Source organism: Caenorhabditis elegans, chromosome II (genome assembly GCF_000002985.6).
Source record: "Caenorhabditis elegans chromosome II".
NCBI lineage: Eukaryota > Metazoa > Nematoda > Chromadorea > Rhabditida > Rhabditidae > Caenorhabditis > Caenorhabditis elegans.
In genome coordinates, this window is record NC_003280.10 from 3,944,672 (window position 1) to 4,153,175 (window position 208,504).

The 208,504-nt window shown below is 37.4% G+C and overlaps 25 protein-coding genes, 16 non-coding genes and 2 pseudogenes across 67 annotated transcripts; 27 read left to right on the forward strand and 16 right to left on the reverse strand.

Annotated features, from left to right (window-relative positions):
* Positions 1-5,705: 5,705 nt before the first annotated feature.
* On the forward strand, positions 5,706-27,469 carry sea-2 (Signal element on autosome protein 2; the record flags this gene model as incomplete). 19 transcript variants are annotated; one of them, NM_001377774.1, is made up of 14 exons in its annotated part: positions 5,706-5,725; positions 6,588-6,662; positions 17,018-17,189; positions 17,531-17,673; positions 17,733-18,182; positions 19,515-20,609; positions 20,782-20,883; positions 20,981-21,415; positions 21,715-24,546; positions 24,630-24,751; positions 25,358-25,449; positions 25,866-26,068; positions 26,230-26,318; positions 26,838-27,466. In NM_001377774.1, the coding sequence occupies 11 exons, from the start codon at positions 5,706-5,708 to the stop codon at positions 25,387-25,389; spliced, it is 5,478 nt and encodes a 1,825-aa protein (NP_001364835.1). The 19 variants fall into 19 exon arrangements, with proteins under 19 accessions (NP_001364835.1, NP_001364836.1, NP_001364838.1 ...); NM_001377772.3 differs by having other exon boundaries at positions 24,630-24,792; positions 26,838-27,375; NM_001377773.3 differs by lacking the exon at positions 20,981-21,415 and having other exon boundaries at positions 24,630-24,792; positions 26,838-27,379.
* K10G6.10 lies at positions 12,532-12,701 on the forward strand. The gene has a single exon (NR_101676.1). It is a non-coding gene; the product is annotated as a small nucleolar RNA K10G6.10 (small nucleolar RNA).
* On the forward strand, positions 25,947-26,052 carry K10G6.11. The gene has a single exon (NR_101677.1). It is a non-coding gene; the product is annotated as a small nucleolar RNA K10G6.11 (small nucleolar RNA).
* A 121-nt stretch (positions 27,470-27,590) lies between the features above and the next one.
* Positions 27,591-28,088, forward strand: K10G6.9 (uncharacterized protein). The gene is made up of 2 exons (NM_001267156.2): positions 27,591-27,715; positions 27,982-28,088. The coding sequence occupies exons 1-2, from the start codon at positions 27,597-27,599 to the stop codon at positions 28,046-28,048; spliced, it is 186 nt and encodes a 61-aa protein (NP_001254085.1). The 5' UTR covers positions 27,591-27,596; the 3' UTR covers positions 28,049-28,088.
* Positions 28,071-30,394, reverse strand: cank-26 (Cilia- and flagella-associated protein 157). Its single transcript, NM_062301.4, has 9 exons — positions 30,241-30,394; positions 29,902-30,108; positions 29,787-29,846; positions 29,523-29,740; positions 29,269-29,457; positions 28,990-29,219; positions 28,484-28,700; positions 28,364-28,433; positions 28,071-28,289 (listed from the first exon to the last, which is right to left on the reverse strand). Exons 1-9 carry the CDS (start codon positions 30,295-30,297, stop codon positions 28,158-28,160), a joined length of 1,380 nt encoding a protein of 459 aa, NP_494702.2. The 5' UTR covers positions 30,298-30,394; the 3' UTR covers positions 28,071-28,157.
* A 263-nt stretch (positions 30,395-30,657) lies between these two features.
* Positions 30,658-30,728, reverse strand: K10G6.7. Its single transcript, NR_050976.1, has one exon. It is a non-coding gene; the product is annotated as an Unclassified non-coding RNA K10G6.7 (non-coding RNA).
* Positions 30,729-31,570: 842 nt separating this feature from the next.
* dos-2 (Delta and OSM-11-like) lies at positions 31,571-33,372 on the forward strand. Its single transcript, NM_062302.4, has 7 exons — positions 31,571-31,682; positions 31,925-32,057; positions 32,103-32,211; positions 32,276-32,376; positions 32,619-32,833; positions 32,928-33,129; positions 33,229-33,372. The coding sequence occupies exons 1-7, from the start codon at positions 31,619-31,621 to the stop codon at positions 33,296-33,298; spliced, it is 894 nt and encodes a 297-aa protein (NP_494703.2). The 5' UTR covers positions 31,571-31,618; the 3' UTR covers positions 33,299-33,372.
* Positions 33,373-36,378: 3,006 nt separating this feature from the next.
* K10G6.8 lies at positions 36,379-36,430 on the forward strand. The gene has a single exon (NR_050977.1). It is a non-coding gene; the product is annotated as an Unclassified non-coding RNA K10G6.8 (non-coding RNA).
* Positions 36,431-37,877: 1,447 nt separating this feature from the next.
* On the forward strand, positions 37,878-42,358 carry lin-31. The gene is made up of 4 exons (NM_062303.5): positions 37,878-38,149; positions 38,784-38,865; positions 39,202-39,282; positions 41,413-42,358. Exons 1-4 carry the CDS (start codon positions 37,983-37,985, stop codon positions 41,794-41,796), a joined length of 714 nt encoding a protein of 237 aa, NP_494704.1. The 5' UTR covers positions 37,878-37,982; the 3' UTR covers positions 41,797-42,358.
* On the forward strand, positions 39,658-39,849 carry K10G6.6. Its single transcript, NR_050978.1, has one exon. It is a non-coding gene; the product is annotated as an Unclassified non-coding RNA K10G6.6 (non-coding RNA).
* A 220-nt stretch (positions 42,359-42,578) lies between the features above and the next one.
* K10G6.5 (Serpentine receptor class gamma) lies at positions 42,579-43,515 on the forward strand. Its single transcript, NM_001027077.6, has 4 exons — positions 42,579-42,783; positions 42,834-42,925; positions 43,127-43,265; positions 43,308-43,515. Exons 2-4 carry the CDS (start codon positions 42,867-42,869, stop codon positions 43,449-43,451), a joined length of 342 nt encoding a protein of 113 aa, NP_001022248.2. The 5' UTR covers positions 42,579-42,783; positions 42,834-42,866; the 3' UTR covers positions 43,452-43,515.
* A 513-nt stretch (positions 43,516-44,028) lies between these two features.
* Positions 44,029-45,006, reverse strand: Y14H12A.2 (Ovule protein; the record flags this gene model as incomplete). The annotated part of the gene is made up of 3 exons (NM_001027239.4): positions 44,763-45,006; positions 44,624-44,715; positions 44,029-44,178 (listed from the first exon to the last, which is right to left on the reverse strand). The coding sequence occupies exons 1-3, from the start codon at positions 44,824-44,826 to the stop codon at positions 44,029-44,031; spliced, it is 306 nt and encodes a 101-aa protein (NP_001022410.2). The 5' UTR covers positions 44,827-45,006.
* A 1,307-nt stretch (positions 45,007-46,313) lies between these two features.
* Y14H12A.4 lies at positions 46,314-47,372 on the forward strand. Its single transcript, NR_151577.1, has 4 exons — positions 46,314-46,554; positions 46,599-46,690; positions 47,032-47,173; positions 47,220-47,372. It is a non-coding gene; the product is annotated as an Unclassified non-coding RNA Y14H12A.4 (non-coding RNA).
* A 1,151-nt stretch (positions 47,373-48,523) lies between these two features.
* Y14H12A.1 (MARVEL domain-containing protein) lies at positions 48,524-49,288 on the forward strand. The gene is made up of 3 exons (NM_062304.5): positions 48,524-48,812; positions 48,859-49,009; positions 49,057-49,288. The coding sequence occupies exons 1-3, from the start codon at positions 48,634-48,636 to the stop codon at positions 49,135-49,137; spliced, it is 411 nt and encodes a 136-aa protein (NP_494705.1). The 5' UTR covers positions 48,524-48,633; the 3' UTR covers positions 49,138-49,288.
* A 977-nt stretch (positions 49,289-50,265) lies between these two features.
* clc-22 (DUF998 domain-containing protein) lies at positions 50,266-51,411 on the reverse strand. Its single transcript, NM_001430675.1, has 3 exons — positions 51,184-51,411; positions 50,996-51,087; positions 50,266-50,665 (listed from the first exon to the last, which is right to left on the reverse strand). The coding sequence occupies exons 1-3, from the start codon at positions 51,355-51,357 to the stop codon at positions 50,464-50,466; spliced, it is 468 nt and encodes a 155-aa protein (NP_001417607.1). The 5' UTR covers positions 51,358-51,411; the 3' UTR covers positions 50,266-50,463.
* An 8,831-nt stretch (positions 51,412-60,242) lies between these two features.
* ephx-1 (SH2 domain-containing protein) lies at positions 60,243-71,410 on the forward strand (the record flags this gene model as incomplete). Of its 4 annotated transcripts, NM_062305.8 has the most annotated exons (12): positions 60,243-60,346; positions 62,071-62,160; positions 62,210-62,419; positions 63,221-64,007; positions 64,091-64,189; positions 64,973-65,066; positions 66,325-66,402; positions 67,779-68,547; positions 68,909-69,761; positions 70,271-70,412; positions 70,579-70,703; positions 70,970-71,410. In NM_062305.8, the coding sequence occupies 12 exons, from the start codon at positions 60,243-60,245 to the stop codon at positions 71,096-71,098; spliced, it is 3,480 nt and encodes a 1,159-aa protein (NP_494706.2). The 4 variants fall into 4 exon arrangements, with proteins under 4 accessions (NP_494706.2, NP_001364847.1, NP_001333554.1 ...); NM_001377776.2 differs by lacking the exons at positions 60,243-60,346; positions 62,071-62,160; positions 62,210-62,419 and having other exon boundaries at positions 63,237-64,007; positions 70,970-71,098; NM_001346626.3 differs by lacking the exons at positions 60,243-60,346; positions 62,071-62,160; positions 62,210-62,419; ... (1 more) ...; positions 64,091-64,189; positions 64,973-65,066 and having other exon boundaries at positions 66,342-66,402; positions 70,970-71,098.
* Y14H12A.3 lies at positions 66,786-66,838 on the reverse strand. Its single transcript, NR_131410.1, has one exon. It is a non-coding gene; the product is annotated as an Unclassified non-coding RNA Y14H12A.3 (non-coding RNA).
* Positions 71,411-71,635: 225 nt separating the features above from the next.
* Positions 71,636-74,046, reverse strand: K07D4.6 (uncharacterized protein). Its single transcript, NM_062307.2, has 6 exons — positions 73,834-74,046; positions 73,617-73,776; positions 73,419-73,565; positions 72,805-72,929; positions 72,669-72,745; positions 71,636-72,619 (listed from the first exon to the last, which is right to left on the reverse strand). The coding sequence occupies exons 1-6, from the start codon at positions 74,028-74,030 to the stop codon at positions 72,156-72,158; spliced, it is 1,170 nt and encodes a 389-aa protein (NP_494708.1). The 5' UTR covers positions 74,031-74,046; the 3' UTR covers positions 71,636-72,155.
* Positions 74,047-75,653: 1,607 nt separating this feature from the next.
* Positions 75,654-80,891, reverse strand: K07D4.5 (S-protein homolog). Its single transcript, NM_062308.5, has 4 exons — positions 80,809-80,891; positions 78,882-79,008; positions 76,824-76,923; positions 75,654-75,958 (listed from the first exon to the last, which is right to left on the reverse strand). The coding sequence occupies exons 1-4, from the start codon at positions 80,884-80,886 to the stop codon at positions 75,811-75,813; spliced, it is 453 nt and encodes a 150-aa protein (NP_494709.3). The 5' UTR covers positions 80,887-80,891; the 3' UTR covers positions 75,654-75,810.
* A 3,013-nt stretch (positions 80,892-83,904) lies between these two features.
* nssp-15 (uncharacterized protein) lies at positions 83,905-85,314 on the forward strand. Its single transcript, NM_182162.7, has 2 exons — positions 83,905-84,089; positions 85,078-85,314. Exons 1-2 carry the CDS (start codon positions 83,909-83,911, stop codon positions 85,203-85,205), a joined length of 309 nt encoding a protein of 102 aa, NP_871962.1. The 5' UTR covers positions 83,905-83,908; the 3' UTR covers positions 85,206-85,314.
* A 1,057-nt stretch (positions 85,315-86,371) lies between these two features.
* On the reverse strand, positions 86,372-87,722 carry K07D4.4 (Neuropeptide-Like Protein). Its single transcript, NM_062309.3, has 2 exons — positions 87,596-87,722; positions 86,372-86,911 (listed from the first exon to the last, which is right to left on the reverse strand). The coding sequence occupies exons 1-2, from the start codon at positions 87,712-87,714 to the stop codon at positions 86,710-86,712; spliced, it is 321 nt and encodes a 106-aa protein (NP_494710.2). The 5' UTR covers positions 87,715-87,722; the 3' UTR covers positions 86,372-86,709.
* Positions 87,723-94,196: 6,474 nt separating this feature from the next.
* On the forward strand, positions 94,197-98,399 carry pqn-48 (Prion-like-(Q/N-rich)-domain-bearing protein). The gene is made up of 8 exons (NM_062310.8): positions 94,197-94,348; positions 95,685-95,871; positions 96,153-96,252; positions 96,544-96,666; positions 96,712-96,805; positions 96,855-96,935; positions 97,024-97,139; positions 98,181-98,399. The coding sequence occupies exons 1-8, from the start codon at positions 94,292-94,294 to the stop codon at positions 98,380-98,382; spliced, it is 960 nt and encodes a 319-aa protein (NP_494711.1). The 5' UTR covers positions 94,197-94,291; the 3' UTR covers positions 98,383-98,399.
* Positions 98,391-99,659, reverse strand: rpn-11 (26S proteasome non-ATPase regulatory subunit 14). The gene is made up of 4 exons (NM_062311.9): positions 99,606-99,659; positions 99,355-99,552; positions 98,967-99,296; positions 98,391-98,908 (listed from the first exon to the last, which is right to left on the reverse strand). Exons 1-4 carry the CDS (start codon positions 99,651-99,653, stop codon positions 98,546-98,548), a joined length of 939 nt encoding a protein of 312 aa, NP_494712.1. The 5' UTR covers positions 99,654-99,659; the 3' UTR covers positions 98,391-98,545.
* A 440-nt stretch (positions 99,660-100,099) lies between these two features.
* On the reverse strand, positions 100,100-100,825 carry K07D4.2 (GIY-YIG domain-containing protein; the record flags this gene model as incomplete). The annotated part of the gene is made up of 4 exons (NM_001381381.1): positions 100,100-100,193; positions 100,240-100,316; positions 100,368-100,465; positions 100,510-100,825. 4 exons carry the CDS (start codon positions 100,823-100,825, stop codon positions 100,100-100,102), a joined length of 585 nt encoding a protein of 194 aa, NP_001367953.1.
* Positions 100,826-103,853: 3,028 nt separating this feature from the next.
* K07D4.1 lies at positions 103,854-104,458 on the reverse strand (annotated as a pseudogene). The gene is made up of 3 exons: positions 104,260-104,458; positions 104,083-104,210; positions 103,854-104,034 (listed from the first exon to the last, which is right to left on the reverse strand). Coding segments are annotated over exons 1-3 (508 nt in total).
* A 6,900-nt stretch (positions 104,459-111,358) lies between these two features.
* Positions 111,359-112,982, forward strand: W06A11.4 (annotated as a pseudogene). Its single transcript has 6 exons — positions 111,359-111,418; positions 111,816-111,995; positions 112,042-112,246; positions 112,294-112,653; positions 112,706-112,813; positions 112,857-112,982. Coding segments are annotated over exons 1-6 (1,039 nt in total).
* A 1,280-nt stretch (positions 112,983-114,262) lies between these two features.
* Positions 114,263-117,027, reverse strand: gadr-4 (uncharacterized protein). Its single transcript, NM_001330948.3, has 8 exons — positions 116,694-117,027; positions 116,391-116,639; positions 116,221-116,342; positions 115,913-116,178; positions 115,706-115,863; positions 115,396-115,663; positions 114,747-115,346; positions 114,263-114,693 (listed from the first exon to the last, which is right to left on the reverse strand). The coding sequence occupies exons 1-8, from the start codon at positions 117,013-117,015 to the stop codon at positions 114,285-114,287; spliced, it is 2,394 nt and encodes a 797-aa protein (NP_001317764.1). The 5' UTR covers positions 117,016-117,027; the 3' UTR covers positions 114,263-114,284.
* Positions 114,381-114,852, forward strand: anr-41. The gene has a single exon (NR_101679.1).
* A 1,287-nt stretch (positions 117,028-118,314) lies between the features above and the next one.
* Positions 118,315-119,426, reverse strand: fbxb-118 (F-box associated domain-containing protein). The gene is made up of 4 exons (NM_001330949.2): positions 119,307-119,426; positions 119,072-119,252; positions 118,823-118,999; positions 118,315-118,780 (listed from the first exon to the last, which is right to left on the reverse strand). Exons 1-4 carry the CDS (start codon positions 119,384-119,386, stop codon positions 118,337-118,339), a joined length of 882 nt encoding a protein of 293 aa, NP_001317765.1. The 5' UTR covers positions 119,387-119,426; the 3' UTR covers positions 118,315-118,336.
* Positions 119,427-122,886: 3,460 nt separating this feature from the next.
* On the forward strand, positions 122,887-128,274 carry W06A11.1 (Protein quiver). Its single transcript, NM_062318.7, has 10 exons — positions 122,887-123,001; positions 123,680-123,838; positions 124,626-125,017; positions 125,197-125,425; positions 125,472-125,615; positions 125,754-125,914; positions 126,487-126,835; positions 126,906-126,973; positions 127,111-127,217; positions 127,677-128,274. Exons 1-10 carry the CDS (start codon positions 122,953-122,955, stop codon positions 128,014-128,016), a joined length of 1,998 nt encoding a protein of 665 aa, NP_494719.2. The 5' UTR covers positions 122,887-122,952; the 3' UTR covers positions 128,017-128,274.
* A 9,083-nt stretch (positions 128,275-137,357) lies between these two features.
* R11F4.6 lies at positions 137,358-137,507 on the forward strand. The gene has a single exon (NR_050979.1). It is a non-coding gene; the product is annotated as an Unclassified non-coding RNA R11F4.6 (non-coding RNA).
* R11F4.5 lies at positions 137,358-137,507 on the reverse strand. Its single transcript, NR_050980.1, has one exon. It is a non-coding gene; the product is annotated as an Unclassified non-coding RNA R11F4.5 (non-coding RNA).
* Positions 137,508-138,382: 875 nt separating this feature from the next.
* R11F4.2 (G-protein coupled receptors family 1 profile domain-containing protein) lies at positions 138,383-141,626 on the forward strand (the record flags this gene model as incomplete). Of its 2 annotated transcripts, NM_001027112.5 has the most annotated exons (6): positions 138,383-138,532; positions 138,981-139,441; positions 140,002-140,260; positions 140,314-140,400; positions 140,605-140,690; positions 141,263-141,626. In NM_001027112.5, the coding sequence occupies 6 exons, from the start codon at positions 138,422-138,424 to the stop codon at positions 141,468-141,470; spliced, it is 1,212 nt and encodes a 403-aa protein (NP_001022283.1). In that variant the 3' UTR covers positions 141,471-141,626. The 2 variants fall into 2 exon arrangements, with proteins under 2 accessions (NP_001022283.1, NP_001022282.1); NM_001027111.5 differs by lacking the exon at positions 141,263-141,626 and having other exon boundaries at positions 138,422-138,532; positions 140,605-140,717.
* A 5,632-nt stretch (positions 141,627-147,258) lies between these two features.
* R11F4.1 (putative glycerol kinase) lies at positions 147,259-149,678 on the forward strand. Its single transcript, NM_062320.5, has 5 exons — positions 147,259-147,432; positions 147,495-147,657; positions 147,715-147,829; positions 148,219-149,257; positions 149,312-149,678. Exons 1-5 carry the CDS (start codon positions 147,340-147,342, stop codon positions 149,408-149,410), a joined length of 1,509 nt encoding a protein of 502 aa, NP_494721.1. The 5' UTR covers positions 147,259-147,339; the 3' UTR covers positions 149,411-149,678.
* Positions 149,679-156,113: 6,435 nt separating this feature from the next.
* rhgf-2 (DH domain-containing protein) lies at positions 156,114-183,178 on the forward strand (the record flags this gene model as incomplete). 3 transcript variants are annotated; one of them, NM_001383815.1, is made up of 14 exons in its annotated part: positions 156,114-156,197; positions 164,539-164,704; positions 167,235-167,376; positions 167,811-167,933; positions 175,586-175,716; positions 176,442-176,521; positions 177,294-177,671; positions 177,724-177,991; positions 178,062-178,157; positions 178,573-179,356; positions 179,750-180,396; positions 180,441-180,548; positions 180,606-180,772; positions 182,849-182,858. In NM_001383815.1, 13 exons carry the CDS (start codon positions 164,615-164,617, stop codon positions 182,856-182,858), a joined length of 3,024 nt encoding a protein of 1,007 aa, NP_001370903.1. The 3 variants fall into 3 exon arrangements, with proteins under 3 accessions (NP_001370903.1, NP_001367992.1, NP_001368191.1); NM_001381384.1 differs by having other exon boundaries at positions 156,117-156,197; positions 182,849-183,178; NM_001381382.1 differs by lacking the exon at positions 156,114-156,197 and adding an exon at positions 162,610-162,959.
* Positions 161,916-162,003, forward strand: T08H4.7. The gene has a single exon (NR_050981.1). It is a non-coding gene; the product is annotated as an Unclassified non-coding RNA T08H4.7 (non-coding RNA).
* On the forward strand, positions 162,072-162,122 carry T08H4.8. Its single transcript, NR_050982.1, has one exon. It is a non-coding gene; the product is annotated as an Unclassified non-coding RNA T08H4.8 (non-coding RNA).
* Positions 162,072-162,122, reverse strand: T08H4.6. Its single transcript, NR_050983.1, has one exon. It is a non-coding gene; the product is annotated as an Unclassified non-coding RNA T08H4.6 (non-coding RNA).
* Positions 162,679-162,779, forward strand: T08H4.9. Its single transcript, NR_101680.1, has one exon. It is a non-coding gene; the product is annotated as a small nucleolar RNA T08H4.9 (small nucleolar RNA).
* 21ur-15129 lies at positions 172,854-172,874 on the forward strand. Its single transcript, NR_050984.1, has one exon.
* On the reverse strand, positions 183,166-190,688 carry ast-1 (Transcription factor ast-1). Its single transcript, NM_001027155.6, has 8 exons — positions 189,980-190,688; positions 189,828-189,900; positions 188,474-188,544; positions 188,318-188,420; positions 188,123-188,266; positions 184,310-184,618; positions 184,124-184,263; positions 183,166-183,537 (listed from the first exon to the last, which is right to left on the reverse strand). The coding sequence occupies exons 1-8, from the start codon at positions 190,166-190,168 to the stop codon at positions 183,433-183,435; spliced, it is 1,134 nt and encodes a 377-aa protein (NP_001022326.1). The 5' UTR covers positions 190,169-190,688; the 3' UTR covers positions 183,166-183,432.
* Positions 185,343-185,363, forward strand: 21ur-13771. The gene has a single exon (NR_050985.1).
* Positions 190,689-201,667: 10,979 nt separating the features above from the next.
* On the forward strand, positions 201,668-205,007 carry F56D3.1 (Apple domain-containing protein). The gene is made up of 9 exons (NM_062326.7): positions 201,668-201,734; positions 201,794-201,852; positions 202,280-202,520; positions 202,565-202,651; positions 203,169-203,453; positions 203,513-203,723; positions 203,770-204,002; positions 204,253-204,289; positions 204,614-205,007. The coding sequence occupies exons 1-9, from the start codon at positions 201,673-201,675 to the stop codon at positions 204,722-204,724; spliced, it is 1,326 nt and encodes a 441-aa protein (NP_494727.1). The 5' UTR covers positions 201,668-201,672; the 3' UTR covers positions 204,725-205,007.
* The last annotated feature ends 3,497 nt before the right edge of the window (positions 205,008-208,504 follow it).

Genomic DNA, 208,504 nt, shown 5'->3' on the forward strand with positions numbered 1-208,504 from the left:
AATGATTCCTGACAGAATACCGGCAGTATTCTGGGGTCTCATTAGGTTTTAGTTTCTTCTGTGAATCTCCTCTCTACCTAGTGAGTCCTGACAGAATACCGGCAGTATTCTGGGGTCTCATTAGGTTTTAGTTTCTTCTGTGAATCTCCTCTCCACCTAATGATTCCTGACAGAATACCGGCAGTATTCTGGGGTCTCATTAGGTTTTAGTTTCTTCTGTGAATCTCCTCTCTACCTAATGATTCCTGACAGAATACCGGCAGTATTCTGGGGTCTCATTAGGTTTTAGTTTCTTCTGTGAATCTCCTCTCCACCTAATGATTCCTGACAGAATACCGGCAGTATTCTGGGGTCTCATTAGCTTTTAGTTTCTTCTGTGAATCTCCTCTCAACCTAATGATTCCTGACAGAATACCGGCAGTATTCTGGGGTCTCATTAGCTTTTAGTTTCTTCTGTGAATCTCCTCTCCACCTAATGATTCCTGACAGAATACCGGCAGTATTCTGGGGTCTCATTAGCTTTTAGTTTCTTCTGTGAATCTCCTCTCCACCTAATGAGTCCATGACGGAATACCGGCAGTATTCTGGGGTCTCATTAGGTTTTAGTTACTTCTGTGAATCTCCTCTCCACCTAATGATTCCTGACAGAATACCGGCAGTATTCTGGGGTCTCATTAGGTTTTAGTTTCTCTGTGAATCTCCTCTCAACCTAATGATTCCTGACAGAATACCGGCAGTATTCTGGGGTCTCATTAGGTTTTAGTTTCTTCTGTGAATCTCCTCTCCACCTAATGATTCCTGACAGAATACCGGCAGTATTCTGGGGTCTCATTAGGTTTTAGTTTCTTCTGTGAATCTCCTCTCCACCTAATGATTCCTGACAGAATACCGGCAGTATTCTGGGGTCTCATTAGGTTTTAGTTTCTTCTGTGAATCTCCTCTCCACCTAATGATTCCTGACAGAATACCGGCAGTATTCTGGGGTCTCATTAGGTTTTAGTTTCTTCTGTGAATCTCCTCTCCACCTAATGATTCCTGACAGAATACCGGCAGTATTCTGGGGTCTCATTAGGTTTTAGTTTCTTCTGTGAATCTCCTCTCCACCTAATGATTCCTGACAGAATACCGGCAGTATTCTGGGGTCTCATTAGGTTTTAGTTTCTTCTGTGAATCTCCTCTCCACCTAATGATTCCTGACAGAATACCGGCAGTATTCTGGGGTCTCATTAGGTTTTAGTTTCTTCTGTGAATCTCCTCTCAACCTAATGATTCCTGACAGAATACCGGCAGTATTCTGGGGTCTCATTAGGTTTTAGTTTCTTCTGTGAATCTCCTCTCCACCTAATGATTCCTGACAGAATACCGGCAGTATTCTGGGGTCTCATTAGGTTTTAGTTTCTTCTGTGAATCTCCTCTCCACCTAATGATTCCTGACAGAATACCGGCAGTATTCTGGGGTCTCATTAGGTTTTAGTTTCTTCTGTGAATCTCCTCTCTACCTAATGATTCCTGACAGAATACCGGCAGTATTCTGGGGTCTCATTAGGTTTTAGTTTCTTCTGTGAATCTCCTCTCCACCTAATGATTCCTGACAGAATACCGGCAGTATTCTGGGGTCTCATTAGGTTTTAGTTTCTTCTGTGAATCTCCTCTCCACCTAATGATTCCTGACAGAATACCGGCAGTATTCTGGGGTCTCATTAGGTTTTAGTTTCTTCTGTGAATCTCCTCTCTACCTAGTGAGTCCTGACAGAATACCGGCAGTATTCTGGGGTCTCATTAGGTTTTAGTTTCTTCTGTGAATCTCCTCTCCACCTAATGATTCCTGACAGAATACCGGCAGTATTCTGGGGTCTCATTAGGTTTTAGTTTCTTCTGTGAATCTCCTCTCTTCCCTGACAAAAGACCGGCAGTATTGGGGGGGGGGGGGGTCTGAAACTAACTTTTGGGTTTTTAAATCTTGTTTTATTTTTTGCTTTCTCCTGAAAGTATTGTGGATAAATGGAAAATGTTGCTTTTATTTTCAATGTTTTTAGTTGAATTTGTTCAAACGTCATCAAAGTCTGAGAGATTACTGATAAGAACAATCAGAACAATTCTGAATAAGATAATCGGAGACAATGGGAGAACAAGAGAGACAACCGGAAAGAGTGAGTTGGACAGCGGATAAGCCGTGTGAAAGAGAGAGAGCGCGCATTCTCTATTTCTCTCCATTTTATTTTTCAATCAGCTATACTCATTTTGAGAAACAAGCAGTTTTTCAGTGTGGGTTGCACTTTTCGAAAAGTTCATTTTATTTTTAAGCTAACTTTAATTTTTTTTGGCTCTAGTTGTGCTCAGGCTGAAATTCGCAGTTCTCTGTTATTTTTGCTTCAGTTAGGGCTTCACAGTTTAATTTTCCCATCTAGAAAGTTCTGAAAAAGCAACTTCTTGCAATGAATTGGCATCCAAAGTGAACGAATTTCTTCAAACAGGTGATTTAACGAGCATGGTCAGGTGCAAATCGTTTGAAAATTGCATGCAAATAATGGTGTTTCTCTTTTCAAAAGCATTCTTAGGCTTCAAAATAGACGGGCTCGTTCTTTTTCGGAAAGAACTAATTTTTCTGATCTTATAACCTTTACCTTTTCATGATTTTCAACTCAAAAGTACCTATGCACTTTCCATCAAAAATATCAGCAATTGATAATTAATAGCCTTGTGACGTTGTGAATGTTTTCAAAAAATGTTCCTGAGGGATTTACATTTGCCGGAAGTGATGGCTTTTGGAATTGGAAACATTTAGAGATTAGTTAATTTAGAAATACTACATCCAACTCCAAAATGCGAATTTTCAAGTTTCGTTTATTAAATTTCCTGAGGTTCCTCCAAAAAATGAGACCTCCCCGGCCAATCAGCGTCGTCGATCTCCGCTCACGCTGTATGATTGGTTGAAAAAAAGGGCGGAGCAAAGCGCTGATTGGTCACGTTTGTAAAGTTTGAATTCCTTCGCGATTTTTTCTCCTTTCGCGGTATTTCTGTTTTTCGGACTGAGATTCTCCAGATCGGGTACAAATTTCGTACACGAAATTTATTTCGCTACAAAATTTTAGCTGAAAGATATTTTTTCTCAATGATTAATTATCTTGTCAAGCAGAACATTCGCGTTTTTTTCCAACAAAAAATATTCGAACCGAATATTTATTTACGCGTTTTCTTCTTTTTTCCTTCAAACTAATCATCTAGAAAGGCCACGAGTGAAATATGCGAAAAATTGGACTAATCCGTTGTGTGCGGATTTCCGTTATATCAAACAGGATGATGATAATATTATTCCTATAACAAATCTCTTCTCACTCATTTTTTTTGAAATTTTAAGCTTCGATTTCCCGTATTTTTGTACGAATTCACTGTTTCGAATTCCTTTTTTGAAAATATTTTCAAATTGAAAAAAAAAGTTTTTATTTCAGGAACTTTTTTGAAAATGGTCTCATTAACATTTCCAAATAATACATATAAAAAACAAGAAAAAAGTTATTTAAAAAAAGATTTTTATTTATTTTTTGCAAAATTGAAAGAAAAATCTATTAAAAATTAAAAAAATATTTTTTATCATTAAAAAATTGCCTTTTAGTTTTAAAAAATTTGTCGGAAAATCTACAAATTTAATTCTATCTTTCGACTTTTTTTTGAATTTTTGAAAATTTTCTTGGGACAACAAATAGCTCTAGACGAAGCCTTTCGTGGAAAAAAAAATCAATTTTCATTGTATTTATGATCAGAAAAATTTCATATTCTTGAAAATGAAACGAAAAATAAAACCAAGAAAAAAAATAGTCTCAAAAAAGTAGCAATTCTCTTAATTCAATAAGATTTGGGCGCCTTGGTTCACCTAAAAAGAGCCCGAAAAAGAGCTCACAGGGGTCCAAGAGACGACTCAAACTAATGAGCCATCGGAGGTTTTGAATCGCCATTTTCTCTTTATCGTCTGCTTCTTCTTGCGAATTCAAATAAAGAGCTCTCACACAAATTTCCTGTTCGCCGACGACTTCTTTTTCTTCTGAGCACTCGGGTGAAAAACGACGAAAAAGAGGGGAAAAAACGTCTTTTTCTCGATGTTGCTCCGTCTCTCGGGCTCTAACTCGTTTCGTGAAGCTGTCTCTGCGCGGGTTTCGATTTCTCTGCATGTTCCCTCATCACGTCATCAATGCACTCTCTTCGTCGTCTGAAAATATTGTCTCTAACTTTTTCTTCTCCACAGACAATGTTGAGTATGGTATGAAAAAAGGAAGAAGAAAAAGAAGGAATATAGAGAGAATACCCTTTTGAGAAAAACAGTCGAATGATTGTTCTTCTACTGCCTGCTTTTTGGGTGTTCCCCCATCTTCATCGTTTGTTTTTCTGCTGCAGTTGATACTTTTTATTTTTGTTTTCACATCTCTTCCTCGTTTCAATTTGAACTTTCTTGAGGGTAAAAATAGCTTAAATGTTGATCTGAAATTGTTTAGTTAATTTTTTGTTCACTACTTTCCTGTAGCTCAGATGTTTTCTACATAACGTGGAGTACCGGAATCTGAGACTTTGCTTTCTATACCCAAATTGGCCATTTTCAGCTATTTTCTCAAATTTTGTCAACTTTTGAATAAAAAATCAGACAATTCTCAAAAAGCCTCTAAAACATTGAAAGTATGCAAAAAACTTATTTTTCCGTCTACCTACCTCAAAAGTGGTGGAGAAATGCACTGAAAAATGTTTTATATCAAAATTTGCGCTGTCGAAAATTGTAGCTTTGCAACGCTTTTGAATGTCGCTGCGAGACCTGAAATTGTCCATTTCAAAATTTATTTTGATAATCAGCTTCAATGGATGATTAAGGGATTATCTTCCCAGAGATTAGATGTACAATCCCAAATTTTGTGAGTGCCAATTTTCTGTAATGGCCTAAAGTTGAAGCCCGGCCCATTTCCCCCATTTTTGCAAACATGCCAAATTTGGTGGCCGAGGTTTTCCTTAGGTTTTCACTTTTCCGAAAACTGGCCGAATTTTCACTAGGGCGGTCACCAACGAATTGCTGAAAAAGCATTCAGTTTTTGAAAAAAATTTTATTTTTTGAATATAAAAATTCTTTAAAAATTGTATGTTTTTCTTTAAAAAAAAGGATTACTTTTTTCAATTTTCAAAAAACGATGAAAAACCGACACTCTTGATTTATAGTCAATTTTTTTCAAATTTTTAATAAGTGTATAATCTCGAACCTTTTGTTTTTTTTTCAAAATTGTATTTTTAGAACTAATAAAAAACACTTAATAATAGAAGGAAAAAACACAAATTCTAGTTCGAATACATAAAAATTTGATTATTTTCCCATAGCACCTGTCCACTCTCTCCATGTTCTTGTTATTATTATTATATATAATCAGAAAAGAAAAATTCAATTTCTTTTCGTTTTTTTCAGCTGTTGTTACCTTTTCAATCGGGTATTTTTTCTTGAAATTTCACCTTTTTTCAAATTTTTTCACAAGTCTCAGGCTGCCGCACATAAGATCATCAAGCTGGAGCCTCCGAACGCCACATCGACGCCGAAGAAGAAAAATGAGCCGCCGGAATTACTAGTGAAGAGGTTTTTATTTTGGGAAATTGAAAAAGGGAGATCTTTAAAAAAAAGTGATTTCAGTGGGAAGATCGAGAACTTTTGGAATGTCGAATTGTTGAAGAGGACGAGGAAAATGGGAAGAGAGTACAAGTTGTGAGTGGTCTTAAATTTTATTTTTAAAAAATGTTATTGATTTTTTGGCTTTTTATTTAAAAAATTGTGAAAATTCGTCTTTATCTTGAAGAGCAGGACTTGCAAAAAAAATTTTTTTAATATTTAAACTGGAAAAAAAATCAATTTTACGAAATATTCAAAAAAAATTTTTTGAACAAAAACTTATAAAAACAACTTAAAATTAAATTGTTTCTTTAAAAAAGTTTAAAATTTGAAAATTCTTTCAAAAATTGTATTTTTTTTGGAATTATTTTTTGGAACTTTGATATCTGAAAGTTTTTTTTAAAGGATTTCTTAATTTTTTTTTGAATTTAATATTTGAAAAAAATGTGATCAAGTAAGAAAAAGTTTCGGATTTCGAAAATTCATTTTTAAATTTTCCAAAAAACAAGAGAGTATAAATAAAAATTCTAATTCTTTATATCCAGATTTTTTGAAAGAAAATTATATTAAAACTGATCAAAATTGTTTTTTTTTCACTGGAACACTTTTCAGTTACTAGTTACCGAAGTAACCAAAAAAAACCAGACACTAGAAATTAAAAGTTAAAAAAAAATTAAATTAATTACTTCCGAATTTCAGTTGAATTTTTTTAAAATTCTTCTCATCAAAATCTACTATATTTGTGATAAATGTTTGCATTTCTATTTATCAATTTTCCTGAAAATTTTTTTTTTGAATAAAAATATACTCCCTGGAAACCCTTATTTTTAAATAGGTATATACTCTGAAAAATAGTTAAATTAATAATAAAAAATTTATATAATAAAATTGTTTAAAAGTGTATTTTCATTTCCACTTTTTCCACAAACATGCAATTTTCAAAAATCTTTTATTTCAGCACTGGAATCGCGGCAAAGCTGAACCCACTGAATTGTCGACTGAAGTTGGAGATTGCGGAGGACCTCGATGAGAGGTTAGTTTGAGGATTTTTCAGCTATTCCAAAAATATATTCCTAAATATTTTCATTCATTTTCTTTATTTTTTCCGCTGTCTTCTTCCTCATCATCATAGTTTTTTCGCATTTTTATCGCGATTGTCCCACGCGTCTGCGTTCTCTCGATTTAGGACGTACTCGCTCCGACTCTCTGCTGATCTTTGACAGCGATTGGAAAAATGAGTGGAAACTCTCTTTTTATAAGTGAATAGTCTCTCTCTGTGTCTCTCCATCTCTCTCTGCGCAACGAATAAACAACCGGTTTCGAGGAACTGCCATCACTGTTCTTTTTTCCCCCGTTTTTTTTTTGACAATTTTCTTCAAAAAACTCCCCATTTTGAACTTAAACTTGAACTTTTAAACATTGTTTTCCGTTGGTTCCTTTATTGTTTGAGCAACGTGGGGCTTAAGCTGTGATTAGGAATATGCCAAAATTTGGTTTATTTCATCATTTTTACCCAAAAATCATTGACAACAACGGCTAAAAAAATGCTGGAAAATTGATGAAATCACAGTTTTGCCGCCAAATACCTAACGAGACCCATTGTTGTGCAAATATTGTAAATTTCATAATTTTTCTACGCATTCTTGTGTTGTCAGTTTAGTGCGATAGTCTGATTTGGCTTAGGGCGGCAATTGCCGTTTGGCAATTTTTTTTGTCGACAAATTCGACAAATTCTCAAATTTTGCCGTTTTGCCAGAAGTTTTGATTCCGGCAATCTGCCAGTTTGCCGGTTTGCAGGAAATTTTCATTTTCGGCAAATTGTCGATTCGCCCTTTGCTGGATATCAATTTGCCGGTAGTTTTTTGAGGCATTTTTATAAGACGGAAACACTGTGCCTTTTTGAAATTGTTCCAAAAAATGCCCACAATTTGTCGAAAATTTTCGGCAATTGCCAGTTTGTCAGAAATTTCAAATCCGGCAATTTGATGGTTTGCCGTTTGCCGCCAACCCCTGGTTCAGACATTGATTTCCAGATTTTCAGACACTCACAGCGTTGGTTTGTTCATTTCCCAGTTAGATCAAAATCTCAAAACCTCGGAGATCTTTTCTTGTTGTTTTCAAAAAAGTTTTTTCTTTGTCTTCTGTTCATTCGTAATCTCACTTAACCTATAAAAACAAAACGAAATGACCAGCAATATCTCTCTCTCTCTCTCACTCGTTCAGAACAATTTTATAGTGTAGCCTCTGTGGCATTTAAGTGATAGCAAAAAGACGACAACAATATCAATTGAACACACATTTTCGAATCATCACGCAGTTGGACGGGTGATGAGGCTCAGCACCTGCTTTGATAATTCGGAACCGGAGCCAACTTGAAATTTGCCTGAACAAATGCGGCAATTGATTTCAAAGGAAGTTGAGAAGAGGTAGAAGAGCGGCGGTGCCTCTGTTCTCTCTCTCTCTCTCTCTCTTCCTCTATTCCATCATCATTTTGTCCATCTCCATCGTCTTCTTCTTCTACATACCTTCATTTTTTCGTCCCTGTCCACCATTTTCATCGTCAGTCAATGCGGTTCAAGGTCTTACCCCCTGGACAAAGTTTCCAACAAACTTTTTCTTCCATCCTATCTCCCGTCGTCTTCGGAATGTCGAACGTTTTCAAGTTTTACGCTCTTATACCGTTCCCGCCACACTCGAAATATGTTCGAATCATAATTGCTCTCTCGAGAAAAATTATTCTATTAGTGGTTTTATGAAATCATTTGAATTTCTTTTTCTCTCTCTCTTTTCTCTGTTGCGATAGAGAGAGAGAGAAAGAGAGAGAGATAGAGAATAAAAGAACATTGATAATAATGTCATTTTGTTTATTGGTGATAAAAGACATTAAAAACGTTTTTAGAATAATATGTTTTGATATGTCTGACAACCAATTTTTCTCGTTCGGTTTTATTTGAATACATGTAAATCATATAAATCATGTTTAACTACATACATACTTCCCCCACACTCGAACGCAATGTCGAAATTTTCTCGAAAGTTTTGTTCCGGTTGAATGACGTGGTGTACTTAGGAAGAATGAAACTTTGAAAAGTGATTCATCAAATTTAGTTTGTCGAACTTTTGTCTTGTTAGTCGTCTTGCTGTCTGCCTGCCTGCCTGACCTTACGGCGGCCTACATATCATTTCCAAAAGTCAATTTGAATTTTGGGGTTCCAGACAGGCCCTTCTTTAACCGCGCCTGCCTACCATGGAAGCCCTACTTCTACTACTCCTCTTGTGTTGTTTGGAGCATCGAAAATTGAATTTAATTAAACATTTTTGGTGTTTCTCTTCCCCATTCGTGTCCCCTCCAAAATGAAATGGGAGCGGACTGCTGCTGGTGTCTGAAAATAAATGAGAATTCAGTTTTGCTCCGGGGGCTCTGTCTCTCTCTCTCGAATTTTCATTTTGCATCCCAATTTGGGTTTCGTTTTAAGTGGTGACTATAGTGAACGATTATATTGAACAAAATTGAAAATTGCTCAATTTTCAATTATAGAAACTATTTGAATTGCTCTGTATATATCCAATTTCCATCTGGATTCCGGATTTCCTCAAAAAAAGTGCCACCGATTTTTTCATCCGAACCATCGGGATGTGTCGTCATAGGAGTTGTCGTTCGTCTTCTTCTTGTGTCATCTGTCGTGTTGAATTGAAGGTCATTTCGAATCCGACAAAACGACAAACAGACATGTACACGATGAAAAAATGTTTGGGAAGAGTCGCTTGGTAATAAAATGGACACAACACATGGTGGTCTGGAAGAACGCTGTTCGAAATGAGCACATCAAATTTCTATAAACAATGGTATTCTTTTTGTGAATGCACGATTGACTTGAAAATGATAAGAGAGTACATAATCACCTTATCAGAAATAATAATGTAATTTTAGTTCTACATATTCGCTGGTTTCTAGCCTCTCCTTTCGTTCTTTTTGCATTTTCCTAGTTATTTACGTATATTTTTATTGGAATTGTTGTGTTTCGAGAATTGATAAGATGAACTACATCTAGTTATCATATCTCTTTACGGTCTCTTGACGGTAGAAGGGAGTCAGGTGATTCGAGATGGAACATCGATTTTTTTTTCACTGACTTAAATATTTTAAAATTTTGCTCAAAATGAACAAAAAGTTTGTCTGAACTATGTGTAAAAATCCGGAGATTTTGAGCTCTGGGGATTTGAAATTTGTTCAATATTTTTAGACATTTATTTCAATATCCGAAATATAATTGTTTCGATTATTCGATAAATTGTTAAATTTAAAACTTTTGCCAAAAAACAACAATTGAATCAACTCAGTTAGGTATTCAGGTAGGTATGTAGGTATTCAGGTAGGCGCAGTGACAGGCGCCTGCCTCAAACTGGCTGGCCTTTCACCTTTTCTCCTTTTTAGCGTGAATTTTCTCATTTCAATAAATTTGATTAAAATAGAATTAAAAAATAAACACTAAAAAATTGACGTGTGTTTTAGCAGGCCGGGTGAGGTCGCCTGGTAGGCGGGCGTACTGATGCCTACACGTCGGCTCCAGTTGAAAAGTTGATCCCTGTCTAGAGATTTGAACTAAAGCCTATAAAGTTTTCAAAACTTTTATAACCCGATTAAACCTTTTTCCCAAGAAATTCGGTTCCTTTGCCTCCTCTACCTCCACTCTCTTCCGGAGACATGTGACATTTTTCAAAAAGTCACTCCTTGTGTTCTTCATGCCACAAAATATATAATACTCTTTGACATGAAAGAAAAATGTAGTAAGAAGGAAAAAATCTGACAGCAAGTAAAAAAAGAAAAAGAAATCCCCCGTTTTTTGCTTGTTTCTCAAGAGATTATAATCTCTTCGTTGTTGTTTTTTTTGTTCCTCTCGATTTATATAGATATGTATGTATGTATGTATGTATGTGCATTTTATATAGCTCTCAGTCGTCGTCGTACTAGTTTGAGGGCTTTCTTTTTCATTTGGGAATTTATTGAGAAAAAGAAAGAGAGATTTGAATAAATATCTATATGAATTGGATATTTGAGAATTAGTTGAATATTGAGCCATTTTTTTTCGCGTTTTTTTATGTCGGATTTACAAGTTTAAGATTTCGAAATTTCCAGAAATTAGCGTCTTAACAGAGTTTGTGTGGATTTTCTTTTTCGAGATTTGACATTTTATAAGGTTTCACTCCAAGTAGTTCAAATTTCAAAAAATGATTTTTCGAGACGTTACTTCCAGTTTTCTATAAATTTCGTCAAAAAAATTCTGATAACTTTCTCAAATTTTTGCAATTTCCTGTCTTTAAAGGTGAAGAAAATATCTCAACATTCCAATTATTCTATGCCAAAAAAGTTGGAAATAATTGCTACTGGGCGGCTCACGGAGCTCACCAAGTACCCCCAAATGTTCGGAACTTGCGCCCTTTGTCTTTCCCAGCCATTCACCGTGACATCAAATTGATTCTCTCTTACGCCTAATTTATTTTCTTCCTTGTTCTTCTCCTTTGCCCTTTTTTTGGTTCATTCTTCGTTTCCTGACAATTTAATTCGCATTGGCTGGAATTTTTTTTGGGGGAAAAAATTATTCAGAAATGCGATTTTCAAGTTAGATCTAAGGTTTCCCAAACGTTTGAAGGTACTAAAAGGAGCGACACAAGGTGTAGTACACTTTTTATGACACCCTAATATCACAGGTTGACTGGCAGTCTCAGCAGCCACCGGGAGAGGTCGTTTTTCTAGTAGAATCGGGGAAAATAGATTTTGGAGGGTTTTTTTTCACAATTTTTTACCCGAAAAGTTGACAATTTGCAAGCAAAATCCCAACGAATTTTCTAGATTTATCGATTAATTCCTTCACACACTTATCGACTAACCCATCATCGGATGAATGAATAAATGACAAAAAGAGCGGTGAGGGTTCAAAGAGAGAAAGTGTGAATGAATAAAAGGATTAGACGATGCATTCTATCCAGATGTTCGTTGTCTCTGTGCGTTTTTTTTTCTGGAGGAGAGGTTTAGAGCACGAGAGATGGAGAGCCCAGGGGGACCGGAAATTGGGTGGAAATGAGTTTTCAAACTAGTAGTTGTCGGGAATCGGGAAATAAAATCACAGATGTTGCCAGTTTATCAGTGTAACTTATCGGTGACCAGCACTTTATTGCATATTCAGCTGAAAAATGTGAGCACCTATCTATTGAAAGCATCCCTTAAAAAATGAAAATTCTGGCAGTGGCGAGACGACAGAAAAGTTGCCAAAATGTGAGATTTCAGCTCATTTTAGAGCAAAAAATTTCGCGAGTAGTCTCATTTTGATTTCCGGTCGATGCCCCATGTGCAGACCATTTCAGTCATTTTTAAGCCATTTTTTCACGATATTTACCTATTCTTTGCCTATTTTTCTGTGTCAATTTTGAACAACGTAACTATTTTGAGCACGAAATCCCAAAACTCTCTAAAATCCTTGTTCAAAAAGCCAATAAAAAGGCGGAGCTTCATCTTCCAAAAACACATATTAATATGATGTTGGAATCCATCTTCTTCTTTTTTTTCAATCATTGTTCTTTTCACTCTCATCTCTCTCTTTATTTCTCTGCGCCTATCCCTTTCTGTTTAGAGCTCAATCTCATCGGACTCTTCTTCTCATTCTTCTTCTTTTTTATCTTTCGAACATTGTAAAATTGTAACAAAACTCTTTTCTCCCTCCGCTGACATACGTTTTTCTTCTTTTTTCTTTGTGATGATACTCCTGCTTCTGCTGCGGCGGATTCTTCTCGGATTTCTCCGTTTTTTTTTGGTCGTTGACTTTTTTTTTTGCTTGGTGTTCGTTTCCGGGAGGTTTGGGATTTTTGGAATTGGCGGAAAAAATGTGAACTATCATAATATTGATACATTTATGATTAAATTTTTCGATTTCCAGAATTGAAAACCTTGCTTAAAAATGTGTCCGGTTTCCACTAACACAATAGGTAAATTGTCCAATTTTTTTAAAACTTCCTGGAGTTTTTGTGCTTCAGTGTTGGCTCCCAGTAGGCTTAGCCACTGTTACTAATATCAAACAAATGTTATTCGGTAATCTAATCCCCACTTTTTTGCAAGTAATCACTATGAAAACACACACACACATCCCACAATACTGTAATCCCATATCTCTATGACCATATGGTGACCATCATCATCATCATCAACTCGTTTCCCTCACCCTCACTCATTCACCACTACCACCACAATCTGTCACAGATGAGGGAAGTGTATATATATTCCCTATTGTTTGTATGGTTTTTTGTGTGTCTGCTGTCTCTCTTGATTCGAATACACTCTCTCTTTCACTTGGCACCCCCTATTTGACTGCTCGTAATAATGAGTCAATAATTGTGTGGTGATGACGTGGCAGACAGACCACCAGTTATTAGAGGAACGGCTATAACTGTGTGAGAACAGCTGTTGGCGAATTTTTATTAATCGAAAGAAAAAATGTAAATTTTTGCGGAAATTTCGAAAGTTTAGAGCTCTGAAGCTCACCGGAGCAAGACAATTCCCAAAGTTTTAAGCAAACGATTTGTTGTGAAATTTTCAAAACAACTTGGAATTTTGAAGAGTCTTTTTGTAGGATTAAATTTTGTTGAAAAGTTTAGGCTTAGGCTTAGGCTCAAGCTCAGGATTAGGTTTAGGCTTTGGCTTAGGGCTTAGGCCTAGGCTTAGTCCCAGGCTTAGGCTTAGGCGTAGGCTTAGGCTTAGGCTCTGGCTTAGGCTTGGGCTTACTTTTATCCCGTTTAGAATTTCGAGATTTTCAACAAAAATTCATTTTCCAGCAGTTTTGTTTGTATCTCAGATTCTCAAAAAAATCAACTTTTTGGAAAAGTTCAACTTTTTGTTGGCTTTAATTTTAGTTTATAATTTTTTAGGCGTTTCCCGGACGATTTTCTACCAATTTTTTAATATTGTTCTCCAATTCTTTCGGGACAAAAAAAAGGGAAAAAGTTGTTGTTTACAAGTAGGCAATTCCTTCTCGTCATCTCCGTCTTATTTGCCAAGTGACCTAAATCATCTTGAAGATTTGTATCTTCATTTTAGTTAGTCTGTGTGTATGTTTTTCTCAGTTTTTTGTTGTTTTTTCTTAGTCTTTTTCCACATATTAGTAGTATGTAGTTTTCGGCAAAATTAAAACATTTTTGCTTTTTTTTCACTAAAACGGTCTATTTATTTCCACCGACAAATTGAAAAAAAAACGGATATTTTAAATTTTCAATATTCAGAAGGGTGCCGGTTTTTCCAATTTCGAATTTTTACAAAATTTACGTCACAAATTGCTCAGAATTTTCTTTTATGCACTGTGTGATCCCGGAATGTTTGAAGGATTTTTCCGTGAAAAAGTATAAATATTTGAAAAAAAAACGATGTTCGAAATATGTACACACAAAAACATTATTGTGAATGGCACTGCGAGAGAATTATTTGGGCGCCGCGCCCCGCCCGTCCTCACTTGTGTGCTCTGCGTATCTCACACGTGACAGCTCTCCCTCTCTCATCTTTTTTGTCGGTTTTTCTGTGTGTATGTTGCGTAAATATACAAACAATATAAACCTATTTACACAGAGAATTGTCTTTTTCTCTGCCGATCTCTCGGCTCTCTCTCACGTGGACTGCGTCTCTTGGCGATTTTCGGACTTTCAAAGTCTCTCTCTCTCTCTCCCTCGAAATTCCCACATTTTATTGGAATTTTATTTTGTTTTTCTCTGAAGCTTTTCGAGAATGTTTCTCTAAATTCCTAAATTCTTGAATATTTTTCCCACGAAAAGTGCACCATGATGACGTCATTTTTTCGCCTCGCCCCTCTTGGTATGACATGTTTGAACAGGTGCTTTCTCACTCACACACACATCACGTTTACGCAACATTTTTCTCAATTTTCATTGAGCTTTCAGAGAAATTTTTTAATTTTTTTATGTGAAGAAAATTCACATGCGACGAACACGTGATTTTCCCCGAATGGTTTTTGATCTTTTTCCGCCTAGTAACCGATTGTGGCCAGTGGAGCGTGTTTGCATTATGCTATTAGCGAGTTTTAGTCATTTTTGAATAGTAACTTTTTTTTTTGAATAAATGAGTTTCAGATTGGTTTCATGACCGAAAAAAGAAACAACAAAAACTCGGCCTCCGATTTATTTTTTTTTGGCGCGCCGAAAAAATTACGAGAAAAAAGTCTATTACGGGAACACAAAATTCTGAGAATGCGTATTGCGCAACATAATTGACGCGCAAAATATCTCGTAGCAAAAACTACAGTAATTCTATAAATGAGTACTATAGCTATTGTGCCGATTTACGGGCTACAATAGTCATTTAAAGAACTACTGTAGTTTTCGCTACGAGATATTTTGCGCGTCAAATATGTTGCGCAATACGTATTCTCAGAATTTTGCGATTTTCAGAAAATTTCCCATTTAAAATAATATTATTTTCCCACCAAAATGCCTAATTTCACTGCCACCAGTACCACCTGCCCCGGGGAGGTCCCTCTTGACGTACACATACACACACAAATAATACAATAAGATTGAGGAAATGGAGAGAGAGATGGAGAGAATTAGAGAAACGGTGGGATAATCTCAATCCATTATTAATGAGCTTCTTGTGCTCTCTCTCTCTCTCTCTCTCTCTCTCTCTCTCTCTCTCTCTCTCTCTCTCTCTCTCTCTCTCTCTTGCTTCACGTCTTTTTAGGATGCAAAAAGCGAATAGAGCATGCTCTCAAGTGATTGGCAACCTTCCACCTGTCCACTTAGTAGGCTTTTCTCTTTTAATATCGATTTTTTGACGCAATTTAAGATTTTTTTTGAGCTCAGAGAACAGGAGCTGGAAAAAAACATCTTTTTTTTTAATGCGTAGCGGTCAAAATTGCGCAAGATCCACAAAAGTTAATGCTTAAAATACCAAAAAATGAAGTTGAAATTTTTATGGAAAATAGACTGTTTTTGCTCATTTTTTGCTAACTTTTCCTATAAAATATGGAATTTTCAACGCCAAATTACTAATAAATTTCACGACTACAGCGTGTTTTCTTTGATTTTAGCTTCGATTTTTAGTCTCCGTCTCTCTCTCACATCATTTATTTTCCTATTTTTCCTTCCCCACTTCATTTATTTTCTTCTTCTTTTCTTTTTCTTTTCATTTTCCCATCCTAGTACTCATAAATAAAATGGATGCAATTTTGACGTGAGATTGAGAGAATTAGAGAAAAAAAAGAGCTCTCTCTTCCCATTTTTTACCACTCAACTACTCCCTCTTTTTCATTTGACTAGTACTCTTTTCTTGTTCTTTTTTTGCTGCTTTTTCTTCTTCTCAATCCGGATTCTATTCTTTAAATTTTTGGGTCCTGGCACGAGATTACTGTAGTTTTTGGTCTGAGACACATTGAAATTCGAGCCTGGAAATCATAGAAATTGACGAAACTTCTTGTGGAATTTTTTTTTCGAACGTTTTAAAATTGAGTGTTTTTTTTTCATCCGTTTATAAAAATCGATTTCCGAATTGCCTACCTGAGTTTTGCTTGCGTCTTCTTTTCGGTAAAATAGGCGTATGCGCAGAGGTAGGCGATTATGTGCCTTCCTAATATGTAGTAAGTGTTTTTTTGGAAAACTAAAATTTTCCGTTTTTTCGAAATTTCTGTATAAAAATCTATTTTTATTTTTTTTCAAAAAAAAAACAATTTCAAAAAATACAGAAATTGTAAAAAACATCCCGGAAAAAGTTGAAAATTATTAATTTATATTGAGTTTTTTTTTGATAATTCTAAATAAACGTTGGCAGAGCTACGTGGCCGCGGATAGACAAAACTCGGCCACCGATTTTTTAAAACAATTTTTCGAAAATTGAAAAAAAATCTACTTTCAAAATTATTTTCACACTCATTCCACTATTGAAATTCATAGTTTTCCCAGATTTTCAAATGGAATTTGAAATTGTTGCTCCAAAACTTCACATCATTTTTCCAACTTTTTAGGCCCCCGGAACTTTTGTTCTTTGTTTTGTTTCTGTTGGAATTTGTGTTGCTCTGAATGCGTTAGAAGCTGCTGCTGCTACTGAAGCTGTGCTCTTTGTGCATCCTCTACGTCTTCTTCTTCTTCGCTGCGTCTCTTCTATCTCAACTTCCTTCGTGTCTTTTTCCTGTATGTCTTTGACAGAGCAGTCCCTTCTTCTGCATTTTCTGCTTTTTTCCTCACAAATAGGCCTCAATTTTCTGTTTTTCTTCGTTTTCTTTCTCCCCCTCTCTCTTTCTCTTTTTACTCGTTTTTCCAACAAAACTCGGTCGGTTTTGAGATCCCTAGAGATGCAGATTTTTGAGTTTTTCCCCTGAAAAAAGTAGCATTTTGTTGCAGAGTACCAACAACTTCTACCTCTTGCTCCGTCGCATCCGTCGCCGCAGCTACCGCTACCATCAACACAACGGCACCGACGGTACTGACGAAATCTGAACTACAGAAAACACTTCAGAAAACGTCGTCAAGTTTTAGCAGCAGTTTAGCCACCACAACGACGACGAGCAGTCACGTAAGTTTTTTAAAACTTTTTTTTTTGAAATTTTTTTGCATAGCTGAAGTTTTTTGTCAAAATTGGAAAAAAAATCGCGATAAGTAGGAAAACATTTTTATTCAAAATCGAAAAAGAGCCAGGAAGTGGGCGGAGCCTAATTTTTAATATTTTTTAGAATATTCGGTGCTGCCTGTTTAAATTGTCTTTTCGGTAATAAAATTATATAAACATTAATAAAAATCAGAGAAATATTTAAAAAAAAATTCTATAAAAACCACTAATTTTATTCACAAAAGGAAAATGAGCCAAGATATGGGCGGAGCCTAAAAACAGAAAATTTATCTTCAGTTTGTTTGCAGTTAAATGCGCCAGTAGAGTCGATGGAGGGACACTCCTCCCTCGCCTCGTATTCACATCATCATCCGTCGTCGTCGCATCATCATCATCCTGGACAGCAGCAGAGCTCGTCAAGTTCCAGCTCATCACATCTTCAGGATTTTCAGTGAGTATTTTGATCTCTCGAATTGCCGGCTTTTATCAACCTATAAACTCCAATTCCAGAAGTCCTCCGTCTGCCAGTCATCCATACTACCATCAGCAGCAGCCTCAGCATCAGCATCAGCAGGCTCAGCAATATGGTCAAGCAACGGGCAGCACGAATGGAGGAGGACAGCAACAGATGACATCAATGTATGGAGGAAATGATTATGATCAGCACCAGCTGCACCATCAGAACCAGCAGCATCAAGCATCCACGTCGACTCAGCAGTTTCATCATCCACAAAGACCGCCACCACCTCAGTACGATCAGCCATCATCTTCAACAGGATCCTCACTGCCACCTCTTCATACTGTACGATATGAACAGTTACCACCACCACCATCGAATCAGAGGACCCCAACTCAGCAGCTACAGTACCCTGTGAAGGTGGTCGAGGCAGGCGGTCAGGCGTATGCTCAGCAGGTTCAGCAGGCTCAGCAGTCGAATCGGAGTGGAGCCGCCGGTGTTAAGTGAGTTTTTCGCTTTTTTTCGATTTTTTTTTCTGAAAATCTGATTATTTAAATTTTAAAAATTGCAAAAATTCTACTACCCACACGCAAAAATTTTCTTTTTTCGCGCCAAAACTACGGTACCCGCCTGGTCTCGACACGACACTGTATTGTTTAATCAAAAAAAAAATAGAGTACTGTTTAAATAGAGTACTGTAATTTCGAAATTAATTTCAAATTACATTTTAAAGGCGCGCAGACCTTTTCGCATTTAACAAAAATGTATCGTGTCGAAACCGAAAAATTTTGCGTTCGGGGAATACAAAAATGTTTAAACTTTCGACATTAAATTTATGACGTCACTACCAATCCACTTGGTGTTAGAGTGTCTCATTTCGGCTTGATCTATGTAGATCTACAAAAAATGCGTGAGAAGTGACGCAGAGTTCTCAACTGATTTAGTATGGTTAAGAGCGTGCTGACGTCACATTTTTTTGGACAAAAAATTCCCGCATTTGTTGTAGATCAAACCGTAATGGGACAGTCTGGCACCACGTGCCAATCTCCATCCAGAATTTTGCTATTTTTGCGGATTTTTTCTTCTAACTTCCTAGATCTCCTCCTCGTCACCCTCTCGTCGGTATTTCTCAAAAAAAAAATTGAAATGTGATCTTCTCACTCCTCGCGCGGCCATCGTCTCCTCCGTCACTCATATAGCCATCTCCTTTAGTTTTTTACTGCTGCTATTTACTGCATCATTGTCTCCCTCTCTCTCTCTCTCTACAGCAACCGCGCGTCGTTTCCCAGGGACCACTGTCTGTATACACCGTTACGGCTATCTACGGACCCCCCGCGAAATACGGTTTGACCTAATGTCACTTTGAGTGTCGTCAGTTTGTTTTTGTTTTCGGCCAGTTTTTTTTTGGCTGAAAATTTAGCTATTTTGGATATAGTTTTAGACATATGTAACTGCTCAATTTTGAAATTTTTCATCTAAAATTTGAAATTCTCGCTATAAATTTCAAATTTCCAGCCTAAAAGTTGCCAAAACTCTGTAGAACTATATAGGTTTCTCTTTCGATTTCCAAAAAAATTGAATTTACTACCCAAAATTGCTAAATTCCTTTGATGTTACAGATTTTCCAGCCTTAATTTTCCTACTAAAAAATGGAATTTTATGTTTAAAATTCTCAAAAAACTTTAAAGTACAAATTTGTAATTTCTTTTTTGGCGAACTTTAAAAATATTAAAATTTATGTGAGAAATTTGAATTTCGCGCGCATTTTCTTTCTAAATACCTAAAAACTATCCAAAAACTCATCTACTTAATCTCTATAATTTTCAATTTTTCAGCAGTGCTCTACAACCGAAACCCCTACCACCATTGTCATCTATAACATCAATATCATCGTCAGCAGCAGGATCCTCAATATCTGCTCCTTCAACGTCTCAACCTAGTACCACCTCATCACTAATCACATCACCACCGTCCACGTCTTCATCTTCAATGGCGCCTCGAAAAACGCCTCCCAACGCCTCCTCGTCGTCTCTGATAAAACGACAATCTCAGGATGTTCAGGAGCAGCAGCGAGTGGATTTTGAAGTGGCTCGGAACGTGTCGCAAATCATGTCGAAAAACGGGCTGAAAGTGATGCACGAGCCGCTGCTCACCGGATCTCTTCCTCAGTTGGCTCCGTTGGCTCCACTGCCACCGCCAAAGTCTGGAGTCTATCAGTGCCCGAATTGCAATCGGAATCTGGCCAATGCTCGGAATTTGCAAAGGCATCGGCAAACTTGTGGATCGGCTCAGCACGCGGCTCCACAGCTCGCCGCGATGCTCCAACGGAGCCCCCCGCCGTGTGCATCGGCTCCTCCGGTCGCTCCTCCGACGGCACCGTCGACAAGCTTCCAGCATCACAATTCGACTGGGAATCTCACGCTTTCCTACAGCTCCAGTAGCAGTAGACATCAGAGCTCACTCTACTCACCACAGCTGGAGCATCAGGATCTAGTTGGAAATCCGAATGTGATGCTCTCCGACGGCTACGAGTACAAGGACGATCCGATGCTCTACCAGGGACCTTCAGGCCTTTCGGATAGCATTTGGTCTCGAGACGATAGTTTTCATTCGGAGCCCCCGTCGGCGTCTCACGATCAGCTCGATATGGATCATCTTGGATTCCCCGACCCCCTCCAGGATCCTCTTCACCACCTCGACTCGTTTGATTCGGCGGACCATCGGAAGGAAACACCGCGGGAGTGTCATGAGCCCGATGAGCTGATGACGTTAGATCCGACGCCGCCACAGTGTGGATCGGAACGATTCTATGGGATTAATATTGACGATATGCCGTTGTCACTGGATTGTGATGAGCCGCTGATGAGATCGGAGTCGGCGTCGTTGTCGTCGAGTTCTCAGGGGAGGAATACGCCGGCTGCTGTTTTTACGTGAGTTGTTATTGAAAATTTAGGTTTTTTTTATTAATCTAAAAATTGAAAAAAAATATTTAAAAAACACCTAGAATTAATTTTTTAAATAGCGAAAAACTATAAAAACCGGAGAGATTTTCAAATTTGTCGGGCTTAAAAAAAACAAAATCAAAAATTAGCTAATTTCCAGGTGTGAAGCATGCAAAAAATCGGTATCATCCGAACGATCGCTTCGTCGTCACTACAACACTTGCAAGATGTTTCAGACGGAATTGGCAGCTTCTGGTGAAGAGTGAGTTTTTCTTTTTTCAGTTAAAATTGTTTTCTGAAGAATGTGCATCCTTTTCTATATCTCTGTTCTATCTGTGATTGTGATTGTTCTGATTCAGACGGCCACCGACGACGAAACGGAAGCCAGCTACGAAGCGTCCATCGAAAAAGAAAGAAGCATCGGAGGGTCCTGAGAAGAATAGTGCGATTTTGGCGGCTTTGAGAAAAGAGCCAGCAGCTCCACAGCAGCCTCAGCAGCTCCAATTCCAGCAGAATTACCAGCCGAGCCCTCAATTCCAGGCGCCGTACGGCGGTGGATCTCTCCCGTCGATCAGTGCTTCGTGGCTTCACTCGGCTTCAACTTCGGCGGCGGCGGCGGCACCGGAAAGATCAGAAATGTTCACATCGCCGATTGTCACGTCGGCACCGAATCCGTATATTCACCAGCTGCCACATCAGCAGCCCCAGCAGCAGAAGAGCAGCCCGCTGGAAGACTTGTTGAACGAGCAAGATGAATCTGCGGATGATGATGGTGATAGTCGCAGTAGCAGTGGGTCAGTATTGTGTGCTTGCATGATAAATTTGTTGTGAACTTCTCGAAAAATACCGAAACCGCGAAATAATCACATTTTTCGGCTAAACTTGAACTACGACCAATCATCAATTCGCTCCGCCCACTTTTTAACCAATCAGTGTCTTTGAACACGACTGATTGGTGCGAAAACGGGAGGGGCGAATCGCTGAATGGTCGCAGTTTGATTTTAGCCAAAGGTACCTTCTTTTGCGATTTTCCTAGTTTTTCGAAATTTAAGACTACTTTCACACCTCTCTATCAATAAATCCTTTATTTCAGAACTGTCTCGAATAGCACAACAACGACAACAACAGCGACCACCACCTCCTCAAAATCCACCGGAAATCCGCTCTTCACTTGTGAGCACTGTGCTCGTCAGCTGTGCTCTATGAGCAATCTGAAGCGTCATCGTGCCACATGCAAGGTCGCTGCCTCGTCCTCGTCGAATTCCGCCGCTTCACGTCCACCATCGCAGCCATCTACGCCGGCTACAGCGCCAGCGACTCCGATGCTTCAGGCGTCACAGGCTCCCCAGCCTCTCCAAGCTCCACCACAATCACCAATGGAGACCACCGCGACAGTCACCTACACCAAAACTACTGTGCCACCAAGCGTTGCTAATACCTGGAACACTGAAAAGGCTCAGCTGATCTCCCCGAAGCCTAGAAGCCAGACGATCTTTTCCGAAGCTTCTTCTTCGATGACCGTCGGCGACGCTCTCCGGGCTCAGCAGCACCAGCAGAAAATGGATCAACAAATTCAGATTCAGTTCCAGCAGCAGCAGCAACAGAGATTCCAACATCATCAGCAGCAGCAACAAGCGGGTCGGATCCCACCACGGCCACCCAATCCGATTTTGAATCAAGTTCAGAACCCGCCTCAGCAAGTGCAACACAATCAGCATCAGAATCAGATGCTGAATCCGATTCGGCAGCCGCTGCTTCAAAGTCCGCCACCACCACCACCAAAGAAAGGACTTATCGAGCATAAGAACACTGATCTTGTGCTGATTACGTCGGAGCCGCTGGCCGAGAGAATGGATGCTAAGCGAAGATCTTCAGAAGGCCTGGTGGCTGTCACATCGACACCGCTTCCGCCGATACAACTGCCTCAGAGATCTCAGGCGCCAGCACCGTCAAGGCAGCAGCAGCAACAGCCCCCGGTCGCCTACCAAGTGCAGTTCAATGGTCGACCACTTCCGCCGATGCAGCTCCCGCCGCTTCAGAATCCACACAATCAACAGCAGCAACATCAGATGCTTCATCAGTCACAGATGAACTATCAGCAGGTTCAGCAGGTTCAGCAGGTTCAGCATGTTCAGCAGCAGCAGAATCTTCAAAACCAGCACCACCACCAGCAGCAACATCATCAGCAGAATCAGCAGCAAGCCCCTGGAAATCGAAGCAGATCGCACAGCAATGTCGGCAAGATGGAGCAAGAAGCTCAGCGACAAGGTTCCCCGCTCGACTCGATCATCACGTCCGTGCCTCTATCCATCGAAGTTCACCATCACATCATGAAGCCAGGACCGCTGGAGCAAGGCCAAAGCAGTGTTGACTCTCAGTCCACTGCTGAGCCAAGTCCGCGGAAGGCTAGCCAGCAGGCCTACATTTGTCCGGAATGCAAAAAGACGTATGCGAGCCGGAAGAATGTGAAGCGCCACCGGATGGCTGTTCACAAGCTGACACTTGATGAGATCCTCGCGAATCCGGAACAACCAGCGTTGGATCCTCTATCGGCTGTAGGTGGAGCTGGACGGCGTCATACGGTCGCTGGACTTGAGACACCGGACAGTGCGCTGAAACCGGCGCCGACAAAACGCAAAGCTTCGGAGGCACCCAGCGCCGGTGTAGCTACGAAGAAGGGAAAAGCGATGGCGGCTTCTGTTGATGAAATCCAAGTGAAAGAAGAAGAAGAAGATCAGAAGGAAGAAACGGTGGGATCCGTGGAGCGTCAGGAGCCGCCAAAGAAGCCAGTTGCCGATGATCACAAGTCGGCGATAGCTCCACTTCCGCCAGCAAATACGATCATGCCACCACCACCGCCGTACAATCAAGCGTCCGCGGTGCCGCTGAATCCGCCTAGAACAGCTCTTCCGCCTCTTCAACTCCCACCACTGCAGCCACTTCAGTCAGAGTCGCCATCCTGGGCGTCGATGTCGGCCCCGCCGACTGCTCTGATCCCAAGAACACCAAGAAGCAGCGAGTTTGCCGACGAGGAAGACACTCGAGCAATGGCGAAAATCGCCGCTGAGCTGAAGCGATCCGCCGAGGATTGGCCGGTACTTGCAGTCATTGAAGGAGTCGCCGCTGAGCCGACGAACGGGGAAGACATCGATGAAGATGAGATTCTGATCAAGAGGCTGAGACAAGGAGGCGTACTCGAGGACGTCGGGGATGTTTCGGATTTGTTGAGGGATGTTCAAGGAGGTGTCGATGGAGAACCATTCTCGGAGGACATGCTTCTTGAGAAGAACCTTTCCACGGCTTCCAGTGTTGGGCTTCCATCGCTAGCATCGCCGGGGGAGCAGTTTGGGTATCAGCAGTATTCACAGCATCCTCAGCAACATCCTCAGCAACATCCTCAGCAGCATCCTCAGCAGCAGCAACAAGTCTGGAATCCGAATTATGAATTCCAAGGTTACATGCAGCAGCAGCATCCACCGATGCCAGTTTCTCAGCAATTCCAGCAGCCGTTGCTTCAACGCCCGGCTTCTCAGCCGCCACCAGCTCGACCCATCGTGAAGAACTCCCGCCGCCCGTCGACAACTCCGAAGCCTCCACCGAATCTCACTTGCTCTGGATGCAAAAAGATCCTGGGATCCGACTACTCGCTTCGTCGTCATCGTGCCGGATGCGCCGACGTTCAGCAGGCTTTGAACCCGGAGTACCCAAGGCCGCCGAAGCGGAAAGCCGCTCGGGAAGCGCAGAAGATCAACGAGGCGGAGATTCTCGCGTCGATGCCGGATCCACAGATGGTTGCTGAACGAAGTGCTGCTGTGGCAGAGGCCGCTGCGGCAGAGGCTGCTGTTGAAAGGATCGGAGCACTGCCGCCACCGTCGGTTGTTCATGAGATTGTGCATCAAGTGAATGCGGATCGGCAGTCGATGAAGTGAGTTTTGGGAAAAAACAGTTGGAGGCTACACGGGGCCTCAAAAAACCAGAAAATTTTCAAAATTACTGATCCTTTTTCAGAAAACACAACAAAACGACATCTCCACCACCAGCTCAAGAAGCCCCTCCCACATGTGCTCCAGACGATCCGATGTCGTCATCATCATCATCATCCACGTCATCTGCATCTCCTCTACAAGGAGGTGCGAAGCCGTCCACTAATCAGGCGAGACATTATTGTCAGGTGTGCATCATAACGCTTTTTGTGACGAAAAAATTATTGATTTTTCGAAGAAAATTATCTAAAAAACCAAAAGAAAAAACGAAAATATATCTGACAAATGTGTCTCGAGCTTTTTGTATGCGTTGAATGTGTGTTGTGTGAACCCCCCGATGTGTTGCTTCTCACTCGTTTTTTTGCAATCACTCCCCCATAAGCAATCGCGCTCTAATGCTAATTTTTGCTCAATTTTGGCTTGCATCCCACGTATTTTCAATCTTTGGCGTATGTCGATTTACGCGGCTCGTGTATTCCCCGAGGAGAAGGAATAGATTTTTTGTTGTTGAAAAAACACCTTAAAAACTGTACTTTTATGTCGAAGTCAGAAAAAAAAAACTGTAAAATCCTCCTCCTCGGGGAGTACACGAGCTGCGTAAATCGACACATGACTGTTTTTACGGTAAAAAATTGGCTGCTTACAAATAGAAAAAACCCTATCCCGCACTTTTAACCCGATTTTTTGTGCAAATTAAACAAATAATTTTTCCTCCCTATTTTTCATCGATGTTTAACCCCATCCATTTTTCAGTTTCCGGAATGCGGCAAGAACTTCTCCAGTGAATGGAATTTGGCTCGTCACACTCGTGAATCGTGTAAAATGACGACACGGGCGCATTCTTAGTGAGTTTTGGACTTCATGAAACTTCCTGAAAATTTCAAGAAAATTCTAGAAACTCGTAGTGTCAGAGTGTCTCATTTCGGCTTGATCTACGTAGATCTACAAAAACTGCGGGAGAAGAGACGCAGAGTTCTCAACTATTTTCGGATGGTTAAAAACGTGCCAAAAAGTTCCCGCATTTTTTGAAGATCAAACCGTGATGGGACAGTCTGGCACCACGTGAACCAGAATCTCTAGAAGCTTCGAAAAAAAATTTGCTAAAAATTACAGAACGTTTCAGAATGTGCACTTTTTTAAATTCAAAAGGTACTAAGAAAGTCCTGAAAAAATTCAAAAGCTTGCAAAAAATGTAGATAATTGGCAGCAATTTTTAAAAATTTTAAAAATTTTAAAAAATTTCAAAAATCCTTTTCTTCAGTGAGCCAACATCAGCGGCTGACAAAATCGACCTAATATTCATGGATAAGTCAAAACGACGCGTCTCTCGAACCTTCCTGTGCACCGTCTCATCACTCATCTCGTATTGGCTCGGCGAGCAAGGCGATCGGCTCGAGCTCGACACGAAATGGGAGCATTTTCAGCTGTTGCTGGATGTGCATACGCTCAAAGTTGCCATCACAGGTGAGCAAATAATTCGGAAATAACTCAAACTTTTGTGAATAAAAAATGTCTTTTTTTTTATTAATTTAAGCCAGAAAATTTGCTCAGAAAAATCACGAAAAGCTCCACAAATATAAGAATTTATCTGGGAATTTAAAAACGATTGACATTCTTATTTTCAGCCGACAATATAAATCTGATTGCTGAGCAATCGAAAAAATATCAACTGGAACATGTGATTCGGATGGCCGACCAGTTTATGATGAATACGGTGAGTTTTTTCTAGAAAATTTAAGAAAAAAGTTTTCAAAAAAACCAGCGAAAGTTTATCTAAAAGGCGTATTTTGGGACACGTTAAGACCCAAAATGCTTTAAAAAGTACTCAAAAATAGGCGAAAAAAATGAACTTTTATTTTTAAAAATTCAAAAAAAAACTCTACAAAAAATTTAATTTTTTTATTTTATTTTAATTGTTTCTAAACTTAAAATAGAAAACATCGATCAAAAAAATTATTTTAAAATTGGCAAATTCCATTCTAATAATCTAATGTTTAAAAACTTGTTTTCTGAAAATTGAATCTAAATTTCAAAAAAAAAAAAAACACAAATATTTTTTGGATTAAAAAAATTAGTCATTTTTTCTATGAAATTGGAAAAACAAATTCTCTGACAAAGTTTGGCAATTTCTGAATTTTTAGAATTTCCTCGCTAAAAAAATGAAGTTTAAAAATGTTCTAAAATATCCAAAAATCGCCCAATTTTCTTGAAATTAATTTCGATCTTTTTTCAGAACTACACCACACCACCGACACATGTTCAACTCTAGATTATCCCCAATTTTTTTTACCTAATTTATCATTTCTTTTATCACATTTTCCCAATTTGTACCCCATTGCAAACAAGCCCCTATCAAATCAAATCACACTGACCCCCGAATTGCCTTTCTACTGAATTCGTTTATTTTTGCGTGTTTTTTCTCCCGAAAAATAATTTAATGTATTTTCTCATTGTTTTATATACCCCAGTTCACGTGAATGTATGTCATTTAATTTTTGAATGTTTTTCAAATCCCCGCCCGCCCGTCGAAAATCTAAAAAGGATACTCTAATACACATTTTTTGTGCAGCGATTTACAAAACAAATGGGTCGATTTTTCTCGAATTTTTTCCCCCAATTCTCTGATATTGTGATTGATCTCTTTCTTCCCCCCCTTTTCATACCCCCCACTCGCTAGTTTCAGATGCGTTATTATAGGTACGAAGCCTCTCTCATCCCGGACGCCCACCTCTCCTTACCTTTAGAATCCAATATGTGTCGATGACTTTGATCTCTTTTCTCTCTTTCTCTCTCTGTTTTATAACGTGATTTTCTTCTTTTTTATTAATGCTTTCTTCCATTTTTCTATAAATTTATTAATGTAAAAGTACTTTTACACCTGAAAAAACTGCGAGTCGACAGGCCAATTGGCTGCTTTTTGATAGGATTAGCATTGGAGCGCACTTTATAAATTTTTGAATTTAATTTTCCGAAATTTAAAATTCCATGTCAGATGCGATTTTCACAAGATGACGATGGGTTTTTGTGTTGTCTACTGGTATCTGGAACGCTTTTCCTGGTGGCTTTTGCCTATTTTTCGACGATTTTTGTGGTGAACTGGGCGAGAAGGAGGTGGGATATTTCAAATTAGTTAGCAATGGGGCGTGTTTGCATTGGCATAAGCTTTAGGGCTTTATGGTGCAATATGTACTTATTTTATAAAAAACGAAAATTCTGTATTTTCTCAGAAATAAAAATATATGCCCCGTTCTACATTATCTTTTTCGATCACTGAAACTCTTAAGATTCCCAAAATCTAGAATTCACTCGAACTTTCAAAATTCCCGTCGTTGCAAGTGCGCTCTAATACGAAAATCGTACAAAATTCCAAATTTCAGGTATATCAAGTACATCAATGAGCAGAGGAAGCTCAATGAGCATTTGTTGCAGTTGAAAGACGAATAAAATTTGAAAAACTGTAAATTCTAATAAATTATTTATTCAATTTTCCACACGTTTTATTTATAGAGTACCCGTTAAGGAATACATGAAAGTGCGGCGAAACGCAGTTGCATCAAAACTCGGGAATTTTCTCCTGCAACTTGATCACAGCGTCTCTGTAGCTCCGTTCAAGTCGTTTCAGAGCACTTTTCAGCTCGGAAGTGATCGCCTGATGCTTTTCCTTTTCTGATAGGCGTCTTTTTTCCTAAAAATCGAAATTAATTGGTTCTGGATATGTGGCCGCGGAGGGAAAAACTCGGCCACAAGGCAAAAACCTACAGAATCTCGCAGTTCTTTCCTCAATTTCTCAACATTTTCCGGTGCTTCTGGAGTTGATTCGAGTTTTTTCCTGGAGGAAATGCAGTTTTTTTTTCAGAATTTCTCACGTTAAAAACCCACTTCATAGTTACCAATGAAACTTCTAATCGATCCCTATCCAATTTCAAGGTTGTCTCGACTTTCTGCCGATCTTCTGCCGACTTTTGGAGTTTTTCATACAAACTCTTCACTTCTAACTCTAGACGTTCTCGGTGCTCTTCTTCAATTTGACGAGATCTATCGGCTTTTTCCAGCGATTCTTGAAGCCGATCGCACTTTTCCAGTTGGGAGTGTAGGTCTGAAAAAATCTGGTTAAGCTAAGGCTTATGCGTAGGCTTAGGCTGAGACTAATTCTTAGGCCTAGTCTCAAGCTTCGGCTCAGGCTTTGGGTGAGGCTTTGGCTTAGGCTTTGTCTTAGGCGTGGTGGAACTTTTCAGGTCCTAGAATTCAGACTACAATTGTGCATAAAAGTGCAAACACTACTTAGTTACCCGATTTTTCAACCCAAATTTTAAGATAGTTTTCTACGAAATGCATCACATTTGACGCGCAAGTTCAATTTAACTAAAGAATGTAGCTTTTAATACCTTCAATTTTCAGATCCTTTTGCTCGCAGAGCTTCTCAAACTCCGAAATTCGAACTGAAAATGTTTCTTCCGAATCTGCCAGCTGCCTTGCAAAATCTAGTTGCTCCTGCCGTTGCTTCATCTCTAAATTCAAATTTTCTTTCAAAAGTTCTTCGTTTTTCAGTCTCAACGTTTCGACAACCACGGTTTGATCATTTTCAGATGCGATTTTTTCAATGTGAAGTTTTAAACTAAAAATTGGATAATTTTAATGAAAAATGTTTTTAAAAAAAAATTCACCTTTTAACAGTATCTTCCAGCTGTGAGATTTGAGATTTCGCATATGCCTCGGATCTTTTGAGATCCTCAATTTCCCCGTTTTTCAGAGAAATTTCAGATGCAAATTGGCGGCTTTTTAGGAGAATCAACTCTTCTTTTTTCTGAATCTCCGCATGTAAGTCTTCGATTTTGTGCTCCAAGTGCTCAAATCTGTAATGGAAATAGGGGAAAAATCAATTTATTGCCGGAAAACGCGAAATTTCCAAAAAAATTACCTCGGCGAGACCCTTTTCTCTTTATTCATCACAATATCCTTCAATTTCTGATCATATTTCATCCGCATTTCGACTTCTTTTGCCTTCTCCTTCCGCTTGTAATCATCCATTTTTGTGCTCATTTCAGCGATTTCCTCCAACAATTGATCGTTTTCCTTCACAAGTTCCTGACGATCAATTCGAAGTTTATCGATTTGATTGTTTTGATCTTGAAGCTCCTGGAAAATAATTTGTTTGTGCTCAGATTTGTCAAAATCTCAATACTTTTCGATACACATTCTGCAGCTCTTCGATGGTGTCCACCTTGAATTTCTCGTACCGAACCTGGAATTTCTCTTGTTACTAAAACTAAAAAAACTTCAAAATGCTCAGTGCTCACCTCTCTTTCTTGATTCGCCTGCCGCATAATTTTAATCAGTTCATCACTTCTTCCTTCCAACTCCTGTAGCTTTTCCCGCGACTCGGCTCCTTCCGCCCACTTCTCTTGCTCTTTTCTTAAATGCTCATGCTCTTTGGACAGGCTCAAAAATTTTTCTTTCAGAATACGATAGTTTTCTTGTGTTTTTAGGACCAATTCTCTTTCAACCTAAAAATGGAAATTATCACGAGAATACGCTATGAGCTCAAAGCCTGAATGTTGCACAAGAAGCCTAAACTTTGGCCTAAAATCCCACTCAACTAAAAATGTACTATTTTAATTATAGGACGAAAAACTCACCATAAGAATTCGGTTAAGCTCATCAACTTCTGAATAATTTTGGCGTCTTCCACTCATTTTTCACAGAAAAATCCAGTAGTAAATATGGAATTCAGTGAAAATAATGCTTTATTTGCCTAGAGACATAGACGGAGCAAGATGGAGCTCCTCGTTCTCAATGTTTCACGTAAGTCTTCTCTCGTAATTGGCATGGTGACAGATGGAGGAAACATGATGATAGAGCGTGTGGAATGTAGAGATCGTAGAGATGATGAAAATGGCAGCTGCACATGGAATTAGGAACTGCCCCGAATAACAAGAATGGGAGAATGGAGTGGGTAAATACAATGAGTGGAGCTGGCAATATTGGGCCATTAGGCTTTAGGCTCAAGCTTAGGCGAAAACTTAGACATAGGCTTAGGCTTATGCGTATACTTTTGCTTAGGCTTAGGCTTAGGCTAAGGCCTAGGTTCAGGTTTAGGCTTAGGCTTAGGCTGAGGCTTAGACTTCAGCCTATTCTTGACTTAGGCTTATGCTAAGGTCTCAGTCTTTAGCTCTAGATCTCAGATTTCAGGCATCAGTCCCCCAAACAGGGTTCCACATTTGTTTACAAATGTTTCAATTAATCACGATTCCATTATGTCTTCTTCATACAGTTCCTCTTTTGACAAAAGGCGCCAAAAAGTGAGAGGAAGATCTAAAGAATTCCTACTGTTCGGAATATGATGAATTGGTGTGACGGGAGCGGAGGGTGGCGGTTGAAGATCAAAAGGTATGGGGGAATGTGTGAAAATTGAAATGTTATGGTGTTGAGAGAGATTTATTGAAAATATGTGTGAAGTTTGGATAAAAAAAATTTAAAACGTTATTAATTGTAAGTGACTAAAAATTATGCGGTGATGATAATATCATAATGCTGAACTGTAGCTTTTAGATTTATGAAAATTTGGAAACTCGAAATTTTTTTCCGAAAGCAGTTCAACTGCGGATATTTTCAGTCTAACACAGGTTGCAATTTTCAAATTGATCACCTCTTCCCAACTGTTTCAGCAGCAGCCGACACGTTGCGGGTCATTTTTTTCATATATTTCGCAGGTTTTCAGTCCGACCAGCGAGTTGTCTGCCGCAAACTCTGACAGTACTAGATGTAGAGCAAGCGCTACTATTTCAGAATTTAAAGACATATTTTTATATTTTCTATTTTTTCAATTGATGAGACTTTGCGAATCTGGTTCTTCTTGTTATTCCTCCTCTCTCATTTTTTCCCGAATTTCTCGAATCAAAATCCCGTTTATTATTCAATACCTTATCAGCCTTATCCAATTTGTTTTTATCTTTTTCTCATTTCCCCAGATAAGCTTCTCTGTTTCATTTTTATATTCGCCGGCGTCATTGAAAAATGATTCGGCTAGTCTTATCCATAGGCTTACTAATTTTTAATGTGGATTTTGTGAAATCTGAAGGTTAGTTTGAATTGAATCTACGATCAATCAATCAAAGTTCATCTAGGTTTTTAATTGAAATATACAATAAAATTGACTTGTATCTTACCAGTTGAAACTTTCAAATAAAACTAGAGAAACTCACGTTAAAAGAGTGTTCTAATGTCTAAGAACTAGGTGCAATTTCCTGAAACCTGAAGATACACTTCTTAAAAAATTAAAATCTCAAAATGTCTAAAACTCAAATTTGATTCCTTTTCCAGACCCAACTTTATCAGCCACTGTACTCGGAGGGGACCTGGAACCATTTGATATCCCATTGGAAGAACTTGAAAAAGACACGAAGCAAGTGACAACTCTCTCCGAGCAGTGCAAGCGATTTGTGAACCATTATAGGTAGGTTCAAAAACTTTTGTAATTCTCAAATCTGAAACCTTTCAGACACTACTGTCGTTCATCCAACATTGCTACGTATAATGAAGAAGTCAGAATCATCTGTGAACGATATCGTACCTATTGTTCCGATCGTGTTTATCCTTCAATTAATCATGTAAGTTCTAAAATTCGGGAATTTAAGTTTTAAAGCAAAACAAAAAAAAACACTGAAATTTCAGATTCGTCGTCAAACAAAATTCTGGGAAGGCGCAGGAGTGCCGAAGGCAACAATTCAAGCAATGTCCTCGTGTTATTCACATTGCAAGGAGACTGATCCGGTGTTAGTTTTTTTGAAATTCGATTGTGTTCCTGTGTTCCTAGAATTGTTTTATATGATAATGAAAATTTTGGAATACAAAATATTAAGGTTGAAAGATAAAAATGGACGTGAAATTCTAATGCACAAGAGTAGTGGACTACTACCACTACTCACAAGCTTAAGATTAAGCCTAGTAGGCAAGCATTAGCAGGCACACAGACTTACCTACGCGATCTTAAAAACCCTACTCGTGACATTTTCAGTTGCGTAAACGCTTGCGAGTGCCTTCATCTTCAATGGATGATGAACTACGAATGTTACCCGGGAACCCGTGCTCCTGCTTACAACAACTGTCAAAGATGGGCGGCCAAGTGCCGAACGGTCTGGAAGCCCCGTACAGATTACACGCCAGCTGATTACAGGGATATGGCACCTCCGCCAATTGTGAGAGGAGTCTTTTATGGATATGATGGTCTGGGTGAGTATTTGAACTGGAATATAAAAATGATGCTGCAAATAGTTATAAGTCCTTCAGCAAATCTCCAACCTTCCCAAAAACTAAAAATTTTCAGCAACACATCGGACCTTTGATCGTCCACGCGATCACGGAGTCTCATTCTTCCGTGGAACAAATACGGTCCTTGTGGATTGGCCAGAAGGAAAAGTTGCCGGTGGAACGACGATTGAAGTACCATTTGCTGGTGTTAATGTCATTCCTAATCAATATAATATTGGATTCCCCAATATGCAGAGGGCGATGAGAGAATTCACAAAGTAGGTCCTAGGTTCTAGAGAGGCAATAGTCTCCTCTTGTTCGAGACGTTTTCCGAGATAAAATGAGGTGCATTAACAGTTCAAAAATTCATTTTTCAGACAAAACCCGGATCAATTGAACCCCGGAACTGGAAGGATGTCAGCCCTGAGTGCGATGTTAAGAAATTGATTTTTTTCTTAAACATTTTGATAATAATATTAATATACTTAATTTAATAATAAACTCATTAGTTAGATGAAAAACCAAAATGTAGGTACGCAGGTCTCACTTCCTTTAAGCCTACCTACGCCTGCTTGCACGATTACTTACTAGTTTTGTAAATCTACAATGTTCAAACGCTGGACTTCATGCTAAGATCCTGAAAATAGGCAGTAGGTAGGTAGGTTCAGCCATAAATACCAAAAAACATGCCTGACAGGCCTACCTATTCAGGACTACCTACGCCTGTCTCGTGCCTATATGTCTATTCTACTATTTTAGTAAACATACACTCTTCAAAAACGCAATATCACCGAAAATAGCAAAAAGTAAGCGGAAAGCATGCATGTAGGCAAGTAGGCAGATAGGAATAGGTCATGTATAAAAACATACCTGTAACTACATGCCTTGTCTATTTCTCAAAGCCCCCCCCCCCCCATTGTTGACGAAAATTGACACCGACAATTGCCCTATTCTTTCTCCTTATTTCTCTCCTCTCCATTCTATTTCATAACTTTTCATCAGTATATTCACTCAATTGGAAGAAAATATGTATGTCTACAACAACCTACAAGAAGACGTCAATTTCATTTCGGACCCCCCTTCTCCACGTTTGTCGAGAAAGTCGTAAAGAGCATATGGAGGAGCAACAAGGGGGCTTAGTTTCACATTTTAATTGTTGCGCCTTCTTGTTGACCTCCTGGACAGGAAAATGGATGAGTTTATGATGTTGGGAGAAACAAATTTTTGGAATTTTTAATGAAAACCTATTTGGAAAGTCCTGAAGACCTAACGTTTGAATTTTTTGAGAAAAAAATGTACAAAAAATACAGTTTATTCTAGTGGCTTGAAAGGCAAATTCAAACTCCCGCCAAAGAAAGGCACCGTCCAATCATCGACGCCGGCCACACCCACTGCTCATTGCTGATTCGTCGATAGGGAGTTTCTGTAGAAGAATATAAAGGTACTGTAGGCAACTGTAGCGGTACTGTAGAAGAGTGTGGATGTACTGTTGGTGTAATGTAGAGGTACTATAGATATTCTCTAGGGGTACTGTATGAAAATGTATGGATTCTGTGGAAATATTGTAGGAAACTGTGGGGGTACTGAAGATATACTGTAGATGTTCTGTGTGGTTTTTAAGGGGTACTGTAGGAATACTGAAGAGCGTTTTTTGCAATAGAATCCGCTCATATCTTGACTATCCCAGCATTGTCGGATTTGTTTTTCAAAAATCATTTTCTTAAAGCTATTTTCTCTGGAAAAAACTCTTCCCAATTACCGTACCAGTGTCATTTTTCCTTACTGAAAACAAAGGAAAACAAGTAGGTTGAGGAAAGAAAAACAATTGTTTTTAATCTTGAATGAGTAAGCTTGGCACACACATGTCTCTAAAACAAATTAACTACGGAGTACGGTAGTCTTGTTTTTCAAAAGAGAACCAACTGGGTACATATTAGTTTTCATTTTACTCCCCCTCCTTGCATTTTCCTCGTTTTCATAACAAATCAATTTGGAGTCATATTCATGGAAATTGAAAAAGACAAGAAGACAAGGAGTAGGAGAAGGTAATGAGAAAAATGGGTTTAAGGTTTTGAAAAGAAATTGACAATCACATAAAACCTAGAGGGGTGCTAAGTAAGCAATGTGATCGGAAATTGTAATGGATTAGGGTGAATGGAGGGTGTTTGGTTTTGGGTTTGATTGAATTTGGCGCTAGTTGCCAAGAGTTGCCGGGAATCTGGCTTTTGCTGGGTGGTAAAATTCATAGAAAAATTTGTAGAAAAATCGGCGGCCGAGTTTTTCCTTTTTTGCGACCACGCAGGTTGCAAAAAGCATAAATTCTGGTTCATGTTCACAAAACCTCGCGCAAGTTTTTAAAATCTTGAGTAGGGGCCTGCCTGAGGTGCTGAGGTGAATTAGACCAAGTTTTTGTTCGCAACTACCAAAAACTTCAGAAAAATTTTTGTTAATCTCATCATAAAATTCGTTTACTTCGGCTAATTTTTATTAGTTATAAGTCTATAAAAAACCTCCAAAATATCCCCTTTTTAAGGTTAAATTTTTGAAAATTTTCGAATTATAATAAAGTCTGAAAATTGTCAAAATTTCCTGCAATTGACCGTGTTGGCAATTTTGGCAATTTCAGCAAGAGCCGAAATTACCAATTGCACGGTCTCGTCAAGGTTGTCAGTGTCTAGATAAACATTATGAAAATTTCGAAAAGCTGACGAAAACTCTTCAGAGTATATGACTCAAACTTTTGATGATTTTGATGCGACATTGCTCAAAGTTACATAAAAATCTAATTTTAAAATGTTATAAAGCTTAATCCCTTTCTAATTCCTAATAAGTACCGAAAGTACAGTAGTTCTAGTCACCTTGCCAAAACAAAAGGATAAACAGGAAAACTAAAAAGTTTCTAAAAAGAAAAGCCGCGAAAAGGAGAGAGAGAGATGGGATAATGTTACAAATTGGACCTGTTAAGTGTCGGTTTAATGAACCGAGCTTCTAAATATGGCACGAGGAGCGGTGGTGTGGCCAGCGGCGCCGCACCGTCTGCAGTCAACCGTGCGATCGAGCGGCACCTTTGATCCAAAAAATGCCGCGATTTTTGCCGCGCTCTCCCCAGGCAGGCAGTGGGGAAGAGATGTCCTTTATGAAGGAGATTGACGGGAGGAGGAGGAGGAGGAAACCGTTTTTGATTAACTGGTGGATGGCATTGCGGTTTTTATTCTTCCGTAAGGACAACTGGTTCTTTTTTCTTCTATTTTGATGTCTTCGTTTTGTCTTTACTGGTCTGTCTTCGAAGTTGCTGAGCTGATTTAGAACATTGTAAATTTGTAAGAAAATTGATTTTTATCAACATAATTACGAAGTATCACGTTTTACGTGTGTTTTTAGAGTTTTCAAGTAAAAAATTTGAAATCAGCGGTATTCAAAACCTAAACCTTTTCACGGGGACTCGATCCCTTGACCTTTTGCTCCAAAGGCATTGCTCTTACCCACTGAGCCATCCGTGGCGCCGTTTTCTTAGGGCGCCGTACCAAGTGGCGCAGTGGCTAAGAGGGACGACTTTGAAGCAAACGGTCATGAGTTCGAGCCCCCGGGAGTTGATTTAAATTTTCTGATTACGACTCGCTGCGCCCTAAAGGTCCCTTTAGCTCCCCATTGATCATTTATCCCAAATCTCATTTATAAAATCTTTGTCCCGAGACAAACCCAGTCATATTTAATTAGAATAATCACTACCCTTTTTTGATTCTCCCACATACAATTTTTTTAAACCGAGAGTACGGTAGGTAATAACAATTTATGGAGAAGAATATTAGGTGATGAGAATGGGTGTCTCTACTACTATTATATATATTACTTTATTCATTCATTAAATTATGGTGGTGGTGGTGACGATGAGAAACTTTACGGAATTTATGAGTGAAATTGTTCCAAAAAAGTGGTGAAGTGTCAAATGGAATATCTAACTGGGAGGGGGGTGAATAAGGACAATGGGGTTAGTGTACTCTCGAGAATATGGAATTAGAAAATGAGGAAAACTTGCAAAAAATGGAGCTTTGAAAAAAACTAGCTGAAAACATCCTTTCAGAGTTGGATTTTAAGATTTTAAGATTTCTCTAAATCATTGTAGTGAAATTTTCTACTGAGGTTTTCTAGTTTCTTTTTCATTTGGTATACATTTTTTTGTAGAAAATGTTCACCAAAACTTTTTTCGAATGCATAATAATTCAACATTTTCTATGCTTTTTAAATTATTTTTCTTGTTGCAGAAAACCCAAACTACCGTACTTTTTCACTAGGTGGTCTCCAAACTTTAATCCGTTATAACTCCACAAATATTTTTGATATAAAAAAGTTGTCAATTAACAAAATGTGCAAAATTTTATGACCAATATTTAATCAGTTGACAGTTTTTTGATATCTCAGGTAACCGCAGAGTTATGAGCGTTTGAAGTTGAAGCGTGCTCTAGGCTCTCCAGGTGACCCAAATATTTGAATATTTTAGTAATTCTCATGATTTTAAAATTGTCCAACAAAAATTCAAATATTGACACTAATTCTTCCCACCTAGACACCCCACCATTCCATGGACTAATCCCGTTAATTCGAACGCTTCCCCCCTACCGCTCTCGGTGTCACTCAAAATTTCAAACAAGTCGTGACAGTTCTCGGGTGGTCTGATACCAGTTTACCTACATTTTCAAAAAAAAACACAATCAACTCTTTCATCTTCAGTATTCCAGTGAATCCCGTCCCACACCAGATGCCCCAACTCAGCGGGGGCTGCGTGATACCCGGTCAGCAGCAGCACCAGCAACAGGAGTAACTGGTTCCTCCCAAATATAGGTTAGTGATGTGAATGTAAAACAAAGACTTATTTTTCTATTAGAAATGTGTTGTCATTTTCCTTATTACAAGTTGTTGCCTTTTTCCCTTACGGGCGGTCTCGGTAAGCGCTGTCTCCCCGTTGGCCAGCCCCGCCCACTCAACGCTCCGCCCTTCTTCTCCTTCTAAGGCTTGGCTTCTCAAACAAATTGACTTTTCCCAATCGCTAAGATTTCAATATATTTTGATATATTCCAAAACCTTCTTTATTAATTATCAATCCAAGCAAAACTCTATACATATTCCCTGAAAAATGCCAAGACCCGGAAAAGACTCGTACGATGAGCAGAAGCCACCGTACTCGTACATTTGGCTCACCTATATGGCTATTCAGGACTCTGACGATAAAATGCTCCCGCTCACGGAGATCTACAAATATATTATGGATCGGTTTCCGTTTTATAGGAAAAACACGCAGAGGTATGAGTTGGGGGTTTGAAAGTTTTTGAGCTCTAAGAAAATTTCTAGTTTTTCTAAAATTCCTGTGTTACTGAAACCCAAAAAAGGGGGGTTTTGTCAATTTTTCCAAGAATCCATTTTTTAAGGCCATTTTGTGAAAAATTTTCAAGTTAAATTTAACAAAAAAATCTGACATTGAAGTTTCCCTTTGTGACTGATTTTGCGTTTTAACAGAGCTTTGAAGATTGAAATGTTTTTTTTCTGAAATTTCGATATTTGTATTTCCATAGTTATTTTGCTTTGAAAAAATATACAAAATATGCTCAAAAACTCCAAATTTCATAGTTTTCAGTCCGGTTTATTTTGGGGTTTTTTCTCACTTTTATAGATTAGTTCTTGTAGTTTCCCCACTTTTATAAGAAAAATTATTGGGTTCAAAAATATGCAATTTTCAATGTTTTAAACAAAAAAAAGTCCTAGAAATATATTTTCGAAGTTTTCTCTTGATTTTTTTATAGTTAAAGTGACTTAAAAATATATGAAATTTCCTTTAAAACAAACAGAAAAATTCTCTAAAAAACTCAAAAAGTGTATTCATTAGTTTCAACATTTCAGAAAAAAAGATAAAAATCAGCTCAAAATGTAATGTTTTCAGGTGGCAAAACTCCCTGCGACACAACTTGTCATTCAACGACTGCTTCATCAAGATCCCAAGAAGAGCCGATCGTCCTGGGAAGGTAATATTTGTAATTTAAAAAAAAATAAAATTTCCGAAGTTATTAATTTAATTTTTAAAAACCTAAACAATTTGCAATTTTCAAAGATGAATTTCTAGCAAAAAAAAGTTACATACTATATATGGGTTTTTCCAAGAACTCGTTTGCTCTCTTTTTGTGCTCTTTTGCCCTCAATGAGCACATGCTCACTTTATAGAACCAACAAAACAACTACCGTAGTCCTTAGAGCTAAAGTAAATCTGCAACACTTTTTGCTCATTCTGCAATTTCCATGTTAAATCCTGTGATAATTTTTTTTCTAAATTTCCGAAAAAAAAACACCGTAAAAAATTCCAGGGCTCCTACTGGGCGGTGCACCCAAATGCCTCCGGAATGTTCGAGAACGGCAGCTGCTTACGGCGTCGGAAACGATTTCGGGTAAGTCTTCGGTTACTGTACTTATCAAATTGTGTAAATTAATGATCTTATCACTTCAAAGAGAAACGCAAAAATCTCCAACAAAAAAAAACGAAAAATTGATTTAGAGAGGGCGCGCGCGTGCTTCCCCCTTCACGATTTTGAGAGAGAAAGACAATTCTACAGTAATCCTCAAGGTTGGTCGATGACAGAAAAGGCGAGAAATTTGTTTTAAATACGATTGAGAGACTATTGGGGGAAGAGATTATGATGAACGGCTGCAGGATTGGATAAGACTTTGCAGATTTTGATGTGGGGTACTGTAGTTTAAAGGGAAGACTGTGAACAAATATTTAAGATAGTGTGGCTATGCGCAGGCTTAGGCTTAAATTTAGGTTTAGGCTTAGGCTTAGGCTTAGTCTTAGGCTCAGTCTCAGGGTTAGGTTTAGGCTTAGGCTCAGGTTCAGACTTAGGTTCAGGCTTAGCCTATTGCTTAGGCTTAGGCTTAGGCTTAGGCTTAGGCTCCGGCTTAGGATTAGGCTTAGGCTTAGGTTCAGGCTCAGGGTTAGGCTTAGGGTAAAGCTTAGGTTCTGGCTTAGGCTTAGACTTATGCTTAAGATTAGGCAATGAAGAGTACCTGTGTATTTGGTTCAGCCGAAATTGCGCAACTTTGAGAATGTACAAAATTCTTAAAAAATTGCAGAGTTGGAACTTTCAGAAATCGCAAATGCCTTCGGAGAATAGGAAGCTTCGGCACTGTGGTTTTGGTACTGACCTGCAATTTTCAAATCATTCTGCAAAGTTTTAAATTTGACAAAAATTTTTTATCAAAATGGTTTTGAAACGTTTATCTACATAGGGTAATTAACCTCGCCCCCCCCCCCCCCCCCCAAAATATTTTCAATTTTCACTCAATTTTACTCAATACAATTAAACAGTCATATTAAGATGAATTGACTTACGCGCGCGAAATACTCTCCTCCCGGTACTACCCAATAAAATGTGCCATCTGTTGCAATAGTTGTACTCCTACTACTTCTACGGGGGGGGGCAACAGATGCCTCCTATCCAATATTGTAGTGTTATGTTGAAATGAAAATGAGTGACTTGTGTCTGTGTGTGTATGATGAAGTAGTTAGAAAAGAGGACAAAGAAAAAGTAATAAGAAGTTGCAAGAGTTTGTTTGAGTGGGGTGAGCGGGGTTTGCACATAACTTTAAATTTTTTTCAACTATTCGGCTTGGGAACTCTACACCTATTGAAATATAAGGCTGTAGGCAAGCACTTAGGCATGTAGGTAGGAAGAACGGGGACATGACTATGCAAACAGGTATAATTCTGTTCCAATGTACTGTTCCAAATATCAAATCCTCCATACAGTCTGTCCTCCAACCACAAGCCCATTAAAATGACAGTCAGGCTGTCCAGCGGGGGGTCCCCCGCCGAAAAAGAAGGGCTGTCGCGGGGCGCTAGCTAATATGTGACACATATACATATAACTGTATCACTTGTACATGTACATAAGACGGATTGGAAACAAAAGTGATTCTCTTTGCCTATGGTTCATTCCATTTCGCGCAATGTTTTAGGTAGTACGGTAGATTAAATGGCCTTGGGGCGAGGAGGGGAGGACTAATCACTTGGAGGGGAAAGAAGAGGCAAGACAAAGATTGATGCGGTTTGAATTTAGATATTTAGGTGGTGGAGCGAGGTGTCAATGTTTGTCAGGTGCCTGATTTATTAGTATATGTACTTTAAGAGATGAATTATAGAAGTGCTGCAAATTTGAAAGGCATAACTGTAAGGTACCTTTTAAATTACTACCGGCATGTGGTGTCAAAGTGTTTCAGTTCGGTTTGATCTACAAAGAATGCTGGAGAAGAGACGCAGACTTTTTCGGGGCGGTGCTCGGGAAGAGCTGATTTACGTCGATTTACAGTTTTCCTCGTTTCTAGAATTTCGTAAATCGACACAAATCGGCTTTTTCCGCGCCCCGTCCTTTGGGTCCCGGGATGTCTCTGTCTCTTCAACTATCTACACTATCTGTACTGGTAATAGTGCATTTTCTAAAATTGAATCATAAAATTTTGCTGTAAAAGTTGAACGTTTTTTAAACACAGTTTTAAAAAATATTTAAAAAATTCAATTTCAGGCTCGCGGCGGCCAAGACGACGACGACGACGACTTCCACCACCCGGCTCCATCGAAAATCTCTCGCAAAAATCCTCTTCCACTGCTCCCGGAGCCCCCAATAACCCCACCACTCCTCTCCTCCCTTTTCCCAAATCTTCCACCATCACTCCCAAATTTCTGCCTGTTTCCTCCAGGCATGGATCCTACAAAATCGTTGCTTCTGAACCCTCTTTCCCTACTTTTAATGCCCCATTTCTTGAAAAATTCTTCGAATTTTGAGAGCTCGACTCCACACTCTGAAACATCGGAGATTTCTGGGTCGGGATCTTCATCGTCGAAGACTCCAACTCCTGAAGCTGGCTTCAACTCTTCTTTCAGTATTGAGTCGATTTTGAGCTCTTGAGCTTTTGAGCTCATCTCACTACCTTTTAATTATTAAAAAAATAATATTTTCATTAAATTGTGCCACACATTTTCCTGTTCATTTTCTGTCATCCTGTCTTTCTTTTCTTGTTTCTTAAGATTCGATTTTCTATTTCAATAATGTGCAAATGCGCTCTGTTAACCAACTAACCGACTAACCCAACCTAGCAGCCGACATTTCACGGGGCAAAACCTGTAAACTGTCGGCTGCTAAGCGGAGGACCTACTAACAACTGATATTATCAATGATAACATTCCACACATCCCAGCTCCCAATATTTCCATCGGTGTTAACTTTTTTCAGATTTTTTCTGAAGCTTAAACTTCAGAATGTCAATTCTGTTCTAAACCTAGTCCCTATACATTTGAAATTATTGATTTTCTAGATTTTTCTTCTTGTGATAAGTACTTCTTGTACTCTGTTCCCCAATATTTTTTGTATTGAATATAAAATATTTATTAATTTCCCAGGCTCTTTTTAGTCATAAACAACCAAATAACGTTTTTTTTTCTCCAAATAATGAAAAAGTTGCCAGTGGTTAGTTTGATTTTTTTTACTTGAAACATCAATTAAAAATGCCAATTTTTTCCAACGCTGCCGTAATTGTTGTTATCTTTGATATTTACCGTGACTCTCTCATATCAAATTTTTCCCGAAAGACTACAGAATATTCAAACAATACGAATGCAACGATATCGATGAGTCAATCGAAATTTGATAAATTGTTATGTCGAAATACTACGACTCCTCCTACAATTTGCGTATAAGAATAGCGTCCGAATTCTTATACATACGCTCAAAATTCTTTAAAAATGGATTCAAAAAAACCGTATAAATACTCTACTTATTGCTTTATTTTTCTCAATTGTATTCTCGTGGTGTTTCAACGGCATTTCGGTTTTTTTGCCACAATGGAATGTAGATGACACGGTAGATCAAGTTAGCCTTTTTCCGCTGGATTTACTGGTTAGATTTATCTTTATCTTTATTTCACTTGAATTAATCTTTAATTGAAGAACAACCCGCCATACTTCAGTGCGGTCGCATTGATGATGCTTCTTTCGTTTTGTGCAACTGTAGCTATCTCTATGTTTTACATTTTTTCTTTGTGAGTTTCTTTTTGAAATTTCTTGGCACGAGAACCAACTGAGTGGATATGCAAAAATCAGCTAGGCCCTAGGCAGGCAGATAATCTAGGCAGCCATTAACTCAAAGTAGACTGACAACGTTTAGGTAGGCAGGCATGTAGGTAAGTAGGCATGTCGATATGCAGGCACATTGGTAGGAATTCTAACTTGATTTCTCACAGATTCGCAACACTTCGCCGTTCGAGTCGTGCATCTAAATTCGGGTTTCTGATCATTGCGGGTCTCACGTCGTTGGCTGGACTTCTTCAAATAATTTCATTCATTGTGATTGCGATCGAAACCACTAGCTGGTACCCTGTGGTATGGACATGTTGGCTTCATATGTTTATATTGTACTTTCAGATAATGGGAGCATGTGAATTCCTAGCCCTTCTTTCAGGACTAATCGATTGCCTAATGGTACTTCCTCTGTCGATTATTCTATCAAGGACTGATTTCAAAGCAGCTAAAACTGCAGATCAATGGGAAGCTGAGCTCGATGAGTGAATTTTAGGATTTTACTCTGTTATGCGTTTTAATTTTTTAAATAATAAACATATAAAATCTGAAATTGCTGATGAAATTGTTGATTACGTTTAAATATCTTTTTTCATTTTAAAAACCGATCAGTTATTTGTGTTTGAACATTTTAATGATCCAAACACACGGCTCGGATTTTTATAATAACCCAACATTTTTGAAAATTTGGCGATTTACCAAAACTATGCCTGAAATTTTTTTTTCAAATTAAAAATTAATAAAAAGGAGTTCATTTAGCAAATTCTGTTGGATTGTAAAATCTCAAAAAAAAAGTCTGAAATTGTATTTGTTTCTCGATGGCATGTTTTGTACAGTTTCATTTAAAATATTATTTTGGCTAGAAAAAAAATTATCGGTATAATAATTCACTCTTCGATCCCAGATTCCCGTTGATTTCTGGGTTCGACTACTTTAAAATCAGTTGTTGATAAAATAATTGCCAAGGGAAGAACAAAATATGAGTCGACGATACCCGAAGCGAGTGCCACATATTCACATATTCCTACTTGCTGAAAAATATATTATTTTAAATTAAGCAGAGCACTTATTTCTCACTGTTGTCGGGTCCCCGCTGAATCCGATTAAAATAATAATGAATGAGCCTATTTGAAGGAATGCAGTAAACGGTGCAAGACCAGCAATTATCAGAAAACCAAGTTTGGAAGCACGATTTGAACGACGAAATGTTGCAAATCTATGAAAAAAGGGAATTTTTTAGCTCTAAAAATGGATATAATAGAGTTTGATAAACATTTTATGAGTATTTTTTGGTGTTTGCAAAAATTTCCTAAACCTTACCGAAGTTATTCAAGATTTTTTGAATTTTTCTAGATAAAAAATCGTTCTCAATTTTTCTTCCTAAATTTTCTAGATGTGTCCAGAATTTTTTAGATGCTTCAAGAATTTTCCAGCCAAAATATTGTTTCTCATAGTCAGAAAATTTGAATTTTCTGCCAATATTTTTGAAAAGAAAATTCGAATTTCTCGCCAAAATTTTCATTATAGAAAATTTGAATTTCCCGCGAAAAATGTTTCCGGAGAATTTAAATTTCCCACCAAAGATGTTTCTTGGAAAATTTGAGTTTTCCGGCAAAATTTTATTCTCAGAAAATTTGAATTTCCCGCCATAAAAAACTCACACGGACAAAATGTAAAACAAGAAGATGCACACAGTTGAGCAAAATGATAGGATCATCATCAAAGTGACCGCATTGAAGTATATCGGGTTCGCCTTGAATCAAAACTAAAATATGATGGAAATTTAAAGTTAAATCAAACCTGAAAATTTGGCGGGAGAAGGCCAGGATGCCCATATCTTACTACCACATAATCCATATTCCATTGTGGCACAAAAAGAGCAATTCCGTTGAAAATCCAGGAAATTAAAATTGAGAAAAATAAAGCAATAAGGAGAATGTTAATTCGTGTTTTTGACTTCATTTTGATAGTTTTTAAAGCGAAAAAAAAACGCTTCTAAACTAATTTTTAAAAGGGAGAATTGCGGTAAAAAGTGTTTCACTATGCACATTTATCAGTTTTCCTGACTCACTGCTCTCATTTAATTGCCTTCGTAATGTTTCGGGTCTTTCCATAAACATTTAGTGTCACTACAAAACTGCTAAAACACTAAAGATGACAAGTATTACAATTAAATTCGGCTTCTTATTTGGGCTTTAAAAGTCAATCCAACACAGGTGATTCAGCATGGACGCATAATGCACGTTATGCGAACGAGGGCCACGCATTATGCGCACACAATGCTCATATTGTGCACTGTTCTATGCCTCGTCTATTTTTGAACCCTGATAGAATAACTGAGATTCAGTATGTGTTTATTAAGGGCAACGAAAATATGGTACCCGTGGCCGTGGCGAATCACCCGGTGGGGATTTAAATACGCGACATTGTTCCAAATTTCTCAACAAAAAAACAAAATTTTAAGTGAGCTTGGCAATTAATCGAAACGTCAAAAGTCCGCAACTATTCTTATCAAACAACGCATACAGTTTTCCACTATTCTCGCGTGGTTTCTCTTATCAGGGTGGGGGACAAATTATCAAAATATCAATGAGTTCTATGTGATTTCTAGTTTAGCGAAAACTTAGTTGTTTGAGAGACGTACAGCAAAACCAAACCACCTTCAAGTAGGCGTAGTCATAAAATAGTTTTCGGCTCTCATTTTTCCTGTAGCCATAATTCAATGAACACATTCCTTGCTAGAAAAACAGCTTCCAGAAGAGTGCCGAATTCACAAAATGTTTTAAAACTTCCTAAAAGAGAATTATTTCTGACATATCATCATCTCAAAAAACATCATCAGTGCAAAATAAAACGCCACGTTTTTCATATTGTTTGGGATGATTTTCATCTCCATTTATAAGATTATCCTCCTATTATCTCCAAAAAGTGATTTGATCTTCAATCCTATCATTTTTGTTTGTTTTGTTGTTTTAAGCCTCGATGGCTCTTTGGGGACGGAACAATTGATTAATCGCGATTGCAAGTCGCAGTGTGCGCATTGTGCCCTAGATTATGTTGGCGATGCTTTCACAACTTCAATGTCGCAAAGATCCGGCTAAGTAAGATTTCAATAATACAAAAAGCCACTTGAAGAAACACAAATCAATAGTACCAACATTTCCGACTCTGCTGAACTAGTTGTCATCTTTCCACATGTATCTATCGCATTAAGTTTTATCAATAGTCCTCCAAGACGTAAAAATTAATCAAAACGAAATGAGTAAAATGAAATTTAATACGCTGTGATAACAAATTTCGAAATACTGTTTACTTCGACTCCTCCTTCAATTTGCATATAAGAATCGTATCAGAAGCGTCTGAATTCTCAAAAATGGAGGTAAATAATCGTATGAACAATCTACTTGCGACGAATTGGTCAAAAATTGATGCAGAAAAACGTATAAATATTCTACTCATTGCTTTATTCTTCTCAATTGTTTTTTCCTGGTCTCTTAACGGTATTTCACTTTTTGTGCCACAATGGAATGTAATTCCATATACCGGTTCTTGATATACAGTACCAGCTGGTTTCTTTCCGCCAAATTTTCTGGTATGTTCCATTTGCATATCAGTTTCGAGTATCATTGATTTCAGAAGTATCCGTCATACTTCAGTGTGGTCACTTTGATGATGATTCTATCGTTTTGTGCAACTGTGACTGCTGCCTTATTCTACATTTTTTCTCTGTGAGTTTTCCTTTGTAATGTTTTTGTGAAGTTATAACAAAGGCAGGCACCCAGGCACATAGGTAGGCAGAATTATGCCGGGAGGCTGACCCGTAGGTGGGCGGAAACGAAATCACGCAGACACGTTGGTAGGCATTCTGTAACATGCAGAGACGTTGATATACCTACAGGCAGACAGGAATCAGGAAGCCACGTATTCAGGCTCCTAGGCACAGAGACTGGTAACGCGTAGGTAGGAAGGTATAAGGCAGGCAAGTAGGATATTGGTCTATACACATAGGAGGCATGCCGATATGCAGGCACGTTGATAGGCACAAATAAAAAATTCCCTTTCCTCATAGATTTGCAACACTTCGCCGTTCGAATCGTGCATCCAAACTCGGTTTCCTGATCATTGCGGGTCTCATGCCGTGCGCTGGAATTCTTCAAATACTTTCGTTTATTATTATTGCAAGTGAATTCGGGTATAACTGGAAGGAAATAGTATGAAAAATCTAATAAGTATTTATAATTCATTTTCCTATTTCAGAAAATGGGAGCCTGTGAGTATCTGGCACTTGTTTCAGGACTAGTCGACTGCCTAGTGGTTGTTCCACTGTCGATTATTCTATCAAGGACTGATTTTAAAATTCAGGTTCATACCAAAAATCCATCTCTGAGCTCGTCGAGTGAACGCTTTTAAGAACAAGTTTAATAAATATCACACCTAACCAAATTTTCGCATGTTTTCTTCGTTATAAATATTAGTTTGGGACTCCAAACTTCCAGTTTCAGTAATTTTTTCACATCCACTGATTTTTCTTTAAGAAATATCAAAAAGTCACAACTATTCTTATCAAACTATGCTCCCCGTTTTAAGTTTTTCTCGCGAAGCTTTTGTTATCAGGAGTGGGGGAGCAAATTATCGAAATATCAACAAAAAATATTTCTGACATATCGTCTCGAAAAACATCATCAGTGCAGTGAAAAATAAAAAGCCACGTTTTTTTCCATACTAAATCCATTTATTAGATTATCCTCCTTTTATCTTCAAAAAGTGATCTGATCTTCAATCACTTTTTGTATATTTTGTTGTTGTTTCAAGCCTCGGCTTATATTCTGAGCTCCAGTCAACCACCGTGAAAAGGGGGCGGAGTCAAGAAAGGAGCTCCACTCGGCATTCAGAGGCAACTTCCTGCATGCAAAATTAGTAGATTTTCCAAACTTTGAAAATTTATATCTGGCTTCAAACTAACTTTTTTAAAAATCCCTGTAGCCATTTTGTTGCAAATTTTGTGATCTTTCAGAATTTAAAAACGGCATTCCAAAAATAACAAACATTTCTCTCATCCTATCGCGAGCCGATATCAATAAGTCGTCTTTCCAAAGTCAGTGGGCAAGTGAAATGGAGAACTAATTTAAATTTGAGCTGGTTCATTTTTCGTTTCTATTACCCCTTCTCGTTTTATCTTGAATTGCCACGAGCCAATAAAACATGTAAATAAAAACCTTATCAAAAAAATAAAACACAATTTCGCATCACTAATGTTTTTGATCCCATACCATAAATTATCAAAAGATCAAATGGTTATAGATATTCTTTTTTAGCAAAAAAAATCGAATTAATATAGATAAAATATTACAACAAGATAATTGAATTTATAAATAATTAGCCCTTTGTAAATATTTTTATTGCAAAATTGAAAGAATCATATGAAAATTAGATTAATGTTATTACTTGTTCAGTTTTTCATTTTCTATAATTCAAAAAAAAATCTCATATGTATACCTAAGTTAGCATGATACTTTATGGTTATCAAGCAACCAAAGTTGCACGCGGAGCAGAAACATTTCGAAACTTCAATTGATAAGCGCCTTTTGAACTCATTTTTGTGTAAAAAATCAATCAAATTGAAGACTCACTGTGCATTTCTTCATCTTTAACTCACTGAAAAAAACTAAAAATGAAGAAAATGGATATTATGCTCATTGTGCTCTTTTGTTCAACTGTGATTGCTCATCTTCTCATTTTTCTTGCTACTGTATTACCTTATTGGAATTTTTATACCTCGCCATCAAGTATCATGATGATAATGGCATTTTTTCTTGCGATATTGGTGTCCATCTGCGTCATTTTTTCTTTGTGAGTTTTTTTAATAATCTTTAAAAATATCGTACTGATTTTTCAGAATCTGCATAATGTGTCATTCGTCCCGGTGGTCAAAGATTGGCTTTGTCATCACTTTCGTGATGGCTTTTATAACAGGTGTCCTTCAAATCGCTTCATTTGTTGTAGTGGTTATTGTATCTCAGACTGGTTCTGAATTTGATGGTATCTCGGTAAGAAACTTTGAAATTTTGATACTTAAGTTAGTTAGTTGTTTCAGACTATTGGTATCTGTGCGTATTTTGCACTTGTATCGCGAGCTGATCAGAAGCCAACCTCTCAATTAGGAATTCACAACTAATTTGGATTTGATCCACAACTTGCAAATAAAATTTTTCCGGTTTTTGGAATGCCGTTTTTAAATTCTGAAAGATCACGAAATTTGCAACAAAATGGCTACAGGGATTTTCAAAATAGTTCGTTTGAAACCAGATATAAATTTTCAAAGTTTGGAAAATCTACTAATTTTGCATATAAATGGTCTATTCCATAAGATATGACTGAAATTTCACTTTTTCTGCTTAAACTCGGTGGTTATTGAAATTTTTGGAATGCCGTTTTTAAATTCTGAAAGATCACAAAATTTGCAACAAAATGTCTACAGGGATTTTCAAAATAGTTAGTTTGAAGCCAGATATAAATTTTCAAAGTTACGAAAATCTACTAATTTTGCATATAATAGTCTATTCCATCATTCCATCTATTCCATCAGATATGACTGAAATTTCACTTTTTATGCTTAAACTCGGTGGTTCATGAAATTTTTGGAATGCCGTTTTTAAATTCTGAAAGATCACAAAATTTGCAACAAAATGGCTACAGGGATTTTCAAAAAAGTTAGTTTGAACCCAGATATAAATTTTCAAAGTTTGGAAATTCTACTAATTTTGCATATAAATGGTCTATTCCATAAGATATGACTGAAATTTCACTTTTTCTGCTTAAACTCGGTGGTTATTGAAATTTTTGGAATGCCGTTTTTAAATTCTGAAAGATCACAAAATTTGCAACAAAATGGCTACAGGGATTTTCAAAAAAGTTAGTTTGAAGACAGATATAAATTTTCAAAGTTTGGAAATTCTACTAATTTTGCATATAAATGGTCTATTCCATCCAATCTCAAAATGTACTCTAAAAGTTATGAAATAGATTGTTACACGAAAAATAGATTGTTACACGAAAAAATAGATTGTTACACGAAAAAATAGATTGTTACACTAAAAAATAGATTGTTACACTAAAAAATAGATTGTTACACTAAAAAATAGATTGTTACACTAAAAAATAGATTGTTACACGAAAAAAAAAAAAAAAAAGCACATTTTTTGCACATTTTTTGCACATTTTTTGCAAAACAACAGGCAGGCACGTAGGCATGAATACGTACCTACATAAAATAGAAGACCGATTAAAAAACAAAATCGTGAATATCACATTTTATTGAAAATCAATCAAAGCTACGAGTAAAACAAAGCTCCCCGTGAATCATGTCCAAATTAAAATTGAATTTCGTTTTGAAGATTTTGCAAGTGATATCCTAGATGAAATAATCGATAAATAAGAAATAACAAATAAATCAATAATCGCTGAAACCAGTGCCAAATATTCACACCCATTATCTGAAAATTCAAAATTCTGGACCTTGAAATCCTGAGTATTTACTTATTTTACTACCACCTATTCTCCAATTCGGTGTTTTATTAAGACTAAACTCAATTGCCATAATGATAAATGAATAAAGTTGAAAAAGTCCCGCCAAAACGGTGATGACTGCGCACAAGCGGAAGCCAATTTTGACTTGACGAGCTGAGTGGCACAGAATTGCCATTCTGGAAAATGGTAGTTTTGAAATTGCTGTAAGGGTACTGTAGGGCTGTTGTAAGTATTTACTGTAAGTGGTTACTGTAAGTGGTTACTGTAAGGCTCCAGTAAGAATATTAAATGGTTGCATTACTGTTGGGCAATATCAAGATTACTGCAGTTTGAGATATCGGAGGAATAGAGTTAATTCAGTTTTGTAAGAATTACTTTTTCATCATACGATTTTATGTGGAGATAAAAAATACTTTGTAATTTTTCAGTACATTAATATAAATTAAAAACTTTTGAGAAATAATCAGCGGACATCTTACGGTTTATCTATAGAGAATTTGACTTACAGGGATAGCAAAAACATTAAGAAAAGACAAATTAATACACCAGATGACACCAACATCATAACCGTAACTGCATTGAAGAATGTTGGATTTTGCTGAAATTTTCAAAAACTAATTTTTCAGAAATCTTTTCTCTTCATAATTTATTATCAAATATGTTAAATTAAAATTGGTTTAAAACTCAAAATTACCTTCCAATGAATCGGAAAAAGTCCTTTTTGAAAAATTACTGAAACACTTTTTGTATGTGAAGGCTTATCCAGATTCCAATAGGGTAAATAAACGGAAAATGCATTGAGAATTCCGGAAATAACGATAGAAAAGAATAGTGCGGTCAATTTGAGTGTAGTCATACATTTTTTCATTTTTTTACTAACGAGTAATAATAATTTTAAATTGGAAACTGTGTCTACAAACTATTAAAGAAAAAAGCAAGAATTGGAGAAGAAGCATCAATTTTTGTGTGTGTGTGTCTGTGTTCTTATCAGATCAAAATCAAAAGGTTTCAATACTTAATCCTTCACACATTGACTCATTTTCTTCAAAGTTCTCGGTGCATTTGTTTTATTTACGCAGTTCTTAGTGATTTCTTGACGAAAATTTATCTACTGATAACACAAATCTTTTATGAAAATAGAGAAAAAGTGATGTTATACTGATGAGAATATATAAATATATAGACAGTTCAGAAAATTAATTTGGACACAATTTCGGTAGAAATTTGTTCAAAAATGTCGTGTAAATCATTAAGTATGAACAAGGAAATTTCTGCCTAGTGCCTGCCTAGTGCCTGCCTAGTTCCTGCTAGTTCCCGTGGGCACTCTTAAAAGCAGACGTATGTAACCTTAAAATCTAGAGTCAATTTGAAGGCATGCGTGGGTCACCTTATAAAAGACGTAGGTACATATACGTGTGATCAGACAAAAAAAATTCACAAGCGCATTTTCAGCTTTAATCTTCCAAAGACACCAACAATCTATTCATTTCCTTCCTCATACCAAATGATTTAATTTTAAATAAGAGAGATTTTAAAATATTTTCAGAGATTTTATCTTCATCGGAGTTTTTTGGGATTTAACATTTAAATTTATAGTATTTCACTATATAAAAAGATACATATGATTGAATTCTTGATATTCCATTTTCGTTTATTTCCGCTTCAATTCTGAAATATGTTCCATATCAGCCAGGAGATTATGACTGATTTGACCAAACCTACTCAACTTAGCCATCCTTCAACCGGAGAAAAACGACTTCTTCAGAGAGCTGTCGAGCATCGGAATAGTGGTTTGCGACGTGTTGCAACAAATATTAAATTCTGAAAATTTGCTCAACTGCTTTTAATTAAATTTGAATTAAAATAATAAAATTTGAGATAAACTGTTGTTTTCCGGCATTTCTAAATAAATTGTTTTAAGAAGATCGACAATTTTCGGATTTCCGGCACGTAGTAGTCAGCAGTAGCTAGGCAGGTCAAGTTTCAGATTTTCGCTCATTGTAATGGAAAATTATTTGAAGTAAATTTAAATTTTCAAAAAGAGTTTTTAGTATCACCAGTATTTGCGAAAACGCCAAGCGTTCATCGAAATCACACTGAAAATTATGTAGGCAAATATTGGGGGATGGTGATGCCAATTGAGACGATTAAAACTGACCAATGGGTTAAAAAATATCAAGAAAAATTGATGGTGAAAGGTTTTGAAAATTTCCACAAATTTCTTTCAAAAATATTTCAAAATGCTCTGAAAATTTCTGGAAGGCTTGAAACAATTTTTGGAGTACTGAAAAATTGTGGAAAGTTGGACAAGGTATTATTTAGATATTTTCAAGAAACTTTAAAATTCTTCTAAAAAGTTTTGAGAAGTTCTGAAAATCTGCATGTCATTTTTTATTGTTCTAGAAAGTTTGAAAGTGTTTTTGAAAAATTAAAAACTAATTTAGAAAGGTTCTTCTTTCAAAAGGCTTGAGAATCTTCTAAAAAATTTTAGAAACTTCTGGGAATTTTTAGAACGTTTCAGAAAGCTTTGGAATTTTTCGGAATTTCCAAGGCTGTTCTTGATTGTTCTGGAAACGTTTAAAATTATTTCTGGTAAGATTGAAAACTTTCTAGAAAAGTCTGAAAGATACTGGAAATTTTGGAATTATTTCAGATGCACTTGTAGTCTTCTGAAAAGTTTGATGCTTTTCTAGAAGGCATTGAAAAATTTCTAGAATATTTTGGAAACTACTACGGGGTCTATAACATTTTCTAAAACAATTTAATTTTTTTTTTCAAAAATACATTTTTATATTAAAAAACCCCCAAAACCCGATCATTATCAATTCAATAAGATCATTTCCATACAAATTGGCACAATATTCATCGGCTACTCGCTTTCTCTTTCTCTTCTTCAGTTAGCGGCTCAGTGCTCGCGCAAAAGCGCGCTGCCGCAAGTGAGCACTTTTTACCCGAATGGGGGTAGCACACAAAAGACACAAAAGCTCATAATCGTTGGTAAATAGGTGACGAGATGGAGGCGAACTGTGATGATGATGAGGGAATAGGCAAAAAAAAGTATTACGTCGTTCCGGAAGGAGATTGCGGCGGCGCCGCCGAGTATATCGGGCATAATAATGGGTGGGAGAGGCAAAGTGGACACTGAAAAAATTTCACGGTAGCACACGGAGCACGCGCTGCTCCGAGCAAATGACCACGTGCACGGAAACTGACAGTTCTAGTCTGCTCTGCTCAAGTGCCTGCCATTCCTGCCACCTTTTCTCACACTTTTTTTGGGACTTTTTTCCTAGAATCATCTAGATTCGAATTGCAATTTCATTTCTTATCTGTTCTTGTATTAACTTTAACTGGCCATATCTCAATTATTTTTTGGTTTTCCGGAAAATTACTAACTAACAAAATATTTTTCATGTTTTCCAATATTTTTGTGCTTTAACAAATTTCGTTATCTTTAAAACTAACTGAAGTAAAAACTGTCAAAGTGAAGAAGGTTCTTACCAACTTGAGCCTGAAAAAATTGCAGCGTCCGACATCTTGCGGGTTGAAAATCTAAAATCTAATTTGTAATATTTTTGAAAAGAACCCAAAAGATGTCAGCCGCTCTTTTCTACGGTAATATGGTAACCCCACCTTACCCATTAGTCGTTCAATTTATTCTTCGTTCCTTTGTTTATATGTCATATTCACACCCTTCTTGGTCCCAAGATCCGATTAATCAAATGATACGTTGTGGTGAAGAGTGTTGAAGAGAGGAGAAGGAGCATGTTCCTGTGCTCATTTTACCAATTAACCCTGTTTATGTTTCATTATTCTTGCATTAACAACACATTCTTCAAAATTATTTCACTATATATAAAATTGAAATCTTGAATATTGTGATAAAGTTTTGCCAAAAATTTGAAAACTCGAACTTTTTGAGATTTGTTTTTTAGACTTAAAATGGCCTAAAAGTACCGTATTTTAAAATGTGACATTTTGAAAAATTCTCAAAATTTGCCAATTTTTCAGTCAATGGGTTCTCAAAATTGTATCATATCTGTAATCGAGTGAAAAATAATTTCAACCAAAATACGTTACCTAATAAATTACCAAATGTTGCACCAAAAGGTAAGCTTTGTCAAGTTGGCAAAATTTGAGATTTTAGCTGAAAATGGGAACGGGAATTTAAAATGCGTAGAAATATTTTTAAAAATTCAATTTTTAAGATAGGTGAGCTAATTTTTTGACCATTAATTTCAAACTAAAATTTAAAAAGTTTAACTATGATTTGGGAATTTTAGATCGGTTTAGTGGAGCCTGAAACTCTGTAACTTTTTTTCAAAACTTAAAGAGCCGCACTTTTGCATCAATCATCATTACTAATTTCCCGTTTTCACAAAACCCAAGTAACCCAAGCTCTCAATCCGTTTGAACACGGGAAATTGTCAAGACAGCCCTCCATTGCCTCCGTGTTCATTTAATTACACTCTCTTCTTCAATTTCTCTGGGTGTCTCCCCCTCTCTCTGCGCATTTCCGTACCCCCTTCAGTAGTCCGCCTCCTTCATTAATAGTGCCCCCTTTTACTCCCGGGCGGTCCCTCTCGGTACCCCCCCCCCTGTCCTCATCGGTTTATGGACCTTGTCTGCTCCACCAGCCGTCTATGTGCTCCATGAGCTGCGTGATGCCTCGTCATAAAAACCACACCGCGAACATATATCCATCCCTATAGGGGGGACCCATTTCGTACATGGGCTCCGGCGAGCCCCTGTGCTCGGTCACTCACACTTTTTGCTCGCTGTTGCTGGCTGCTGCTGCTGCTTCCTTTCATCGCTCCCTTTTTTTTGGGGTGCAATTCTCCAATTTTGGCGTTGCGGAGAGGTCTTAGAATTTTATTTCGAAATTTTGTGCGATTTTTGAGGCGCCGGGTTTTTTCTGCCACTTTGAAGTTTTGTTGAAATTCAATTTAATTTGAAAACTGAGCCACATATAAGTTTTTAAAAATTTCATAGTTTTTTAAATTGGTTTTTTTCATTTTAAATATTTTCAGAATTTATTTTAAAGATTAAAAAAAGCTCGAAATTTCAAAATTTCGAAGTTTTTAAAAATGTTAAATTTGGAAAATTGCAATAAATTTTATTTTTCATATTAAGTTTTTACCGTTTAGTTCTCGAGAGAAACCTACACTTCAAAAGTTTGAAATTATGATTTCTTGGTCGACAGTAACTTTTTTATGCCTACCTATTGCCTGCCTACTGCCAATTCGTGTACTTTGGCAGCAGGTAGGCATGTAGGCACAAAGAAGGCCTTGGGGAAAGTTCCTGCAAACCTGAACATAACTTTTATCAAAACTTTCCTGTACAAACCACCCAAGTTTGGCCAATTGCGGCCGTCAACTTCAAACTTTTTTTCCTTTCAGTGAATGTGTGTTTTTTGACCGTACAATGACCACTTTCACCGAAGTGTAATCAGTATGTTTTCCAAATTGAAACTGGTTTGAATGCAATTGGTACTGTCTTGTTGCTGCCCTATCTCCCACACTGAATCCCTGATTTCTCTTTTCAATTGTTCAATGGATTTTACAAAGTACTCTTTAAATTATGTCGTGTGATGAGATAAGTTGACAAATCTTGACCTTATTAATTATAAAATTTTGTTGTTTTTTTTAATTTTAAGTTGAAATGTTTTGTGTGGAATGTCCATAATTTTATCCTGATTTTGAAAACAAATTGTCAATTTGTTCTGGCAATTTATAGTTTAAAATGCGGTAAATCTCAAATTGACACTTTAATTTATATTTGCGCTTTCATCGTTTGTTTGTTTGTTTATTCGAAATTTGATAAAATAGCAACAAAATGTAATACATAGAAGATCATAGGCTTAAGCTGTCTAACTCAGTCTGCTCCAGGCCTGCCACAGGCCTGCCTCAAGCATGCCTACCTAGATAATGTTTACCACTTTACATTCACTTGTTTACGTGAACTTTGACCGTAGGTACCTGAAAAGCAACGAGGCAGATGTAGGTCGCCTTATTAGATACAGGCAAGCCTAGGACCAAGGGTGCGCGGCAATTGCCGAACGGCAATTCTACAAAATGAGACGGTTGGGCATGTTTCCCCGATCTTTTTTATTAAAATTTGATGATACAATATAGAAAAATATTTTCTCTATCTGAAAATGACTTTTATTTGACTTGAAACAACCGAGAAAGTGTTCAAAAATTGTCCGAAAGCTGAAAATTGCCGTCAATTTTTCGGAAATTTTTATCGGCAATTTTCAACTTTCGGACAATTTTTGAACACTTTCTCGGTTGTTTTAAGTCAAATAAAAATCATTTTCAGATAGAGAAAATATTTTTCTATATTGTATCATCAAATTTTAATGAAAAAGATCGGGGAAACATGCCCAACCGTCTCATTTTGTAGAATTGCCGTTCGGCAATTGCCGCGCACCCCTGCCTAGGACGCCTTAGAAACAGGCAGGTGAGGTCACCTCGAAGTCAACCAGGCGTCGATGTAGGTAACCTCTAAGGCAAAAGGGCACTTGTAGGTCGTCTAGAATACAAACGTAGGTAGGTCTGAAGGCAGGTAGGCGTAGGCCTGCCAAAACTGTCTGTATTTTTTTAAAGTAACTGTGTTCTGAAAATTCTTCAAAAAATGAGTATGAGAATGCCTAAAAGACTTAGAAAATTTCAAAAATATTTTAAATTCCAAAAAAGAAAATTTCAGAAAGTTCCCAATATTTTTCTTTTCCGAATCCTCGCTTTAAAATGGGCGATAAAAATCTCCAAAACGTTTTTTTTTCTTTCAAAAAGTTCAATTTCTCGCAATTTCCCGCCTCCCATATATCTTGTCACCTTTGGCACCGAAGCGAGCCGCTTCTCTCTCAAAAGTCAATTGATATATTTAATAGAGTGCAGCGGTAAAATCTTTACACATTTCGTACGAGAGCACTTGGCACTGGGACATTGTAAATTGAACAGGAAAATAGAAATAAAACTATTATAGATTCGCAACAAATAGTCCAATTGACCATCAAATTTTAATACAATAACCACCGAATTGTCTTCCAGCTGACTGAGCACCTGTACGGAAACGATTTGATTCTTTTGAGAACGAGGAAAAGGGAGTGTGAACTTGTACATTTGCATGTCGTACTACTACATTTCCTTTCACTCTCTAAATCTCTCGTCTCTTCTACTATAAATCCCTTGAGGGTTATGCAGAAAGACCAATCCCCCCTCTCACTCGAAACCTCTCTTTTACACAATCGGCGTGGGCTGTTTACTTTTCATTAGTATCAACAACAGTGTTTCAGTTTTCGGTTCTTTTGAACTTTTATTTTGATTTGGAGAATATTTAGTGCAAGCACGTGGTGTCAGGTTGCCCCATTACAATTTGATCTACGAAAAATGCGGGTAATTTTTTCCCAAAAAATGTGACGTCAGCACGTTTATATCCATGTAAAATCAGTTGAAAAGACAGCGTCTAAATTCCCGCAATTCTTGTAGATCAAACCGAGATGGGACATCCTGACGCCACGTGGGCAAGCTTATTAAGCTAAATTTGCTTTTTGAAAATTTTTAGAATTTTTCGTTTTTTTAAGAAAAAAATTTGACATTTCTTTAGACATTTGTCTAAAGAAATTATGATACAATTTTTAGTTAAAAAACCCGATTAATTTCCAAAAAAAATTCCAGAAAAGTATAATCCCTCTAGAAATCGATAAAGTAGTCAAATATCTGAAATTGTCTTCTTTCGGAGCTAGCTTGAATATTTTTGTCAAAACCTCAAAACTTTTCAGAAAAATTTACACAATATTTTCGTACCTATAGAATTTCCAGGAACACCTAGCAGAATTTTTTAAAGTTATTTTGATCAACTAATAATTCAAAAAAAAGTTCAAAAACCGGAAAGTGTTCGAAATCATTCAAGAATGTGTGTTGTGTATCTGTGATTGTGCAAATAGTCTTTTGTTACGCTCGTTTGAAAGTTCAAATATTTGATTCTGTGTGGGAGGTCACGGGAGCACAACACCTTTTAAAATAGTAGCTAGAAAACTAGTTTTAAAACTTCTAAACTTTAAAAAAATCTGAAAAGTTCTAGTTTTGACCTTTTTCAAATACCAACCAATTTCACTTTGTCATGGCTTTTCCGTATGTGTCACCCTTCCCCTCGGAACAATATTACTCTCGACTAGCAAGCTGTTCATCAATCAAATTTCATGAGTTATGAGCGTAGATGCCATTCTGCGCTTTGTAAATACGTAAAATTCAAGGGTTAGCTTTTTATGCGATTTATACTTTTTTGAAAGTTTTGAAAGTCTGAAAATTTAGCAAAAATTCAAAAAGAAGGATATGCTTAAAGCCCTAAGAATTTTTCGTTTTAACCTTGAGGATTGGTCGAAATTTAATGAAGGTCGAAGAGAAGTCTGAAATTTTGGAATTAGATACTTAGATACTGGAGACGAGCCTAAGCATAGTCCTGAGCCTAAGAATAAGCCTAAGCCTGAGCCTTTAGACTTTCTTGTGAAGCCTGAATCTAACTAGTAACCCTCCTAATAAGCATGAACTCTGAGGTAGAAGTGGTGCTCTTGAAGCATAAAAAAACAAAAAAACTCAAGTGCAATATTGCAATATCCATTTCGTAGTCCTCTCGAATGTCACTCACCCATCAACATTGTGCTCGCGGTCAGTAAATGCAAATTGCAATCCTTGCCTCCCGTATGTTTTTCACACATTTTCCTTATCCATCTGCGTCTCCTCGTCTCCCGATTCTCGCGCATTGACCACCACTGACCATGGTCTCGCAGGAGAAAAGGCGCTTCCTGTCGTGTGTTCTGCTCATTGTGCAGCACTTTTGAAGATTTTGCAAAATGCATATTTACTAGGAGAAGCTTTGTATAAAAATTTCACTTACCATTTAACCTCACTTCAGAAAAAGAAATGTAATTGACCCCCATTTTTCAAGGTTTCTTTGTTGTTAGAGTCTATTGTACTAACTTTTTTTATTCTTTTAAGTACTTCACACATTTCTTTGGCAAATTGGAAAAATGTTGAAAAGGGGGTCTGTATTAAGTGCTGGTCTGGAAGTAGCCATTACATAGCTGAAGCAAAGTAGCCGAGACGGCTAGGTCGACAGACTAGTTCTGTTCTTTCTGAATAAGCTTTTAAGAAATATTTTTATAGTTTGCTTCTAATTGTAATGGCGCTCGGCAGGCACTAGGCATGCACTAGGCAGACACTAGGCAGGCAGAAGGTAGGTTCTAGGCAGACATTAGGCTGGCACTAGGAAAGCACTCTGTAGGTCGTAGATAGGAAGTGCCAAATAGGCACTAGGCAGGTGCTAGGCAGACACTAGGCAGGCACTAGGTAGGCATTAGGTAGGCCCTAGGCAGACACAATGTAGGCAACCCCTCCTCGGCTTATCATTCCCAAAAGCTCTTGAAAAGGAAGATGTTTTTTTCATCATGAAAATTTTTTCCGCGATTTTTTGGGGAAGTGTGTATGTGGTGCGCAGTATAAACATTCGCCCCAATCATCATCAATATTATTGTGCTCTTTTTCCCACTTGCTCTCTCGGGGGGCTCCACTCACACATTCAAATGTTGAATCAAGCGATTAACCCATCGAGAGTTGTTGCATGCATCTCCTCTGTTTTCTTTTCCTCTTTTTCTCGCTTTTTTTGAAAAAAAAACTCTATTTTTAGATTAATAAAACATAATCAAATAAATATATGAAATTTACAGTGTCTGGGGGTAATCTGAGCCAAAATCTAATGTCCAATGCACCATCAACGACGACATCAGAAGCCCAGAAGATCGCGACAACGACGACGACGACGAAAATGCGATTGCCCAGTGTTAAGGAACTTGCCAAGAGGTAAGACAGCATTTTTTATAGGATTTTGTAGAGTGTAGAGATATTTTAAGGTTACTGTAGAAGTGGTACTATAAGGTTTTTGGGGTACAGTACTGCAGGGTAGTAGGGTATAGTAGGGACACTGTGGGGGTACTGTAGGAGTACGGTAGGAATACTGTAGGGTACTGTAGGAGTGATATAGAGGTATTGTAGAAATACTGTAGGGTGGACTACTTCAGGGGTACTGTAGGTACTGTAGGAGTACTGTAGGGGCAGTGGGAGGCTTTCACAGATGTAGTGCCGGTAAGGGCACTGTAGAGGAACTGTAGGAGTACTGCAGAAGTGTTGTAGGAACCTGTTCGACTATTTTAGGAGTACTGCATAGGTACTGAAGGGACAAAATGAGGCTTTTACTGTAATAACATCTGTAGTACCAGTTTAGGGTACTGTAGAGGAACAAATTGGAGTACTGTATAGGTATTGTAGGAGGATAACTGTATGGGTACTGTATGAGTACTCTAGGATAACTGTAGGGGTACTGTAGGAGTACTGTAGCTTTTTCCCACTTTGTACGTGTCATCGTTGCTTATTTTCAGCCAAACTTTTACCAAACATTTATTTTTGAAAAACTGTCCCCGCCTGCTTGTTGACACATAGATTCTATCCATTTTTTCAAAAAATATTTATTTAAGTTTAATTTTGGCAGCTCATATCTAAGTTGTCATAGTTTTTTATCAAAAAGTTCTTAACTGAGAAAATCTTGGTTTTAAATTTTCCAATAGTTTTGCAATTGACCAATTTTGGATATTTTTGAATTTCACCGGAATATACATAAGCTGCCAAAGTGTAGAACACAAAATTTTCATACCAATAGAATAACCAGCTAGAAAATTAACTTTTCTCTTGTCCTATGCTTCTTCGTTTAAAAAAAAAGTTTTTTGTTTATATGTCTGCAATTCAATTTCTGTATGATTGTCAAACAAATACTACTTTTCCTCCTCCTTCACACACTCACTCCAACACAGTTGTTCTCCAGCCAACAATAGCAGCACATTACCCTTCGGTTGATTGACATAATATATTGAAACCGGACAGGAAGAAAAACGGTTGAAGAAGTAAAGAGAGACCGAGGGCGTCGTCATTTCTTCCAGAAGCTTCTTCGTGGGAAAATTGTTGGAGTTTTAGAGATGGTTCGGAGAAGTTTGGCAACTTTTTATGAAGTTTTACTCTAATATCAGCTCAACTTTGAAAGCTTAAAAAAGCATTAAAAATGTTCAGAATCTTTTGGAAACTTTCTCCAACTTTCACCCAAACTTCAACTTTAGGATGTATATTATTTGGAATTTACCATCTCCTAGCTTTAGCGCCTGCCTGCCTAGGAACCTACCTACCGCATCCCTCTCTTCATTAGTACATCTCTGAAGAATTTCCAAAATGTGTATGTCTCCCCGCTCCCCCTGCCTTATCACCATCATTTTATTATTATTGTTATCAAATATTCCCACCACGCCTCATCACTGACCACTCCTTTTTACGATATGGTCATTTGGAGAGATTGTTAAACAATTTTTGAGTTTGCCGAAACGTTTCGTTTTTTGTAGTATTATAGAATGTAAAATTTAAAAAAAATTGCGCCAACCAATCAGCGACGTTAGCCACGCCTATTAGAATACGCTGATTAGTCGGCGACTTGTTGAATTTGCAATTTTAAAATTGATCTTCCAAAAGCTATTTCCGATTTCCAGATTCGAAACCAGCACAAGCCGAATTGAGCACCACAAACCGGTGATCTCCAAACGAATCGGCAAGTTCCGGGTAGTGGAAAACCTTCACGAGTAAGTAATTTTCCTCTTCAGTTTTGCTCTTAATTTGCTTGTTTTTCAGGCCGTGCACATCACGAGTGCTACGTGGAAGCGCCATACCGCGACGGAAAAGTTCGTTGAAACGACGAACGCGGAGCAACTCGGAGCTCGCCGTCCTGGTCACATCTTCTGAATTTCGGAAGAGCAAATCCACTGGCGACTTTTCACCGACGGGTGCCGGAGCATCGGGTGCTCCAATTGTGATAACACCGCTACCTGCACCTAGATTACGGTAGGTGAAATGAGGGGTACTGTAGGAGTACTGTATGACAACTTGAGGGGTATTGTGGATTACTGTAGAAGAACTGTGGGGGTACAGTAGGGCTACTGTAGGGTATTGTGGGATACTGTAGATTAATGTAAGATTACATCGTGGGTACTATAGGAATACTGTAGGTATTCTGTAGGGGTACTGTAGTAGTACTGTAGGGGTACAGTAAGGTTACTGTAGGGTATTGTGGAATGCTGTAGGAGTGATGTGGGGTACTGTAGGGGTAATTTTAAAAAATAATGTTTTTAATCAAAGTTTTAAAGTTGTTCTGAAAATTTTCAGTCTAAAACTTTATTTTAAATAATTTAGTTTGAAATACTATACAAAAATTGAACTTTTGGCAATTTTGAAGCTTTATAAATTTTACAACAATAATCTTTTACAACAATATCTTCAAATAAAATTTCAAAAAATTCAAATTTAAAAATTTCAATTCAATTTCTCTTCAAAACATTTCAGTTTCCAAAACCTTCCGGCTTTCAAAATCTTGATTAAAGTTTTGAAAAGTTACTTTTTTTACTTCAATAGAATACAATTTTATAAAAATACAAAACAGACAAATTTTTAAATAGTTCTTTATAAATAAAGCAAAATTTCAATGAAACCACTTCGAAAAACCATTAAAAATTTCAAACAAAAAACTAATTTCTAAAAAAAACTTTTTTTTTCAATTCCACCCACAGTGACTCATTTTTCGAATGTTTCAAGGTTCTCTATGATTCACGAATCAGAAATGTAAATAAGAATCCCTTTCTATTTCAGTCTTCAAACAACAAGCATGATTGTTGAAAGTTCCCCTTCTCCATCTTTCCATTCCAAAAAAGATGGTCACCCAGTGTACGAGGAGCGGTGTCGAGTGTCCTTAACAATTCCAATTTCTTCGTCAGAAGATCTTTCCGCTGTATCTCCACCACCACCTCTACCATCTGTACCTCCGTCTAAGGAGAGGATCAAGAGGATTCCTTCCTACCTGAAGCCTACTCCCGCGCCGAGGTCTATGTCTGCCACGCTGCCCAGGGCTCGTCTGAAGACCCCACCACCTCCACCCCCAGTTACCAATCAATTTGACACCCTGCCGGTCAGTTTCCGGAGCAGCTCAACATCCTCCAGCACAGGAGGTCTCCCGAGAATCCCGAATATCCCCGTCCCAGATGTCCCTTTTATTCCACTGGATGACGACAACTGTTACGATGAAATTATGCTGGTCACGCCATCATCAAACACATGTATACCTACACATCAACGTCTAGAATCCGAGTACACCTATGAATCTCAGTCTACCGACTTTTCAAGGCCGGAGCCTCCTAGAGCCTCCGGGTCAGAGCCCAATTCAAGCAGACGGGCTTATCCTCGGGATGAGGAAATCTTTGATGAAGCTGAAGAGGAGCTTCTGGAAGAACAAAGATTTCAAAAAGTGCCGGAAATCAAAGAGCGCTTCCTTTCCTCAACTCTCCAAAGGAATCCAAAATCCTCGAAAAGGATGAGCTCAATGGAGCTGGAAAAGCTGTTCAGGTTCAAGAGCGAGTTGCAGCTTAATTTGTCGAAAAAGGTTGGTGCTTTGTTTTTTTTGTTCCTTTTTGGGTATTCAGAAAACAAAACAAGAAAGACAAATCAAACTAATTCTGATTGAAGGTTAGCCAATTACGGCAGAAAGTCGGCGACAAACAAGCGAAGAGACGATCAAAGTGCCACGTCAGTGTTGATCTACTGGACACTGATTTTAGTTCTATGGTGAGTTTTTTGAGAAAAAATATCCAGAAACTAAAAAAATTTATTTAAAAAAATTTGAAGTAAGTTTTTTGAAAATAATTTCTGAAATTTCTAGGCAGTTTTTTAGAATTATTAAAAAGGTTTACTCTAAATTTTTTGAAGCAAATTTTTGTTTATTGCATTTTTAGTCAATATTAAAATTTTTTTAATAATTTCCAGGAATTTGATTTTTCATTAAAGTCTATTTTTTTCTGAAATTTCAAGTCAGTTATTTCAAAATTCTATAATTTTTAATTGAAATTTTTATAGATATTCTGTAATTTTCAATCAAATTATAATATAAAAATTTTTGGAATTTTTTGTCAAAACTTTAAAGTTTTCATGACACCTCTGATTAAATTTTTTACCTGGAACTTGAAATTTCTGGTCAAATTTTTTACATGTTTTCTAAAATTCCCAGTTAACATTTTAGTAATTTTTTTAAATAGAAATAGTAGAAAACTCCTTAGATTTTCTGAATTTTCTGGTCATAATTTTTTTGGAGTCTATGAACTTTAAGCCAATTTAAAAACGGTTTTTGAGTTTTTCTGTCAAAGTTTTAAAGATTTTTTTGAGTTTTTCAGGAAACATTTTTAAATGATTTTCTGAATTTTTTGTTGGATTTTTCGGTTGACGAATGAATTTCCAAAGTAAAAGTATCCAAAAAATTAAATTGAAATTTATGTAATTTGTTTAGGCAAATTCCGGAATTATTTCCATTTCCCTTTTTTCACATTTATTTGTTGTAATTTTTGAATTTTCCAGATGTCAAAATCGTCTTGCGTTGACAAGCCGTTCCAGGATGACGATCACATTTATGGGGATGATTGGAGCAGTGATGATGATGATATTTATCACGGTAAGCTTTTGCTAGTTTACAAATTCTTTTTTCCCCTTTTCCCTTCACTGGTTACCTCCTACCATGTCCAATTGTTGAAAAATCATGTCAACGTAGGAATTATGATCTTAGTTCCGGTGGTTTTGATTTCATCCTACTATTCACAAATGCTTACACTAAATCTATTGTCAGGGAGGTGTCGTAAGCCTACTGTAATACTAGGAATTTGCTTTTTTTGTAATTTTTTTTTTCGGAAAAAAGCCATGCAGAAATTCACAAAATACTCGTATTTCCAAGATGGAAATTGAAAACCTAATAATGGAATTATTCTCGAAAAATGTTCAAATTTTCTGTGCACGTTTTTTTTGTTTTTTAAATGATTTTTTAAAATTAAAATTGGCATAGATAAAATCTTTTGAATTTTTCAATGTCCTCAAAAATCCCGAGCTCTTCTAAAGCATTGGCTAAATTTTGTTAATTAACAACTTTTTTGCAAGCTCATGGTTGGAAAGTTTCGAGCAGCCGACACTTCACTGGTTTATATTTCATAATTAAATTTCTCATAGTGAGTAGGCGTCAATGCCTGCCTGCCGATTTTCTGTTAAACTCTGGTGTTTGGTACATGCTAGCAGGCACAAACTGCCTAACTTTGAATTTTACAAATTCCAATTAAAATTGGTACTCAAGAATGCCTTTTGTTCAACATTTGTTCAAACTTTTCAAATTAATTTTTCTCGAAACAATTGCAACAAATTAGCCAAAAAAAATAGTCCTTAAACTGTGCTAGATGATTTGAAAAATTGGAAAAAATCCTTTCAAATTTTAAAAATTTCTAAAAAACTATATCTACATATTTTTTAACTGCCTCGAAAAAGTTTTTCAACTATATGCCAAACCCAGATTTCCAGCTATTTCTTGCCCTTCCATCCCCTCTGAATCCGACTAGTAGTACAATCGGAAAACGAATAGTCACACACATACACCCAGAGACACACAACTTTTTTAATAATATCCTTCTCCTCCTCTCACCTTTTTTTTCACTTACCAAAACAATTCCTTCGCTTCTTCCGTTCCTCTGACGAATTGCTCATCGTCGTCTTCTTCACACTCTGTATACATTACGGCAAATATTGCAAAGACAGTCAGAGAGAGAGAGAGACTGAGAAAAACAAAAAAAAAGAACTGCACTTTTCTCGTTTTTTTCCTTGCTTTTCGAAAAAGGAGAGAGAGAGAGAGAGAGAGAGAAATGAAATTGTTTTCCCATATTACATATTTACAGATGACCGTCGCTCTTCTATGTACCGACAATTAGAAGAACAGCTGAACAAGGCGTTTCCGGACTACGTTTGTCGATCCCGTGAGTTACTGAATTTTCAGCTTTTTTCAGTTTCTACCTAGTTTAAAAACATTTATCCTGTCTATTAGAGAAATCTCAACACACTTTTTTCTGGTTAATTCTGAAATTTCCAATTAACAATATTCTTTCGATTGTTCTATATATTTTTAATAATAAGGTATTTTTACGAAATTTGTTGAGCATCAAGTTGAAACTACTGAAATTTATTCTTATTTTAAGCCAGAGGTCAGGCTTCAAAGAGTAGTGTATGAAATTTTCTAGAAATTTTTCAACCTACGCCAATATTTTTTTAATTTCTAATGGTGAGAAAACTTCCAATTTAATTCTTTTTTTAAGAAAAAAAAATCAAATTTGGAGTCGATTTATAGGTTTCACTAGTTTGGAGCCTAAACTCTAGCCTAAGCCTAAGCCTAAGCCTGAGCCTAAACCTAAGCCTAAACCTCGGCCTCAGCCTAAGCCTAAGCCAAAGCCTTAGTCTAAGTCTATACCTGCCTAAGTATAGGCCTCAGTCCACGACGAACTTTTAACGTCAAGTTTTAAGCCTGAACTTGAGTTTCTTTTCTCTGTTCTCCGATCATTTGACTAAATTTCTGTTATCTTCAAATTCTTATCACTTCAAAAAACCAGTTTTGATAATATGTTTCTTTTTATCTATTTTTCCATCAATACTAATTGTTGTCGTCAGGGTCATCAGGTGGAAATTTGAAATGCCCATGACGCTATGCTACTAGTAATTTTTAATTTTATCTGTAATTTTTTTCCCTAAGGTAGGCTCTTTTTTTGCAATTTTCATTAAAAAATGACCGAAACACTATAATTGAATTAGTTTTATATTGACTCAGGCTTCGCAAATATTTTTTTCATAACTTCACAGTTTGACCTCTTATTTTACGAATTCGCTACGCGCTGAAACAATATTGACTCTAATTTTTGTATAGTACAAATTGTGTGGCCTATTATTCTATGAAAGCCTGCCGCTGTACCAGGCAAACACGAGATCCAGGTGGCCTAAATCTGTTCTTGTATAGAAGATATGTCTGTTAGATTTCACTTTCATTTTGAGCTTAGCCGCCGCCAATGTTTTCGACACTTGCAAGATGTGTGATGAAAAAACGATTTACTGGTAAATTTTTTCAGCCAAAAGCTTGAGCCTAGCCTAGCGCGCTATTTCTACGTATAGGTCTAAGCCTAAGCCTTGATACAGATATAAACCTAAGCTTGAGCTAAATCCGGAACTTAAGCCTAAGCCTGAATATAAGCCTAAGCCCAAACCAAAGTCTAGGCCCAAACATAGGCCGTAGCCTAAGACTACGTCTCTACATCTCATCCCCAATCCAATTTTACCCCTACTCAACTCAAACCCTTCCTATTTCCAGAACTCTCATCTGACTACGAAAGCGCTGACATTCTGGTCGACCCGATTCCAGCTCGCTCCTCGGAAGTTGTAATGTCCGACACGGAAAAGTACGTGGCACGACCAGCAGTTGGCCACCTGCCATTGGATGACTCATGGACGCCAACGTCGGCAGAAGCTATTCAAGATGAACCATCGCCCGACGAAGAGGAATACAAGAGACAGTACACATGCCGAATGGTTCCGAATGAAGGACCATTGTATCAACATTATATGCTTGAAGCAGTGGCAGTTGCAGATGATGAGGTTAAAATTCCATTGGAAGAGGTAAAAGAGGAGCCGGTAGAGTTACCCGCTGCTGTTGTTCATGAAGTTGTCGCTTTGAAACCAGCCACACGTCGTGAATCATCCATCTCATCAGACTCTGGAAGAGGCGCCGATTGTTCGACAACTTCTGCGTCAGCCCTAACATCCAACACCTCAATGCGACGAGATCGGCTAGTTGGCACTTCAAACTTCGGCTCTCAGAGAAGTCTTTGGTGTGAACTCCCGGAAGTTCGAGCTGCAGGTCTTCTTGAGAAGCTTGATGATGAGTGCAAGCTGAGACAAGAAGCTTACTTTGAAGTGATCACGTCTGAAGCAAGTTACCTTCGGTCCCTGAATGTTCTGATTACTCATTTCATGGCAAGTCCACAGATGTTGGGATCCAAGTCGGCTTTATCAGTTCTGTCAGATTCTGATAGGAAACATCTATTCAGTAATATTTTTGCCGTGCGGGATTGTTCCGAGAGGTATGTATTTTTTCGAGTTAGGCTTAGACTTATGCTTTGGTTAAATCTTAGACTCTAGGTTATGGCTTGGCGTCAGTGGCGAGCGTTAGCTATTTAGGGTTAGGCTTAAGCTTAGTTTTAGTTTTAGGCTAAAACTTGAGTTTAGGCCTGGGCTTAGGTTAAGCTTAGGTTAAGCTTACATCAAGACATGCTTAGAATTCAGCGTTGGCTTAGGATTAGGCCTTGACTAAAGTTTAGGCGCATGTTTCAGCTTGGGCTAAGGTTTGTTATGCTTAGGATTAGGCTCAATTTTAGACCAATGTCAAGCCAAGGCTGGACATTAGTGAATAAGTTTCACCAAAACATAAAATCCAAATTTCAGACTCCTCTGCGACCTGGAAACTCGTCTGGAAGAAAACCTGATTCTCGATGACATCTGCGACATTCTCTCCGATCACTTTGATAAACATTTCGAGGTCTACATCAAATACTGCTCGAATCAGGTCTATCAAGACAGGACCCTCCGCCGGCTGAAAACTGAAAATCCAGGTTTCCTGTCAGCAGTTCAACGGTTAGAAGAGAACAAGCAGTGTCAGGGACTTGACATGAGAAGCTTCCTGATGCTTCCGATGCAAAGGGTCACAAGATATCCCCTTCTGTTGTATGCAATTCTGGATAGAATCACGACGACAGATGATCGATATAAAACCGCTACCGACGCACTGACATCTTCAAATCGAGTGGTTCGGGATTGTAATGAAGGTGCCAGAAGGATGGAGAGAACCGAACAACTTCTAGATATCGATCGACGTTTGATCTACAAAGATGCAGATCTCAAGAGGATACCACTAGTGTCAAATAGCAGGTATCTCGTCAAAAAAGGAGTTCTAACCCAGCTCGTGGAACGTCGATCATCAAATATTCTACAAAGTCGTCAAAAAGCGAGAACCCTTCATGTCTTCCTATTCTCTGATATGATCATGATAACAAAGAAGAAGCTGAACGGAACTTTTGTTTGCAAAGACTACGCGGCTCGACGGTTCGTCGACATGCAGCCCATTGAGCCGGATAACCCGAAAATTCCACTGGGAGCTACTAGTAATTTGGTGGGCAGACCACATTTGTTCCTGTGTACTCTGATGAGAAACGCGAGGGATAAGCAGACGGAGCTCCTGTTGTCAGCTGATAGTGAGACTGATCGGGAGAGATGGCTCAGTGCGGTCAGGCCGCCTACGGTAAGTTTTTGACATTATTGGTTACTAGAAAACTAGGCTAAAACGTGTTTTCCATGGTAGGCGCTTTCATGGCTACTTGCCTACCTTCTGCCTACTTACCTATTTTGTGCAAGTTTTATAGTTAGGCGCAACACAATTATTTAAGCAGACGTGTAGGCAGTGTCTACTAGGCACAAGGTAGGTCTAGGACGCCTTGACTTCAGGCGGGCAGGCATTTTGTGCCTTAGAATTTATAATTAAAAACTCTTAGCTCCGTTGACGCAGTCCTTACCTGCCAGGCGTTGAAAATATATGCCTACTTGCCTGCCTGCATCGTGCCTAAACATAGGCTGAAGGCAGGCACGTAGGCAGTAAGGCATGAGGTTGCACGGAGGCATTCAATTGTACCTACCTTGTACCCCCAAAACGCGTACCTACCTCAAAAACTTCTCTCATTTCACTTGGTGCCCCTACTCTTCTCCCCTTTCTCTAACTTCTCGGGGTTTTTCCAACTTCTCTAATGATTGCAGTCTACTAACCCGGAGGAAAAGATCTACGCCGAATGGGACTGCCCGCAGGCACTAGTGGTGCATGCCTACCAACCATCACAAGCCGATGAGCTGCAGCTGAACATTGGAGACTCGCTGAACATTTTGCGAAAGATGCCCGATGGTTTGCTACTTTTTCTAATCGATTTTTCCAACTATTTAATAGTTTTAACATGGTTCTGGATGGTGTTAGACACGAAAATTTAGGAAAAAAGCTTTTTGTAAGCTCTGAAACTCAAACTCAAACAGAAATTTTTCACCAATACTTCCTGCAAAAAATTGGATTTCAGGATGGTTGTACGGAGAGCGAGCTGGCGACGGACTGGGCGGATGGTTTCCGTCGTCGTACGTGCAGGCAATCATCAACGACCACACACGAGCTAACAACTATCGACAACGGCTACGTATCATACAGGTTAGTGAAGCTTTAAGGTTGCTCTGCCTAAAAGTTGGAAGCTCTAGCTTTTGGAGCTGCGTCGCGGATGCGTAGCGGTCCAAAAAATGTTAAAGTTATTTGGTTAACTATGAACAAAGATATCGAAAGCGAAGTTTATTGGTTGCGTTGCGGCCTGCGTCGCGGCTCACCCCAAACTTTGAACGCTTGTAACTTTGCTCTAACAGCTCCGACCGACCTAAAAATTTTGGAGAATATTCATAACAAATAGACAAGTTTAATTTCAGGCAGCGTCGGGTTGGCACGGAAACGCTTCTCCTTCGTCAACTCGGAGTGGGGGGATGCCCCTGATGGACCGTTTGCGGCGAATGTCGAACCCCAAAACGTATTTCCAATCTGGTACTGTTGGTCTTTAACTTCTCCAAGAGAACAATTGAAAACGAGTTTCAAAGAAAAATTTCCCAAAAAAGTATTGTGATTTCCTCCTCCCAAAATTTCCCAAAATCGTATTTTTTTTCCACACTTTTTAGTATTTATATTTTTTCCGAAATCCCCATTCTGTCCCGATTTCCCAACAAAACAATGGTCTTTCTTTTTCCTTTCCTCGTTGTAACCATGTCAATTGTACACACTCTCACATTAGGTGATATTATCATAGAGATTTATGGATACCTCCGTTATTTATGCTCAATTATTTTCCAATAAATTTATTTTAAAAATTATATATACATGTTTATATGAAGAAGAAATGGAAAAAATATATAAAATAGTTAACTGTGAGCTCGGTCCGAAAATTTCAATGTTTTTGGTCGACTGGGAGTTGAGAAATGGAGGACTAAAGTTTAGAGAGCGACCGCACCGCGACCGCAACGCGCGTGCCATATTTCTGACCAAATTCTTTGAAAATTTTGAAGCGTTGAAAGAAAGACAGGGTTAATTCAAATATTAATTCAAATATAGAATAAATTTATTTTTAAATAAATATTCATGTTCACACTTATTCAATAATCGCAAAAATCTTAAAGCTAGTAACAAGTGAAAGTCATAAATTACAAAAACATGGAATATTAATGTGTGGGGAAAATGAAAGACAGACCTGGATTCGGGGTTGAGAATGTGAAAAAAAAAGTTTAAATTAAATAAATAGTAGCATAATTAATTGTGAGTTCAGTGTGAAAATTTCAACCTTTTTGGCCAACTGGGAGCTGAGATATGGTGGGCTAAAAATTAGAGAGCGGCAACGCGCTCACCATATTCTAACTGTTGTAACTATGTGCTAAGTTTCCCTAGTTATTTGAAATTTTTGGAGCAAGAAAAGAAAGGCATGGGCTACTTTTAAAAAATGTTAAAATTTTCACACTGGCTTGCAAGGGTGGCAAAACGGGTAAGTTAAAGGCAGCCGACATTTTTCGAGTTCTGTCAAAATTGAGTTGCATGTAATTCGCCCGTTTCACCAGCCCCGCACTCCATCAATTAATCATTATTCTTATGCCCAAATATCTGCTTCAACAGATCCGTCAACTTCTCCGGATCCGCTACAAACATTGAAGCAACCTTGTGTGGTCTCGAAGGGATCAGGGGTACTGTATTATTGCTCTTCTCAATTTCAAATGACAATCGTCCTTCTGTAGTGTCCGGTGGTGGAGGGGTAGTGGTAATTTTGACCCAAAGTAGATCATCGGAGGTTGTAGTGGAGGTGGTTGTGGTTGTGGTGGTAGGTGTGGTGGTAGTTGTAGAAGTGGTTGAAATTGTCGAGGTGCTAGTAGGTACAGTTGTTGTAGTCTGTGTAGTAGTTGAGGTCGTCGTGGTGGGCTCCGTTGTGGTTGTGCTCGTTGTAGTGGTCTCTGGCTCCGTCGAAGTTTCTTCAGTGGTTCCCGGGACTGCTGTCAATGAAGAATGGGTAGTTGTGGTGGTTCGGAACAGAGGAATTCGATCATCTAAAATTTTATATTGGAAACTGGAGCATCTAGAAATTCAAATACTCACCCACAGAACACGCTAGTTGAATCTCCTCAGCGTCCAGGTCACTGGCTTCGTAGATACTGCCACGTGGGCATTTTGCTCTGAAAATTTAAGAAATTTTGTCGGTTTAAAGGTAGGTAGGCACTTTCAGGTGACTTACCTGTACAACCCAGCCAACTCCTTCCTTGCGCTTTCCGACAGGTTACTGTAGACATCTTGTTTCAAGAGGCGCAGAGATTCCAGGCGATCATGGGCGATTCTGGCTTCAGAGGATAGGTTGTCTACCTGAAAATTGTTAAATGAATTTTTGTTGAATTACTTGAAAGTCTTGAAAATTGAATTTAGCGCCAAAAATTTAGTTTTATGAATTTCGCACCATTTAATATTGTAATTTAGAAAAACATATTTTTTGAAATTTTTGAAAATTCAATTTTGAGCAATTTTTATTGAATTAAAATTTTGCGGCAAAAATATTTCAATAAGAATTAAATTTCCCGCCAAAAATTAAATAAATCATATAAGTTTAAATTTAGCGGCAAAATTATTTGAAATTATTGACATGAATTTTGGGCAAAATTGAAAAAATATTCAACTTCAAATTTCGCGCCAAAAAATAATTTAACTAAATTTCTGAATTTTGAGTAAATTTCTTTTAAATTATTAACTTATTAATTCTGAATTTTGAGTCAACATTTAAATGAATTTTTTCTAGATTTAAAATCTAAAATTATTTTAAAAAATTAAATTTTGAATTCCGCGCCACAATAAAGTTACCTTCAGCTTGAAGCTTTTATTTTTCCTTTGCTGAAACGATATAAATTGTTCCACTTGATTCATGGCATCCAGATCCAAATGCTCCGAAGCCCAATTTCTCAGGAGATCATATCGCATGTCATGAGTAATTGAACGGTTGGACATTATCTTCAAAAAGTTTCATAATTTTTTTTCCAATTTACAGAGTAAGTCTCTCACCCCAGAAAACATTTTAGTCTGCTCTTCAGAGAGTCCTGCTAGGAAATTAGTACCCCTTCGTTCTTCAACAGGACTAACTGTCGGCCGATCATAGTCCAGAATCTTCATCTTCATATCCTCCGCCAGCCCTGCAATGAGCTCTTTGGTTTGTGCGAGTTGCCTGGAAACAGTGCTCATTTGAAATATTAAACGTCATAAAATGTATTTATTAACATACCGCTCACACTTCTTCGCTGACGTCGACGAGTGAAATCCAGCCCAGATTTTTCGTAGCTCTCGTCTTGAATTCAAAGATAGCAGGTTAGTGAATGGTGGAAGTTGACATGGGGGTGCCCGGCCATCATCGGAGGAGCCATTTGACTGGGAGGTAAGGTAGGCGAGTAAGAGGAAAAGGAAATGGGATGTGAAGCTCATGTTGTAGGGTTTGTCTGAAAATTAGGTGGCTTGAAATATACATTTTGTTATAGGGGATAACAAGGTGCATCAAAAAATATAAAATAATCTTGCTAAAATGGTTCACCTAATTACTTGAAAATTCAAAAAAAAATTTAAAAAATTGCAAAATTTAGTATTTTTCTATCCCACATAAAATTATCTTCAAAATTTATTTTTTCATTATTTTTTGATTTTTTATGAAATTCTTAATTAATTTATGTAACTTTTATGTTTACAAAAATTAAAAGTTGTAGAAAGCCAAAAAAAATTTGTTAAAATCGTGAAAAAAAAATCGATGCACCATGTTTAGATCTCTCAAGTTAGCGGCCTATATCTTGGTTTCTTTCTAAAAATATCAGTAACATTTTATCTATAAAAATATACAAAATTAAATGCCTTATATTTTGTCAGCTGATAATTTTTAAATATAACCACTCACAACTGTGATATTAGCTGTCGAAGTAATTAAGTTAGAGCTCTAAGAATTTGAGATAAAATGCTGAAAAACCTCTAATTGTAGGGCACCTAGAAATATGCTAGGATTATAACCCGAAAATTGAAAAATCCAAGAAGCTTATATCAATTCAAATTATCAAGCAAATTAATAACAAAAACACTCGAAAAATCGTCACATTTTCGTGATTTTTCGTGATCCTCCCTCCTCCTACTTCTTCATTCTTCCACTTGACACCCCTCTAAACTTTTTCCTCACCCCCCCCCCCCCCCCCACTTTCTCTGCGTCTCTTCTCCCTCTCATGGTATATTTGAGAACTGAGAAGCTTATCGTGCCTCAATGCTTTGATTACTCCCTATTTGCGAGAAGGCAGAGATTTAGAAAATGGAAAGTTTCATGGAAATTTTTTTCCGTCACATAAAAAAGATGGATCATCATGAATTGGGAATTTAGAGGTTGAGGGAAATGTTGACCACTAAAATTGAACGCTCGTCTCGGGAAAAAGTGTTCCACTTGAGGAAAAAATGTGGAATGGGAGGTCAGTTTGAGCAAATAAAAAGAGAGTTTTGAACTTTACCGACATTCTATTCTAGCGCCTCTAATTGTAGAGCACTTAGAGTATAAATTTGAAAATATTGGTAACCTCTTAATAACAAAAATATAGAAAAACGACTGATACATATTTCATTTAACAATTTTTTTATAAAGTCAGTCGTAACCAAAATATGACTGGCCAAAAAGGGGGAACATATTCTCAATGCACCATGTTTTATTCAGTAGGTTCATAATTTTTTTAAAATTAATTTATTTCAAAATTTAAATATATTTTGAAAAAAATTTTAATTACTTTTCTGAAAAATAATACTGACCATTTTAAAATCTGAATTAATTTTCGTAGCTGTAAATTGTTTTTTATTTTGGTTTTTTGAAGAACAAAATTTTATTTAAATCTACATTTTTTCCCGATTTCGATTTTTAATGACTAAAATTATATTTGAAAAATACACAAAAATCCTTTAAAAACTGTTCGAACCAAAACAGAGGGACAGAGAAAAAAAATGAGTGCTGGTCAGCTTGAACAAACAGAATGTCTTGCACTGACACTTTTACTCTGTATTTAAACTATCGGGAAGATCCATAGCAGATATCTTTAGGGGATTTTATTTCACGACAATTTGAAATAGCAAACAATTGAAAAAGTTTAAATAGAAAAATGAAAAAAGAAACAAGCAGAAAAAAACTTTTTTAAAATTTATTTCAAATATATTTTTTAAAGCTTTAAAATGAGATTCAAAAACTAAAAAATCAATAAGGAACCCAGGCAGGAAGAGGGGAAACATCAACTTGATCGATACTTTCAATTGCATAAGAATCAAGTGGAGGGTACATCCATTGCCATTCACGGGCTCGGTTTGTTTCGTGCTCTAGGTAAAGTCCGTCGTTGCGCAGGAACCTGGAAAATCGGTTTAAAAAAAAAAGGTTTAGAAAATTCCTGAAAATTTTAAAAAGGGAAAAACATGTTTTAAAAATTCCTTTGAATTTTTTAAAATTCGCAAAACTTCTGAAAAAGCCTGCAACGTTTTTAGAAAGCTCTGGAAGTTTTTGGAAGCTTGTGGAAACCTCTAAAAATTTTCAATGACTTCTGAAAAATTTCAGTATTTTTTTAGGAATGTTGGCGTACTTGAAAGGATTTTTGGCCACCGCACTTTCAAATAATACCAATTCTCATTATCTAAAATTATTATTTCCCACCCGAAAAAAAAACAATTCCCCATTCACTTCAAAGTTCTATTGTCAAATGAACCTATAAATATCCCATCTAAAAATGATTTTTTTTCCCTTTCAATGAGTTTGAACTAGGATATCCGGTTGGTGGGGGTGACCCAAGACACCAAAGCGGAAAACATGTTTTGCTTCCTTATATATTTTTGCTGACTTCTTAAAATGTTTTTATTTTATTGGATTTGCAGAGTTGGGTTAAACTTGGGCTTTTCACTTTTTCCTGTTCTAATTTCCAAAGTTTATCAAAAAATATTTCCTCAATTTTTTTGATAAATATAGTTTAAGTTGTTTTTTACTGCATTTTAATTCTACTGATAAATTTTCAGATTTCTACGATACTTCCGAGCTGAGATACACTGCCTCAAAGGTTATGAGTAAGCCGCGACGCGACCGCCGCGCAGCCGCAACGCAACCGCGCCGCCACCTCTAGATTTGAAACCAGTATATCTCCGCTCACAGTTGGCCAACCTTTTTGAAACTTTCACACAGTGTTCCCCTCATCTTTATCCACATTTTTCAATTAAAATTCAACTCACCAAGTTTGATTTCTCCGATTTGGTGCACTTCTTCCGAAAACATCAAAAGATTCGTAAAACCCGAAAAGACCGTAGGCGTCACACCAAAAATGGGCATCTCCTGAAAGTGTTTTTAATCAAATTTGTTGTTGTTTTTTTTTCAAAGTTTTTTTCCACACAAGGATCTTACTCTATTTTTTCACTCGTTTCTCAAAGAAAAAATTGTAAAATTGTTTCCGTTCCCCTCAAAAATTCTTTTGGCTCACCGATTCCTAGATAGGGGGTGTTTAGATCAAAATATAATATTCTTTGAAAACCTGCAACGAACATGACGTGGGCCACCTTTTGTGAAATTTTAAATTTGCGGAAAAGTTCGCAAAGGCTAGTTTTTGAATTGTCGATGAGCCCGGAGTGCACGGTGCACGGAGTTTAAAAATCAAAAGTTTGCGGGTTTTTCTTTTATTCAGTTTTTTTTTTATTTTTGAGCTTTACTTGTAAGTAATATTTTCTTCAAAATCTAGCCGTCCAGGTAAACTACTACAAGCCAAAGCTGTGCATAAATCATAGATTCTTTTCCACTGCTCTCATGTTTTGAGTTTTTTCGTAAAATTTTTTGGACTAGAGAAGCGTGACATGTTTTCATCGGCTACTGATATGTCTATTTCCTTGTTCAAAACATATATTTTCTTACTATAAAGTTTTTCATCTTAAGATTTGGATTTTAGTTGTATACTGAAATTGAATAACATTGTATAACTATCAAATTTCGAATTTTGAAAATAAATTTGGGGTTCCACTAAATATTTTCGAAAACAAATTTCGAATTTTTTTAAACAATTTAATCGGAAGTTCAAATTTTAATCAAAAATTTTTTAATATAAATTCAATTTTTGATTTTTATTTTTTCAAAAATGTTTTACCAAAATTTAAAACAATTTCAAAATTTTTAAAATTTTTTGGTGAGAACTTCAAATATAATTTTAATTTTGAAATAATATTTTCGGCGAGAATATCAATTTCAATTTTTTCTAAAATTTTTCTCAAGAAATTTTTATTTTTGCTCAATTTTAAATTTTTTTTATTCGGAAATTTCTGAGCTGAACTTCTAATTTTAAACCTTAAATATTTTTTAGATTAGAAAATTCAATTTTAATTTTTAATTTTTCCGAAAAAATAATTCCAATTTCAATGTTTCTAAAATTTATGGAGGGAACTTTGAATTTTAGTAAATAGTAAAAATCCCATATTTTTCGAATACCAATTTTCCAATTTTCCAACATTCATTGAAAAATAGCAAAAATGTTCAAAACTCTGTGAAATTACCTACTGACCCAGCCCATATTCCGGCTTTTTGTAGATTTTTGAAATTATTTTTTTGAAATTTGTAGGGTCTTATTTCTCGACAGCCTCACTTGCTGAACTTTTCAAAAATCATAAGATCTGGTTCTTTTTGCAACATTGTGACATATGCACCGGAAGTTCGTATGCAACTCCCACCCCCACTTATTTTTCATATTTTCCAAGTTAGCATTCTTCTCAACGGCAATTTAGATAACCTCTGGCTGACCCACAGAGCAAAGGTCTCACAGGTAATAAAATTGAAATCCTAGACCGACCAATTTGTGATTTTTAACACATTTCCCCCTATCGTTTCCTTCATCGTTTGTTCTTTTTTTTCTTCTTGTTGTCTGCCTCCTGTTCTAATTAACTTCTTTTTCATTTACTACAAACACACAGCTTTTAATCCTCATTTGCTCTTTCTTCCTCCTGTTTCCCTTTTTTGCCGGTTTCTTCCTTATGCTCAATATACAAGTTCATTATGTTCCAGATTATTTTTCATGCCTACCTGCCTACATGCCTATTCATTACCTATTTTTTGCAACTAACATTTTTATCAAAAAAATATTTTTGTTTGAAAACTGTATGAAATCCTGAATAAGCCATCAAAAATTGATAGCTTTAGCTTAATTTTGAAACGGAAGTTGACATTACTCGGCTTTAAGAACTCTCTGAGCCTTGCAAATTTTTCTGGTGGCTTGCAGGCGTACGTTGCCTTGAAGGCAGGTTTTTTGCACCTACCTCTATCAATATCATAAAATTCAAATGAAATTTCATCCAGTGGGCCTAGAAATGTATCCTTGAAATCAGTCTTGATAGATTGACATCGAATGCGGACATTAGCCTCGGCGTGATTGTGAATTGTAATCTGAAATTTAAGAAAAATTGTACAATTTTTGTGTAACTAAATTGGGCAAGTAACTATTACAAATAGGTCGTGTGTTGCAGCGCCCGACATCTACCGGGTTTCGCCAAAATTCTAAGTATTTATTTTTGTATGATGAAAGATTGAAAACTGAAAATGTCGGGTGCAGCATTTCCTGTCACAAACAAAGACTCCACCTATTCATGCCTCCCAAAAATTTTGAGCACGGATATCTCATTTAATAAATATTTGCAAAGCTGCTAGTTTCAGCCGGCAAAACTATGAGACATACATAAATTTTGATTCATCTATCAAAGTAGTCAAAATTGATTTCCTACCAAATATCTTTTTTCCCAAATTACTGTTCACTAGTTTGTTTCAATGCTCTCTTACCACTAAAGATCCTCCCAAAAACTGCACTTTTCTCACTTTAACTCCATCCAAACTAATTTACCGAAAACCCGACAACTGCGTCCCTCCCATCACCACCTAGAAGCGAAAAAAAAACACATGAAATGAAAATGACTATTCCAATGTCACTCGCCGGGTTGTTTCTCCCAGTTTCTCTAATTGCTTCGGGAAGGGAGGGCTCTAACACTTTTACCAAGCCAAACCACCGCTACCCCGTGAGCTTCTTTTTTCACGCTTTATATTGACATCATTTAAATTTTCCGGATTTTTTTTTCTACTTCAAAAATAGGCAAAATTGAATCAAAGGCCTATACCCAAAGCCTAAGACTAAACCTGAGCCTGAGCATAAGCCTAGGCTTTAGATTAAGCTTAAGCTTAAGCGTAGACACAAACCTAAGCCTAAATCTAGGCATAAGCCTAACAAGGGAAGTAGACAAATGGTACTCTGCAGTTTGATATGGCATAGTGATTTTTCGATAAAAGAGTGTTAGTGAGTGTCAGCGTAAGCCTAAGCCTAAGCCTAAACCTACCCTGTGGCCTTATATCTAATCTAAGCCCTATTTTTTCTGACATCATCAAAATTAATTTCCGGAAAAGTCAGCATGTTTTGTAAGGAGATGGAGCAGGCAAAAATGTGATGTTCATTAGGAAAATCTTTGGTTTTTTGTCCCTTCGTCCCACCAAATGACACATAATGATTAATTTTCCGGGCGCTTGTTAGTGCTGGTTTTTGAGTTTTTTTTCGTGCTCCGGGATTCTAGTTGTAGCTTGGAAGTTTTAAGATTTTAAGATGCCAGTATACCTTTCAAACGATTCAAAGATTTCGAAAGCGGCCGCTGGGAAATAGGAATTTTAATGTATTTTTAATGCTTTCGGGCTTACTCAAATGGCATTTCTTATAATCTTTTTAAAGTTTTTTGAACTTAAAAGCGGAGTTTCGCCAGTAAAGATTATCAATCAACAACTCCACAAACTACAAAAATCGCACATTTTTTCTCTGATTTTTAACATTAAAACTCAAGTTTTTTTTTTATTCAAGTATATGTTAGACCTATAGGTTAGATTACTCTTTATCACCTGCCAGATTTACGTAGATTTCTTAGCAACTTTTAGTCGAGAAACTATGTCTTTTTTTGACCGGCGGCTGATTTTTGGATTGTTAATTTCGCCCACTAAAATTTTTAGATTTATAGTTTTTGGAACTTACTATTAATTAGCTTTTCCCTATTTTTCAGTCTAGGAGGCATTTTTTTTCCAACAAATATTCAAAATCTAACTTTCTCCAAAAAATTTCAAAATCAAATTTATCCTCCTTCTTCCCGTGACGTCTCGAAAGCCCACGCAAAACAACAAAAAAATAGAAGCTTCTTCTTTATCCCAAGTACATCAAACCTCATTCATCCGGCGATACTTCCGCGAATTTATGGCATAGATGTAGATGAGCAGAAGCTGAAGAATCAGATGCTTCATTTTCTGGAAATTTTGTTCTATTTTCTCGAGAAAAAACGACGATTTTTCATCAGTTGACGATGAAATTGAAGAGATTAGCGTCCCGTGGGGGTCAGATTTTTTGAAAAATTCTCAGAAAAAAAGGGGGTATTAAAGAATAGGTAAATAAGAAAGAAAAATGAAATTTATTTTTTATTTAGTAGTCCTATGAAAAATCTCAATTTCAACTTTAAAAAATTTGAAACTACGTGCCCAGAAGTCCAGTTTTTCATCCGTCCGCTACAAAAATTTCAAGTCTCTAGCTCACCAATGAACATAGTTATACGAGTTTCAAATTTGTAATGACCGCGACGCGACCGCAGCGCGGCCGCAACGCATGCGCAACGCAGCCCACAATTTTGCAACAGGGCTAACTCTGCCTGTAGTGCTCCAATCGCCTTGAAACTTTTGCAGTTGAATTATGACTAGTTTCTCTATAATTCAGAGATCATAATTCAAATTGTATACATTATCATTCTATAGTATTCGCAAAACATTGTTCAACATTTTCAGCAACTCCAGTGGGTCATCTAACTTTATTATTTCCTCATCGTCCACCCTCGCCTTGTACCCAAACCAATTCTTTGTCCCTTCCTAATTCGTATAAAATTGGATGGGTGTCCTCGTCCTCCCCCGAAGCACTCATAAATATTCTTTCCATTTTTTCTGATTATACTTTTTCCATTTGAAAAAAATCTGAGTTTCACTTTACTCGTCCGCTGGGAATTTAGAATTTAGGATTGGAATTTAGAAATTTGGAATTCGAAATTTGAAATGCGAACACAAAACACATCGCATCTAAATTGAATTTAGGACTTGGTCAAGATTTCAAGTTATTTCTTTGATTTTTTGCTTTTTTCTATTTTGCTCTAGTAGTATGTAGTAAAACTCAAATTTTTAGGCACGAAATTTGTTAATAAAAATTAAAAATTAAAAATTGCCGCAACGCAACCGCGACGCGCGCTCTAAATTTTGAACGGCAATTACTTATCACTGAGATTACCTAGAGAGCTGATATTTTAGCAGAATTTTCTTTTAAAAATTTTCATTTAGTTCCTATAAAATTTTATTTAAAACATCATCTCCTTTTTGGAAAAAAGTCGAAAAAAAACTTCAATGCGTAGTAAAAAAAAAGTGTGAGCTGGGCGGCACAAAAAGCGGTTATGATTTGGATCTTTTGTTTATTTTTCAAATTTTCTCGGACCTTCCCCTCTCCTTCCATTTTCTCAGTGCGTTGGAGAAAAGAAGAAGCCGAAATTCAATAAGCATATATTTGTACTAGGAGCCGAGAAACAAATGAGCACGACAGCCGGATGTTATGAGTTCAAAGTTGGCATTTTTGAATTGAACTGGTGGAAAGAGAACTCAAACATCGGAGTGCATGAACAATTTAGAACTTTCAGCATGTTCTGAGAACTGAAGTTCTCAACTTTTTGCTGCGAAAATTTCAAGAAAATTGGGTTGTTTTAGACATAACTAAAAGTGTCTAAATGTTGAGAAGTGCGTCGCTGTTGCGTAGCGGCTGCGCTGCGGTCGCGTCGCGACTCGGGCAAAAAATTATAACTTGGTTCGTGGAAAAGCTAGGAAACTGAAATTTTTGGAGATATCCAGTGGGAAAATGAGCTTCTAAAAATAAAAATAAAATCGGTGCAGGTATATGATGGTAGCGGTGCGGCTACCTTGCGGCCAGGCAGGCAGGAAGAAGTTGGTGGAAAACAATATTATTTTTTCAAATACCAATTTAAACATTTCTAATTTTGCAAAAAAAATTCCGGATCCACCAAAACCCTTTTAACAGATTGATCTGTAAATGTCATGTCCAATTGGGTTCCCCACCCCCTTTGAAGGACAAGAAATTTCCGTCCTTTAAAAAACTCTTTTAAAAAACAAAAAAGTCCGGATGGACACTTTACAATAAGTAAAATAGCTGAATTATGCATTTAGTTCCGTCATACAAAGAACATGGACACCCCTACTATTTTTACATTTTTTGTTCCATTCTTCTTGTCCTCAATTGTTTAATTATACTGCAACTTTTTTCCAAGAATTCCTTATTAGTATTCAGCAGTTCAATTTTGAGCTTTTATTGTTAGGCAATGTATTTTAAGGCCTACCTACGTTCCTGCCTCCCATGATAACAGTAGAACAGTCTTGTAGGCACAAGTCAGGCACGCATTTTTGTTCCAACCTTAATATGTATTTAAATTAAAATGGAAGAGTTCATTTCCAAAATATCCAATTTTAATTTCTTAAATTTTTTCCTGCAATTTTGAAGCAATTTTAAGAATTGTGCGAAAAATTAGCAAGTTATTTTGTTGCAATTTTTCTCAAAAAAAAAAGTTTCAAAATCCCGTCTCCTTTCTATTTCTAACTCTGACGTCATCTTCCAGCTTCTAGCTTGTTGCAATAAAAGTTTCTCGCCCTGTTAATTCAGTTATACTATCCTTTTTTTGTCGATTTTTCCTCATTTTGGAGCTTCTCCGGCTCCAAGGAGCCACAAATAAAACCAGTGATCATTTTTTTTGTTTATTTGGAATTTTTAGAAATTTTTTGAAATGTTTTAAAGATATAATTACGTTCTAAAATTTTGCGGAAAACCGTAATATTTTTTGAAACATTATTTAAAAATAAAACTTCGATAAATTTTGGGTTTGCCAGTTTTGCCAAATTTTCAATTTGATTTTGAAATTTTTCTAACCATTTTTGTTATAGAAAAACTTGTCCAGACGGGTTTTTCTGCTGGAATTTAATTTTTTCCAGCTTTCTAAATTTCAAATTCAACCTGAATTTTTCGATTTTCAGCTCAAGTGCTTCTGAAGCCAAAAATTTAAAGTCAGAGTACATAGCTGCAGTTTTTGGAGCTGAAAAAAATTCTGAAGATTCTGTCAAGTTCCATTCAGAAATCTACATCAAAATTAGTTTTTTTTTAGAATTTATTTTTTTCTTATCTTTCTTTATTTTCCTCAACCCTTTCCTCTCCACAATATTCCGAAATTTCCAGAGTATGGGTAACAACAGAAAAGTGCTGACAGCGTCCTTATTATCCCTGTTGCTTTCAATGGTGCTCGCACAGTTTGAGCCGCCCGTCGGCGGTGGTCCCCCGGGAAAGCCGTGCTCCTCATCGTTCCATTGTTGGAGGACCGAGCCGATCAATGTGTTTGGAGAGCCCGTTGGCTTGTTGCAAGGTACGCGTTGATGCACTTCATTGGGTTGTGATGTCATGGAAGAAGTCGGAAAATAGAACTGAAAATGGCGTTTGCAAAAAAAACCAATTTTTATTCGAGAAAATTAGAAAATAATAGTTTCCTAAATTTTTGCACAATTTTTAAAAATTCCACATAAGTGTTAGTACCCATCATTTTCGCTCGCAAATGATGTGTTCTTCTTAAATTTGAAAATGAGAGCAGCCGACACTTTACGGGTGTCTACTTAATTCTACCAGTTCCTGTCATTGTATTTCCCCAAAACTACTGAAACCAAAAATATATTCTATACTTATCAAAAAATTAACATTTTCATACTCGTCATAGTTCAAATAATTCAGTCTACCTTTTTTGGTGGAGTGAATCATTACTTAGAACAAGTTGTAAGTCAACCGAATTCTGATATTTTATTTGGACTTGCAATCATGAAACAAAAAATAAATCAGAATGATGTTATCATTCTGACTTATTAGTTAGTGATTTTGAACCCTTAATTTTTAAAATTAGTTGCTAACAATTTAGCCAATGGAATCTATATTTTCTAATTTTTAAAAGTTTTTACCTTCAATAAAAAGTCGATTTTTTTCTCGAGCTTGGATTTTTGAACAATCAATAAACTATATTGGAAAAGTGTAATGTAGTATAATAAATTTTGCTACAATCAAAATAATCTGAAATTACGGAATTTCATATTAAAACACTCCAAAAACTTCAAGATTTTTCAAAATATTCATTAAACGTTTTGATAAATTGCCAAATTTTCCAAAAATGTGCACTTGAGCCTCTAGAAAATTAAAACAAAATTGAAATAAAAAAATGTAGAAGTTTTTTGATTTTTTTCTCAGTTCTCAATTTTTATTAGTTTTTACCACTTATCAACTATAAATTTAAAAAAAAATGGTAATTTTATCACGGTTGAATTGATTTTAAACTTTTCCTTATTCCCCAATCATATTTTTCATATTTTCAGGAACCCGTCGAAAACGTCTAGAAGTTGGCAACTCGTTCTCAAAAGGCGGTCGATGTCGATGCACCGATGGCACATGCACGCAGTTTCAGCAACGATCGCAGACATTCCTACCGTGCGAAGAGTTTTGATTTAAAAAGTCCGATTTACGTACTCTCAATAATTAATTCGATTTTCATCTCCTCTTCTTCTTGTTTCCTGTCGTCGTCGCCAACTTACCATGAATTGTGTGTTCCTGTGTTTCTTGGTTTTTTCTATGCTAAAAAAGAAAAAAAATAATGTTAGAGAGACTTGAAATTGAGATGATGAATAATTTAATAGTTAAAAGTTTTCATAACTTTTAAAAAATGTTCTAGAAAGTTCGATAAATTTTAAAATAAAATAAAATAACTTGTTCAATTTGCCAGATTATTTTCAAATTAGTTAGAGTATTTTATAACAAAAGCCCTGTTTTCTGGAACTCTTGAAACACAAAGACCAAAAAACTTAACTAATCCAGGTACATCTTCACTAGATCCGGATTAAAAGTGTCTCAGAATCAGAACAGAAATGTAGGTAAGAAGTTCGAATAAATTGTTAGATTATAGCAAAATTGGAAAAAAGTTCACCAACCAAAAATCTCACAACTTATTGGTTTCATTGAGCCGGAACTCTTTCGGGAAAGCAAAAAAATGTGCGACGGACATCCTACGGGTCGAAGTAAAATAACCAGTGAGGTATCGCTAAGGGTGCTCTTTTCTGATGAACTGGAAGAATTCGAAATTTGCATGTTATCATAGTTTACCTCATTATTTTATATTTTAAAATTTTCCCTATTTTCTGATCAAAAGCTCAAATGCAAGAACACAGCTTCTGTTCCCAAAAAGTTCAGTCACAAAACCAAAACCTATACATCAACAAATCACGCTTATGAGCCTCAAAACAAACTTTTTTTTGTGGTTGAATTAGAAAAGTGTAGTTATTTGTTTGATTTTAAGTTATCAGTATTTGATTCGAAGAGTTTTGAGCAATTTTGTGATGCAGGAGAAATCTTTGAAGACACAAAAATCAAAGTCAAAAACCCAATTTTGCCACGTTAGAGTAGGTTGCATTAGAAGGTGATAATAACTCAAATACTTTGTTAACATTTCGTAGCAAAATAATGTGATGCCTACGTGCCTACGTGCCTACGTGCCTACGTGCCTACGTGCCTACGTGCCTACCTGAAGTATGCGCAAGACCAGCAGGCAGGAACGTAAAAGGCATACTTTTTCTAGATTGTCCCCTGAAATTTTTTAATATCTTCATATTTCTGTAGTTCAAAAAACTTGTTTATTACATCTTCAAATTATTATTATTATTAGGATTATCGTGTGTCACAAAATAAAGAAATAAATTATTCAATTATTTGTCTGTTTTAATTTTCACCAGCTCACGGACGTTGGGAATAAGGATAGAGAAATGAGAAATACAACAAAAAATAATAAATATTTCAAATGAAAATGAAACTTGAGCAAAACAAAAAAAAAACATATTTATTTGATTTTGCCGGCAGCGGAGGTGGCAAAAAGGCATTGTCTGGGGTGGGGGGAATTCTAAATTTAGAATTTCATAAATTCTTCGGGAAAAAAAAATTTAAAATTCCATCATCTATAGTCAGATACGATAGCGTCCAAAGTTGAGAAGAAGTCTTCTGGAGCGTAAATTCGGGAGTTTTGGAGCCGGAACTTCTTCGATTTCTCGACGTGTTGGACCCCGTCGCTTCTCGGTTTGCCTTGAGTCGAAGACGGTTTTGAGCACGTTTACCATCTTCCAGAATGTGTAATCAGGTCGGAGAGCTACGATGTGGGACGAGAAGCTGGAAATAAAAATTTTGGTTTTTGAAGGAAATAAAATATTTGCCCACAAGGTTTCAGAATTTTGTAATATTCAAAAATTATAATTTTAGATGTTAGGATTTTCATGATAGAAACGCCTGCCTGCCTGCGTGCCTACGTGCCTGCCTGTCGCCTATACCTCTACATTCTAGAGGGAACTCGGAAATATTTTGCAGCGCCCGACAGTTGCCGGGTTCCACGGCTCATTTCAAAATAGAAACAGGTAATACTTTGACAGTAGGCACTCGTGTAGGCAGGCGTAGGTCACCTTGAAGGAAGGTATCTTGTACCTGACTTTGGTCTCAATACGTTCGAAACTTTTCAGCTACAGTATCGGAGTATTGTTTTTCAAATATTTTTTTATTTTCGAAAGTATATAATATAGTTTACATGTCAAAAAATTAAAAAAAAACAGTGCAAAATTTTCAGAGGTATGGTAGTCATAAAAAACTCGTGCCAAAACCCAAAATAATGGTTTTTTTTCCGAATTTTCTAGAATTTTTAATGCAATTACTTTTAAGTTCCTAACTTGAATTTCCAGATTTTCAAAAATTATCAAAAATTTTCTAAATCCAAATTTTTCTGGAGTACGGTAGCTAAAAATTTTCACTCGTGCCAGGACCCAAAAACAAATTTTTCCAATTTTTTCAGTAAAAACTACTTACCCTCCTTGCTGCTCATCGGGTGACGTTGGATGGTCCATAATGAACACTTCATCTTGACTTTTGACACATAATACCGCAAATGTGAAGAATAATATGATAAATGGGCAGAAACTTTGCATTTTATGACCTAGAATGATTTGAAAATTGAAATGTAATAGAATATTCTGAAAGTATTCTGAAAAAAAAAGAAGAAGAAGAAGAGGAAGATCCGCCCAATTTGAGCTGAATATCAAAGTTCCAAGAAGACATGAGTTGAGATTGAATAGGGAAGGAGAGATGAAAAAGTATTAAAAATGGAATTATAAATTGTCTCAATGAGAACAATCTTTTGTAGTTTCCCACCCTCTCTTTTGCAAACTACATTTATTCTTTTAATCGGCATTGGGGGAGCAATGATTACAGAGATTAAAAATCGGGTATCTGAATTTTTTTGGATTTTACGGATCAGAAAACCATGATAAGCAAAATTGGAGACTTGCAGTTCGAGTAGATCTTAATCCTCCGAGACTATGGTGAAAATTTCAAAATGATTGGACCATTGAGAACAGAGATACGATTGGTTGAAAGAATGGCCGTGCGTCGCGGTTGCGGAGCGGTGGCGCTGCGGCTGCGTCACCTCGCCCACTTGTAGCGATTTTATCTGAAAGCTTAGTGGTCCAATTTCTTTGAAATTTTTTGTGCAAAATTGACAGAGCCTGCTTAATTTTTTTCAGCACAGAGTACGACAAAATTATTCAAAATTAATGGCCTGGCCTCAAAGGCGATCAGCTAGTCGAACTTATCAAACAATAATTAGGCAATTGTTTCTTATAAGGATTAGAAAGAGATTAAGAACCTACAAGTATATGAATACTATTTTTGAAATATTTTTTACTGAAAAAGGGAGCAGCAAAATTTCCAAAAGTGGGCGGAGCCTAGGGCGGAGAGCTCGAAGAGCCAGACCATGATTATGTTTAATTTTGTTCTGTTCTCCATAGAACATTAAAACACAAAAATGCCCCAAAGTTTCAGACAAATTTCAGAATAATAATTTCACCAAAAAAAGTGCACACCAAATTTGCAAAAAGAGAAGGTGGTCAGTATGAAACTCTGAGCTTTGATTAGTGGTTGGTCTTGGAAAAAGAATTTTTGATATTTTTTGTTTAAAGGACACGAGGTGTTGTTTGTTAGAAAGAGGAGGAAAAGCTTTGTTTAAGCCAGAAATCAGAAAGAAAATAATTTGTTTATGGGTTTTGCAGAAATGGGAGAAAATTTGGGGGAAAGGTGAAATTTAGTTTCTGATTTGTTTTAATGACAAGATTAAAACTTCTGTCTAGGAGTAAGGATTAGAGAATGGTGAAGCCAAAAATATTTTTGTTGTAGCCTAGAATATTGAAAGCCGGTTTTTGGTATTATATTCCCGAATAATAGTTATTTGAAACGGTTTTCAACAGGAACGCAAGTGGTGAAAAAGTTCAGATTTTTAGAATAAATATGCAACTTTAAATGTGAAAGTTCAACTTTTGTGCCTCAGAATACATTTTGAGCATATTTAAAAAAACCGCGACGCAACCGCAACGCAACAGCAACGCAACCGCAACGCAACAGCAACGCATTCAATTTATTTGTGTCATATAATTGCCTGAGTGCCTACCTTCAAGGTTGCCTACGCCTACGACTGCTGAAAATTGCGTGCAAACGCCATTCGTAAAAAAGCTAAAAAATAGGTAGGTGCCTAGACAGGTAGGCAGGCAAGAAGGTAGGCAACATTTGAAAGTCAAATTGTGACGATTTCATTGCATAATGTTCTCTAAAGCTTTACGATTCAAAAAAAAGTTCAAAAAATCTATCAAAAAAATGCTGACAACCTCCTAGCAAAACTTCCGATAATAATTTGATAAGGTATGTCCTGAAATTTTTTTTATTAGATTTCCATCGTCACGACTAGCCTATACACAACTTATTATCTAGAAACATAACAATGCGTCTACATGTTAAACTACTTGGGAGTCGGAGATTAAGAAGTTCTGACGTTTTAGACCTCTGACCAGCTAACAACACTGATGAATAGAACTTACGGAATTAAAGTCTATTCAAGAAAAATTGCAACTATTTGTATATATGATTTATACACAAATTTCGTCACAAGAAAAAATGGTGAACCAAAGGGTGAAGCCATACTGGGAAGTTTTTGAAAAACTGCGTCACTGACAATGAGAAAAAAGTTCAAAATTATAGCTTTAAATACTTAAATACTGGTGGGTGTTAGAGCTAAACATGACGTTGGATCATTTAATTTTTAAACCGTCGACTTTTTGATCGCGCGTTTTTTGGATTACAGAAAGCAGGAGAGGGTTCATGGACGTGATTTTTTAAAATTTCAGGCAATTTTTGGGATGATCTGTTAGAGCGGATTTTAGGTTTGTATGTATTTTTGGGAAATGGTTGTTCTTTGTGGTGGAGATCTTTGAAGTAACCTGATTTGGAAATCAAATTTGTGAAATTATATCAACACTGGATATTTTTTAACACTTGTAGTTCTTGGAATCAATTTTATTTTGCCCGCAAAAGTTTAATACTTTAGGTGGACCCTCTTGAGAACTAGGTAAACTAATTTTTTTTCAGTTTTTGAAAACTTAAAACATTATTTAACTTTCAGCAAAATTTTGAAAGCTCTAGCTCAATTCTGTGCAGAGATATGCTCACTCGAAGTTGAGCCGCCAGCCGCGACGCGACCGCGCCGCGCGCGTTGATCAAAATCTTATGTGACACGGTTTCTAGTAAGCTTAGAGCCTTGTGACTTTTTTTCTGTGATTTGTTATAAAATTCTAGTAAATGGAAACTTTCTGATGGGTTACATATTTTAAATTTCCAATTTCAAAAACAAAGTCTAAATTTTCTAAATCGGGTGAACTTATTGTTTCTCGAGAACAAAGAAGCATAATGGAAGTTCTCTATGAAGGATTGGTGACATTTTTCAATCCTCTCCGTCATAGAGGTACAAATTGAAACATCAATCCTGAGTTTTGAAATCCTGGAAATTTTTGAGCTAGAAAACGGGGGTTGTAGTGAAAATTCCCGGCTATATATACTTCCTATTGACATTTTCCCGTTAGAAATCTTGGAATTTGCAAAATGTTAATGACATCAAAGAGCTTTCACAAACCGGATATGTTTTTATTGGAAATTTTAATGTTTTTTTTTAAAAAAAAACTGAAGCAATTTCATTTAAAATTCATTTTCAATATTCGATTTCATACAATTCCTAAAATTAATATAATCTCAAAAGCTATGATGTCACCGTGTTCTGTGGAATTCTAGAATTCTAGAATACCTAACCACCATGTAAAGATTAGCTTTTCATGGCTCTGTTGCTCTCTTCGAATTATTCATGCTAATTTGTCAGATTCTGGTGTCAGGGGCAGCCTGGTACCCGACCTAAACAATGCAAAAATAGAAAATGAGATTGACGATGCAAAATGAAGGAAAATAAGAGGATGATGTTGAATAGGTTTAGCGAAAAAAGGAACAAATAGAAATTTACATGTCTGTGGTGGTGAGAACTGCGATTAGTAGATTTTTGTAGTTGAGAACCAAGAAGAAAAGTATTTAATTATATTCAAAAAATTTCAAGGCTCTAGGTCTACTCAGAACTGAGATACAAGGCTTTGAAGTTGGGAGGCTTGCCGTGACGCGACCGCGACGCGACCGCAGTGCAACCGCGCCGCGCTGCTCAAACTTTACATCGTCATAACTCGGTTCAAAAATAACCTAGCGTTCTGAAATTTTCTATGAAAAGTTAACATTTGAACTGGAACAATTGTGAGTACGAATGAAGCATCTAAAATAGTTTTTTGAAAAGAATTCTGCAATTTCAAAGAACCCAATCAAATAAAATCATCGTGCCTATCCTTAAAATAATGACACCATTCCCATTTCCCGCCCTCAAATTCACACAACCACTCCCATTTTTCGTACAACTCATTAAAACGCGGGGGAGTGCAACTTGGCAATAGAAGTATCTAATAGTAGTAGTTGTTGTTTTTGCTCGTGGTAGACATGATGTATGCCTATTTGTAGAACAGAACAAGGGAGGTGAGAAGCACTTGGATTTTTTGAGTGATGGGAATTCGTGGAGGGTGGGTGTGGGGTGGTGATTTGAAACTAGTGTGCGTCATCTGGTAAAGTTTAAGTTTGTTTTAGTTGTGATGAGCCTTTTTCGAATTTAGATATAAGGAAAAGTTGACTGATTTTGGCCAACAATGCACAGAGATACAGTCAGTTAAATTTTAGACCGCGCGGCGCGGTTGCGTCGCGGTCGGCCGGAAAACTAAAATTTTCGCAGCAGTTTGGTAAATGTATTTTTAATTTTAGACACTTTTCCTCCCAAAATCATAAAAAAACGCGTTCTAAAAAATGCTCAAAATAATTGAAAAACACTCAAAGCTCAAAGGTGAAGTAGTACTCTTCTCTTCCCGAAAGATCATTGAGAGCACAAGGACCACACTACTTGAGAGCCATTAGGGTGCTCCATGTCTGACCAGACTGAGCTTATGGAATAACAAATTGTGTAGTATTGGAATTAATTGAAGGAGAAGCTAGAGAAAAATTACTGAATCTCAGACACTATATTATGTTCCAGTGGGAATATTTTGTCCCAAGGACATACCTAGAAATTATTGTTTACGGGAGAGGCTGGAATTGCGGAAATAGGTGGGAAAGTAGGTATAGTAAAGGGTCTCACAACGAATAGAAAAAGAGAGACGCAGACAACGAGAGTGTCTAGCCGTCTGCGCCCTCTCACAAGTAATCACCGCTTTGGCGCGTCATATCTCGTCACACATTTGAGCTATAAAAAATCTTTCAACTAGAAAAATTTTCAGCGTAAATTTTTGCAATTTTTTGGGCATCCACCGGAAAAACAAAAAAATTGCAAATGAGGCATCTTAATGTTCGATTTCCCTATCCAGAGAGACTAGGTGTCAATCTATCAGTCGTTTGCAAATAAATAAAAAAAACAAACATTTGGAAAGACGACGTAAACTGAAATGACTCACAAAATACGTCACATAAATTTGTTTCCCTTTTTCTTGTTGAATTCTAATCTTTATAAATACATAAATGTAGTAGTGGAAAAATCAGAATCATTGTACATTTTAGCGAAAGTCGTCAAATTTCCGACGTCATCGGGGAAACCCGGAATTCAGAAATCAGCGGAAATATAGTTTTGTAGTATTTACTAAATATTGGGGAAATAGGAAATCAAAAAATTATTTTTGAATTTCCAATTCAGAAATCACATGGGCTCCGAAATTTTAAAAATAGTGACTCAAACAACTCGATGACGCAAAAATACAGTGTGGTTACCTGCTTGCCGACAAGGCAGACCTACAGACCTTCAACACACGCCTACGATCGAACGCTGTCACCTTTCTGTAGGACATTGTCAACTTTCCATCGAACGTTGTCAACTTTCTGTCAAACTTTGCAAACTTTCTGTCGCGCTTTGTCATGTTTCTGTAGCACATTATCTACTAAATTTGGATTAAAGGTCTAAAATTTAATCACAAATCCAAAAGTTTCCCAAAAACCAACCCAGACGCTGCCATATCTCTTGATTCTGACTAAAATTATTTACCAAAAAAATTGCTAATTTTTATTTACAGACGGAGCCCAAGAGAGGACAATGAGCACAAAAAAAATCCGAGTAAACATCATTATCAAAGACACAGTTGTAAAGTGGTATTTATCCTTGATAATGTTTTAAATTGTTTGTATTCAACATGAAAAGTATCGAGCACATCGGATTTGGAAGTTAGTGCGGGGAGTGAGGGTTTTGAGAATTGGGGTTATAAGAAAATTTTCAAAATAAAAATTCATAATGCATTCATATAATTTTTGAAAATTTTAAATTTACCAATAACAGTTTTCAGGTAGAGTTCAGATTTTCAGATTTTTCAGATAATATAGATTTTCAAAAAATTGAAAAAAAAACAGCCAAAACACCTTAAATTAGTGACAAAAATTCCAGTTTTTTTTTCGAAAAAAAAAAAAATTTTTGGACAGGTTCATATACTCTGCGAACAAATTTGGAGCAGTTCTACGAGCCCGGAAAAAAGTTCTCCAGAAATTTCAGATTTTCAGGCTGAAGTGGTCTATTATATTAAGCTTTCCAGTAAAAAAAACTACTTAAAAACTGGAAAAGTATGGCTCCAGACATCTTGAAAAAATTGTACTAAGATCACAAGTACTTAGTACTTCTTAGTCATATACAAACTTGTGACCAGCGGTCAGATTTCAAGTTCCCGTCCCTCCTCCTTTCAGCCGAAACAGGCTCCAATTTCTAGATCATCACCATCATCACTTCTTTCTCATTTTTTTCGACTTTTTGCTCCACGTTGAGAGCTTCAGGGAGGTGCTCTGCTGTCACAGACATATGTTCAATATCAACACACACACACACACACTTGCTCTGCTGCTCTCACAATTTCTACGATTTTTCCTTCAGATCGGGGTGGAAAATTCGAAAGTAGCAGAAGAGATGAGCAGGAATCAGAGATTTAGAGAAATTGCGAGTGACCTCAGGGAGGAGCCGCCCTTTTTCTGCTCTCTCCTGATGTGCTCCATTCTTGCTCCCACGGGTCCCCCCAACTTCCCGTGTGGCTACCTCTATTCTGTCGACTGGTGCAGAAGTTTTTTTTTTGAAGGAATCCTAAAATGAAGAATCCAGCTATTCAATTTTCCCTTTTACTGGTTCTAGGAGTAGCTGTTCAGGTGAGTGTGGTCCCCGGCGGGAGGGGCTCCTGGCACCAAGGTCGTTTAGATGGGAATTGGATGGGGAATCGGGGACTGATCAAACATTAAGGAGTTGTGAGATTGTTAGAAATTGGCAGCTTTTGGCATCTAGAGCTTGTTAACTTACGGTTTTTGAGCTCTGAAATTGTGGAAAATACTACATATTCTGGGGTGTTAGGGACAGACTTTAAAAAATGTATTGGCATTTTGGCAATTTTTTTTTGTAATTTTCCGGGCAAGTTTTGAACAATCGACAATTTTTGGCAGTCCAAGCTATTTCTTAGCTCTAAAATTTTCTGAAATTCTGATTGTGAAAAAAAATGATACAAAATTTCCGAAAATTTTCAAAACTTCCAAACGAATTCTGTTCATTTTTCCAAGATTATCTGAAATTTTTCAGTGATTTTTTTTGGCAACTTATGGTATTTTAGACATTTTCCAAAATAAAAATCAAGGACGCCTTTTTTGCAAAAATTTGCTAAAAAAGGAATATTCCTTGAAATTCTAGACAATTTTGGAGGTTTGATTTGAAAAATTAGAATGTTGTTGTTCAAAATCGGAATTTTTCTGGATTTTCAGCTTGGGAACTCAAGGTTTTGAACTCAAAAATTGCCAATTTTTGCAATTTTAATAATTTAGGCGATTTTTCAAAATTGCCACTTTTGGAGCTTCTGGAAAACTTTTAAAAATCGAATTTTGGAACAAAAAATTCTCTGCATTTTTTTGCAAATTCGGCAACCAAATTTACCGCAAAACCTTGCCTTAAATCTTCAGTTTTCAGTTGTTTTTATTGGTTTCCAAAAACAGTCGATTTTCAAAAAATTTCAGTACACAAAACTTCTTCAAAATTTAAAATGAAATGAAAATTTTGAAAATGATAATTTTCGACTTGAACATATCTGCCAACTTTCTAAATTTTGGCATTTTTTGCATGCCTTCAAGGCCTGCCTCGTGTCTACTCAGGCGGTAGGCGAGATGCAGGCACGAGGTATGCCTACCTAATTTTTTGGTTCTCCATTTCCAATGTTCTCAAAGGTCGCAAAAAATCTTTGCTCTGAGGGGCTCACTGCTCTCAGCTGGCTGGTCAGAGGTGGCAAGAAGCTCATTTATTTAACTGCACTAAACTTTTGAGAGAAATTGAGAGTAAGGCGGTGGACAGGAACTAATAAGAATGAAAAGTGTTTCGCGTTGTAATGGGACTTTAGGACGATGGCACCGGCCTTCCAGACACACGTGTTTTGCTTCCGGGTGGTCAGCGAGGGCAACCCACCACAATACACCATATTTGACGCGCAACTTTTTTCCCCATTTTCAGAATACAGAATCCCAATACCGCCAGCATCAGCCATCGTACCCGCAAAACTACCAGAATCATAATTACAATGCTCACCAGCAACACTACCATCAGCAGCAGCAACAGCAGCAACATGCTCACCAACAAAAACAGGCGTCTCAGCAGCAGCAGCAACAACAGTACCCCTACAATAATTATCCTAGTCCAAGTAAGAATACGCACTACGGTAGTCTCTTCATCGGAATGATGACGTCACATGTGCAATTCCGTTGACGTCATACTTCCAAAAAATATTTTTGAATATGGAAGATATCAGCGACTGTATGTGTGTGGATTTACGAATCTAGTGTACTCCCCGTGGAAAATCAAACAAAGTATTTGACCGAAAAAGCCAAAATCTTTTGATCTCCATCTCCTCCAGGAGTGCACAATCTGCGTAAATCGACACAAGGTCAAAAAATATAAATATTCCAGCAAAGCTATTTCCAGATGCGATAAAAGCCTATCAGGCGGCGTATCCGTCGGTTCCACACGCTTCTGTGTTCAATCAGCCGACGCATCAGATTTGTGACATTCCACCAGACTTGTGGTAAGTGCTTTTTGTTGTTTTTTCAGAGGAAAATGCGGGGGAAAATGCTTTTAACAAAATGAAATAGGCTTAGGCTTAGGCTTAGGCATAGGCTTAGGCTGGGGCTTAGACTGGGGCTTAAGCTTAGGCTTAGAGTAAAGCTTAGGTTGAGGCATAGGCTTAAGCTGAGGCTTAGGCTTTGGCTTAAGCTCAGCTTAGGCTTAGACTTAGGCTCATGCTGTGCTCTGCTCAAAAAAATTTCGATCGTGCCAAGACCCCAAATTAGCAAAATCCAGAAAAAAATCTTTCCAGGTGTGACAGCCCGCAGTCTGCCCAACAGTGTGGGGTCCAACGGCAATGCGATGGTCTCCGTCACCGGCGGCAGCCGATCAAGATCACCTTGATCTATGAGGCCTTGTGCCCATATTGTCAAAAGTAGGCCATAGGAAAATCGATTTGACTGGAATTTATAAAGTTCAGATTCATCGCAAATCAGTTGGGCAGTGTGTTCAATCAGTTCCAGGGCCAGTTGATTCTTGAGCTAGTGCCATGGGGAAACTCTAGGATAATGCGGGTAATTTCTTTTTGTTCTGAAAATTCTGAAAATCGTCAAATTTGCACAGGACGGCTCATTCTCGTGCAATCACGGACAAAAAGAGTGCGACGCGAATCGCCTTCAATCTTGTGTCATTGATATTTTGAAGGTTAGCAATTGATGGGGGGCTCAAAACACAGACACAGATGAGCGCCGATCAATCTCTCTCTCTATTTATCAAAAGTGATTGATTTCAGGTCAAAGGAGCGTTGCCCTTCATCGTCTGTTTCGAACGTAACATTCAACACTATGGAGTCGAACACGCGATGCAGACGTGCTCCGCGTTCATTCGGAGCCAATATCGACAGATTAGGTATTTATTCCGAAAACTACTTTTACGGCAAATCGGTAAACCGGCAACTTGCCGGCATTGAAAATTTCCGGCAAATCGGGGGCCGGAAAATCGGCAAAATTCCGGAGTTTAAATTATCCGGCAAATTGACAAATTACCGGAATCGAAAACTTCCGGCATTCGGCAAACGGGCATATTGCCGGCATTGAAAATTTCCGGCAAATTGTCGGAATTGCAATTTCCGGCAAAATGTCGGAATTGCAAATTTCCGGCAAATCTGCAAACCGGCAAATTGCCGGAATTTAATTTTCCGGCAAATTGGCAACTTACCGGAATTGAAAATTTCCGGCAAATCGGCAAACCGCCAACTTACCGGAATTGAAAATTTCCGGCAAATTTCCGGAATCGAAAATTTCCGGCAAATCGGCAAACCGGCACTTTGCCGATTTTCTTTTTGCAATTTTGCCACACGCTTTTATTATCCTTTTAAATACGATTTTTCTGCATTTTTTCGAAAAAAACTAATTATCTTCCAGTATTTTGGTAAATAAACTCGGAAATTCATTTGAAAAATGAATTTAAAAAATGTAAACGCGCTCCATTTTTTTCGGTATTGCCGCTGAATTCCTAACGAGACCCATGGTTCGGAGGCGGAGCGCTTTCGATTGGCCGTGGAGCGCGTTTACTGTTTTTTAAACTAGTTTTCTAATAATAATTTCCTAAAACTAATAATGATAATAATAATTAAACTAGTTTTCTGCAAATTTTCGAATAAAATGTTCAAAGTTTTCCCGATCTTGAGCTAAAAAACGGGGTACCCGGTCTCGACACGACAAAATTGTGTTAAACGCGGAAAGCTGTGCGCTTTTAAAGACTACTGTAATTTCACTTTTTGGAATTTCTATCGATTTTTAATATTTTTTTATTATGTTTTGGTGAAAATCAAATGAAAAATTTATAGAAAATTCCTAAAAGTGAAACTACAGTAATCTTTAAAGGCGAAACTTTTTTGAATTAAAAAAAAAGATTGTCGTGTCGAGACCGTATCTTTCACAATTTCAGACAATGCTACGATGGTCCACGTGGCGTTCAACTCCAGCGCGAAGCTGCTCAAAAGACGATGAGCACCCGACCGAATCCGATCCTCGAAGTTCCATATCTCCTCATCAACGACTACACACCATCGGTCGATATGAACAATCTGAATGTGATGCTGCTGCCTCAGTTGTTAGCGAAATGGACTAAATTAACGCATAAACAATAAATCGATTAAAGGCGGGGAAGATTCATGTTTTCCAACACCGAACTGGGATGATTTCAAAATAAATTATGGGGAAAAATACACAAAAAGACGGGGAGAGAACGAGGAAATTGGGAATTTTTGAGAAAATAATAAAAAAATAAGCAAATGAGTATTGATTTAAAAATTATTGCAATGAAGTCGTCGCCATCATACCGGCCAAACTTTGCACAATATTGTCGTTGAGCATCTTGCTCACTTCATCAGCAATATGCCGCTTCGGATCCATCTTTCCGACGTTCTTGATCGCGAGCTCCTGATCCGTCATGTTCTTCTCGTCCTCCAACGCCTTCTTGTAGTTCTTGGCGAGCTTGAGCATCGCCTTGAGGTGCTCCTTGTTCTGTTCACCGCATTTTGAGTAGTTTTCGACGCTGACTGCGTCCATCCATGAGAGCTTGTTAAGATTCAAGAGCATCTTCTGTTCAAGGTCGTGGGTTCTGTAGGCGATTGGGATGGAGTAGTAGTGACGATTGAGTCCGTGGATTAGGGCCTGAAAAAAAAACCGAAAATTATTGAAATGTTCACTAAAAACCGATAATTTCCCCAACCTGAATGCTCGGCTTCTGCAAATGACCCAAATTACTGGTAGTTTGACGTGGTTCTTGATTTAAAGCCATCGATTGTGGGTTGATCGTACGGAACGCGTCGATCACAACCTTTCCCTTCACAGATTGAATCGGGTCGACGACAACGGCGACAGCTCTGTCGGAAAGCGCTTCAAACGACTGCTGAGTGTTGATGTCGACGCCGGAGAGCCAACATCCGAATCCTGGATGGGAATGGTACCATCCGACGACCATCTCGGGTCTTCCGGTCTGTTTGAGCATGTCGAGCATCTTCGCCTGGAATACTGGATCGACCGCTTCGACTGAGACTCCCTGTAATGAAAATAATAAATTATCTTTTTTAAAAATTCAATTTTTGACGAAAACTCACGGTTCCAGACTGTGGCATAGCGAAAACGTCGATCACATTGACGGTGTAGTCGTCGACGAATTCTCCAAGCATCAGCCCCATCACTTCCATGGGAACTCCGGCTCTTCCGTGTTTGAGCATCTTCAGCAACGCCAGCGAAGAAATGTAGACGGTTTCCGAGGTGTCGACTTGATTCGAGTCCTGTGGATTGGCTCCGAACTGGAAATATTCGAAATTTTAGATGATTTTCTATCGAAACAGAATGCAATTACCGTTCCAAGGTTTCCACCAAGACCTCCGAGTCGCAGGAATCGCTCCATTCCTCTCTGAAACAGATTTCGGTGAAAATTAACAGAAATTTCGTGGAAACAACTGAGAAAATCGATAAAAACACAATACGACATTGATAATTACCATTATCCAGATATTTTAATAAATTTTTGACCGGAAATATCCGAAATTTACAGCAAAAAACGAAGAAATCGGGAGTCGCGTTCGAAAATTGTGAGGATGACAATTGCGGGGTACGCAAACACCACGCGGGTGTCACTGCGGACTTTGCGCGCGATATGACGACAATGCAAAAAAATAAAGAAAACGGCGGGAACAGTTTATTTTCAAATAAAAAAGGTCAAATATTAATTTCTCATAATAAGGTTTATTCAAGTGGAATATTTGAATTTTGAGCAATTTTAAATAGTCAGTAGCATAGTGAAGTTGGGTAATGTGAATGAGGGAATTTAAAAATAACAATTAAATTAAAAGTTTAGAGTCGAGGACTTTGTTGGATCGCGGCTCTTGGAGCAACATCTTCTTTTTTGACAGTCTCACAGCCATTGGTTTGGATTGAACGGTGTATTCTAAAATTTAGACGTTAAATTATTGATATTTTGTTTTCAAACTTACGTTTCTAGCAGGTATACGCCGTAGTTGCATTTCTCTTCCCTGCTCCAAAACGCCGACTCTCCTTTGAAACTGCCGTTCTGAAAATTTTACTATATTAGAATCTTTTTTAGCCAATTAATTTAACTTACGTATTTGTTAGTAAAGTTCGATTTTCCAGCCAAATTTTTGAAAAAAAATATCATAGCAGCTTCCCTGGCGAGTGCTAGATTTTCGATAATTGGTCTCCCTAAAAAGCAATTCAATTTATAGATTTTTCTTATCTAAACGTACAAATTATGTGTTTATAAACAAATCCTTTTTTGTTCCAAGCCTGGTCAATTGTAGTAAGCTTGCGGCTTCCTTGAATGTTCCCGCAAGCATCCTTGAAGTAGGCCATTGCTCTTTCCCCTTTTCCTTTGCCCACGTAGAATATTGACGAGAGGAACGTAGCCAGATCTACTTCCCTCACGTCTTTGTCCAGAACGTATGGGTTTATTAGAACGTAACAGTAACTCTCACTAGGTGCTTCCTTCAAACTTTTTTTCAGATCGTTATCCATAGTTTTCCCTTTTTCTTTTAAATCCTCTCGTAACTCTTCGCCGTCCATGTACTGTCCCAATGTCTTCGATGGCTTCTTATTTCTTGTTGCGCGATTGACGTTAGTAGATTTTTCTTGATGGGGAGATCCGGTGAGCTTTGAATTGATACATAATTAGCAGATCGCTTCCTCGATTCTTGATACTTGTCTCTTCTATAAGCATTAGAATATGAAAACTTGAAAATGGTTTTTTTTTTCAATTAAAATAAGTTTCAAAAGTTATCACTTACTGATTAGTAGCCGATCTCGTGTTGGTTAGGTTGATGTTAGTTTTTTTTGACACACGATCTCTGAATAAAAAAATTCACATGCGATATTATCAGGTCCTGCCATTTTAAACATTTTTCAGCTACTTTTTCCACGCGGCAATTCACCGGCAATTTTAATTCCGGCAACTCGGCAATTTGCCAATTTGCCGGAGATTTCAATTCAGGCAATTCGCAGGTTTGCCGATTTGCCGGAAATTTAAATTCCGGCAAAGTGCCTTTTTTCCGGCAATTTGCAGGTTTGCCGATTTGCCAGAAATTTCAATTCCGGCAAAGTCCCGTTTTTCCGGCAATTTGCAGGTTTGCCGATTTGCCGGAAATTTAAATTTCGGCAAAGTGCCGTTTTTCCGGCAATTTGCAGGATTGCCGATTTGCCGGAAATTTACATTTCGGCAAAGTGCCGTTTTTCCGGCAAAACGGCAATTTGCAGGTTTGCCGATTTGCCGGAAATTTCAGTTCCGGCAAAGTGCCGTTTTTACGACAAATCGGCTATTTGCAGGTTTGCCAATTTGCCGGAAATTTAAATTTCGGCAAAGTGCCGTTTTTCCGGCAAATCAGCAATTTGCAGGTTTTTCGATTTGCCGGAAATTTCAATTTCGGCAATTTGCCGATTTGCCAGAAAATTCAGTTCCGGCAAAGTGCCGTTTTTCCGGCATATCGGCTATTTGCAGGTTTGCCGATTTGCCGGAAATTTAAATTTCGGCAAAGTGCCGTTTTTCCGGCAAATCGGCAATTTGCAGGTTTGCCGATTTGCCGGAAATTTCAATTCCGGCAAATCGGCAAATTTGCGGGTTTGCCGATTTGCCGGAAATTTTCAATTCCGGTAAGTTGCCGATTTGCCAGAAATTTCAGTTCCGGCAATTTGCCGATTTGCCGGAAATGTTCCCAGGACTTAAAGGTGGAGTAGCAGTGGGGAAACTGTTAAAAACCACATATATGCCACCAAGATGTCCAAATATCATAGTAACATGTTTTGAAAATTTTTTATTGGCAATAAAAATGGCAGGTTATTGAGTTTTAGCCACATTTTTAGAAAACTGTAGTAATTTCGCATGCTCGAATCCTTACAATTTTTATTTGAAACAATCGGCGAATTCCAAAAAGGGTTACAAAATTAGTTTCAAATTTTTTGAAACGTTCTACTATGATATTTGGTTATCTTGGCACATTTTTTGGCAACAATATTCCAAAAAAAAATTTCAATTTATAAAATGTTTAAATTGTAAGTTTTTCTATACACTGGAATTGATTCAGTTTCTAAAGTTTCTATTATTGCTGCCGTTTTGGAATACTATTTTCAATCAATGTTTTTAAAATTTTTAATGCATTTACCCTCCTTCTATATTATCTTGAGAGAATGATTGCGCCTATGGTCATCATATGGAGCGATCATTCTGGCAAGATAGGTGCTGTCGCCTCTACGTTTGGTGAAGGAGATCAACAGTTGACGATGAGGGTCTTACGGGTTCAATTTCCTGGCACGAGTCACTGGCTAAAGACAGTACTTATTCATAATATTTTTTGGTTAATGATTTTTAAATAAAGCTGTAAACTTTTAAAATATATTGTTTCCTATTTAAACATTTGAATCATTCATTTTTGGAAACTGCAACTGCATTGAAGCAATGTTAAGATGAATGGTATATGTACATAAACCAACGAAAACCATGGAATTGGAAGTCATTTCAATAAGTTTTAGGATTTTTTTCAGGTTTCAGGATCATCCAGGTTTTTACAACTCTTTATGGAATCCTAGCTTTTTTTTATTTTTCTCTTCGAAGTAGTTTTGCTTCTCTTTTTCCAGAATGTTTTGGCTACTTTTTTTTTCTGAAAATTCAAAAAAACCACTATTTTAATGTGTTGACTTGGTAAGGTCACCAGATTAACGTCTTCGAGCTCTGGCAACTTCAGCTATCGTAACCGGAACACTTAATTCTGAGATTGCGGATTGTGCAACATATTTGGCGCGATGAATATCTCGTAGCGAAACCCACAGTAACTCTTTCAATGAGAACAGTAGTGATTGTGTCGATTTACGGGCTCTATTTTGGAATGAAAATTGTGACATCGATATTCAATTTTCTTTAGTTTTTTTTTTCGTATTATCGATTAATCCATTATTTCCGTAAATTGTCACCAGCACTACAGTAGTCATTTAAAGAATTACTATAGTTTTCGCTAAGAAATATTTTGCGCGTCAAATATGTTGCGCAATATTATCAAAAAATATAAATCGCACTGGCCACCACGGCCCGGCGAACCGTACGTGGCTGTAAAATCTCTACCGTAGTAAAATTTAGCTGACTGAATATTCAACGTTTGATACTCAGCGAAAAGTTTCATACGACATTTTGCGGACGCGGCATTTTAATTGACGACACTTTCTTAGTTATAGAAACGCTGGTTATTTCGGCAATTTTCGGGCAGAAATTGTGAAAAATAAATGAATTTTTATCGAATTTACAAAAAATAATAATTTTAAAGGATTGTATGTTGCTGATATTGAAGAAAATCGATACTTTAAACAGTTTTTCGCAATGTTTCTCGATTTTGGCCAATTTTTTCGAGTTTTAGAGCCCTGAAATTCCCTAAATCGTATAATCTCACATTTGATTATTGAAAAACGCGTGTTATTATTAAAAATTCGTTTATTAATATAAAAATAACAATGTAAATACATAATAAAAATGTAAAAGATAGTCAATAAAAATTTAAAAGATTGTAAAAAGACCTAATCCGAAGTGATCAGTGAGAAATTGCGATAAGAGAGATTATTTCCTTTTTAGCTTTTCTTCTTGACCAGTCATCTTCGGTTGACGAACTTCAAGAGCCTCTTCTTCCATAACAGGGGAGTAGCATGCCACTTGTCGTTGCCTCTGCATTGTTCTCACAGAAATATTGCGCTTGATGAACACTTGCTTCGCCCGTTTCATGACCTCCCTCTTCTTCGATCTGCAATTTTTATTTTCATTTCATGTTTTCAAATAACTGTCAACTCACTTTCTTTTTCGACTTCTGCCATAGGTGGTGCAACTGTCAGTCCAAATCGGGGCTTATACGAGTTCTATTCGGGCATCTTTATGTGGCAGCGGCGGTGGAAGCGCGATCCATTTGCAATCGGGTTGATTCTAAAAAAATTCGGATTTTTAAGTTACAAATATCTTATTGGAAACTAACCATATTATGAATATTGTACACTTGACTCATATTGAAGTATTGCCATCCACTGTTACCTGGATAATGAATCGGAAAGTACCAAGGTTAATTGCATTCCAGCAGCGATTTATGCCGTTTCAAGGTGCTTCCCGTTGAACGATGAAGTCGATGAACGATTCCAAACATCAACCATCACGTCATCAAAAGATGAATAATCGGAGTATAAAATCCTGGAAAAATTTTTTAATGAAAGGTCCAACATCAGCTTCGTGACAAATTTGATTTCGAATTTGATATGAAATTTTCTTTTCGAAAAAAAGTCAACTTTTTGATCATAGACTATCGGTTTTTTGATGTTTTTAGAAAGATCTCGTCCAGTAGTACGTGAAAATGTCAAAAAAATATCGAAATTCTATACAGTTTTTCGAAAAATAATTTTTAAAAATTTTAGTATTACTGAAATTTTCTTTTTGAAAAAAGTCAACTTTTTGAACATGGGGCCTCGATTTTTTGGTGTTTTTAGAAAGATCTCGTCCAGTACAACGTGAAAACGTCAAAAAAATATCGAAATTCTATAGGAATGTTGGGATTTTCCAGACACGAAAATCTCCGTAGTGCATTTTTTTCACATTTTTCTATTTTTCTCGATTTTTTCGACATGAAAGTTCGTTTTTTTGTACTTTTTCGAAAGCTGACATCACGACAAATGCTATGACGGCATTTTTAATGTCAAATTCTATAGGATTTTTTCACTAGACAAAAAAAACTCACTTTTTTCGAATTTTCCTCCTTCCAGTTGGCGGTTGAGTGCTGTTTTGCCGCGGTTTTGTGATTTTCTGCAACAAAAAAAATATTTTTATCGATAAAAATGAGAAAAAACGAGAAAAAACGAAGATAAATGAGCTTAGCAGTCAAATTAAAAATGTTTATTCGTTCAAAAATCTTAACCATAGGAGGCGGTGGCCTAGCCGGCGCAGCTCTCGCGGCCACGTCTCTTTCGCCGGGCCGTGGCCACGTGACTTTTGTTTTTTATTTATTTTTTATTTACGCTCCTCCTACAATTGTATTTTCACAGAGAATTCAGTGCGATTTATATTTTTTGATAATACGCATTCTCAGAATTTAGTGTTATTGCAATACATACAAAGGCTTTTTGTCAGGCATTCAAAAAAATGAGTTGGTACGAAAAAGGACGTGATTTTATCGATTTGTATCGATTTTTATTGAATTTTTCTTGGATTTTAATGTATTTTTATTGAGTTTTCAGTATATTTTAGGTTATTTATCGATTTCACTTGATCCGGTTGCATTTTCAAGCGTTTTCTCATTCGCAAGGATAAAAGTGTGGTCTATGTCTACGTTTTTTCAAGATTAATCTGCGCATAGGTCAGATTGTGCAGGAGGAATCATTGAAATTCACAGTTTTTCATGTAACACATAGGAAGCGTACTTTCTGAGGCTCAAAGGCCGTTTTCCCCCGTTTCGGGCTCTTCACCAAAATTTTCTGCAAATTTCAGCGGTTTTCTCTCGTCTTGGAGATTGAATATGTTCACATTTGTCTCTTCTCTAAGTCATACGCGCTCTTCTTAATATTGCTATTTTGTCAATCCTCTTTTGCTATATTTGTTTTTCGTTTATCGCTTTCTCTCTAACTTTTCTCTTTCCGTTTAGTGCACTTTTCTCTTTCCATTTCGCGCGCTCTCTCTTTCTCTCTATTTTTTATCTCTTTATCTCTCACAAGCTAATTTGGTATTTTCTGCGTTAAGAAGTCGTGAACTGATGGACCAGGTCCCTAGAAAGTATACTTTTGTCGAGTGAGATCTGATTTTATGTGAAGGCGACTCCGTGAGTCTTGTGAATATTCCGATAACATTTATCGAGGGGAATAATCGGGCTTCCCGATTATTATGAATGTTTTTTGGTGCGGTTACCACGTAACCGGAGTTCACATCGCAGAAAGAGCAATTCTTTATCGCGAAATTAGGAGTTCCCGCTCCCCGGCAGGGCTATTTGGCTAACTCTTTTCGGCAACTTTCGTCAAAGGAGTAATATTGCCGTACGTTTTTATCACATTTCAATTTACTGGCCGAGCCAGGTCTGAGCGTGTACGAGTACGAGTCGACTCCGTGAGTCTTGAGTATATTCAGATAACAGTTACGGAGATGTACGCTTAAATAAGCGGTTGATTTCGCAATAGATTTATCCGTTTTCAGTCATTGCTTCAAGGTATCCCGGTTCTCTTTTGCCGCTAGTTCAACCCCCTTTCGACTTCTTAGGATTTGTACAAGTCTACGAAGGAGTAGCGCAAGTTTACGAAGAAGTAGCGCAAGTTTACTAACAAGGGAAGGTTCTGAACTCGTTATCGGACTTCGTTACGCCACTATATACATTCGATAGAGGATAGTTACAGATGATCCCTCCAAAAAATTTAGCTGCTTCAGAGCAGGTTTGGCCAAGTTGTGACGTCTTGAAGTTTGGTGCTGAAATTCCTCATATCAAGTGATATTTCAATGACTACCACGCTGCAGAAACACCAGTGAACTCACCACTCTCAATTAGCGTTAGCAAACATGGCTTGGTGGCCGAGTGGTAGTGGCGTGAGTTTCGAGGTGTGGTATTCGTGGTTCGGTTCCCCGTCAACATAAACTTTTTTTTTTAAATTTAAAGTCAATCCATTTCCAATTAGAACACATCTATAAACTTTTTCAAGTGGGAAAATATGCAGATATTATCCCTATGAATCAAATGCGTCAATTCTCCAAATTTTTCCGAAGTGTTTTTTTTTTTGTTGAAATAATTGTTTTTTTCACTGATTTTCTTCCGTAATTCAAAATGTTTTTATTATATTTTATAAATGATTAAATGAAAGTAATACATTAAATTTTCAAATAATATCATCGTGGTTAAAAATGTAGGCCACAAGAAGAGCTGTTAGGTCCCACCACGCTTCACACCTTTCTTGTAGTTTTTTTTGTTGTTATTTTCTGTTGACTCGTCTTCCGTTGTCTATATTTTAACTGAAAATGCCCTTCCGCCCACAAGTAATCATCGGAGAACTTATGAAAACGTTTGGAACTAATACAAACGCGTTGCCAATGAGTCGAGAAGAAACGAAAACTGTCGAGAAATTTACAAGGATTCTCAAAGATGCTGAAACGGACGATCTTCTTATTCAAAGTGACGACGAAGAAGAAGTATTCGGAGGAATTGTTGATGAAGAGGACTGGAAACCTGATGACGATGATCCATCCGCTTGCGTAGTACCCGATAAAGTGAACTTCTCTTCTGGAGCTGCCATTGATGTTGCAATGGTAAGTGTTTAGAATTTATCAATTACTCAACATTCGCTGATAAATAATTGGCTAATAAATAAAATTTAAAATACATTACTTTTTACAGGTGCATAGTGCCGTTGAATTTATGACTGATGTCAGAACAAAGAAACTACGATCTTTTGCTTCAATGCAGCGTAGGTATCGTTTTATTAAAACGCAACATGACATGCAGAAACTTCGCGTTTTTGCTAAAAATAGTGAGTATTAACAGCTTCATATTCGGTATAAAACTGGGTTTTTAAGACGAAATTCGATGCTCACGTGTTTCACAATTTTCGACACTTTCTGGACTTCTTCGTACAAAAGTTTTTGAGGCAATCGATGACAGTGAGTATTCCTATTATTGAAAAACTACTGTGTTTGCACGACAAGTAGTGCATTCTTTGTCAGACTTAAAACACATTTTGAAGGAATTTCGATTGACAAGTTCACGCTACGCCGTCTTGCAGTGCAATTGAATGATGAGCACGTCCATATTGAAGGATTTCAAGCAAGCGATGGCTGGCTGAAGAAGTGGAAAAAGACAAACGGTCTCGTTTCTCGCCACGTAACTACTTTCATCACTCGTGCCAACTACGTCAATAAAGAGCTCACAGAACAAGCTGCCAAAAAGTTCGTGGAGGAAGTTAAAGCAGAATTGGCAACTTTGGATCCTGATGTCGTTTATAACTGTGACCAAAGTGGGTTCACGAAAGAACAATATTGCAAACGGTAAATTCTAAACCGAGTTTTTCAAAGACCATTAAAATTTTTAGGACGCTCGCACCAAAAGGTGTTAAACGTGTTGAAAGACTGGTACAGTCCAAAGATGCCCTCACGCACTCTTACACAATCCTTCCCATGTTAAGCGCTTCCGGAAAGTTAACCCCAAAGTTGTACGTGGTTCTGCAGGTATGTTTGACAATATGCACAACATTGCCACACAGTCTTGTGACTATCGTTTTACATTATGCAACTTTATTAAATTGTAGGAGAAAGGTGGAAAATTTCCCAAAAAAGGGCACTTCTCACCAGACAATCTGATCATCCGAGCTAATACGTCCCACATTATGAATAAACAACTAATGGTCGACTGGGTTGAATCCGCTGTTTGTGATCCTTCGATGCCAACCGAGGTTGTCCTGCTTCTAGACGCTTGGCCTGCTTGGAAAAACGAAGGGGATGTTCAAGCTGCAGCATTATCCGGAAATACAGTACATGTGAGATCTATTCCACCAGGAGCTACATCATTTATTCAACCTTGCGATCTTTACTTTTTCTGTCCGTTGAAGAATTTCGTCAAAAAGGTGAACGCGTACATCATCTACTCCGGTATCACCTTCAAGACGTCAGAGCGTGACAACCTGCTTCGCGTGATATCTGCAGTGTACCGTGTCTTTCGTGCACCAATTTTCCAATCATGCTGGAAGTACGGCTGGATCCAAGGAGGATACATAGATGACCAACATGTCAAAGTGGAAACTCCATCCAAATTTTGTTTCAAAGTTTCTGGATACTGTTCGCAAAAGAAAACGAGAGATACGATGTGTCAAGATACGGCTTTTCTTCTTTGCCCATACTGTAAGAAGGTTTTATGCTTTAACCACTGGGTTGGATGCGGCTTCCCAGCTCATAAGTGTAAGTGTTAAAAGCCATTGTTGAGTATATTATATGTTGCTTTTGTTTTTTTTTTTAATATTGGCATCGTTCGTTTGTTTTTTACATAAACTTTAAACATCTGTTTTATTGTGCTTTTAACTATAACACATATTGAGAAAAAAAAATCGGAAAAATTTGGAGAATTGACGCATTTGATTCATAGGGATAATATCTGCATATTTTCCCACTTGAAAAAGTTTATAGATGTGTTCTAATTGGAAATGGATTGACTTTAAAAATTAAAAAAAAAAGTTTATGTTGACGGGGAACCGAACCACGAATACCACACCTCGAAACTCACGCCACTACCACTCGGCCACCAAGCCATGTTTGCTAACGCTAATTGAGAGTGGTGCGTTCACTGGTGTTTCTGCAGCGTGGTAGTCATTGAAATATCACTTGATATGAGGAATTTCAGCACCAAACTTCAAGACGTCACAACTTGGCCAAACCTGCTCTGAAGCAGCTAAATTTTTTGGAGGGATCATCTGTAACTATCCTCTATCGAATGTATATAGTGGCGTAACGAAGTCCGATAACGAGTTCAGAACCTTCCCTTGTAAGGAGACGCGCAAGTCTACGTAAGAATGACACAGGACTACGTAAGAGTAGCGCAGGACTACGTAAGAGTAGCGCAGGACTACGTAGGAGCGGTTCATGGCCATACTAGAAGTCCGATTTCGAATCGGCTCCCCGGAAACCATTGTACAGGTAATATAGTCATACGATCTGGAATAGTTGCACGATCGAGTTCCATGCCGAACCGTCGGCAGATAATCCAGACTTAACATTGCAAGTGTGATCTTCTCCAGGTTTACCGAGTGTTTCGACATGGCGTTCCTGTATATTCCTTCTAGAGTCTATCTCTTGCACTCTCTCCCGCGCGACTTTCACGTTTTCAGTTTTCAAATGCCCCCGTTCCCGCTACAGTCGTCAGGCTACGTAAGAGTTGTACAAGTTTACGTAGCAGTCGCCCAAGTTTATGTGAGAAGTTCGCGAAGTGATGAAGCGAGTCTCCGGTGCTAAACTTTCGCTATCAGTCTTTATCCTCTTGGTAAGCAGACGATCTAGGCGATTTATCATATCGATTTCCGCATATATTCTGGTGTTCGTTTCGTCGTCTGCTACTTCAGGTTTAGTTCTTATATGCAGTGAGCTTCGTTCATTAATCCGAGAGATCGTCTTCTGGTATACGTAATACGTCATGGTTTTGGATTTAGTTTCAAGATGGATTTAGTTTCAAGCTAATTTCTGATGCCTATTAATTTTGACGACGAGACTACATTAGATATGTGCACTCGTAGTCAATGTGGTAATCTCTCAAATCGTCGTAGGAGTTCCTCATGTCTGCGTCATAGCCACGCAAGACTGCTGGAAGTTCACAGGTGGCAGAGTATTTTGTATTTTCCTTTTCTCACCTTACCTAGTCAAACTGGGTTCAGATGTAAGTTGTGGTTTCCCGAGCTGTTGGATTCCAGTATAGATTTCACGTGGCAGTTACAGGCAGAGAGTGCCCCGACATCTCTAAGATGTAAGTCACACATAGGTGTGTTTTTCGGATATTTTTCTACAGTTTTTATCACAATTAGTTTGGTATTGAAGGGTTGGTATCTCCTCAAGATTGCGTTTACGTGGCCTTTTCTGCCATCTTTCGATCGAGACAATCTAAGATCTGGCTTCTATAGCCCCAGGCTCTGCTTGTTCTACCCTATACCACACTAATCCCAAACAATAAACCTGTTAATACCATAAAATGCGAGTTAACATTTTAGAGCGGAGCTTGATCGGGGAAAACTAATTCTCGGAGAGCGAAGCGAAACTAGAATTTTATGTTTTCCCCGAGAAAGCGGAGCGCATATCGTAGCGCCAGCTTCAAGGCGCATCGACTTTAACGACCAATGGGTCTCGAAACGACGGAACCTTTCCGCGGCCGCAGCGGCGTTTTGTCATCATTCTACCACGGGGAGGCAAAGCTAACGTGGCCGCGAGAGCTGCGCCGGCTAGGCCACCGCCTCCTATGGTTAAGAATTTTGATCGAATAAACATTTTTAATTTGATGCTATATGTTTATTTTTCTTCGTTTTTTCTTATTTTTTCTTGTTTTTTCTTGTTACTACGTGGAATAAGCATAATGTTTTCAGCTAAACTACGCAAATCGCTTCGAAATTCGATGGATTAAACCGGACAAAGGCAAAAAACGTCGAAAAGTAAGTTATTATTCAAAATATCTCGAAAAATTCTGGTACAATATTTCTGAAAACCCACTGAAATATGGATATGCTGATTTCGAATTAAAAAGTCTTGAACCTCAATCTCGCGTATTTCATATTTATTTTCTCGATTTTATTGAAAAATTTGAGAAATTCAGTACAATTTCGAATTAAAAATTAAATTTTTCCAAAAATTCTGGTACAATATTTCTGAAAACCCACTGAAATATGGAAAAATATGCTGATTTCGAATTAAAAAGTCTTGAACCTCAATCTCGCGTATTTCATATTTATTTTCTCGATTTTATTGAAAAATTCAAGAAATTCAGTGCAATTTCAAATTAAAAATCACATTTTTCCACAATGTTTTCTCTTAATGTTTTACAATTTCCAGATGTCACGAAAATTCACTAAAAAAAGTAGAAAAAGAGCGTCACGTGCTTCTATCAAGTTGGCGAATGAGCAGAAAGCCAAGAAATACGCAAATAGTACTGTGCCAATGGAACCCAATGTATACACTGATTCTGGATCGCCTTTTTCGAATAGATATGCTTCTAACCGATCTTCACAAGTGGTAGCGTAATTCGCAATCATTTTTTCTGTAATTGTTATATTTTCAGAAAATTCGAAGTGTTCCTCCAGATTCAGAAGACGATATTGCGCTCGAAGGAACATCAGGTCTTCATGTTTCATCTGAACCAGGATACGATGTTCCAGAAGACACAATTTTTTTGATGAAGAAAAGAATCAAAAATCTCGAAAACGAAAATCAGGAAATATCTGATTCATTGAAATTACGAGACGAGTGTATGGAAGTTTTTTCCGGTGAATTTTCATCCATACAAGACCAAAATAGAATTTAAGTTTTGCAGGAATTTGAACCGTCGTCGCCATCGATTGTGCCGCTCAGTTTCAGCAGTGTTCCACCTCAATTGGCAGTGGAATCTGATGAAGAAATTCTGGACAAATTGATTCGAGAAAGCGAAGCTCCAATCAAAGATCGTCCCAAGAAACGTTTCAATTATAAAAAATCCGCAAATGGAGATCACTCGTCTGTTTTGAATCCGTCTGGTCAATACAAAAACGTTCTCCCGTCCAAAAAACCGGTGCAACAAACGATAAATAGTGCTCAGCCGGCTGCACCAAATCCAATTGCTCAATACAAGTCTAAGATGCCTCCTCCACCAATTTCAAATCCTGTTGCTCGATACAGATCTATGATATCGCAACAAGTAAGTTTTTGACTCTTTCATAAGAATTCTGTGATTTTTAAATGATTTTCAGATGCCGACAATCTTGCCAAGTTCCGCTGCCATTGGACAATTGCAAAACATTGCAAGGCAATCTACAATCCAAAAAAATATGCCAAGCTGTAGTGATGATGTGGCTAATGTAAGCTATAAGACTTAATTGTAAAAAAAAACAGTTTTTTTAGACTCTTGTCTCGTCGTTTATGCCAGAAATTGGCTCGATACTACAACCAGGAGCTCATCTGGGAGATAATGGAACACGAAGACGAGTACAAATCGGATTTGTGCGAAAAAATATTTCACAGGAGTAGCCAAATAATTGAATGTACAGACGGGTTTTAAAAATTCAATTTTTTTGTTGATTTAATTTTGTTTAATAATTTGTTTAATTTTTTTATTAATAAATTTGTAGTTAATTTTAGTTAACGGTAAATAATATTTCTTTTCGGGCTCAGAACCACAAAAAATCGATTCAGCTAAAATTCATCAAAAAAGGAGGAAATTTTCGGTTTTTCTCAGAAAATCAGTGGAAATATAATAAGAAACATATTAATTGCACTTTTTTCTTTTTTAATTTACTATTCTGTATCACAAAACATAATTTTTCGACTTTTATTCTCTTAAATAATGAGAAAAGTGATTTTAGCCAGAGCTGATATTGACGAATTGTCGTCAAATAAAATGCGCGTACGCAATGTACACAATAGTGTAAAAAACTTTATCGCGTTGAATATTCAGTCAGCCAAATGGGACTACTGTAGAAATTTCTTCAGCCACGTTAGCTTTGCCTCCCCGTGCTACGTGTTGGTTTCCCACCCACCCGCCCCACATTTCTACTATTCCAAAGTGCGAAGCACATACGCTATATTTTCTCCCTCCGTGAGGGTGTCTGTCATATTCTGACTATGTTGTTTTTGAACTGTAAGTCACTGTTCAGCAGGTGAGTTTTATTTCTCCGACATGTATGACCAGAGTGGGCAGTCGGTGTCGACCTACATCATTCGCAGGTCGACCCTTGTGCCTGTTTCGGTGGTACCAGGAAGCCTTTTCCTTTTTGAAATGATTAGAAAAAATTACGGATTTGGTTCAGGGAACCAGTTTCCTAGTTTATCAATGATCTTTATTTGCAGACAGTTTTTCTTTTGAGTCAAGCTTGAGGATCGCCAAGGGCTATCAGACGGGCCCAGTCACCAGGACTCCAATCGATTTCGCGTGCAAATTAAAATCCGAACGACTGCAATCTCAACGATATAGCCCGCACGGAAACGCGAAATGCTCGGTTCAGGTTTGATTTAGTACAAATATCGGTAACACACTAATTTTCTAATTTTTACATTTTATTTTACCCTATACCACACTAATCCCAAACAATAAACCTGTTAATACCATAAAATGCGAGTTAACATTTTAGAGCGGAGCTTGATCGGGGAAAACTAATTCTCGGAGAGCGAAGCGAAACTAGAATTTAGTGTTATTGCAATACATACAAAGGCTTTTTGTCAGGCATTCAAAAAATGAGTTCACGCGTAAATTTCGGGCCAAAATCAATTTTACCAAATTTTTGCATTTTTATTTGTTAAACGTGAAATTTTGAACGAAAATAAAAACACAGATCAACAAGAATTTAACATTTCAATAATATTACTAGTCATTCTTCTAACAATTCCCTTCTCGACTCGAATATGCTCGATGCATTCCAACAACTCCGATCTGCTGATATTCCACGTTAAATCCTTTTTCTGAACAATCAATACCTCAATTGTCAGCAATGCCCAAAGTACTGGTCCAATGCATTTTGAGGTTTTCAGAATATTCTGGATAATGCCACGTGTGAAAAAGAACTCATGGATATCGAAAGTTGCGCAATTCTCTAGAATCTTCTTGAAGCAATCTATCATCATTGTATCTACTGAACTCCAAAATCCACGTGGAAATGTATGACTCTCGGAAAGGAATTGTAATTGGGCAAGGAATGAAAATGCTTGGTATGCTCTGTTGTCTTCCCACCGGTTTGGCATTTTTCTGAAATTAAAATGTATATTTAAATTTAAGGAAACATTTGAACTAATACTCACTTAATATCGGAAAAGAACAGATCGTCATGAAAAATTTTAAGCATTTCATAATTCTGAAATCGTGTAAGTTGGACTGAAATATATAAAATCTTGAGTTGTGCTGTTTCATCCTCACAATCTTTCAAATCCACAAGGAGTATACGATGTCCATAGTGTTCAACTAAATTGTGGCATGCTTCGTCACAACATTCAACTAATGGTGTGAGAATATTCAAAACTGAAACATATTTTTCATTGCGTCCCAAGCCACGTCCTAATATATTGACAATTCTTTTCATGAAATTGTTTTGTCGGGCTATCGAAATCAACCAAATCCGGCTCATTGAGCTGTTGAAGTACTTTTCAAGTACTTCAACAGCTCTTGTTTCACGTGAATTTGGTTTTGTAACAAGATATTTTACAGCGACCCAGCAGATTTTGTCATAGTTAAAATGATGGTTCTCAGAGTTTGTTAGGTTGTCGAGGGCGCACCACATGGAAATATTGTAACTTTTATTCTCGGAAAGATAATCATCTATTTCTGGCAGCTCAAGAACTTGATTCAGAAGCGTGTCGAGTAATATGGATACTTCGAGCAATGTGAGCTTTTGGCACTGATGTCTAGAAAACGGAACTTCGAGCATTAAAATAAAACAGAGCATAGACTTACTCTGCAAGTTCTATCAAATATGAAATTCCATGTTTTTTCCTTATTGGACAAGAACTCGTTTCAATCAAGTTGATAATTTTTCTCAAGAATTCCGAAGCGTTGAAGTGTTGGCCACTTTCAAGTAGATCACGAATTTCATAGAAACACTTTTCAGCTAAATAATGTAAGTTCAATCTAGAGCATTGAATCAGAGAAGTCACTGCAGAGTCGATAGCATCCGTCTGCAACACGCAAACTCCAGAATCAGAAACTCTGTGCAAATTGGTGACTGGAAAAATGTATTGCATGAAGTTACCAAGGCATTGCTTACCAATAGCTGAAATCGTTTCAAGTTTTGGATGAGATATCAGTATTTTTTCAAGTAGATCATTGTTGATATCGGTTGCAGTACAATCCATAAATTTCAGATTTGGTAGCCCTTTCCCACATTCTACGTAAAGATGAACGATTATACATGAATCATATTCTCTTCAAAAAAAAGGTCGATTATTGACTTGGGATAATAATATTAACTTACGGAATATCAGAGATATCTAAAAATTTCAAATTGGATAGATTGAATAAATTAATCAGATGTTCTGTTGTTTCAATTTCCAAGAATTGCATACTCAGAACCTCCAAACGTTTCAGTGCTGATATACCGTTCAAATTTTTAATATTTGTGCCACTGATATTCAGTGATATCAGATTTGGGAAGCTTCTGCAAAGTTGAGTGAATTCAAATACAAAAAATGATCTTCCTTTTACATGTAGACTTGCAAGAGATGGAAGTAGCAATCCTATCTGAAAATTCTAGTTTGTGACGAGTTTTTTTTTATCATTTACCTTTCTAGGCCAATTGATGCTTAAAACCTCTCTTCCCTCAATGTCTAAATGTTGAAGTAATGCTCTGGAGTTGTCACTGAGTGCACTTTTAATAAGCATTGAAATGTCAATTGAGGATTTATCTGCACAGTAATATAACAAAAAATAGCCTTTATTCTGTTAAAACTTACCACTTCTTTGTTTGTAATCATTTTCAATTAGATCCAACTTTCCAAGTTTAATCGATTGTATTGGCATTGCTTTCAAAATATCGAGAATCCCTCTGTACAACCTTTTCTTTCCGAAATCCATAGTTATCAGGTTGAATTTCTCTATTATTTGTTCTTTTATTCTATACGTCCACCCGTCGTTCATTAAAATTTCATATATTTTCTCACTTGATTTTGGATCGAGCTCATATTGAACATTATCAAATAAACCTGGAATTATAAAGTTTTGAAAAACGTAGAACATATTGGAACTGAATAAATTACCTCTGTAAATGTAACATGCAGTCTTCTTAATGACCATCAAGGGTGTTAGTGTCCCGTAAAAATTACAAAAACGGGTCAACGGGAATTCCCGTTCCCGCGAAAACACCCAAAAAACGGGACAACGGGACATCCCGTTCCCGTGAAAACGCTCAAAAACGGGACAAAAGACGTCCCGTTCCCGTAAAAATGACAAAAACGGGACAGCGGGAATTCCCGTTCCCGTGAAAATTTTAAAAACGGGACAACGGGAATTCCCGTTCCAGTGAAAACACCCAAAAAACGGGACAAACGGGACACGGGACTTGACACCCTTGATGACCATTTTGTAGAGCGACTCAATTTTCACATTTATTCCAAAATCATTATTTCGACTCATGATGTCCTGGTTCACTGCAACTTTTTCCTCACGAGGGACGAGGAAAAGTGGTTTCTAGGCCATGACCGAGGGGCCGACAAGTTTCAGCGGCCATTTATCTTGCTTTGTTTTCCGTCTGTTTTCTTTCGTTTTTCACAGCCTTTTCCCGTTTTTTCTTATTAAAACTGATAAATAAATATTTTTTGCAGATGCCAAAACGGTTTCCAAGTAAAAAAAAGTGTATTCAGTGGGCAAGCAGCGGTGAAAGTGGTCAATGCAATATGATGGATTACGGGAATACAAAACCTAAACTTTTTCTGAAACATGATACATATGATGCTTAGATGCTGAAATTACCTGATTTTCATAACGAGACCGCTGAAAAAGTTTTGAGATTTTCAAAATTAAACTTTTTGTGCGAAAATCTCGACCTTTTCACCAAAAAAGTTGAATTTTGGAAACCTCAAAATTTTTTCAGCGGTCTCGTTATGAAAATCAGGTAGTTTCAGCATCTAAGCATATGTATCATGTTTCAGAAAAAGTTTAGGTTTTGTATTCCCGTAATCCATCATATTGCATTGCCCACTTTCACCGCTACTTGCCGACTGAATACACAATTTTTTACTCGGAAATTGTTTTAGCATCTGCAAAAAATATTTATTTATCAGTTTTATTAAGAAAAAACGAAAAAAATCGGTGAAAAACGAAATAAAACAGGCGAAAAACAAAGCAAGATAAATGGCCGATGAAACTTGTCGGCCCCTCGGCCATGGCCTTGAAACCACTTTTCCTCGTCCCTCGTGAGGAAAAAGTTGCAGTGTGGTTAAAGACGTTCTCCTGTAAAACACAAATATAGTAAAAATAGGTAGACTGGATGCATGTAAAGAGATGGAACGCTCACTATGTTATTAGAGAGCACATCTGGCAATGAATAGCGCGTTTTTTGAAAATAGGAAAAGGTCAGCATTCAGATAATACCAATCAATAAATATCTTGGTCCAATTTATTACAAAGAATGAGTTAAATACGTCTAAACTTCCAAAAGCTTTATTTGCTGGAAGTGGAAGTCTTGAAATTTAGATAATAAAAATAGGAATAAAAAATTCAATAACACTATTCTTTCCTTGTCGACTTGAATGTGTTCCACGCATTCCAACCTATCGAAACATATCGAAAGTTTATCGAAAAGTTTCTGAAATTTTTGCTACATTTTTTTTTGGGAAAAAATCTTTAAAAAATTTTCAAAACATAACAATGATGCATGTAAATTTTATTTGCCAAAATTATATCAGTCCCAAATCATAAAATAAAAAAACCAAAGATCGCAGAAAAAAGTAGCTTGAACTCCATCGCTCCTCGAAATATCGTATCCACCGTAAACCGTTTCTGATCGCCGAAATCCACCCATTGGATCCTTATACTCGAAAGTTCTCTTTATGGTCTCTAGCTGCTGTCGATACTTTATACCTTTACACAAAGTTGTTTCGTTAAGCTTATTTTTACACTTTATCTCTAAGTACTTCAAATTTCTGTTAGCACAATCGAGCATCCAATGCTTCAGGAACAAGCCGAGGTCGTTTTCAGTGATTTCAGTAGATCTAACTTTAACAATTGGGCTTTCAATAGTCAATAAGCTATTGAGATCTAAATTTAGGAAACCAACAAGTACCTCATAAAAGTTTTTAAATAGAACTTGATGAGACGAGTGATATGGTGGAGTTGGACCAAACATCTGAAATACGAATATTAATGACCTCTTTAAAAATTGACGTACTCTTAAATTTTTAGCGTTGTTCATAGCATCTTGAAGGACTTTGTTCTGCGATTGAACATTTCTACACGTCAATACTCGAATTGGAAAATCTGCAAGCGAATCGTCTCCCTCCTCATACACAACATCAATATGCGGATTGTTTAAAACATCCACAAAATGAAGTAGATAATCTCTTGCCTTGAAATTCAAACATTCAGAAGTTATATCTAATATCTTATCGTATGAATTGTGTCCGTTTCTCACTCCCACCTTAATCTTCACACTGACTGGGACAAAGTTCTTCTCAGAATATTCTACTTCCGCCGACACATGACAATACATTAAACAAACACCAGGTTGTTTTCGAAGAACTATTCTCAAATCTACATCGCTGACGTTTAATGATTTCAAATGTCTTTTTACGGATTTTGAGCAAAATGAACGAAATATTCTGAAAATTTGAACTAAAAAATTGTAAAGCATAATTGCCTGAGAAACCACTCACATTTCGGTCATATGCATGTGCTGGAGTAAATCTGATAGAGGCTCGGACGGATAACGGCGTCGCGGGGACAACGATCCCATGACTTTAGAGTAGAAGATTTATGAATAAACTGTATGAGGAGAAAATGACTGTTATGTACACAGCGCAGAATGGATATAGAGTCAATATATTACAGACCATCGATTGGTTCTGTTGGCAATCTAAGCGTCCAATAAGAGTCGATTCGTGGGAAGAATAGGTGCAAATCCCACGTAGGTCGAGTTTATGAATTTTACATGAAAGGTATAGCAAGCTACCGGCACCAAGCTCTTGCTGAACGTTGTAATATTGAATTTCCAATTAATTGAATTTAAAAAGAGTTTGTAATAAAAAAAAAAGAGTGTTTTAGTGAACTTTTTGGTCTGAAACAAGCAACAAATCTATTTTATATCTATTTTATTTTGAAACTATGTAGTTCAAAAATACTTTCCCTCACCCAAAAGACTCTAAAAAATAGGGTCAAAAGAAAGCATTTGCTGACCACGAACCAGTCAGTCTCCCTCCAAAAAATCCGACCAGTTGTCTAATCCTTTGGAAAAAGGTTTCAGAATGCCGTCTTCTGTCATGTGTGACCGTTCAGAATCGTCAGATCATCCGATAATATGACCCCTTCTCTTATCCTCTCTTTTTCCAACTTTTTGGTTACTCTGGGCTGGCTGGCATTGTAAGCAGTGAAGACGGTGACTACGGGTAAAAGTAAAAGCTTTTAAAGCAATATTTGGAGGATGTTTTTGGGCGCGTAATTATCCAGTCATGATCTAGACATGATCAATTATGCAACAGTCTTCTTCGCCCCTTCCGCATTTGCCATTATGAACGTTTCTTTGAAAAATGGCAGACATTCTTGAAGTTTTTTCTCCAAAAACGGTGAATTCATGGATGGATAAAAGTGTTAAATTGCGTTATTCAAGTGGAAATTTCTGTGGATTTTCCACGGAACTTTTTGAAATTCTTTGGCATCTCATGTCTCAATAGTCTTTGGCTTAATCTGAATTATTTGGTTTTCTATTATCTTGTACTTTAAAATTGATTTGCTATATATTTAAAAAAAAAATTAAAATATGAACTGGCACACTATTATAAATGAGCACACCTTCATAGCTTTGTTACAATCGAAATTTCAGAAAAAAATGTGATAAAAATGCTATGATTTTTTTTCGAAAAGAGGTTAATTTTACACATTTTCAACAGATATATTGTTTATCAAAATATCTGATTTCAAAAATGTGGCCGTCAAGAAGAAAAAGCCAAAGTTACAGACCGTTTTCTGAAAAAAATCCAATTTCCGCCATAAAACTCTTCATATCCAACGTACCGACTTGAAATTTTGAAAAATGATCACTTTTTTGGGGACTCTACAATGTCCTAAAAAATCTTTCAAAAAATACTGTCCATCTCCAAAATCGTCCTCCGCTCCAAAATAAGAAATGGGACTTTTGCTTTTCGAAAAATGGGCGAAAAAATCAAATTTCGATTTTTGGGTCGAAAAAAATATTTTTAGAAAGCTGAGAACACGCTATTTACGAATTTCATATTCATTTTAGGTGATTTATTTTCTGAAATGACCTAAAAATTAAACAAAAAGAACATAATTTTAATTCTCACGTGAAATGTTTTTGTTCGCTTATAGAAAAGAAGTGAAACACTGAGCACATTACCAAATAATTACACGTGAGAATAAAAATTATGTTCTTTTTGTTTAATTTTTAGGTCATTTCAGAAAATAAATCACTTAAAATGAACATGAAATTCGTAAATAGCGTGTTCTCAGCTTTCTAAAAATATTTTTTTGACTCAAAAATCGAAATCTCATTTTTTCGTCCATTTTTCGGAAGGCAAAAGTCCACTTTCGTTTTTGAGAGCGGAAGACGATTTTGGAGATAGACAGTGTTTTTTGAAAGATTTTTTAGGACATTGTAGAGACCTCAAAAAAGTGATCATTTTTCAAAATTTCAAGTTCCTACGTTGGATATGAAGAGTTTTATGGCTGAAATTGGATTTTTTCAGAAAACGGTTTGTAACTTGGCGCAACATGAAAATACCAAAAATCATAAAACTGATAAAACGTGGAGAAATATTTCTTACATACAACTCATGAAAATTTTTCTTCTGAAAATCAATGAATGATGGGTTATGACGGGTACAACAAAAGAGTTCTCAAATTGTTTCGTGATTTTTGGTAAAATGGCTTTGACGCTGTGTAACTCTACAAAAAGTTTTAGACTTAAAAAAATTAGTGTAATTGAAAGAAAAAATATTTTTGTTCATTTTGTTAGTCGAACAAATGTTTAATAGACGGGTAGTTTTTGAGATATGCCTGTTTGAAGATACCAAATTTAGATAGTTTAGGCGGTTATTTGGTCCGCTGAGCGTGTTTTTGAGTGGAAATCAAAAAAGTAGAAATGTTAAGATGAGTTTTTTATTTCGGTTCCACTTTCTCCAATGATCACTTCACAACTTTTTTTTTCTGCTATCAAAATTCTTATCTTCTCAATACCCAATGAATCATTTCCGTTCTCATCAACTTTGACGAAAAGCAAAAAAGAGTGACCCGAATCAAAGTATAAGTACCAACAATTATTGTCTCGTCGTTTAATTCAGTTATTTATCCATTTTTTCCACTTTTCGCTTTTCATGCCCTCTCAAACACAAACACACGAAACCCCACCCCTTTCCTGCAATAAAAGTTTCCGCCCGCCTTTGCCTCTCCCCGGCCGGGAGGGTACTATCCATCCGTTCATCCCCGTCTTTCACACGAAGCCTGTTTCTGTTTCATAAGCACATACGTATTGTCTCTCTCTCTCTCTATCCATTTCTCTCTCTGTTTCTCAAAACTGTCCAGTACATGGGGGAAAAGGTGATGACCAACCAGAATGACCACCGATTAACGTCCCATCGTTCCAACAACTACCCCCACTCTACTATTACTTTTTCTGCAGTTCTTTTTTTTTCGTTGGCTTTTTTGTTAGTAGACTTAGGTATAAACGTCATATTTTTTTCAAAAAATCAATGTCTTATGAACAACTTTGAGTTCCTATAAAACCGGTTTCTACAGGAACTTTCTAGGTCTATTTTCATTTTTTTCCTCAAAAATAAATGTTGTTGTTTTGTCCCATGTGACCAAAAATAAGTTTTTCTTGCAAAAAACAACAACTAGAAATAGAATTTCAAAATTTTAAAATGATTTTGCTTACCTGCCTACGTGCCTACCTACCATCAATTTTCTGTGCTTCGGCTAATGTGTCTAGTGTTCACAAAATTTGTGGAAAGTTCAACTGGGACGTAAGAAAAGTTCACCTAAAATTTGAAATTAGGCAGGCGTAGCTCGCTTTAAAGGCAAGCAGGCAGCATTTTTTAAAATTTTTTTAGATGTGCTACTCACTTTTGTACGAGGCTTTCAATTTCAATTGTTTGAAAATTTTTTATCTATCTCCTTTTTTGTTGCACAGTTCTGAAAATTTTTCCAACCAATTTTTCTCTTTTTTACTGACTTTTAACTCCTTCTTCTTCACTTTTTCAATATCCAAGTCTAAATTTCCAGATTTTTCTGCTAACGTTATCCAAAAAAAATTCCAAAAAAAGCCAGTTACATCACAGAGCACACATTATGATCCGGCCATTACCATTTCTTCTGCTGTTGTCATCACTGGCAGGGGGTGAGTTTTTAATCTGCGAAAATCAGTCAACTCCTATTAAAAACAAATTTCAAGCTTCTAGGTTCATTGGGAGCTGAAATAAAATCACTTGATTTTTTTTCGATAAGCCGCGACGCGACCGCACAGTATCTAAACTTCAACTTCTTTTATCTTTGCTCCTCGTTATCCTAGAGATCTAAATTTTTTCAGTACAGGGCTTCCATGTAGGCGCTAGAACGCCTGCTTACCATGAAAACCCTTGTTAGCTACTGTAAATTGGAAAATGTGTACTACGACTACTAAACCACATAAACACGTTCTTTTTATGACCAGCATAAGTTGGGCAGATTAGCTTTGGGCAGCACCAGCAGCAGTATTCGCAAATGTTTTCAATTTCAATTTACTCGATTTCACCTCCTCCTTCTCCCTTCGTCAAACCATCCTAAACCAGACGGAACAATTTGACGGGAATAAGAGGGGAGGTTAGCCTTACACATATCCTTTTGTATCCGATTTTCTTTTTCTAACTCGCGAGTGCGGGTGCCGTCTGTCACCGAGAACGACTAATTTAGTAGTGGAGAGAGTGCAAGCTAGTTTTAATTGGTAGGGGAGAGAAGTTTTTGGAAGCTTAACTTTTGGCAGGAACTTCAGTTTAGAAGAAAAAAAAAGAGAACAACAGAAATAAATACAAAATTTCAGTGGCCACCCTTTCGTGTAACATTTGTGCCGATGTGGGTCTCGACGAGTTTGGAGAATGTCTATCGCAATTCGATTACGACTGCAGTCCATATGCCAGGAGATTCCCGGCAAGTGAGAAAATCTACTGTAGAAGCACGAGGACAAGGAATGCAACAAGTAGTGAGTTTTGCTCTACATACAAAAAGGTTTGAGCAGTTTGGTCGATAAAAATGAGTTTTTCCCATTCCATTCATTGCTGAAGTTTCAGCCGACTTGGTTTGTTGGGAGCTGAGATACACCTGTTTAAATTAGAGTGATAGCCGAGTTAGAGTGATAGCCGGGACGCAACCGCGCCGCAAGGCTAAAACTTTGCAGCAGTGTTTCTCAGCCGCCGTTAATCAAATTGCGTTGAAATTTTTTTTCACGTGATGAGATTCTCTGTTATCGTGACTATTAAAAAAAGAGTAGCCGCGACGCAACCGCGTCGCACGAGCAAAACTTTAAAGCAGTGTACAACCAAAATTGCAAAAAAAAAACGTTTTTCCTGTCAAACTCTCTAACACATTTTAAGGTTACATACACATTCCCCGGAAGAAGCATCGACCCGTGTCCATTGCGCACTTAGGTTATGAAATTATTGTTTGTTAGGATATCACCATGCAACCGTGAAATTAGGCCGCTTCCCTAGCATCCTAAGAAATTCTAAATCTGGAAGGTGTAGGGGGACGGGGGGCAGCTTCTAAATCCTGTGGTGCGACCGATTTAGTCCTCTATTCGTTCTCCAGCTAATTCGGTGTCTGCAAACAATTGGGGAGAGGGAGAGATCTGACGGCCTGCGCGCACGGTCACAAAATATTATACTTTCGTGAAACTTTCACCGGGCAATGAATCTGTTGGTGACCTAGTTGAATTTAGTTAGAGGCTTGTGGCAAAGAGAGAGGGATTTCAGTAGTTTTTTTTCTTTCAGAATCCTACACAATAATGAAGGAATGCATTTCGGAACAAGACCACTACAAGAATTATCCTCAGAAAGGCTACAGCATTGACGAGGAATGTGATCTGGTAGACGTTCAGGGAGTTGAGATGGCCTACTGCCTCTGCAGATCGGATCACTGTAATAAAAACCCGATTGCCGAGCAGTTCATGGATTTCGAGAAAAAACATCCTGAGCTCTTCGGTGATATTGAAGAAGCTCGTCCGCCAAGCCCTCCTAGAGAGCCACCTACGTTCAGGTCAGGAGAAGCTCCATTGAAGATTCAGCCGCTACCTCCTGGTATGGCGCAGCACGTACCGTCTCCGAGCTCTTTTGCCGCACCAATTTTGAATCCACCGGCGATTGTTCCAATTAATGATTTGAGGGTGAGAATTCGATTTTATGGCAAATTTTTAGGCTTAGACTTAGGCTCAGGCTCAGGCTCAGGCTCTTAGGCTCAGGCTCTTAGGCTCTGACTTTGGCTCAAGCGTTGCAAAAGTTTCTCGAATTTAATTTTTTGGAAACTACATATCATAATTGACGATTCAAATTCCAAAAATTCCAGACACAATCCCAATCAAAATCGTCTGAAATTATTGAAATCCGTCGTTCTCAACTTCCATCACGAGCCTCGGGAATCGAGACAGAGATTAGTAGTCAACCAAGACGACCGATCAGTAACTCCCGGGAAACTGAAGTTCCGATCATGAACCTGCCAACAAATCATATTAGTCAGGGATCTTTTGTAGGAAGTGGTCAGATTGTGCCAAATCCACCGCAGTTGCCGACGAAAGGTTAGTGAGAAGCCAGGCAGAATTCGAATATTATTTCTAATTCCAGAAATTTCTTCCTCAACAATGAGATGTATTCAGTGTGGAGATGGAAGTCTTAGAAATGTAAATGAAGAATGCAAGAGACAAGTACAAGTCGAGTGTGCTTCAGAGAGATCGTTGTGCTTTACGCGGCAAATTGATTTGGGGAATAGTAAGTGGTTTATTTCAACTCAGAAATAGCAGCCGACGTCTCCCGGGCTATGCGAACCCGGGAGACGTCGGCTGCTATTCACTCAAGCTTTATGACTCCAAAAGATCCATATGTTCAAGTCTAACTCCAATATTCCAGGCATGTTCGGCATGGAGAAAATGTGCGTACTTCCCGAGCAACTGGTTAACGAGTTCGGCGAGGCCGCCAGAAACGAAGGATGCGGTAGTTCGAATGCCGGAAGAGTTCAGTATTGTGCATGCTCTTCACCAGTCTGTAATCAGCTTCCGTTGGCTCAGCAGGTAAGAAAACACTTTTAAGAAATTGTATTGACCTAGTTCGCAGCTATTTAAACTCCCGAGAAAACATACTCATTGTCTTGTAATCCATAAAAATAAAAAGTAACAATTAGTTGGATATACATACGACCCCAATAGTTATGCGTGTGTTCGTGCGCCCCCCCCCCCCCCCGATGAAGTGCCGTCGAAGGTGACGAAACGACACAATCACACTTGACCCGAATTGCAGTCAAGAACATTTACAAGTTGACTGAAGTAGATTGGGGATGTATTTACAATAGATGATTGGGGGAAAAAGGAAATTAAGCTGATTAGAGAGAGGGATAATGGGATTAAGAGTAGAAAAACACAGAGGTGTTTTCTGAGGGGCAGCAAAAACTTAGCTCTACGAGAAATGTTGTAGTTGAGACACAAAGTTCTCAACTCATTTAGCATGGTTAAGAACGTGCTCACATAATTTTTTTTGGCGAAGAATTTCCGCTTTTTTGTAGATCAAACAGCGATGTGACAGCCTGACATCACCTGGGTGTGCACCGGAGAAGTATCTCTTCCCCGTAAACTTTAAACATTTTCAGAGACAACTCCTCACCGCCATAGCTCCAGCCCGCTCAAAAACCGTCCCAGATCTTGCAACTCCAGAGCTTCCAATCCCCCAACCTCCAAGATTCGCCGAGGTTCCCCCGATCCCCGATGCCCCCACAAACCCTCCAACAACAACTACACCACCTCCACCACCGCCAACTCGTGCTCCACGACCCATCATCCCAACAGAAGTGCGACGTCCTCAAATGCCGTCTCTGATTTGCATAACCTGTGGAGAAGCCAACATGGCGGATCCAACAGCCGACTGTTCGTCTGCAGCTGAAGAGGCTTGTGATGCGAATGCAAAGTACTGTGTCACTAAGCAAACACAGATTTCTACAAGTGAGTCTTGTCTTGAATTGGATTGGTTTTAAGGAGGAAATAAATGAAAAAGTGAAATTGTTGGTTTCAGGTTCATTTGCCATGGAGAAGAGATGTTTGTCGGAGATTGATGCAGCTGTTTTCTTGCCAGGGGAGAAGGTAAATTGTGTAAAAAAATTTAACCAGCTTTATGACTGAAAAATCTGAAATTTTTGAACTCATCTCATGTGCTTCAAGTTTGAGCAGGACTTGGCAAAAATGTTTCAAAAGACCTGAAAATTTCAAAATTTTTTCAGCTAACCGAAGGATGCGCCACAAGTGAAGGTGGTCTTGTGAACTACTGTATTTGTCGGGGAAACACATGTAATCGACCGTCCCTTCTTCAGCAGGCTCAGTCTTCAGGGTGAGCTTGGCGCGAAATTTTTTTTTAATTATTAAAACTTGAAATCTAGTTTTTTTTTGCAAATTGACGCGAAATTCAAAAATTACGGTTTCAAATATTTGTAAAGTTCGTACAGTATAACATTGAATTTTGGTTGGTTTGAATTTTTGGAATTTCCTCCGAACATTGTAGTCGGCAGGCTGTTAACGTGCCTATCGACATGCCTGCATGCCTGCATACCTACTTAGGCTTACTATTAGGCTTAGGTGTAGGCGTAGGCTTAGGGCCTACCGCCTATTCTCATTATCTGACCGTAGTAAATGTTCTGTGTTTTTTTTGTTGGTTTATTTTCTGAGTAGGTAAGGCAAGGCGTGAATAGGTTTTGAAAAATATTTTGTTAGTTCTAACTCTTGACGGAATTCAACATGAAAACTGATCCAAAATACCTTTAAAATTTCAAATATTTGTCCTGGGTTTCAGAGTCCGCGATTCCCTCGAAGAGCAGCGTCTAATGGAAGAACAAATCCAAAAATCCCAACGTTTTGCCAATTCTCTCCAAACAAATCGAGTACCAAATCAAGCGAACGTGGGAGTTCTCCCACCAAATCATAGCCATGAGAACAAGGAAAAACCAAAACTTCCGCCAGTTTTTCTGGATGAAGATGATTCGTTGGAGGTCGCAAAAGACGTTCGGACTGAGGATGACATAATTAAAGAACGGCAAAGAGAATGGGCGAGAGCCGGAGAGACACGGGCGGCGGCGAGCTATGTCACGTTGACATCCTCACTGCTTGTCATCTCAATTCTTCGTTTGCTCTGAAAAAGGAAATTTAGAAATTTTAAAAATAATTCTGTATTTTTTGTTTGAAAAAAATTACTGACGTATGTATACTATGTCGTCTTTAGACCTAGATCCTCTCCTCAATTGGTTTATTCTCCTTGTCCGTACCAAATTGGCTCACACTATGGGTTCCCTTTGTCACTTTAATTTATTCTCAATTCATCAATGATGTGATTTGCTTCCGTTTTGTTGTCTTTTTTTATTTCGAAAATTGAATAAACATTTTTTAAAACATTTTTTACATTTTTAGAAATGCAATTATTTTGCTATAAATGTTGGTAAAACTTCTTTCTTTTTTTCTTAAAATATTTTTAAAAATTGATAAAAGTATTTTTTTTTTGAATTTGAATAAAATGGATTTCTGAAAAAAAAATTTCCAAAATTTCCAAAAATGAAATTTTCTAACATTCCATACATTTTTCTATTTTATTGGAACAAAATTTTGAAACAGAAAAAAAAATTCAGTTTTTTGCATAGGGTGCCTGAATTGTACCTACAAGGTGCTTGGACCCGAATAAGCAGGCAGGCAGGCCTAAAATTATGCCTAGAAACTCTTGAGCCAAAAACCAATGTTCTCTTAATCTACTTAGCTTTATTGAAATAGCAACATTAGAAATAGAAAATTAAATATAAAAATATATGCCCCCTTAGCCCCTCCATTAGCAAATGCTGATGATGTTAGTATTAAATAATTAATAAGAAGAGCCAGCTCAACCCGGGCGTTGCCTTCACCGCCACCACGAGTTAGCTCTTCCTTCATTCTCTTTGTGAAAATTCAAAACATTCCCCCCCCTCCCTCCCTTCACTCCCGGTTAAAATTCTCTTTTCATGTTCGCTTTTTCCCCTCACTTTCTAGATACTTAAAATCCCATTTATTTGCCACTTTTTTATTGACTACTGTAAAGCCAATTATGTCTGGGTTCGTGGTAAACTGAAATTCGCGTGAATGTCTGGATTTTCAGAAAATTGGCTCAAAAATTTGTGTTTTTCTATGTGCAAAAACAACGCGCACTGCTGACCTCCTTCCCGACTTCCTTCTAGAAAAAAGAGACAGCAAATTATTACCGGAGCATGCATTTTTTCTTCGAGCTGGCGGCTTTTCATTTCAATTTTGTTTACCTTCCGCAATTTTTTTAGGTTAGTGAGATTGGGGAGTTGTTCTGGAATTTTCCAGAGTTCTTTGTTCAAGGTTGGGTACGTAAAAATTAGGTAGGCGCGTAGGCATGAGATAGGCACGTAGTTATTGGGTAGACACGTAGGCACTATATTTGTTGGTCCATAGAGGGAAAGTAGGCGAGGGAGGTAAGTAAGTACGCATTATACTGGCACGTAGGTAATAGGAAGGCACATGGCTTATAGGTATGCACATAGGCAATCGGCAATAGGTTAGTACGTAAACATGATGTAGGCATTATGTAGGCACGTATGCATTAGGTAGGCACGTGGCTATTATGTAGGCATTTTGGAACTAATATAGGTAGTCACGTATGTATAAGGTGGACACGTGGGACACAGGTAAATAGAAAACACCAAACTGGAAGGCAGGCACGTCGGTTGCCTTCCTACCAATACCTTCTGCGCCCAAAATAGACGAATTCTAAAAATAAATTGTTATTCCTTCTCAATTTTCCCCCAGAACCCACATATTTTTAGATATTAAATTTTCATTTAAAAAACAATCAAAAACCTAAAAATAACAAATAAAACGATGCCGGGTGAGACCCCCGGGATCCCTTTATTCTTTTCAATTTATCTCAATAAAAATGAGCCTATTAGATGATTCCTGCATTCTCCGCCCGTTCAATTTTTCAATTTTCTTGCTCTGCGGGAACTTAGTTTGCAGAGCTCCACATTGTAGGAAGGCGGGTAGGTATTGAACCCCTTTTTAGTATTTTTTTAGTATTCATTTCTCTCTTGCTTATCAAAAAATAGCAAAATTAGATGAGTACCCACTTGTGTGTGTGTTCGGTGCACACATTTATTATGAAATAAATTGTTTGTTTTTTTTTTTCGTTTATTTTTTGGAACGAGTATGACTGGATTTTTTTATAATGATCAAACATTGGTGAGATTTTTGGTAAATTACTGAATGGGATTCATAAGAATCGGAAGTTTCGAGTCAAAAACTGAAAAATTATATTGACCAATCAGTGACGTTGGAAACGCCTTCGCGTGTCGCTGATTGGTTGGCGTGGTCCTTTTTCAAACTTGCCGTGCAAACTTACCAATCAGCGATGCGCAAGAGGCGTGGCTGATGTTGCTGATTGGTTTGTTAAATTTAACGGAAAAAATATATTTCTTTGCAAAAAAAAAAGGAAATACATTTTTAATTTTCAAGGGGAAATATTTTGAATTACAAAAAAATTTTCAAGTTGCTAGGAGACCCGAAAATCTATAAAATTTGAAATAAAAATCTTTGGACTTTTTTCGTTAGTTAAGATATAGTAGATTCCTCTTACAAGTTTTTCCCAGGAACTCCGAACATTCATTCTATGCAAAATTTTTGGAACCAGAACTCCGCGAGCTCCAGATTTTCTTCTTCCTTATGCCAAAAAATTTCCGTTCCACTACCTCCAAAAGTGATTTACCTCTGTACTTACTCCTAGTCTTTTTTTTTTGCACAAAAGTACCCTCCTTTTTTCCAATTTGTTATTTTTTTCTCTATTTTCAAAAAAAAGAAGACTTATGTCTCTTTCTCTTCAATCCATCATTCGTGCTCATGAAATATCACTAGTTTCCTGTCTACTTATTGGGTTGAAAATGGGGCAAAAAAGTTCAGAAGTTGGTTTTGTAAAATACTTTGAACTTGTTACAATTTCTTTAAAATATTAAAAAAAAAAATTTCAAACCTAGATAAAACTTACTATTTAATAAAAATGTGATACTTTTTTTTGACATTTTCTTATAATTTTTTTAAAAATGTTTTTTTGAAACTTCAAAGAGTCGTAAATGGAAAATGAAATTAAATCGGCATAAAAATAAAAAAAACAGGAAATTTATTTTCATTAACAGCAACAAAAGAGGCTTAAAAGTTCAGCACAAATTCTTGATTTTCTGGAATTTTCTCCTTTTTTTTTGTTTCAAAAACAAGTCATTCGAGTTCACTTTCATAGGATAAAATGTGATGCCTGCCTGCCCACCTAATTGTTTGCTGCAAATTGTAGGCTCAGGTATGCTGTGCCTACCTAGACGAAACGCCTAATCACCAAATAACTCGGCCAGAAAATCAAAACAATCAAACTCTATGCAAAAACGATACTTTTCCTAATTCACTTTTCGAATAATTGTTTTTATTTTCAGTCTAATAAATAGGGTTTTTCCGAGAACAAATTCTCAAAGCTCATATAATAAAAGTGTCAATTTCTAACGAATCGGAGATAAGATTCTCGTGAAGTTTTGCACTTTTGCAGTTTGCAGAGGGCTTCTCAATTTTCTAGTCTCTGTTACTTTTGGCAAATTAATTTCAAATTATTTTTTTTCAATCGAAAGTGTGCCTTTTTCAATGAAAGATTGAGTAACCAGATTAGAAAATAACTCAACAGAAACCTTTTTCAAATTACAAATGTTTCTGAATTTAGAAATAAACTAGGCAATCATCTAACAAAAAAAAATCGGATTATATTTGACCACTACTAACAACATAATTTTCCCGATTTCCCTCCCCATTTCCTTGTTCAATTGCACCTGGAGCTGTGTAGTAGGGCTCCTGGTGAATTATTGCTTCGCGTGTTTCTTTCCACTTTGTCATAGTTTTGTTTTTATGGTTACATTGACCTTTTTACGTTGTGTTTTAGTTGGTTTTGACTTTGATATTTGAACTGTGAGAGACATTTATTGCAAAAATAATAAAAAATCACTTTTTCATCATTTTTATTTCTCTTAATTTCATAATTCAAATTACTCAAATTTCAAATAATTCATAACACGAGTGAAATGAAGGTTGCGTTGTGGTTGCATTGAAGTCTTAGACAAAGTTTTCAGCTTTTCAGGAACTTCGGGAAATACAAAACATATATATATATATATATATATATATAAATTTTAGTCTTGTACTACTCTCGGAAAAACAATTTAAAAAAGATCTGACGTCATGTGATTTTGACTCAATGTGTCAGTAATGACGTCACACCATTTCAAACCGATTTACCGCGATTTCTGTAGATCAAACGGCAACCGAATGGTGTTACGGTGGCCTTTTCCTACAACTTCAAAACTCAGACAAAATCCCAAAAACACGAATTCTGACGTTTTCCAAAACATTTACTTTACCAATTCCAGGTGAAATCCGATAGATTTCTAATCAAGCGTTTCTTTTTTCTCTTTATTTGTCTAGACCCAATATCTGGAAACTAATAAAACTAGGAACTGAACACTCTTATTAGTGATCGGAGGGTAAATATAAAAGAAGGCGAGGAGCCCATAGAATCTTCTTCTCCTTCTTCTTCTTCCTTATTTCTTATTTTCTTCAGATTTTTAATGAGACACTTCCTTTTGCTTCCAGCAATTTCTATATTTCTAATGAGTATTCCAATCCGGACACAAAAGAGTTGTGCTCTAGAGGTCCATTAAACTAATGATATTTTCCTTTTTTTTTTCACACCACGGGTTTTCTTACTTTTAGAATTCAGTCTTGATTTTTTGGTTTTGAATTGACTGAAAAAATTCAAGTTCGAGGGATGGATCGCCGACCTATCAGCAATAAACAAAGGGCGTGACCAACGTTGCTGATTGGTTGGCACTTTTAAGCGTGTTTCAAAAACAAAGACAAGCTAGATTTAAAATTCAAAATTTTGATCTCAATTTTTCCACCAAAAACCTTTAATTTCTTCCCCTTCCAACCAATTTTCCGTATTCTCCATTATTCATGAAATCCCTTTGCTGGATGGACATACCAAGAATAATAAAATTGAAATAAATTGGCTATATGTTCCATACACGAATCATCTTATTCATAATAATAATAATCGTGTCCTCTTTCTCTCCATTTCCCAGTTTTTCCTTCTTCCTGAATTCATTTTCACCCGCTATTTTCTAGTTGTTTTTTTGGGTAAATATGTAATATAATCCGAAACCTATCTCTCACAAGTTGGTGGCAAATTGGCTTCCGATGAAAAAAGCTAATACCTTTGTGCAATAATTAGAAAAACGGCGTGCTTGTGATTGGTTTTCTCAGTTTGCAGTCTGGTAATCGAGATTTTTTGGGTTTTTTCTCGGAAAAACTTGGTAAGACGATATTCATATTTGTCAGGTGCATTTGGGGTACAAAAATATCTTTGATTAATTTATTTATAAGAAGTTTTTTATTTCGGTTTAATGGAATTTGTTATTTATGCAATTGTAGGATTAATCTGATATTCCTATTTACAATTTGAAAAAGAACGTGCGCCGCGGTCGCGTCGCGGTTGCATTGCGGTTGCGTCGCGTCTCCAACGTGCCTATGCTGCCTGCCTGAGTAGGTGGGAAACTTTACGTTGGTAAGTGCAAAAATCTCTCTTCCAGGTTGAAAGCAAAAAAAAATAGGGGGGGGGGCAGATAGCTCAGTCGGTAGTGGTGGCCGCTAGCAGTCTGGAGGTCACGAGTTCAAGTCCGGCCTCACCCCCTAGGTTCACCCAGCCTCTATTGGGAAGTGGAGCAATCCACGACTGGATTATCGGCCACAGTCCCCGGCTAGGACGTGGCTTAAATTACAGCCCAGAGGGATCACCACCAGGCAGTGTACCTGAAACCCAGATCCGCAGTGCATAGCACTTGAAGAACGGATCGTCCTTTAATCCTTTAATCCTTTAAATAATTTTTCGGCAAAAATGACTAGAATTAGATTACCCAAGTGACCTAAGTTTAAATCAAATATATTTTTTTCCTGGAAAACTCTAATTTCTATCACATACCTGCAAAGTGGATCAGATCAGGAACTCCACTTCCAAGAAACATTAACATAATTTTATCAATTTTTGATCAGAAATATGTTTTGTGAAATTCCCAGAAAATCATTCCAAAAAAATCACTAGATTCTTGATCTCCAAACACATAGGTATTCCCATGTTCCCACAAATTGAGTCACAATCTTGTTTTCCCATAAGTCGGATAAGTCGTAAATATTAAGATATATAAAAAACCAATATCCCGGATCAGAAATTAGTTTTTCCTGTCCTGGCAAGCTTTGATTTTTGACAACACCAGGTAAGATATGAAATTTTCAAAACATATCTGTTCAACCTCAGCCCTCTAAATCCAATCGAATTAGCTGTGGAACAAAATCTTGGAAGAATTGTTTTCAATTTTATCCGCTCCCATTTGTCTTAGTTACAAAGAGGAAGCCGCTTTGCTCTAAGAGGTTTTTTTTTGTGATCTCAGCAAGCACTGGGAGAGCCAAGTTTACATTTTCCGTCATAATAGACATCAATCACAAACTCAAGATTTGTTATTTGTAGAAATGCTTGTTTTAAGCAATCTTCGGAAAAGTTTTCAAAATAAAAATATAAAATAGTTTTGCAAAATGTTGATTTCCATCAGTATCTCTAATCATTTTTGTATGTGAGTAAAAATTATTACTATGCGGAGAGGTACTGTAGGGATACTGTAGGAGCACAATTTGATGTTTTGTGTTGTGAACTCAAAAACCTCAAACATTTTCTATATTCCTTGCCGATCCATAAATCCTTGTTTTATTTTTCTTGCAACTTTCAAAATTCTTCAAATTTTTACAACTTTTTCTTTCATTTTTCCAAAACTCCAAACCCGGTTGCTCGGCTACTAAAAGTAAGAAACTTTTTCTTGAGAGCCAAAAAGTTCTGCTTTTTTTCCCACAAACGTTAATATTCGTGATATCGTGAGAAATGGTGGTTTGGGGGTTGCGGCTTCGTTACAAAACGTATTCTCGATCCTAGCCAGATGACGTTTTGATATTCTTTTAGAGCATTTTCTGGAGCTTCACGGTAAATTTTTTATTGCGAAATTTCAGAATGTTCCGGAACTAAAGAAATGTGTATACCCTGAAAGATAGAAAATTTTCCATCTAACAGTTATTCCTTTAACCCCTCGTCACTTTCTCGAAATATTCTACCCTATGAAGACAAACACCATATGTCATAAACAAATGTCTGGCCAACTCTGTCATCAATAATTCACCTATTTTTGGCCATAAAATTGGTGAATTTAGTTGTTTAATCTCGCGTTTTGAGGTGGACAGCTCAAAAGTACTTGTTGTTTCAAAACTAGTGCAATTTTTAAAATTGGCTGGAACAGGCACACGCACCACACACGCACCGCACGGTAAATTTTTAAAAATTATCGATTTTATTAATTGGAAGACCGAGACCTTGAATACTTTTCCTGTAAATTTGAATTGAAATAAGGTCTATTTTTATATCTAATTTCATGGATTATTTCTCTCCTCTTTTTCTATTTGAAAATAGAAGACAGGACAATAGAGAAGCCAATGTGCACTTCTTTTTTTGGGGTCAGGTCTAAATTTTGTTATGTCTAGACCCCCCACTCCCGAAAAAGCCAAAAAGAAAACGGGAAAATTGATAATTTGTGACACAAAGAGCTATTTTACGGGGCGGAGAGGTCATCCTACTTCCCTTGACGGGAGAGTTATGCACACATTTTACAAGGAAGTTAGATGAAGAAGTGCGAGAGGAGTACACTGATGGATTCCCTTGATTCTCACTAATAATTTACATATTAAGTTTGAGGAAGATGACGGTGACCCCTGATTTGATGTCATTTCATCAGACACATAGCTCAATTCTGCGTTGCCAAAGGTCAGACAGGAACGAAAATACTTGCCTGACCAATGCCTACCTACGTCTAAATCACAAATTACCACTTTTCACGTCTTAATTGGCTTTAAGTAAAAAAGTAAATTTTGGCTGTAGGCAGGCGCGTAGGCTTGTAGTCAACCTATTGTCAATTCAAGTTTCTTACTTCCAGTTCCTTCAAACTTGAAAACAATCTTTAATTTTGTTGTTCCTTTTTATTTTTCAATTTCCTGTTCAGTTTTCTTATTTTCCTGTGTTTTTCAATTTTTCATTTTTCCAAATTAAAAATAAGATCATGTTCAAAAACCTTTCTGATTTTGAATGTAAACTTTTACTTCTCAAAACTTCCTTATTCCTTTTCGGAAAGTAGGTAGGTAGGTATGTAAAAACAAAGCGATAGATAGACTGGGTAGGTAGGCACAAAGGTAGGCAGGTATAAAAGTAGGCATAGATTTTGGTAGGCAAGTACATAGGCAGTTATCTAGGTAGGCAGTAGTGTAGGTAAGCATGGTTTTCGGTAGGTAGGTACGTAGGCTGACTGATATAAAGGTGGGCAATGGTGCAACTTAGCAGGGATGTAGGCAAAAATGTAGGTAGGCAGAGCTGAAAATAGGAAAAATCACGTTAGAATTCAAAAAATAAGCGGTAGGCAGGCACGTAGGCAGGTACCTAGAAAGTAATTCATTTCAAAGATCATAGATATTTAAACTACATTTACGATCTAAAACATCTGTGAAAATCCACGTGTTGCGTAGAGCCTGAAAAGGAAAAGGTTTTCAGCCGTTTGTAGATCACTGGCACTGATCACCCGCCAATTTTGACGTCCCCCCCCCCCCCCTGCCACGTCACCTCCTCTCTACTTTTTCGACGTGTGTGTGCTCGGCGAGCTCTCGCCTTTCATCTTCATCTGATTCAATTCCTCCATTCTATTCTGCAAAGGAGAAGATGCCTCGGCGGCGGAGCCAACCCCAACTCATCCGTGAGCTCCGCCCCAAAAAAAGAGCAGGCAGTGCTCTCCAACACACATGAATATATGAAACATTTCATCTCATTTCGAATTCTTTGGATCTGCTCTTTCTTCTGTTGTTGTGTCTGTGTGTGTATGTGTATGTCATTGTTGGGTCCTTGTATGTCTTCAAATTCCGAACAAATTTTTGTTTGAAAACCCGCAATTTCCCTGTCTGGCGGTGTGCTATTTATTCACTCAGTGTTTTTTGTTCGAATTTCCAGCCAATTTTCAATTTCAAAAGCGCCAAATTTTCGGGAAAACCTGAAAATAATTACCTTGCAAATATCCCCACACCCCCACCGACACCCACCCACTTTATTTTGAAAAACATGTTCTGAGATTTTTTGAAAAGTTGAGAAAAACACGACAATTTTCATTTCCAACTTCCTTGCTCTTTGCTACGAGGTGTTTGATTTTTTCTCAAAATGCTTACGATGAGGCTTTGGCTTAGGCTTAGACTTAGGTTTAGACTGAGGCTTAAACTTAGGCTGAGACTGAGGTTTAGGCTTAGGCTTAGGCTGAGGCTTGGATTTAAGTTTGGGCTTAGGCTTATGCTTAGGCTCAGGCTCAGGCTTAGGCTTAGACTTAGACTTAGTCTTAGGCTTAGGCTTAGGCTTAAGCTTAGGCATAGGCTTAGGCTTAGACATAGGCGTAGACTTAAGCTTAGGCTTAGGCTTTGGCTTAGGTTTAGGCTAGGCTTATGCTCACAGGGTTTAGCCTGCAGGGACTTTAAAAACGAATATTAATAAACCTACATTGAAGTTTTCAAAAAGGAGCAAAACAATTCTGTTGCCGAATTGCCGAGTGTTCCGGCTTTTTGGATAGTAATATTCTATGCGTCATCCGGTTTCCCCCAGATTTCTGAGCTTTTCATTCTATTCTTTTAAGAGCGGTTTTTCTCTCACGCCATCACCCAACAAAAAGAGCACCCACTCATCTATTGCAACTTTTCTTCCCCGATTTTGTTCCATTTTCTTACTTTTTTTGCTACGAAAAGCTCAACCCGGGTGGTCCTTTTTGACCTACCTACCAATTTCAAAGGAAATCAAATTGATGTTTGATTCTAGGAAAAGAGATGTCTCTATCTATCTCTTATCCTTTTTTCTCATTTTTTTCTCTATGCAAATTTTAATGGAAACTACTTAGGATGTGGACGGACCTAAAATTGATTAGAATTGGCTTCACTGGGTGCATAACCCCTCAATTTTGAGCTGTAAAAAAGTTATTTTGAAAGAAAAAAATGTTATAATTTTTTTGATCGGTGTTTTACAAATGAAATTGCAGCTTTTTGCAAAAAATAAAAATTTAAAATTTATTCTTTTCAAGTAGATATACCGATGTTTTAAATATGAAAAACAAGGGAAGACGCAGACAGCGAGAGCGTCTGTATCTCTGACCTCTGCCCTCTCCCTCTCCCTTTCTCTTACTCCCTCATTTTCAAATTAACGAAACTCATAGTCAGCGAATATTTGAGCAAGTTGAAAATTTCCAACTGCAAAACTGTTAAAAATTCGATTTTCTATCTATCTTGTAATTAATCTCATCTCTATTGACAGCCCTTAACTCAAAAATTCAAGTTTTCAGCAAAATGAACATCACAGAAACAGCAGCAATGAGCGAGGCGTGTATGGTGGAGAGCCTGGATCGACGATGGTACCTGGTAGCAGTTTGTGGAACATCATTATCGGTTTTATCAATTGTTTCAAATATGTTGATATCAAAAGTGAGTGTTTTTCATAGTTTTGATTTTAATTGGAAAATGCTTAATTCAGCTTAATTTGACGAAAATTTTTGTCTTTTAAAATTGATTTTATTTTCGAAAAACTTAAAATTTTGCTTTTCCACTAAAAAAAGTGTGGTCTTTTAAAAATAATTTCATTCAAGATTTGTCGGAAAAAAGACATAAGAAAACGTATTAGAAATATTCAAAAATTCTTTTAAAAAAAGTTGAAAAATTGAGAGAGTTTAAAACAACTTTGAGAGTTATAAACAAAATTGCCAAAAACCCATGTTCTTCACACGAAATTTCAAATGTTTTGGGTAAATCGTATGGCGACCAATGAACGATGAGGTAGGGGAGGGGCCAGCGCCTGTGATTGGTCCAATTGTTAGCCTGACCAATCAGCAAGGCGATCGGGTCTGCAATAAGAAAACATCTTTTTAATTTCCAGGTCCTACTATCCTCGAAGCACACGCACTTCTACTTCCTAGCCCTACTCGCCTTATCCGACTGCTTCTTATCTCTAAACTACGGTCCCGTGATAGCAATGGACATAATCAAAGATCGTGTGAAACTGCGTTGGCTCTCAAATCTTTATATTCAATACGTGGGACCCTTACTTGCTCTCTCACAAACCTCAATGACTTTCTCATGCTACCTGATCATCCTGGCGACCATCGAGCGATATCTGATCACACTACGCGCAAAATGCCTCGGCACATTTCGACAATGCCGGGGACTCTCTGCACTTTGTATGTTCATTTTGGCTCTGTTGCTCAGGGCGCCCATCATTTTCGAAATGCAAATAGAACAGAATCCCGATTGTATTGGCGAGATTAGCGAGTACTATTTGAACTTGTCGCCGATTGTGAACACGTTTTGGTATGGAACTGTGTACCGGTTTTATGTCAGGTAGGTGCAGGGATTTGTTGAAAAATTGGAGAAATTACAGAGAGAAATGAACTGAAAATTTTTGAAATTAAAAAAAAATTGTTTGTCCGATATTTTTGAATCTAAAATTTATTTTAAACTAAAATTATCAACAAAAAATAGAAAAAAAAATATAATTTCAATTTTTTAATTGCATATTTGACCTAATTTTGAATAATTAGACTTAAAAAAGTACTTGAAATTTCAAAAGGAATTTATCGAAATTTCAGAAAATGGAAAACTCTGGAACATTTTTTTTATAACAAAGTATTGTTTTTAACCAAAAGTTTTTCAAAACTAGGTCGCCTACCTACTTGCCTGCCTACCGCCTATTTTTCTGTACTTTTGGCAATAGGCATGAGTGTAGGCACAAGGCAGATGTATAAACCATGAAATCAGACCTACAACTTGCTGAAAATAAAAAAATTTAAAGTTTTCCGTATCCTTTTTCTGCTCAATTTTGTCTCTATTCAAGCATCAAAAAAGTTATATTAAAACAATTATTTAAAAAAATAAAATACCAAGCCAAAAAAATCTTTCAGAAACATCATGACAGTCCTGGTACCCTTCGTTCTGCTGGCCATTCTTAATTACAAAGTCGTGAAAATTCTTCGAATGCAGCAGAGATCGGCGCAAATGTTCCGTTTTCTATCAAGTGATCATAAGACGAAAATCCGATCGGCAACAATTTTGATGGTATGTATCGTTTTCTCGTATCTTCTCGCGAATATTCTAAACGTCGGTGTCACACTGTGGGAGTACGTGGCATTTCAATCAACACAAACCGGAGACGCTTATGCGGTATGTTGAAAAGTTGCAAACAGCAAACTACAAACTACAATTCCCAATTTCAGTTCTACGAAACTTGCACCGATGTGACGTCAGTACTCTACATTCTGGTGTGTGCCACGCGTCTTTTTGTATATTATTTGTTCAATCAGGTAGGTTTTTTTTTTTTTAATTTTATCTGAAAAATTCTTTAAAAAATGCCTGATTTCTTGGATTCCCGCCAAAATTTTCTGATTTTTTTCCGAGTTTTAGAAATTCCAATTTCATAAATTTCACAGCAAAAATTATGCATCTAAACTTCTCTCAGAACCTTTTCCAATTCTCATAAAATTTAACAAAAAAACCAAAGATTCCAGGAAATCCGCGAAGCCATCAAACCTCTCGTCTGCCACAGCACGAGTGCTCCTCGCAAGCAGGACTATGTTACAGTAACCCGAAGCTTGTAAGTTTGTCTAAATCAATTTTTCGTAAGCAGAAATCTGAAACCTATCCATCACCCTGTCACTGAGTCCCGTTCTCTCTTTCAGACAATCCATGCCGTTGGCGGTAGTGGGCGCCCTAACATTCCTCGGTCCAAGACAGACCGGCATCGTGAGAAATCAGCAAAAGTAGGGGAAAATTAAAGTAGTTGAACTTCTGCTATCTATTTCGCATGTCTACTGTATCTCAAACTTCTATCTCCCAGACTCTCTTTGCTCTCCTCCTAATAACTTTCCGTCACAAGCTTACTTCTAGGCGCACACACTTTTACCAATCCAGTAAGATGTCGGCCGCAGCCCATTGACTGCAGCCGGCACTTCATGGGCCAGGCTGGCGTATGCAGGACCGGGTTGGCACGTGAGGTGTCCGCAGCAGATTGCAGCCGACATTTCACAGGCCAGCAAAGCTAGCGTTCGCCTAGCTAGCCAAGCTTACGAGGTGTCGGCTGCCGTCTCGTTTCCGCGGCCGACACTTTACGAGCCACCAGCTATCATCCTACCATTTTATCTTCCAGTTAACATATACTTCTTTCAGCGACTCCTCCCGCCAAATCGGAACCGAAATCGATGCTGTAGCAATTGCCATTGCTCGAAGGCTGCTCTCGAGTGAGCTCGTCTTCGGAGGTGGAGGCACCAAAGAGGCCAACGACTCATACGTCATCTCAAACCACCACGCGACCACATCTGGAGACGAGGAAACCGACGACGACGACGACGATGAAGAGATTCCATATATGGTTTGAGAAGAAGCGGCTCCATATATTTGCACATTCTCCTCACCCACCTCATTATTTTTTTCCTTTCTGGATTGTATACTTTACTTTTTCTTCTCCTCTCTCATCATACATATGACCAATATCACGGGGTAAAATAGCGAAAATAAATTGGTATGTTTATTCTGAATGGGGTTTTGCACAAAAACTATCAGATTCACATCTCATTAAAAACCGGATGCTCTTTCATGTCTTACTTGGTGAAAACTTCGGGAGACAGACACTGGGGGTTTCTTCAAAACCTGCTAAAATTAAAATTGAAGTTTTGATCTAGAAAAATTTGATCTACAAGTAAGGGGGGACCCTAATTTCAGCAAGCTTACTGCATTAGATTTTTCAAATTGAACAAGCCCGGTAGATGTCGGCCGCTGGAAAAATTAAAATTTTGTAAGACAGGAGCGCTTTCTTGTCAGTTCGGAGTGACCATCTGAGCTTTTTTCGAATTAACCAAAGCAGCTGATATATTGAAGATTTTAGTTCAAGCAGCCGAAACTTTAAAGGTGTGTACTATTCTCTGCAACCGACGTTTCACAAGCACTTCTTTCAACAAGCAACATTTTACAGGTACTGTGCTTAGCGGCCGAGGTTTCACAGGTAATTATCAAAACAGCTAAAATTGTAAGGCGCATGCGTCTCCATGCGTCTCTCCATTTACAGGCCCAATTTCGAGCAGCCGACATTTTACAGGCACTACTTTTACCAGCCGACATTTAACAGGACTTCAAATTTTTTTCTATTCAAATTTTGCATTTCAAATTTTCAAACTTCAAATTTTGCATTTTTCATCGATTTCAGGTGGTTTCAGAGCCTTACTTAAAACAAAAGTTCAACATTTTATTATGTTTAATAGTTTCACTGATTTCCACTAAAGCTCCCACAAAACTCCTTCTAACCAGGACTTTTCCACGTGTATTTTGCTGTTTTTGTTCATTGTTCACCGCTCGATTTCACGTGTGGACGGGCACAGTTCACGTGAAATGATGTCCCATTCTACCGTACTCTTTGTGATAATGGCTTATCATTTGTAGAAGCGGAATGTGAAGAAGACTGATGAATGATAGATTGAAACTTTCAAAAATCAAATTCGTAGGTTTTATGAATTTTTTTTGGGTTTTTTTTGTTCGACAAGAAAAAGGCAGACATTTTTTTGCAGAAAAAAGGGTGTAAAGTCTGAAAAAAAAGCGATCGATTCAAAAAGTGTTCAAAAATCATACAAAAATTGCTTTCGCTGCGGGATCCATTTTCGTTTAAAGACCCTTTTTGATAGGATCAATCCTTGATTTGACGTCTGTTCAATGATAACTTTGTGAATCCGAGGTCAGACCGATTCTCGCTTCGGGACCCTTTCTGATTCAAACGAATATCTCAAGATGTTCAAAAGATTTTCTTTATTTTCCTAAACATTTTGTGTTTTTCACAAGTCACGTCATTTCATTGACGTGGCTCCCCTCGAAGTTCAAATGCTCAACAAGAATCTTTTCTCAAAATCTTCCTCCAACAGCTGTACTCGAAGGGCCCCGTATCATTTATCACTTCCCCCCCCCCCCCCTTAACTCTCTTTCCCCTGTCTCGTATTCTTCAAAGATGATAAAGACAAAAAGTGAATCGTTCGATAAAGATAGAGAGTATTGAACACTTTCAAAAGTGTCATTAGTGACAATTGTTATTGCTTTACTCCAGTAGAATAACCTGTTGGAATCGGGAAAAATGCAAAGTTTTCAGGTACTTTTTAGACGAAAAAGTGCTGAGATTTGAGATGGGAAACAACAATTGGAAATAGGAGAAAATAGAGAAGATCAATTTTCAGCTACCAAAATATAAATGGTTTTTAAATTTTAAAGCAATTTCAACCAGGGGTGGGCGGCAAACGATTTTCATCGACAAATCGATAAATCAAAAAATTTTCGGAAATGGAAATTCCCGACAAATCGGAAAACCGGCAATTTGCTAATCGCTGAATTTGCCGGAAAACCGCAATTACCGAAAATTTACGGCAAATAACTTTTTTTTTTGGAAACTTCAGAATTTCAATTTTAATCGGCAAAATTCTATCCTAACGTTCCTAAATCTATTTTTAAAAATATTTAGAAAAAAAATGGGAAAAATTTCAAAAAGGCAGAGATTTAAAAATTTCCGTCTTTTAAAAAATCTTGCGGCCAATTGATGTTCGGCAAGCGGCAAATCGGCAAGCTGCCGAAAAACAACATTACCGGCAAATCGGCAATCCGGCAAACTTCACGGCAAACGTCTTGATTTCAACAACCTATAACTCAAAAACAAGACACTTTACAGGCAACCTTACAACTAATAAAATGTTGCCCAAAACGTATTCTTACTTTTTGTAATTGACAATTGTCCATTGTAGAAAATACTGAAATTCTACTTTTCTTGTCCTTCTTGGAATATTGATTCCACTGAACCATTTGAAGAAAACTGAAAACTCAACTTTTTTCTTTCAATTTCTCCAGTTTTCCTATCCCTCCCTTTCCATCTAAAAATAAAATTTCACGATAAAAGTTGATCGATGTGTAGCGTGGCAATTGGAAAAACTGACAAAAAAAAAAAAATTTCTAGGATAAAGTAGATCTAAAAAACAGTGAGACAGTTTTCAGAAAGTTTGATCTACGATAAACGCGGGAAATCTCTGTTTTGAATTGTGTGACGTCACAACCGTTCAAATTCAATTTTTTTCAATGTTTACTATGTATTGAAGTGAAAACACTGAAAAGGGTTTTTTGTGGAATTGCAGCTTAACATACCTGCCCGCCTACCTGCCTGACTTTGGAACAAATTTATCTCTGGAAAAATTAAGGCGACTGACATCTAGCGGGTTGGGTTTTGTCGATCGATATTTAAAGCAAAATCAAGCTTCATAATCCATAAAGAAAACTACAAACTTTGGCTGGAAATATTTGCACTTACACTGAAACTGGGCTTGTTTGGGATTGAAACCCCACATTTTCTGTAATTTTTTCTGCAAAATCTAACTTTAGAGACAAGCCTGAAGCCTAAAACCCCTTGTAAAGCTGAAAAAAAAAACCGAAACCATAACCATTTCCGGTTTCAAAAACCAATAACGTCACATACAAGAATGCCTTCCCACGTGGCTTCAGCCTGTTCTGCAAGAAGAAAAACGCGTCCCCCTCCCCTTTTCCATCATCTTTTTCTTTTTCTTCATTTCTTCATTTTTTTCTCTCTCATTGTAACAATACACAAGCATTTTTCTTGTGTGGTGTCTCCTCTTATCATTTTCCGCCACTATCACCCCATCAATTGCCCGCGGTGCAGATGCACCGAATGTTTTAATTTGTCTTTTCAAAGACATTTTCTATCTTTTTCTCTGTGCTCAAACGTTCTCCGTAGGTTCTTCTGTCCCCCCGCGTTATCAGTTGAAGGGGACATAAAAAGGGAGCAATTTTGTTGCGAAAAGGCAAAGTTTGGGTATATCGTACCTGTAGTTGAGTTTGGTAAATAGGTACAGAGAATCTGTGAACTTTCATTTAATAGTGTACGCTTGAACCTTGGAAAGACACAGGAAATTTTCTGTTTCAAGGCGACCTTCTCCTGCCTTTAAAGCTGGCCTTGTACCTTTAAGGCGAGCTATATCTGCCTAGTGCCTACAGGTACGGTATACTTCTGTTTTTTGGCAAAAACATAAGTTGAAGCAACGGCGATTAGGCGGTAGGTACTTCTGCAGGTAGGCAGGCATCAGGCACCTCAGTCTGTAAAAAAGAAAAGTATGACCAGTTTTTCATAAGAATACTCATAATTTTGACTAAAATTCCAGTGATTTTAGCTTCGATTTTTGATGAAAAATTCACGTCTTCTCAATTTTAAGCTCACCGGCAACTTTTCAATTTATATCAGAAATCTCGGCAATTTTGGCTAACAAAGTTCAAAATGACGTAGACACTAGAAACCTCCAGAACAACCCCGTCTTCTTGTTGTTATCTAAAAGATGGTCCCAACTGATAAGATGATCAAAGTTCGGAGAGTAAAAATCTAGTTAGTTGCCGAATTGCCGGGTTCCTTGGTACTTTGACCCAGACAATTTTTGATCATCTCTAATATTAGATTTTCTTCCTGTCTGAACACCACGTCACTGTCCAATTTTTGACCCAAATATTTAATTAATTTCCTTTTTATTTTTTATTTTGAGGTGATCTCTGATTCCACTCTGTTTTTCAAAAATCATCGAGATAACTTATGACCGTTTAGGCAACAAATTTGGCCAAGTTCTGTGTTTTTTTTGTCCCAAGTCTTGATTGTTCTCGTGTTGATCGGAAAATATTTACAGCTGATAACAGAAGGTTCAAGTGGGACGGGTTTAGGTTCAGAGGCATGTGAGAGTTTTAAAGATGGACTAGTGAAAGTTTTGCGTTGATTTTTGCAAGGACGGTGGCAGAAAGAGTTGCGAGAGCCGGCCGCAACGCGACCGCGACGCACGATCCTGACTAGAATACTTTGTATCTAGTTATGTATCAACATGAAAACATTATTTTATCCCCATTTCCAAGCTTCAGAGCATGTTCAAACTTTCTTCAGCGCTACATCAATTCTTTAACTTTAAAAAATTTTGAACCGCACCGCGACCGTAACGCTCCGTTCCATTTTCTTATCGGCTTCAACCTCTGATCGCCTGAACAAAGTTCAATGCACACAGCTTACTAGTTCCTGATCACAACTTCTTCTTTCAAAAACAGACAGTTTTCCACTGAATATTGTTCTCTGATCGGAGGGGAGGAGCAACGTGTCCTGTCCGGAAGAGTGTGGTGATCACATGAACGACAAGACCACGCCTATCCGCCGATTTTTATAGGTGCTGTGTGTGTGTGTGTGTTGTCGGAGGGGTATATCAGTCCGTCAGTCTTGTCAGTGGTCGGCTGTGGCGGGTAGAAACGACGACGTTATTCTTCTTCTACATATTTTCCTAATTTTTGTTATAATTTTTTATTGTTCAATTTGTGTTTTAGACCAAATTTTGTGTAAAATTTTGAGCTCTAGACCTACAATTCAAACTGACCTACCTTACACCTTCAATTTTAAATTGATTTGTTGGTTATATTATTAGTTTAAAAGGAATTTCTCAAGTTGTACAGGTTGAGAAATTTTGGCAGAAAATGGTAAAATAGTTGACAAATTTTCTTTGAATTTTTATTTTTTTTAAACTAACTTGGACAAATATTTCTTCAAATTTTAAATGAAAAATTGCACACTTTAATTTAATTTTTCTCCGTGGGCACAAAAATGAAAAAAATGCCTACCTGCCTTCCAAAAAAACCTACGCGTGCCTACCATTTTGTTGCTCATTGAATATTTAAAAAACCGATTTCAATGAAGTGTTCCTAAAAATCCAGAATCCAATCGCAGGGGTTGACGCCAAAATGCAGGCGGTAGGCAGGCACGTAAATATGTTTATTTTCTACACTTTTGTATTTTTGTAGTTTCCCGTTCTCCCACATTCCAAGACGCTTCTAGAAGTTCCACGTGACACTCATTATCATCTGATATTTTCTCTCTCGCAATTCCATTCAACTTTATCACGTCATCCCTATTGTTCAGTGGTGATTCATTTCAAAACAAGAAATTTATCTTTTCTCTTCTGTGTAAAGCCAAGGAGGTTTCCCCGTTAATTTAAATTTCCCGCCAAGTCCTCGTTTCTCATTTTTGATTTTGAATCTTTTATTTTCTATTTTTGCCATCACAATTTTCTGTGCTTCTTCTCGCAATGCTTTGAAAAATCACGGTTTTTCTGCAGAAGATCTACAAAACTCAAGTCCTTCAACTCCAAATCAACTGAATTTTCAATTTTTTTTTCTCCAAGAAAAACCAATCAATAATGGTTCTGTTGGCTGCAATCGACCAAGGCACCTCTTCTAGCCGCTTCCTCGTTTTTGAGGCAGACACCGGAGAGCTTGTCACTAGTCATCAGGTACGGTAGCTTTTGTCGGGTTACTGTATTTTTTGTTTTAATTTTAATTTCTCCAACTTCAGATCGAGGTCCGTCAACTCTTTCCCCATGGTGGATGGGTCGAAATGGATCCTATGGAGCTCTACGATACCGTAGTCTCCTGTATCTCCAAAACCATCGAAAAGCTCGAAAACCTCGGAATCTCGGCCGACGAGATCAAGTCGGTGGGCGTCGCTAATCAGCGAGGTACTGTAGGAGGAGTACTGTATTCTGAACAATAATAAAATTTTTGTTTTGTTTCAGAGACAAGCATTGTTTGGGACAAGGAAACCGGAAAACCACTGTACAATGCGATCGTGTGGCTTGACACTAGAACCTCCTCCCTCGCAGATGAAGCTATCTCGAGAACTGCTTCCAAGTGAGTTTTTGGTGAAAAATAGGCGCTAGGTAGGTATAGGCAGGCACTGTAGGCTAAGCAGGCAGAGAAATTTTGCTTTTGTCTGTCTTGCGGTGATAAGCAAGGGTTACGATAGGAAGAGTACTGTAGAAGTATGGTAAGGGCATTGTTGGGGTACTGTATGGCTTCTGTTGGAGTACTGTAGGGTTACTGTAGGAGTATTGTAGGGGTACTGTAGATGTGCTGTAAAAGTACTGTAGGATTACTGTAGAGATTACTGCAGGCGTACTGTAGACTACTGTATGCCTACTGTAAAAGAAATGTAAGAGTACTGTAAAAATACTGTCGGAGTTCTGTAGAAACACTGTAGGAGTACTGTAGGAGTACTGTCCAATTTTGATTATTTCCAGATCCAAAGACGAATTCCGCGCCAAAACTGGTCTCCCCATCCATCCATACTTCAGTGCTCTCAAGCTCAAATGGCTCTTCCAGAACGTTCCAGAAGTGAAAAAGGCCTACGCTGACGGTAATCTCATGTTCGGAACCGTTGACACTTGGCTCATCTGGAAGCTTACCGGTGCTTACGTGACAGATGTCTCGAATGCGTCGAGAACTTTACTCCTGGATTTGCACAAACGAAAATGGTCCACTCAACTGTGCGAGTTCTTCGATCTCCCAATCGAAATCCTTCCGGAGATTCGATCCAGCGCCGAGGTTTATGGGCATTTTGACAAGGGGCCTTTGGAAGGAGTTCCACTTTCCGGATGCCTTGGAGATCAGCAAGCTGCGATGGTTGGACATCAGTGCCTGAATGCTGGCCAGACAAAGAACACCTATGGAACTGGAACTTTTATGCTTTGTAATATTGGAACTCGACCGATCATCTCAAAAAACGGCTTGCTAACTACAGTAGGCTTCCAATTTGGTGCTGACTCTCCAGTTGTCTACGCTCTCGAAGGATCCGGGTCGATTGGCGGGAATGTTGTCAGATTCCTCAGAGATAATTTCAAGTTTATCTCTGACGCGAAAGAAATGGAAGGGCTTTGCAGAAGTGTGGAAGACACCTCCGGAGCCTACTTTGTCCCATCATTCACCGGATTATACACTCCGTACTGGGACTCGACAGCTCGAGGAACCATTCTCGGACTCACCCAGGTCACCCAACGCGAGCACATCTGTCTAGCTGCTCTGCGAGCCGTTGCTTTCCAAAGTGCTGAGATGATTGCTGCAGTTGAACAGGATCTCGAAGGAGGTACCAAGGTTACAACTCTGAAAGTCGATGGAGGAATGATCGCTAACAAGCTGTTCAATGAGATTCAAGCGGATATTATGGGACGGGATATTGTGACTCCAAAGATTACCGAGATTTCCGGATGGGGAGCAGCGGTTGCCGGTGGAATCGGAGCTCAGCAGATCAGTTTGGACGAGTTTTTACAGCAGTCTAGTGAGGTAGGCACAATAAAATAGGCGTAGGCGACAAAATATAAATTTCCAATTTTCCAGGATAATCGATACACTCCACAAAAAGACGATAACTGGAGGTCTGCAGAACTTGCTCGCTGGAAAGAAGCCGTCAAACGGTCGTGTGGATGGGCTCAATGAGCACAACTCTCCTTCTATAATCAATCAATCATCAATATAATCATTTTCGTTCTAGTTCATACCTTATCATGCTTCTTGTGCCATTTCTTATCATTATTATCATCATGCTCATCATCATCCAACAAAAACTGGTCACAAGCCTTCCCACCAATTCGCCTGATTTTTCCAGGTGCTGTGTAAATATTGATTACGGTTATTGTCGCTCATCACCAATTATGCTTGTTTCAAAAATTCCCCGACAATTTGTGAATAAATGTGTTATAGTCGGAAATTGTTTTACTGTAGGGGTAATTAGGCACTGTAGGAGAACTGTAGGTTACTGTAGAAGTACTGTAGGACAGCTGTAGGGGTACTGTAGGAGTACTGTAGGAAAACTGTAGGAGCACTGTAAGAGTACTGTAAAGGTACTGTAGGAGTACTGTAGGTGTACTGTAGGGGTACTTTAGGAGTTCTGTGAGATACTGTAACTCTTGAAAATTGAGTTTTTGGTTTTTGAAGAAAGAGTGGTACTGTAGGAGTACTGTAGAGGTACTGTTGGAGTACTCTACGAGTACTGTAGGTGTACTGTAAGGGTACTGTAGGAGTACTGTAGGAGGAGGAATTTTCGGTTTAGAATGGAGAGTGGGTCCATAACGTTCATAATGGTTGAAAAACTTTGAAATATTGTAGACTCTTTTGGAGGTTCTGAGAAATAATGATAGGTTCTAGAATATACAGAATACTGCAAAAATTCCAAAAGTATGAAAAACATTTCAAAATTGTTAGAAGTTTCCAGAGAAGTATATAAATTTTTTTTAATTTCCAGAAACTTCAAAAACTGTAGAATCTGCAAAAAACAAAACTTTTGAAATTTTTTAAATTCTCAAGCGAATTAACAATTCACGGCGTCTGCCAGATTTTGAGCAACCTTTACCTTCTTGTTTCCCACCGCCTCATTAGCGTTATTAATACCCCATAATACTTGCTCTTCGGGCAGGTTTTCTCTATCTCTCCTATCTCTCTGCGTTCACCAGTTCCCTCTACACCTTCCCGCCACACCAATTTGAACAAACAAGGAGACCCCCTTTGAAGTCATTGGAGGGACTCCATATTGCACTATTCACCACCGCCCACACCTTTTGTTGTATAAGCTTTTGGGCCAGAGGTTTCACACGATTTATGTTGTCAGGTTATGGTGTGACTCTTTTTTAGTGTTGGAAGAGAAGAAAGGTTGCCGGACTGTTTGTTCATTTTGGTTGCAGCTTTTTTTTGGTCTCTAAATGTTTTGTAATGTTCGAATGAATTTCTACATTTTCACTGTCTTAAATTTTAGTTCTTTTTTTGAAAAATGCATATTTTAATTTACATTAAACCTTTTTTCCTCCGACAAAGTTGAAATTTAAATTTAAAAAAAGTACCAAAAAATAAAGAATAATTTTTTGCAAAAAAACCTACCAAAAGTTTAGAGCGCAGCACATTTTTCATATTTTCACAAAAATAAAAATTACCTATTTTATATTCTTTAATCTTTGCACGTTCAAGTGTAACCCATGAACTTGAAGCTCAAAGTTTAACGAAAAGCTCATTCACACATTGCTCACCACCTGGGAGCTCGGCGGCGTTCCCCGTATGTGTTGACCGGTTGGTAATCCGAGCCATTTGGTGTATGCAACCAGTTGATCCCCTCTGTCTCCCCTTCCCGTTCGTCCCTTTTCCCCTCTCCCACCCATAGTTTCTATTGTACACGTGTATATGTGTGTATGTACCGCGCGTCATCACTCTCAACCGTCTTCTATTGTTTTGTCAACCTCCAAACTGGGGAGCCCCTCATTGTACTTGGTACTTGGTCTCTTAGGTTGGAGGATCTAAAGTGTCCTCCTGAAGCCTCTCGGCAACCTTTTTTGGAAGTTATTTTAAATTTTTATTTCATGTACCTTTATATCAGGCAACTACATCTGCGTACCTGCCTGCCTACGTACCTTCATATTTCTCTCCCACCCTTACTTTCATTAAAACACTTTTTTTCCATTCGTTTAATGGATTTTCAAGGACGACTCCCCGACGAAGCACATGTGTTTTTTTTTCGTTTTTTCCGCAAAATCCAAAATTTTAATAGGTTTTCACAATAAAAACTTTATGAAAACTTTATGATATAAAAGTTTGGGAAGAAACGTTTCGAAAATTCGTTTAGCGAAACACAAAAAACTAGATCCGAACACTGTTTATTTCGGATTAACGGTTGTAAAAATCTAGTACCTATGGAGTGACTCTTTCCATTATTTTTTGTAAAACTTTCGAGGTAGGTAGGCATCTATTCATGCCTACGTGCCTGCCTACCGACTTTTTCACCTTTAGCGTAGCTGGAATTGATCCAGGCATGTGCATGCCTACCTAGCAAAGCTTCTTCAGTTTTTCAGTCCTATTGATTGTGAGAAGAAGCGTTTTTAAGTAATTTATTAATTAAAAATTAAAAATTTGAAAATTAATTCTTTACTTAAAAAATCTGCTTTATTTTCTTACCAGAATCTTAATTCTATATTCAATATCCATCAATTTTCATTTTATTTTCCATGCGAGTTTCAAAACAAGAGTGAGTTCTATTTTTTCTAGAATTTTGAACTTCTAGCTACATATATGGTAGATAAGCTGGTCTCTTGTCGCATGCCTACCTGTCCATCGCCTACTTCCTCCATTTTAGTGCTAATTCGGCTGTTTGGTGTTTGCACCATGTTAGAGGCCGGTAGGCAGGTTGGAGGTAGGTGTAAGGCCCTGAAACCGCGCCTGCCTCCCATGTGGCTACTTTGATCTTCATGTTCCTCCTTTTTGAAAGCCAATGACTTGGTTAATTTTGAGTGTCAACATATGTGCAACTAGACATTTAGTTGTTAATGTTTTTCAGCTTTGCAAATTTCAAGTCGATGCACCATGTCTACTATTAAATTTCAAACAGCGAAACACCTATACTTGTAAAATTCTCGAGAGAAAAAACCACCCGTCATTCTTCTAAACGACTTCTTCCATGAGACTATCCAGTTACAAAAGGTAGTTAGCCGTGTCCATTGTCTCTCGAACGGCAGCGGGAAAGAAATACATTCATTTCACGTGTAGCTTCTTCTCCTCCCACAGTTTCTACAATTTCTTCCCTCAACAGTTTCACACACTCACTAACTCACTTTTCATCCCTCCTCCGTCCGATCAAATCTACCGATCCATGTGTGCCGGAGAGAGGACACACGAGACCGGTCTCTTTTTCACTCTCTCTCTATACCTCACACCCAATTGTTATTTCATATCGAAACACGAGCGCATCATCATCATCACAGTGATGAACGGACAGCTCTCGCGCGGGCGCCGGCAAATGCCCGCGCGGATTTTTTGTTTGTGGTGGTGTCATCCGATCATGTTTTTCATGCAATTCGCGCCTCTTTATTCTTTTCAAAAAGTTTCTGCTCTCGTCTTTTTTTTCTATCTATGCACAAAAATTTGAATGCTCACTGGACTTTGGATCTTTTTGTCTGGTTTTTAGATTTTGGGGGAGCTTGGGAACATGAGTAGAACATCAGCGTGGTGATTTAGGTTGAATTGCAGAGAGAGAAAAAGCTATTCTCCCAAAATTGCAAAATTTTCAAAATTTGTGTGGAAAAATTGTTCCAGTTGTTACCTAAATAAGCAGAAAAAATAACGAAATAAACTAACAAAAGGTGTTCTCAAAATTTAAGATTTTATCGAAAATTAGCCGAATTTTGAAACCGTCTTTATAGTAATTAGTTATTTCAAAATACTTCATAATATCTGTGCTTATCTAGAAAACTGTATTTGTGAAAATTTTTCGTTTTTTCTTTCAGAACAAATACCGTATTCCTTCTACTCGTCTTGCACATCACACATTTTTGAGACATCAAAACTCGGTAGCCTTTAGCTTTATCAAAATGTTGTGAACTAACAATATGTAATCATTTTTTGCTCTATAACTTGCAGTGAAACATATTTTTGGTAAACTCAAAGTTAACTAACTAGTACAATAAAGTAGGGTGAAAGTTTCAAAACGGAGTGAACCCCATTTTTCCATTTATTTTTTAGAAACATTTTTTCCCTATGACGCCAACATTTTTTTTAATAAATCGAAAATTTTTCTGATGTTTCTCGTACGTTTCTGTAACTTTTTCATTGCTCAATTTTGCCTACTCATAATGAGGTCTTCTGCCAAGACATGGTGCATCGACCTTAATTGGCAAAGTTTGTCAAAATCTTTATCTGGTCTGAATTTGAGTTTTTTTTCAAAATTTGTCGACGGACAAGTTGTTGTTTTTTATATAATTTTTTAGTTGAATGTTTTTTTTAATATTTTAAATATAAATAGTTATGATTCCCCAAATTCAAATTATAAAACAGTTGTTTTGTGCCACCTCTACTAGTCACCATAATTTTTGTTCAAATTTTCCAGCTAATAACTTGTTAACCTTTGGTTTTATCAAAAAGTTATTAATTGACAAAATGTTTGTTATTCATTTTTTTATAAGTTTGTAGTTGAAAATATTTTGATATATTCAATATAAACTGAGATATGATCTGCCAAGCTATCTGACAGTTGTTTTTTCTCTGCCAACTTTATTTGCCTACTACTCTCTCTCAACCCTGGGCAACCTGTCACTTTTCATGCTTTTGGTGTCACTATTCACGCACTCAAGTTCGCCGTCATGTTTTCATCTTCTTATCCTCTCCTCTCCGCCTAATTCTAGGTTTTCCGTTCATCCGGTGACCGTCCGGCGGCAGGACGGTTATATAAACACGTTTGACACACATCTTCTCATCATCTCAAATGTTTACCAGGCAGGCAAAGAAGGGACCGTTCAGAAGAGACAGTTGTGAGTGCGTGGCGCAAAACTAATTATCGGAAATAGGAAGCAGTCTGCGTCTCGTTTCAGGAAGAGGTTGAAGAAGAAGTGAAACTTGGCCCCGATATTCAGATGTGAAGACGAAGAAGACAACAAACGGTAGCTGCTGACTGTGAGAGAGAGAAGGCGTAATAATTATTCAAATTCCTTGTATATGTACGCGTAATAACACTTCTCGTCTCCCGTGTACACACTGTTTTAGTGGCTTGACAAGCAGCAGCCACACCGTTTTCTTAACGATGATGAAGCTTCGAGAAGGTTTACAGTCATTTGAATACACCGGTTTTTTGTTTTACCGCATCATAGACTTATTGTTCTTGGTTATTTATCTGAATTGTCTCATGAGGTTGCCGAAATTTTATTAAAAGTAAGTCGGCAACGGGGCTGTTGAGTTGCGGAGCTTTGAATACTTTTTTCTTTTTTCATTAATGTCTTGTCTTGTTCGTGTTATGTTTTCCCTTGCCTCCTTCGCTCGGCTTTCACCCTTACCCTCCGGGAGCCGTGAGCCCTCCAGGAGCCGACGCGGGTCTTTACCCCTCACCCTTTTTTTCTAATTTCTCAGAATTATTTTTTTCTAGCAATTTCGAATAAAAAATGGTCGGATTTTTCCTAGCCACGATTTTTGTTCAATTTCTAATTTTTACAGAATTTTATAAAAATTTTGAAGTAATAATATGTCATTTTGAAAATTAAACGTTGTTTCTATTAAAAAATTAATTTTTAAAAATTAAAAAAAAATAGTTTCTAGCTTTTGATTAGTTTTGATGTCAAACAATTCAAATACTAAATTTAGTTACAAAATGTCAATTAACAAAACATTTGGTAGGAGTTGAAGCGGCGGACACCTCGAGGGTTTTTAATGTTAAAATTTTTAGAGCTTTTGAGCTATACCTACTTCGATATTATGCGTAAAATCGTTTTGAAAAAGCTACAAACCGACAAAGCTGGGACCTTTTTTAATTTTTTTTAAATCAAGAATTTCAGATTCCAATTTTTTTACATTTCCTTTCCACTATTTCCTCATATTCCCCACAATTTTTGAATTTCCATGCTGAATTTCCATACTCCCAAATTTTTATTCCAGTTTTATTTATAGATCAATAGATTATGTTGGAAGCTGTGTTGCTAATACAGGTACTAATTTCAAGTACCAGCGGCTACTCTATGTATTTGTACTTGAGAAAACTACTGTTGAAAACTAGACCACCGTCCTGCAAAACCACTTCTTCTTCCGTTATTATTTTGTTTTCCCACTTTTTTAGTTGCAATTTTTGAAACATTTTTTCTGATGAAAACCTTTAGAAAAAACTCTAGTTTTTTAGACATTTTTGCAAAACTAAAAATAAGGAAATTTCTCATAAAATAAACCATCATCTTTGAAGCTTTTATGGTAGGCAGGTAGGCACCTTTGGCCGCCTATTTTCTTGGGGTAGCTGCCTGCATTTGCGTGTGCCTACATGCTTACCTGTGTGCCTACCTACTTGTCTACCTGTGCGCCTACCTGCTTGCCTACTTGCGTGGCTATCTACGTGCCCGACTAGGTGTCTACGGTCTTTTCTGGTTTCCATCTTGTAGGCATGTAGGCGTGTAGGCAGGGAGGCTCTAATCATGACTCTTTCCAATTTCTCACACTTTCCCATGGCCATTTTCAATCTTTATTCATGTCCTTCTTCATCTTTTTGCATCTTATTCTCTTTCAATGTATGCGGCACTTCATTTTAATGTGACCTGTTGTTCGTTCACCTATTCGCAGCTTTCGCCTCTTTATTTCTTTTCCATTTTACGATCCTGAATACAACAATTATCGATCAGTAATTCATAAAAAATTTAAGTTTCAGAATCAAGAAACGACATTGGGTAACTGTTGGAATCTTGAAGATTGTGGGAAGATAAACTGAGATTTGAGGAAATTGGTGAGTTGAAAATTTTTATTTTTTTCCATTTTCCTAGTTTCAAATTTTTTAGATAGGTTAATTTTGTAAACTTTGAAATTTTCTAAAAAAATTTGTAAGGATTTTTTCTAATTTTCTAGCCATTTTATTATTGAAACTTTGCACTTTTCTCCACCTATTCTTTTCAATCTGTATTTTCCAAAAAGTTTTAAAAATTGGAGCTAACATCTGATCCTTCGCCTACGTACCTACCTACCTACCTGACTCCCTGTTTTTACGCCTGACTTCCTACCTGCCTGCATATATGCCTAAAGCCCGTCTATCACCTGAATTTTGAAAAAAAGCTTCAAGTTCATAATAAGTTCTATAGTTTATTTCTGCTAACTTTCAAAAATTCAATGGTAGAACATTTTTGTTTTTTTACCAAAAAAAAAATTGCGAACCCTCTCTCCCAGAGATTCGAATCAATTCACCTCTGATCATTTTGTTTTCATTTTCAAAAAAACCCCTTTTTCCTAGAAACTGCCATTTCCAAATCGCTCATCATCACCTCCCACCCCCCCTCCCCTAGAATCCAGATTTGTGTGTGCAATGTTGCGTGACCGTCAGCCGTCAATTGAAATCACATATGAGAAACACACTGAGAGATTGAATGGTCATTCAGCTGTTGTTGCCGTGTTGTACATTTCCTGGATGCCACCTTATCTTTTTTCTTACTTTTGTCTGTACTTCCACACTTTTAATCTCCTACCATTCTTCCGGCGCGCGCATTGCTACCAACTTTTGTATAACTACATTATACTAGGATGCCCACGACAGGCAGCCCGGGGTGTGCGGCAAATTTGCCGAATTTGCCGTTTGCCGAGCTCGGCAAATTTGCCGAATTTGCCGAATTTGCCGTTTGCCGAGCTCGGCAAATTTGCCGAATTTGCCGAATTTGCCGTTTGCCGAGCTCGGCAAATTTGCCGAATTTGCCGAATTTGCCGTTTGCCGAGCTCGGCAAATTTGCCGAATTTGCCGAATTTGCCGTTTGCCGAGCTCGGCAAATTTGCCGAATTTGCCGAGCACGGCAAATTTCGAAATTTGCCGCACACGTCAAAAATTTGACAGTACAAGTTTGACTAAAACTGTTGATTTTTTCGCTAAAAATTTAGTAAAATAACAACAAATTGAGTTATTTTGATGTTTAAGCAGACACACTACATCTAACTTGTTCAGAAACCAGAGGTGTGTTAAGAATTCAGTAGTTTTGGTGCTCCAAAAAATATCAAAAAATATATAATTTTTCCGAGTTTGTTAAGCACGGCAAATTTGTCGAATTTGCCGAGCTCTGCAAATTTGCCGAGTTTGCCGTGCTCGGCAAATATTGGAAAAATAGATTTGCCGAATTTGCCGAGCTCGGCAAATTTTGAGATTTGCCGCACACCCCTGCTGCCTACGTGCCTACCTTATGCTTGACTGCCTACGTGCCTACCTTATGCTTGCCTGCCTACGTGCCTAACTTATTACTACCTCGCTTCGTTTCATTCCTATTCCTTGCTCACGTGCCTATCACATGTCTACTGCTTGCCTACGTACCTATCTTCTGCCTAGAAATTTTCAAAAGCTCTTCCGATTTTCTGCTAACAACTATTTTTTTTCTTTAGACCTTTTCAAGCGTACGCGCCTGCCTCATTCCTACCTGCCTACATGCATACCTCCAAGTTATCTCTGATCTTTTGTACTTTTTTTGTAGGCATGATGACGCGCTGTAGACATGATGTAGGCACGGTATAGGCAAGCTGTAGGCATGCCACAGAAATTTGTGCCCTAAAAACATCCCCCCCAACTACACCTACTCTTTTTCCAAGAAACACACACGAATTACAATTACCTACCTTATACTCTTACTTCGTTTTCTTGTAATTTTGTTCGACAGTTTTCTACCTTCTTCTACACATCTGCATATACGTATAGATTCCAGTTTTTAGCCCCAATTTTTTTCGCGCGCAACCTTCACTCCCTAATTGAGGTTCATTCTCTCTTGGCAATTACCTACACAACACAGAAATTGGCACGCATCTGTGTGTGATCTGACATGAAAAGGGAATTGAAGGGTTTTTGCGAATCGTTATCTTGATTTCTGGCGGGTTTGGAGGGGGGTTACTGTTGATTTTTAAAAGTTTCTGGTAGCGGTATTTTTAGAATTTTGGAATTTTGAAAAATCCCATACCACAACGTGACTTATATGGTAGGCAGGAAGGCCTTCAGGAAAATCGGCAAATTGCCGGTTTGCCGATTTGCCGGAAGTGCTCAATTCTTTACCGATTTGCCGAAAAGAAAATTTTCAATATTGGCAATTCGTCGATTTGCCGTTTGCCCGATATCAGATTTGCCGGAATAATTTGAGGGATTTTTTAAGACGGAAACACTTAAAACTGTGCTTATTTGAAATTTGTTTTCCCGTTTTCTTTGGATATTTTCCTAGAACTTACCTATTTTTCAAAATAGACGTAGGAACATTCATAGGAAGTGCACAATTTTGCCAATTAAAATTGAAACTTTGAAATTTCCATTAAAAAAAGATACGCAAAACCACAATTTTCCAAAAATTGTCGACAAATCTGCAATTTGCCGGTTTGCCGATTTGCTGGAACTTTCACTTCCGGCAATTTGCCGATTTTCCAATTTGCCGGAACATTCAATTCCGGCAATTCGCCAATTGTCGATTTGCCGATTTCCGGAAAAAAATCGTTTGCCGTCCACTTCGGGTCCAAATCAAACCGCATTAAGCTTTTATTTAAAAAAAACTATTCTTTAACCTCTAATTCCCCCCAACTTCTTGGAACCCCACATTACAACCAGCTTATTTTATGACCCCCCATGTGCTGAATCCCTCTTACTTTCTCTGCACATCTTCTCGGGAATGCACTCTCCTATATCTTTTGCAATATTATTATTATTCTCTTATCATCACATAATCAAACTGAAAACGTTCCTTCCCTTTCACTTTTGAACTAAATTGCGAAACAGCGCTGCGTTACTCACAAAATGAATGTGTAGAAATTGTTCCAAATTTCTCGCGGGAAATATAGACTGCGCGCGTGGACACACAGGAAGCGCCAGTGGGGAGGTGACATACCTATAAACAATCTGATAAAATCCGGATTTCCAAAATTTGAATATGCGGGGCCCCTGTGCGCGGGGAGGGGATATGCTGAACAATACATAGTTAAGGTGGGGGGGGGGGGGTGAGAAGGCGAAAGAATGTGAGAAAGGAGAGAGGAGATAAGAATCAGTGTCCGTGTATTCCGCAGGAGGAAGATGTCAGCTTTCCCGCCCGCGCGCGGGGGAGACATATTTTGATGAAATTTAGTGAATTTCGGATTTCAATTTTCAATAGTACTTTTATGAACAATTTAATTTTGAGTTGAACCTATCTTTTCACCTATTCAGACTTCGACAGAATTCCAAAAGCTCAAAGTTTACTAAAATTTTCAATATTTATAATTTAGACAGTATTTGAGATTCAGACCTTGCTTAGGCCTTAACTAGGCCTGCCAACTTTTCTTCCCTTGTATCTTGTGCATTTTCCACTGAAATTTAAATTGGCATCACTTTTTGCTTGAAATGAAAAAGGCTCAACTTCGGCACTTTTCCAAGATTTTTCAAATCAAATATTTTAGCTATTTATGAGTAAAAATATATATTCTGTCCAAAAGTAAGTTGGGTTTATTGGCCAATTTTTTTTCTATTTTTGGCAAGGATTTTTCGGCAAATTTTATTCCAATTTTTCTGACGTAGGTGCATATGTGCCTACATGCCTGCCAACTGCCTACCTCCTATTTTATGTGTTTTGCCTTCAATTTCAGGTGTAGGCACATCATTAGGCCGCCTAGAAAACAGATAGGCATCTATTTTTCTGGTTTTTGATGCTTATCAAAAGTGTGAATTTTTTCAGTCTTCTGATTGTTGGATTAATCAATCTAGAGTACCATTTCATCTGTCATACTCCCAAAATCCAGACAACAATTTTTTCTACATTTTTTTTTCATTTTACCTAATCAGATGTGACGTTAAAGTCTCCACATGATAAAAAATTACCCTTTTTTGAAAAAAAATTAGGTAAAAGTTCTAACAAATATCTAATTTTCTATCAAATTTTCTAGCTCAAAAAGCTTTGAATAAGTTATCAGTGGCTCCCTTCCAGGCTCTCAATATGTGCAAAAAGTTTGGTTTCCCACGGCGAGGTGCTCTCAATTAGAAATTGAGCTCGTGACTTTTTTCTACTCACTTTTTTCCAATAAATCTAGCTTTTACTCTCAATTTCTATAATTTTTAGACTATAATCCCTACCGCTGTACCTATTTGAAACTTTCAAATTCTGATTTGATGACGTCTGTACTCTTTTTGTGCTCTTTCCTCCACCCTAACGAGTCTAGCCTCCCTTTTCATCTCCCATGAGACACCGATGTTCCTGGGCACACCCTTATTCTGTCTGACGACACCAAAAATCTCTAGAAAAACTACTTTTTGTTACTATTTTGCTGATGTTTAGTTGTTGTTTTCCAGTGTTTTTCCCTTGTTTGTTGGTTCATCCTTCTGATTTTTTTGCCCATCCATCTAATGTACAAACCAATTCCCTAGACTGTTTTTTTTTTGAATAAAGCAAAAAAAGTAAACTTACGCTTAGGCTTAGGCTCAGGCTTAGGCTTAGTCTTAGGCTCAGGTTTTTGTTCAAGAATGAGATAATTTCTTCAAATCTAGTTTTTATTTGTCAATTTCAAATTAAAAAAAAAACTAATTAAATTGAACCAAATTTCTGAAAAATACTGTTTTGATAAATTATACTTTTATGTAGAATTACTGTAGCTATCAAATATCTTTCAACTGGCAATTTGTCTGAAATTCTACAGTTCCAAATACTCTTAACCCTCTCTTTTTTTATTTTTAAAATTCTCCCTGGACTTTTTCTAAATTTCGAATAACCCAATAGTGTCACCCTCATCATAATTAGGGTTTCGTGTGCCTGTCTGCATATATTGCGTGACCTCCATTTCATCGTCCTCTCTCTCGACAGTTGACTCCTTAGGTTTTGGGTGACTCGGATCGGATTTATGAATAAGAAATTGGGCTGCTGAGGGGTTCACCAATTACACATGCGCGCACCATTCTTCAAGGAAAATCCTTATGAATTTCTAATGAATCAAAGAGTTGTTGAGTCCCCGTCCAAAAGCAACATTTTTTTGGTGTCTAGAAAGACAAAAACTCCTATGTTTTGAGAATGTTATGGTCGATGAAAACATATAAAACTGTGAGGGTCGGCTTCCCAATTCAAGTTCGCTCCATTGAGAACCACCTCCAAAAGTGACATTTGCAATGATATTCACAAGAACAAGCAAGAATAAGAATTGACGGAAAAATTGCTTGTTTTCTGTTTCTGTGAATAGAGGAAAAACCAATTGTCGTTGTGATTCATCTTGATTCATTTGAGGTCTTGGTGACGTGGGTAGAAGAAACATTCTGGAAAACGAGAGAATCTGAAATTGTTTTGTGGTCTTGCGACGAATAAGTGTTTGGGGTGGTACTGTAGAGAAATGTGAAAATTGTGAAAAAAACTTTTCAAATTTTTTTTGTTTTTTTTTTGTTTCAAAACAATTGTTTGTTATTTTCTGGAAAAAATTGATTACTCTAAAAAAATCGAAATTTGAAAAATTTTACTCAAAAATCGTTAAAAAATTGAAGGAGCTTAGGCTTAGGCTTAGGCTTATGCTCAAGTTTAGGCTTAGGCTTAGGCTGAGGATTTGGCTTGGACTTAGGGTTAGGCTTGGGCTCAAGCATGGCTTAGGATTTTCCGGCTTTTTTGATTTTTGAAAGGGTTCCTATCGGCCGATCAGCGCGAATTTTTACGGAGAGTTTAGGCTTAGGCTTAGGCTTAAGCTTAGGCCTAGGCTTAGGCTTTGGCTTGCCTATGTAGGCATACTGTATTTTTCACAATTTTAGCGCAATTTTCCGTAAATAATTTTTTGTAATTTTTTTCATATAAAATGTTTAAAAAAATTCGAAAATTTAGGAATTCTGAGAAACATTTTTTAAAAGCTAAAAAAAGTTTTCGGGTTCAAAATATCCAACAACTCGTGGTTTGGGCTTTTCCGCTCTGTTTTCAGCTATGCATTCTCATTTCCTTCCGTTCTTTGACTTTTTTTTTGACTATTTTTGGGAGAAGAGTCGAAAATTTCCAGAGAAGCACAACACAAAAAAAGGGGAAAAAGTTGCTAGATATCTATCAGTAAACTCTTTTTCCTCTCTTGGTTTCTTTCACTTTTCATCTTTCTCTAGTTGCGGCGGCGGGGAGGGGGAAAACTAGAGAGGAGACAAGGCGCCGCCCCTTTCTATTGGTCCTGGTTTCCCCCCGTTTTGGATCGCTCCAGCTCCCAACTCCAGAAAAAAAAATATGTTGGAAAATGGTTCTGCAACTCCCTCAACTTCTATTCCTTGCACTTTCACATCTTCGGAACCCCTATCCGCAATGAGATTGTGCTATAATGGGGCGACGACGCTGCTCGCCGCCACCGCGTGTCCGGCGGCCTTTGTGGATTTGGATTCGATTAGAGAAGAGCCCCCCTCGCCGAGACCTTTGGATAGAGACGATTCAGTATTCTTTCGTGAATCTTGCTCCACCATCGGCTCACCGTTAGACGAGCTCCCCGCACTTCCCACCTCGTCCACGTCGTCGCCCTTCAAATTTATGGAAAGTATTCAGAGGAAGCGGAAGAGTATGTTTAGAAGGAATCAGTCGAGCAGGTGAGCTTAATCCTCATCATCAGATTATGCTTTCATTTTTTCGTGCATAGTATTAGCTTAATTATTGCTTCTTTTTTTGCTAAGGAAGATCCACCAAGGCCAAGGGTCAAAAATGTTATAAATAAAAATGAAAACAAAAAACAATTTCAAATCCGAAACCATCAATCACAATTTCTGCACGGACCCTCCCGAAATGTAGCTGTCCTGACATCAAAGTTCAGCTCAAAATTTTCGAGGATTTTCACCTGTGCCCCTTTCAGATATTATTCTGTTTAGCATTTGGGTTTTCACGTCACTTGGAGATTTGTCTTATGTGTTTTGTTGAAACGTATATTTGACTAGAATTTTTGAAAATTATCAGTGAAATTGCTCCGTAGACGGTTACTTGCGGAATAATCTAAAGTTGGATTTTTAAAAAAATATTTTTGAGTGAAAATGTTCCAAATTTTATAACAAATTATTGTCCCTTTACACTACAGTAACCCGTTAAAAACCGTCCCAGTAGTTTTACAAAAGTAGTAAAATTATTTAAAATTCTAGAAGTAGCTGTAACCGTTACATAATTCAAGCTTTCATTGCTACTTTTAAACTCCAAGCTAGTTATTTTGACAGCTCAGATCTCGGTCACTTTAGTAGAAAGCTGTAATTGCTGAATTACAAATTTATAGAAAAATAAATAATAAATATTTTGATCGTTGACAATTTTTTGATAGCATAAAAATAAGCCGAGTTATATGATGCCGAAGCAATGAATTTTATCAATTTTTTTCTCAAATAGTTATTTCTATTGTCTTCCCGATTCTTATCAGTCTTCGTTCTCTTCCCGGTTTCTCTACTCTATGACTTTTTTCTCTTCAAATTTTCCCACGATTTAGTACCATTGTGAATGAAAATCCGACGGATATCCGTTCGCGCGGAGACCACAAGGAGCGTCATCGTTTCCCCCATTTGCATTGATATTGTGGAATTTTGGGTGTTTCTTTCCATTCAACAAAAAAAATCAGTCAAGTGCAAATATCGCGTGCTGCAAAATAAAGGGATCGGGGAGATGAAAATTAATTTCAACCGAAATTTCAAAATGTGCCCTAAGGCGACAATTTTTGAGTGATCATCTCATTTTTTTATTTGGGTGGTGGTACTGGATACTCTCTTTTTTAATTGCAATTTTGACGGAGTTCCTTCTGGAAACATGGTTTTTGGTGTTGAGATGGGTTATGGAGGTAATGAATATATCAGTTACTGAAAGAGGGGGCTGAAAAACGCCCGGAAAGCGCCTCCTAAGACTGGGAACATAGAAAGGCAATGTGGGTGGATGACTGGAAGCACGTAGATTATTCAAAAAAAAAATTCCAAATTTCAAAATATACTTTAAAGCTAATTTGATTAGAGTTTTGAGCTGCTAAAACTCATCAGAATTTTCTAATTTTTAACTAAATTTTTTTTTTGCAAATTTAGAAAATTAGGTACTCCTAACTTTATAGATATATTCAAGAATGTTCTAGTGTTTTTTTAGTTTCTAACAGCTTTTTTTCTCTAAAATTCCAACTTCCCAACCCTATACCAACTTCTTCATTTTCAGCAACCTAATCAACACCGAGAAGCGTCGGACGACTCGCAGGCCATCACTTCCGTCGATTCCACCAACGATCGACGAGATGAGCAGTAGTGTTGGACATGCTCGAAGCAGGAGACCATCTCTGCACAATGATTGGACAAATGAGCACGCTCAGAGGAATGCATTAGATGTGAGCTTTTGAATTCAAAAAATTAGTTTTGTTGATAAAGAGAATGGGATCTGAAACGATAGCTGGAATGTGAAAAAATATTAGTAAAATTTTTTTAACTAGAACCGCAGCCAACTTTGATGGCTTGTATCTTGTTTCATATCAAAGATAGCAACACATTTTCAATTACAGAACTATAGAAAAACTCAAGCAAAACATTTCGTCAGTGGACACTTTTTTGATGACGCAAGAGACCGCCGAGATATGAGCCGCCAAAGTTAAGCATATCTAATATTACATCAGAATCAAAATTTGAAAATTTTGCTAGTTTTCCACTCACAATATCGTTAAAATTAATTAATTTAAGGTCAAAGTTATGAGACCATTACAATAATTTTCTTATTTGAAAAATTTTGAGCGTTCTAGACAGCATCCCAATTACTTTAACGTTCAGATGTCTGAACTTTACTTGATAGTTTAGTTTTGGGTGGAATTTGGTGAAATTTCAAATTTTTGAAATGAAAATTGAAGTAAACCTTGAAGGAATATTGGGGACCTATGCCTGCCAGGGACTCGCGTGCCTACGTGCTTGTATACCTACGTACCTATGAGTCTATTACATGCCTTTGGTGAACCTTATACAAATTAATTGAAATCCCTGTAAGAATAAACTCAAAAAGCGATAGGCAGGCACGTAGGCATGCAGATGAGTAGGCAGGCGTGGGCATGACTACGTGCCTGCCTGCTATCAAAGTCTTCAACCACGTCACTTCCTAAAAGCCTACCTAGAACTCCCAATCAACAGTTGATTCAAAGAAGTTTTCTAGATAAAAACACGAGTGCTTACCCACTACATATCCTCCTCAGCACTTGGGTTTTGCTAGCCTCATGTTTATATTTCCTCCCTCTTCCCTTATCAAGTATTCTTCTCACCAATTTCGTGTTCATAAATCGTGTCGTCTCGATCTCCCAAGAGTCTCATTTAACCATAAATTTTTGTTTCACTTTTGAGCCAATTTTTTTTGCTGGAATATTGAAAATGTTGAGCTGACTTGGTGCAGTTGAAATTTTTCGGAATTTTTATTTTGGGTATCGGAATTTAAGATCAAGCTTCAGGCTTGAATTGGAACAAGAAGGAGACACAGAAGTGGGTACTTGAAGTCTCTTCAATCCCTCAAACCGGGATTTCATTTGACCCCCATTGCATTTTTTGCCTTCTCATTTTTTGTCCATTGATCAAATTTCTGTAGCCCTGTGTTCTATTAACTGTTAGTAATTACTTGAGAAACTGGGAGACAAGCTGAAATTTCAGCCCAAAAAAAAAAGACGGGAAGGCGTAATATATCTGAAATTTTCAACAACAAAATCAACAACGAAACAAGTTGTAACAATATAACAGGGCTGCCACGGGGTAACACAATATCATCAATTCTGTTTCACTTTTTTTCTGATGCTGCCATGTAGGTCTGTCTGATTTTATTAACTCGGTGATTAGGTTTTCGGTTTTCAGAAAAATTGTAGAATTTTTGGCGAGATTTGTCAGTTAAAATTACTTGAAAATTTAAATTTTGACAAATTTTTTTGAAAACGGATTTTCGAATTGGAGCTCTTTTTTGAATAGAACTCGCCCCATGGTGCCCGATGTCTCCAAAAAAATTTTCTCAGGAAATTGAAATTTCCGTTTGAAATTTTTTGCTCATAGAATTCAAATTTTCCGCCAGAAATTTTTTTCCAGAAAATTTTAATTTTCCGTCAAATTTTTTTCTCAGAAAATTAGAACTTCCCGCTAAAACTTTTCCTCAAAAATTTTGGATTTCCCGCCAAATTTTTTTAAGAGAAAATTTCAATTTCCGGCAAAAATTTTTTCTCATAAAATTTGAATTTCCCGCTAAAAATTTTTCTCATAAAGTTTGAATTTCCCGCCAAACATTTGTTTTCTCAGAAAACTTGACTCTCCCGCCCATATGGTCTCAGACGGTCTCAATACAGTTTGATCTACTAAAAATGCGGGAATTTTAATTCAGAAAAACTGTGACGATGAGATGAGATGTCTGCGTCTCACCTCCCGCATTTTTCGGAGATCAAAGCGAAATGGGACTTTTTGACTCCACGTGTCCGCCAAAATTTTCGTTTCAGAGAAAATAAAAATTTCCCGCCAAAAATGTTAGTTTCCCGCCAGACTTTTTCAGAAAATTTTGAAATTTTTGCCAAACTTTTTTTTCTCACAAAAACAGACCCCGACAGGTAAAGTACACATTTTCCTTATCAAATCTCTTCGCCGGTGATAACTACTTTGACACGAATTCGCAATTTCTTCCAATTTCCTTTCTTTCTTGTCTCGCTAAGTTTTCACATCAAAAAACTCCCCTAGAATTTCCAGTAATTTCGCCCGAATGCCAAGCGTTCGAAAACAGTCGTCGTTCCATCGGGAACGAGTCCAAAACGAGGCGAGCATTCGTATCAGGTCCCATTCCGCCAAGTGTAAGGTAGCAAAATAAATATTAAATTTTATGGAAATTTTTGGGATTTTTTCAAGCAATTTTATTTTCAGAATCGCATTCATCACATTGACATCGATCCACCGCAGATCAACTATTTCATCGCAGTTTTTAAGGATTTGGACGATCGAGAGAAAGATTCCGTCGAGCATATTAGATTCGATTGTAATCAACTGATTTATGAAGTTTTTGAACGTGAGTTTTTTTGTTATTAATTGTAAGGCAAAAAGGTTGTCTGCCTGCCTACCTTATGCCTTGCGTGCTTCCTAGTTGACATTTAAAAAAATTACTTGTACAAGGCACATAGGCATGTAGGCATAAAGTAAGTACGTAGGCCTTAAGACATGAAATATGGAAAATTTGAGTTTTCGGCTGACAAGAAAAAAATCTAAAGGTATATAAAAAATCGTTAGAATGCAGGTAGACCTGCAGGCATAGACTAGGCACGTAGGCATGAAAGCGTGTCTGCCTACCTGAAAATTTTGATAGGAATACAATCTTCTGAAACTCAAAAAAAATTCCAATAATTCTGGGAAATAAATTTGAAATTTCCAAAGAAATTGGCCAGGTAGGCATATCTGCTACCAGTCCTTTATTGTAGCCAAATTTTAAAGAATCAAAATTTCCAGCGTTCCTCCGTATCCGAGGCCTTACCATCAATGATGTGGAATTCTTCCTCGAGAAGAGCTCAACCCCGATTCCAGAAAACTCGGGAGCACGCTTCCTGGCTGGCCAGAGAATTTTCGTTAGAGGTATGTTTTCAATGTTGATTTTAACCATAAATTGTATAAGTTGTTCGACTTCTTCAAGGTATTCTCCTTCCTCTTTCATTCTAAAACTCCTACACAAAATTGCTCAAATAACTCACAAAAAAAAACGCATGGCAAACACAAGACAGACGGGGGTGTTCGACACCTCTGTTTTCTTTTGGGAAAACGAAAAAATATTTAGGATTTGGACGGTTTAGTCTAGTAGGTTTATGCTACTTATAGTATTTTTTTACAAAAAAATTTTCTTACTCACTTGTCAAAATTGTGAGGAAATGTTTTCTTGTGAAACTGACCTATTTGCATAATATTTCCCTGAAGCTTACTCATTTTTGTTTACTTTTTTGTTATCTTATCTTCTTAAGAACCGTTTTCAAACTTATTTTCAAAACTTGTTTGCTAGTTGTGCGAGAAATAATTTTTGTTGAAATATGGGCTGTGAACCAGGGGTGGGCGGCAATTGCCGGTTTGTCGATTTGCCGGAAATTTTAAATTTCGGCAATTTGCCGGTTTACCGTTTGCCATAATATAAATTTGCCGGAATTGTTAAGAGGGATTTTTATATGAAAGGAACCCTTAAAACTGTGCTTTTTTGGAGTTTTTTCCCGTTTTCTTAGATATTTGCGAAGAATTTGCTTACTTTTCAAAATAGATGTAGCAAATGCAAATTCGACTATTGTCGTTTTTTCGGCAAATCAAGCAATTTGTCGGTTTGCCGATTTGCCGGAAATTTACAATTTCGGCAACTTGGCAATTTGCCGGTTTGCCGGAAAAAAAATTGTATGCCGCCCACCCCTGCTGTGAATTGAGGGGCCATTAGAAAAAATTGAAAATTTTTTTCAAATAAAAATTTAGGTCAGTGAGAATTTTTTAAAAACCGCTCCTTGTACATCATTTCAAAACTGTGCACATTTTAAAAAATTTGGAAATTTACCAAAACTTTTATTGAATACCAGCCGTGGACCGCACCTACGGCGCGGCCCCCGACTTTTTTGAGAAAACACATTAGATATACGGTGTCTATCGCGGACCTCGATCGATGTCTGCTGCGCATTTAGCATAAGGTTTCCCAAAATTTCGTTGCTCTGATCAGAGATCAAACTACATAGGGACAGAAGGACACGCGCTTTATATATAGTGTTTATATATTTTCAAAAAAAATCTTTAAAAATATTGGTGTTTTTGGAATGTTTTTAATTTTTTCATAGCTGAAAATGATTTGATACTTTCTAGTTAATGCAAGAATAGAGACTTTTTTAGAGCCCGCCTTTTTAATGGTCAGATTCACGGCGTCCTCATAATTTTCATTTTAATAATTAAAAATTTTCTTTTGATTTTTGGCCGAATTTTTTTTACAAAAACTTTTTTCAACTTGACCATATTTCTTTGAAAAATTCCAAAAAAGTACATATGATTCATAATCATAATCATCACCGAAAAAACAAAAAAGTTTCTTGATTCCTTCCTTTTTCTTGTTTTCTTAATTCATCCATTAATCCCTTTCACAATCTGTGTACATCTTCACGCTCTTTATCTACGTAAGCAGTAGGCAACCTCCCAAAAAACGACACACACACACAAATATTTATTTTTCATTTTCATATATACACATATGAGAGCTTCTTCTTCTCTGTTCTTGCCATTATCAACTACTATCACATGAGGTTTTTTTTCTTATAATCTCAGAGCACCCACACCACGTGGTTATAGTGTATAGCGCTCACGAAGGAAAATATCTGAAAATGATTAAGCCAACCAGAGTACATCTTGGTAATTTTTGGAGCATTTTTGTGCTCACTTTCAAGCTTAACTATTTTCTATCAAATTTTTAGCAATTTATTTTGCTCTAAAACTCTGGAACTTCAAGTTAAAATTATTGATGTTCCCGTGAATTTTTTTCAGTTGAAATATTATTCCATATTATCGTTTTTGAATAGAATAATATTTGAAAATTCATCATAATCCTTATTATTGTTGGTACAAATTTCGTTTTTATAGTGTCTTAGTATTTGTCCCCACGGCACATACAAAACCAGACAGAGATGGAGGGAACACTAACAGATTTTTTTGACGTGTGAGATTTTTTGGAATTTTTTTTTGAGAGCTTATGCGGGAAAATGTGAAATACTATTGGAAAAAATTAATCGAAGGGCATACACCTACACTTGCCTACACCTGCCTTTTGCCTACCTTCCCATATGAATGTAACTTTTTTCTTTACAAAAAAAATCAGACACCGGAATTAATCCCAAAATGCAGAAAAATAGGCCTCACGGTCAAAAAATTTTAGCCACTTTCCCGCTCGCTACGTTTTCAGATGTTCCAAATTGTTTTTCCTGTTAATTATTATGAGATACATTTATCAAAGTCGGAACTAAATATCAAATGAAAAAGAGAGATTAAATTGCAAAAAAGGTGAAGTATTGGTAGTTCAAATGGGATGGGGGATGAGATTAAAAACTTTCAATGATCATTCAAAGTGTTTCCAATAGTAGTTCCAAATAGTCGTCTTTAGCTGGAATGAGAGAGAGTGGGGGACAAGGCAAATTGATTGCTTCTTCATTTGCGTTTTACGGCAGGAAAATAGTATAACTAGGAGGTGTTCTGTCTCTCTGGATTCCCCACCCATAAACCACAAGAATTGCCGCTTGATTGGTGTAGAGAGAATCATTTGGACAAGCCTTTTTGGCATTCTTCCTATAGAATTCCTAACTGATATTAGTATTTGGATTGTTGTGATTTTTTTTTCAGTTTTTTAAGCACCTGTAACTTTAATACGGGAAGAGCTAGAAAAGGTAGGCAACTTACAAAATTCTCGTCAAAATATATTTCAAACATTTCATCAGTTGGCAGTTTTTAGATAGGCTAACTTATTGATTAGTTATTCTGGTTAGAAATTGACTTTTTCTGTTAAACCGCTTGCCTGCCTGACCTCAAGGCGACCTACGCCTATCTTTTGCCTATTCGTTCAGTACCTCTTTTTATACTACTTGCAAGCTCTATTATCCGTACACTGAAGGATCGGGCCTTATCGGTCGGCTCTCTGAGCCCCTGAAACTTGAATCTTTCAGAGCACACATTTTCCATAATTTTAAAGATTGTATAATGCCGATTTCTAAAAATTTAATAGTAAGGGTAAAAAATATTCTGGGAGCTTGCAAGAGCAATTCTACGGGCTTCAAATTTTTTATACCTGTTTAATATCAAATCTTACAATACTTCTGCACCTTTGGAATCAAAAATTGATCCAAGAGTTCAAAATTTTTTGGAGAAAAGAAGCCTGCCAAGCTTAGACTAAGTTCAAATATATTTTGATCTAGCATCTGCTTCTTGGATTTCAAGCTTTTTTCTTATCCGCCGTGTCTTCCGTTTGATCAGCTTAAAAAAACACACACACTCATCTGATTAATCCAAAACGGAAAAGCAAAGCGAACTCCGCCCACAATCGGTCGTTTTCCTGAAGACTTTCGGGATGGCGACGAAGCAGCAAAAAATCCCCTCACCCAAGCCGAGCGTCTCGTTTTTCTTGGCGTTTCGTATTCTGGCTATAACTAAAGCAGCAGAAAAAGGAGAAGCCGAAAAGAAAAACGAAAAAAAAAACTTGGCTGGTTAGGTGAAAAGAGCACAAGACGGTCATGAATTTATTCATTACTAGCTACTTATTCCCCTCATCACTTTCCGAGCAGTCGCTTCGATTTTGAGATCCTTCACACGTCATCGGCGGCTCCGAGAATGGATAAGCTCGAACGTGGATTGCAGGTGGCCAGGGCCAGTAAGTTTTGTCGGATTTGGAAATTATCAAGGGGCCGCGACAAAAATTGACATTCCCAGAGTTGAGCAGAATTAGTTAATGTGAAAATAAGATTTTTACAATGGCCGAGCTTCTTTGTGAAGAGTGACCTAGAAAAATATAATACTCGGCCACTAGTTTAGCTTTAATTTTTTTATCGAATAAACACTTTTGGAAACTTTTCTAGACCACAGGCTGGGGTTCTGCTAAAAAACCTAAATAAATTTTTATAGAATTTTGTTTTCGATTTGCAAAATTCAAATATTTACTAATTTTTGCAATATAAATATTTTTTTCCAAGAACAAAAATCTAAATTTAAACATTCTTATCATTTTGTAATCAGCACCCTCTATTTTTGGAATAAATCCCGAAATCTCACGCCCAAAAATGTGTATTTTTGGAGCTTGCATTGTACTTTTTTATGTCATGTTGGCTCTTACGTCTCTGAAAATTCTGATTCCAATTTTTTTTTTCATTTTCATTTTGACTCGGTTTTTGAAACTGGAGTCTTCTAGAAAATTGGAGATTTTTAGGAATTTTAAACATTTTCTAGAAATTTTCGAAAATGTTGTGAAACATTTTTTGCAAATTAAATTAAATTTTCAATTTGTTTCTAAAACTAGTAAACTTATAAATTAACTAAAAATATTTCGTCTATAATTTTCATTCAATTACATAATAATTTAAAAACTTTTTTGAATTGAGAAAAAATTACATTTTCAGTAAATTTGAATGTTTTCAATTGAGCACATGTATAAGCCTAAACCTAAGCCAATGCCTAAGCCTAAGCCTAAGCCTAAGCCTAAGCTCGAGCCTAATCATGCACATTCTCAGAATATAGTTTAGAAAATTCAAGGTACCGAAAAAAAAGTTTCTAATTAAAAAAAACTCGAAATTCCTAATTTTTTGACGTTTCAAATTTTTTGGCACACCGAAAAATAAAACGAAAAATATACAAAAATAAGTATTTTGGAAATTTTTAATTCACAGAAAAATACGGAAAATTTCTCAATTTTATTGAAAGCTGGCAAAAATTTCAACCTTAAAAAATTGCAAAAAAAAATTTTTAAAGTTTCAAACGTTTTTCATAACTTTTTAAAAATTCCTAAAACGTTCAATCTATGCTCATCATGCCCATCGTCATATTTTAATGATCAATGTATCCCCTAGCTAGTCACTTTTTCCACCCTAATCCCTATTCATCTTATTACCAGACAGAAAAGGTTCCAGTTGCATTCAAACTTTATCCAAGTGTTCCATTTCTTTTTATTCTATTCTATCTTTTTTTGGAATGCATCAGCGAACTTCATTACGGGAAGACAAAATCTTCTTGCATTGCTCCTAATTCAATTTCTCTCCCCCATTTCGTTCGGCGCCTTAAGCTCTTAAAAAGTCCATTCGGAGTTCGTTAGAATCAGATACATTCCTTAACCTCTTTCTCCTCCTCCTGCTTCTCCTATGCCAAAAAAAGACCCCAGGGCTCGTTTTGCTTTTCTCCTGCTCTGACGTCGAAATGAGCATATATGTCGATGCACCGGGAGCCCCTCCATCCTGGCGACACACACACACACAACTCCGACATCGTAAAACTTTTGAGTCATAGATAGAAGATGCAGACTTGGCAAAAGATATCCCTTTTCAGGGGGAGCTATGTGTGTGTGTGCTCGGCGAGCAGCAAAACATTAATTGAGTCTCCCAAATCTGTCCAATTTGATGATACAAATACCCGATGACACTGACATTGAGACACATAGGAGATACACTCACTCACTCAACACACACCCACAAGTCATTCATTTCAGCGATCAGAGAGTGCAAAGGTTTTTGATATTTTCTTGAACATTTTTCTAATTTTTGTAGCCACTGAGATCGAGAGTTTTCTGGAAAAAATTCAGAGTTCAAGGACATCTGGCGATTGAGATACGGTTGTTTGAAGATTGTAGGCTTAGGCTTAGGCTGAGGCACAGGCTTAGGCTTAGGCACGTGCTCACTTATAGACTTTGACTCAGTTTGAAGCTTTTCCTTAAAAGGTTTTTGAAAATTTAATTTCATATTATCAATTTCCACCCTCTTTCGGATATCTTCTTTTTCTTCTATTTTCTCTTTTTTAAATGACGACAAACGTTTACCAAGTTCAGCTCGCGGAGCCTCCAATTTACGTCCATCTCTATATATTTTCTAGGTTTTTTTTCCTCCTTTTCTCCTCACACCCACAAAGTTCTCTAAAGGACATTGTCACGGGTCTCATCACTCATATTTTATGGAAATTTGAATTGAGCCTGGTGCAGGTCGTATTACGGAAAGAAAGGTATTAGAAATTCTTTTAAGAATTCTTTGTCTCTTGCAAATTTTCTCTAGTTCTTTTTTTTCTTGACTTTGAAATTTACGTCAAAGTTCCCCTACCCCAAAGTCCCCAAGCACATAAATATCCCGGAACCTATATTTTTCGAGGCATTTTTTCTAGAATTGTTTTCTTCTGTTTTTTGTTTTTTTTTCTGAAAATTATTTATCTTTGGCCTCCCCACTATCCCTCCCAGTCAGGCAGAAAGAAAAAGATCTTCAATTTATGTGCCCTTTGGCTCCGAGAGCTCCACCTCTCTGAGCTTCTTCTTTTTCTCTTTCTAGTCTTTTCAATTCCAAATCAAGTGGATATTTTCCTTCCACACGCAATCCAATTCGAGTTTAAGCTGATTAACTGCCGATGCCTTTTTCTTTCTTAGATTTTTAGTTTTTATTTGCCTAGGACTACTGTAGTTTTGCTTGATTTTTCGGTATAGACTTTTACTGAAACTCTGATTAGAACATTTCCTGAATTTTTTCCACAAAATTGTGCATTTTTGTAAAATTTTTTGGACGAAAACTTGGTCTGGTTCCACTTTTCAGGTTCCACTTTTTAGTTTGAGCCTGGGAATTTCTAATTTCAAAAAAATTACGCTATTCAAAATTTGTGTAAAAAGGTTCCTGTTTGAAGAAACAAATTTCTTTAAAAACTTGATTTTTTTTTTGCTTTAAATCCATCGCTCAAACCTTATTTTCACCAATTATTGATATTCTCCAAAAATTTTTGAAAAAAAAAAGTTTTCTGAAAACTTATTTAAAGCAAAAATATAGGTTATGAAACCTATATTTTTAGGGTTTAAAATTCAACGTAATACCAGAGACCAGCTTTCAAGTTATAAGCATATTCCCCTCTTGCACCTATGTATTTCCACATTGACAGCACATATCTCGGTTGTCTTTGGTTTTATCAAAACAATTGTCAACTAACAAAATATTTCTCATAAATTTTCCTATAATTTCATATTTAACAATTTTTTTTACCTACAGTATGAGCCGAGATACGATCTGCCAAAGTTGAGTAAATTCTACCTTAGCTCAAAAGTTTCCGCAAATGGCTTCTCCTCCACTTTCTTCCTTATGTGCTGCTAGCTTTCAATTTTGAAACTCTCCCACCACTATTATTCCAAGAGTATGCTCCACTTGTTCTATTATTAATGAAATAGATATATATATGTGTGTTTTTGGACTTCCGAGAGCCTCACTCTGTGTTCTGAAGCTTGGCCCTTGGACTCCTACACTACAGATTTAAAGTTAAAAAATCAATTTCCCCTGACAACCAGACAGTCAGTTTCTAAATTTTCGGCCAAGAATTAAGAAAAATTTGGTTTTTCAAAAAAAAAGTTCAAGACGCCTTGTTCAACCTATAATTATGGTTTCGCAAAGGTCGACGCAGCCTCATTTTCCATCTTCCAATTTTTATTCTGTCCTCCTCGACAACCACTCCAACACATCAAACAAACTTTTTTCAAAACTCGAAAAAAATTAAAATTACAAGAATTTTTACAGGACGAGGGAATATGAAAGTGGTGAGACACACACGGGCCACACACAGTATGGACGAAAGTAACGAGCGAGCAACGAGAAAAATGAGCGCTGAAGCTGTTTCGAGGAAGTCATCGTTTGTCAATAGCAGAATTGTGAGTTTCTCCGCTAAAAATTTTGGAGTTAGCACTGGGCTCCTCTGGGGAATAAACGAAAATGTAAACGCGCTCCACTAAACTTTTGCCTACTAGCCTATTTGTTTTCAGAGGTTGTTCTGATGCTTTAAAATTAGCCTAAAAGTTTCCGCCTAAAATTTAATTGTGTTGGACTGTGTCTCATTTCGGCTTGATCTACGTAGATCTACAAAAAATGCGGGAAAAGAGACACAGACTTTCCAACTGATTTAGCATGCTTAAGAACATGCTGACGTCACATTTTTTTGTGCAAAAAATTGCCGCATTTTTTGTAGATCAAACCGTAATGGGACAACCTGGCACCACGTGGTTTTTCAGAACGCTTTTTAGTGCTGTTTCCAAAATTTTTTTTTTTGAAAAGTCAAATAGTTATCAACTGATAATTTGAAAATTTCAGACATTTCATTTTTTTTTCAAATTTCTAAATTTTTCAAATACCCAAAATATACCATATAAATTGACGTATTATTTTTGTTTTCCAAAAAAATCTAAAATAGTATAGTAATGCCATCAAAAATCACAGAAACCTTTCATAGTGAAACCCACAGTAGCCAATTAGGGTGGGTGGTTTTTTATTTCCATTTTTTACTAAAAAAATATTTTTAGGATAGGATTCCCTCATCACCTTTTACATTTCAAAAATAAAATCTATTCCCGTTGCAATCAAAGAAAAAAATGTTTTTCAGCTCAACCGTGGTTCTCGAAATCATCCAGGATTGAATGGAAGTGATGACGCCGAATGTCGGAGCAATGACAGCTCGTTGAGGTACGTAACGGGTAAATAGGACAATTATGAGATTATGAGATTCAACAACAATTGATTCCCACACTTTTGGTGGATTCTGATTCCGAGAAGTTTAGTCACGGGGTGCGACGACACATTTTTGGCCTTTTTTTCTGATTTCCTCCTTTTTCTTGAGTTCTAGTTTTGACTAGACTTTACGTAGGGTTTTTGTTTATTTTTTTTTGAATATCATTCGAGTTTTGGGTTTTTTTTTAAATTTAAAATAATTGCCGCGGAATCACTTTTGGAGATATATTTTATTTAATTTTAAAAATTACGAAAATGGTCAAAATAGCCAGAGTACCTGACGCTTAAAAATATCCCGCAAAATGATATTTTTTAAATATTAAAAAAAATTATTTGCAATTTAAACATACATTTTGCTACATTTCTACATTTATTTTTGGCCTGAAAATTTAAATATCCTAACGAAACCTCCAGTTTTGTAGATTGCCTTGCCTCGCCCTTATCGCTCAAATTTGACAGCTTATATCTCACTTATTTTTTGCGTTATCAAAAAGTTTTCAACTGACAAAATATATGTTAGGTTTTTATCTAGAAATGTGTAGTTGAGCATTTTTCGATATCACAAAAATGCGCAGAGATACAGACTGTCAAAATTATGAGGGCTCCCAAAAAATTACACCTTCATTTTTTTAAAAGAACAATTTTTGTTAAATTCGCTAATATTTAAACTATTTTGAAGCGAAACAACTATGTAAATTCACATCACCTAATCTTTCCATATTTCCAGTGTACGCGACAGTTGGCAATACGACGAGCCATCGTGTTCCGAAGTTCCAGACGACGGTGGCACCCGACGCGCCCGATCAGTAACCTCTTCGCGTATTTCTTTGTTCTTCGGCAAAGAAACCGGGAAAATCGAAAAGGAAATGTTTAGAATATTGAATCAAAAGAAAGAGGACACCGATCTAGAGTACCCGACGTATAAGCTGGAGAAAGATTGGCGGGAGATTGTGCATAATCACGAGAGTTTGTCGGACAAGAGTATCAAGCAACAAGAAGCTATTTGGGAGATTGTGACGACTGAATTTAGATATATCAAGCTTCTCCGTTACCTGTCGAATTTGTCCTTTTACCTTACGGATCTTCAAAATTGCGGGTTTTTGAAGTAAGTATCTTGAAAAAAGTTAGTTTTTACAATAAATTATATTTTTTTCCAGAGATATCGAAAATCGTCTAGTGTTCTTCAATTTCGTTACACTTTTCAATGTGAATTACGACTCCCTGTGGCTCCAGTCGATTGAGCCAATCCTTGCGAAATCTCGTGAAACTGGAGAGCCCCTTGACGTGAACTACCTGCAAAATGGGTTCAGAGACATTGAGAACTGGTCGAGGTGCTACACGAACTTCCATCTGGCTCACAGTGATTCACTGAAACATATTCAGAAGAAGCTAAAAGAGAGCGAGAATTTTAGGGATTTTGTGACGGTAAGCTCCTCGAATTTAAAATTTAAATTTCCAACAAAAACAAAACAAATAAATCGTAAAATATTTTCAGTGGGCCGAAGCGCAGGAAAACTTGGATCGTCAGAAGCTGATCGACACGTTTTCGGTTCCAATGCAGCGGTTAACCAGATACAATTTATTGCTGAAAGTGAGTTGTGGTCCTGGTTCCCAGAGGAATTGAAAAGAACATGTCCTTGTAGAGACTAATTCGATGTTCCTCTAGTTAGTTCCGGGTCTGAGGGTTTCTCAGGATTTGGAGGAAGTTTGAGAAGCTTATGTTTAACGGCTAAACCCTGAAAAGTTTGACCTACGGAAATTGCGGGCATTTTACTGTGAGACGCCAGTGGTGTCAGGATGTCCCATCACGGTTTGATCTACAAGAAATGCGGGAACCAATTGAAAAATCTGCTTCTAGTTTCCCGCAATTTTTGAAGATCAAATCTGCACTCTGACACCATGTGGCCGTGTAAAATCCCCGCAATCTTCGGAGGTCAAACAACGAAAAAACAATTGAGCAAAGGATTCTAACAGTAATCAAACAACTATATCCAAAAAATTTCCAGGCTGTCCTGAAAGTCACCACCGACGAGAACGAACGAGAAATGATCAGCAACCTTGTGGATTGCGCCGAGAGTGCCACAGCACAACTCAACAAGGAGTTGAACAACAACGACTTGAGAGCAATGCTTGGAGATGTGATGCGAACGATTGAAGGACCGGACTATGTGGATCAGGATGAACTTGAAAGACTGTTCAACTTGAAGCTTCCACTGAATCTTGGAGACTTTATGCCACTTCTTCACCCCAGAAAACCAACCCATCGAACACTCATTTATAGGGGAGACCTTAGAATGCAGGAGGGGAAGAAAGGATCAAAAGCCGATGTGCATTGTATCATCTTCACCGATATGTTTCTGATTTGTCGGAAAGTTCAAGGAAAGAAGGATCGTCTGAAGATTTTGAAGCCTCCAATTCACATGGGAAAGATGATGTTCCACTATTTCGCCGATCAGAATGGATTCTACTTGGTTCATCTCACCGACTTCCACACCGCGCAGGCTCTTTACTCGATGCACACGTCGGGGCCAGAAGATACACTTCGATGGACCGACATGCTGAAAATGGCACTGGATGAGTTCAAGAAGATCCATAGAGATTCATGGTCACAGCAGAATCAGCAGGAATCTCCACTCGATGAGTATGGAAGGGGTTTCATTATGGAGCCGAGTAGTTTCTATTCTCAACGAATGTTGCCACCCGGATATGCTCAGCAGCAGATGCCAGTGATTCATAGGAAGTGCAGTAGTATGGATTCGCAAGCGGTCGCTGCACATGCTCATTTGAACTGTAAGTTATTTTTTTACAACATACATAGAGCTAGATATCGCGAGAACTGGACCTAGGGCGCTTTGAGATATGAGATGCTAGGTTGTGACAAATGCCACAGCTCGGGTCTAGGTCGCAGGTCAATCAGCAACCTGGACAGCTAGGTCGTAGGCCGGAAAGTGATCTTGTCACTTATGTCACTGTTCGGCCTGTGGTAGGTCTGCACGTTTTTTAGTCCGGCCTGTCGCCAGCGTCCCGAAGTGGTTCTTCCTAGGTTAGCCTATTACCAGCCTTACTTCAAGCTGAGTCTGTCGTGCTGCGGCCTCGCTAGGGGTCGCTAGGTCACTAGGTGCAATTTAGTAATTTTTTCAGGAAAACCAGAAAAGCGCTTTATATATACAGTAATAATTTCAGACATGCACCGAAGCTCTGCAGTCTCCTCCACTGAACAACTCGATCGTCACAGTGGCACGGACAGCATGAAGTGCTCACCACCTCGACATAAACTAAGTGTTGCAAGCTGCCACGCCAACCCCTTATCCTCTAGTAAAAGCTCAGTGGATCTCTATGTTTCACTTGGAGCTGAAAACGGGGATATCGAGCGACCACGAAGCAGATCCAACTCTTCTGGTCCTGAAATCGAGGGACTCAAGCAGCGATCGAGAAGCTCTTCTCCAGATCAAAAGGAACTAGGAACCCCAGCACAAATCGGATCTCCACAGACCAACACTCCGTGTCGAGACTCTCCAACGCTTCTCATCACGTCTGATGATTGTGTTGAGCCATTACAATTTGGACGAAGATTCGAGAAACGATATCATACAGCCGATGGAATTGACGTACTGAAGCCTAAAATATCAAAGCTGCCTGGAGCCATCCTAAAACGATTCTCATTGAACGGAGGTTCAGGGGCCGTAGGAAGCAGTTGCAAGAAACTGGAGAGCTCGAAAAGGAACTCACAGGCTTCGAATGCTGCTAGTTTGGACTCTTTCGGAAGTTCCACAAGCGGGATTTCCACGGCCTCGTCGAATAACAACGATCCCAGCATGGAAACGTTAACGGTAAGGTATCGGCACATAATTAACACAAATTATTCAATTTTCAGTCAAAACTCTCCCACATTTCTACCATTTCAATCAACGACTCGCCATCTTCCATTGACTCTCAGGGCACGCTGAGCATCAGCTTGGAAGCTCCACCTACAGTTTTAGAGGTAGCAAATTTTAAATAGTTTTTAAAAATATTTTGAAACAAAACGTTTTTTTTTCAGAAAGATGAAGATCAACACTCGATCGAAGTAAGTGTCCCACCGCCGCCAGAGCTTCCGCCGCCGAGCAAGACCCCGTCACCGAACCTTCCAACGCATAAACCGAACAAAAGTAAAGTTCATTGTGAGGAACTTATGAAGTTTATTCAGGATAATCGTCTAGAGACGTCGTGAGTTTTTTCAAATGTATTTGGTCCAAGAAAAAATATGCGCGAGTCATTGTTTCGGCACATTTACAAAGTTCTCTTTTTCTCATTGTTATGTCAAAGTTTATATTTTAACATTATAGAGAAATATAGATAAATACTTGTACTTTCAATTGAAAACAAATATTATTGAGGTAAAATTTTGACTTCAGAACGGCAACTGCCGCCCACCCCTGGTGTACATCAAGCTCAGCGGAGCCAATAACCTCCTAAAATCGCAAAACTGAGCATCTTCAAACTGGCGTATCTCAAAAAATACATGTCTGAAAAACAAATGTTCTACTAACAAAATGATCAGAAATATTTTTTCTTTTCATTTCATTAGTTTTTATTTTAATACATCAACTATTTGTAGAGTTACACAGAGTCGAAGCCATTTTGCCAAAAATCACTAAAAATTTTGAGAACTATTTTGCTGTACCCGTCATAACCCAACGTCCATCAAATTTGAGAAGATAAATTTTGTTGGATAATAAGTAAAAAATACTTCTCCACATTTTATCAGTTTAAACATTTTTGATATTTCTATGTTCCGCCAAGTTACAGATCGTTTTTCAAAAAAATCCAATTTCGCTCATAAAACTCTTCATATCCAACGTATCGACTTGAAATTTTGAAAACTGATCACTTTTTTGGGGACTCTACAATGTCCTAAAAAATCTTTCAGAATACTCTGTCCATCTCCAAAATCGTCCTTCGCTCCAAAAAATGAAATCGGATGTTTGCCTTTCGGAAAATGACCAAAAATGAAATTACGATTTTTGGGTCTAAAAAAATATTTTTAGAAAGCTGAGAACACGCTATTTACGAATTTCATATTCATTTTAGGTGATTTCTTCTCTGAAACGACCTAAAAATTAAACAAAAAGAACATATTTTTATTTCTCACGTGTCATTATTTGGTAATTTGCTCAGTGTTTCAATTCTTTTCAATAAGCGAATAAAAACATTTCACGTGAGAATTAAAATTATGTTCTTTTTGTTTAATTTTTAGGTCATTTCAGAAAAGAAATCACCTAAAATGAACATGAAATTCGTAAATAGCGTGTTCTCAGCTTTCTAAAAATATTTTTTTCGACCCAAGAATCGTAATTTCATTTTTTGGTCATTTTCCGAAAGGCAAACATCCGATTTCATTTTTCGGAGCGAAGGACGATTTTGGAGATGGACAGAGTTTTTTAAAAGATTTTTTAGGACATTGTAGAGACCTAAAAAAATGAGCATTTTTCAAAATTTCAAGTTTCTACGTTGGGTATGAAGAGTTTTATGGCTAAATATGGATTTTTTCAGAAAACAGTCTGCAACTTGGCGGAACATAGAAATAACAAAAATGTTTAAACTGATAAAATGTCGAGCAATATTTTTTACTTACTATGCTACAAAATTTATCTTCTCAAATTTGATGGACGTTGAGTTATAAAGGGCACACCAAGAGAGTTCTCAAAATTTTTCGTGATTTTTGGTAAAATGGCTTTGACTCTGTCTAACTCTACAAATAGTGGGTTTATTGAAATAAAAACTAATGAAATGAAAAGAAAAAATATTTCTGATCATTTTGTTAATAAACCATTTGTTTTCTAGACGTGTAGTTTTCGAGATACGCCAGTTTGAAGATGCTCAGTTTAGCGATTTTAGGAGGTTATTTGGCCCGCTGAGCTTGATGTACACCAGGGGTGGGAAAAGCTGCCTCAAAGTTGCAATATGTGATCGACACATTGGCACATTGATATTTCAACCAATTTTTAAGCCCTTGTACATCTATTTCTTTATATTTTTTAAATGAATTTCTGAAGAAAAAAAACTTCAACACAACTATGAGTAAAAGGGTACTTTGTAATTTTTTATCGTAATACTGGATTTTTTCGGTAACACGAAATTAAAGGCACATGAATTTATTTGGCTGAAAAAATTTCATGAAAAACTTCACTTCAAACAAAAACAAAGTGTTTCACTCGTTGCGAGACCCACCAAATTGATTCCGTGCGCCTTTGACTTTTAAAGTGTTTATAATTCCATTAAATTATTTTTCCTAATTTTCAGAGACGTCTAACTCCCGCCAATCATCACAATTTTCCTCAAAACGATCAGTTTTTGTATATACTAGCAACTGCCCACTTCAAAAAAAAATCGCCATTTCACATTTTCTCATAGTTCCATAATTTTTATTGTTTTCGCAAAAAAGATATATTCCTGCACACAGGTAGTATTATAAAATCGGTAATACGCGCACTGTTTCTTGTGATATAAATTGAATTTCTTCCTAAATACGAACTAATTTTTTCTTGCATATTTTTCCCCTTACAACCCCTTAACTTTCGCACTTTTTGCCCCTACTTTGTTTAGATGTAATTAATAAATGCATTTTAATATACTTTTTTTTTGAATTCATTAAATTTTTCAAAATATATTGTAATTATCTAGAGACATTCGAGGAGAAAGAGGTATGTGCAAAACCAAAATGTACAACTCAGGAGACTAGATGGACATACTGTTTAAAGAATTATTAGAGATCAAGACGAAAAATTAAGGTAGAGCAAAAATAAAGAAGTTGGTATAAAATGAAGAAATCCCGTTCACTTCAAAAGGTAGGAGAGATCATAGATTGGAGGAATTATGGGGGGTGACTATCGATAAAGAGGGAATGCTCGTGCCGCCGAGAGATTATTCGAGGTGCCGGTGGCTCCAAATGCACTGTAGTTGACTGATGGGTTGAAAATTGTGCTGCCGTTCTGAAATTGAAGAAATAAAATAATTTTCGATTCAAAGGTTTTGAGAAAAAAAATGCATATTTTTAGTAATTTTTTCAATGTAAATTTTCTTAGAATTTGAAAAAATAAAAATATTTCCGCCAGTGTTTTTTAGAGCATTTATTTTCTTCAGTTTTTACCTAAAATTATTTTTTTTAATTTAACGTATAAGTCGTCAATTTGCTTCTTATTTAAAATGTTTTGAAAATAAGGCCCTTCAAATAGTACTGTAAGTTTAATAATTGTTTCCTAAATTTGTAAATTTGTAATAAAAATATATTTATTTATTTGAAATGCTAAAATTTTAACAAATAGTGAGATTGAAAAATCTATAAAAAATCTGCAGCAACGAAAGTTTGAAATTACAGTACACTTTAAAGGCGCACACCTATTTTCATTCAACAAAAGTTTGTCGAGACTGGGTACCGTATTTTCAAATACAATTTGACAAAAAACTACAGTATCCCTCCTATTTTATATAATTTTGCCCAAATTCTCGAAAAAAAAAATCTGATTTTGGGTTGAAAATTATGAAAATTACCAAAAATAAATAAAATTTCAAACTCACATTAAACCCGGCAATATTCAGAGATCGATAATTTGCACTTGTCCACGATGAGAAATCAGGAGCAATTCTCCCCATCGCATGAGAATTAAAGTAATCCTGTGGATGAGAAGCAGTTGGAGGCTGGAGAGCCTGTGCGATTCCTATAACTATGCATTGATAAAATTCGTTTACCAGGAAATCACAAACCTTGAAAATCAAATTTATACGCATATCTCTTCCCATGGACTTTTGCCATTATATTCTTATCGTAATAATAGCGAAGAGCTCTCGACATCTTATCATAATTCATGTTTGGCTTTGACTTTCTTTCTCCCCATTTTCGAGCCACTTCATCCGGATCCACAAGCTTGAACTCTCCCTGTGTGCCCTCCCAGGTAATCACTTCGGAGTAGCGTTTGTCCGAGAGGAGTTCAAGGAGAAATTGCCAGAGCTGAGTCTGTCCACTGCCGGAATGTGCGAGGTTTTTGCTGGTTGGTCCCAGGATTTGATAGGGGTCTGAAAAATGCATGTTAAATTTTTTAAGGAATTTTAAGGAATGACGGTAGTGGTAGACAAGTAGAAAGCATAGACTTAGTCTTGTTCTTAGACTTAGGCTTGGGCTTGGGCTTCGGCTTGGGCTTCAGCTTCGGCTTAAATAAAAACTGTAAACTCCCCGAGGAGTCCCCAACTTGCGCAAATCGACAAAGGCTAGTTTTTTCCAGATTCCCCAATTTTCAAACAGCAGAGAGTTTAAAATCCCGTATAACTATTTAACACTTCGACAATGAGTTCCTGATTGTGTACATAATGATGAGAATGTTGTGATTGCTCTCGGAGCAAAATCGAATTAAAGAAGTGCGCGAACATCTCTTCAGAAAAGCGCGCGGTGATGCAAGAAATTAAATTAGATGCTCTGCTCGACACACATGCTCTTCACAGGTGCCAAAATTTTGCCACCATACATTGCTACACTAATTAGGGGAAAAAATTAGTTGCCCTCATTGGGGGGGAGAAGCTGAATAAGATGAATGGAAGAATGAGCAGGTGTTGGAGAAGGCAGGTGGTAGGTAGGTAAATTTAGAACTTGAGATTGATGCTGGGTTACTGTAGGAATAGTTCACTAGAGGATGTTGGAAAAAAAAATTTTTCAAGTTTTTTGAAAGTTGCCAAATTTTCACAAATTTTCAAACGTTGACATTTTCGAAATAATCGGAAAATCCAAAAATTCAAATTTTTGGAATTTTTGGAGCTGTCGAATTCCTTCTGTCACACCCTGAACCCTCTAAATATCAATCATCTTCCCTACCAATTTGTAGTGTTTAAATCAGTGCGCAATTGTTTCTGCCCCCTCTCTCTCTCAGCGGATAACATCTTCACTGCCGCCACCTGACAGGAAGTGTCTCGAGAAGACTGGGTGAAAAACATGAGCATCTTGTTTTAATTGGCTCATCACTTGTGTTCAACCCTTCTAATGAACTGATGTCAAACAATTGTGTGTGTGTGTGTGTGTGTGTGTGTGTGTGTGTGTGTGTGTGTGTGTGTGTGTGTGTGTGTGTGTGTGTGTGTGTGTGTGTGTGTGTGTGTGTGTGTGTGTGTGTGTGTGTGTGTGTGTGTGTGTGTGTGTGTGTGTGTGTGTGTGTGTGTGTGTGTGTGTGTGTGTGTGTGTGTGTGTGTGTGTGTGTGTGTGTGTTGTCCCATCACAGACAAATCAGAGAGGAGCCGGCCCTTTTCAAATATCATTGATTATTTACGAAGCGCGGCCCCATTTCCGAAAGAAGAACAAAATGACGTCGGAAGGAGAACCGAGAAGAACTGAGCAATTAATAGTGGCCATTTGAAGAATACTCGAGTAGGAGGACATGCATGAAAAGCTTGGAATTTCATTTTACAGGAAGGGGAACTACTGGGGAGATAGGGGTAGAGGTACTGTAGTACTTCCCTGCGGGTCTGCCTACCTTGTAGGTGGCCTTGTAGGCAGGCAGGTAGGCATGCTTTTTTCTACCTAGTCGGCTTCTTCAGACGACCTTGCTGAGACCGGAAGTATGGATTACTGAAGCTTGGAGATGATTCAGTCAAAGATTACTGTATCTTAAAGTTAGTATAGTCTAGGGTTACTGTAGATTAGAGCTTCTGTAGTCTAGGGTTACTGTAGATTAGAGCTTCTGTAGTCTAGGGTTACTGTGGTACTACAGTCCTAGGCTTTCAGGATCGGAAACTACAAAGAGTTGTAGTTTCAAGGTACCGTATTCTTATGTTACCGTGGCAAATTTTCAAAAAACCCGGCGTTGCACCATGTTTCAATTTCTAACGGCAGTCGTCTTTTCCCCGGACACCCCTTAAATCTCCCCACTACAAGCTCCATTTCAAGTCAGAAACCAACATGACATACGGAGAAGAAGAGATGATTCTGAAATCTGATCCACCAGCCGCCAAAACCGCTTAGAAGCCGATGAAGAAGACACCAACACCACCAACACAATGTCTTTGTTTGCTCTCTCTTGGCCGGATTATAATCGATATAAACATCTTGTTTTACGGGTGTCGGCGGCTACAGAAAAACTGTTTTGGAACACCCATCTGCCGCCTAGTGTGCCGTCCTGTTACATCATCATCAATCAAAAAGTGAAACCGATTTTTCGCGCGCTCAGGTAATTGTGTGGCAATTATTAAATCCCATTCTTAGAAGGTGTGCCGACATCGGAAGTCAATCTCGGTGAGATGGGAGAGAGGGGTGCATATGAGAACAGGAAGAGCTCAACTGCTCTGTGCTCCTGAAAACTATGTGGACGGCGGAGGGGGGTAATGGATACCTGTGGGCTGACAGGAAATTGCCTACTTTAGGTTGGTGACGCTCTGGTGGCCAAAAGGACCGAAAGATCGTGGAAAAAACTAGGTTGACATCAACATCACGTTTTGCTCAATTTTATGTAGTGGATTTATCAAGTAAAGTAAGGAAAACGTGTTGCCAATGTACATTTTGACTCAATTTTGGAGAAATTTCTGGAAGGATCCGTGACCAATGGTTACGGAAGATTTTGCACCACAAGTTCAAATTACCAAATTTGTTCAAAATGAGTTTCAAGAACAGCTTTCACGCTTTTTAAAATGAGCAAAACTGTTTCTGCAGTGAAGAATACTCAAGTAACTTTAGGCGGAAGAGAAATGACGCAGCTGACCTAGAAATTACTTAGGCCATCAGTTCGTTAATATTGAAGTTAGGTGTAAGAAAAGTGACGTCATAGTGTGGCCTAGAATTTTTTAGGTCGCCTGATCCTTAATATTAAAATGATGTGGAAGAGAAGTAATGTCACTAGGTGGCCTAGAATTTTTTCAGGCCGCCTGCTTCTCTATACTAAAATGAGATGGAGAAAAGTGGCGTCCCTGCGTGGCCTAGAAACTTTATAGGCCACCAGCTTCTCAAAGCTCAACAGACAGTTATTTGCACCCGGCTCCTTTTTTACCTGTGTTACAGTAATCCTCCCCCTGCTCTTTCAAACTAGGTGATGTACCGACAAGCTGCTGGCATGAATATGTTACATAATATAATTGCCCACCCCCTCCCCCTCCCACTCATAATAATCTCTGCTTATAACAGACAATAGCGAAGAGCCGTCTGTCGGCAAAAACCCTTCTCTCTCTCTTTGGCTCAACACATACACCCACAGATAATAGAGCTTTTTGGAGCAGCACAACATAGTTAGAGACAAGCACGCGACGCAATTAAAGTATCGCTCTCTTTCTCTATTTGGGAGTTTTTGATGGATGAATGAGTCCGCGTCTAGAAGACGAAGAAGACGAAGACGAAGAAGAAGAACTACGGTAGAACAAACAGAAGCTGCTTCTGCTGCAATGCGGTTTGTTAGGGCCGCATTCATGCTTGATTGTTTTGGTTTGGTCGAGAGAATTGAGAAATGATACTCTCACTTTGTCTACAGTAGGCGCTAGTGGGTTGGAAAACAGGAAATTAGAAGAGCTTGTGGGGCTCCTCCGGAAGTGTGTGACAGAGAATCTAGAGCCTACCTGGATTGGCAAACGATGTCGAGTTACTCAGCTTGAGAGCTCCGGTGTAGTAGGAGCTGAGCATGTTGAAACTCGGAATGTTATGATCCTCGCTTTTTGATCCTGGAGTGGCGGCGAACGCGTTCATAGAGATGTTGAAGACGTCTAGAAAGATAGAAGTGTGTCTTGAAAGTATTTCCTTTCTGGATGGCTTACCACTTTTGCTTTCGGTACTTGAGCTCGATCCATTGCTTCCGCTCGTGGCGGCGGCTCCATTTCCAGAGCTATTACTGCTTTCGGTATAGAATTGACGGCGGCTCTAAAAAATATGGAAAAATAGGTTTAGTTGGGTTGGAAGATGAAATCCATTACCTGATCCTTTGAAGATGTGGAGTTTCCTGATGATGAAGCCGATGTTGAGAGGTTCATACCGGTGAAGTGATCTGAAAAACGATGAAATTTGGAGAAAAAATTGTCGACTAACAAAAGTTGACAATTTTTGATAGCTTCAAAATTAAGCGAGATATGGTCGAGTCGAGCCAATGCTTAATTTGGTTTAAGCTATAAAAAAGAGCAACTCTAAGAATTCCTAGGGGCTTCTCACAAAAAGGAGGAAAATGAAGTGAAGTGAAAAGTCTTCATCGTCGTCGCCGAATCATCGGCGGAATCAGCAGGAAATTTGGTTACCCGCCGCTGACGGAGCAGCACAACAGAAGGAGCATCACGGGGGGAGGCGATGAAATTTACGGAAAGGTTAGAAGTTGTTGAAAACATTTAACTTTTTTTTCTTCACTGCCGCGAAATCAGTTTTTGCGACGAATCGAATTCCGATGTGGAAGGGGAAGGAAAAGGAAAAGGAAAACGAGGGGAAAAGGGATGTTTCCGAGCAGGAAAATCCACGTTTCCTAGTGTTGGGCTGCACCTCGAGCTACCATGTAGGTCTGGCTTGCATAGGTAGGCGTAAGTCGCCTATTCCGTAGACCTACCTTTTTTGAGCATGCTAGGTAAACTTAAATAATTGCTAACTAAAAAGTTGTGTGAGATGTTTTGTTAGGAGTGTCGAGAAAGATTCCAAAATTCTGACCACAACTCGGAAGGTTGTAGAGATTTAAAAAACTGTCAACTAACAAATTAGAGACAAATTTTAGTGAAGCATTTTGTAAATTGACAGTTTTTGGTATCTAGCCTAGTATAAAGGTTATGGGTGTTCGAAGTTAACAAGTTTTCAACCGACCGTATTTCTGAAGCTTGTAGGAATTTCAAAAAGTTGCCAACTAATAAACTATAGGTAATTTTCAGTTAAACACTTTGGTAATTGCCAATTTTTTAGTAACTAGCTTAATAGGAAAGTTATAAACTTCAGAATTTTCAGATGGGACGAAATTTGGAGTGTTAAGGAGATTTAGATGGCTTCTAGAATATGTAAGAATTACAGATGTTTAGTAAATGTAGATCAAATATAGAAAAAATCTAGCTCAGAAATTTGGGTGTTTATAAATTTTCACTAACTAGTCTAGCATAAAATTCATGAGCCCTCAAAGGACAAAATTTTGAAAAAAAAACATTGTCATATGCATTTCAAACTTTAATTTATATTACATGAATAATCTTTTACAAAAACTTTTGTTGGCAAATTATAGAAAACATCGGGTAAAATACTTTGTCAGTAGACAGTGTTTTACTAACTTATCTGTTTAAGAAATTATGAGCCTCTGAAGAATCTTACCATTTTCACTTTTCTGCATTGTGTTGTCATTGTAGAGCATTCGATTTGGCGGGAAATCGTTTTGCATTCCATTCTTTAAAATTTATAGATTTTAAAATGTTCATAAAGTTTATAAAAAGCAAGCTTAAAGAAAAGAAATGAGGCACACTTACGAAAAATGGGAAATTGTAGGACGGAAGAGCAGTATTGGATTGCTGCTGCTGCTGTTGCTGCTGCTCCTGTTTGATGGTTTGAATGGCCGAATACTTGATCACATCCTCATCCGATGATCTGCCTCCGACGATGGCAAGATCCGCCGAGGCGACGGTTGGTGGCAGCGTGGCTGACGAGACGACTTGCATTCGCATCCGCTTCCTTTTCCTGTATCTGATTCGTCGCGCGCTTCCCGTCCGTGTCGAAGAGCTCACCGGGGAGGGAGGCGGAGCCTCAGAGCGAGGAGGCGGGACGACGGCTCATTGGTTGGAAGAGGAAGGGGAGCCTGTGTTGGTAGTTGGGGCAGAAAATAAAATAAAAGAGTATGTGATAGAATCATGTGAGAACTAGAGAATAGAATTGATGTGTTTTTATTCAAAAAATACTGAAAATGGTGACGTGGGATTTTCCCTTTTTTTCCCCGGAAGCACCAAGGTTTTGAATCAGGGGTGTGCGGCAAATCTCAAAATTTGCCGAGCTCGGCAAATTCGGCAAATCTCTTTCTTCAATATTTGCCGAGCACGGCAAATTCGGCAAATTTGCCGAGCTCGGCTAATTCGGCAAATTCGGCAAATTTGCCGTGCTTAACAAACTCGGAAAATTTTGATATTTTTTGATGTTTTTGGACCACCAAAACTACTGAATTCTTAACACACATCTGGCTTCGGAATAAGTTCCGTGTAGTATGTCTGCTTAAGCATCAAAATAACTCAATTTTGTGTCATTTTATTGAATTTATTGACGTGTGCGGCAAATTTCGAAATTTGCCGAGCTCGGCAAATTCGGCAAATCTACTTTTTTGAAATTTGCCGTGCTCGGCAAATTCGGCAAATTCGGTAAATTTACCCCTGTTTTGAATGATTCATGTGATGAATCAAATTAGGTCGTTTTGTGGAGAATCTATCAAATTGAGAGCCGGATTGCCGAAAAATGCACAAATTACAATACTTTTTTCCAGAGTGATGTAAAATGACCTCCAAAATTTCAGAATCTGAAAAAATGAATAATTGTTGAAAAATTCTGTGTTATTTCAGTCAATTGGCAGTTATAGCTTTCTGTGAAGATTGAGCAAAGTTTGAGCCAAAACTAGTCAAAACTTGACAATTTTTTAGAGAATTCCGCGTAAATTTTCAGGTGGTGGGCATGTGCCTTTAATAATAGTTTCGGCCGTTTTGACAGAACACGTCACTTTTTTAAACTTTTTGATTATTTTATTTATAAACTTATTCAATTTCGAGGACAAAATTCGAAAAACATTTTTTTTCTAACTTTTTAAAAAATAATTTTGACATCCAGACAGTTTTTTTTTCAAAATTTTAACAGGTTTCAAAATGTTTCTAATAGTGACAATTTAGCGGATATCAAAAAAATTTAGCGGATATTTTAAGGATATCAAAAAATGCTCAACTACAAAAGTATAGAAAAATATGTAATTTTAGTTAAAAACTTTTTGATAAAATTAAAAATCATTGAGATATGGCATCGAAAGTGCGCCCAAATCTCAATATTTGTTCATCAAAAGTTTTCATGTTGAAAAATATTAGTTTTATCTGCTAATATATTTTATTTGATTTTAAAACAACTGTCAAAGTGATCACAAATTGTCTGAAAGTGGAAAATTGCCGGAAAAAATCCTACAAATTTTCAAAAAAGTGCACTATTTTACTTGTTTCAAAATAAAAAAAGACCCTTTCAGCTAAAGAATTTTTTAAACTTGTTTTATCATTAAATTTCAATTAAAAATCTTCAAAAAACATGCCACGCTCATTTCTGCAGGAAACACTGATGTTGCCGAGATAATTGGAAAATAATGCCAATCTTGGTAGATCATAACTCGGTCCGTTTCAAAAATATCAAAATATGTTCCACTACATGTCAGTTAACACATTTTTGAGAAAACCAATCTAGCAAAGACCTACACCCACTTCCGCTTGACCAATTACTTATCCTCGAATTTCAACCTCGAGCAGTCATTTTTCATGAGACGACAGGCAAGGATGTCTACACACCTGTCGATCTGACTAAATGCTTATCGTACCATTCATTCATCATTTTCTCGAACAGTGGTGGCGCGCCAGCCATTCCATGGGGGTACACACCAATTACACGCTCATAGCTTCTCCGGCTGTTGACTGTGTTTTGTCTTGTCAATTGCATAGAACAATTAGGTTATGCCTTCTTAGATTTGTCCCTTTATTTGAAAGAAAGGAAGGGGGGGGGGGGTGAAGCTTGAAATGATTGCAGCTGCTCTCTACAGAAAAGGTGCAAAAAATTGACAAGAAGAGATTTATGGGAACTGGTTAATTTACAAAAAGAATCAGAAATGGGGGAATATAGGTTATTGGGCTCTCGCTCAAAAGAGAAATGTCTACCGGAAGCTGGGGAAAATGAATGAGTAGGAATGGGAAAAGGAAGCATGGGAATACATATATATTCTGGGTCGCTCGTTGGTAGAAAATTGGAAAATTTCGGGTTCATACAAGAATTTTCAGCGATTATCGGCATCTGAAATTTTAAGATCAGAACATGAAAGATCGAAGATACTTCAAGATTTCAAGTAGGCACAAAACGCCTGAATGCGTGCCTACAGGAAGGCAAAACTAAGACTTGTGCATACTTTGCAAGTTCTAACTTTCATTAAGACAAAGTAATCAATTTGAGTAAGGCCAGCTTTGTAGGCGGACAGGCCTGTCTACAAAGCTCTCCAATATATGAATTACAGATTTTATAAGAGAAACTGTAGTTTGAAATTTAAAAAGTATTCAAATGAAATTTCCAGAAATTCAGATTTTTTCGGCAATTCTGCAACTTGGTCACAATTTAGAAAATCCAAAAAAAATTCATAAAATGCAGAATTTTACTATTGACAAAACTTATCAGCTATGGCTTATTTGGAATTGTAATTCAATTTTTGAAAAATATAGCTATAATTTGGGTTTTTATTTAGAAAAAAAAGGTTTTTAAAAAATTCCCAAGTTTGGCCAAAATTTGGGAATTTACCAAAACTTTTAACTTAATATGTCGAAAAGTTAAAATTTTTTTGGGTCTTTTATTATGATATTTGGTCATTTTAAACTATTGTAAGTGTATGTAGACCAAGTTTTAACTATTGATATTGCCTAAAATGTTTTCCATCCAATATCTAGAGATATCAGAAGAAGGAGTACTGTACTTCCAAAAACTCAAATTTTCCAATTTCCTCTTAATTTCTTATTTCAATACCGCACATAGGTAATTCTTTTTTTCATAAAATCCCCTATCCCCTCTTTTCCACGTGTACCGTATACCCCACTAGACCGGTCAAGGTGTGAAAATGCCGTACAAACATAGCCGCGGTGGCGTCGTCTTGGAACATTTCCCACTGCCCAGCATGAGTTCTTGTGTCGGTTAGGGGCCTTAAAATCGTTACTGTTAGCATACACATACATCACATAAATATACATCCGGTAAATCGCGTCTTTGATAGGAGGTCTCTCGTGCCGCCTCGTTTTTTTTTTGACACCTTAAAAAGAATCTGAAGGAGAGGGGGACTTAAGTGACACAATAGACAAGTGGCATAAGGAAGCGGTTAATGAGGTCGGATACATGGACCCCCATTCCCTCTCATAAATAGTGGTTAGAGCTTCTCTTACCGCACAAGGAGCCGCCATTGCAAAGCATCCCGCTAATGTATGAAGCTGGGGTGACAGACGGACGAAATAGTGTGGGCTAGAGGGAGGGTAGAGGGCAACTAGTTGAACAGATTGCGCGGGCACTTTTCTTTCGAGTTTTGGTTTCTGTTGCTCTTTTAGAAAGAAGGAGTAGAAGAAGCTCAATTGGTGGATAATTGGAAGGTCGGGAAGTCAACAATCGGGTGGATAATGACTTGTCGGCTAGAAGGTGTTATTATGTTAGTTAGGGGTTTTACAGTAAATAAAAAATTATACAGTAAATGGAAAGTGGAGTCATGTCAAATGTCAAGTCAACTTTTTGGCAAAATGGCGAATTTTTAAAAATTTGGGAAGTTTTTCAGAATGTGCCTACCTGCCTGCCTATTGCCTGCCTACTGCCCGCCTAACCATGAAATAATTTTATAAACTGAAATAAATTTTGTTAATTTCAGTATAAAATACAGGAATCTTGAAAAAACTCCAAACATCTAAAAATACTCTCAAAATATAGAAAACAAAGCGAAAGAAAAAAGAAAAGAAAAAAGAAGCGATAAAGATTGGAACGGAACTTGAATATAATTAACTAGAAATTTGGAGAAAGTGGGTGAGAGGGGCAAGGAAAATGAATGTGTTGAAGAGGCAGAATGGTTTGTTGGACATCAAATCCACGATTACTGTTCACCACATTTTTTATTTATTTTGTGGCTTTAGTGTTAATATTTTATTCCAGAAAGAAACTATATGTTCCGGAAATAATGTTGCTCAAATTTTAATTATACGACCTAGAACTTATATTTTTCGCTGAAAATTCAAATTTTTCATATGGAATTTCTAATGTTTCAAGCTAAAATTTCACATTTTGACAGAAGTTTCAGATTTAAGATTCTTGATTATGATTTTAAAAAAGGATTTAAAAATTTAACTAAACAGGTTTTGCAAAAGTTGAACTTAAGGTTCTCAACTTTTCAACTATTTTTTTGGATATAATATTAACTCAGTCTCTTTTATATTACTCACATTGATAGCAGTTTGCCTTTCTGCCTGCCTACTGCCTGCCTACTACTACCTGCCTAACATACTGCTTTCTGCCTACCCCTGCAACTCTCATACCATTTTCTAACACTAATGAAAAACGATGTTATTTATTTGCAAACCGTTGTTTTTTTCTGAATTGTTCTGCCCTATGTCTATCAGTTTATAATTGAGATAGGTTGATTTCGAAACCGGAATTTATTACTTCCCCGAACTCTGATTCACAGTTTCCAAAAACTGTAACAAAATGTTTTACTTGTTATTCTTATTCCTCTAGACCTCTAGAGATTCCATCCCTATCACCATACGACATCAGAATAGCCTTCCAACTTTTTACACAGCTTTCGTTCGATCTAATCTTCTAAGCATATGGGGGGGGGGGGGGGTCTATATAAAAAGTATAAATCTGAAATCCCATAACTAGATGATGCCTTTTTGGGTTATGACACCGATTCCCCCCTTCCGCCCCATTTTCCGCTTCATCATCTTGCAACCAATCGAACTACTATTATTTTGTCAAGTGAGGAGGGTGTAGTAGTACATCCAGTAATTGTGACGTTTTGCATTCTCATACAATGTCTCATTATATCCGAGAAGTAGTTGGTCGGTTTGGTTAACGCAATCGAGACGGATCTCTTGGTTTTTTTCAGTTTTTAACTTTTTATCCTTACCTTACGGTTCTCGCTCCACATTTTTTGCGAATCGCTACTGAATTGAACCTGTGAGATGTCGGCTGCCATAAAATTTTTTTAGAGTAGAGTGCACCTGGAAACAAGTGTTCAACTAATTTATTGTAGATAATATTTTAATGAACATTTTCTCAGTTGAAACGTTTTTGCTCCGGCTCTTAGTTGTGGAGATATAACAGTTTGAAATTCCACAATTTTGGAATTTCAGGCTGCTGTAATATTTTTAATAGTTATAATTAAAATACTATAAACTTACCCTTCCAAGATGGGCGCGCTTTTATGCCTACCTGCCTACTCTTGCCTGTTCATTTGCATCCTGGTGTGCACATTGTTTTAGGGTACCAAGGCAGGTAGGCACGTTGCACCTACACAAAAAACTCACTTGAAATCATATTGAAAAACATATACAAAATATGTTATCTAGTTCAAAGTCTAACCATGTTTATTTTTAAAGTATATCATAGCACTTGAACTTGAAGTGTGAAAGTGTAGGAAACTGGTCAGCTGGGTATATAACCTCTGAAAAATGTTATTGAAAAAAGAAGATATTTTCTAAATCTTTTTAAATGTTTAACAAACATTTTGACCTGCTATCCTAAAGTAAAGTAATACTTTCTGAATGTTGCATTTCAAAAGTCACAATTTTTATGCTGTAAAGTCATAAATCACAGTTATAACCACCCGGCTGACCGTAATCCCCCTTTTATGAGCGTTCTTCTATGGTTTCCAAGTTGGAGTATCCCAATTAAAAAGGCAGGCAGAAGGCAGGCAGTGGGCAGGCAGTAGGCAGGCAGTAGGCAGGCAGTCGGCAGGCAGTAGACATGCAGTAGGCAGGCAAAATGCAGGCAGTAGGTGTGCAGGAGGGAGCCCTTCACAATATGATTTTTTGGTCCCGTGAGTTGTCTGCTGCTTTACCCGGATAAATTTAAAATATTTGCAGGTGACTTTTTTTATGAAGCTCCAAATTTTCTTAATAGACCAGTGAACTTTGACCATCAATATAAAGATCATAAAGTTCTCCTCATCCCAATCCTCAAATCATAAATCATACTTTTTCCCCAGTTACCTCATTGTTCTCCGGATGACCGTAATCCTCCCTCCCTCCCGAGACAGCACAAAAGCATTATTTTCACTTTTTCCATATTTTCGAAATTTATCCAACGTTTTCTTAAAAGATGCGAAATATCCGAGATTTATCTTGCCAAAACTCGCCCCACCCCCGGCTAAGATCCAAGATAAGGTATTGTCTCGGCTAATAAATTACACACGATAAAATACCTGAAGTCCTTCTGGATTTTTGCATGCGCGCGCGCCCCTGTGTCATCTTTCTCTTCTTTTTTCCTTCCCCCGGCCGTTTTTCGTCTCCAGAAAATCCCGTAAGCCTTACGCTTCCATGTTGCCATTTGTGTCACTTTTACCTGGCCAACCAAAAATCATTGGACATCCTTTTACTTTTGCTTCTCCGTCCGCATTCTTCTTCTCACATTGTCACTCCAGACGTTTACCGTTTTTACTTTTTTTCCTCCTCCACCAACCTATTGGAACTGCTTTCCAATTGCTAGATAATCGCATTCCAATAGGTTAAAGAAAAGGAGAACCCCTTTGATAAAAAGTGTATAGGCGTATTATAGATTGGTACAAATATGGGTAAAGTTCAGGTGTCTAGAGGTTATTGTTACACTTTTGTGCTGTTTTCTGCTTTTCAAAATTTAAAGTTTTAATTTTCTGAAGATTAGCAAGCAGTTGGATGTAGTCAGTCTGTAGGCAGGATATAGGCAGGATATAGGCACGATGTAGGCAGGCGAAAATACCTTTTATGCTGAGATGCTCTCTAGAACTTTGATAATTCCAATATAGCTTTTAAGGTATGCAAGCCTGTTTTTGAGAGAGAGTGCCTACTTACCTACCTGCCTATGTGCCTGCCTAGTTTAATAGGTACAAGTCAGGCATAGGTAACGTTGGAGTTACATAGGCAGGTAGAAAATTGCATGCATATTTGGAAGGCTGGAAACTATAAGAAGTACGGTGTGTTGCCATTGTCTGGTAATTTTAAAGAAAACTAGAAAATTACCAAAACTGCGAAGTTCTAAATTAGCTATAAAATTTTTGTGGTCAACAGTTCTAAACAAGAGTAGTTTCTGAAGAAAACAACACAGACTTTATTGTTAGTTAATAATTTGAAAGTAGCTGAAATTGCTACAAAACTGGAATGTCCTGTACACCCCCTTAGTGCCTGCTTTATTCCTGCTCACCTGGCTTTTTGCCAAACTTTTGAAGTTAACGTCGACCTAGGTTTTGTTTAAACTTTTAGTATATTTGGCTCGTAAAAGTAAAACTGTTTTACTATGGCAGTAGGCAATTATGTGGCCACTAGGCAGGCGTAGGTAACCTAGAAGGTAGGCAAGTAGGCGCAAAATTAAACGGGAACAAAGCGTACTGTCAGTTTACAGTTTGATGAACTTTTGTAAGTATAACGTTTTCCTTCCTTTTTTTCTATTTTCTTAGAAATTTCCATCTACTGGGAATTCTGCTTAACCTCATCCACCTCCCTCCCGCTGATATTCCCATCAGTGCCACGGTGATTCCTTACGAAGAACATCCAAAACAGCAGTCACAGCCAAATCCTCCTTCAATCTCATTTACGTAACACGCATGACGAAATGAAAGCTTTCTTTTTCTGCCCTACTATCCGCCACCTCCTCCTCCTCCCTCATCTCCTCCTCCTCCCTCATCTCCTCCTCCAGCTTCTTGTAGCTTTTCTCGTCTGACAACTGGATCGGTTTCCCAGAAAGACCCCTGTGGTGGAGGTGAGTTTCGATTAGTATTTCTCTCTTTTTTTCCTATGTTTCTTTGAATTGTTTGCATTGGCAAATGAAGTAAAAAACGGATTGAAATAGAGGAAAAACATGCAAATGACCTTCGAATTGAACACACGCGGTAGATAACTTGTAGATTGCTGAACACGATTAGTTGGTTCATCCCGCGAGATTTTTTACTTTTTCGGGAGATTTCTGTTACTTTATGGACTTCTCTAATTTTATTTTTACTCTTAAAAACTTTATAGTGAATATTTTTCCTTTTAGGTTCAATTAGAGAATCCATAAATGCTTGCCTGTTTGCCTGCCTACCTCATGCCTACTTGCCTCAAATCTGTCTGTTTTTGCACATTTTTGTTTGCACACATGAGATTACGCTTTTTTTAAAATTCACATTATTAACCTTAGTTTCAAATAGAGCAGGAACGTCTCCGCGCCTATTTACCTGTCCCATTCCTCCCAGTTAAAATACCTGCCTGGCTACGTGCCTACCTCCTGATTACCTACCTGCTTGCCTACCTCATACATGTCTGCATTTTCTCCGCTCAGGTTCATAACTCTCTGATTACAAGCTCACTTAATGCCTACCTGGCTTTTTGTCTTCTTCAGATCTACTTCGAAACTGGCTTACTGTCTTCCTGTCTTCCTACATACCAGCCCATGTTAGTGCCTACATGCCTGCCTACCTCTGGGTCTTCCATGCCTGCCTTCCTCGTCCCTGCAAGCTTGCCTATTTATTTGCCTGTCTAGGTACCTATATGCCTGCCTACCTGCATACGAGTTTTATTAACGCCTGTCCCCCCTCTCACCTATTTTTGCTAGCCTACATGCCTACTTCACGCCTGCCTGCATACTGTCTACAGGCCTACATGCATCGCCTTATAGGCCGGCAGGATTTTTTTTGCCTACGTATGTAGATAGCTTACTTCAAGTAGATTTCTGATCACAAAAATAGACCGCAAAACTTAATTCCTATCCAGAAACAGAAGCAGTCAACCAATAAAAACTAACGGATATCAATTCTTTATCACTGCCCCCCCCCCCCCCCTTTAACATACGAAACTTTTCTTACCCAACCCAAATAACATAGAGAAGCTTCTCCTGTCTCTGTCGTTGTGGACACAAACTTGTCTCATATTCTACTTTAACAGCAGCATTCCGAGAGGGTCATCACCCACAGAAACGAGATTTTGTTGGGTGGTTGAATATACCAACTAATTTGCATATACTACAAGCTGTATCACTTTTTTCTTGGATAACTTTCAAACTTTTGAATTTTTTCAGAAATTTCCTGCTTCTGATTCTGTGTAGATTTGCAAATTTTATTTCAGCTAGCAAAATCCCTTGTTCAAAAATTATCAATACGCAATTGATATAATCCAACATAAATCCAAGTGTTTTGTTTCTTTATCACAAATTTATCAAATTCATCTTTTATGGAACCGGTCTATTTTGTCAGTGGACTCGCTTTTTGCCTCGAGTTTTTGAGAAATGATAGCTGATTGTGTTGAGAGAGTGATAAGCGATGATAGCTTTAGATTTTGACAGTGATATATTTTTTAGGTGTTTAAATTTTTTCCTAAATTTTACATGTATACCTACAAACCTGCCTATGCCTATTTTATACCTACAATCCTGTACACGCCTGTTTTGCGCCTACAAACCTGCCTACTGTTAACAGTTTATTAAAGAAGTGGTTTAAAATTACTAAATTCAAAACAAACATACGTAGAGAAATAGGCAAAAGTAGGTACAAGGTAGGCCGGTGGGCGAAAGTTTATGAGCAACTTTTTGGAATTTTTTATTGCAAGTTAAATGATGTTCTGAAAGTACATTTATTTCTTTTTAATTTTTACTTAAATTTCCGTCAAAAAACAGGGGATTTTATAAATATTGCCAAATTGCCAAAACATGTGTCTGTTTTTGAACGTATACTTCTTAGGGGTACCAACATAAAATCGGTAACTTTTTTCACTTTTCTACTTCCCTCTCAGTTCAATTCCAAACCAAAATATTATCTTCCAATTTCCCTGTCTGCAATGATCACAAACCTAGCTAGTTAAAACCAAAGAAAACTAAATGAAAAGTTAACACAATTGTGTAACAACCCCTTCTGGAATTTAAATTGACTTCTCATTTCCCGAACATTTTCCAAAAAGTTACTACCTTTTCGATATTGTCACCTTTGTTGCTTCTTCACTCCCCTCATAAGCCCCGCCCACCATTTGCCGAAATTTTCCGAAATCCTTTTCACCGTTTTGCCACTCACGGCCTATCAAGTCCACGCCATTTCTTCGCCCTTTTTTTTGCAAATCATCATCATCATCACGGAAGTTGTATAAGGCTAGTTGATGATGGTGGCGAGACAAGAAGAAGTCGATACATATATCAAGAAACCTGGGCGATGATCTGATCCCTTTCGATGATAATCCAGTTCCTTGTTTCCTAATCACTGGATCACCCCCAATCAGCCATTATCTTTTCATTTTTTCCACTTGTGAGGGTATTTTCCCCTTCTGTGTTTGTGTCTTGGATACCTAGGTTTTCAAAATTTTGGGTTTAGGTTTCCGCAGATCGACCATATTTTCAATATTTTTCACTAAAACCAGTTCTGAAACTGCAGAAATTTCCAAAAAAAAAATCGTGTAAATTTCAGATTCAACAAAGCCTTGGAATTTTAAAATTTAGAAAGTAATTTTAAAACAAATTTTTTAAAATTATATAGTTTGGCAAAAAAATATATTCTGATCTGCCTAAAACATTCCCTGTTACACAAAAAAGCCTGCTTGCATCAGGCGACTGACGCCCAATTTTCAACCAGTTAAAAAATTTTTACTCGCATGAACAGTCGGTAGGTAGGTAGGCAGGTAATAGTGCCTCACTACCTACTCAAAGTTTGCACTTTTTGAAGATTTAAAAAAAACTTCGAGCCAGAACTAATCACACTTTGTACAAAAAACCGAAGATAGGTAGGCAGACCTATTAGGTAAGCCGGATAAACAATACAGAAAATAGTTGATAGGTAGGCATATAGGCAGGCAGGTACGCCTAGAAAATGCCTGATAACTTTTTTGGTAATTAGAAGCGTTATGAAAATGCCTGAATTTTTAAACTTTTTTTTTACAATTTACAATATGTTCTCTTTAAAAAATTAGGTTTTCCTGTAAAAACTTACGTAGGCAGGCAGGTAGGCCTGCAAATTTTGAAAACAATTTAGTTAGAGTTTCCTATCCCAAATCCGCCTTGTACATATACAAGAAAATTCCTAGACACATTGCCAATTTTATTTCTTGGCAGTGGTCATTTGGATTAGTCAAACATTACATAAAACCTCCGGCTGTTCCTCATCTAATTTGATAACCCTACGCAATCCGAAAACTTGCCCACCTGTATCCCCGTCTATTGAATCTTGTTCTTTTCTCAAACCTTGGGCTTCAAGTTCTCAAATCTTAAAATTTCAGCAAAAATGAAGAGGTTACTCTTAATAGCTTTCATGCTGGGTGTCGTCAAGGCTCAGGAGGAAGTTAAGTGAGTTTTTTTGAGCCGGAGTTTTTTATCATTCTTGGAAATATGAAACTTTTTTTCAGAACAGTAGTAGAACGAGCAATCTCTGAAGCAGACCAAAACGGAGAAAAGTTTAAAATCTGTAAGTTGATTTCCAAAAAGTAAGCTTCATGTTTCAAATGTTGGGGCACGCTTGATTAGTTCTTGGACGTCGTCTTTTATGCAAAACGAAGTCATTCAAAAAGTCCGTTCGGCTTTTTTCACTTTTTCGCCGCCGCAAACGTAGTAGTAACATTCCGGCAAATGTGTCCTTCTTTTGTTTGAGTTGGCAGTGTGATGGTCGAATGACTACGGGGCAGCGGCTTGAGCGTCTTTTGAGGATTTTCTAATATGAAGGATATTATTTAGGAAAAGGGTTCTGGATTTTTATTGCAAACTTTTTTAAAGTTGAAATTTTTTACATGGAGCTTTTTGGAGAAGAAGAGATTGTTTAAAAAAAATTTCTTAATTCAATTTTAAAAATAAGCCTACTCGAATTTTAACCTAAAAACTAGCTTCACAATTTCCAGACGTCGGAACCATTGATGGAGTTCGGCGGGAATTGTTCAATGAAGTAGACGGTGGACAAATCGAAGTTACACCTGACAACACTCCAAACGTGGAAGATCCCTTCGGTACCTACGATGACAACAATGTAGTATCAGCTGACAACGAGAAGATTCTTTTCGTTCCAAAACCATATCGCCCGGGAGGTGATAAGAAGGAACCAAAGAAGACCACACAAGCGCCAACAACTATTAGAACTACGAGGTGAGGGTAGTATGTAGGATTTGAAGTTAATTGAGAACTTTCAGACCACCACCAGCGACAACGATCCGAACGATTCCATTCGTTCAGACCACTCCAGCCACTTTTGCCACTCTCCCACCGGCGCCAGCTGTGTAAGTTTTCACTTTAGATTTTTTGCTAATTGCGTTTTTTTTTAAGTCTTGAACTTAGTTCCTTGTTCCGTACAATAATTTTTAACCGAAAACGTTAAATTTAAATTTTATATTTGAGTTTCATGCTTGCCTGCTCACATAAGGCCACTAGAGTCTCTAGATGCCTACCTACCTTCATGCCTACTTCCTTGTCTGCATCTCTTTAGTGAACCAGGCAGTGTGACAGTAGGCACCAGGATGGTGTAGACACCTTATAGGCAGCAGACATCTTTATCGGAAATGTTAGGGTAGGTAAGCATGCATTCCTGCCTACCTACCTGCCTGAATTTTTTCTAAATTCGCACCGAAAGTTTGGAGTTTTCACAGCGTAGTTTAGCACATTTCTAAACTCAATGAATACTTCAAAAAAGTAGTATTTTTATTAGTAGGCACAACTCAGGCATAGGCTCCTTTAAGGCGTTAGGTTCTCCGAGATTCCTCTCAATTACAGTTCCACTTTAACCATTCTAAATTTCAGCACCCGTGCTCCAATCCAGCCATTCGTCCCACAGACCGTCGCCACCATCGCCCCATCATTTGTCCGTCCACAGGTGCCAACTGCCCCGCCACGTGTCATTGCTCCACAGCAGCCACAGCAACCATTCCGCCCGATTCAACCAATCCAACCACAACAGCCATTCCAGCCAAGACCATTCCAACCAAGACCACAACCAGCGTTCACTCAGGCTCCATTTACCCAGGCTCCATTCACACAGGCTCCATTCACCCGACCACCATTCAGACCACAGCCAAACTTTGCCACGTAAGAACCTACAGTACCCCGATGTATGTTCCATTTAACTTAAATTGTTTTTTTTTCAGACGTCCAGCTCAACCACAGCCAGCTCCAACTACACCAGCTCCACGATTCCCACCACAATCCGGACAGAACTTGCGCTCCGGACAGTGCCAGGCATCGATCTTCTACATTTCTACTCCGATCAGCGGACCATCTCGTCTCACTTTCACTCATTTCGCCGTTGCTGTTACAGTTGATCAGTGTGCCAGAACTTGTCACGAGTTCAATTGCGCTGTGAGCTTTCATTTTTACTAAAAATCAAATCATATTCCTGCACCAGATTGCTCACTACAACCCACTGAACGGACATTGCGAGTTCAATCCATCCACAGCATTTGCTATCAGAAATGGACAATGCCCGGAGTGGCCATCTCTTCATTACAGAAACAATGTTGTTGCAAATGAGCCAGTGAGAATCTTCTGCGTCACTTGCCAACGACCAAGAAGACGCCCGGCTGGAAGACGACCATTCCGTGGACAGGCCAGACGTGGACAGCGATTGGGAAGAAAGACGTGAGTTATTGGGGTCAGCTGAAAAAATTTCAAAGCCGTAGGTTTTGTGGAAGTCGAGTTATTAGCAGTAGAAAATTAGATCGCGCGGTGCGGTCGCGTCGCGGTTCTCTTTAATTTTCAAATAGTTTTAACTTTGCTCATAGTTGACGTAGAGCTTTGAAAATTTAGCAACTCCCTCTATACCAAATTTATCAAAGTTGACGGCTACGTTCCTCTTTTCAACTTGAATAACCAATTATTCCCTTTTCAGAGTTGCAACCCACACTCCGGTCACCGAAAATCAGGCGGTAAGTTCCACTTTTCTATTGACAAGTCGCATGTTTTGCTGTGTTATTATTTTCTTTTCAAATTTTTATTGGATTAACCGGGCAGACATCCAATGCAGTCAAAGATCAGTTGTTTAGCATCAGAATAGTCAGAAGGAAAAATTTGCTGGAAATGTGCTTTGGTGCTGGAAAACTGAACTTCAGATGGAGAAAATTATGACTAATTTGGAATGGAATTTGAATGAGAACTAAGATTTATGTATACACCACAGTTCAAAAACTCAACATTTTCAAAATTTTTAGCAGTTCTCTGGTATAATTTTCCCAATTTTCCAAGATTTCCAGACCGAAGTAAAGCAACGTCCACACCGTGAAACAAAAACCGACGAAGTTGTCACATCGGAACGTTCGTCCCAATTGAACTTGCTCAAGCAACTCGAAGACTTGGATTTGTAAATTTTGATCTCATTCGAATTTAGCATAATACTTAAATTATTAGGACTACTTTACAGTCGTACCCTCCCAATTTTAATAAGTATCTTTTGTTTTTTTTTCAACAGTAATTCTTCTGTGAATTACGATTTTATAATTGAAAAAACCTGTCAAAAAATATCGAAAAAATATCGAAACTCCCCACCCGCTCAATTGTTTGTTTTTTTCCTGAAATTGTGACCCTCTGAAAATTTAAATCGCCTTGCCCTTCATATGTGCCCATTTTTTGAATGAAGTTCATTCTTATAGCCTTTGAAAAACCTTCCAACTGAATTGAAAATTGTCTGCCACTTCCGAAAAATTGATATCTGGAAAACGGCAAATCGGCAAGTTGCCGAAAATGGAAATTTCCGGCAATTTGCCGATTTGCCGAAGTTGTCGACAAAAAAATTTGCTGCCCATTACTGCCTCAAACCTGAAACTTCTGGTGAAAATATTAATGTTTCAGCAAAATTCGGAAAACTTTGGCAATTTCAAATCTGAAAATTTTTGCCCAAGTCTGAAATTTTCAGGCCAAATTTGAAATATACAGCATCATTCTGAAAGTTTCAGCTCAAATCTGAAATTTACAACACATATATATATATATAATACAAACAACAGTAGAACTCAAACCCTGAATATTCAGTGAAAGTGTAGGCACGATGTAGGCACGTACGTCTGAAGCCGTACCTGAAAAATTTGGTCGTTTCCCTAAACTCCCTCTTCCATACTTTTTGAAATGTCCATGTAATTTGATTCCAGCTCTAACCCTATTCAAACCTTCGATCTTTCACTTTTTTCTGAATGAAGTTCATTCTTGAATTCATAATCCAGAAAAAAGAAGATTATACACACTATGCAACAGCCCATTCAAAGCAGAAAATTTTTGATTCGAGGATTAAATAGCCGTTGGTCGGGGCCGCTTTTGTCACTAATTGGTAAATGAGAAGAATGGGGCTTCTCCTTCCTATATTCTTTTTTAGGCAAAATTCCCGATTTGGAAAAATAAATTAGATATGATCGGATATATGTGTATGTATATCTATTGTTATCTTATTAGGAAGACTCATAATTGGATGATTGATAGAACATTATATCAATGACAAAAGATGACGTTGCAGATATGATTCAATTTAATGGGCATGCGAATCACAACAATTTTTGCAATTGGGAATTCTTGAAGTTTAATTTTTGAGAACGTTTAGAAAATTAGTTCTAAATGATTGTATATCACAATAAAAACTTAAAAATCAATTTTTGGTAAAGTGCCAAATATTCCAACAAAAAAAAACAGAACAATTGTAGCTCAAACCTAAAATTTTCAGTAAAAATATATGAATTTTTTTTCAAGCAAAACTTAAAAAATTACAACACAAATTTGTATTTTCAAAATAAAACGGAAATTTTCATCAGATTTTTGGATTTTTTTAGCAAAAAATTTGAAATTTTCAGAACAAATATGAAGAATTTTGAGATATTACAAGCTTTTCGGCAGGTTTAAGCCTCTATAATGTTTAAGTGCAAACACATGAAACGCAGATAAAATACAAAAACATTTTTTTTGGCCAACTACAAAAATTATGTCCTCTTTTTTTGATTTGGAAAAGTTTTACTATAATACACTTTAAAAACAGGACGGTTTTGAAATTGTCGTTTTTTACAAGCTAAAACGTTAATAAACTCCATAAGTGTTATATAGAAATTACGCAAAAAAGAACATTCTTGAAGCCTAAGAATTTGAGCGGTAATTCAAATGTTCAAGCATTTTCAGACTGGTTTTTCACAACTTACAATATGAGACTTGCAAATGTTTCGATATTCTGGGAATTTTTATCAGTTTTTAGAAGACTTTTTTTCAGTAAAATGGTAACTTTTTGACAATATTCTATTTGAAATTACTATTTATGTAGATTCGTTTAAAAATCACTTCATACTCCCCTAGCAAACTGCACAAAGTTTCACGAGAAAATCGTTCTTACTCTGCAGTGAGTGTCATTTTCATCAGGATCATCACCACATTCGCGAGGTCATTCCATCATTTGTTGAATCCTAGACCATGAAAAAAAACGGGCCAAATCACAGGGTCATTCAGGACGTTCAGGGGAAGTTGGCAGGAAATTTGAATGAAACTGAAGATGGAAAAACACAAAAAAAGTAACTTGCTACTCGTAATTTTGACCATTTGAATAAAAAATATTCAAAAAAAGCGCTCTAATTACAAGACTGCTAACTAATCAGCGATCTGCAAAAGGCGTGACCTACGCTGCTGATTGGTCGGAGCATGGACGGCAACACCCCTTCCTCTTAAAATGTTTCCATTTTCCTATCACCTCGAGACGGTCACTCTCCCAATCATTTTTCTTCATCTTTGTTTTTCTCCATCACCGTTTTCTTTCCTTTATTCCCACCACACACACACCGCAGCTGTAGGCGACCTTCTGCGGAAGGCGAGATGGGGCGCTCAACCGTTTACGAGAAGACATGTCTTCAGGTCTTCTACTGCTACGGTCCAATGGTATGGGAGAGAGTTGTCCTTGACTAGGTGGTGGATGGAGATCATATCGCATTTCAAAGAGACGCAGGCGTAAAGAGTGAACAGTATACCGCCTGGCTTCTCAATTGCAGATCATCGACACAGTGCCCCCTTCTCGGGGGAATGGTTTGTATGGGTGTGTGGGTGTGTGGCCCCAATTTGAATATCCTCTTACTCATTTTGTTGGCGTTTTCGTTTCTTACTTGCGACCGTTTTAAAAGTTATTTTTTGGACAACAAACATTATTTTTCTGCAAAAGTGCATGCCTAGGCTTTTACCGGCTTAAGCATGGGCCTAGGTTTAGGCTCAGGCTTAGGCTTAGGTTTAGGCTTATGCTTAGGCTTAGATTCAAGCTTAGGCTTAGATTCAAGCTTAGGCTTACGCTTACGCTTATGCCAAAGTTTCTGCTTTTGCCAAGGTTTCGGTTCAGGCTTATGCTCAAGCTCTTCCCGTGGTATGTGTTCAAGTTTAAACTTTCTCAGAATTATTGGAATTCACCAAGCTCTAGATTTGAATCTATTCCAGCTTAAAATTGGTCCAGGCGGAACTCGCATCAATTCAAGCCCTTTTCTTTTTGATCTTCGAAATAATTCTAAAATTAGAATTTGAATATTTTTCTACCCAACAAATATACCTAGTTAAGGTTACCTTATATGTTGACCACGTTTGCCGATTTCAATTGTTTCTCTCAGGGTGTCATAAATCAAGCAGTCACCCTTTATGTCCTTGCCACTGTTATTTCCTACCCCCCACCAACTGGTACAAACCATTTCGAAAAGTTTTATTTAGCTGCCTATTTCAGATTAATACCCTAAAAATTAAAATTTTGTGCGCTTATCTATGCAGAGCAACGCTAAAAACAGGAAGAACCCAGATAATTTCGATCGCAATCTTTTTTGCGAATTTTCTCACATTTTTCTTCTAATTTTTGCTGTTCCTACCTAATTAACCGTATTAATTTCTAATTTTCAAACAATCTTCGATATTTATCTCACACATTTACTATTCACCGATGAGAATCTCAAGAATCATCACAACGTTCGTCCCGTCGGCGAGGCTATGGCTTGGTTGAAAAATGAAAGTCTCCAGTTGTCCTGTCAATTCGTTTCGAATTATCCACCTCCTCCGGAGGAGAAGAAGGAGAATGAAATTAAGTGATGGGGTAGGCTGCTGGTGACTAGGGAGATGCAGAAAGGGGGGGGGGGGGGTCACTTTTATTGTCTACCCCG

Bases quoted from the DNA above. Each gene is read 5' to 3' on its own strand.
- K10G6.9 (NM_001267156.2), top strand. From the start codon at position 27,597: ATGCGATTTTCACAAGATGACGATGGGTTTTTGTGTTGTCTACTGGTA. The intron at 27,716-27,981 runs GTGGGATATTTC...TCCAAATTTCAG, and splicing joins GTGAACTGGGCGAGAAGGAG to GTATATCAAGTACATCAATG.
- cank-26 (NM_062301.4), bottom strand. From the start codon at position 30,297: ATGAGTGGAAGACGCCAAAATTATTCAGAAGTTGATGAGCTTAACCGA. The intron at 29,458-29,522 runs GTAATTTTTTTG...TTTCCATTACAG, and splicing joins GAGAAAAGGGTCTCGCCGAG to ATTTGAGCACTTGGAGCACA. The intron at 28,290-28,363 runs GTAGGTTTTTGC...TTCGATTTTTAG, and splicing joins GGAAAGAACTGCGAGATTCT to GAAAAAAGACGCCTATCAGA.
- dos-2 (NM_062302.4), top strand. From the start codon at position 31,619: ATGATTCGGCTAGTCTTATCCATAGGCTTACTAATTTTTAATGTGGAT. The intron at 31,683-31,924 runs GTTAGTTTGAAT...TTCCTTTTCCAG, and splicing joins GGATTTTGTGAAATCTGAAG to ACCCAACTTTATCAGCCACT. The intron at 32,212-32,275 runs GTAAGTTCTAAA...CTGAAATTTCAG, and splicing joins TTTATCCTTCAATTAATCAT to ATTCGTCGTCAAACAAAATT.
- lin-31 (NM_062303.5), top strand. From the start codon at position 37,983: ATGCCAAGACCCGGAAAAGACTCGTACGATGAGCAGAAGCCACCGTAC. The intron at 38,150-38,783 runs GTATGAGTTGGG...TAATGTTTTCAG, and splicing joins TATAGGAAAAACACGCAGAG to GTGGCAAAACTCCCTGCGAC. The intron at 39,283-41,412 runs GTAAGTCTTCGG...ATTCAATTTCAG, and splicing joins GGCGTCGGAAACGATTTCGG to GCTCGCGGCGGCCAAGACGA.
- K10G6.5 (NM_001027077.6), top strand. From the start codon at position 42,867: ATGATGCTTCTTTCGTTTTGTGCAACTGTAGCTATCTCTATGTTTTAC. The intron at 42,926-43,126 runs GTGAGTTTCTTT...GATTTCTCACAG, and splicing joins ATGTTTTACATTTTTTCTTT to ATTCGCAACACTTCGCCGTT. The intron at 43,266-43,307 runs GTATGGACATGT...TTGTACTTTCAG, and splicing joins CCACTAGCTGGTACCCTGTG to ATAATGGGAGCATGTGAATT.
- Y14H12A.1 (NM_062304.5), top strand. From the start codon at position 48,634: ATGAAGAAAATGGATATTATGCTCATTGTGCTCTTTTGTTCAACTGTG. The intron at 48,813-48,858 runs GTGAGTTTTTTT...CTGATTTTTCAG, and splicing joins ATCTGCGTCATTTTTTCTTT to AATCTGCATAATGTGTCATT. The intron at 49,010-49,056 runs GTAAGAAACTTT...TAGTTGTTTCAG, and splicing joins CTGAATTTGATGGTATCTCG to ACTATTGGTATCTGTGCGTA.
- clc-22 (NM_001430675.1), bottom strand. From the start codon at position 51,357: ATGAAAAAATGTATGACTACACTCAAATTGACCGCACTATTCTTTTCT. The intron at 51,088-51,183 runs GTAATTTTGAGT...TGAAAATTTCAG, and splicing joins TTTTTCCGATTCATTGGAAG to CAAAATCCAACATTCTTCAA. The intron at 50,666-50,995 runs GTAAGTCAAATT...ACCATTTTCCAG, and splicing joins TTAATGTTTTTGCTATCCCT to AATGGCAATTCTGTGCCACT.
- K07D4.6 (NM_062307.2), bottom strand. From the start codon at position 74,030: ATGAGCTTCACATCCCATTTCCTTTTCCTCTTACTCGCCTACCTTACC. The intron at 73,566-73,616 runs GTGAGAGACTTA...AACTTTTTGAAG, and splicing joins AGACTAAAATGTTTTCTGGG to ATAATGTCCAACCGTTCAAT. The intron at 72,746-72,804 runs GTAAGTCACCTG...TTAAATTTTCAG, and splicing joins GAGTTGGCTGGGTTGTACAG to AGCAAAATGCCCACGTGGCA.
- K07D4.5 (NM_062308.5), bottom strand. From the start codon at position 80,886: ATGAAGCATCTGATTCTTCAGCTTCTGCTCATCTACATCTATGCCATA. The intron at 79,009-80,808 runs GTTTGATGTACT...CTTAAATTTCAG, and splicing joins AGTATCGCCGGATGAATGAG to ATTACAATTCACAATCACGC. The intron at 76,924-78,881 runs GTAGGTGCAAAA...AAACACTTTCAG, and splicing joins ATTTTATGATATTGATAGAG to GAGATGCCCATTTTTGGTGT.
- nssp-15 (NM_182162.7), top strand. From the start codon at position 83,909: ATGGGTAACAACAGAAAAGTGCTGACAGCGTCCTTATTATCCCTGTTG. The intron at 84,090-85,077 runs GTACGCGTTGAT...TCATATTTTCAG, and splicing joins GCCCGTTGGCTTGTTGCAAG to GAACCCGTCGAAAACGTCTA.
- K07D4.4 (NM_062309.3), bottom strand. From the start codon at position 87,714: ATGCAAAGTTTCTGCCCATTTATCATATTATTCTTCACATTTGCGGTA. The intron at 86,912-87,595 runs GTAAGTAGTTTT...TTTTATTTCCAG, and splicing joins CCCGATGAGCAGCAAGGAGG to CTTCTCGTCCCACATCGTAG.
- pqn-48 (NM_062310.8), top strand. From the start codon at position 94,292: ATGAAGAATCCAGCTATTCAATTTTCCCTTTTACTGGTTCTAGGAGTA. The intron at 95,872-96,152 runs GTAAGAATACGC...AGCTATTTCCAG, and splicing joins CAATAATTATCCTAGTCCAA to ATGCGATAAAAGCCTATCAG. The intron at 96,667-96,711 runs GTAGGCCATAGG...TATAAAGTTCAG, and splicing joins TTGTGCCCATATTGTCAAAA to ATTCATCGCAAATCAGTTGG.
- rpn-11 (NM_062311.9), bottom strand. From the start codon at position 99,653: ATGGAGCGATTCCTGCGACTCGGAGGTCTTGGTGGAAACCTTGGAACG. The intron at 99,553-99,605 runs GTAATTGCATTC...GAATATTTCCAG, and splicing joins TTGGTGGAAACCTTGGAACG to TTCGGAGCCAATCCACAGGA. The intron at 98,909-98,966 runs GTTGGGGAAATT...TTTTTTTTTCAG, and splicing joins TGCAGAAGCCGAGCATTCAG to GCCCTAATCCACGGACTCAA.
- gadr-4 (NM_001330948.3), bottom strand. From the start codon at position 117,015: ATGGTCATCAAGGGTGTCAAGTCCCGTGTCCCGTTTGTCCCGTTTTTT. The intron at 116,343-116,390 runs GTAAGTTTTAAC...ATTACTGTGCAG, and splicing joins TGATTACAAACAAAGAAGTG to ATAAATCCTCAATTGACATT. The intron at 115,864-115,912 runs GTAAGTTAATAT...TTTTTTTTGAAG, and splicing joins TTAGATATCTCTGATATTCC to AGAATATGATTCATGTATAA.
- fbxb-118 (NM_001330949.2), bottom strand. From the start codon at position 119,386: ATGGGATCGTTGTCCCCGCGACGCCGTTATCCGTCCGAGCCTCTATCA. The intron at 119,253-119,306 runs GTGAGTGGTTTC...TCAAATTTTCAG, and splicing joins CACATGCATATGACCGAAAT to AATATTTCGTTCATTTTGCT. The intron at 118,781-118,822 runs GTACGTCAATTT...TTCGTATTTCAG, and splicing joins ACAACGCTAAAAATTTAAGA to ATGTTTGGTCCAACTCCACC.
- W06A11.1 (NM_062318.7), top strand. From the start codon at position 122,953: ATGATCCGGCCATTACCATTTCTTCTGCTGTTGTCATCACTGGCAGGG. The intron at 123,839-124,625 runs GTGAGTTTTGCT...TTTTTCTTTCAG, and splicing joins GACAAGGAATGCAACAAGTA to AATCCTACACAATAATGAAG. The intron at 127,218-127,676 runs GTGAGCTTGGCG...CCTGGGTTTCAG, and splicing joins CAGCAGGCTCAGTCTTCAGG to AGTCCGCGATTCCCTCGAAG.
- R11F4.1 (NM_062320.5), top strand. From the start codon at position 147,340: ATGGTTCTGTTGGCTGCAATCGACCAAGGCACCTCTTCTAGCCGCTTC. The intron at 147,433-147,494 runs GTACGGTAGCTT...CTCCAACTTCAG, and splicing joins AGCTTGTCACTAGTCATCAG to ATCGAGGTCCGTCAACTCTT. The intron at 147,830-148,218 runs GTGAGTTTTTGG...GATTATTTCCAG, and splicing joins ATCTCGAGAACTGCTTCCAA to ATCCAAAGACGAATTCCGCG.
- ast-1 (NM_001027155.6), bottom strand. From the start codon at position 190,168: ATGCAAGTCGTCTCGTCAGCCACGCTGCCACCAACCGTCGCCTCGGCG. The intron at 189,901-189,979 runs GTAAGTGTGCCT...TAAATTTTAAAG, and splicing joins CCTACAATTTCCCATTTTTC to AATGGAATGCAAAACGATTT. The intron at 183,538-184,123 runs GTGAGTTTGAAA...CTTCAATTTCAG, and splicing joins TGAATATTGCCGGGTTTAAT to AACGGCAGCACAATTTTCAA.
- F56D3.1 (NM_062326.7), top strand. From the start codon at position 201,673: ATGAAGAGGTTACTCTTAATAGCTTTCATGCTGGGTGTCGTCAAGGCT. The intron at 201,853-202,279 runs GTAAGTTGATTT...CACAATTTCCAG, and splicing joins CGGAGAAAAGTTTAAAATCT to ACGTCGGAACCATTGATGGA. The intron at 203,454-203,512 runs GTAAGAACCTAC...TTTTTTTTTCAG, and splicing joins CCACAGCCAAACTTTGCCAC to ACGTCCAGCTCAACCACAGC.